General features: G+C 31.1%; 4 protein-coding genes and 1 non-coding gene across 6 annotated transcripts; 3 read left to right on the top strand and 2 right to left on the bottom strand.

The window, feature by feature from the left end:
- Positions 1 to 6,694: 6,694 nt before the first annotated feature.
- Positions 6,695 to 6,766, bottom strand: TRNAH-GUG (transfer RNA histidin (anticodon GUG)). Its single transcript has one exon. It is a non-coding gene; the product is annotated as a tRNA-His (tRNA).
- Positions 6,767 to 34,479: 27,713 nt separating this feature from the next.
- LOC148301122 (solute carrier family 52, riboflavin transporter, member 3-A-like) lies at positions 34,480 to 47,401 on the top strand. Its single transcript, XM_088273763.1, has 3 exons — positions 34,480 to 34,820; positions 39,630 to 40,853; positions 46,309 to 47,401. Exons 2-3 carry the CDS (start codon positions 39,690 to 39,692, stop codon positions 46,504 to 46,506), a joined length of 1,362 nt encoding a protein of 453 aa, XP_088129889.1. The 5' UTR covers positions 34,480 to 34,820; positions 39,630 to 39,689; the 3' UTR covers positions 46,507 to 47,401.
- Positions 47,402 to 54,531: 7,130 nt separating this feature from the next.
- Positions 54,532 to 61,046, bottom strand: LOC148301123 (kinetochore-associated protein 1-like). The gene is given in 3 exon segments (XM_088273764.1): positions 54,532 to 57,717; positions 57,720 to 60,374; positions 60,914 to 61,046. Coding segments are annotated over 2 exon segments (5,712 nt in total). The 5' UTR covers positions 60,369 to 60,374; positions 60,914 to 61,046; the 3' UTR covers positions 54,532 to 54,654.
- A 211-nt stretch (positions 61,047 to 61,257) lies between these two features.
- On the top strand, positions 61,258 to 67,377 carry LOC148301124 (uncharacterized). The gene is made up of 5 exons (XM_088273772.1): positions 61,258 to 61,394; positions 61,480 to 61,678; positions 62,963 to 63,074; positions 65,266 to 65,383; positions 67,032 to 67,377. The coding sequence occupies exons 1-5, from the start codon at positions 61,359 to 61,361 to the stop codon at positions 67,260 to 67,262; spliced, it is 696 nt and encodes a 231-aa protein (XP_088129898.1). The 5' UTR covers positions 61,258 to 61,358; the 3' UTR covers positions 67,263 to 67,377.
- A 24,978-nt stretch (positions 67,378 to 92,355) lies between these two features.
- LOC148301125 (protein limb expression 1 homolog) lies at positions 92,356 to 238,845 on the top strand. 2 transcript variants are annotated; one of them, XM_088273760.1, is made up of 5 exons: positions 92,356 to 92,652; positions 129,641 to 130,259; positions 234,362 to 234,525; positions 236,477 to 236,667; positions 238,389 to 238,845. In XM_088273760.1, the coding sequence occupies exons 2-5, from the start codon at positions 130,064 to 130,066 to the stop codon at positions 238,747 to 238,749; spliced, it is 912 nt and encodes a 303-aa protein (XP_088129886.1). In that variant the 5' UTR covers positions 92,356 to 92,652; positions 129,641 to 130,063; the 3' UTR covers positions 238,750 to 238,845. The 2 variants fall into 2 exon arrangements, with proteins under 2 accessions (XP_088129886.1, XP_088129887.1); XM_088273761.1 differs by lacking the exons at positions 92,356 to 92,652; positions 129,641 to 130,259 and adding an exon at positions 224,072 to 224,392.
- The last annotated feature ends 4,948 nt before the right edge of the window (positions 238,846 to 243,793 follow it).

Genomic DNA, 243,793 nt, shown 5'->3' on the forward strand with positions numbered 1-243,793 from the left:
TATATATATATATATATATATATATATATATATATATATATATATATATATATATATATATATATATATATATATATATATATATATATATATATATATATATATATATATAAATATATAAAAAAACGTCTTTTTGAAATCATCATTTATTCATGTAATCTGAGGCGCTACCGGATGCAGTGGAAAATGATATCATATCCCTCACTCGAACCAGCTCATCCCTGTCATTTCACCCCAATCCCCCCCTCATACAGCAGGAAGTCACACGTACAATATTACGTAGATAGTTGTGAGCTAATGTCTATATTACTCACGGTTTTCTAATGTGTCATAGTCATATACATTCTATCCTGCAAGAGGCGGGTTCAAGATCACTTACGACCATGTACGACGATTTAATTCTCAATTACTCAAAGCCTCAATTATTTCACAAATAGATTACGTTTCACACTGTTTTGTCAGATAAGGCCAATTTTGGTTTTTACCTGGTGACTCTGCATTTTAAAAACTTGGCAACTCTGCTTTTACGTCTAGTTATCAGTGCGTGACGCAACTGTGCTTACACAATTCATTTTCCAATAAATCTATATATATTTTTAAATATATATATTTATATATATATATATATATATATATATATATATATATATATATATATATATATATATATATATATATATATATATATATATATATATATATATATATATATATATATATATATATATATATATATATATATATATATATATTTATATATATATATATATATATATATATATATATATATATATATATATATATATAAACATATATATATATATATATATATATATATATATATATATATATATATATAAATATATATATATATATATATATATATATATATAAATATATATATTTATATATATATATATATATATATATTTACATATTTAAATATATTTATATATATATATATATATATATATATATATATATATATATATATATATATATATATATATATATATATATATATATATATATATATATATATATATATATATATATATATATATATATATATATATATATATATATATATATATATATATATATATATAAATATATATATATATATATATATATATATATTTACATATTTAAATATATTTATATATATATATATATATATATATATATATATATATATATATATATATATATATATATATATATATATATAAATATATATATTTATATATATATATATATATATATATATATATATATATATATATATATATATATATATATATATATATATATATATATAAATATATATATTTATATATATATATATATATATATATATATAAATATATATATGTGTGTGTGTGTGTGTGTGTGTGTTTATTTTCATCATAATAGTTTGAGGCTCACTAGTAAAAAATATAGGTATGCATGTATTGAACAAATGACATTAAATTATCACCAAGTATCATTTTATAACTACAAATTCAAAGCGTACTCACAAACAATTATTCATGACGAATTATAATTTTTCGGTAATGCATACTCTTTAGAATGTAAAGCTATCTACTCTTTCACTAAGCTTCTCAATTTTAAGAGATTTCTGAACATCTAGGCATAAATTGTCGTTTGAAATATTATACAAAAAGTACTTTGTGTACCCATATTTTGTCAAATCAATTCAAGCTAAATACCAAAAGTGACAGTGTAACTGTACGTACTACTTACGTAAACGTTTACTTTACGGGGATGATTAATGCCGCACCCTTAGCAGTTAAACCCTACCTGCCTGAGACGCCTAGAGCTCACAGCATTCTCCGAAGTGTCCTGATAATATTTTCCTTCCAACCACCCCTAAAACGTGTTCTGGAAACGCAGGATTCTCAAATCGTCCTAGATAAAACTCTCATTTGTAATAATAACCTCACGCGCCATACAAAAGCTAAATTATTGTATGATGAGTTCACTCATACGTGTTTTACACCGCTTTGTGCAGGGATTACATTTCATCCTGTACTTGAAATTCCTTAGAAGAAAATTGACTTCACACCCTAATAAACTCATATTGAATTTTATATAAAAAAAAAAAACTTCAAAAACATGATAGTACTCGATATTTAAAACTTCAAAGGAAGAAAATACCTTAGTATGTAAGTTACTTTTTTCATTGATTTTCAACGTCAAAGTAATCATACATTCTAGTATTTTGCAAACTCTTAAAATGAAATAATTTTCATGTGTGTTTCACTCATAATTAATCACAAAATTTGTAATTAAACTAACTAACTAACCATCTCACCGATTCTCAGCAGCGGTAGGCAGAGAGTATAGAACGCCACACCAACCTGTCTTCGCAAATATTCTTCGTCTCTTCCTAATTCATGCATCTCTATACCCGCCGATTATTCCAACTCCTTACCTGACCATTTTCAAGTATTTTAAATTAATTCGAATGAGTGAAATCAATTTTTGTTGTTGGAAATAGAAACAGAGAAAGAGCGAGGAAAACTTGTCATGATTAAGTATTTGAAATACTTGGGTGTGGGATTCTCAATTATCAGTGGGTATGTATGAGAAGATGCATGAATGTGGAAGAGGCAAGATTGTTTCCAAATACAGATTGGTGTGGACTTCTGTTCTCTCTCCCACCCCTGCGGGGAAATGGCATGATGGTTGGTTAGTTAGTTAGTGAGTATTTCATTTGTATTATGTGTGGCACAAACCATTAAAAGTTAATAAAGTACGTAATATATAAATAGTATAAAAGTACTTAATGTTTGAATAAGGTTAAAGCCTAACTATGTACTTGTATAACTTGCTTACTCGTACCTACGCACGCAATAGACTTACTTGAATGCAGAATAATACATTCCTATTTTCTTTCATTGCTATGCCTGAAAGGGCGGAAGGGTTGTGTTATTACATTTCGCTACAATTCGGACGTCACGCATTCAGCCTTTACGACTGCCGTCTGACAAATGTAAGAAACCCTCAACATTCTAATAGTTCAATGTAAATCCAATACACACGCCGACGATCGGCGCTGATACCCAATTACTTCCATAGAAATAAATCTCTTTTCTTTACAGTTTTCACAAGGTTACTGACTTCGAGATCTATAGACGTGTTTTACTATCTTTATCTTAAAATGCTTGAATGTCTACACGTATTAATCACTTCGTAACCCTGACTCACATATTCTTCTTATTTAATGTTTTATCGATAAAAAATCTTAAAACATTTTTTTTTATATATGCACATATGTGTTTTTTCTTCAATACACGTTTAGTCGAACAGAATTGGTAACATAAATAATTTTAAATTACGTTTTTTGGCTCAATTTTTTTTCCAGGCCATATATTTACTTTTAAAAATAAAAATAAAATATTTTAACGTTTTTTCCCATGTGCAAAAAAGACACTTAAAAGGAGTAAGCGTACACTGCGGCCTGAGTACATCTCAGGTTTTTCTCTCCCATTTTTTGCTATTCACAGCAGGCTCCTGTAACCTGCTTCCTATTTTCCTCGGGAATATATTAAGCCCGCTCTGGGGTTACAATGGCCGAAATTTGAAAGAAAAGGTAATTATTTTTCACCCTTATACTTCAAGAAGAAACAAAGAACGAACGCAAGGTGGTTTGTTTTGTGGCGGCCATTTTTTGTCCGCCTCCGTAGAGTAATGGTGAGAACGTTTAGCTACAGCTATGGAGGCTCCGGGCTCGATTCCCAGGGGAAGTGAAAATTAATATTTGTGATTTTTTTTACTTTTTTATTTACTACACATTAATATTACACAACATTAAGAGTGATGTATATGAGTAATAAAAAAATGGGTCAAAAACGAATCGCTTTGCGAATGCGATACTGGTTAATTTAGACGTCTCAATATGTATGAAGAAGAATATAAAAGTCTGGGAATTTACAAGACTTACGTCATGTCAGGCTTGTTTATGTAATCTCTTTATACACGTGTAACACTCACTATTCTATTGTTTTTTGACATCTCGACATAGATGAAGAAAAATATGGAAGTCTGGGCATTTACGGGGCTTACGACCGTCGAAGGCTAGTTTAAGTGATCACTTTACACACGTGTAACATTCACCAATTCTACCCATGATTGACAATCACACTACTCAATTTTTTTGAATTCCTATATTTATATATGATCCAATTTCGAAACGTTGTTCTTGAATCACTTTAATTTTACTAGAGACATCTATTGGCGAGATGAAAGAAGCTTTTTTATTGAGCAGAGACTCTTATATTTATATACTATATATTCAGTATTCTACCCATGATAAACAACCACACTACTCAATTTTTGAAACTCATGTATTTTTTTTGGTTATTATATCATTCACTTTAATCTGTTATAATCTAACATTTAAATTATTAAAAAACAAAAAAAATAAATCAACGTTAAACGTCTAGGCCATCTAACTGATTTCAAACTATATGTAATCAGAACTAATAAAATAAAGATGTTTAAATTGCGTGTGTAATGAAATAAAAATCAATAAGTAGTATTATACAGGGTGGCACAAAATTAATAACTTTTTCAGAAGATGTTATAATTTTTGCAAATGGCGCCGTACGTCAATAACATTAGTAAACTAGACAGATGCAGTACCTATACAAACAAATTCAGGGTGGTGCAAAATTAACCATCCAATTTTCTTTTTTGGAACTTTTACATTTTTTTTGTTAAGTGGCAAAGATGATATCCGACAAGTGAATACCGTCAGTGTTGATACACGTTTATGACCGTTTTATCAATATTTTTGTAAACTGCAGCTGTCTAGTTTATAAATTCGCCGTCGTCGTCGCCATTTGCAAAAATTATAGCATCTTCCGATAAGGTGATTAATTTTGTGCCACCCTGTAAAAGTGTTTATTTTTTTAAATAAGGAAATATATTACGTTTATAATAAATGGACAACTATGAACATCGTTGATTATGATATAACGTTTTCCACGTAACGTTTGCATGAATTCATATGTAATAATACAACGTAGAACGTATGTAATTTCGTATTACGCTGAAAACATGTTAATTCCACCGTTACAAATGTAATGATAGGAAATTTACAATCCATTAGTTTCAAATAAACATACGCCGAGTAAAATCCACCTAAAGTATTAAGGTTTAATCGACATAGGGGTGACACACCCCGTGCAAAGATACCTTACTTTATACTGTAATATGTAGGGATAAGTAGAATTTTATGATTATTTTAGTAGCAATTTCAAGGTTGAGGAAATTTCGGGTTTTATAAAAAATCTGTTTTGTAAAAGCTTTTAAAAATGTCATTTTCATTTCAAAATGAGTTTTTTGTTCATCATTGTATATTTCAGCAATTATCTGTTTTGAAAAAGTTATAAAAAATGTCATTTTCATATCAAAATGAGTTTTTTTATTCATCATTATTTATTTCAGAGGCTTTATTTTTTCACCAAAGATTTTTTTAAATATTTTAATAAAATATAAAAATTAATCTTTGTGCAACAAAAAGGAGTAAAAAATCAATCCTTTTTTATTAAAATATAGTATATTATAGGTGTCTCGACGGTGAAACATCCACCGCTTTTTTATATTGTATATTAACATATCATCCGTTGGGTGAATACAGAATAAATATTTTTAAATCTTTATAAGAAAATAAATTTATGGGGCGTATGTTTTTGGTAAAAGAAGCATAGGAAGACTGAAAAAAATGGCATTACCAAGTATATCAACTACAGGAAGGTGGTCCAGTTAGCAGTCAAAATAATCAGCCGGTATAATATACTCATCAAAAATGTTACATCTTTTAGTATACTCATCAAAAATGTATAAGGTATAAAATGTATAAAGATATAAAAAGGAATAAAAAAATGTAAAAAGGCATAATATACTCATTAAAAATGTTACATCTTTTATAACTAATTTATACAATATTTTAAATACTAAAATTCAACACTGATTTAGAGTCTACATACTTTTATATATATATATATATATATATATATATATATATATATATATATATATATATATATATATATATATATATATATATATATATATATATATATATATATATATATATATATATATATATATATATATATATATATATATATATATATATCTATATATATATATATATATATATATATATATATATATATATATATATACATATATATATATGTATATAAATATACATATATATATATATATATATATATATATATATATATATATATATATATATAATATATATATATATATATATATATATATATATATATATATATATATATATATATATATATATATATATATATATATATATATATATATATATATATATATATATATATATATATATATATATATATATATATATGTGTATATGTTTTTTTAAACAAAATAATGAAAAATTAGACTTCAAAACAATTGTTTCACTTTCACAAGGCGAAACAATGTCATGATTTTTTTTTATATTTAATGTTTCTAAAAAATAAAATAGTAGACCAAACTTAGTAGACCAAAAGCAGTGTTTCAGTTTAATTTTTGACAAACAAATTATAGAGTTCTCGAATTTAAACGCCAAATCAATAAATAAATAGTTTATAAAATTTAAATATAATAAAATAAAAAATATGCTCCGCCATGACAGTGCTAGCACTGCCGTGACCAGGAGTCGAACCTGGGTTACTACGGCCACAACGTAGGGTCCTAACCACTAGACGATCACGGCTATCGGAGCTGTTGGCTGTACCGACAAGAAACTGCTTTACGTTCAAAAGTAATTGGTTAAATTCAAGTTGATCTACTTTCACAATACCATTGGCCAGTAAAATAGCCGTTAAACAGTTCCGTTTAATGCAACAAATGTGATAGTTACGGTGCAAGCGGTAGGTACAACGAACCGTTAACCAGAGTTTGACGGTATCAGAAATAAAGGTGAGAGTATGTCTCAAACCAAGTTTTTCGTTTAACTAACGATTGCCATAGATAAATTGTTGAAAGATTGAAATATAAAACATGCCTGTGTTATGAGGTCCCAGATTCAAAACCAGGTGTCTTTCGTAATAAAGTGTTTTTTTTCGATTTTTTTACTATCCCTGATATTATTTGGATTTATCCCACTCTTACAAGATCGAATAATGTGGAGCGTAAGATAGATTTGTCTTGAACTAAGTCATATAATATGATGAATTTAATAAAAAATATAAAACATTTGTTTAAGACCACCTTAGAGTTTAATAATGATTTTTTTTTATAAATAATTACTTGTAAAATACCACTTACTGAGTTTTAATTCATTACACATGACCAGTTTCGAAAACAACTGTTAGTTTTAAAACTAATGTATGTAATGAAATAAAACTCAATAAGTGGTATTATTCAAGTGATTATTTTTTTTTACAAAATAATCAAAATATCATTCTACAAAGTAAATGCCAAATCAATCAATAATCATATTATGAAAACATCAATTCATGGTGTTTGCATTAATAAAATCAAAAGTGGTCTTATACAAGTGTTTTATACAAATTATTTTTGCATTTAGCATTGTCACATTCACATATGATTTTGAGTAGTGTGACTGTCAATCATGGGTGGAATGAATGGTGAATGTGACACGAAGTATAAATTGGTCAGTTAAACCAGTAAATGATATTTGATATGTCATTTGCTAGTTTATGTGAAAAAAATGCTAATGTTAGTTATAAACTTTAATGAATTATTTACAATATTTTGAGTGTGTCCAAATACTTGTTTACAAATCTGGATTATCTCCAATTATAGGAGTAATTTTTAATATTCTTTCATATCACTTAAACCAGCACATAATGGTCGTCAGCCCCGTAAATGCCCAAACTTTTTTCTCCATCTTTGAAGAGATGTCAAAAAATAATATTAGTTAATTATGTTTAAAATACGTTATTCTTGGCATTAGCAGAACAACATTTTGAGTTAAAAAACTTAAACACAAATATGTGTTTCTTCACTCAGGAGTTATTTATATAAACGTTTATAAAGTGATCACTCAAACCATCCTATAACAGGGCGTAAGCCTTTTAAATACCCAGACTTTAATTTTCTTCTTCAACCATGTTGAGAAGTCTAAATTAGGCAGTATTGCATTCGCAGTGCGATTCGTTTTTTTATTCCTAAAGTAATTGAAAGTATAATATATAAAAAATTACCTGTTCTAAAATACGATTGTATAGTAGCATTCTTTTATGTATTAATTTTAAATCAAACACAGATTTTTTGAGTCTACCAAGTACGTACTAAGAACTTAGTAGACTCAAAAAATCTGTGTTTGATTTAAAATTAATACATAAATTAAAATGGAGTTCTACAAATTAAACGCTAGTCAATAAATAAGTAGCATTCTTTGATATTCATGAAATCCGTAGAGAAAAGCAATTTATTTGTTCATTAAATGAAAAAAGATGATCCTCATGTATGAAATATTAAAGAAGTTTACCTCTTGAAATTGGTTTTATAATTTATAAAAAATAAAGATAAATTGAATGTAGCGGACAAACGATAATTCTATTTGCCTTTGGGATTATAATGCCGGATATCTTTTATTCATACATTGGAGAAATTTATGGAAATTTGAAATGTACGAGTATTCCTGTAACTGCACAATTTGCTTTAAACAACAGTTCAAAAACGGTTGTCGATTTATATCCCTCAATACACAAAAAAAATTGTATTTAAATATATTTAATTTAATAATCAAATAAAAAACGAAATTGATTCGGCAGTCGCTTTGTGGTAATATATTTCCATTTTAATTTAAGAGTTTACTTGGTTATTACCACTATTTCTTAATATCTATTGTGACGCGTGATTCGATGCATTCCGCATAATTTTCAAACACCGGCACCGTATGTAATTATTGCGAATTCAAATGTTCCATAATGGATTTTCCAAATTTTACCGCCTGATTATGAATACAAAAACTCGGGTAGGTACCTATTTTACAAGGAATTTTTGTTTTTCTATGGAATCCTTTTTCAAATTGAAAGAACTATATGTATTTTTATCAACAGATGGCTCGAATTTCATTTAAAATTTAGTAATTGTTTTGAGCGGTAAGCTTATCGGGAACGATATATAGCAAGTAATCAATCAAAATATAAAATGAAATATGAAAATGAACAAATATTTTTTGTCTCTGGTACCAATTTCGAAATGAAAAACTTATGATTATATCAGAAAACTCTCGTTTTATAATTTGTTCTATATTTAAAATGCTCTCGATTCCAAAGAAAAAACCCTTTACGTTAAAATTAGAAAAGAGCTAAAAGTAGGAACATATTTTTATTTAATAAACCACTAGTACCTATCTCTTGGAATTTAAATATTAGGTACTATTTTAAACAATATTTTAAAAATCTTGAATGTATAATTAAATTTTTTATTTTATTTTTATTTTCAATATTTACATCTAAGTATATAAAAATAACTCTTTAAGTTATTCTTTATTTTTACATTAAATTTAAATGATGTTTGAAATCACTCATATGTACATACCCGCCAATTATTTCGACTCTTCACCTCACCGCCTTCAAGTTTTTGACATACTTGATCATTCCAAGTTTTCCTCGGTCTCCTCTTCTTCTATTACTTACTAAATTTGCCGGATAAATTTGTTTTTCAATTCTTCCCTCACTCATTCGTTCCACATATCCAAACCATCTCAACACCTTTTTATAATTGTATCGGTAATATTTATCTAGCCCTGCATTCCTTTCTTATTTCACCGTTCGAACATCTATCACACATCGTTTTACCGCACATTCATCTGAGAGATCGCATTCCGACTGCATTCAGTCTACTTTCAGTCTACTTCCTTCAGTTCCATACGTTAGGGTTAATACCAGGACATTCGTTTGAAAATGCCATAACAAGGTGAAACAATTTTCACGAATTTTATTTTGATGCGTTTTTTAAATAATAAAATAGCAGACTCTAAAAACTGAGTCTGATTTTAAAATTCAATTTTTAAATTGAAATTGAGTCCTACAAATTAAACTCCAAATCTTTAAATTAATACCAGGACTTCATTATGTACCTACTGCCAGATTAGCTTTCGCTATTAGCCGTTTTTGGTTATGCTTTAACTGTTTAATTACTATAATTAAAATGTAACTTTGTTTTAAAATCACTATAATTTTTTTTTAAAACTTAATTCAAATGTCTACCGGTTTCGAAGCTTAATTATAATGTCTAACGGTTGTAAATCTTCATTTTGTTTTGCTCTTGAATAGTGCTCTATTGTCACAAACATTCGGTGACCCTTTTTTTCGTTACTTTCACTCTGTGTACTTTTCACACCCGTCTTTAAATAAAATTACTTATTCTTATTCCACGTAAACTGATTCTCTGAATAGCGTGTTTCTCGAAATCCAGAGCATTCAAGAGTTTCTGGAACTTGGCAATATACAATACTATGTCATATTATATATTTTACGTATATGTCATGTAGTAAGGCCCAAAAGTTTCCGGGCTAAAGGTGTCCGCTTGATGACGTATTCATATTTCAATTTGATTTTTTTTTGTAACCACGTTTTTTTTAGATGGGAGTTGCATTTATGCCTTGCTTATTTTAAAGATCAATAAGTCGATTTTCGTTTCTTCTAGCTAAAAAAATGTTTAATTTTAATCTATTCTGGAAGGATAAAGTAATGTGGGTGAATCAGGAATTTTTCAGCATTTGATCATTACTGGGAGGAAACCGCGTACACCCCCAAAAGAAGCCAGACTGTTGACTGTCGTTCACAGGCTTTCCGTTCTACTAGAAGAGGGAAATTGTAATTAAGTTAGTGTTGTACCGCTCATAGCGCACAATCATAAGTCACAATCACTATGTTAAATTAGCTAGAATAAACAAAAATCCACTAAACGATCTATAAACCTTGTACATGTACAGCAAGGTAAATAATAAATGCAATTCCCATCTAAAAAAAAAAGCACAATAAAGCGATCAATCACATCCTACGTAGTTCTAGAGTTCGATCTTAAATGGAGAAAAATTTTTTAAAGTATATTAATTATTTTATTTTGAATATTTAAAGCATTAACTTTGTGGATCATATTGATTTATTATTTTGAGAAATAAAAAGACTTTGTTTTTTGATCCACTCACATTTTTATTAACCAACTAGTTTTGGGAACAACCTGTTGTCCTCTTCAGGGTTTAATTTAAATAAACCCTAAATAAATTAAACCCTGAAGAGGGCAACAGATTGTTCCCGAAACTAGTTGGTTAATAAAAATGTTAGTGGATCAAAAAACAAAGTCTTTTTATTCCTCAAAATAATATGTCAATTATTTAATGCACAATATTTTGAAAGGGTTCAGATTTTCGTTCACGAATCAGGGTTTTAACCACTTAGGAGTTGTATTTTTTAAATATTTATATCTTAACATGTAGAATAATATGGAAGTCTTGAAATCTACAGAGCTGACGACTTATCATTGCCGAGAGTACATTTTACGATATTTTGTAGAACTATATTAAAGAAAATTGTTTATGACATGCAATGAAATACAATTTAAAAAGGAAAGAATCTTACATACATTTCATGAAGGTCCCTGCTGAATAAAAAAATAATAATAAAACAACTCCATCATAGATTTTGTAAGTTGGAAGTGTAAGCATTCCAACACTCAAACCTCCATCTTCTTTCGTATATACACGATAGACCTTTTCTCATGTTCAGACACCAAAAATTTTAACTTATTTATTTTAAATACCTTTTGGACTCTCATCAGGCCGGAAACTTTTGGGCCTCACTAGGTCTGTTCGCAGTTCGTAGGCGTGTATGCAAGTCGTGTATCTTGCTCCTGTCGGCAGTAAATATTCATGGGACGATTTCACGGGCGTACGCTGACATCTATCGAGGGGATGGGCAAACTTCTCGCGGCAAATGCGAGAAACGTCAGACGCGGCGTCATACCAGTACCGTCGTGGCGACAAGGCAATAAAAATATCGATCAATATCCTGTGCGGAATAATTCATCATGAATTACAACAATATACCGGCTTCGAAGTTATTTGCGATCCAATTCGAAGCATTGTGAATAATTTAAGTCGATTCTAAATTCTGCTAAATTTCAGGGCAAGAATTTTTCTTCTTATCCCATGCCTTTAAATTATCGCACACGAATCAATACGTTACCCAATTCAAGGTACATTTTCTTCCATGGCAATGTAACTGGATTTTTATTTATTAGTACAGTATAAATTAATGAGGCTCCGTAAACTTGGTATTTTGGTCACATAATGAAAGGTGAAAAATATGCCATCCTAAAACTGGTCGTAAAAGGGAAGATTGGAGGTCTCAGAAGACCCTCAATCTTCTTAAAACGCGACTAGTTTACATTAATTAAAAATAATAATAATAAACTCCATATGTTCTCATCTTCTTCTTCTCCGTCTTATTCCTCATTGCTGAGGGTTGTGACCCTTGAGGAAGCAATGACTCTTCTCCAGTTATCCCTTGACTGCACTGCACGTAGCGCTCCAACCACTGAGGTGCCTGCTGCTGCCTTAATTTGATCGGTCCATCGTGTGGGGATCTTCCTCTCCCTCTCTTGCCCTCCAGGCTACCGATCACAACTAGTCGTTCCAGGCTATCCTCGTTTCCACGCGCAACAATGTTCTCATAACCAGGTGTAAATACAAATAGTGAGAATAGAACCCGTTTCAATTTTTATCTGGTAATGAGAATCAACAGCACAATTGTTATTGTTTCGAGAACTGATGTTCTCATCAACAGTTAAAAATACAACAAAAACAAAAATAGTTTGTATTTTAATATTTATTAAAATGCGTTTATTTTAAATTTGTGTTTTAGGTTTTGATATATTCGGCATCATTTTCAAACACTTTAAATGATGCGGAATGCATCAAAACACGTGTCACAATGAATTTTAAAAAAAAGAGGTACTTACCACAAAAGACTTTAATTAAAAATTAATAGATAGTACCACAAAGTGACTGCCGAATCAATTAATGAAAAAATGTATTTATTTAAAACAAATCTATTTTTATACGATTCAAAGAAACACTCATTCGAAAATACGGTGTTTATTGTGTAGAATTTTGTAATTTGACTCCGTAAATTAATATTGAAAATGGAAAAAAAGATTTTATTTCAACGTTATTTGATCTTTTTTATGAAAAACTTTTCCCTTAATAAAATGTAAAAGAGCTCGTTGAACGAGTATCAAATTTAACGACTCGGATGAAATGGAATTTCTCCAAAAAAAAAAGCTTGGTCACCTTTCCAATGGAATTCTTGAGCTGTTTAGAGAACGTTAAAGGTATTTTTCTGAAAAAATATTTACTTTTCATCCCCTATTTTAAGATTAATACGACTAAGCAAATGTAATTTTCAGATGAAGAGAATTAAGGTTTTAATTCCCTCCGTCTAATTCAGGATTTAGTGGAACATATCACTCAATAAATTCGTAGGAAGATAAAAAAGTCTTGGACGATGATAGATTGAAGTTTGCGTGGGGTAGCTTACTTCGTAATGATATCAGACGGTAGTTTATTCACCATTTTGAGTGGACACTTGTATATAATTTAAATTTTGTGTACTGACATTTTGTCCGCCTCCTTAGTGTAATGGTCAGCACGCTCAGCTACCGTTCTGGAGGTCCCGGGTTCGATTCCCAAGGGAGGTAAAATAAATATAAGTGATTTTTTCACTGTAATATTTATTCAATATTACCGTGGACTGGTACCTAAAGCGGAGGGCTGATCACATTTCCTTCATGTGTAAACGATCGAAATAACACTGCGTTTATATGACACAGTGCCCTATGCATCATTGGTTTTATTTTTATTATTATACTGACATTTCTTGGGAGAACTGCATTTTATAGAATAAAAAACCACCTACGAGTTTGTAGTTTTTCCACATGAATTTTATCTGACCAGCAACTGGGTTTTATCGTAACCGACATCATCAGACTGGTGTGAGGCTAGACAAAATTTTATGTTATATACACAACAAGGCATGGGTTGAAAACCATGATTTGATATAATTTTCTCTGACAAAATGTTGTTTATTCTATTTGTCCATGAGAAAGCTCTGTTTGAAGTGGATACCGCGTTTCAAAAACAACAAATCGTCGACGTTACAGAGAACTGTTTGGAGCTTTTTCAGTGCAATAAATAGGATTTTTATGCAGTATTTGTCAATGGATAAAACATGATCCATCATTGCACCCAGAGTCAAATTGACAGTAAGTTAAGTGGACAGAAAAGTCAAAAGCCTCCAAAAGCTACTAAAAACGCAAACGCCAGCTGGTAAACTCTTCCCCTCGCAAGGGGTTTTCATCAATTACCTTAAGAGTGAAAAAACCATAAATAGCGAATGTTGTTTCAATATTGAAACGAATTTGTCCGCATCCGTGGTGTGATGGTTAGCGTGTGTAGCTACCGTGCTGGAGGTCCCGGGTTTGATTCCCAGGGAGGGTTGAAAATAAGTATAAATGATTTATACTCTAATATTTATTTAATATTGAGCGCAGGAGTAATCACCTTGCTGTCATCTGTTAATGTTCAAGATAACACTGCGTCAATACGATACAGTACCCTATGCACCGTTGGGTGTGGATAAGGGTTAGAAGAAAATTGTATGAGGAAACGAGTTTATATTATGATTTAAAACATTTTAAAATGTACAAAATATGCTACGAATTCTCAGATTAATTTAACTTTTTTTCTCTCATAATGGAACTCCGCACATTTTTGCACAAAATTTTGCACATTTTATTTCTTATTTTTCAGAAAATGTATACATTCTTGGGCATTATGTTAACGAAGCTATATCTTCCAACTAACCAAATTCAACCCGCGATACCAGTTGTGAAATCAACCACTTTTCCAACTTTTTTTGTTCAATTACCCAACGTCCAGGTGACTCTGAAATATAGATACCGCTTATGGAACACCGCATAACACCCTACTCAGGCTTCAACTTTTTAAGTTTCATAGCCTATGCCTACTCGTGAGTGAATTTACTATTTATGTTTAAAGTTACTATAATTTTATGTAATTCATGAGTGAAAATTCTAGGCGAAAACACTCGCTACTTTTCCAACTGCGTCGCAACACTCTATTTAAACAAAGCTGGCTAAATTTCTATGCCTCTTAATATACTTATTTTTTACGACATAATTAAATTTAATAAGGTATTTTTTTTGACACTAAAAGATTTTTTTCCAAAATTAATTATTTTTGTTCAAATTTCAATTACCTTAAATTTAATTAAAAGCTCTATGTGAAGGCTATTTATTAGGTGACTAATACGAGATTACGGTGTAATCCAAATTGCTTTTTCTTCTTTATTTTGCGAGACAATTATTTTTATCACTTACAATAAAACCTACATGGCATATTTATACGGGGATTCTATTTTTGTCCATTTTCTTCTACGCAGTCGATAGTCAACCTATTTAACCCTTTGAAATCTAACAACATGCGGAAAAAATATATTTATTTTCTTACTATAACCATGTAGAACAAACGAATGAAAAAAGTTTGAAGAAAATGTAGTTGGAATGAAGAGCAGAAGAAGACCGAGGAAATCATGTTATTCAAATAATTGCAGGTGGTCCGGTTAGGAGTCGGAATAATCGGCGAGTATGAGGAGATGCAAGAATGTAGAAGAGGATAAGATTGTTTGAAAATAAAGAGTGGTGTGGTATTCTTTTCTCTCTACCTATCACTACCCGCGTGGGATATTTTTTTAAATTTTTTTATCACATACATATAGATACATTATATATATATATATATATATATATATATATATATATATATATATATATATATATATATATATATATATATATATATATATATCTATATATATTTATATTTATATATATTTATATTTATATATTTTTTTTTTGTACTCTTAGGTAAAAATATTTATTTTTATCATACTTTTACATGATGTGTTTTCTTATTACACTTATAAGTAAAAAAAATAAAAAGGTATCATTTTATAATATAATCGTTCATAGGTACATATGTGTTATCTTATCATATTCGTAGGTAAAAATTAAGTATTCTTTTCTTATACCCAAAGAATATGTATTTTATTATTATGCTCAAAGATAAAAAAAATATTAAACCCATTGGTTTATGATGTTTTTTTTATCATATCCACAAAATATTTTTTTACTATCATATCCCTAGGTATTTTTTTTATTGTTTCGACATTCACTTTGAGGTAAGACATGATGAAATTGTAAACATCAGTTTATATTTAGACCTGAACATGGAAGCATAGCTTTCGAAACTAGTTGTCATAATAAAATAAACTCAGGTGGTAAAAAAACAAGTATTTTTCTTTTACAATTTCCCTAGGTAAACATGTGTATTTTATAATCATACCTATGCCCATGGGTGAAAAACATATATTTTTTATCATACCCATATCGCACACTCCTTTCAAGAACGTCATAAATAAAAAAACATGATTTTTCAGGAGAACTTTTTAAAGTTTAAAAATATAACACAATGTATTAAAAATAAATATCAAGCCACTTTTTGAACTTTTTACTATGCAACAGATCTTCTTAGGTGAATCCTGAAGGTTTATTTTCCATTTGAAAAATATTTACTAATTTTACTTATAAAAAAGATTTAAACAATACATTTTCTTCAAAATGCAAAAACAACATTTTCTGCCCTGTAGCAGGAAAATATTGAGTTAAAAATATGCTTCTTTTGCTGGAATATAGTACATTTTCTAGGCGTTCCGAAAACATGCACAACTGAAAATTTAGGATTTTTGATTTATGACGTTCTTGAAAGAAGTGAGCGATATGTGAACAACATTTTTATCAAACCTATTGGTTCTCATACAAATAATATCATCAAACAATAAGTACTAAACTGTATCAACTCCGAATAGTTTTTACTTTACTACAGTTGTTTAAAAACAATAGCATTTAGGCATATTTTGACTTATTTTATTATAATTAAACACTCGAATATACCACTGTAATGAGTTTTCTTTTTATTTACGACTAGTTTCGAAAACGACAGATGTTTTCATCTTCTGGTATAAATTAAAATAATTTGTAATTATATCATTCCACAAACTTAATGCCGAATCAATAAATAATATATTTTGGCTTGATAAACCCAACAAGAGTTCTTCGCGCTACAAAGGGTTAATGACCATATCTCTTTCTCTTTCTGCACCTGCCAATAACGTGTTGCGTTCTCCCTCCCGCAGATCCGCGAGCCGGGCTGCCCCTACCTCACGGACAAGGCGCAGCTCCGCGTGCAGATCGAGTGGGACGAGAGCTATCTGCTATTCCAGGCGACGTATCACAAATACGATGACGTGTGTCGCATACACAACTTCCAGATGAGGTGAGATGACCCGCGGTGCCATCTACAGGCTGTTTATTGTATTTTATTATTAACAATATTTGAATTCAGCCCTGAATAATTTGTATCCCTAAAAAATACAAATCATCTAACTTTTTTGTTTTTTTTTTTATTATTTTAATTTAATTGTTTAATGTTATTTTTTGACATCTCATCAAAGATGAAGAAGAATATGGAAGTCTGGGCATTTACGGGGCTGACGACCGTCATAGGCTGGTTTGAGTGATCACTTTACACACGTGTAACATTCACCAATTCTACCCATTATTGACAACCACACTACTCAAATTCTTGGAAGTTCTATATATATGAACCAATTTAGAAACCTTGTTCTTGAATCACTAGAACTTCACTAGAGACATCTATTGGTGAGATGTAAAGAAGCTTTTTACTAAGCAGAATCTCTTATATTATATTGTAAATAAATTATTTTTTAATATTTACTTTATGTAGTTACATTTTTTAATACAATTTGCTACAATTTCTATACATTTATACATATGGCAAACTTACAATTTTAGTTTTGCTGTGCCTCTCCAAAACGAGACTGAGCTCTTGTGCTTGCAGAGGGACTAACACTCAAGATTTATTGTTTTATTTGATTAATGGTATAATAATATTTTTCTTTTCTTTTAAAGATAATTTATAGATATTTAAGTTTAGTATTGTTTTTTTTACTAGCAGAGACTTTCATGAGATGTACAAAAAATTATTTCAGAATTATTTTCCATACTAGGAGACGTCTGAAAATATTGTTGTGAACTTTTATCAAACTCACATATTTTTTTTCATCCTCACAAATTTTAAAAATAAATAATCGAAAATTATGAAATGAAATTATGATCCATCGATGTAAAAAATGGGTAGTAAAATAAAACAGTCCTTAATAAGCCACCAAAATAGGAAAACAGTCATTTTAAACAAGTGATTCCCAAAGTGGTCTATATCAACCCCCAGGGGTCTATGACAACTTGCAAGGGGTCTATGTTTTAATTTGAATTTAAAATATGAATGTATAAAACCTAACATGTGTGGTTCAAAGTGAGTAACACTACATATACCGGCTGTCAAAAATACATTTGAAGTTAATGAATTTGATAGAAATCAATATCAGGTAAGGCAAGGGGTCTACGAGATAAAAGAGTTTGGGAACCTCTGTTTTAAACTATAGAATACTATAGTTTTGCACGAACGAAATATTTTAATTTTTTTTTTTATTATATTTTCTTTATGGGGACCTACCCGTAAAATACAGTTTTATTTTCACCTTGTAAAACATCCTTTACAAATATGTATGTCTCGTATATCGTGATGTAGTATCGAGTTTTCACGTCTTCGCGCCGTGGATAGCTAATCAAGTTTATCTACAGAACGCTACATGGAGCTCATTTGCGACTTTGAACACCCCAACTCGAAATTCTGGATCATTCTGAATTAGGGGTTAGAGTCAACCCTTTTCAGTATGTTCATATACCATCAATATTAGTATATTAATGATCTGTAGAATACAACATTTTGAGTGTGTCCAAATACTTGTTCACAAAATCTGGATTTTCTCCAATTACAGGAGTTATTTTCATATTATTTTTTGACGTCTCATCAAAGATGAAGAAGAATTTAAAAGTCTGGGTATTTACGGGACTGACGACCGTCATAGGCTGGTTTAAGTGATCACTTTACACTCGTAAACCAATAGATGTCTCTAGTGAAGTTCTAGTGATTCAAGAACAAGGTTTCTTAATTGGTTCATATATACAGAACTTCCAAGAATTTGAATAGTGCGGTTGTCAATAATGGGTAGAATTGGTGAATGTTACACGTGTGTAAAGCGATCACTTAAACCAGCCTATGACGGTCGTCAGCCCCGTAAATGCCCAGACTTCCATATTCTTCTTCATCTTTGATGAGATGTCAAAAAATAATCTGTAGAATATATGGGTGGACTGTATAAAAATATGAAAAATCGGATGAATTATAAAACATTTTGACACCTCAACATAGATGAAGAAGAATTTGGGAGTCTAGGTATTTACAGGACGGTTTATCTTACATGTCCGCCTCCATAGTGTACTGGTAAGTTCGCTAAGCTACATAATTTTAAACAGGTGTTTTATCACAATTTCAGGCACAAGACAGCCAATAAATTCAGGTTTTTTTCACAATTTCTGGCACGAGATACCCAGTAATTCAGGTTTATTTTTACAATTTCAGGCGTGAGATAGCCAATAATTCAGGTATCTTTTCACAATTTCCGGTGCTAGATAGCCAATAATTCTGTACTTTTTACAAAATCAAGCGCGAGATACTCAAGAATTCAGGTGTTTTTTGTACAATTTCAGTCGCGAGATAGCCAATAATTTAAGTATCTTTCACAATTTCAGGCGTGAGATTGCCACCCTTCAGGCAGAGAACTACAGCCTAGAGAGGCAGCTGTTCAGCTACCAGCGCAGCATAGCCTGCGCGCACTCCAGGGGGACGTACTCCGACGACCTGCCCACACCAGACGGTAAGGGTAATAATCCTTTATACTTTTGACAAACATGCACATTACTTTTGGGGATCCTTTATCTCAAACAAACTTACACCCTGTCGGTAGGTATCGAATGTGCACCCTGTCTGTAATATTTCTTCAGAAACCCTTCAAATTTTAATCTTCACCTCATATTCTAACCCTTATCTGCACCCGTTGGTATGTAGGGCACTCCATCATCAATAAAAAAACGCACTTTTATCATAATCGTTAACACACGAAGGAAAGGTGATAAGCCCTCCGCTTCAGGTGCTAGTCCAGGGTAATATTGAATAATTATAAGAATAAAGAATCAAGTTTATTTATTAGACCCCCTCCCCCTGAAAATCGAACCCGGGCCTCCAGTACGGTAGCCGAGCATGCTGACCTAATGGTCATTCCACTACAGAGGCGGGCAAAATTTAAATTTAATTGCAAACAACTACTTTTTCAATTCCTTACTATCATAATCATCATTATTTCAGAGCTAATAGAATGTGCAAATTCTATTATTTATTGATTTAGCATTTACTTTGTGGAAAGACATGTTTATTATACATACACTCAGTCACATGCTAATGGAAAGTCATGAATAATTGAGAAAATTTAGATATACATAAAAAAAATAATACTTGTAAAACATAATTTAAAAACACACTTTTCAAAAATTCATCAGCATTATTGTCTGTGTTCCCGTTAAACCAAGTCCCGCCCCTTGTCCCCCTCCCTTCAAGTTATTACACCACCCACCTTTACCAATACCTGAATGATTTTTCATTCGTTAGTTTTTGCGATCACCTGTCGATGAAAACATCTGTAGTTTTCGAAAATAGTTGTGTGAAATGAAATAAACTCATATAGTGGTCTAATACAAGTGTTAAATTTTTAATAATGCTAAAATTCTTCTGCTTTTATTAACATCTCAATATCGATGAAGAATAATATAGAAATCGGGGTATTAATAGGTCTTACGACCCGTCATAGGCTGGTGATCACTTTACACAAGCGTAACATTCACCATTCTAACCATTGTTGGCATAGTTGTCAACCACACTATTCAAATTTCGAAATCTGTTTACTCGTATATTCTTTGACCTTTTTTTAAATGTGAGTTCTCGATTCCATCTATGGTTGAGTTGAGTTATTTTTATTTTATTTAGTAGAGATCTTCATAAAACGCATGTAACATTTTCCTCGAATTATTGCATCGTACTAAGAGATGCCTGAAAACATGGTTTTCAATTTTTATGAAATTTAAAATTTGTTCAGTTATTTTACTAACTATATTTATGTGTGTCCAAAGATGGGTTTATCCACTTAAAAGAGTTATTTATATTAGCATCTTAACATATATTCTTTATTCTTTTTCATCTGCAACCGGATACAGCCAGTTACAAGTAAAATTTCAGAAGTATGATAATATTCATCTCTGTTAAAACGTCACCGTATGGAATTGATGCCTTGCAATAAATCTAACGATAATCTACTTGATATTTTTGACCTCAAACGACTCAGAGTTACTCGGGGTATTTTCCCTTATTAAATTAACCCTTAGTTCAGCAAGATTTCAAATAAATTCTTCCCTAAAGCCAATACAAGGCTTTGCCACGAGCAAAAGGTTATACGGGGATTTTATTGTTTCACCTTTAGTGGCGTCCGTGAATACAGAGAGTTAATTAAGTCTAGAGAGCTTTTAAAGTGCGAATAAAAAGCGATGCATAAATTTGAATTAATTCAATATTTTTTTAACCTCCAAGTGAAATCTAGATACAGCTTATGAAACATCGCTAATCATTTTCCTACTAAGGCTCCAACTTTGTAAGTTTTATAGCCTATTCCCATTTATTGTGAGTGTGTTTACTCTTTACGATCAAGTTATAATAATTTCTAATTCTTGACAGCATTTTAAGTGTATGTTTGAATCTGGTTCATCTCCGCTTAGGAGTTATTTGTGCGGACGTTATTTGTACTTGATTCAGATTTGTGAACAAGTATTTGGACACACTCAAAATGTTGTAAATAACTGGTCAGATTATAAGGTACGAGTGTATAATATAAATTATATCATGTCCGCCTCCGTAGTCAGCACGCTCAGTCAGCACGCTCAGCTACCGTTTTGGAGGTCCCGGGTTCGATTCCCAGGGGGGGTCAAATAATTATAAGTAATTTTTTCACTGTCATATTTATTCAATATTACCCTGGACTGGTACCTGAAACGGAGGGTTGATCACCTTTCCTTTCATGTGTAAACGATCAAGATAACACTGCGTTTATATGAAGCAGTGCCCTATGCACCATTGGGGTGCGGATAAGGGTTTTTGATTATTTTGTATTGATATCATATTTTCTGGCGGTAGCGTACTGTATTTGTATATTTAAGAGTATACCCGTTATAAACTAAAAACAGGTATCTTATAGTTAAATTATTTTTTAAACTTAATTCATCGTGTTTTTCCACAAAACTGATGCCAAATCCAAAAACAACTTTCATCACATCCATGATATTATATAAGTGAAAAAACTGCCAAGTGAAGCAAAAAAATGTTTTTTGACAAATTTGTAAAATTGTGCTAGATCCACACAGTTTCGCAATTTTCTATTCATTCAATATCCAAAAAAGCTTCCGAGAGATGTTTTATATATCAGAAAATGAAATTGGAGCATATTTGTGCCCTTGTAGAGCTAGCTCAACTATTTCCCAGCGCACAATAAACCCCTTAAGCGATATTGCCTCCAACACTCTCCAAGATCAAACAACGTGACTTGGAAATGTACGACAAATATGTTTACCAGACACTTCGTCAGCAACGAAAAGAGTAAGTACCTTCCAGGCATATCTAATCATCTGTGAATGTCTCACTTTCGTCTAAGAGGTTGATTTTCCCGAACTTTATTATTGAATATTGAAAGGAAACTGATTCGAGGTAGGTACTGAAGAGTAACGCCCTTGGGGTGGTATTTTACGAAAATGGCGCTATATAAATTATCCAAAATCATTGTTATTATTATTATTATTGTACCAGAAGACAATAATAACATTTATTGATATCCGCTCTGTTAAGTTCCGAAAAAACATTTCTCTGACTATATTATACAAAATGTAAGCAGAGATTCTTTTACATCCAAATTAAAGTATCTTTGCTGAATAAAAGCATTCTCAGTCCATCATAGATTGCTCTTCTGAAGTCATGTGTACAGCGTCATGATATTAATGATAAATGTAGAAGTTCTAAAAATTCGAGTTGTGTGGTTGTCAATCATAGGCAGTATAGTCAATGTTGCACGTGTGCGAAACGATCACTTAACCAGTATTTCCAGGTCATAGCCCTGTAAATATCCCGATTTTATTTATTAATTTATTATCATTTTATACATTACTATAGTTTACGGTAATGTACCCACACTGAATTTTCCCATGCCGATGGCACATTTTACAAAAATTATTAATTTACATATTTATACATGTAATGAATGAAAATTGATTTTGATGCGACATGTCAGCCAAAAAAACCCATAGAAGTAATCCAGAATCTTCTTCTTCTTATTATAGGCCTTGCGGCCTGTTTTTAAGAGGGATTAGCCTCCTGCGACGTCGATTCCCAGCTATCGACCCATCTATTTAGTGGTCTTCCCGGAAGTCGTCTACTATGGTTTTGGCCCTACAGTGCGATGTGGGGGAGTCTGGATGGTTCCATTCTCCTCACATGCGCATACTTTTGTCTCCTTCGTTGCCTTCCCCACCTAACGACATCTTCGATCTCGCATATTTCCCTGATCCTGGCATTTCTGATTCTATCTCGAAGACTCTTGCCTGTTATGCTTCTTAGAGTCTTCATTTCTGACACTCTAAGCGCGTTTTTTGTGGCAGTGGTGTCTCTTTTGTGCTCTACTTTCGATTCTATACGTCATGATGGTAATCCAGAATGATTTGTCTAAATGTCCATATAAACCTGCGCCCTGCCCGCAGGACACCCCGACGAGGAGCACTGCTGCGGCGAGGAGCGCTGCTCCCTAGGCGAGCGGAGCCTCTCCACGGAGACGGACTACGCCTGAGCCGCGGCGCCCCCGGCGGGCGCGCACCCCGCCGCACGGCCCGCGCCCCCGCCGCTGTCCCCGCGCCTGCCCGCGCCGCTGGAGCCGCTCGCGAGCCCCGAGGCGGAGGCCCGCCCGCCGCCGCGCGCCTCCATCTGGGAGTTCATCGCGGTGCTCGTCTGCGCTCTCGGGGGCCTGCTGTCGAGGGAGAGGAAGCCGCCCTGACAATCCATCAAACCTCACTTGCAAAATGACGTTGTTCCGACACCGTTCTTACACAAACTATCACAGTGGAATTATGACTATCTTCTGACACCGTTCTTACACAAACTATCACCGTGGAATTATGACTCACTTCTGACACCATTTTTACACAAACTCTTTTATCACTGTTAGTATTATGACTATCTCCCAACACCGTTTTTCACAAATGATCACAGTGGTGTATTATGACTCTTGTTTTTATAAAACTTTTGCTTCACTGTGGGTATAATAACTCTCTCCTGACACCGTTTGAACACAAACTATCTGAGCAGTATTACGACTCCCTTCTGATACCGTTCTTACACAAACTATCGCAATGGAATTATGACTCTCTTCTGACACCGTGTTTACATAAACACCCAGAGCAGTATTACGATTCTCTTCTGACAACGTTTTATCATAAACTATCACAATATTTTTATGACTCTCTTTTGACATTTTTACACAAACTCTTGTATCACTGTATTGTGACTCTCTTCTGACACCGTTTTTACACAAACTCTTGTATCACTGTGGGTATTATGACTATCATCTAACACCTTTTTTTTCACAAATGATAACAGTGGTATTATGACTCTATGCTAGTTTTTTACACAAACTATCACAATGGAATTTTTAATATGTTCTGACACTGTTTTTACAAAGGTGGTATTATGACTCTTTACTGACACCTCTTTTACACAATACCATTCTCATTATGTTTTGACACTGTTATTACATAACCTGTGTTTCATAGTGGTATTATGACTCTCTGCTGACACCGGTATCAAATAAATCAAGAACTCTTTTCTAAAACGAATTTTCATCGAGGTATCACAGTTGTATTGTGGCTATTTTTACATCGTTTTTACAGAAATGTCACTGCGAAATTAAAATATTTTTCTGATACTCAAATTGTCACAGCTGAATTATGGCATTCTTCCTACACGATTTTACTCAAACTATGAGAATGATGAACTATTACAAATAATACAAATTTAATAAAAAATATGATATTGTACTTACATTAACATACGGTAATTTTATTTATCTTTGTAATTCAACTGACCACGTTGATTTTCCCCTTTTAAAATTTAATTTAATAACAAAAATGTTAAGTGATAATTTATTAAACAAACAATACAAATTTAATAAAAAATATCCTCTTTTAAGGACTATAAAACTGAGTTTCAATAAAATATTTCTACATCTGTTGTATGTAAAAACCAGAGTAAATAATGCATTGTATTCCCCTAGATTACTTGGTGTGGTTCGTCCCTTTTTCTCTTTTAGACTTACATATTACTCGACTCTATATTTATAATTATGTACCCATGTAATCTCATTGGTCCATGACCCTATGTATTGTCATGATATCAAATATACCTAAGATATATTTTAGATATAAAACTCAAACTACTATATTTAAAGTCATTTTAAACAAATGACTTTCTAGTATTATCGAAATGACTGTTTATCCTGTAAATTTCTAAAGTAACGCTTGTATAAAGTTAAAAATACTAGCCGTGATTGTAGCAAATCTCTATTTTCTTACTGGGACCAACTAATCTTACTTTTGTTCTGCACTTTGTTTCAGACTTTAGTTTTTTTAAACTGGAATATCTAATCACTTATTAAGTTCTATAAATACAATTTTTATTACAATGTGTCTGTAACTATGCTACTTCATAATACAGGAAATCCACCTATAACGTTGAGATAGGTATCAATGGGAACGTTGTAGAGAGTTAATGTTTTTATATTTTATTTTAATTTTAAATGACTCATTTCAGTCTTTTCCCCTGGTTAAAATGTTACAATTTTAAACACTAACCACTTTTAACATTCCTTTTGAAAATGCGGTACCTATCTCAACGGGATTTTACTGTATTTCACATTTCACAGTGCTGGATTGCTTATATATTGTATACACTTCATTCATTCTAGCGAAAGTGTAATATTCGTATTTACTTCATAATAAGACATGTAGCTTCTAAGTAAAATGGCATTGAAAATGGCTAGATAAATTTTAATCAGCATGTTTTTTTTAAATATAATAAATTGTAAATAGCTTGAGATACATATATTAAACGTAACTTTATAATCATTATATAATTATTTCAGTGTAGTTAATCTTGACCACTTTTCTTTAAAATTGTAAAACTTACTAACAGTTTAATAATTTCAAGTATTTTTTTTTAAATATGATCATCTCTGAGTATTAAAATATCTAAATAAATAAATTCCTTCCAGTTAAATTTTTAAAAGCATTATGGAAAACAAATATAATTTATCTTTAATTTATATTGTAAATGATCAATCAATGAATATTATACACACATCACATTAAATATTAAACTATTAAGACTCCACAATTAATTCCTATATACTTTAGCATTAATTTAAATGTAAGATATGTTTTAATTAATGTTTACTTATCAATTTCTCTATTTTATAATAGTGAGACCTTTTTAAAACAGAATTTAATTACTATTGAGAACAATGTATAAAAGTAGTTTTTACGGTGTGGATGCGTTTCCAAAAACTGCATCTCTAAGCTTATTATACTTACATATATCACTTTAAGAATTAAAGCGTTTGACCAGGAAAAGTCGCTTTTACATAAAGCTCGTATTTAAATCTAACGGCAGCATCCACCCGAGTGATAAGGCAGCTAAAAGTGAATCGCTAAGCAACTTTTAGGTATGTAAGTCACATTCATCAAAAGGGACAGGCTGCTAATGTGATAATGTTTGTTTATTTTTTTATCCCTTTGTACTATGTACGACCAATAATTGTTTTACTTTGCTGATCACAGACTAGAGATTTTTTGTCTTTGGGAATTTCTCTATTTCAAAATTGTGCATTACATAAACGTGACTCTTACTATAAACGTCCTCACATATTATGTGAGGACGTTTATAGTAAGAGTCTGGTGGTATAGTCTCCTTGGGACTAAATAATCATGATCCATTCGGATGAACAAAACTCCAAAAATATTGAGTGAACTTCGTAGAGCGAATAACAGAATTAGGTACATAAAAAATTGAAGAGATGCCGACCATCCACAGCTTGTATGGGCGGTAAAAGAAATTAAACATATTTTTCTATTTCTGTACAAAATGACATTGCCGTCCTAAAATATCCATGATCTTGTAATTATTATTTGATGTCATATAATTAAACATAAGAAAATCAAGACGAATCTATGCGAAATTTTTATAAATTGAAATATATGTTTAATCTGTTATGTACATCAATATAAATTTATTTATTGTATTCATATAAGTATATACCATTTACTATTTAGTTGTTTACAACATTTTGAGTGTGTCCAAATACTTGTTCACAAAATCTGGATTATCTCCAATTACAGGAGTTTTTTATCATATTATTTTTTGACGTCTCATCAAAGATGAAGAAGAATATGGAAGTCTGGGCATTTACGGGGCTGACGACCATCATAGGCTGGTTTAAGTTATCACTTTACACACGTGTAACATTCACCAATTCTACCCATTATTGACAACCACACTGTACTCAAATTCTTAGAAGTTCTATAAATATGAACCAATTTAGAAGCTTCGTTCTTGAATCACTACATCTATTGGTGAGATGTAAAGAAGCTTAAACCAGCCTATGACGGTCGTCAGCCCCGTAAATGCCCAGACTTCCATTGTCTTCTTCGTCTTTGATGAGATGTCAAAAAATAATATTTAGTTGCTTGGGTAATAATATCTTTAGCCTTGTTATTTCAATATACTATTTTACAGGTTTCTTTAAATTTCCAAAAAATAATAAGTTCTTTTAACATAATATATTCGTCTTAAACAAACTGAAAGAGAAAAATTATAAATATGTATAGAAAGAAAAAAAAACTTTTTTCATTTAATAAATCAAAAATAATCAGATATTCCTGATAAAGAAAAACTAATATGTTGGTATACCTGATTGCGCTAAATCATAGCGTGCGAGAGAAAAACAGTTTTCGGTTTTAAAATAAATATGAAAAATGTGTAGAATTAAAATAAAGTTAGCTATGCATAATAGATTTACAAAATTAGCAACACTTGTACAGAAAATATGACGGTTTTTTCCAACATAATACTAGTAGCGATGCACAATTGTTTCTTTTATTTCTTTAACTTATTTCTACATTAATATTTAATTTTTCAAAGATAAATATTTATTTTTTATTATTTACAAAAATACTTCAATTTCATATTATTTCTGGGGGCCTGAAAGGCTCATTATTAGAAATTGGTATCAAATTATGGTAGAGTGGGTTCGAACCGAGAAACTCTGACTCAAGAGTCCGCGACACTTACCACGGGACCACAACCCGATATTATATTTTCTAAAATAAGTTGTAACTTCTAACAAAAATTGAAAAAAATTACAAAGTCGCACACGTTAGGTAAGTAGGTTATTAGATATATTGAAAATCGTTGTAGGAAAATTATATCGTAACATCGATTTTCAGGTGTTTTCAGAAATCTTTATCAATCATGTTTTTTCTATAATTCAAAATATAACGATCAATGTTAGAAGCTTGCTTACGTATTAGGTACATATAGTAAAAGTATTATATTAGATTGTAAATTATTGCTATTTCTTTTTCAAATAAAACAACTTTGTTTTAACCACATTTTATTGGTACACTTTATCCTCATAGTTAGGTTATAATTAATTCCATTCGTAGCTCACAAGTTGCCATCCGGAGTTGAAGTATTCGCTGCGCAATGCTCAGTAAAAAACATTATTTTGGAGTTTTTTCCCTTTTTTTAATCATATTTTTAAATCATATTTTCATATGTTGTACGAAGTGCGTGGAAGTTTTTGGTATCGTAAGGGAAGGGTAATTAACTATAACCTAACTGTAAGTATTTCAATGTTTTAGAATTTAGTACATAGACCTTGATGATGACAAGGTTCTTGTCGAAACCGGTTGGATAAAGTGTACCAATATTGCTATTTCGGTTAAAACAAATCATTTTTCAATATCTTTAAAAAATACGTCAAATAAACACATACCTACATTAGTTATCCTCAAAAAATATTGTAATTTTAATCATTTATCCATGAGAATTTAATTGGGTTTTGAAGAGATTTTACTGCCTGTTTTAAAATAAATAACAAATTATTTATTATTATGTATTAATAATACATTACACATCACTCAATAAGTCTCTAATCTGACACATACATGACAACACTGTTGACAGCTCATATAATTTCTGGATTGCACCAACCTTCAAATTACAAGTGTCAAAATTTCATGGCATTCTAACAATTAGTTAACAGATAATATTTGTTTTAGTGGCCGTAACTTTCAAAACAACAGATAAAAGTAAAATGTGTGTTGATTAAGCTTTCTTGCTGGGGAAAAATACTGTTGAAGCCAAACAGTGGCTTGACAAGCGTTATGAAGACTCTGCATCAGGGAAATGAACTATTTTTGATCGATATACTAAATTTAAATGCTGTTAAAGTATTTAGTATACCATGAAATTTGGTTTGTAAAGAATTTAACTAATATAATTTAATGTTTGTAGATGTAGATATTTTTCTATAAATAGAGGTAGATTATATGATATAGCAAACACTATTAAAAATATAAACATTTCGTTAGTATAATCCCATATTTATAAATATAAGCAGATATCATAAAATAGTGTATAAAATACATATTTAAATAAGTGATTGCATACCTTTATCGCTAATTGAGATGATATGTTATTTGAAATATATTTATTGTAATTAATAAGTGTTTAAGTTGGTAAAAATGGATAAATATAATCTAAGTCGAATTGAAGAAGTGTGGAGAATTTATTTGCTAACAATGCTTACATTTGTGATATTCTACAATATATAAAATTATATAAAATTGGTGTTGTGCAGTTTCATTCATTGATATTTTATATCATAAATTCCTCACTTAAAGCATAAAGCACTAATGTTACATACTTATCTGTAAAGTTATTGTGAAAACTCCATTCGTAGTTTACTCTTTGCATTTTATATAAATCTTCATTAGAGTAAATACTTTTTTATAGTTGGACACAATATATCACACATATCCACATCTTGATTAAACTAGATATATCGTAATATGCATTATATAGAATATGATAATCTATTGTATTTTGAATTAAAATATGGCTTATCTCTTCATTTCATATTTCATTTCAAAGGGCACTTTTGAGTTTCGACAAGTTAAATACGACTTTTCGATGCTCTCATCAGTGAGTGAAAACACAAACTGTAGTTGTCGAAACTAGTCGTGTTTACATTAATCGACTCAAAAGTGGTCTTATACAAGTGTTTTAATGTCAAAGAGCTCTGCTTAACCGACATTATCTTGGTATTTTCACTAAACTAAACATTAATACTGAACCAAAGGTCGTTGCAGACAATATTTTTAAATATGTACTAATACTATTCGGGATAGTGAAATGCAATATTTTCGTTAAAATTGTAACACAAGGGATTAACGAGATCTCATTGTATGTTCATCCATTTAACATCATGTCTTATTCTGATAGATCTCCGTCGATCTGTACGTAATGTATTTAAAATCGATATTAACGCGACCCGATTCGTCAAAAAAAAGCAACAATAAACGGAAGTATGGGAAAACTCGCATGTCATCACAGTCTCTATGCTTTCGCTCGTTAAAAAAATGCGAACGCTTGACAATTGGCATTTGTTGAATTGCTATTATTGTATTTTTGAATAAAGTTGAAAAAAAAGCGTTTTACTCAAAATGTTACACACATGCGATATTCTTCTTCTACCCCTTATACGCACTCAATTATGCATAGCGTATTGCATCGTATTGATGCAGTGTTATCTCGGTCGTTACTAACATGAAGGCAAGTTGATCACTCCTGCGTCTCGGGTACCAGTCCAGGGTAATATTAAATAAATTTTAGAGTGTAAAATCACTAATATTTATTTTTACAACCCAACCCCCTGGGAATCGAACCCGGGACCTGCAGCGCGGTAGCTAAACACGCTTACCATTACACCACGGATGCGGACATTATTATGATGTGATATTACGGTGTACTAAAAATAGAGAAAATTAACAAAATGGAATATGGTATATCAACATTGTTTTTCGTTATATAAAAAAAAACAAGTCAGAAAATGGGAATGTAAATTCATTATTCTCACCCAAAGCATGTTCATGAGAACATCAAGACCGCATATAAATAAACAAAGAAGAAAAGGCAAGCACATTCACATAGAATGAATATTTTCATCCATTTTTTCACTAAGTTTTTTAATCACACACACACACAAAATTTACTTATAATCTAACTGAAAAGTAAATACAGTACTAGTTAGTGTTCACAAAGTTAGTGATCAAGTACCTTACAATGTGAGAACGCTGCAATAAATAGATAGATGTTATGGGGTAGATTGTTAGTACTTGCTCTTGTACTACTAAATATTGTCTGCAAAGAACTTTCTTCATCCTGCAAGTCAATTATTACAAAATCTCAAAAGGCCAATGTAAATTTTCCCTAGAAACCGGTAACACTGATAGCTATCGCATTGATTATTGTAGAGACAGATATTTGAATCTATTTTTTATGAGATTTTTGAACCACCTTTTGTTGAGAGAATGTCATACACGTCTATGTGTGCCTTCGATATCTGTGTTCCGACTGACAAAATTATTCTATCGCTTATAAATATTATACTCTCCCGAATTTTATAGAAAACTTTTGCCGCAGAGAAATAATATTATGCTACCTTTCATTTTATTTTTGATAAATGTGCCATTCGACACACAAATTTTAAAGTATATTGTATTTACAATCAATTACATTGATACACGGTTTAATATACGATTTGTCAACCTTACTGTATGCTTTTTCTATGAAATTCGGTGTATCCTATGTGTAAATTGAAATAAAGTGTGTAAAAAAATGTTGTTTTATTTTACTTTAGTTATTATTTACTCACTTATTCATATTACAAAGTAAATTAATAAAATGGTTCTTGAAATACATAAACCCTTTATCATAAAAAAAAATTGAATCGTTTTAATAAAAATACAGTAAGACCCTATTAACGCTGTTTCAGTATTACGCGATAGGGTTGCGATAGGTATGCTGATCGCTTAACGTCCACCTCCTTTTTACGCCGTGCACAAATCGCTGCATTGCGAATCAACTTACTCCTTACGTAATTGACCACATCCGGTGTTGAAAGAAATAGTGTAGGGGTGCAGGTAATTAAGAAAAAAAATGTTTCTTGTATCTGTACTTTTATAAATCATGATGTTACATCCGATGGATCTGTTTTTTTCGCTAGAGTACCGAAAGCCGATATATACAGGATTATATAGGATTTTGTTAACCAAGGCGTTAAGCAGGTCTTCATGAAATATTTTCTACTCTCTTTACACCTGCGTTAAAATTCAGAGATGGTTATTACAACTACGATATCTCGAACATCAAAACTGGCGACGAATCGTCATCTGCCTCAGTGGGTACTACTATTTTGTTGGGGTAAGCGTTTTCTTCAGCGTTATCAAAAGAACGCCTGAAAAAAGCCTTCCCCCGAGTCTTATTCGGTCTACTGGATAGCTGCGGTAAAAAGAAAGAGGGAATGAGATATTTCACTGAACAAGCTCTATTGTTCTAGCTGAAATATCTGTATTTCTACAATACAATATGTACTTGCAGTTGTTTAAAATTGTAGGCATTGTCTTCTTATCAGTGTTTTACAAACTTAGATACATCTTTTTTTCACAATACAATGAAGCTCGATATTTTAAACATTATATTTATTTTATGATTAGTAATATATACTTACTGAAAGGTCAAATATAAATAATAGTAATTATGTGCTTATATAGTACATGCAGTGATACGCACATACTTAACCCTAACTACTTATCAATTTCTTAATTATTATTTATTTTACTATTCTTTAGATCAATTACATAATGGATTTTTAAAAAAGGGGATATATTGTGGAGTGCATTAATTAATTCATGAATATTATTTTAGAAATTGCGCCATATAAAGTCGAGCAATTGATATTGGAGTAATAAATACAATGCCGAGCGACACTCCACATAAGAGTGGTAAGGGTCAAGTGATGTAACTTGTTTCCGCTTCTCGTGTCAGTACCTACCTAACGATCATAAATTATAAGTTTATACCTATGAAAATGTATTCTTTATTGAGAGAAATGGATAATTCATCTAATGAGTATGGGAAGCGGCTTAGAATTTATGATATCCTTTGGAATAACATAAATGATCATAAATAGTGTTATAACACTTCTTAATAAATATTTTATTCTAATTAGTTAGCCCTGTTGTAAGTGAAAACGAAATCCATTAAACTCTAGACTTTCTTCGGACCAGATAGATACCTCGGGTGAACTTTAATACGTAGGTACTGTGTTTTACGGAACTTTTTGAATTCTACAAAAGCAAGTCAAATAAACATTTATATGGTCAAGTCTTCGAGGTCAACCAACGCATCAAATTTAATTATCATAATAAAAATTTGCATGCAAAGTATTTTGCAAGGTATCAACTATCAACATAATTTTAGTTAGGGATGTGAGTATTTGATAATAAACAAATGATTACTATCGTCGATATTAGAATAATAACTGTTGTATTCTTAGGTACTAAAATCGCAACGATATTGTGCTGAATTTACTGGAAATTTTATTCATGAAATGAAAATGATATTTTATTTGATAAAATTCCCAATTGAGATGCTTTTACAATACTGAAAAAGGAAAAATTATTTATGTGCATATTTTTTTGAGGTCGTAAAACAAAAGAGAAAAAAAAAAGTTATAATATGTGTAAATACTCCATAATTAAAGAGGTGTCTCTAAGATTATCCAGCTGAATTGATCAATAATGGTAGCCATAAAATATGCCAATCTTGATCATGAGAAATAATAAATAAACAAAACAATCTAAATATTAATTTTCTAGTGGTCAGGGTGTTTGTAATGTATTTTTCATACCAACCTTCCGTTTCCTAACTATCCTACCTACAGACAAGCTTCTTAAATAGAGCCTTTGCAGGTTATTCCTTTAAAAATAAAATAAATTTAATCGTTAACTCGATTGAGACTATAATTGAGCTATGCTTTATTTTGGAAACGACTAACGATAAACGCACGTTGCTTGTCATAGACTTCACTAATCAACAGCTGACCGAAAAGTATATAATTTATCTATGACGAATTTGACGTTTCGACTTTGACTTGACAGTCCGTTTCTCGTGGGATAGTGTCCTCGGGTTCGTGTGCCTGATATTACGTGTTTTATGTGAATATTGAATGTGTTATCCATCAATAAGTGATCGTTTGAGCAGGTCGTGTCATTTAAAATAACTTGGATACACTGCATATTGATTTTTAACTGTTTTTAACTAATTGTTTCTCGAAATCCTTCTTAAATTGTAAGGTTTCTAAGGTACCTACTTCAAATTAGCAGGCGGCTAATTTGGCACTTTCTAAATCAATTTTTAGCGGAATAAATTGAGCAAGTTCTTCAAATTGCTGCTATAATATTTAAAGGTATTTACTATTAATATACATGTTTATATTCGTATTTCTTAATTTATGTTTATTTGAATGACGTAATTATTGGTAATCAGCGTTGCCGTGCAAATAAGTTGTTTCTTTTCCTTCCAGAATAAAGCTACTGGATATTTTCTCAATACTTTAATAGATTTTACAGTAGGTAAATTTAGTGTTTTTTTTAATCTTCGCTTCCATATTATTCTCCAATTTATACTTAATAATAATTGATTATTTCTTATCCTATGTCACACAGGACACAGTAATATAGTGTATATGTAAAATACATCAAATAAAGCTTAGCTTGCGTCGAAGAGGTACTAGGCAAAAATTTATATTCGCAGTATTTTTACATAATGCAAACTATGCCATGTTCTCTCTGATCCGCGGCTTCACATATTAGCCAATGCTTTTGAAAGTATAGATTTATTTAATATATTGTCATCCACCTTGAAGTCTGTAATTTCTCAGCATTTCTTCTCCATGTTATAATGGATAAATTTAAACATCGTGTTTCACTCTCTCTCGCTGCTCGCATGATAATGTGTGAAAGAGACGTGTATTTACCAGTGGTTACTATTTGTTATTTTATTATTATTTTATGCTTAAGACTTTTTGTTTCTCTATTAGTGTATTCATTAGTGTATTTTTATATTAGATACTGTATATATGTATTATGTTAAATGGTGCACTGAAATAAGTTATAGCAAATAAAAACCTATCAGCGGAAGCTAAACTGGAAGTGCACAACGGAGTCCTGGTTCCAACTCTAATGTATGGAATTGAAACATGGAGTTGGCAAAAGAAGGATGAAAGTAGACTGAATGCAGTCGAAATGCGATCTCTCAGAAGAATGTGCGACAAAACGATGTATGATAGATGTACGAATAGTGAAATAAGGAAGGAATGCAAAGCTGAGATAAGCATTATCGATAAAATTAAGAAAGGTGTGTTGAGATGGTTTGGACATGTGGAACGAATGAGTGGGGAAAGAACTGTAAAACAAATTTATGAGGCGAATGTTAGCGGGAAAAGAAGCAGAGGAAGACCGAGAAAAACATGGCACGATCAGGTATGCCAAATACTTGAAAGTGGTCAGGTTTGGAGTCGTAACAATCGGCGGGTATGTATGAGGAGATGCATGAACGTGGAAGAGGCGAAGAATGTTTGCAAGGACAGAGTGGTGTGGCGCTCTATTCTCTCTGCCTACCCCTGCGGGGAAGCGGCGTGATGGTTAGTTAGTTAGTTAGTTTATGTTAAAGGCATTAGCCGTTCAATAAATAAATGAATAAATAGATATGTTGATATTGACTAACAAAATATGAATAGTGAATAGGGTTAATATTGTAGGAATTCAATGCACATAGGGCTCAAAATAAATGTTGAAAAACGTCTACGAAGAATTTTAGGCGCTCTCCTAGCTGCCAGCCATATTTTTACCCCCTCCGCAAAAAAAGACACTCAAATCTTACAATTAAATAAAAAAACTTTAGTCTTTATTTAACCCTCATCCACATCCAATGATTCATAGTGCACTGCATCAGATTGACACAATGTTATCTTGATAACATTGTGTCAATCTGATGTCTTCTTACATGAAGGCAAGATGATCAATCCCGCGCTTCAGATAACAGTTCAGGATTTATTTTTATTTTGGCCCCCCCTGGGAATCTAACCCAGGGTCTCCAACACGTAGCTAAATGCGCTAACCATTACACTACGCGGACAAGTTAATTAATAAATAACTTTAACCTTGGTTTCAGTGAAAAAAAAACTTTACTTTTCTTAGTAAATTTCTGTGTTTTGAAATAATTACTTATTTTAAATATTAACTCTCATTACTATATTTTTGACATGTCGCTGACTCCTTTCAAGAACGTCATAAATCAAAAAACTTGATTTTTCAGGAGAACGTTTTTAAAGTTTAAACATATAACACAATTTATTAAAAATAAATATCAAGCCATTTATTGAACTTTTTACTGTGCAACAGATCTTTTTAGGTTTTTTTCCATTTGAAAAATATTTAGTATATTTAAAAAAAAAATAAAACAATACCTTTTCTTCAAAATGCAAAAAGAACATTTTCTGCCTTGTAGCGGGTAAATATTAAATTTAAAATATGCCGCTTTTGCTGGAATATAGTACATTTTCTGGGCATTCCGAAAACAAGCACAACTGAAAATTGACGATTTTTGTTTTATGACGTTCTTGAAAGGGGTGAGCGATGTGTTAAAAGTGTGTTTGATGGCTATGCGTTCCTAACATTGTACTGAGTAGTAAGTATATGCGAGGGATGTAAGAAATTCCAAATTACTGTTACGCATTGTAAAATTAATTTTGTAATTTTTTTGGACCGTGTATTCTGAAATGATGTAAAAAGAGAGTAATTATATTCTGGAAATATACGCATTGTAAAGACAGTCTAGTGCGGTAAAAACCTCCTGCATTTGTTCTAATTTTTCTATCTCAAATAAATAAAACTTCTAAAACTTGTGTATGCATACATTAAGAGTAGTTCTTCTTCTTCAAACCTTTATCCGCACCCGATGATGCATAGGGCACTGCATCATTTAAACACAGTGTTATTTTGATCGTTAACACATGAAGAAAAGGTGATCAACCCTCCGCTTCAGGTACAAGCTCAGGGTAATAATGAATAAATATTAGAGTGAAAAAATCACTTATATTTATCTGACCCCCCCCCTGGGAATCGAACCCAGAATGGTAGTTAAATGTGCAGACCATTACACTATAGAGGCGGACCGAGTTATTAATCATAAAAAAACTAATTTTACTTATTCCATATATATTTTTTAATAAAATAATAATAATAATAAAACCCTTATCCGCACGCCAATGGTGCATAGGGCACTGCGTCATATAAACGCAATGTTATCTTGATCGTTTACACATGAAGGAAAGGTGATCAGCCCTCCGCTTCAGGTACCAGTCCAGGGTAATATTGAATAAATATTACAGTGAAAAAATCACTTATATTTATTTTGCCCCCCTTGGGAATCGAATCCGGGACCTCCAGAACGGTAGCCGAGCATGCTGACCAGTACGGAGGCGGATTGAATTTTAATTGAATTTTAATTTATGAATTTAATTGGATGAAAACAAATTCCCATAAATAAAAACATCAATTATTATTTGACTTATGTCTATCATAGAGTAGTAGTGTGATTTATGTATTAATTTTAAATCAAACACAGATTTTTTGAGTCTACTAAGTTGTATTTTATTAACAAAAACACATAAAAAATTATATTGCGACAATTGTTTCGCCTTGTTAGGGCATTATCAAACGAATGTGAAGATCAAATGGACTACGGTCCTTATGTAGCTATACAATTCTAAGTGACAGTTTTAACACGTGCAGCAATAATTTATGGGAGAAAACAGTAGCTACATCCCCCATTAGCTACTGTTGTCTTCCTTAAATTATTGCTGCATGTGTTAAAACTGTCACTTAGAATTGTATAGCTACGTAAGGACCGTAGTCCATTTGATCTTCACAATGCCCTAACAAGGCGAAACAATTGTCACAATATAATTTTTTATGTGTTTTTGTTAATAAGATACAACTTAGTAGACTCAAAAAATCTGTGTTTGATTTAAAATTAGTACATAAATAAAAATGGAGTTCTACAAATTAAACGCCAAATCAATAAATAGTAGTGTGATTACTGCATTTAGATAATTATGTTAAAGTCGTGTCATTGCTTTGTGTAACGTTATCAGCAGACAACAGGTTGGTATTATGTCAATTTTAATCTGGGGTCATTACTTTCAACAGACTTCAAATTAATTCTGTAGTATTGTGTTTCTTATTATAATTTCGGTAATTTCTAGTAATTGTTATTTAATTATCTCTGCATCTTTATATTGGAAATAAATAATAATTCTTGTATGCAATACAAACATACTTGTATTTTAATAAAATAAAAAAATTATATTTATAAATTCATTAAAATTCCTTTACATTATAATTGATATTTGATCACGGCACACAAAGCATGCCATATTAACCACTTAAAACTTTTTTTTTTCCATATAATAGAAATAAAAATAATAGGTTATTTTATTTTTTATTTAAAGAGTTTACTTAACTTAATAGTTGCTCAGTTAAAAAATAAAAAAAAACAAATTAGTAGCATTTAAAAAAAATAACGTTATTTAAAAAAATATATAATAATAATATCATAATTTTTTGTCCGCCTCCGTAGTGCAATGGTCAGCACGCTCGGCTACCATACGAGTTTCGATTCCCAGGGGGGGGTCAAATAAATATAAGTGATTTTTCACTGTTATATTTATTCAATATTACCCTGGACTGGTACCGGAAGCGGAGGGCTGATCACCTTTCCTTCATGTGTAAACGATCAAGATAACACTGCGTTTATATGATGCAGTGCCCTATGCACCATTGGGGTGCGGATAAGGGTTTGAATGAATCATAATTTTTACCATTTTGACATCTCAGCATAGATGAAGAAGAATATGGATGTTTAGGTATTTACAGGGCTTATGGCCTATCATACACTAGTTAAGTGATCACTTTACACATATGTAACATTCACCATTCTACCCATGACTCACAACCACACTACTCAAAATTTGGAAGTCATACATATATGCAGTCCGTGATTGAGTTCACGACAGCCCTCTATTATTGGATTTAGAAAGCTTTTTTTTAGCAGAGACACTTTTATTAAAAACGTGAAATAAGTAGAGCAACCCAGATTTGTGCATTTGGGCATACTCAAAATTTTATAATTTATTTTCTATTTTTCATTTCAGATGGTGGTTTATTAAGATTTAAAAAAAACGATCATTACAACCTTCAGGCACAAAAGGAAAATGAGGGAAGCGCTGAAAAAATGTCAAGAATGCTTCCAGGAAAGAAAAATTGTAGTGGACATAATAGTTGTCCTGTTTGGAATGGGAACATGGATCGGAATAAACGGAATGTTTGTCCAGCTGCCATTGCTGGTAGAAAGTGCTCCCGAGAAATGGAATTTGCCTTCGTACATGTCTGTTGCCGTGCAATTAGCTAACATCAGTCCGTTGACATACGCTCTCTTTCAAGCATTAAGGCCGAAGAAAATCAACGATACATACTGCATTTATGCAGTACTATTGATTGGCGTCATATCGGCCATCTTGCTTTCTTTTCTATACGATTACATCACGTATATTGATGGAAATCCTCGAAGCATCGTGTTCTTGATTTTGGTATTCCTCACGGCGATTGTCGGATGCACAAGCTCTGTCTTGTTTTTCCCATTCATGAGGCACTATAAAGAAATGTACCTGATCTCGTATTTGATCGGAGAAGGTTTGAGCGGGTTCCTGCCCAGCATTGTAGCCCTGATTCAGGGTATAGGGGGCAACCCCGAATGTGAAACGATCGTTTCGCCCGATGGCAACACTACTACGCAGCCTATTTACAAGGAACCTTTATTCAGTACTCACTACTACTTTGGTTTTATTTCTTTTGCCACGTGTCTAAGCTTCGTCGCTTTTATTTTACTGAACAAATTAAAAGTTTGTGTACAAGAAAAAGTCGAAACGGATGTCAGCGCTGAACAAAGCAAAACGGAACATCAGACGTATAGTTTTGCCAATATGAATTCCGCAGAGCAATCGGATGATATAAAATATTTTGTCGCTGTAAATGACGCTCCCGCGGAAATACCGAAAACGAATATATTACTGCAAAGAAATATATCATTACTAGTCCTGATGTCTTTGATTTGTGCCTTTAGCAATGGCGTATTCCCCAGCATTCAGTCATATTCTTGTTTACCATACGGGAACACTGCGTATCATCTAGCGGTAACTCTTAGCAGTATGGCGAACCCGATTGCCTGTTTCCTAGCGGTATTCTTACCGCATACATCGAATCGCTGGATCTCAATTCTGACGACTGTCTGTGCAGCTTTTGTTGCGTACATTGTCGCCACTAGCGTGATGAGTCCAATGCCGCCTTTACATGACTCCGTGGCTGGCGTTGTTGTTGTGGTAAGTATTATCAATTCATATCATTCCTTCTGCGTCATTATACTCATTGTTGTGGGTCATGACCATATACACCCTGCTATATTCATTCAGTACAAATCAATAATCAACAAATTCCCAGGGCTTTTATGTTTAACTTGCACAAGCTAATACGCGTATATGTACGCAACTACTTCCCCTAACTACTTCTATGATTCTCATTTTTTGATCTACTATCCTTCTCCATTTATTTTCTCATATAGCAGTAACATCTTTCACCCTGAACTCCTTCAGAAATATGACTAATGGGTAGCTGTTACTTTTTCTGATATTTGATTTACACATTGTTGTCGGGCGGTTTTGTTTATCAACACCAACCCTAATTATACTCAGACAGTCTGCTGCTCGACTCTCAGTATACTACAGTCACAAGTGACCGCAAACCCAATTCCGATCTGTACAATGTTTTATGGTATCTCTCGCACTCTACCAAAAGTAAGTAAATAGAACGCTTATAAGCATCTCCGCTCTCTACCAACAGTATGTAAAAGACGCTTTAACCATTTCCCTGCAAATAATTAAGTTAAGTTAAGTTAAGATGTTACTTATTAATTTTTCTCAGTTAACAATTCTTTCCAGCTTAAGTTTTTATGTCATGTACATATCGCTCACTCCTTTCAAGAATGTCAGAAATCAACAATCGTCAATTTTCAGTTGTGCATGTTTTCGGAATGCCCAGAAAATGTACTATATCCCAGCAAAAGCGGCATGTTTTTAACTTAATATTTACCCGCTACAGGGCAGAAAGTGTTGTTTTTGCATTTTGAAGAAAAGATATTGTTTAATTATTTTTTTAAATATACTTAATATTTTTCAAATAGAGAAAAAAACCTTAAGGTTTTACCTAAAAAGATCTGTTGCACAGTAAAATGTTCAATAAGTGACTTGATATTTATTTCTAATACATTTCATTATATTCTTAAACTTTAAATTAAAAATGATCTCCTGAAAAATCAAGTCTTTTGATAAATGACGTTGTTGAAAAGAGTGAGTGATATATGAGGTACCAAAAATTATCTCATTAAAAAACCGAGTTACGGCTTCTTTTAAGACGTTAGGTACGGAGTACGCACCAGGTGAGATGGTTAGTTAATTAGTTAAATTGACCTCGCAAAGAAATATGTATTTGTGTCACTGCTGTCATTTGCTAAAATCATTTATCATGATCACACATTTATGTATATATGTACTTCTAAACAGTCACACACCTACTGAATGTCCGGCAATACTTATAAAGTGTTTTGTGCTATTGTTTATTTGTTATTATGTGTAAACATGTATTTCACAACATAATGCGGATATATGTACAAGAAAATATATTTACATATTTCGCAACCTCCACCTTTTTTTTCAATGTGACTCACTAATTGAGAAACCTCCACCTTTTTTTTCAATGTGACTCACTAATTGAGAAACACTGATACTATCACTGATAGTTCACAGTTCTTTAACCCTTTCACTACCAAAATCCTATATATATCGGTTTTCTGTAGTCTGACGAGGAATACCAGATCCGTCGAATCTGATGTCATGATTCATAAAAGTACCAGATAAATATTGTACATTATGTTAGGGATTCCTTCAGGGTTGTGCCAAAAATTTCGATTCACATTTATCATGTTATTTAGATTTGAATGCTCATTTATATCTTACAATTAATAATAATAAAACCCTTATCCGCACCCCAATGGTGCATAGGGCACTGCGTCATATAAACGCAGTGTTATCTTGATTGTTTACACATGAAGGAAAGGTGATCAGCCCTCCGCTTCAGGTACCAGTCCATGGTAATATTGAATAAATATGACAGTGAAACAATCACTTATATTTATTTTACCCCCCTTGGGAATCGAACCCGGGACCTCCAGAACGGTAGCCGAGCGTGCTGACCATTACACTACGGAGGCGGACAATTAGTTTTGATATTACAAAAATTGAGGAACGAGCAAAACAAAGAACATTAAACCAATTTTTTTTTGCAAAAAGTTAGTTCTTAAGTTAGTTGTGATATTCTTGAAATAGATACATTTTACGTGTCAGGGTGATCAACAATATGCAATAAATTGATACAAATATAATACACATATTGCATAACTAAAAAAATATTACAATGATTAAAGAAAACACTTGTTTTATACCACTTGAGTTTTATTAAAGACTACATGTTTCAGAAGTTAAACTTCCATCATTCAGGTCTGTATAATAACTAAAATATAAAATTGTTCTATATATAAGGAGAGTATAATAATAGTAAAATAATAGTAGGAGAGATAATTTGTTCCACATAAAGGGCAAATTATGAATTATTTAGAAAATTTAGAAATCCAAAAAAACCTAAATTCTAATAATAATTTATTAAATAATATATTGTTTCAAAATTCTTCACCTTTGCTTTCCATTTTTCCTTTGTTTTCAAACTCCGCCCCTTGACTAACCCCCTCCCCCTAACTTTCCCCTCTCCTTATTTATAGAACAATTGTATATTTTATATTATAGTTACTATACAGACCTGAATGATGGAAGTTTAACTTCTGAAACATGTAGCCTTTAATAAGACTCAAGTGGTAAAAAACAAGTGTTTTCTTTAATCATTGTAACATGTCTAACCACAAAGTTAATATATTATTAGATTAAAACCAATATTTTTAGCTTTTCCACTTTATTTTTATTTGACCAGCGACCGGGTTTCGTCGTTACCGACATCATCAGACTGGTGGGAGGCTATACAAATTGTTATGTTATATATAAAACAAGGCAGGAGTTGATAACCATGATTTGATATAATTTTATTGAGAAATTAATCTCCTGCCTTGTTTTAAATATAACATAACAATTTGTATAGACTCCCACCAGTCTGATGATGTCGGTAACGACGAAACCCGGTCGCTGGTCAAATAAAAATAAAGTGGAAAAGCTAAAAATATTGGTTTTAATCTAATAATATATTAAAAATGCAATTCCATCACGAAGTGTCAGTGGATAATATAAATCTATTACAAAGTTAATGCGGAAACAATAAATAAAAAAAATATTGTTGATTACTCACACACCTGCTCTATTCCTTTCAATACCAGATGTCGTCAATTTAGTCAGAAAATCGTTGGATTCGCAATATTATACGCACGGTATAAAAAGCGGGTGGACATTAAGCAAGTAGCATTTACTTGTTAGTCGATTTTGTATAAGATTGCATACATTTAGTAACTAAATTCCAGGAAATATTTTAGTCACGCCAAAGGCGAAACTAAAAACAGATTTTTTTCAACAATAGCAGAGAGTGTTTATAAATTATCGAACACCTTTGAATTGTTTATGTTGAAATTACGGTATTTCTAGCGTAGTAACCCCAAAAGTTCTGGTAGCCAAAAGGTTAAAAAGTAATCCATTTTGTTATGTTTATTGTGGTCTAGTTTGAGGTGGATATTCAAATTGTTTATTTAGCTGATTAGATAAAATTAGGTCGCATACTCGTTTGTTGGTCTGAATCGAGATTTCTTATCTTTTTCTTAATTCCATTTACATGATAGATTAAACTTATTTTCACATTTAGATTTTTATTTATTGAATAGCTCTACCTGGCAACGTGTTGCTGTGGCTCAGTCTGTTGAAATTGAAAATAAAGAAAATAGAAAGCACACATTTCTTATGTTTCATTCCGCAATGCTTGTGAAGCAATAAAAGTATAAAAAAATCTACAAAACAATAATGCAATCGAAAACAAAAAAAGTCTAAATGACATCGGCTATTAAGAAGCATGCCGTCCACCATGAGTGTTTAATGTTTGGTATTGCATGTGTTGCTGTTACATTCAACAGATGGCGCTACCATTGCAGTAAAAAAAATGTTTAAATTAACATGATTTTACCTGTCACAAGTATATGAAGGTGAATATTGCGCATGTGTAAAGTGATCACTTAACCAGCCTATGAGAGGTCACAAGCCCTGGAAATACCCAGACTTCCATATTTGTCTATATCTATATTGAGATATTAAATAAATGTAACTATTATTCACTTTAACCATTTTAGTGCTGAAGAACCTGATATTACGCTTCTAGATAGTTCTATCAAAAATGTATGGCGATAAAACGGTTAAGATTAAGGAACAAACAACATGAAGCTCTCGACAAATGCATAATGTCAATATCACACTAATCCTACGCTTAGTGCTAATTCTGACACGCTCGACTATTTACATAGTTCTATCTGCGGAACATTTATTTGTTTACTCCAAATCTCTCTGTGAGGTTGTAAAGTAGAGATGTGACTGAAGAATAACTATTACTGATTCGGTTATCCAATTGGGATAGTATTTGTTACTTTTTCTTGGTTTATATTCTTTTCAGCTTACTCAGACCAGCCTTCTTTTTTTGTCCAGTATTGAGCAAAGGCCTTTCTTTTGGACTTCCACAGTTCTCTATTGGACGCGACTCTTTTCCAGTGCATGCCCGCCACTTTCCTAATGTCATCGGACTATCTTGTTTGGGGCCTACTTACGCCTAGTTCTAGGCCCCCAGTCAAGCATATTTTTCGTCCATCTTTCTTCAGACAAATATGCCACATGACCTGCCCAGTTCCACTTTAGCTCCGCTTTTCAGTTTAAGTTTTTGTAATTCACATTTTCGGTTTCTCCACTTACTTCAAGATCACTTTACACACTTGCAACATTCACCATTCTACCCATGATTGACAACCATACTACATACTCAATTTTTGAAACTCCTACATGTATCATTAATCTCATGACACTGTACATGTGACTTCACTAGAGCCATATATAGTTGGGATAGAAAAGCTTTTATTTAGCAGCGACTCTCTTATTTAGAGAGAAAATTATAAGCTTCTTCTCTTCTTGGTGTAGGCCTTGTAGCTTGTTTTTAAGAGGGATTATGTTCCTGCGATGTCGATCCCCAGCTGTCAATCTATCTCTTTGGCGGTCTGCCCGGGGGTTGGCTGTGTAGTGCAATGTGGGGGAGTCCGGATGGTTCTATTCTCCTCAACATGCGCTTATTATAAGCTTATAAAGGTGTTTTATTTTTATATGTAAATCATACTGTTATTCCACAAGTTGATGTCAAATCAATTTCTAATAACAGTATTGTATTTAAAAATTTATAAACAGATTTTGATATTAATTTCAGTTACCGTAGAACGAGCTACTTGAACTTTGATGTGTTACTTGAGCCCAATACAAAAAAGAGATTTAAATCCGTATTTGGTCTACAATAATGAACGTATTGTGTCAATAAATGTCACCTGTCAGGGAAACAATGAATCATGTCGATACATTCATTATTGTACACCAAATACAGATCTAAATAATTTTTTTGTAGTGAGCTCAAGTAACACATCAAAGTTCAAGTAGCCCCGTTCTACGGTATCTAGATCATTTTTTTAATATATATTTTTTCATATTTCAGGTGTTAGTGTGGATTATCGCCGTTGGCTTGGTGAGCTACATTAAGCTTTGCATCTCGACCATCTTCAGATCTGCTGGAGGATCTTGGATGTTCTACTGCGGAGGTGCTTCCCAGGCGGGCTCAGCCATCGGATCATTAGTTTCATTCTTTTTAGTTAATTACACAAACATTTTTGTGATGAACAATCCATGTCCTTAACACGGTCAATCACGGAAATAGAATCCAATAAACGCCGAAAGACTGAAATCATACTAAGTGATTTCATTTTCGAGGTTAGATTTATACATGTGTAGTCATTTGTTTAGCGGATTTTACCATAAAGGGAGCTGTTACTATTCTTATACCATTTTTGGAGAAATACTATGAAAAAATATTAAATTTATTATTTCGTTGAATACAGGGTAACAGCAATAAATGTAACATCTAAAACTAGTTCAGAATTTATAATAAAAATTAAACATGTAACAATTTTTATTAATATTTAGAGATTTGTTATTAACCCTAAATTACACTACATTTGTAAAATTTACGACGGATATCCAATCTGTGGAGAGCACCGAGGCAACGCATGTAAAGAATGTAATGACAATTACCATGTATCTTTATTTTTTACCGATATTTTATGTTCGTATTTTATATAAAGTTTTCAAAAAACATGTTGCACTCATTTTTCAAATGTTTAGTTAACGTTTTTGCTAAAATGTTAGTTTTTCTTCTTGTCATACTTTTTACGATAGTCCCGTATTAAGGTACATTAAAACAAGTACGTTGGTCTAGGGTTAATCTTAAAATAATGAACAATGAACTATTTTATAGTATCATAAACAATATTTAATGCTGTTTTGTGTGTACAGCGTAGAAATCGGTAGAACTAAATTTAATTTTAAACTAAGCCTTGCTTGTATTGTGATAAATTTTTGATGACAATAACATTTGATTCAAATATAAAATTCATTGTACCTTTTTATATTTTGAATTAATTGAAGTATTATACTAGCCGACTACTTTCTTGTCAGCTTTAAAAAGGTTGACTAATTAGCCTATTTGAAGCGTGGAGTAATTTGAAAAGAAAAGATTTAATTTTGAGCAGAAACACTTACTTTTTCATTGTATTCTAAATACTAATACAAATAAAACAGGTTATTTTATGGCTTTCATAATTCTTATAAAATAATTTGATATATACCTTAAATACATATCTTTAATAAATAGATAACTTCTTCGTTACACGTCGTGTCGGGTCCCCCCGATGTTGATCACTTGTGAGAGTGTTTCCCTATTTTGGGCAGTCCAAAACAGCTCCTTGACACTCTATCCACTGGTGTATATTATGGAGCTAGGAGATCCGCCTTCTTCCATCATCTCTTCGACCCTCGATCTTACCCTTGATGATTAGTTGTTGTAGCTTGTACTTTTCTCCTCCAAGCACATGTCCCAAATAGGACACTTTAATATTCGATATTAGTTCCCTATTCGCTCTAACTCTTTGGAGAACTCTTGCATAGCTGACCATGTCCATCCAGGGTATCCGAAGTATTAAAAATACTGTCGCCTCTTCAATCAAATAATTTTTTAATAATGGTTCAATTATTAAACTAACTATCTAGTTGGTTAATTAGTCAACTTAGCCGACAAATGCCTAATCATATCCCTAATACATAATTATGGATTACATTTTCAAAGACTCCATTGTCTGCTGTTAAACTACTTCTATTATTATCACAAAATATTATATGTAGTAGCAATTTTTATCTGTATCATTCTATATTCAGGATAACATGATTTGTATAAAAAGATTGTTAAACAATCTAATCAATTTATCACATTGAGTTGTCTGGGTCACATGCTTACAAAATTTAAAAAAAATCTTTATTATCTTTTCACTACTGATGTCACATGTGATCTTTTCAATTTTAGAAATATACTAGAAGTCTCATACAGAATGGGGTAGGGTTAATATCCCTAACTTTGAAGGTTTATCCCTTTAAATGCCGGGAGGTATTGATAAGGCTGTTTCCGGAAAGCGGCAACATTTTATGAAAAGTAAAACTTAACCAATTTTTTTTAAATATATTTACTTAAAGATATGAGCACTTACCAAATATGTTCCATATTGGGAAGAAGCAAGTGCAAAGATGAAAACATTTGCATGCTTATTTTGTATGGTCGGCCTGGCTAGCACAGCATTGGAGCGCGTAAATGTGTTTAATGCAGAGAACCAGTTAATAATAAAAAATAATGGTAGAAAACATTTGTATTATATTGTTACAGCCGTCGTGTTTGTTTTGTTTATACTTAATGGTTTGTAACACAAGGTTTATTCCCAATCCAAGTGCGATACAATTTTATGCATGATCTACATTGGTCTCAATCTGGGGAAGAAGTGCAGGTTGCCAACGGTTGTTTTCCAGTATACGTGCTCCAGGCAACATGGTACAATATATTTCGGTAAGGTTGAAACTGGAAGTTAATGTTATTGGGTTTTAAACAACAGTAATGTCCTTCATTGTTGGGTACTGCTGTAGCCTTCATTGTTAGGCACTGCTGTAGTCAGTTCATGAAGTTCTGCATAACGCTGCGAAGAATCTGTTGCGGAATGCGGCTTACTTTAAAACCGTTGCATTCTTTGATATTTATACACCTTACTCTTAAGGTAGTCCCATGTAGCCGCACAAAGTTAAATCTGTCATTCGCCCGGGACATTAAATATCACTATGCTGGGAGATCAAAACAGCGATTGAATTTCTAGCAATGTTGCTGAAAACACACTATTCCTTAATTCATTTGTTGAAGTTGTGGTTCAAAAAAAAAGTTGGATCATCTTTACATATCGGTCAGAATTAATGGTAACAGCAAGGTTGTTCGACTTGATGAAATATGGCCCCCCGATGGTTCTCTGACCCTCAACTTTCTTACTCAACAATACCACATTGCATGGAAGCTCTCCACCCATAAAAAGTCGATTTTCAGTCAGGAACAGCATTTCAGGGAAGAATTTAACCAGTATGCTTCGCATTTTGCACTGCAACAGTAGACTTGTTATGACCAAGCCATGTCTATAACTGATGGCAGCATTAATTAAAATTTTCCATTGCTACTGCTTCATTAGAGCAAATCTCCACCCTAACAATGCCACTTTCAAAGTTGGAATAATTCCCTGCCTCACCCTGTACAAGATATTTTGGTGTTTACTTTTGATTTGATTTAACTGTGAAAGTACCAGATAATGAATTAGATGAATCTCTTTTTAATTTAAGTTTTACTTCGTGAATACCACTATTTCTTAAAATTTATTGCAACACGTGTTTTGATGCATCATTTTCAAACACCATATACGGTGTTTAAAAATGACGCGAAATGCATCAAAACACATGTAACGATAGATTTTAAGAAATAGTGGTATTTACCAAGTAAAACTTAAATTAAAAATGGATAGATTTTTCCACAAAGTGACTGCCGAATCAATTGATTAAATTAGATGAATCTCGTTTGACATTGATTTTTTTTAAACAAAAGAAATGTTGTTGTTTAATATAAAGCTTTAAAAAATATATATAAATATAGTATCATGCATCATGCCCTTTTATTTAAATTTGCTCTCATACTGAGAATTTAACTATCACTTAAATAATACGATAGTCTGTTGAGAATCAATATATACTTAACTCAGCATAAGTTACATTAGCATTATATGTACTATAAATTTAAATACACATTTCGCAAAAATACTGAATTTAATAATTTTTTATGTTTTAAATTTTGTCAAGAGACCAACGATGACCATTATTTTATTTTTTGATCTCTGTTATATTTTTATTTGATAGTTACCAATGTATGTTCATGCATTTTAGTGTTTGAAATGTTTGGATGTTTTATATATGTATTTATAAATTTCATATTGAGTACACATACTAAGTACCGCCATAATTTATGTTCCTTAGTTATTATGAAATACACATTATATATTTCATTTTTTTTAAATCTGAGAAATTATAATGATTAGTTTTGTATGTACTATTTTTTTTATAATGAAATATGTAATTTTTTGTACTTTTTATTTTCTATTAATGTGTTGACTGTTTTTGGAACACATTTTGTGTACGAGTTGTGTCCTATAAATACAGATACCAGACTGCTTTACGTCAGTTTCCATTCCATTCTGAAAAACTTTCTGTAAAAATAATCAGTCATGGATTTATTCAAATATAACATAAGTATTTTTCAGATATCAATCCTTTTTTACTCGCACCACATCTGTCTGCAAGTAGTTTTTAATTTTGAATGAGTAAAAGGCAAAACACACAGAGCACTTAAACTTCTTACCCTGTAGGTACATTTTAGCATTAAAGAACAGTATTATTATGGATTTTAATTTTTTTGCTATTACTTACGATAAAATTTAATTTATTTTTAAATACTTCTGCTCAATTAATTAGAATTTCTTGATTTAAACTCCATGTGTAAAAGTACCCTTACATATACCCTAAGAATGTTGGAAGGACAAAAAACTTGGAAATATAGTATTGATTTAACTTTTATTTAATTTAACTTTTTTTGAAGATGAATATTTGGGTTCTTGTTATATAAGCAAATAATTTAATAACATACCGTAAAATGGGGCTACTTGAGCTTTGATGTGTTACTTGAGCCCAGTACAAAAAAAAATCGATCTGTATTTGGTCTACAATATTTCAATTCAATCAATTTATTTATTTATAGTTAACATACACATTTTTTTCATTCAAACCCTTATCCGCACCCCAATGGTGCATAGGGCACTGCATCATACAAACGCAGTGTTATCTTGATCGTTAACACATGAAGGAAAGGTGATCAGCCCTCCACTTCAGTTACCAGTCCAGGGTAATATGGAATAAATAAACATACACATTACAAACTTAAATATAAATCGTATACATTAACAAAAATAGAAAATAAGCAAGAATACTATAGCTGAAGGCGTAGAAGAATCCCGCTTCGGAAAACTCCTTCAGACACATGGAACAGATCAATATCCAATGAAATATTGTTCAACATAGCGGTAGCCATTCCTACAGGCATAACCATCGGCAGGTTGGTCCTGTGTATAGGAATGTGAAACAAATGTGAAAATAATAAATGTATGTTCATAATTCATTGTTTCCCTGACAGGTGACACTTATTGTCATGATACGTTCATTATTGTAGACCGAATACAGATTTAAAATCTCTTTTCTGTACTGGGCTTAAGTAACACGTCAAAGTTCAAGTAGACCTATTCTACGGTACCATTTTCGCAGGCCTAAGCGGCCCAGTTTGAAAAATAGGAATCAAGTCGAGTTAGAGTGGCCCCAAAAACTCTAAATCAGAGTTCGGGACACTAAGCACGGGACCACAGTCCGACACAATTATTTACATAATATTCTTGAAAAAGAAAATAAGAACAGAAAAAAATTTAAAATTAATAGAAAGGGAAATAAGCTATTGCTTAGTAAAATTTAAATCAGTCAAAGATGATCAGAATCAATACATATAATTTAAAAACTTTCTTACTTATATTATTAAAAATTGACCAAGTATATGAATGAATTATAGTTCCTAATTTAAAATAAAACATCCAGCTCTCAAAAAACTTAAAATTGTTTTTGTAGACACATTATTCATAAGGCGTGCTGATACTTGAGAGTGTATTTTGATTAGAATTATAGCAGTGTAGTTTTTGTGTTATTAGAATAATAGGTTTTTAGAGTTTATTACACTCCAGTATTTTTAGTAATGCATTTATTTAATGCTAAAAAAGTTTACAAAGTTTCAATTTCAAAATTAATACTGTTGTTTGTTTTTTAAATCAACTTAACATAGGGTTCGGATAATGTAGTACAAAGTGAATATACAAAAGTATTAACCCATATTTTGTTTTTTTTATTTATTATTAAAATATACTAGGCTTATAAGTGATCAAATTTGTCTATTCAGCAAATAAAATTGTTCTATTGGAGTAATTATTTTAAATTTGTGAATTTTTGTCACACTGGCCTCTTCTGGACACTTGCAGTAAATTACCGCATAATCACATCATTGCGTCTTTACATTGATTACAATTTTTCAAAAATGTTGCATTTTACCGTTTGATAAACATGAGAAACTGAAAAAATTCATATTTAACCCTTTGTCTACAAAAATATGAAACATTATCTTTTTCTCTTGTAAAAGTAGTTGTAGTTGAAGTACTCTGGTGAAAAATAGCAGATCTGAAGTCATGATTTATAAAAGTATCAGATGGGTTTTGTACAGTATGTATAGGATTCCTTTAGGGTTGTACAATATTTTTCAATTCATATTGTTTTTTTTTTCCATCAGTTATATATCATCGTCCGCCTCCGTAGTGTAATGGTCAGCATGCTCGGCTACCGTTCTGGAGGTCCCGGGTTCGATTCCCAGGGGGGTTTAATAAATATAAGTGATTTTTTCACTCTAATATTCATTCAATATTACACTGGACTGGTACCTGAAGTGGAGGGCTGATCACCTTTCCTTCATGTGTAAACGGTCGAGATAACACTGCCTTTATATGAAGCAGTGCCCTATGCACCATTGGGGTGCGGTAAGGGTTTTATTATTATTATATATCAATATTTAGAATTATATCATCATCTTACAATTACTTATATTACAAAAATACTTAAAGAGAAACGAGGAAAACACAGTACAGTAAACCAATTTTGTTTCCGCGAAAAGTAAGTTGTTATACCTTCAATGCTATGATATTCTTCAAATAAATATATTTGTACGTGTCAGGGTTAAAAAAAAAAGCAATAAATTGATACTAATACAATACATATGTATAAAGCATAAGTAAAAAAAAATATTGTGTATTTTTTCAAGGCACAGGAAAAACTGATTGGATTTGATTTGATTATGCGGTGTGCTGGATGAGATTTTATTATACTAACATATTTTTATCTAAATTAAGGTAGGTATTATAAAATCGTAATATGCACTTCATTGGTGACTTCATGATCATTTTTATTTTAAGTGATTTTTAAAGGTGATTGCTTAGTTATAATATAGAACTATTGAATTTGTAGAAATTAGTAATATGGTAGAATTAAGTATTACTTAATTCTTCTTTTAATATATTCCAAACTAAACCAGTTTTGGCAAATTATGTGGACGTTAATATTTTTAATTTTCTACTGATTGGAGCCATTTTCTAAAAAACTTTATTTTTTAACATAACGTGGTTTGCGAGTGGCCTACTCATTTCATTACAATTATTCTACTATAATGTATTTCACACTCATGTAATTCATACTGTAATAATTGTCACCCTTCCTTCCATTATCTGAAAAAGATACCGGTGTATACACATATTGAATTAATAATGAAACAAGGTTGATTAAAATATTAAATTTGTTTATTTTAAAAAAAGTGTTTAAAGAGCATTAAAATAATATGAAAATGCTTAAAGAAATGTAAAAATATTTTTAAAAACTATATAAAATAATTCCTTTGCAAATTGTAATTTTGACAACACATATCAACGGCCCGGCCCCTATATAAAATCTGTTATGTATTTATAAAAGCGTTAATATATTTCGATTTACGTAGGAACAATTGATATAGCCATAATTCGGTATCACATTAAGTTTCCATCCTTACTATAATACATATTATATAATAAACATGTAATGGTGGGGACTGACTGGAGCCATTTCATTGTAAAGTAATACGTTACGATGCGAGCATTCTTTAGTCAGTACAGCGAGCCAAGCGCTCCATCCACAGTCAGAGCGTTTGCCGCGAGTGATGTTACGTTACGACGAAATGCTCCGGTCAGTCCCCACCATGAAATATGTTTTTATTATGCTTACCTATATAATACAAGTTGGACAGTATAAAAAGTGTTGTTCAGTATAAACAGTTTAGTTCTATCAATCTTATTGTAAAGCAAATTGGTTGATTAACCTACTCTTTACATATCTCCAAATTTTCAATATCATCAACATGGTCAGACTTGCTGATCATTTGTGTAAAATGAAGATGTGAAACATCTTAAATCATAGAGCGTCTCTTCTCCATTGAAAAAAATTCCTCACAGAGATTTCACGGTTTTCTTACAGTAGGTAAAAACATTAAACATATGATAAAGATCTTAAGAGATTGTTGTTAAATGAGGTTTTGTTAATACCACACCATACTAATTAAAGAAATTATCTGTAATGTATAAATATAATAAACTATTTCATTTTACAATATCTTTTAATTTTACTCCCCCATATTTTCATCTTCTATATTAGTTTTTAATTATGATATCAATATTACATATTAAGTTTACGCATCAAAGAAAGAAGTTTTATTATATTTTTATACATTTGATCGGTTTCGATACTGGTGCTTCAAAATTGTCAGTGCAATATTCGATGTAAGAATTCCCTTGGACTTTAAGGATTTTATATCGTTCTGTAAGGAAGGTTGAATTTTACCAAACTTAGCGACTACTTTCTTTCTTTCAGCATCAGAAATGTGCGGTAAAACCGCCGCTGCCATCTCGAGGGCACTGACTTTAACGCAGTTGTACCATATCGGGGTTAAATCTAGTTGGGAAATTACCGGACAAATTGGTAATAATTTTAGGGTATTGTAACAATCCTCTTTTTGGTTTCCACTTAAAGGTATATCAAGTTGTTTAAACGGATTTAACAGGACATTGCTCCACGCATCTACGTAAGATTGATTATAAAACGGTTTAGAAGAATACAAAAATTCTTTCACTTCGACTAACATTCCGAATTTGAGCATCGCTTTCATAATTTGGTCCAAAATATTGTCATCGAGTTGTAAATTATACACGAAAATTATCTTGAGTACGAGCAATATCGTGGAATGGTTATGTTCCCGCGCATTCCAAATCTGGACTAAAGCGTCAATTTTATTTTCTAAGAATATCGGTGTTAAAAATTCTAATCCCATTGAACACAGACAATTCATGAAATACAACTCCCATAGTTTAGACCACAGAGCGACGGCTGTGTAATTGGTCACTTTCTCTATGACGTCGCCGTCTGCCAAGCTTATGAGGCATTGCAAAGCTCTTATCCTATTGTTATAATTCTCCAAGGAATCACTTTCACCGAGGGCAATGTGAGATAAGTACAGAGCGGCCATCATCGGATTGCTTCCTTTGAGAATATAGCAAGCCTTCGCTAATGTTTCTTTACCCAGTGTACCATCTTCTACGGATTTAGGCTTGCTATGGATGCCGGCATTGTGGTTGTGTTGAGTTTTCGTTTGGTTAAGGATTCTTTCTAAAATATTCATCCGTAATGTCGACGAATTCAAGCCATTCGCCTCGGCAATATCATCGACGGTAGCGTTTATATTGGGACATTCGGTGACTGTGAGAATAGAATCGTGATTATACAATGCTTCGATAAGTCGGTTAGGGTTGTCGCAGAGAGACAACAATTTTTCGTCGGATAAACCGGCTTTGTGAAGGATGTGAGCAGTTTGTGTCAGCAAATGCTTGGACTGCATTTTCTTTAAGACGTTATTAGGTTGTATTTTTGACCAATGTTCGGCAAACTGATAGCACATATTCGCTGCGGCTACTTGATCGGCCCCTATGGCGCTTCCTTGATAGACGTAGTAGAAACAAGCGCCGGCCCATTCTAAATTAGTTATTTGTTGAATGCATTTGTGTGCTTGTTTTAAAAGAATACCGTTTTGCAAGTTTAATGACCACTTGAAGGCTCCGGATTCATTGGGAACCTTCTTCTGAGTCATGCTCTCTCGGACGGCGCTGCTACAAATCATGTCACATCTCACCTGCAGCTCCACGTCTAAAGGCAATAGACCAGCTATTGGGAGCCAACGTTCGTACGTTGAAAGAGTCAGCTCAGATTTCAAGTTACTCCAGCAATCTCCGGATATGAGGGATTGAAATGGGAGACGATAATATCCAACAGCGGGGAAGGAGTTCTTCACGTTGTAAATATCCAGTTCTGACTGTCTGGGTTTGCTTACTCTAGTATAAGTTTGCAAAAATTTTAACAACAAAAACTCTTTTGTGAAAACTTGTTCACAACCAGCATGCTTCAAAAGGTCTATGATCAACAAGAAAACTTCGTAAGAATATTGGCTAACGGTGATGTTTGTTAAATTCTGAAAATTGATTTCGCCATTATTGAAAAGCGTAGTGAGATTCTCGATCAAGTCTTTTTTGTATTTTATTTTATCGATAATACTGATACATTTTTGAATAAAATCTGGTTTCAAAGGTTTGACTACGGAATGCTTAGTTCCATAATTATCCGTATAATCCTCCAGATCCGTATTCCAAGACTTCAGAAGAGAGAAAAGATAAAACATCAAAGCCTGATCTAGACTTATTCCGGTGACTATACAAAATTCTTCCAACGTGAGGAAGTTAAAAGTGTCAATATTTACCAATGCTTCTAGAAAAGAGTTCATATTACAAATAGTATTTTCTTGCGTGTATTCTTTGAACGATATTCCATATTTTTCCAATTTGGAAGCGATGTTATTTTCCGAGTACACTGTGAACGCTTGCTTGTATGGAATATTGACATGTTGAAACATTTCCTTGCACTGCAGAATATACTGAGCGACTTTCATCTTTCTATGTGTATCCCCGAACTCGGTCAACATATCATTCAGCCAAACTTCTACGGAGGAGTGGCAGAACATTAACATCGATATATTCAGATGATCTGGCTGCTCGAACGCTAGCATTTTACTAATGAGAACTTTCACCATGCTGTTACCGAGGTCGGTTAACCAATTCGGACTAGCTATATTGCCTTCAAAGTCCTTGATCGTATTATAAGACAAGATTCTTGGGAAATGTATGTCGTTTTGTTGAGATTGAAGTTTCAGCAAGACATTCTTCAAGCAGACAGACCCGTCATTGCAGAAGTCCGATTTGCAGAGACAATATCCGGACATATTGTTAGTTTTATTAGAAATACTTTTAGACATTAACTGGCTCCAAAGAGGGATGATTGAACTTATGATATGAGGATTATAAAACGGAGAAACTTTCCACGAACTTAATATTTCCTTAGTGTTATTATGAGAGTAATAAATTGCCATTATCCAGCTGCAAACATTTATTACGTACGATGACAATTCCATATAGTCACAATTCAGAAGAGCCTTTAAAATATGATTTAAAACATTGAATAAAATGGTGTAATTATTGCAATCGATGTGATGGATAAGCTCAATGATGATATCGACAGATTTTATATCATTATCGAGAATACAATACTTATTTCCAAATATAAGATTTGCCAAAACATACTGTTTATCTGAATTAATTTCACGTAAAAGAGTAAGGATACTATCGGCTTTAGAAAATTTTAAACAAGATCCGATGCGAACGGACAGAGTGACGATTTCTTTTATATTTTTTCTTTTTTGTCTAAACCGAGCGAGATCTTTTTACACCAACTTCTAAATAAGTGGTGACGAGTCTCTTCGATGCTATATTCGCTTAAAGAAATATTAAATTTCAGTTTGTTTTTCAGAATGTAAATGTTATACAAATTGTCAAGAATGACATTATCTCGAATGTTTATAGACTTTAAGAAATCTATGTGGTTACACTCTATTTCATCATTGATCAAATTGGAATAAAGCAAATCTTCCAATTTCAACAACAATGAATTTACGCACATTTCTTTAAAACCGTCCTTCATTTTGTGGTAAAGGTTCAAAGCCTGATTTATTTGCGAGGTTTGTAAATACTGTTCGATGCACATCATGTAGGAGTCATCTCGGAGATGGTAGTAGACGTCGGTAATGGTCTCAATATCTGCCAACATTTGCGAGTCCCCTTTTCTTATAATGAGCCTTATTAGAAATTCGTAATCTTCCGGAGACAATTCGTGGCATTTGTACTTCATTAATATACTTTTGATCTCGGCATTGACGATTTCCTGGGAGATGTTTTTGGACAATTCGTGTTCGAGACGAGCCGAGCTGTGTGCGATTTGTCTGACTTTCGGAGACCACGGGATGGGAGCGGACTTTAGGAAGAGAAGTATGCATTTAAATTTATCCGCCTCATTATTGATGTAATTCAACAAAATCTCCATTTTGTTTTCATCCACGATGGGTGACATACTTATGACCTCTTCTACGTGCTCTCGTATCAAAGTATCGCGAGTAATGCTGTGCCGCATCTCAAAATCTTGCAGATAATTTGCCAGTAATGAAACAAGGTCTTCCGCGAAGCATTTGCGCAAAATGAGTTTCGCAAGCTCCTCTCTGCTGAGCGTCGTAAAATCTTTTAAGGAGACTATTATGTTATACGAGCTCTTGAGAGTTTGAATATTCTTGAGGCAGTGAATCAAGAAGTAGAATTTTTCAGATTCGACAGACATGAAATTCACCATAGTTTTTCCGTGAAATATCAACGGAGTTAGTTTTTCTGCCAGTTGAACTCCAATTTCCGGCCAGTGTTTGGAATTTTCCAGGGATACAATTCTCTCTTTAGCCCAAATTATAATTATATCCGCACTATAAGGTTTTACACTTATAACGTTTGGTACGTAATATTCTAGCCACCTCAACAGAATATTCAGTTTGATATCGCTCGCAACCGAGTACAAAAGCGTGGATACATTTTGCTGAGTTAAATTATGAATAATATACGGGTAACATTTAATCCAAACAATACAGGCTAGATCCAATTGGTCGTTAGAAATTAATTTTAAAAGAAGGGCATACGGTGTTAGTTTTGTCATTTCATCCCATTCTATTTTGTTATCGTAATCTTCCAATTCCATAAGTTTAAACACTTCAGTTTTCCACATCAATTCGTTAAATTTCTCTCTAGAAATGGTATTATCAATATTTTTTATATATTGCTTACCAAATTCGAGCAAAACACACAATTTTGCATCCGATTCAGCACATTCTAAGCAACAATTCAATATAAAATCATTATTTTCGCAAGTGGACAGAATTTCCTTCAACTCTTGGAGATGCTCGGATGAGAAATGTTTTTTTAGATTTGCGAGAAGACATTTGGCTTTTAATTCCAGGACAGCAGCCGGCGAGAGGTTGTTTAATTTGGCAAATGTTTCAGCCCCTTCGTAATTTCTGGAAGAAATAAGTATCTCCAGCTGCGATAGAGGAGAGTTTTCTTGGATGTGATACATGTATATTTTATCATCTTTGATATCCAGATAAATTGCCGAATCTTCTACTCCGCCGATTATAAAACAGTTTTCTGTGACGGGAATGTTATATTCGACGTTATACTCGTAGAAATTGCCGATACACAGTTCGCGTTCATTGCTAGACGATTCTTTTAAAAATAAGAATTTATCTGAGTTGGTAAACGGTACAACACATTTTGCGGTGATTGTTTCAGTCAACAATATGCTCTGGTTAGTAACAGGACAGACGGCCAGAATATAATTATCATCTGTCAGTTTTACGCAAACAGTTGAGAGATTAATATGTTCAACTTTTTTCTCGGCTATTTCAATTTTTATAATGGTTTCTTCGTTTACCTCGCTGTACTTGATTCTCTTGACTGTGAAATTGATGAAATCGCCCTCATTTTCCTTTTCAGGACCTAGAGACAAGTGATGGTAGATTAAACTGTTAATAGCTACGATAAAGCCGCCATTTGCTTCTTCGTAGATCGAGACCTTTGAAAACTTGTCATCGATGATGCTATCTGCGGTTTGTGAAACTCTTTTGGATGCCAGGTCGATTTTGTAGAGAAAACCATTTTCCAGTATCAGAACTATACAGTCTGCGTTTTTCTGAATAATCAACCCGGAAATATTCGCATCAAACACCTTGTAAAGATGCACCACATCGCACTTGGTATTGGAAAACAGCAACAGTGTGTTTTCAAAGTAAATGCACACATACGGATTTCTGATGGTGGAGTGAAATTTCGGTATAGACTTGAAATTGTCTGTCTGGAGAATGTTGGAGATTTTCACGGCGAAATTACTGGTTCCTTCATTATGATGCACGATGCTTGAAAATTCTTCAGGAGAAGATGACTTATCTATAAATGTCCACGTCCCCATATTTACCTGTAATCAAACAAACATTCTTATAAAAAACCACCCAAATTTTGCACATCTCTTTTTTCCCACATATATCCATAGCAAATGTTTTATTTTATGACATTTTGGCTTCCAAGGTTTCTAAAATCAACATCAGCACCATCAATTTATTTCATGATTTTTTCTTTTTTTTACTCCACATGCAAAAACTATTAAGAGTAGAAATGAAATCGCAAATCGTTAGTTTTATCGGTAAAACACACAATTTTTTTGAAATTATATTTTGAAAGAATCTTTGAGAAGTTAGGTAATATTGACTGTCCATAACTCCAGATAACATGGCAGAATAGTTGAAGAACAAACAAAAAATACTGTACATCGAGTAATAAAAACAAAAATATAGCCAGAGTGCGCAGTTTAATCATTCATAGTAGGTAGTTTCAAATCATTAAAAAAAACATTACGCAAGGGTATTACTATGACTCTGTATTGATGGAATTTTGAAGTATCTCTTGTAACAAGTAAATCTCGACATTTTAATCTTAAAAAATATTGAATTTACTTACATTAGACCAAAGTAGTATCGCTAAAACACAACTGTCACAAGTGTGAACAAGAAAAATGCGAATAACCCACCGATTTTATAAACGTAAAAATACAACATTAAATGCAAACATGAACACACGAGCGATTTCCGCCTGACCACGATTTGACCAAAAATTGACAGAAATGCAAAAATTGTTGATTTGACGGGCGACGGGTGGCCGACCGGTAAACAAATTTCAAATTCAAACCCGTATAACTATTGCCACTATCAAAAATATTTCATTTGATTTAGGTACTTATTTATGTGCAGTTTTACAGGTTTCAATGCTGAATAAATTATTTCAATAATGGTAACACTAAAAAGTATAACTTTGACATTTGGTTCACCCGAAAATACATAACCGTGAAAAGGAGAAAGTTTGCAACAATTTTTATATTTGTAAATGGATAAAGGATATCTCTAAAATGTTATTTAAAAGCAGAGTGTTGAGTAATTTATTGGTACGTTAGTTTATGGATGAATGTACTTTTTCTACGAATCTGTCGCAGAAATGTGTTGATATTTTTCCTTTAATTTATTTTACAGAATAGCAGAAAATATTTACATTCTTCATCCATCAACCATCTTAACTTGGTGCCTATAGTGGTTGAGCAAACAGGACGAGGGGAAAGAGCGTATGACATATTTTCCCGCTTACTGAAAGAACGGATAATATGTTTGATGGGACCTATTCACGATGATCTGAGCTCTCTTGTCGTTGCGCAGCTATTATTTTTGCAATCAGGTAATATATTCATTAGAACTTTACACTGAGGTTTGTATTGATGACTGTTATATTTTGTGTAAACTGGGATGTGGTCTCCAATCGGGAGATTTTTGTATATTCCATAAGTTGTCTCAACTCAGCAAATAAAAAACTTTTCCCATTCTTTCATCTGCGAAAATTTGTTTTTAAATTCCTTACTCTCTGCACTATACTATTTAGATATCCACCTACCTAATCTTTGCTAGTGGTGTGCTATATAATTAAGAATAGGATACATCGTGGGTAACCCACGATAATGTCCTGTTATTTTTCTCATCAGTAAATCTTTTATTATTATTTTTTTATTCATTTAATATATTTACATTTTTATTTATAACATAATAACATTTGAATCATTTATGCATATGGAGAACTTTTATATTTCGATTCGCTGTGCCTCTCCATAAAAGAGTCTGTGCTCTTGTGCTTGGAAAGGGACTTACACTCGTGGTTTAATGTTATATAATAAAAGATATAATAGTTTTTTTTTATATATATTTTTTTTAAGATTTAAATGTATAGAGCTTTAATTTTTTTCTTAAGGATTTTTATATCATCTTTTTTTTTTAATTTCTTTAGGGAGTTTATTGAAATGTTTGATTGCCAAATATTTGAAGTTTTGCTGAAATTGCTTGGTGTTGCATTTTGGAGTAGAAAAATCGTTTGAGAATCTCGATGATAATTTTTTTGTTAGATTTAAATAGTTGTCACCCTTTAGTATTTGAAAAACTGCGGTTTTTTTATAAATGGATTCTATATTTGGGACTTGAAATTTTTTAAATAATAATTTTGTTGGAAATATTTTTTTTTCTCAATATGACTTTAATTATGGTTTTCTGTACTATTTTCACTGAGTTCAGTATGTTGTTGTATGAGCCTCCCCATGCAATAATGCCATACTGTAGTAGTGAGTGTACGATAGCATAGTAAACTCTTTTTAGGTTATCGATGGTTAGTATGTTTCGGATTCTAATGAATAATCATACAAAATATTTTCATTTAAAAAAATGCAGTCGGTATTATTCTTGTTGAAATTTGTAAAAAATTAAAGAAGATATAAAGAATTTAACTCTCGTGCCGAAAATGCCATCATGTTATTATTATTATTGTTATTATACCCTTTTTGTCACAATAGATCTATACTGGTCACAGTTGGAAGCCTTATTGACAGGCACTGACTCCTCAAATAAGAATAAAATTATTATAAAATTTTTCATACAATTATTTTTTACCTTAATTTAACTGTTTCTAATGTCTTTGCAGAATCTAGTAAGAAACCAATTCACATGTATATCAACTCACCGGGAGGTAGTGTTACCGCTGGTCTGGGAATATATGATACAATGCAATACATCCTTCCTCCAATAGCGACATGGTTTGTTCAATTAACATTTTTTTTACCTAATTTTTTTTAAGAACATTTTTTTGACAATAGGATCCTTTTTCAGATCAGGAATAATATTTTAAATATATTTTTAAATTTTAGTGATGTATGTATGAAAGATGTTCAGGTGGTGTATATCATTATATGTATAGGAGAGAATGCAAGACTGACATAAGCATTATCATATTAAGAAAGGTGTGTTGAGATGGTTTGGGCATGTGAATAGAATGAGTGAAGAAAATACAGTTAAAAAATTTATAAGGCGAATGTAGTTGGTAATTTCTATTTTTCTATTTTTGCTTATATTATTCTATTTTGCTCCTATTATTCTATATCTGCTTCTGCAGAGGAAGACCGGCAAAAATTTGTCATGATCAAGTATTTCAAATACTTGAAAGTGGTTAGGTCGGGAGGCGGAATAATCGGCGTGTATGTATGAGAAGATATATGAATGTGGATAAGGCAAATTGCGTGCAAATACAGATTGGCGTTGTGTTCTTTTCTCTCTGCCTACCCCTGCGGAAGTAGCGTGATGGTTAGTTAGTTAGTGATGCATATACATTTTGCCTTGTCAGGGATTTGTCAAAAACAGTTTTTCATCCATGCCCTAGCGATGCCAAATGTACATCAACATAAGTCAGATTTCAAATTTTTTAAAAATCTAATTAGATATTTATTGGATTTGTGTCATTTATTTATGTCAGTGTAAGTTCATTTAACCTTTTAACCGCGTTAACTTTGTTCCTAAGAGACGCCCGTGCGCGGTGGTATTTCGCCGTTTTTTAAATGATAACTTTTATCATGTATTTAGTTAAGAAACGATTTATTTTCCTAAACAAAAACGTTCAATGGGATTCATTGTGCCTTTTTGGTACATACACGTGTGTCACATTATTCTTGAAATATATCGTAATATAAACAAATTAGATCGTAACATAAATAAATCAAAGCACGCATCGTGTGTCATTCTTACCCAATGGCGATGCGTAGCGTCGAGAGTGAGACAGATATAGGGCTTGATTATGGCGCGGACTAATTACCAACCGCAAGAAAAATCAGGGATCTGTTCTTTTATTTATCCTTGTGATGTTACAAATTATTAGTCAGATATTTCAACAGATGTCATAAGGCCAAGGATTGACGTATTATGTTATCCAAAGTTCCACACCATGAAAAAATCCCTCTAAGTTGAACTGAGGTTCGAAACTTGGAGCAATGTAAAAACACAAACGCTTATGTCAGCCGCGTATGGGGCATGTTTTGTTAAAACACATACGGTTATGCTAGCCGCGTGGATCCGGTTAGTAAAAGCTAGCTCTTCATTTCATCTCTTAATGCTCAATCAAATAAGAAACAGGTCCTATCCCCTCTTCAACCTTCAACAACCTAAGGACACAACTCTTAACCGGATCCACGCGGCTCGCATAAGCGTATGTGTTTTAACAAGACATGCCCCATACGCGGCTGACATAAGCGTTTGTGTTTTCACTTTGCTTCAAGTTTCGAACCTCAGTTCAACTTGGAGGGATTTTTTCATGGTGTGGAACTTTGGATAAAATAATACGTCAATCCTTGGCCTTATGACATCTGTTGAAATATCTGACTAATAATTTGTAACATCACAAGGATAAATAAAACAACAGATCCCTGATTTTTCTTGCGGTCGGTAATTAGTCCGCGCCATAATCATGCCCTATATCTGTCTCACTCTCGACGCTACGCATCGCCAGTGGGTAAGAGTGACACACGATGCGTGCTTTGATTTATTTATGTTACGATCTAATTTGTTTATATTACGATATATTTCAAGAATAATGTGACACACGTGTATTATAGAGTACCAAAAAGGCACAATGAATCCCATTGAACGTTTTTGTTTAGGAAAATAAATCGTTTCATAACTAAATACATGATAAAAGTAATCATTTAAAAAACGGCGAAATACAGCCGCGCACGAGCGTCTATTAGGAACAAAGTTAACGCGTTTAAAAGGTTAAATTTAGACTTGGCTTCACATACGATGTTTGAAAATGATGCAAAATGGAAACACGTGTCACAATAGATTTTAAGAAATAGTGGTATTTACCAAATAAAACATAAATTAAAAATACATAGATTTTACCACAATGTGACTGCCGAATCAATGAATGGAATTCAAATGAACTAATTTGCCTTATTTTAGGTGTGTCGGTCAAGCTTGTAGTATGGCATCGCTTCTATTAGCCTCTGGAGCTCCCGGGATGCGCCACTCTCTACCAAATGCCAGAATTATGATACATCAGCCATCTGGCGGTGTTCAGGTAATATGATTTTTAAATTTATTTGTACACAAATTGTATGAAAAAAATCGGTAAATTTAATCTAAGTTCTTTTAGCCTCATTATATTTGTTCAACTACTTTTTGTGTCAGCTCATCAGGTTGCTATTAATTCACATAAAATGCAATCTCGACAATACACGTGTAGGCCGCAATAATGTATGTAGAACTGTGAGATGCATGGATTGTTTTTTATTTTTTTTTAATTTAAATAAACCAATTTCATATTTACAACGTTTTGAGTGTGTCCAAATACTTGTTCACAAAATCTGGATTATCTCCAATTACAGGAGTCACTTTCATATTATTTTTTAACATCTCATCAAAGATGAAGAAGAATATGGAAGTCTGGGCATTTACGGGGCTGACGACCGTCATAGGCTGGTTTAAGTGATCACTTTACACACGTGTAACATTCACCAATTCTACCCATTATTGACAACCAAATTTCTAAATTGGTTCATATATATAGAACTTCCAAGAATTTGAGTAGTGTGGTTGTCAATAATGGGTAGAATTGGTGAATGTTACACGTGTGTAAAGTGATCACTTAAACCAGCCTATGACGGTCGTCAGCCCCGTAAATGCCAAGACTTCCATATTCTTCTTCATCTTTGATGAGATGTCAACAAACAATTTTATATTTGACAACTCAACATAGATGAAAAAGTCTAGGTATTTACAAAGCTTATGACACTTTCTTTCATATGTGAGTTCTTGGCATCATCTATGGTTGAGTATCTTTAGCAGCATACTCAATTTTATTTCACTAATTTATATGTATGTATGATTCTCCCGAATTATGACACGCCTGAACCATAATTTTTAATTTTTAACATATTGTTTGCGGGAAATGCTTAAAAGCATCTTTTACATACTGTTGTTAGAGAGCGTGAGACGCTTATAAGCGTTCTTTTTGCTTACTTTTGATAGAGCGCGAGAGAGATAACAGAGCAATATCCAATGAGATATTGTTCAACATAGCGGTAGCTCTTCCTACAGTCATAACCATCGGCAGGTTGGTCCTGTGTATAGGAATGTGAAACAATCTATGCCGACGCTGTCTTAGGTAACTATCGGGAACATACAGACCAATGTTCCGGATAATTTCAGGATTATCGATCATACCGCACAACAATCTATAAAAATGCGTAATTAAATACACATTCCTTCTAGTCAGTTAACTATTGTAGCCAAGCACACCTTGGAGAAACTCGGGTAGAGCCAAGGATAATAGCCGTACTCTCTTACCTCAGAAACTTCTTCATACATATGGGAATTGGGTTTGCGATTACTTGTGATTAGTATACTGAGGGATGGGCGGCAGACTATCTGAGTAAGTAGGGTCAGGGTTGATGAAAAAACCGCCCGCAAACCTTGTGTAAACTAAGCTTATAATTTGAAAGGTTATTTTATTCGCAATATTTTGAATGTTTGAAAGCAATCACAAATCTCAATGGAGCAGTTATTTTTATATTGATATGTAAACTAAATGTTTTATAAAAATAACCCCTAAATGGAGAAACCCAGATTTCTGAACAAGGATTTGCACACACTCAAAATGCCATAAGCCTATTTTAAAAAATTGGGTCATTAACATACCTGCTTACGAGTTATCTTGTGTTTTCTAGGGTCAAGCGACTGACATCCAAATTCAAGCAGAAGAGATCTTGAAGCTTAAGAACCAGATCAACCATTTGTATGTCAAGCACACGGGACTATCTCTGGATAGAATTCAGTCTTCTATGGAACGAGACAAGTTTATGAATCCCAAGGAAGCCCTTGAATTCGGACTCATAGATAAAATATTGGAACATCCTCCGGAAATTGGAGATAAAGGGGAACCTGAAAAGAGTACATAGTAAATGTTTGTTTAGAACATAGTTTGTATTTATGGATTCTAGTATGAAATACACTCACCAATTTTGTTATAATATACCCTTTTTTAATAAATAAATTTCTCAAATATTCAAAAAATTTGGGCTTTATTTTTTCGTCATGCCACTTTCCTCAGGGGTACGCACAGAGAATAGAATGCCATACCAATCTGTCTTCTCAAACAATATTCGCCTGAAAATAATGTTAATTTATTTACTACATTTTGAGTGTGTCCAAATACTTGTTCACAAAATCTGGATTATCTCCAATTACAGGAGTTATTTTCATATCATTTTTTGACATCTAGATGTCAAAAAATAATATGAAAATAACTCCTGTAATTAATGATAATCCAGATTTTGTGAACAAGTGTTTGGAACAAGTGTAATTACAGGAGTTACTTTCATATTATTTTTTCACATCTAGATGTCAAAAAATGATATGAAAATAATAGAGATAATCCAGATTTTGTGAACAAGTATTTGGACTCACTCAAAATGTTGTAAATAAATTATCTGGTCAAATTATAAGCTTAAATAATAAAAATGAAAGTGATATTCTCTGGTGATTATAACCCAGGATTCGGACCTCACATACTAATAAAAGAATTTCTGCTCAATAAAATGCTTATTTTCACCTCAACAATTGAAGTCTGTAGTGATGTTCTAGTGATTCAAGAACAATGTTTCAAAATTGGTTCATATACAATATAGAACTTCCAAGAATTTGAGTAGTGTGGTTGTCAATAATGGGTACAATTGGTGAATGTTGCACATGTGTAAAGTGGTCACTTAAACCAGCCTATGACGGTCGTCAGCCCCGTAAATGCCCAGAGCTCCATATTCTTCTTCATCTTTGATGAGATGTCAAAAATAATATTAATTCATGGACATGTTTTTAACAATCTGCTTGAAAATAAACATGTTGATGTAATATGCATCATGGTATACTTAATGCATTTCTTGATTAAAAAATTCTACTGCCAAAATATGAACTGTACCATAAACATCCATAACAAACTAAATAACTTACCAAGACGCCGCTTCACTGCAGGGGCAGGCAGAGAGAATAGAACTCCACACCAATCTGTCTTTACAAACAATCACCACCCATCCATCTTCTCATACATACCCGCCGATTATTCCAATTTCTGACCACTTTCACGTTTTTGAAATACTTGATCATACCAAGTCTTCCTCTGTTTCTATTACCAACCACATTGGCCTCATAAATTTGTTTTGCTCTTCTTTCTTCACTCATTTGATTCACGTGCCCAATTCATCTAACACACCTTTCTTAATTTTATCGATATTGCTTATCTTGGCCTTGCGTTCTTACCTTATATCACCATTCGAACTGTATTATTGTCTGGGTATTTACAGGGCGCAAGCCCTGTAATAGAATTAAATATGTGTATCATTCACCATTCTAGGTTGTAGGTCGTAAGGCCTGTAAATACCCAGACTTCCATATTCTTCATGTATATTGAGATGTCAACACAAGGAATCATTTATGGACGGTTAGTATTATAAGGTTAGGTTAGTTTAGGTAAGTAAGTAATTATATCCAATTTGATAATGAGAATCGGGAAGGTATACAAAAAAGTGGAAGAAAGGTATATGGAAAGTTTTCACGTGTTTAGCTACCGCGCAGGAGGTCGCGGTTTCGATTCCCGGGGGGGGCAGTTGAAAAATAAATATTTGTGATTTCACACTAGAATATTTATTTAACATTACCCTGGACTGGTCTCTGCAGTGAGGCGAGTGATCACCTTGCCTTCATATAAGTAAATTTCAAGATAACACTTTGTCAATACTATGCAGTGCCCTATGCACCATTGGGTGCGGATAAGGGTTAGAAGAAGAAGATACGAAAAAGGGTCGGGAAAGAAGTTGGAATTATTTATGGATGGTAAGAATCCATTAGTATTTATGAAGGTTAGATAAACATTATATCGGATAACATAAATTTACTTTTTTTTTCAGAATACATACCTAATATCCAAACGATAAAATATTAAAATTGTCATACTAAACATTTCATTTTTATATTCTCAATATTATTAATATTTAAAGCATTTACTTGGTGGTTCGTCATTTTTACTTATTTATTTTTTTACAAAAATGTTAATAAAATTAGTATATAACCACTCACAGTGAGTGGTTATATACTAATCTTATTCGGTGAGTGGTTATATACTAATTTAATTAACATTTTTGTAAAAAAATAAATAAGTAATTTCATTTTTATTTTATTTTATTTATTTATTTATTTATGGTTCACAAAAATTTGATAAAAGAAATGGTAGTTCCTAGACTATACTGGTTAAATTTGAGAAAAACTTCATAGGCAACATCTGTACATGTGAGTTCATCTATGGTTGGATTGGAAAAGCTTTTATTTAGCAGAGACCCTTTATTTGGATGTATGCATATCCGAAAGCCAGATTACTTTTTTCATACTAGGAAACGCCTAAAAACATGATTTAAAATTGTATGCAGCTTATAATTTTACCAGTTTTTTATTCACAACACTTTGAGTGTGTCCAAATACTTGCTCACAAATCTGCGTTTTTTGACATCTCAAAATTGGTGAATTATTTTACATCTGTGTTGAAATGTCGAAAAAGTATTGTCATTAATTTTCAATTCCGAAAATCATCATCAGGTAGGATTGGTGAAACTGACGTCGCGAGTTCGATTCCCGCCAGTGCAAAGTAAATTCAAGAAATATTTATTTTCAATTGGTCTAGGTGCTTGCGATGTACATATTTTTCACATTTCCTTCTCTATCCTTACTATCCTACCTGCAGAGAAGCCTTTAAAAAGTAAAGATATGGCGTGCATAGGGCACTGCATCGTATAGAAGCAGTGTTATCTTAGTCGTTACATACACTAAGGAAATGTGATCATCCTTGCCCTTCAAGTACCAGTCCAGGATGATATTAAATAAATATTAAAATCACTAATATTTATTTTGACACTCTTGGAAATCGAACTCGGGACATCCAGAATGGTAGCCTATCGTGCTGACCATTATACTACGAAGGCGGAAAAAAAATAACAATAATAATATTACTTTTTTTTTTATATCTCATCAAAGATGAAGAAGAATATGGAAGTCTGGGCATTTACGGGGCTGACGACCGTCATAGGCTGGTTTAAGTGATCACTTTACACACGTGTAACATTAACCAATTCTACCCATTATTGACAACCACACTGCTCAAATTCTGGGAAGTTCTTTATGTATGAACCAATTTAGAAACCTTGATCTTGAATCACTAGAACTTCGCTAAAGACATCTCGGCTGTCCAAACTCCAAAGACAGTAAAGGATATTTTTTGTGGTACGTTTTTTTTGCATTTTTGAACTAAGTAGATTCTACTTAGTCCAAAAATGCAAAAAAAACGTATTACAAAAAAAATGTCCCTTATTGTATTTTAAGTTTGGACAGCCAATCTATTGGTGAGATTACATTGAAAGCTGTCCCACCGCATGCCCAGATCTGATACAGAAACATCTAGGCTTCCTGACAGATCTGCTCTTGCTAAGCATTTTATTTTTATTTTTTTAAATAAGTTGCGAAGTTTATTGAAAATGTAAAACAATATAAAATTGTATCCCGATTTTACTTTGAATTTACACTGTTGGTGAGATGTAAAGAAGCTTTTTACTAAGCAAAAACTGTTATATTTGTTTGTGAGGTCCGAATCCTGGATTGTAATCACACACATGAGAAACGCTAGAAAATATAATTTTCATTTGTATTATTTATATTTAAGCTTATAATTTGACCAGATAATTTATTTACGACATTTTGAGTGTGTTGTAAATAATAATAATTTTTTATTGTGGTCCTCCAAAGGGCATGTTTATAATTGAACGAGAACCGTTATGGGACGGAACTTATCATTACAAACAAGGCTTTCCTAGGAACTCGGTCAATCTCATTGACTCTGGACGTCCTCTGTTATCTCGCCGCTGCCCTGGGCGGTCCTGTGTGTGCCCACCACTTAGCGAAGGCCCTCTAACTCCTTTCTCAGACACGTGGACTCCAACTTGTCACCGAAAACAACTTGTCCAATCCAAATTCTAGATCAGCGGTCGCAAACTAATTAAACAAAGAGCCGAATATGTACATTACAACGCTTTTTTTTAAGTCAGATTATGTATCCACTTTTAATTTAAGTTTTACCTGGTAAATATCACTTTTTCTTTAAATCTATTGTGACACATGTTTATCGAAACATGTCGCTCACTCCTTTCAAGAACGTCATAAATCAAAAATCGTCAATTTTCAGTTGTGCATGTTTTCGGAATGCCCAGAAAATGTACTATATTCCAGCAAAAGAGGCATATTTAATATTTAATATTTCTTCAATATCAATACTAATTGTCTTGATAAAGAAGCGGTTAGCTTCGAAACCGGTAGACATTATAATTAAGTTATAATAAAATATTTATAGTGATTTTTAAACAAAGTTACATTTTAATTATAATATTTATTTTTTTCACCCTGGACTGGTACCTGAAGCGCAAGGCTGATCACCTTTCCTTCGTGTATTGAACGATCAAAAATTATACTGCTTCTATATGATGCTGTGCCCTATGCACCATCGAGCGAAGATAAGGGTTAGAAGAAGAAAAATAAAGTATTTTTAGTCCCGTGTAAAGTAAGTAACACATTAGTTTCTAATTACGATTTATGACACTTAAGTTGTTATAATTAATGTGGTCTAGATTTGTAGGTAAGTACTAATTAAGTACTGGTTTTTCGTCGAGCTGGCCACATCAGAAATGTGGAAGGCAAACTCGAGGCACGCTTTCTACAATGCATTATGTACCTTGTACATCGCGACACACAATTTCAATAGCTTTCAGCGACCGGTGCTTTCGAATAGTGGATTCCGTCAACACGTACAAGTATGACTTGTTTCTCGTCATAATATTTATTTTACCCTCCTCAATGTGGACCGTGAATGATTCTCGAGTTTCGGAAACCGGTCATATTTATGTTTTTTGTGCCTTACCGCCCTGATTTTTTTACTGGGAAATGCGGGTAGAGTGGGTACATCTAGAGAGTATTAAGCGAACCTTAGCATGTTCGTGTACCCAAGTATTGAGTATATTTGTTAAATAGTAGTATACTTTTATCACATGCACGCATGCACGCAATGCTTTCTGTAAATCTCAACAGATGTCCCTCTCCAAGCACAAGAGCTTAGTCTTTTTCTGGAGAGGCACAGCTAGTACAACAAATTTAAAATTAGACCGCTAATTGTTCTTTATTAACGACTAGTCAATAACAAATATTTTCATCGACAGATTTTGTGATGATCTGCAGTTTTCGCAAACTTCGTTTTGCCACACATTTGTCTGAGAGATCACATATCGACTACATTCAATCTACTTTCATCCTTCTTTTGCCTACATCCAAACATTAGGGTTAGAACCAGTACACTATTGTGTACTGCCCATATATTTATATATATATATATATATATATATATATATATATATATATATATATATATATATATATATATATATATATATATATATATATATATATATATATATATATATATATATATATATATATATATATATATACATATACATATATATATATATATATATATATATATATATATATATATATATATATATATATATATATATATATATATATATATAATGTATATATATGTATATAAATATACATATATATATACATATATATACATTATATATATATATATATATATATATATATATATATATATATATATATATATATATATATATATATATATATATACTATCCCTATATACTAACAATAATTGCTATTAGTATATAAGGACATTTTGTAAATATTTTTAGTCAGTGTTTGATAATGTCCTAAGAAGACGAAAAGCGTCACGTATTAAGATATACATAAATAAACGTAGAATTCAATCCAACAAAAACCCTGTTTTATTTTGGATATATTACCCAACAATTCAATATGGAATTCTACCAACTGTCTGCAGTTACAATAAATATATATTATATATCTGACCACTTGAATACTTGATCATTCGAAGTTATTCTCGGTCTTTCTCTGCTTCTATTATCAACAATGTCAGTTTATTGTTTTTATTGACTCGCATCATTTGTGACTTTTAGACATCCAAACATAATACTGCTGTTACATCTTACATATCGTAGTCATACAGGAGAAAGTGACCAAGTGCATTGTTTTACAAAAACGTGACGATTGACTATTTGATATCTTACTAGCTTAATATTGCCCTGAAAAAATCCCAAAGGATTTTATACTTGGAAGTATAATATAGTGACTGGTTATAAATAACTAACTGTATTGGTGTTTATTTTCTTGCCAAGCAATAGTGACATAAATGGCCCTCCTGAACATTTTACGTTTTGGTAGTTGGTCACATTCTCCTGTACGACGACGATATATAAACATAGGTACACTTCTTCAAAGTTATATTTAACTTGAAGCAGGTCCATTCAGTCGGGGTATAATATTATTCAGCACGGCAGATGTTTTGCGATACTTTCATGTCCGAGCCTTCGTCGAAACACATGCTTAAATAATTTGAACACAGCTGTAATATTTGCATTCGTATTACAACTGGGACGTTATCTTAATTAATATAATAAATAATCTGACCTTTGGAGCATGCTGGTATGAAATTGATTTTACGAAACGTGAGCTTTAGACGTACCGTTTGCGAATCGTATGAAATCCGTTCGTTTTTAATAGATTCGTGCAATTATAATACGTTATTACGCGCTGGTAATTATTTTAACTGTTATCCATCATTTCGTTTGTGATAAAACTATAGTTTCCTAAATAATTTGTTACAGGTACTTATTTTATACCGTAGAGCTAACTGAAGAATTGATATTATCAATATTATTAATATTTTAAGCATTTCCTTTGTGGTTAGTTTTTTTACCGTCCGCCTCCGTATTGTAATGGCCAGCACGCTCGGCTACCATTTTAGAGGTCCAGGGTTCGATTCCCAGGGGGGGTCAAATAAATAGAAGTGATTTTTTTCACTCTAATATTTATTCAATATTACACTGGACTGGTACTTGAAGCGGAGGGCTGATCACCTTTCCTTCGTGTGTTAACGATCAAGATAACACTGCGTTTATATAATGCAGTGCCCTATGCACCATCGGGGTGCAGATAAGGGGTTTGAAATGAAATGAAAATGTTTAAATATTTTTTTCACAAAAATTTTAGTAATATTAGTATATAACGACTCACCGAGATTATGTCTACCGGTTTCGAGACGTACCTTGATGAATTGATACTTTTTACTTTTTCTTCTTTATTGACATCTTAATAAAGATGAATAAGAATTTGGAAGGCAAGATATTTTAGCCGCCTCCGTAGTGTAATGGTCAGTATTACTGGAGGTCGTGGGTTTGATTCCCAGGGTGGGATCAAATAAATATAAGTGATTTTTTTATAAATATTTATTCAACATTACCCTGGACTGGTACCTGAAGCGGAGGGCTGATCACATTTCCTTCATGGACTAGAGGTCCCGGGTTCGATTCCCAGTGGGCGTCAAATAAATATAAGTGATTTTTCACTCTCATATTTATTCAATATTACCCTGGACTGGTACCTGAAGCGGAGGGCTGATCACCTTTCCTTTTTGTGTTAACGATTAAGATAACACAGGGTTTATATGATGCAGTACCCTATGCCTCATTGGGTGCGGATGAGCGTTTGAAGAAGATATGCACAAGGCTAACGACTTGTCGACCTTAGGCTGGTTTAAGTGATTAATTTATACACGTGTAAGATTCAAATGATTGAAAACCACACTACTTCAATTTCAAAACTACAAAAAGATCATATAATACAACTTCCGAAATTTGAGTCAAAGTTCACCGTTCTGCCCATTATTGAACATCGATATTGCATGTTTTTAATCTTGCATTTATGTATATGCAATGGTCTTGAATTCCTTACACATGTAGGTAGATACTCAAGGTCTTGGATTCCTTACACATGTAGGAGATATGCTAATAGTAGCGCTATCAGTGAAGTATCTATAACTTACTGACAGGCGCCGTGGCATAGTTCGGTAGACGCTCTACTGTGAAACTAGCGTCACGGGTTCGATTCCTGCCAATAGCAAAATAAATTCAAGAAACATTTATTTTTAATAGATTTATATTATCCACTGACACTTCGTGATGGAATTGCATTTTTAATTTATTATTAGATTAAAACCAATATTTTTAGCTTTTCCACTTTTTTTATTTGACCAGCGACCGGGTTTCATCACCAGTCTGATGATGTCGGTAACGACGAAACCCGGTCGCTGGTCAAATAAAAAAAAGTGGAAAAGCTTAAAATATTGGTTTTAATTTATTTTTAATTGCTCTGGGTGTTTGTTATGTATTTTTCACATTTGCATTCCTCGTCCTTACTATCCTACCCTCAGACAAGCCTCTAAATGTAAAGACTTTGCGGGTTATTCCTTTAAAAATATAACTCCAATTGAACATACAAACGTGAAATTCATTCCGAATAAGTTCACATATATTTTTAGGAGAGAAAACATGAAATAATTTTTTTTCTGGTAAACAGATAAGTCATACAGAGATCAGATTTGCATAGACAAGTCGCTGCGATATATTTATTCACATTGTGCTTGATTTTGGTAGCATAAAGTCTATTCCCCAAACATTATTTATATATTATTTAAGGTTTATAAATTAAATGGTTTATTAAAGTTTTCAAACACATGCGTCAGCCATTATTCATAAGAACATTTTATTAAACAAAATGCATTGACGAGAGACGGTAACTGGGTTACAGAATACCGTTGGCCAGTGGTCTCATAATTTATATGGCTGAAAGAAAAAATGAACCATGGGTATTGGGTATGCGGACTGATAGAAAAAGAGGCCGTCATAAAATATTAATCTGAGAACACAAGGCAGTTAGTGTCACAGAAACTTATTATATTGTACCTTGTCTTGCTTCGAGATAGGGCATGCGTGACCGGTTTTCAGTAAACCGATTCACCGGTAAATTTGGATGAATTCCATCAATGAATAACCGGTGAATATATTTACACTTACCGGTGAGAACGCAAGGTATTCAATGTGACAAAAACTAATTTTTCATCAATTGATTCAGCAGTTACTTTGTGGTAATATCAATCTATTTTAATTTTAATTTTTACTTGGTTTACCAATGGTATACCATTATTACTAAAAAAATTGTCCGCCTCCGTAGTGTAATGGTCAGCGCGCTCGGCTACCGTTCTGGAGGTCCCGGGTTCGATTCCCAGAGGGGGTAATAATAAATTAAAATGATTTTTTCAAAATAATATTAATTCAATATTATCCTGGATTGGTACCTGAAGTGGAGGGCTGATCACCTTCCCTTCGTGTTTTAACGATCAAAATAACACTGCGTTTATATGATGCAGTGCCCTATGCACCATTGGGGTGCGGATAAGGGCTCGAATGACGATTAAATTACTAAAAATCTATTGTGACACGGGTTTCGATGCATTTCGCATCCTTTTCAAACTCCGTATATGGTATTTTATTTTGCTTTGAGATAGGGTATGCGTGACCGGTTTTCAGCAAACTGATTTACCGGTAAATTAACCTGAATTCCATTAATGAAGTATGTTCCAATATTTTTTTATGTAATTACCTTTAATAAGCGAGCTACGATTGACATTTTTATTTTTACAGACATAAAAAAATACGCGTATTCGAATGAAACGTTGTTTCAAAATGTCAAAAAATCTGTGAATAACTCGAGGAGATTTGAGATTTTGAACAAACTTACGTTTTTTATTTATTTAAATAGATAAGTAAAAACAAAACTGTATTTGAATTTTTTAATAAATTTTGGTTATGTCAAAATTTGAAAGCGATTTATGGATTTTACTTTAGAATATTTAAGATTTAAACAAACGAACATTTAAATTTTTATTTATAAAGATGATTTCATACAGTTTTTTAAAAGGTGTTAAAAAAATCTACGTAATCGGAGAGGGTGTATAACTAGATGTATATATGTAAAGGAAGCTGGAAGTGTATGTCAGGACAGAAGAGTGAGGCGTTCCATCCTATCTGCCTACCCCTGCAGAGAAATACAGGGGTAGGCACTAGTAGTCGATTATATCATCGATTCAAAAATGACGAAAACTTTAATAAATCTAACAACTTTTTGTACCGATAATTATTCAGTAATTTTATTACTTGATTCGACACTCACTTTGTGGTAAAATCTATTCAGTTTTAAATTAATGTTTTACTTGGTAAATACGAAGATTTCTTAAAATCCATTGTGACACGTGTTTCGATGCATTCCGCATCATTTTAAATGGTGCTGAATACATCAAAACACATGTCACAATAGATTTGATGAAATATTGGTGGTATTTACCAAATAACCTGGAATTAAGTTAATATTTTTACCGATTTATCGGTAATGCCGGTTTGCGTTAATTTTGCAACCCTATTCCGATATATCTCATTTACCATCATTCGTTACAACTTACACGATATATAACGGAATTTATCAAAATATGCCTCGGACGTATAAAATATGTGCCGATTTTGATAAGAAATAGATTGGCTATTCTCAATGTAAAATCAAACTATACTGAAACGGGCTATCTATATTTAGTAAACAGTAATAAATTAGACATAAATTCATTTTGATTATTGGCCATAGTTATATATACATAAAATACGCATAAAATATTACATTCTCATACATACATTAAAACTACATCACATCACATAAAAAAATTACTATCGTATGAAATAATGATGATAATAATTGCGCATAATTTATATAGCGCCATTTTTGTAAAATATTACAAGGGTAATTACGAATTATAAATAAATCATGTTCCGAAGAGAATTATTTAAAAAAGAGATGTATTTAGTTCACTAAAAATACTTTACATTTTATAACATACCAATTGATAATTTTTATGGTATGTTTTTTAAAACAAAAACACATTTTTTTTTTTTTTTGCTAACAGTCCATCACGCCACTTTCCAGCAGGGGTAGGCAGAGATAAAATACAACGCCACACCACACTGCCTTTTTAATATTCCTCATTTTGGGATATGGGATTAAGGTTAACAAGACTGGAACACAAATAATAAAGTTACAAAAAAAAATTTTTTACATAACCAAAACACGGCAAAATGTAAAAACAATAAACAGGTTTAATAAATAGGCATAAGAAGCATATTTAAAATAAACAAATGAGAAAATATATATAATAATAATAAATAATAAAACCCTTATCCGCACCCCAATGGTGCATATGGCACTGCATTATATAAACACAGTGTTATTTTGATTGTCAACAAAGGAAAGGTGATCAGCCCTCCACTTCAGGTACCAGTCCAGGGTAGTATTGAATAATAGAGTGAAAAAATCACTTATATATTTATTTGACCCCCCCTGGGAATCGAACCCGAGACCTCCAGAACGGTAGCCAAGCGTGCTGACCATTACACTACGGAGGCGGACAAAAACTATATACAAAAACTTAAGGTAAAAAGGAAAAAATAAGGTAAAAACAAAATAAGAAAAATATGTCAAATCATTTGTATTTTTTGAGATCATTCATTTTGGATCCCCGAATGAAGTAATAATTACTATATTTATATAATTTTTCAATGGTCTATATACTTTTAGCACAAGCTTTTGGTGTGCCGTGGAATACTAGGAAGAATTTTAGTGTGTCGTAGATGAGAAAAGGTTGCAGAGCTCTGCTTTGGATCATCAGTGATATTTATTGTAACCCGGGACCTTTAACACAGTAGTCAAATGCGCTAACTATTACACAAAAAAGGTATAATGTATATAATCGTTGTTATTGAGATTAATGACCCGTTTAACACTTTGGATAAAACGTTTTGTGAGAACCGTTTTTAAAATACCATCTGTACTGAGAATACTCATTTGTACATGTATTCCTCTAAGTGGGTACAGTAGAGCCTCGATATAACGGATCAATTGGGTGGAGAGGGTGTCCGTTAAAGCCGAAAGTCCGTTATATAAAAATAGGTTTAAAATAAATCTAACGGCTTTATTTTTGAAAATATGAAGACTGTATTTAGATATAAATAAACCATACAAAACACAAATATAATAAGATTTAAGTTTGTAGCCAAACGGCCCCATGTAAAATAAACAAATTTATTATTATTGTAATCCACACCCAATGGTGCATAGGGCACTGCATCGTATAGAAGCAGTATAATTTTTGATCGTTCAATACACGAAGGAAAGGTGATCAGCCTTCCGCTTCAGGTACCAGTTCAGGGTCATATTAAATAAATATAAGACTGAAAAATCACTAATATTTATTTGGACCCTCTTGGGAATCGAACCCGGGACCTCCAGCACGGTAGCCTAACGCACTTACCACTACACTATGGAGGTGAAGGTTATTTACAGGACTTTTATTTTTTTTTGCATTTACCGGATGTTTTGCCCGTTATATACGAAGTTCGTAAAATAAAGGTACGTTATATTAAGGTTTTACTGTATATGTAAGTTAGACACAGGAAGACTGCGGTTTGTGATGAGGTTAGATTTTTGGTTATATCTTCTTATTTTATTGCTCCAAGCTCCTAGAAATCGAAGTATTCCAGGCAAATCAACTTTATTATGTTTAAAATTAAATAATATGGTTGAATGGTGTTCAGGAGTGGACTGTATTTGTTTCTTCTTAAGGAGGTACTCGCAAATATCCAATTAAGTAAGCGATGAGCCGCGCGAGAGGACAGATATATCTCCACGAACAATTAAAAAAAAAAAATATGGACGAGTATTTGATTTTTTTAGATTTTAAATTGAAATAATATTTTTTTTTTTTTACTCCTTTATTTCGATGAAATACTTATTTTCTCAATGCAAAAACGATATTTCAAGCCAAAAATTTAATTACGTTAAATTTTACGTTGTTAAAAGAAAATTAAGTTGTGGACTATTGATTCATCAACCCCTTATTCGTACCCAATGGTGCATAGGGCACTGCATCATATAAACGAAGTGTTTTCTTGATCGTTAACACATGAAGGAAAAGTGATAAGCTCTCCGCTTCAGGTCCAGGGTTATATTGAATAAATATTAGAATGAAAAAGTCACTAATATTTATTTGAACCCCCCTGGGAATCGAACCCGGGACCTCCAGTACTGTGGTCTAGCGTGCTGATCATTACACAACGCTGGCGGAAGTGTCACAATAGATTTAAGAAAAAGTAGTATTTACCAAGTAAAGCTTAAATTTAAAATAAAAAAGGGGGGTGCCTTGGGAATCGATCCCGAGACCTCCAGAAGGCTGATCAGTACACTACGGAGACGGGCAATTAAATTAAATAATTCGACAAAAACTTTGAAAATGATCATCACTCATATTGTATCATCCCAACACACGCGATATGCAGTTGATTAGACCTAAAATGCATTCAGCTTTACCATATCTTACAAGACGCATTAAGTCATATTGTGCGGCTTATCCGGCCTCGAATAATATTATTAAGATTACACTGTCCGAAATATAATTCCCCAACTCCTTTCCCGACACCCGACTGATTGTTTCGTCCAGAGAGCTGACTAGAGCGCCCGAGTTTGACATAACGATAATTTATCAGTACGAAGTTTGGAGGCTGCTCCGTTACATCCGTGAAAATATTATAACGAGGTGCATCGTAACTTATGTGAGCTTTTTTTCTGAATTTATACCTCGAGGCAGACCCGGATTCATTTATTATTTTCCTTATATATATATATATATATATATATATATATATATATATATATATATATATATATATATATATATATATATATATATATATATATATAAATATATATATATATATATATATATATAAATATATATATATATATATATATATATATATATATATATATATATATATATATATATAAATATATACATATATATTATATAACGATTATTAGCGGACAAAATATTATTGAAATATATTATTTTTTTTTATTAGTAATTAAACCATTAATATACATTATTTATCATAACATTATTATTATTATTAATTATTCGCCTCTTCCACATTCATGATTATCTAGACCTCTGACCTGGCCGCTTTGAGGTAATTGACATACCTGATCGTGCCAAGTTTTACATAGAAATTTCCATACATACACACGTATTACTTATTTAAAATAAGTATGATGATAAAATAATTTCTTCTAATTTTTTATCAGGAGTGTCATTGGCTACGTTAAAAAAGTGTTAATACCATAAGACTCTTAATTTTTCGTCGGCATTGTGGCCTTTGCCTTGTGGGATTTGGTGCCTTAATCCGGCCGTGTACTGAGGAACGTAAGCGCGAGGACGTTGTCATCACACGTGTTCAAAGCTGCAAGTGATCTACACGAATTTGGTAGAATGGCCACGTGAAAATATATGTAATGCATTTTGCGGGCGACTTACTTGAGTGATTGTCCATACAAACTGTTACCAACTAACTAACTGACTAACCATCACGCCGCTTCTCCGCAGGGGTAGGCAGAGAGAATAGAACGCCACACTACTCTGTCCTTGCAAACATTCTTCGCCTCTTTCACGTTCATGCATCTCCTCATACATAACCGCCGATTGTTTCGACTCCTAAACTGACCACTTTCAAGTATTTGGATAAATTGATCAAGCCAAGTTTTTCGCGGTCCTCCTCTGCTCCTTTTTCCAATTACATTCGCCTCATAAATTTGTTTTACCGTTCTTTCCTCACTCACTCGTTCTACATGTCCAAACCATCTCAACACACCTTTCTTAATTTTATCGATTATGCTTGTCTCAGCTTTGAATTCCTTCCTTATTTCACTATTCGTACATTTATCATACATCGTTTTGTCGCACATTATACTGAGAGATCGCATTTCGACTGCACTCAGTCTACTTTCATCCGTCCTTTGCTAACTCCGTGTTTCACTTCCATACATTAGGGTAGCAACCAAGACTCCGTTGAGTACTGCCAGTTTAGCTTTCGCTAATACAATCAACGACCTCCTGAAAAATCAAGTTTTTTTGATATATGACGTTGTTGAAAGGAAAAATAAACTATATATTTTCTTCCTTTTCCATTTAATCAGACGAAGTCACAGCAATGCGTGGCTTAGTCTGGTGAGATCACGATGCATTTGGAAGAATAACGTCGTGTGGTCGATAAAGCAGAATTTATTTTTGTGTCATTAATAATTACTTTTTATTAATATTACGCCTGTTTTTAAGAAAAAAATATATGCAATAAACTCAATCAAATTAATAAAAATTCGCATTTTAAGTAAGAAAAATTAGTAATACATTTTTAAGATTGGATCTGCCGCCGGACTATGCACGTTTAATCTTTATACGGTATTGATTTTTAGTGGTAGATGTCTATCGGAATATAAAGCCAAAAAACCAACTGGGAATATAAAGCCAAAAAGCCAACTGGGTGACATTCCGGGATATGTAAAATTCTGCGAATGATCATTTGCGAAAAGATACCATTTATTTATTATTTATTTGACAGTATATTCCACAAACCAGGAGAGGAAAAAATCAGCTTGACAATATGAATTCACAGGAAATAAATAAAAAATATCGAGTCAGAAGCTTTGACCCCTAAGCAATGACACATATCGCTCACTCCTTTCAACAACGTCATATGTATAAAAAAAACTTTTCATATGTATAAAATCATATGTATAAAAAAATCATCATATGTATATGTACAAAAATGTATAAAAATCGTCATATGTATAAAAAAAAAATTTCAGAGATCGTTTTTAAAGTTTAAGAATATAATAAAATGTATTAAAAATAAATATCAAGCCACTTGTTGAACTTTTTACTGTGCAACAGATCTTTTAAAGTAAAACCTAAAGGTTTTGTCTCCATTTGAAAAATATTTGGTATATTTAAAAAAATAATTAAACAATACCTTTTCTTCAAAATGCAAAAACTACACTTTCTACCCTGTAGCGGGTAAATATTAAGTTGAAAATATGTTGTTTTTGCTGGGATATAGTACATTTTCTGGATATTCCGAAAACATGCACAACTGAAAATTAACGATTTTTGATATATGACGTTGTTGAAAGGAGTAAGCGATATGACAATAATATTGAGCTAATTAACCATCACGCCGCTTCTCCGCAGGGTTAGGTAGAGAGAACAGAACGCCATACCAAACTATATTTACAAACAATCTTCGCTTCTGTCACATTAACGGATCTCCTCATACATACCCGTCGATTATTCGAGTGTTCCAAATATTTGATCGTACAGTAAAATATTATTTTTTCAAAAATTCATTCGGCAGTCATATTATGAAAATCCATACATTTTTTAAAACAACTCTATTCCTTTAAGTGACTTTAATTATGACACGTATTTTTAAACAAATATTATACTTAAAATATGTCACCCGCTAAGCAATGATAATAATTACCAATGAAAATATTTAAATCATAAAAACATAGATACCATAATGCAATAAAAAAACAATTAAAATTTGTCATACAGTTGTATTTGCAATAACGTCCAACAGATGGCAATTTAAAGAAACATGTTTTTACCAGTCACAGGTACAAACATTCGTCACTGGTGATAAAACGTGGTTATATAAAATCACGCGTGCATTCAAATGTAAGATCGTGAAAAAATTTCAATTATATCGGTAAAATACGAAATACGTTTCAAAATTAAAGATTTTGAACAAATGAACATTTACACTATTTATTTATATATATATATATATATATATATATATATATATATATATATATATATATATATATATATATATATATATATATATATATATATATATATATATATATATATATATATATATATATATATATATATATATATATATATATATATATATATATATATATATATATATATATATATATATATATATATATATATATATATATATATATATATATATATATATATATATACATATATATACATATATATTTATATATATATTTAAATATATATATTTATATATAAATATATATATATATATATATATATATATATATATATATATATATATATATATATATATATATATATATATATATATATATATAGGTTTAAAATTCAGTAAGGTTAGAATTGTAATCAAGATAAGAAATTTACATATATATAAATATATATATATATATATATATATATATATATATATATATATATATATATATATTTATATATATATATATATATATATATATATATATATATATATATATATATATATATATATATATTTATATATATATATATATATATATATATATATATATATATATATATATATATATATATATATATATATATATATATATATATATATATATACATATATATATATATATATATATATATATATATATATATATATATATAAATATATATATATATATATATATATATATATATATATATATATATATATATATATATATATATATATATATATATATATATATATATATATATATATTTTTATATATATGTATATATATTTTATATATATATATATATATATATATATATATTTATATATATGTAAATTTCTTATCTTGATTACAATTCTAACCTTACTGAATTTTAAACCTAGATGAGACGAAAACTGCAAACTTAACGAACGTTTCCATCATCTTGGTGGGATATTGTTTTACCTTAATCCCCGTGGGAATACGTTTTAAGGTTACCCGTTCAATGGCCAGACTGTAAAAGAAATAATAAAATGACTTTACGACCTTTTTATTGCGATTGTATTATGTTACTGATTGTGTTTCATATTTTGTTGAAATTCATTCTATGAGAACCGATCCGAGGTATTTATGTCTCCGGTGATGTCTCTATTATGCGTGCTTAGTTAAGTTTAATAATAATCCAATACATAAATCAAGATTACAACACTTTGAGTGTGTCCAAATACTTGTTCACAAATCTGGATTATCTCCAACTACAGTTATTTTCATACTATTTTTTAACATCTCATCATACGGGGGTATCTCTTTTATGTGTGCCTTACGTAGGTTTTGCAAAATTAAGGTTATATTATGCAATATTAATACATAATTCAATCTTTTATAAAACAAATCTACTATTATGATGTTCACTCTTTTATGTAACTATACCTACCTAACGAAGGTTTTGTAATAATCCGATATTTCATTTTAATTTTTTTAATTCAGTTCAGTTTAGTGCAGAAAAAATACAAAAAAAAACTTTTAAAATTGTAAATATGTTAATATCTCTCTTAATGTATATGACTTTAAATGCTTTTATTTTGTGATAAGAATGCACTTGTTGAGTCATCGTTAAAGCATTTGAGTTAGTAATAATTATTTCCTCTGTTATTTTCAAGAGTCATTAAAAACTAAAAATTTAAATAACTTAAAACCTCTCATAAAATGAAAACAATGTTATCAATTAATATGAATAAATTATAACTTATGATATTCAAATAAAAATACAAATATAGATGCTAAAACAATCCTAACATAAAAGCGGTAAAGTACAACTGCTTCCATTATCCGTCAAGCCGTTAAAAATATAAAATAGCTTTTCATAAATATATAATAGAAGTAAGTTGGTCCGAAATACATTTTATCATTCGGCCATGTCACATATATTATTGCATGTTCTTTCATAATAATTTATAAATAATACTGCAAAATGTGCCTTCGACATAAAAAAATCTCAGTTCATATTATTGTAATTTGTAATTATGTGTATAATGAAGAATATTAACAAATAAATCAATTAACAGCGGAATCAATACAGTATTGATTTGTGTATTGTATTATTTTGTGTGTTGTTTCGTATGTGTACTCTTGTACAAATCAGTTGTGAATATTCACATATTTTCATATGATTTTCATGAAATGATTATAATCAAACATTGAACAAACAACCAGGTATTTATTTATTGATTTGGCGTTAAATTTGTAGAACTCCGTTTTAATTTATGTATTCATTTTTAAATCAAACACAGATTTTTGAATCTATTAAGTTGTATTTTATTAACAAAAACACATAAAAATTAATATTGTGACAATTGTTTCGCCTAGTTATGGCATTTTCAAACTTTGAAACAAGTTATTTTATTTTTGGTTCGGCATTAACTTTGTGGTAAGACATGTTACAATGATTAAAGAAAACACTTGTTTTTTACCACTTGAGTAACATACAATAAATGTAATAATATTGTATTAACATACAATATTATTACAATGTTATTATACAGACCTGAATGATGTGAAGTTTAACTTCTGAAACATGTGGTCTATAATAAAACTCAAGTGGTAAAAAACAAGTGTTTTCTTTAATCATTGAAACAAGTTAACTAAAAAATCTGAGTCTGATTTTAAAAATTAATCCATAATATAAAACCAGGTTTTGCATATTTTAGGGTTTCATAAATATTTACTGCTTAAAAAGGATTCCGTCACCAGAAAACTTGAGAGCTGCTGTCCTACAGTAAGGGAAGTGGTCACGTTTGAAATATTTTCTTGATTGGTCACTTTAAAAATATAACCTGATATGATTTCATATGTACTAATCGTTTCAGAACTTTACTTGCTTAAAATAAACAAACTGTATGTTACTACTACTTCTACTACTACTTCTACTACTACTACTACCATCACGCCGTTTCCCCACAGAGGTAGGCAGAGAGGATGAAACGCCACATTCTTCTGTCCTGACATACTCTCCTTGCCTTCTTTACATCTATACATCTAGTCAACATGCCTTTCTGATTGATCCGATCGTGTCAAGTCTTTTTCGGTTGTCCTCATTCTGTTTTCCCTCTCACATTCGCCACATATTTTCTTAGTCATTCTCTCGTTATCCATTCGCTTTACATGTCCATACCACCGTAAAGAACTCTTCCTAATCTATTCAATTATTCCTCGTTCAGCCTTACATTCTTTTCTTATATCTTCTTTGTTAATTCTGTCATACAATGATTTTCCACACATTTGTCAGAGAGAGCGCATTTCAACAGCGTGTATGTTTATATATAATATTAATAAACATCAACGAAATTTGATAACGTATTCAATCAGATAATTTTTACAAATACTTTTTCATTTAATTGTTTTTTATATAATAAAATAAAGATAAACTAATACATAAATAATAAAATATTAAAATGGTATTTCACTATACTTAACCAAAATTAAAAAAAATCGATTATTATTTTATTCACGCTTTTACAAACATTAATAAAAAAATTAAAAGTTTTATGCCTGTCTTTCATAATAAGTAGGTATTCCAAAAATCTATTTAAAAAAAATATATAGTTGATTTTCATTGTCATATTTATTTAATATCATTCTGGACTGGTACAGGAAGCGCAGGACTAAACACCTTGTCTTCGTGCAATTATTGATCAAGATAAGACTGCGTCAATACTATACAGTGCCTTATGCACCATCGACTACTTACGAGGGTTGGAAGGATTAGAAGTAAAATGGATAAACAAATAAAAATGATTTTGTATTTTGTTTATTAATCTTTCTGTATAAAATAAACAAACTAGAGATGCAAGTCGAAGTTTGAACCTTAAAGAGATGTATAAAATTATGTTAGATGGCAGGAAGTGTTACAGAAACAACTTTTTTTTACTTACACAGGTGTTGTTATGATTTTTTTCTCTTCACGTGATCAAATACGAACGATATTCATCATAATACTGAATCAAAATTTCTACATACATAAATTTGTAAAAATATTTACTAATCAAAGTATGCGTATATTTTAAAGTTCTATTTTGAAACTTGAAGTGATATTTTTAATGAAAATTTAAGTCACAATAAAGATTTTCACCAAAATCAATATATGCTAATAAAAATATGTATTACTTGATATTTAAAAAAAAAAATATGTATAATTCTGAAATGTGTTTAAAAGCAGTCTTAATGCGACATAAAATATTGCATACACATTCTTATATCATAAAATAATAATATATAAAAAAATATATATATAATGAAGTAAACATTATTTTTATGCTCTTTACGATTATATTTATTTTGATTTTAACCCTTTCCGTTCCTATGTCGAATGTCATTCGACATTTTTTTCTTCATCAGTTTAGTGTTAAAATATAGGCAAACATATTTTTTTCTCACTCGTATTTAGTGTAAAATGTAAAAATAAGAGATAAGATTGTATTCATTCAAAATAAAAATAAATTTTTAACACAAGTGTAGTTTAATTTAAAAAAAACTTGGATGTATTGTTTAACCCCGTAATGCTGAAAATTTATCGTGGACCTGGAATATTTCTTTTTATGGATCGGAAAGGGTTAAGGCAGTATATTCATCATTTCGCATCAACGAGAAAGTTTGTTCAAAGTGTGTACTGCGCCTCACACTGGTTCAAAACAGACTTCAATATGGAACTGTTTCAAGGCAATAAAAATGATATTTTATGCGGTATGAGACAATGGATGAATCATGGATACATCACTATACTCCAGTATCACATCGACATTTATCTGAGTAGACGCTAACAGATGAAAGCCGCCTAAAGCAACTGAAAACTTAAATGTCTGTTGGCAAGATATCTATCTCGCCTTCGTACTTTAGGATGCACACGATATTTTGCTCACCAATTTTCTTAAAAAAATAATTAACAGAGAATATTATTTGGCGTTATTGTTACAATTGACAACAAATAAGGGAGTTTTATGACATTTAGCCATTTTAACATAGCTGAAGAAGAATATGGGAGAAGAGTATGCGTATTTACAGGCAGGTTAACTGATCACTTTACGCACGTGTAGCATTCACCATTCTGGTGAATCACCACCCATGATTTTTTGTAACTTAAATAAATATCATAAATTTCAAGACATTAATTTTTGAGTTCACAGGAGCCATCTATGGTTGGTTTAAGAATTTAGCAGGGACTTTTTTTTATCTTGATGTATGCATGATCCAATACAGATTCGTTTACATACTGGAAGACACCTGAAAACATGACTTCCAATTGTAATGCGCCTTTTAATTCGAGCATATTATTTTATTCACATTTTGAGTGTGTCCAAATAATTATTTACAAATATAAATTTTTCCGCTTTTCCAGTTATTTTTACGTTTTATACATCTATTATAGATTTATTATACCAGATATTTATAGAATAACCATTTTAATTATTCGACATTATCAAATTGATTGTATATATATATATATATATATATATATATATATATATATATATATATATATATATATATATATATATATATATATATATATATATATATATATATATATATATATATATATATATATATATATATATATATATATATATATATATATATATATATATATATATATATATATATATATATATATATATATATATATATATATATATATATATATATATATATATATATATATATATATATATATATATTTAAAAACGTAATTATTTACTCATTTTGAGTACCTTAAAATCTGAGAAAACTTACACACTTCATCCGCCCAGCTTTCTTTACAATCGGATATTATTTCGTAATCTTGAGAAATATTTATATAAGAATGCTGACGGACAAACATCAAATGTTGGAACAGTTGGAGCGGTCTTATTTCTTATTAACACAAGCGACGTCCCTTGTTGTTATTTTGGAATGCAATCGACCGTCAGAACTTCTGGGCGGTTTTTCTATTTATACAGTTGATCTTATTTTCATCCCGTTTGCATCCCTCAGAACAAGTGCAATGAACTCAAAAATAAACAGATTAAACATGTCGTTCACTCCTTTCAACAACGTCATAAATCAACAATCGTCAATTTTTAGCTGTGAATGATTTCGGAATGTCCATAAAATGTACTATATCCCACCAAAAGCGGCATATTTATAACTTTATATTTACCCGCTACAGGGTAGAAAGAGTTGTTTTTGAATTTTGAAGAAAAGGTATTGTTTTTTTTTTTTTTAATATACTAAATAGAAAAAAAACCTTCTGGTTTTACCTAAAAAAAATCTGTTACATAGTAAAAAGTTCAATAAGTGGCTTGATACTTATTTTTAATACATTGTATTATATTTTTAAACTTTAAAAACGTTCTCCTGAAAAATCAAGTTTTTTGATATATGACGTTGTTGAAAGGAGTGAGCGATGTGTGTTATTGTCTAACATTGTTGCATTAGCACAATACTAAATTATGCAATAACACTTTTTAAAAAAATAAGGCCGAGATCTCGAGCGTTCAAATCAGAACACATTTGGCTATGCTGAGGGTTAGACGTCTCTCATACCCACTCCTGACATGACCGCTTTGAAATATAAATATAGTCCGCCGTTGTTCACCATGAGCTGTATTGTACAAATTGCTTTAACGTTTAACAGATGACGCTGCCATTGCAGTAAAAGCAAATTTACCTTTCACATGTACCAACATCTTTCGGGTGACAAAATGTGGTACCTATATCAAACTCGCATATCCGAATTCAACGTTATGACAAAATTTCAAAGCAATCGGTGTACAAATTTAAGAGATTAAAAAAAATTAACAAAGGAATACATTTTTTATAAGTAAATATTGTCTATTTTTATACATAAATGATTTTGGATATTAATTTTTCAGTAAATAGTAAAACAACCAATGAAACCGTATTACTACAAAGCGACGACACGTGTTTTACAAAAGAGTATGGCAGAGACATCAACGCATGGTACTTACGAAAACCCTAGTTACGAATAATAAACATACTTACATAGTTTAAATTGTTTTACTGTTAATAATTTATTTTGGAAAATAAAATTTCTGACAAGATACAATTTCCATTTTCAATTATTTGAATAGTAAATAAATATTTTTAAGTTCTTTAAGGATACGGGGGTGAACACAAATTTAATGTTCATAATATTTTGAGGGTTTCCTAAAATTTGTTCTCAAATTCTGGAGTTTTTATAGTTAACTCAACAAAGATGAAGAAGAATATGGAAGCATTTTAAAAAGTTGACTTGATCAAGTCACACCACTCTGTCTTTGCAAACATTCTTCGCCTCTTCCACATTCATGGATTTCCTCATACATACATACAAGCAGATTATTTCCCCTCCTAACTTGACCGTTTTTGACATATCTGATTATGCCAAGTTTTCCTCGGACTTCCTCCGCTCTTCTTTTCAACTACTTTAGCCTCAATTTTTTTTTTACCCTTCTTTCATTACTCGTTTGTTCCACATATCCAAACCGCCACAACACACCCTTCTTAATGTTATCTATAATATATATATATACGAGTATATATACATGTATATATATATATATATTTATATATTTATATATATATATATATATATATATATATATATATATATATATATATATATATATATATATATATATATATATATAAGTATATATATATATATATATATATATATATATATATATATATATATATATATATATATATATATATATATATATATATATATATATATATATATATATATATATATATATATATATATATATATATATATATATATATATATATATATATATATATATATATATATATATATATATATATATATATATATATATATATATATATATATATATATATATATATATATATATATATATATATATATATATATATATATATATATATATATATATATATATATATATATATATATATATATATATATATATATATATATATATATATATATATATATATATATATATATATATATATATATATATATATATATATATATATATATATATATATATATATATATATATATATATATATATATATATATATATATATATATATATATATATATATATATATATATATATATATATATATATATATATATATATATATATATATATATATATATATATATTCGATTTTCCTCTTAGCATCGGGCAGCAACCGCCAGAGGGCGGGTGGCTGTGCGGGCAGCCCGCAACGTCAGTGCGCCGCAGGCTCGCCGTGCGGACGGACGTTATCACCGTGTGTCGCGCGCATCACCCTGCAGTACTATCTCCGATTCCCGACTCCCGACACAATAAGAGGAGCACAGCCCGCTCGACGGTTCGCGCTAGATCGCATGTGACAGTCGAGGAGGCCGAGTTTCGTCCGACGAGTTGTTTGTTTATTTTCACAATTTGTGCATTACGGTGGTAAAAGCTTGTATAATATAGAGGAAAGTTTTTAATCCAGTGCATCGATCGCTTCGTTCAAAGCTCTGTGAGGAGTTTACTGACTTAGAGGTGAGTTAAAAAATATATTTACTTCATATCTCGTGTCATATTCAACATAAAAATTATAACATTAAATCAAATTTAAGTTAAGAAAAAAAATTGTTCCACTGCAATTAAATTCTATGTATGTAACATTTAGTTTAACAATAATCATTAAAGAAAGAATTATAGAAAAATATCCAAAATTCAAAGAAAAATATTAATTCATTCATTCCAAACAATATCTCGAGTTATATCAAACAAAATAAGAGCATTAATTAAAATTTGTATCAAGAATTTTTTTTTTACCATAGTACAATGAAATTTTAGGTACCTATGTAACACTAAATTAAACAAATTGATAAAGAAATAATAAATGAATAACGTTCAATATTCATACAATAATATTAATTCATTCATTTTACACAGTATTACGTATCATATTCAACGAAATTAAAACATTTAATCAAATTGATTTCAAGAAAAAAAAACATTTATCATAGTACGATTAAATTTTGTTTAACAAATCGATAAGAAAAAATTATTGAAAAATATTCAATATTTTGATAAAAATATTCATTTATTCGTTTTATAAATTAATTAAATAATTAAATTCTTGGGATCACGAATCTCAGTTATCTGTTCAATCGTTTAACTAATCTTAATAAATATTTTAATGAGCCTTGTTTTTTTAAATCAACAGTTAAAATTTCTAGATTACCTACTCGGATATTTTATCATTTCCTATTTTTTGCCACCATACTCGTATATAAAAAAAAACTCTATGAAATAACTGTTTTGATATTCAAACAAAAATTATGTATTAAAATTGCAAATATTGAATCAACGACGAATTGTAGTACAAAGTTTGCAATGCTCTTGTACTTGTTTTGTAATATATTATACTTAAACATTTTTTAAACTATTTTTCACTTATAATCATTTTTAATGAGTAATACTTATTTATCGATAGTGAGTACTGTGAAAAGTATAGGACTACTTATAACGTTTCATTCATTACTTTCGAGATTGTTTTTTGTACTCGTAATTATTATTAATTTTTTAGATAGCATTTTAATTTAAACTATATTTTTATGCACATACATTAAATATCAATTGAATGATTAGTTTTTAGGTTACTTTAATGATAATATAATTAGTTACATTTAAACTGTAATTTTTTAAACTATATATTTATTCTAATAACTAGTTATTTTAATGAAATATATTTTTTCTGGCATAATATATAACTTTATCTTAATTAAATCAGTTGTTATTATTACTATAAAAATTATAAGAAAAAAATAGAATATTAAATACCACTAAAATGGATTTTTACTCCAGGGACCATATTTTTCAAAAATAAATATAAATAAGAATACAAATAATTCTCCTAAACAAAATAAAAGTTTGATATTGGAGTAAAATATAGACACGAAAAATGAACAATGAGAAAACTTCAGAAATAATAATTGATTTAAACAAAAAAATATGTATCCTTATTTTGATACTGTGCAACGAAAAGCTATTGAATAAAATAATGTACTCAATATCATTAATATTTAAAGCATTTACTTTGTGGTTAGTCCTTTTTGCTTTTATATTTTTTACAAAAATGTTAGTAATATTAGTATATATAACCACTCACAAAGATTTTTATGTCTACCGGTTTCGAGACATACCCATCTCTTCGTCAGGACAATCACTACCACAGCATACAAACAATACTACCCTTACTACCATAGCACTATTTATACACTTAAAACTACACAAAATATTTAACAAGTGCACCTGAGTCGACCAAAATCGAAAAATCGAGTATTCATATACTAATGTTTAACATTTTTGTAAAAAAATATAAAAGTAAAATAATATAGTTTTTGATAGTGTTATATGACCTATGAAATAATACGTCAAACTTAAAATAAAACTATTTAGTTGTTATTTTATTATATTAAATACTTAAAACATTTCACTAACGGAACATAAAGCTTTAAAAGCACTGCCTATTGCATTAGTTTAAAGCATTACTATTGACAAAGGTTCTCTTCAACCTTTCGTGGCCATTCAACTGTTAATTATGTAAATAAGATTCCATAGTATTTTTTACTCCAAAACTTGGAACTAAAAACGTTGAAGGTTACCAATTGATAACATTCCCGTATTCGAATTATATGAATACATCGATTTTTTTTAAATATAAATTGTTAAAAGGAAATAAGTAATAATTATGCCATATTCTTTTAAATATTCTTTTCATCTCACCAATAGATGTATCTGGTGAAGTTCTAGTGATTCAAAAACAAAGTTCCAAAATTGGTTCATATATTATATAGAACTTCCAAGAATTTTAGTTGTGTGGTTGTCGATGATGGGTAGAATTTGTGAATGTTACAGTGTGTAAAGTGATCATTTAAACCAGTCTATGACGGTCGTCAGCCCCGTAAATGCCCAGACTTCCATATTCTTCTTCATCTTTGATGAGATGTCATAAAATAATAAATATGCATATGGAGTCATGTGAGTGTGAATCATGGATAGCATATAGAATATTACTAAGTGTATAAAGTGGTCATTTAAACCTGCCAATGACAGGTCGTAAGCCCGTAAAAAACCATACTTCCGATTTCATACCTCACTTGTATGTTAAGGCCTAATTTACGATAAATTGCAACTTAATTTTCTTTAAACCCAATTCAGATTTGACGTAATAGAATTTTTGATTTAAATAACATTTATTTATTAAAAAATAAGTTTTTCTTCAAAATAAATATGTGGCTTTCAAAAAAAAAGAATTATTGAATGGTAGAGGGCTGAAAAATTTATAAAAATATTTTTGTGAAAATATATTATGTATATTATAAAATAATCTAATTCCAACATGTATTTAAAAAACATATTGTACGTTGAGTCACGTCTGAGGCCCCGCGCGACTTATCACTTAATGAATTGGATGTTTGTGAGTTTCCCCTTCACATGTTAATAAATTAAAAAATGAATATATACACAAAACACACGAGCATTATACAGCATCAATCTAGTTTACGGTTCGCGCTTTGATATCATATATAAGATAAGAAATAAAATTTAAAATATAACAAAATAGAATAACATCTCCAACAAACTCCTTTATTTTTCAATTAAAAAAAAATAAGAGAAAAAAAACAACTGCGCATTAATCAGCGTTATCTGGTGTCTTAAATTGCGGGGGATAGATTGAAAATCTGTCATCTCCATTTTCAAATTGAGTTATTGATAAGAGACCCGAGTGAATAATTTAATCACTGTTTAGATCCTACGCAAAATTTTATATTGAGACTATAATTTATGTAAATATGTACGAGTTTTACATTACAATATAATTATGTTTTAGAATCACATAATTAAATATCAAAATGTATGATCTAATATAATATGATTAGGGCTATATTTTTATTTTCCATTGGTTAAAATATATTTGCATATCCATACACTAATATTATTTATTAACTTTATAATAATATGTTGAGATTGTAAATGAATATTAATCGATATTAATACTTCATTTAAACGAGCGCTGTGGCGTAGTTAGGCAGACGCTCGACTGCGAAACTGACGTCGTGAGTTCGATTCTTGTGAACAGCAAAAAAAGTTTAAGAAAGATATTTTTTTAAAATTGATTCGGTAAGCATTTTGTGGTAATATCTACGTAATATATGGTATTTACCATAGGGATTTATAAAACAGTTAAATTTTCAATTGGTCTGCTTGTTTTTAAACATTAGCCTTCCATATTAGGAGGCGAATGTTAATGGGAAAAGAAGCAGAGGAAGACCGAGAAAAACATAGCACGATCAGGTATGCCAAATACTTGAAAGTGGTCAGGTTCGGAGTCGTAACAATCGGCGGGTATGTATGAGGAGATGCATGAACGCGGAAGAGGCGAAGAATGTTTGCAAGGACAGAGTGGTGTGGCGCTCTATTCTCTCTGCCTACTACTGCGGGGAAGCAGCGTGATGGTTAGTTAGTTAGTTAGTTAGTTAACCTTCCATATTCCTGCTATCCTACTTGCAGACAAGCTTTAAAAGTAAAGGATTTTCATTTGTGAAACATTTGTGAAACATTTGAGAAACATTTGTGAAACATTTGTGAAACATTTGTGAAATGTGAAACATCTATCGTTTCTCTTTATATGAAAGAAGGCGGAAGTCTGAGCATCCCAGGGCTTACGACCTGGCATTTGGCTGGCTAAAGCGATCACTTTACACACTTGTGTAACGTTCACTATTCTACCCATTATTGAACATCCATATTGCATTAATTATTAAAAACCTGTATATATGAAATAGTCCAAGAACCTTTCACATGTCGGTACGATTTTTGATACGTTTAGAAATGTGTCTGAATTTAGCGTCATCAGTTGACAGATTGGTGAATTATTTATTTTTCTTATTCTATTTGAACACAGGTGAGATTCATTCCGAATTTGTTCACATACATATATATTATTTAGGAGATAATATTACCAGCAAAATTATAATTTTCTCTCACATAATTTCTATATTATACTTGAATTCCGAATCTTGATAATTATCTCAAAATATGTGTTTTCAAATCTGACTTTTAAACGATAAAGTTTGCCTCCGGTATTTAAATCAAGAAAATTAAATTTAAATATTCATAGTTCCGCGAACCGAATCATCTTTTTGTGATATACATTTCTAATTTGATCACTTTTACTTCTTCTTATACCTCCGAATCGTCTAAATACCATAAAATTTTACTTTTGGCAACATTAACGCCGGCGTTCTGAAAATTAATGTAAATAAAATTTAATTTCGAACTGCGAATATTTACAAGATAATGCCCTCAAATAATAATTTCATCGGCCATTAAAGACACAGTTAAGCTTTAAAAAGAGATCTTAAAAGATATGAAAAGTAAATTAATTTAGTTTGTAATTACCGTGATTTGGTTTATTGATTCAACTTTACATTTTAAGATCAATTATGATGGGAAAACTTTTTTTAATTTCGAAAATAAAACTTTATTATTAACTAATTAATGCTGATTTAATCAGCATTAAAATCATTATGTTTAAACGTAGTGTCTACCAAATAACGTGTACAAATATAAAAATATTAAATAAATAAAACGCGAGATGCAAAAAAACATGCATTAGATCGTCTCAAGAACTGCAGAATTTTTTATTATTTATTTAACAAGGGTTTTTTAGCGATCAGATTTTTTTAAAGTGCTTAAAAGATCTTTTAAAACTATGTCAATTTGTTCCTCATGAAATATATTTTAAATAATACCGTAATAAACTATATATATATTTATATATATATATATATATATATATATATATATATATATATATATATATATATATATATATATATATAACTAGGTACCTACCTATACATTTTATTAAGTACTTACAGTATCTACTCAATGAATTAGGGCCACGCAGAATTTCGCGCAATTTCTCAATTCAAACAGGAATAACTCAGAGAAAACCTTGAATAAAACAACATTGAATTTTATTTACACATGAACACTTTATTACGCTTAAATTACGCATATTTTTTCATATAAATATAGTTAGTATTTAGTATTTCCACCTTTGGCAGAAATAACTGCCTCAATTGTTTTTGGCATACTTAAAATGCACTGTTTTATCATGTTCTTTATTTCTTCGTCTTCTGACCAAATTTTTTGAATATTTTTTTTTAGACAGTCTACTGTCGGATTTGGAAATGAGTATACCTTATTTTTTAACATGATCCATACGTTTTCTATAGGATTAAGGTCCGGAGAATTTCCAGGCCAGGGGAGCAAAGGCAGATTTTTGTTAGACAAAAATTTTATTATTGATTTAGCCCGGTGGCAAGGTGCCCCATCCTGCATGAAGGTGTATGGACCTTCTGTTGGGTCGAGTGTGGTAGAAGGGCAATAAAATTCGTTCGAGGACCTGCTTATAGGAATTTTGGTTCATTGTTCCTTCCACGAAAAACAACGGCCCAGGTAAATTGTTAATAATACATGACCATATCATTGTTGCAGGGGGGTGTTTGATAACTTTTATCACACAGGCCTCATTGTAACGTTCCATTGGTGTTCTCCTGATGAATCGACGGCTCTCTGTCACGGCTTCTAACCGGCACTCATCACTAAAGATGACCTGAAAAATAATGAAAATTTAAGTTTAATTCAAACATATAAGTTTATTTACTAAAATGATATGTTGAAAATTCAGTTTAAATAAATACCTTTTTCCAATCATCTACCGAGTAATTTCGATGTAGCCTGGCCCATTTTAATCGATCCGCTTTCATTCGTGGTGTCAATTTTGGTACTTTTACAGGGCGCCTGCATTTCAGATTTACTTCGTAAAAACGTCGCCTCAGTGTTGATACCGATATATTTATACCCTCTTCTTCCAATTTTATTTTTAATGTTTTTGCTGATGCACTACGGTTTTCTAAGGTACTTTGAACGATTTTTCGATCAGTCCTCGGTGTTGTTTTTCTAATCCTACGACAGTTCTTTCGCCGATTGCTGGTGGCGGGTGACTGATTTTTTATTGATTTTGAAATTCTGTCCACTGTTTGACGAGAAACGTTTTCTTTTTTTGAAATTTCTCTATTAGATAGTATTCCTAATTTCAGTAGCACTATAACACTAGACTTTTTTTCCTCAGAAATATCTTTACTTTTTCCCATTTCGTCCTTTTCAAAAAAAACACTTGTGTTTACAAAAAAAAATTATATTTTATGAACTAAAATTAAAAATTAAGTTTTTTTCACAAGACACGATAACTATATAACCTCTTTGAACAAAACAACAACCAAAACTCAAGAAACTTCACTAATAAATGAGATAGGACTATTTTTTGAACTTTCAACTATCTGTCTACCTGTGCTAATTAGGGACCTTTCTCAGAAAAAGGGTTTGAAATTTTGTAAAGGGTTAAATAATCCAGGTATATTTTACATATTATTGAAAGTAATATACATGATATTAGATATCAATAGAAAACTTAAAGTATTTATGTAAAATAAATATAATAATCCAAAGATTTCAGAGTATTCAAAAAAATAATGGGTGGCCCTAATTCATTGAGTAGATACTGTACAAATAGTACCTACATAAAACAGTTCTACCACCAGATGTCGCATGCGTCGCACAGAATTAAACAAAAGAGATCCGATAGAAAAAATATAATATTATTAACCGTCAGAATCAGATAGATATAAAAATTATTGTAAAGATTAATTGAGAATAAACTTTTCTTGTCGTTTCTTTAATTACAAAGCAATACATTGTTTATTTTATTATTATACACCCACTTTACATATTATTTACACCCAATTTACAAATAAAATATTACCACGTTATATATATATATATATATATATATATATATATATATATATATATATATATATATATATATATATATATATATATATATATATATATATATATATATATATATATATATATATATATATATATATATATATATATATATATATATATATATATATATATATATATAAATATATATATATATATTTATATATATATATATATATATATATATATATATATATATATATATATATATATATATATATATATATATATATATATATATATATATATATATATATATATATATATATATATATATATATATTTGTGTGTGTGTAAATAATCGTATTTTTATTATCATCATACACATAATAACGAATTACAGATGATGGTGATTTGCCCTCACTGAGTTTTCTCATTACTTTAACTTTTTTCTCTCTTTCAAAGATTTTTAAAAAATGCAGACCATAACAATTTCACTTTAGTCTACTAGTCTAGTCTTTAGTATTGACCTGAGGATGGAATGACAATGAATCGGTGGTCATGAAGTAGTGTTATTTTAAGTGGTATTACACAAAGTGAATGATAAAAGGGACCCAGTATTACTTAAGAAAATAAATAAATTATAACAAAACATGTATTACAATGTTTAATTGCGGTGTGTGCTTAATATATACACATTTTCCCACGATGTCAGTACCAGTTCTTAATTCATTATTCGCGTTCTTCCATCAAAATTTCTCCATATTATTACAATTTCCACATTCATGCCATGTGAAATTTAAAAATTACGATTCATCCAACAATACTAATTGCATATTTTTATATGATGTTAGATGAAAAAGTGCCCTTTGTCATAGACGTTTCACATACACATACTTGATTGCTATTAAAATTCAGAGCACTTTGCTTATATTTATTTTAAATTCATTGTTAAAAAACAGTATTTTAAATGTATTATAAATTAAGTGACTTTTTATCATTATACCACCTTCTTTTTTAATAATTCCTATTTTTTTTATATGATAAAAATCATGTACCACCTAGCACTGAACTAAAATAGCTTTTAATTGATATATCAACAAATATGAAGAAGAATATTTTTTGTTGGTATTTACAGGGCTTTAGACCTGTCATATACTGGTTAAGAGGTCATTTTATACAGCGTGACATTCACCATTCTACCCATGATTGATAACCAAACTTCAATAATTTTTCGAACGCAAATATCAAATAATTCACACGTCGTTCTATGTGTGATTTCTTAGCAGCATCTATGGTTCCAAATGGAGATAGGTACCTAGATTTCTCTTAAAACTCCAAAACTATTTGGAATATATATGTACATATGCGTGTATATTAATCGTATAACTGACAGGTTCTTCCATATCCGAGTTCTCGGCAGAGTCTATGGTTGAGTTGAGAAAGCTTTTTATTTAAGGTTGTGGTCCCGTGGTTAGTGTCGCGGACTCTTGAGTCAGAGTTTCTCGGTTCGAACCCACATTACCACAATTTGATACCTTTTCTAATGCTGAGCTGCCTAGGCTCACAGAAATAGTAATAAATTGAAATATTTGTGTTAACAATAAAAACACAAATATTTCTCTGTATATAAAAAAATATTAAAAAAAATAACTTCACACACTAGGAGACGTCTGACAACATAATTTTCAACATAAAAAGAAGGCCAGTTATTTTATTCACAACATTTTGAGTGTGTCCAAATCCTTGTTATGAGATTCTAAGATTTTCTACTTAGGAGTCGACGCGAAGCAGTGCCCTATTCACCATTTGTTAGGGATAACCGTTAGAAGAAGTAAATTATCTGTCCACTTACTTTAAACGGATAAATAAGATTCATGTTTTTATCAGTACCAATAGTCTATCTTAAATTAGTTGGAATATATTACTTCTTAGCAATAAGCCCGCCTAAGTAAATAGTTTATTCCGTACAAAAAATTCAGTGAATTAATTTATTAATTATATTTAATAGAAGGTAAACGAATAAGTATTACACCTATGACGGAAGTTGATATTTGTACTAAGTACTGGGTACGTCGAGCCTGTGAATGTACGAAATGGAGGCTAACTATCGGAAACAGTTGGAATAGTTCGTCGAATATAGCTGTATCAAATAAATTGGCGAAGATAAAACTAACAGTGCTCAGCTGAAATCTGCGTAAAGGCCAACCCGTATGTACAGTGCCTAGCAACTATCAAAACTTGGACCAATTTTATAGCTACACAATTCACACTAATAATGAACGTGTCGCTCAATATCATATACAAATATATACAACGTCATATATCAAAGAACTTGATTTTTCAGGAGATTGTTTTTAAAGTTTAAAAATAAAATAAAATTAACTTATTGAACTTTTTACTGTGCAACAGATCTTTTTAGGTAAAACCTAATTTTTTTTTCCAATTGAAAAATATTTAGTAAATTTAAAAAAAAATTAATCATTACCTATTCTTCAAAATGCAAAAACAACACTTTCTGCCCTGTAGCGGGTAAATATTAAGTTTTAAATATGCCACTTTTGCTGAGATATAGTACATTTTCTAGATACAATATACATGCCAGTGAAAATTCAACTGGCAGTATATAACGGACTCCTGGTACTAATGTATGTATCCAACACTTATATATGGAAATGAAGATGGCAAAAGGAGGATTAAAGTAGACAGAATGTAGTCGAAATACGATCTGTCAGACGAATGAGCAGCAAAAGAATGTTTGATAGATGTTCGAATGATAAAATTAGGAAATAATGCAAGGCTCAGATTTGCATTAACGATAAAATTAAGAAAGGTGTGTTGAAATGGTTTGGACACGTGGGATTGAGAAAAGAACAGCCATACAAAATGAGCCGAATGTAGTTTGAAATAGAAGCAGAGGAAGACCAAAGAAATGACATGAACCGAGGAATTGACTGACTTGGCATAATCAAATGTGTATTTCAAATACTTGAATGTGGTCAGGTCAGGAGTTGTAATAATCGGTGTGTAAGACGAAGATTGTTTGCAAAGGCACAGTGGTGTGGCGTTCTATTCTCTCTGCCCGCCTCTACGGAGAAGCAGCTTGATGGTTAGTTAGTTAGTCAACATTCACAGAAATGCAAGACTATGAAGCGTTCATTAGCGTCACCCAAGCCGGTAATGAAGACAAATGTATGGTCAATATTATCATTTTCGCGGCATTTAAATACTCAGAAGACTATAAATTTGAGGCTTCAAGCACGCTGGTTTATGATTTCCGGTAAGTCGTGGCGAAAATAAATGAATTTTTGAATAATAAATATCAAAAATACGAGTGTGAGCTTTATTCATGACCTATCTCGCATCATCTTGATAAACACCACGGGAGCAAATGATAAATCCGAAATGGGCCTTCTTATCTGATGTGTCCCCATAAGTAATACACACGGTTTATTTCGGGTGGTACCATATTCCTCAATGCTAAGATCATATCACGAACTTGACACATGCGAGTTGGTACTGTTAGCAAAATCCTTACGGGAAAACTGGAAATTATCATTTTTAATATCATTCAATATTTTTAATTTTTTAATGAGACAATTTTAGTTCATCATTCGCTCGACGTTAGAAGAAACAAAAATCAACTAAATGATCCATAAACCTTGTACATTATAAGCAAGGTAAATGATACAACATTTTGAGTGTGTCCAAATACTTGTTCACAAAATCTGGATTATCTCCAATTACAGGAGTTATATTTATTATTTTTTGACATCTCATCAAAGATGAAGAAAAATATTGAAGTCTGGCCATTCACGAGCTGACGACCGTCATATGCTGGTTTAAGTGATCATTTTACACACGTGTACATTCACCAATTCTACCCATTATTGACAACACCACCTTCTTACAGACATAAGAAAATTGAAGACTTCAAAATGCTACAAAATAAATTAAATGAATTTTATATATCACTCACTCTTTTTCAATCTCACTTAATCTTTCAATAACGTCATTTATCAAAAAACTTGATTTTTAAGGAGATCGTTTTTAAGGTTTGAAAATATAATACGATGTATTTAAAATAAATATCAAGCCACTTATTGAACTTTCTACTGTGCAACAGATCTTTTTAGGTAAAACCTGAAACCTTTTCTCCATTCGAAAAATATTAAGTATATTTTAAAAAATAATTCAACAATACATTTTCTTCAAAATTCAAAAAACAACACTTTCTGCCCTGTAGCGGGTAAATATTAAGTTAAAAATATGCCGCTTTTGCTGGGATATAATATTGTAGTACATTTTCTGGGCATTCCAAAAACATGCATAACTGAAAATTCTTGAAAGGGGTGAACGATATGTTAATTTAAGAAAGAAAAAATAATAATTATAATTTCAATAAAAATAAACTGTTTTACCAACAAACATAACTAACAAGTGTAAGTCCCTCTCTAAGCATAAGGGCTCAGTCTCTTTATTGGAGAGAACTGCGTTTTTAAATTTAAGATTGTAAGTAGAAATGTTTAGAAAATAAAATATTTTTTTTTTAAATGTAACCGTATTAAATAAAAAATATTAAATTAAAAAAAACTAGTAGAAGATTTTTTTTAAATACCTCCTAAGTGGACAAACCAAGATTTGTGTACAAAGATTCGGACATACTCAAACGAGTGTCCGTTTAATTTACTTTCAATTAACAGCGACATGTCTGCTCCTCGCAGGATGAATCAGCGATGACGTATGTCTCTATGTTCTCCCATGAGGTGGTTGACCTTTGACATTTGCAAACGAACAGTGCTGAACAGGGTGATGGATCGCTTTAGTGGACAATTAGATTTATCATTGCGAAATATGATCGAGCAAAACAAATGGCAGGAATGCGGCTATATACCACGGAACACATGTTGGGAACGTTGCGATGTACATGACGTCGAGCTTTTCTATACATCGCAATGTTTATTCAATTAATTATAAAATAATGCATGGTGCATTGTAGTAAGAAGGGTGGAGTTATCATTTTTCAATATCTGCATTTATGAGTAGTCTGGTCAGGAGTCGTAATAATCGGCATGCAATTAATTTTAGAATAATGCGTAGTGAATTGTAGTTACCTGAGTGGAATTATCATTATTCAATTTCTGCATTCATGAATGATCAGGTTAGGAGTCGTAAAAATCGTTATACAATTCATTTTAGAATAATGCGTAGTGCATTGTAGTTACCTGGGTGGAATTATCATTATTCAATTTCTGCATTCATGAGTGGTTAGGTCAGAAGTCATAATAATCCTCATACAATTCATTTTAAAATAATGCGTATTGAATTGTTGTTACCTGGGTGGAATTATCATTATTCAATTTCTGCATTCATGAGTGGCCAGGTCAGTAGTAGCAATAATCGGTATTAAATTAATTTTAGAATAATGCGTAGTGCATTGTAGTAACCTGGGTAGAATAATCATTATTCAATTTCTGCATTCATGAGTGTCCAGGTCAGTAATAGCAATAATCGGTATTAAATTCATTTTAGAATAATGCGTGGTGCATTACCTGGGTGGAATTATCATTATTCAATTTCTGCATTCTTGAATGATCAGGTCAGTAGTAGCAATAATCGGTATTAAATTCATTTTAGAATAATGCGTGGTGCATTACCTGGGTGGAATTATCATTATTCAATTTCTGCATTCTTGAATGATCAGGTCAGTAGTAGCAATAATCGGTATTAAATTCATTTTAGAATAATGCGTGGTGCATTACCTGGGTGGAATTATCATTATTCAATTTCTGCTTTCTTGAATGATCAGGTCAGGAGTCGTAATAATCGGTATTCAATTCATATTATGTAGTATTCTATTCGCATTATTATGCGTAGTGCATTGTAGTTACCTGGGTGGAATTTTCATTATTCAATTTCTGCATTCTTGAATGATCAGGTCAGTAGTAGCAATAATCGGTATTAAATTAATTTTAGAATAATGCGTAGTGCATTGTAGTTACCTGGGTGGAATTATCATTATTCAATTTCTGCATTCTTGAATGATCAGGTCAGTAGTAGCAATAATCGGTATTAAATTAATTTTAGAATAATGCGTAGTGCATTGTAGTTACCTGGGTGGAATTATCATTATTCAATTTCTGCATTCTTGAATGATCAGGTCAGTAGTAGCAATAATCGGTATTAAATTAATTTTAGAATAATGCGTAGTGCATTGTAGTTACCTGGGTGGAATTATCATTATTCAATTTCTGCATTCTTGAATGATCAGGTCAGTAGTAGCAATAATCGGTATTAAATTAATTTTAGAATAATGCGTAGTGCATTGTAGTTACCTGGGTGGAATTATCATTATTCAATTTCTGCATTCTTGAATGATCAGGTCAGTAGTAGCAATAATCGGTATTAAATTAATTTTAGAATAATGCGTAGTGCATTGTAGTTACCTGGGTGGAATTATCATTATTCAATTTCTGCATTCTTGAATGATCAGGTCAGTAGTAGCAATAATCGGTATTAAATTAATTTTAGAATAATGCGTAGTGCATTGTAGTTACCTGGGTGGAATTATCATTATTCAATTTCTGCATTCTTGAATGATCAGGTCAGTAGTAGCAATAATCGGTATTAAATTAATTTTAGAATAATGCGTAGTGCATTGTAGTTACCTGGGTGGAATTATCATTATTCAATTTCTGCATTCTTGAATGATCAGGTCAGGAGTCGTAATAATCGGTATTCAATTCATATTATGTAGTATTCTATTCGCATTATTATGCGTAGTGCATTGTAGTTACCTGGGTGGATTATCATTATTTAATTTCTGAATTTGCAAGTGATCAAGTCTCTCCTAAATTAAAGCTCTCTAAATCCAATCATAGACGCCTGTTGTGAACTCAACCATGGAACGTTATAAGATTGATCATACATGTATGACTTCCAAAATTTGAGTAGTTTGGCTGTGTTAATCATGGGTATAAAGGTAAATGTTACACATGTATAAAGTGATAATATAACCAGCCTATAACAAGTTTTAAACCCTGTAAATCCCCAGACCTCTATATTTTTCTTTATTTATTTTGAGATTTCAAATAGCAACATTTCTAATATGTTAATTTTAAAATGAATTAAGTTATAAGTTATGAAAGCTGTGACAAAATTGCATACCTGTCTGAAGAATACCGTAAGGAGAAGTGAGTTTTTGATTAAATAAATATTTTAATTATACAGATGAAACAAAGTATGAGACATTTCCTTTACAAAATTATTTTTTATACAAAATAAACACCTCAATCTACAGATTTAATATTTTCCATATCGGTTATTTTCAATTAGGTCTTTGAACTTGGGAAACTTTTTATGTGCATATTTAAATCCGATTATAATGTAATAATTTGGTGTGTCATGCGTTACATCATGTTATATTTATTAGCTAACCAAAGTCCTACCTTTATTTTATAATAAACATTATACATATAGGGTGTTTTTTTAGAGGTATACAAATTCTAATTTTCCCAAATAAATTGATGGTGGTACCCGCCGTGTGGCATGTTGCGCCATCTTATTGAAACCACAGCTCTGTTACATTAATGTCATTCAACTGAGGTATTAAGAAGTCCGTAATCATGGTGCTGTAGCGCTATCCTTTGACCGTAATATTCTGGCCGGCATCGTCTTAAAAAATATATAGGTCAATGATTCCACCTGCCTTATGGGCATACCAAACAGTGACTTTTAATGGATGTAAGGGCGTCTCAATAAAAGCTTCTAAGTTTTCTCCACTCCAAATTCGGCAATTCTGCTTATTGATTTAGCCATTTAACCAAAAATGTGCCTCATCGGTGAACAAAATTTTGCGTTGAAAATACAGATCAAGTTGAATATTGTTTTCGGGCCATTCGCCGAACCTACGACGCGCGTAATGGTCATCCAGTCTATTCATGGTGAAATTGCAAAACGTACTGACTGCAAGTCGACTGTCAACTGTCTCATTGATAGTCTGTAGAAACAATGTTGCCACATTAAAATTCAAACCAATAAAAAAACACCCTATGCATACATAGTTTGTTCTATGATCTTAATCGTAAATCAACGCGTCTCCAATTTTTGATGTTATTCAAATGTAATTACTGAAAACATAAATAATTGTAACATATATTTAATGTTTATGTTCCGCTTAGTACGAGGCTATAAAAAATAATTGCAATGTGAAATCGGGTAGCCTCACTCCGGTAAGCCCTGATAAAATAAAAATATCTTGTGATTCATCCATTTAACATTTCTCGTTCAACGGTATGTAAAGTTATTGCTTAATAATAATAATAATAAAACCCTTATCCGCACCCCAATGGTGCATAGGGTACTGCGTCATATAAACGCAGTGTTATCTTGATCGTTTACACATGAAGGAAAGGTGATCAACCCTCCGCTTCAGGTACCAGTCCAGGGTAATATTGAATAAATATTACAGTGAAAAAATCACTCATATTTATTTTGACCCCCCTTGGGAACCGAACCCGGGTCCTCCAAAACGGTAGCTGAGCGTGCTGACCATTACACTACGGAGGCGGACAAATTATTGTTATTAAGTTATTGCTTACTTTAAAAATGTGATTGATTATATCGCACTGTACGGTCAACTTCATAGTAGACGACTCCCGGGCAGACCACCAAAGAGATGGGTCGATAGCTGGGAATCGACATCGCAGGAGGCTAATTCCGTTTGAAAACAGGCCACAAGGTCTACACCATGAAGAAAAAGAAGAAGACATATTCATGCGACGCAAACTATTTATCTGTACTTTCTGTACTAAATTTAATTTTGATTTCTTACAAGTTTTATCAATTTTATATATAATAGTATAATGGCAAAAACGTTAACTCTAAAATCCCTCTTTGAATATTCCCTGTTATTTAAAGCTTTTAGCCTGCTGAAATACCCTCCGTCTGCCTCCGCAGTGTGATGGTCAGCACGCTCGGCTACCGTTCTGGAGGTCCCGAGTTCGATTTCCAGGGGGTTCAAATAAATATAAGTGATTTTTCACTCTAATATTTATTGAATATCATCCTGGACTGCTACCTGAAGCGGAGGGCTGATCACCTTTCCTTCGTGTGTTAACGATGAAGATAACACTGTGTTTATATAATGCAGTGCCCTATGCACCATTGGGGTGCGGATGGGGGTTTGAAAAATACCCTTATATGACATTTTAAACTACTTGGTGTATTTTGCCAGTTTATAGAACGTTAAAAACTTTATAATACTGCATCATTAGTCAAAATGGCATATTTTTGAGTTAAAGTTTTTCGCCAGTACATCCACGATATGAAAGTTAAGCATGGAGTTGGTAAAAGGGGTATGGAAGTGGAATTTATGCAGCCGAATTGCGATCTCTCAAAAAAACGTACCCCAAAATGATGTTCCGATATTGATATAAGGAAAGAATACAAAGCTAAGATAAGCATTGCCTATAAAATTAAGAATGCTGAGATGGTTTAGGCATGTGAATCAAATGAGTGAAAATATTATAGTTAAACAAATCTATGAAGCAAATGTGGTTGGTAATAGGAGCAGAGAAAGTCCAAAGAATACTTGGCATGATCAAGTATTTGAATACTTGAAAAAGGTCGAGGTCAGGAGTCGGGATAATCAGCAGAGATGTATGAGGAAATGCGTGAATGTTCAAGAAGCGAAGAAGAGGTGAACGTTACACGCGTGTAAAAAATTATCACTAAAGCCAGCCATCTCAGTTATCCCTGGGGTGCTTAGACTTCCATCTTCCTTCATTTAAAAAAGATAGTGGCTTGTCTTATATTCAGACACCTATAATATACAATATATAAATCGATATAATACTTAAATTTATATATATTATAGGTGTCTCAACATAAGCCAAGGCACTATCCTACGAGTTACGTTGTTACTAAATATTCGTAAAAAATACGATAAAGAAAAAAAACATGAATTTATATGATAATCAATATTTTATCACTTTAGAAGTATGTAATAGTAACATTCTTTGGGTTTATGAATAGTAGGTACGGGAACGACGCGAATATTTTTTTTTCCAGGAATCGTCATTTTGCCGTCGTAATTTTTACGACAGTGTGGTATCCTAGGGTTAAAATAAACTCCACTGAACTTGCAGGCGTCATGAGGTTAACAGTTCATCTTATCTTCTTGCGGTAATGGCTCACCTACACGATTCTGTTTTTTTATTTTTTATTTATCTAACCTTTAATTTGACAATTAAATTATTCTGTGCTCCGTTTCACAAAATTAATTTGCATGGTAGGTTTTTTATATATATTTTGACGGGTTGATAAATGTATAATTAAATGTGTAGGAGGGATACCATAATATGACATTGTCTTTAAACAAGATGGACATGTGTGTAAAAGATATCCTACAATAAGCAATTTTACAGATTTCGAATATTAGTAACAAGTCATACATTTTAAAATATAATTATTTATTTCTACTTCTCTGATATAAAATATAATTAATTATAAAATATAATTTTCGATATGCAACTTTATTTTCTGTTAACTCTGGTAACAGTTAACATAAATATTTTTTTGCTTTAAATTCCGCTTAATAAATTAAATGGTATTTTGGGTATAATTTTTTTTCATACCCCCAAATTCTGGCAAGCGCATTCTAGGTTTGTCCCTTCTAGAAACCATTCACTCACTTAAAGCTACCTAGTAATAATTATTTGTGTAAACCAATGTCAAAGTACTAGCGTGTATTACCAGCCATCTTCCACCACCTAAATTACACCAATAGTACAAAACATGGCTAAAACCAGTAAAAAAATAAACCCATACTTCAACAATAACTTGCCGGGAAAAAACTCGATCGTAAAATTGCGTTTGAATCTTTATCGAGGCAATATTAAAGCCTAAGGCTCAAGTTAGCGTGATATTAAAGTGTCGGAGAGGAACAATATTGTCAAACCGGTCGTAAAAACGACCTGCGAAAAACGACCTTATAAAACTATAAAGCCATAGGGAGTTCTGCGAAAGTGTTTTGTCAACAAAAAGAGATTTTCAGTTTATTACTACATTTTACCTACCATATACATTTGTTCCAACCTCCAAGTTGTGAATCATCATTCTTCAGTTATGTCATCAATGTGATAAAAAATGTAAAAAAGTGATTTGGTGGATATTAAACTACAATATGAAGGAGATTCTGTATCAATCTAAACTTAATACCTCTCAACATCCACATACGGTGTCAGATATTGATGCAGAATGCATCGAAACACTAGTCAAAGAGTATTTTAAGAAATAATAGTAAAACCAATTAAAAATTGAATTCGAAATGAACCCTTCTAAGTTTCGTGACTTTGTCAAATTAACAATATGAATATACTTTATTTATTGTTTCGGCATTGACTTTGTGGTAAGACATGTTACAATGATTAAAGAAAACACTTGTTTTATAACGCTTGAGTTTTATTAAAGACTACATGTTTCGGAAGTTAAACTTCCATCATTCATATAAATCATTCATGAATATATGTACTTAACTACAAATTGCAAGAACTGCAGTACAAACTAAAGGTGAAATTATTCCACATATTACATATTTGAAGAAAAAAACGATAATGTGTATTTTTCGCTTAAGGGTAACTGAGGAAACACATTTTATATATACATCTGAATAATTCTTGAAAATAATTAATTGAAAACGTTTTCAAAACATATTTTTAATATGACTATTATTTCCTTTTATTCTTACCCTTATACGCACCTAATGTAGTATAGGGCACTGCATAGTATCGAAGCAGTGTTATTTTGATTGTTAATTATATGATGTCAATGTAATTATCCTTAATAATCCTTCACAGTTAATTATTTTTATACTTTTTGTATCTTTAATCGAATTCAAGTTTTACCTTTGAGTGACAAACACACATTATTCGGTTTCAACACTGGCTTAAAAATAATTATATTTTTTTATCTACGTTTATTTATAATAAACCTATTTCTCTAACTCTCTTTAAAAAATCAGTGCACGCCACTGCGTGCACCTATCGCTTAATTATTATATTTTTAAACATTTATTTATCTATGGTCTAAATGTGCCTAGACTCCTCATAGAGAAAAGCCCTAATGTCCGGGTGCGGCAATTTAAATAATTTTAACATTTACGAACGCGCCCTGAGGATTTTACCAAAGTGCTTACGAAATAGGAGCCGAGAAAGGTTTAGACAAATTCGGTTTTAATTAAATAAAACATGTTTACCTAATGGACGTACGCTGTCCGGTAATTAATTCACGGAACCCTGACGTTATGATAATGATTATTTTTATTTACATTATAAAACTCGTGTCGAATATCTCTATACCGTAATGCAGGTGTCTCGTTCACTTTTGACAGTGGGCACCGCATAATTAATATTAATTGATTTACCCAAACTAATTAGTCGACGTCCCATTATGAAAAAAACTTGCTGCTTTGAAACTATCTGCGAAAAGACTCACAGTAGATGTAGTCACCCGTGGGCGCGGTTATCTATTACTTTTAATACGCGGGGGTTTCAAAAAGTTTATAGAAATTTTGCGAGTATTTTCGCCTAGAATTTTCATTCATTAAACAGTAATTTTAACGAAAAAAACCGAGACTCCTGGACGCTTGCGTATATGAACTAAGTGTAGTGATTTTTTTTAACACCTCAACATAGATGAAGACGAATATGGAAGTCTGGTTATTTAGCGGGCCTACGGCTGTCATAGGCTCGGTGATCACTTTACACACGCGTCAATCATAGGTAGAATTGGTGTATGTCAATCATGGGGAGAATCGGTGAGTATTTCACGTGTTTAAAGTGATTACTTAACCAAGTCCTGTAATTCCATGACTTACATATTCTTCTTCATCTATATACATAATAATTCCTAATTGGAGATAATCCTGATTTGAAAAAAAGTCTGGACACACTCAAAATGTTGTCAGTGTCGTGATGATTAAGTTAATAGATTATATATGATTATTTTTAATTATTGTTTTACTTGTAAATATGACGATTTCTTAAAATCTATTGTGACACGTGTTCTGATGCATTACGCATTATTTTCAAACACCATATATAAGTCTAAGTCTAAAACAAAGTGTCACGTGTCATAATAGATTTTATGTAATAGTGATATTTACCAAATAAAACAAATTAAAATAGACAGATTTTACCATAAAGTGACAAATAAATTAATGAAAAGATAGATTATACCTAGTACATAAGTAAGCTCATATCCTATGTAAACATAGGGGTAAAATCGTAGGAATAAAATCATATACCTGAGTAACCTCATTGCTAACTTAGAATCATTGAATTGTATAAACTAGTATTTTCACATATAAATTATAGTAACTTTAATTATATGAAGTACCGTAAAGTGGGTATACATTGCACCAAAATACTGCATTTTTTCAAAAAATTGTCTATTCAGATCAGGTTTTTTACTTTTTCTGAGGTTTCAACTATTGCAATGTAATAACACATATACCTGTAACATGTCTGATACATTTTTAAATTTTTATCTATTTTGCCTGTATTTTTTTTTATATTTATATTTTGGTGCAAAGTATCCCGGGGTAAAGTACAACTTTGCACCATGATATTTTCTCTACACTTTTCGTACTAGAATCCAAATTGATGCAAAGTAAAGGCTATCCTACAATTTTGTTGCACCTTATGAAGGGTTTTGGCTCACAGTTCACTAAATGCAGATTATAATATTGTATAATTATGGAAAAATAAGACACTTCATAGATTTTTTTTTTTAAATATTGAAAAATCTAACAAAAAAATTTTTTTTTTCAATACTGAAGGTTTAAAATTATATAAAATAAAAGGTGGATATTAAAACATATCGTACTACATAGGTAATAGGAATTAAAATTAAATTAGGTCTAAATATGGTCAAGTTCCGGGACGGTAAAGAAACCTCTTTTGGATTGCATTTTCGGTTCTTTTATGGAACCCGCTACATCCTTCCAAGAATATTGAAGAAAGTCATCCTGCATCGGCCACTTCCACGATTTGAGACTCTCCTGCATGGATTTAACAGCTCTGTCTTTCTTTATTTCCAAAATCTGTCCCGGAAATTTTTCTCCTTCATAACGAAATACGACATATTCTCCCACCTTCTTTTTAACTGGTCCTAATGAAACGGAAGAACAAATTCGATAACTGGTTTCAGTTATCGTTTTTGTTCTTCTCCCTCTTCCTCAAAGCTTCCGTGTGAACTATAATCAGTTAATGCTAGATATGCTGGAAGTTTCGATGCGGAAGGTGGGATCATTGATGTAATTGGTTCAGGTAGCATTTGTGTCTCGTCAACGTTCATTTCGACATTTGGATCGTGAGCAATGCTCTTACCTGGTTCTATCGGTATCGTTTTTCTGCGTTTTAAGACTCAATTCTTCGTTGAATCTGTTTTCTTCCAAAAACTGTTGAAAACTCTGGCGCACGTCATCGTCATACGCTTTTAATGGCAACCGATTAAGCAACTGACTAGTTTTCGCAACAGTCAAGGTTTTATGTCTTTGCAAAAATGATCTTATCAATTCAGAGCCTGGTACGTTGTTCTTTAATATTCGTACTCTTCTGCCAAATCTATCCAAATAGGCTATTAAAATGTAGCGAATGTTAAAAACACTCACTGGGAAACCGTACTCACTCATGTCTACTATGCAGTTTACGAAGGATTGCTCTTCGCCCTTGTCACATATCGGAGGTTTTCCCACAGGTTTTGTGTGCTGACCTTTCAGCTTATAGTTAATCGTCCTTCTGGGGATTTTGAAAATTTCTTCAGCCTTTCTTTGACTGATTGTACCATTTCGAATGGCCTCCAAACACTGCTCCACTCTCTTCGGTGTAAAATCGCAGTATCGTCTGGCATAAGGCCGCTGTTTGTGTGTTCTTGACATTTTTGAAAAAAATATACCATCAGGAATTAAGTAAGTACACAAAACCTATAGATATTTAGCAAACATGTCAAGTTGTATTAGCTGTTTTAAGACTTTTCATCAAATTAATTAACTATGGCCTTTTGTGAATACTTTGCAATTGGTGCAATGTTACCCCAAATGTGGTCAATACAAGTCAGTTCTTAAAAAAATATTATTTTTACAAAAACTTGACAATGTAACTAAAAAATACAGCATTTGAGAAAAGCAGGGCCTATCTACCTACGATTTAGAGACCACTCGCTTGTTGTAACTAGTTTCAGTATACTGATTCCACTAGATTTTTTCGGACACAATTTTCAGACAGAAAAGTTTCTTTACGTTCGGACAGGAAAAACGCATTGAAGCAATAGCGACCGACTGTTACTTCTGTAAACTAAAAAGTAGATTGAAGTGCCATCTATCAGAAACAATAGAAAGTAGAATGAAAAATGACATGTATCAGAGATGACCAGCTCTACAATTTCTTTACAGAAGGTGGTGCAAAGTATCACCCATGGTGCAAAGTATACCCACTTTACGGTAATAGTAAATTTAAACATTTAGAGTAATTCCACTCTCGAGTAGGCAAAGGCTATAAGACTTATAAATATAAAGCCTAAGTAGGGCCATGATAAGAGGTGTTGCATAAACCGTAGATAGATTTTAGAGTCACTTGGATGTCAGGTAATTAAAAATGAAAGTTTTTTAGAAGATATATCTTTTTAGGATTGCCAATGATGTTGAAAAATCATTGCGAAACTCATTGAAAATTAAAAACTTCTCACTATATTGTTGTTTTTAGATGCGACATTTTGAGTATGAAATTGATGATTGATGCTTTAAAAAATTCAGAATTATAAATACACACAGATTGCCTACATAAAAAAATAATTGTTGTGTGTATATTAAATACTATATATCTTCCGAATGAGTAATATACCCATGTTTTGACAGTATTCATGAGCAATATATTAAGTATGTTAAAAAATTTACCAAGATTTATAGATAACTCGACAAAATTAAGGAAGTTTTTTTTTATATAGGAATAAAAAAATCTATGTATTCTATATAAAACAAACGGTAAATAAAGTGTTTAAAGTAACTAGTAAAAAGGTTATATTATGTAATTCAGAGTTAAAAATCGCCTTACACTAAATAACATACACCATTTGCATATTCAAGTATTTAAAATCAATATTTGCTAATAAATTTAAATAAGACTTACCATTTGCCGCCATCGCAATAATATTTATTCAATCTTTCTTTTGTTTATGATTTGACGTTTTATTTACAATGTTTGAAATGAGAACACAGACGTTTTTATCTATTGCTTTTAAAACAAAAGCATTGAAATAATCTGTGGTAATAGAATTCTTAATTTAAAATACTTCGGCCCAATACCGCATTTTATTCTAGTATCGCGGTTGCCATATAAATAAATATATATTTGCCAATTGTGAGAAATGCATAAAGCAGTACGTACCTACCCGACATCGTGGAACATTTTCACAATATCCTTTGAGGTTAATTGTCAAACAAGGTTGTATTATATCTCCTTTCCTCTTACGGACTTGAATGCAACACAATAAGAGACGGCGTCATCTTGATTATTATTGATGTGTCCTAAATTTGAATCTACCTCAATACAAAAGCGTCTATTTCGTATTAATTGTGATGAATAAGTACAGTCGTGATCTAAAGAATCGGCATTATTTTAACAAACTCGTTAGGTACCTGGTATTTTTTATTGTGTGAGAGAAATATACATAATATAATACTTTTGATGGATTGACATACGCTTTAATTAAAAAGGTTTAAACTGAAATTTAATAAATACCTCTAAGTAGGTGCGCAGTGATAAGATCCCAATTATTGTCACATTAAGTACCTACTGTGGTTTAGTCGAAATTGAATATTTATCAAACCAATCATCTCAAATTTTACATATTTTTTGCCACATAAATTTAATCACATTCAATTTTAATTTTTTTACAAAAAATTAATACTGGAATAAAACTTATTTATGGTACTTACTGACACCCTAGATATTTTGAAGTAATATTACGATGCACATACTAGAATTCAAACATTTAATTCGGCTAGATACATCGTTAAATTTTCCTTTTGCGAACTTATGTTGCATGTAAAAATGTATCATGTAGTTATCTAAAAATCTAAAATCATATTTGAATTAAATAGAATATAATGACAATAACTTCAATCGGGTTGTTGTTCCGAGATTAGCGTCGTGGACTCGAGACCACTCAGACACAACTTGATTCCAATTTTTAATAACAATGAATAACTATTGATATATTTGTGTTTATAATAAGAACGTAAATACTTCTCTTTTTCAAAAACAGAAACCAAAAAAATAACAACAAAAAATACCAAATATTTTCTAGTACCTACAAAACTAGTTGCGAGATTTTGCGATGCATTTTAAATATAAAGTTTCAGAATGTACTCATTTCATTCTAATGTATTGAATGTATTCTACTTGCGGTGTTTTTCTTAATAATATCCATCTATAAATCCTTCGTTGATTACAATATTATATTTTTGCAATAGATTACAGCTACCTTAAAACAAAACGTGATAGGTTAAGTGCTATTACAAGATCCATGACTGAAATGACATATTCAAGATAATTTATCAACCATTAGATATATAGAGATACAGAATTACTAATGTATACTAAAAGCATCAAGGTCCCAAAAGCGAAAACAATTATTATGTATAAATAGTTAACGGGTTAATGTTTTTATCTGAATATGGAAAATCCCAGGTTTTTATTAGTTTGTCCTAGATATAAAAATTATCGCGATTGAAACCCATTTAAAAATTCGCATAATTTAAAATTTCTGCTTAAAATTTAATTTCAGTTAAATTTATGATTGGCTAAGGGGACTTACGCTGAACATAAATTAATTATATTAAGTTAAAGTAAATTTTTATGCAAAATGTTTTTGTTTTTTTTTCATGGGGTATTTTTCAGTGATTTATATTTTCTAATATTTTGATTTTTGGCTTTGAAAATGTTTGATTTACAATTGTGAAAGTTTTAAAAAGAATCGCTTGTTTTTGCACTTGTGTATTTATATATTATAATAAACACTTACTGTTTTTTTCTTTAATAAATTATTGCTTGAAGAATTACATTAAAAATTACATCTTCGTTGACTTGCGCTTCTTCATCCCTTGTCTGCGCCCAATGGTACATATGACAAAGCATCGTGTTATCTTGATTGTTAATTGCACGAAAGCAAGGTGATCATATTATGGTAAATAGTTTTATCAACTTAAAATTTCGTTCTTAGGATAAAAATCCATTTTGTAAATAATTAAAAACAAACCAAAGTTTAGGTATTTACGAAAAATATTACTTCTGATCTTGTCGCGGTTCTATGCTACAATGGCGCGCTCTAGTTTGACATACATAGTATCACTTTATTATTGGATACATATAAACGGATCGTTCTGACACTTTGAGATGGATTGTCTTTTCATATACTTAACGTAATTGTGTTGTAAATATAGGAACTTTAAAAAACCATTGCCATATACTTCTTCTTAAGGCCTTACTCCCAAACAGAGAATTCAATCACCGACCGACAACCTGAGAAGTCACACGTCTCTTCAGGCTCGATTTTTTTAACAATGTATGTTGGATAATTTTTAGTTTTTTAGAATACTTACATAAAAAATAATAATAATCCCTTATCCGCACCCAATGGTGCGTAGGGCACTGCGTCATATAAACGCAGTGTTATCTTGATCGTTTTTTTGAACATGAAGGTAAGGTGGTCAGCCCTCCGCTTCAGGTACCAGTCCAAGGTAATATTGAATAAATATTACAGTGAAAAAATCACTTATATTTATTTTACCCCCCTTGGGAATCGAACCCGGGACCTCCAGAACGGTAGCCGAGCATGCTGACCATTGCACTACGGAGGCGGACATAATAATTACGCACTTACAAAATATAGAGAAAATATATTTTTATAATTTTATTAAATCCTCACCTTACAATAACTCATTTTTTCAAAACCATATAACTATTACAACGAAAAACTGATTTTTTTCAATGCGAAAACGGTGTTTTGAGGAAGAAATTAATTAAAAATGTAAAATGATACCTGAATTTAGAGAACATTAAGTTGCGACTTAACGAATACTGGGCCTTAAATAAATAATGTCGGTTATTTGATAATCCCGAGACTTAATCGACTAAATCTACTTAAAATATTTTTTTAAAAATAATTAAGATATTATAGTAAAAACAAATTAAAAATGAATAAAACTATCGATATTCTCGCTAACTTTCTGGCCCCTGAAATTGTTATGTTTATTTCCACTATAAAAAAAGTGTACGCTGAACGAACCAGTGTCGGATAACAAAGAATTTTTATAATTAAAAAATCCATTTAAATTATGTCCAATTTATCCAATAAATCTTGCTGAAATGTGTTTTCAAATATCTGCAACCGCCTCGGCCAATGAAACTCGTTTCAAACAATAAAGACGCCTAAAAAACAGAGTTGCATTATAATAGTATGCCCGTGTTCCTACGTATTTTTTATTTATTCAAATTTGTATCACAAGTTTGCAAATATGATCACTGGTCAAAGATAATTTATTCAACTATTGAACTGTAATGTAGGCGTAAGCTTTGGTGCCTCGTACTCAATTTTATTATATAATTTTTATGTTATTGGTGTCTCAACTCGGGATTAAACATGTATAGTTTTATGTATTCATTTGTAAATCAAACATAGATTTTTTTGAGTCTACTAAGTTGCATTTTATACATTAGTTTGAAAATACCATAACTAGTTTTTGTTAATAAAATACAACTTAGTAGACTCAAAAAATCTGTGTTTGATTTAAAAATTAATACAACATTTTGAGCGTGTCCAAATACTTGTTCACAAAATCTGGATTATCTCCAATTACAGGAGTTGTTTTCATATTATTTTTTAACATCTCATCAAAGATGAAGAAGAATATGGAAGTCTGTGCATTTACGGAGCTGGCGACCGTCATAGGCTGGTTAAAGTGATCACTTTACACTCGTGTAACATTCACCAATACTACCCATTATTGACAACCACACTACTCAAAAGTAAACACTTGTGTAAAGTGATCACTTAAACCAGCCTATGACGGTCTTCAGCCCCGTAAATGCCCAGACTTCCATATTCTTCTTCATCTTTGATGAGATGTTAAAAAATAATATAAAAATTAATGCATAAATGAAAATGAAGTTGTACAAATTAAACGCCGAATCAATAAATCTACTTTTTTTGTTCGGAAGTAGATGGAAGTCTTAGCACACAGCATCACAGCGCTTGCGACCTGGCATTTTGCTGGCTTAAGTGATTGCTTTGTATACTTATGTAACGTTCACCATTCTGCCCATTATTGAACATCCATATTGCATTAATTTTTCAAAAGTTGTATCATCCAACAGTTTTTAGACATTGTTTATAATATCTCTTATAACATTTTCACAATCGAACATAGGTGAGATTAAATCCGAATTATTTTATAAGTATTTTCAGAGGATATACGAAACAAGATGAAAAATGTCTGGGTTGATATTTTTTATGTTTTCAAATATTTCTTGACATAATAATATTTTTTTCTATTTCTACCCTTTTTGTCTCTTAAAAAATATCACTTACGCTACGACTAATTACCTGCTAAAATCGGATTTCAATTGATATTGCCTTCCTCTACCTAACTTTTGATGTCTAATCTACCGAGCTTCCACGAAAGCGTGAACTCTTTATTTTGTCTCTAAAGGACACTCTAGCTGACCATCTAAGCATTCGCATTTCAGCAGTTTCTAGTTGCCAAGTGTAAGTGATATACATCGTCCAGCATTCGGAGCCATATAAGAGAGCGGGTCTGACATTTGTTTGGGAGATTTTTCCCTTTAACTTGGCTGGTTACCATTAGACAGATCTTTACCTATAAAGCTGTACAGAAAAAAATGTATGGTGTGGGTAGAGCCTTTCTTTAGATTTAATTCGGACTTATATAATGGATATTGCTTGATTTATGAAACATTATGAAAGTTTTATTAATTTGAATTATATTCATACATAAACAATAGAAATATAACGAATTTGTATCAGGTTGTGCAATATTAGTAATATCAAGGAGTATGAATGATATTTATTGAAGTGAAATAGCACACAGTTAGGTTGCAATGTTTTCTCAAAAGGGCGGGATAGATTAAATCTAGAATCTAACCAAAGTGGTTTGTGAACTTGTTGACCTCAGTAGTGCAGAAAAGATAGCAATCTCAAATTGCATAACATAACTATCAGGGATATACAACAACTAACTAGATGTATTGAAATGATCTAGTTCAATACATATCTAGTTCCTTATAACTAGATATTTATTGATCTAGTTCTATAAAGATCTAGTTCGATTATGTACGGTGTAATGGGAGGGGGAGACGGAGGAGGATTCGATATACTCGTATATCTATATATTACGAAAAATATTTCCAAAATATTGCTAATCCAATATCGTTATCTGCTTATTGAAGAATATCATATAAATTTACAATTTTTAATTTATAAAAATAATAAAACAAAAACATTGAACACATTATTTCCTAATATAGAGATTAGAAACAGAGTTTGCTTATTATTAATTTACATAATGTTTATAAAATGCTTCAAAAACTCTTTAACTCAACAAATCGATTAAGTTTATTTTTTACTCACTAAACATAAAAATCAATTAAGTTTATTCTCCAAGTTAAACTCATAAACTAAACGAACCGATTAAGTTGATTTTGAAAACTCACGATGTTTTCAAATCAATTAAGTTCATTTTCATTAAGTGTACAAATCAATTAAGTTTATTCTCCAAGTTAAACTCATAAAGAATACGAGCCGATTAAGTCAATCTCACAAAGTTTGAATCACAAAGCGTTCAAATCAATTAAGTTCATTCTCCACCTTTAATTCGCGAGTGTTCAATTCGTTTAAGTTCATTTTCCACGAGCCGCTGTTGATTCGTAGTACGAAAAAACCTGTGTGCCTCCACGTGTAATATCTGCTTTGCTGTGGGAACAGCTACGGGCGTGCACTATTATTTTTTTTATTAACATATATAGTATTTTTTATAGCCCATTTTGTACGAAATTATTCAACTGGAATGGGTGTATGCGCATAAATAATGCTGCGGCCATACTTCCAGTAGTCTGACACAGCCAGCGCAAGATATAATTATTTTGATCTTTTCTGGTATGCATATGCAGAGTTATAATCACTGGTAATATAAGTGCAAAGGGGTTATATGTCCAGGATATGCTAATTTATTGGGAAAACTCCACATTTATCTATAAATAGAACTGACTAGTTCTCTACTGCTCAGGAATGTACTCAACAGAATCATTTTTATTCATCAATTTTTTAAACAATTTATGTTGACAAACTATGATTTTTACAATTCATATATTACATTAGAAAAATAAACACATAAAGCTTTTTTCTCTATATCTTATTACTAGCTATGTGTGGGCGTTTTCTTCACTAAAATAAGTTAATTAGATTGATTTGAAAAGCGTGCTTAAGTTTTCCGATGTAAACTCTGCCTTAGAGCACGCAAACTGCCGGCAGGACTCAATTTTATTTTTAAATGTACGAAAAATAACTTAATTATTTTCCTTCATATCAAAGTTTCACAGACAAACATTGAGTGAACAACATTTTCAGTGTGTTCAAATACTTATTCACAAATCTGGGTCTCTACTCTCGATATCACAACACAGATGAAAAATAATATGGAAGTCTGGGTACTGGGGGATCTGTGCTATTAATTAAAGCTTTCTCAAACTAGCCATACATGGTTCCAGTGAGCTCACACATTTAGCGTCATGAGATTATTATATATGTAGGATTTTACAAAAATTCAACAAAGATGGAAAAGAATATGGAAGTCTGGATACTGAGGGTATCTTCTAAATAAAAGCTTCATCAAACCAACCATAGGTGGTTCCAGTTAACCAGCGTCATGAGATTCATGATATATGTAGGATTTTACAAAAAAAAGTAGCGTTGTTGTCAAACGATGAAATAAAATAAAAAATATGCATTTAACTCTAAAAAAAATCTAATTGTTTAATCTTTTCGTGATTGGTTGGAATCGAATCCTAGTATCCAGTTTCGTGGCTGATCGTTTAGTCAACTACTCCACGGCGCTTGTCCATTCTTCAATATCTCTTCTATCGTCATAAATATCCTACTCTTCATTTACTGCCTCAAATATCGCCAAAGTACTCAATTTGCAGAATTCTAGCGTGGGAAGTTCTGTGGTAGTAGCTTGTTCTCTAGAGACGGCCACACTTGACACTTGAAGTTTTGCAAATGAAGCACTTGAAGAGTGAGTACTTCAAAAGTCTTCGTGAAATGTCGAGGTAGGTCGTAAAGCCCAGTTTACATTATTCGATTTACTAGTAGTGTTAGAATAAGTCTATACCGTCACAAAGCATAATATAAACACACAAAATAGTACTATTTATAACCCTCCTCTGTGATATAGTGGGTAACGCATTTTGGCACCATGCTAAAGGTCCCAGGAGCATCAAAATAAAATAAGTGATTTTTTTATTGTAATATTTATTTCATATCAATCTGAACTGGCACATAGGTGCTGGACGATACAATAAAGTGCCCTTTGCACCATTGGGTGTGACATAAGTTTAGAAGAAGAAGGGAAGGATTTGTTATATCTCTTTTGTTTTTACCCAGTTTTTTAAAGTATGTTTACAACACAATGACTTTACGTCATGTTTGTTTATGAAAGGGAATTCCGTTAGAAATTGTAAGAGCAATTGATTTATATATGTACATGCAATAATAAAGTGACAACAGACGAGAGAACTGCGACAAGATCAGTAGTAATATTTTACGTGAATACCTAAACTTATACATTTTTTTAAATAATCAAACAATGGATTTCTACCCTTGAAACGATGCATAGGGTTGATAAAGCTAAATACTGTCAAATATAATAATAATAAACGCAAACCCATTTACAATATAGGTTTTCGTCTTCCTCTTAGTTTATTTCACTCCATCTTCATTAATTTACATTAGAAAAATAAAGACATAAAGCTTTTCCCCATATATGATTACTCGCAATTTATGTGCGTTTTCTTCACTAAAATTAGTTAAGTAGGTTGATTTGAAAAGCGCGCTTAAGTGCTCCGATGTAAAGTCTGCCTTAAAGCACGCGGAACTTGTAACACTGAATTAATAACTGATGAGTTATTGTCTACCAGTACGTAAGAGTTCAATGACTGATCAGCGACAGATATTTATTACGAAACTGTTAATTTATTAAGTATTATAAATCCCCAATAATAACTGTAATCTTTAGCGCATATATTAAACAATATATATTGGTTGCTTGGAAGAATATACAAAATAACAATAACTTCGTACGAAAGATTATCGAAAGAAAATGTTACGATATTAAAAAATACTGTTAACTTACAACATTTTGGGTGAGTCTAAATTCTTGTTCACAAATCTGGATTATCTTCAATTATAGATTTTTTTTACATCGCAATATAAATGGAGAAGAATATGGAAGTCTATTGAAATTTTAGTGAAATCAAGCACTAATAACTCCTATAATTTGAGATAATCCAGATTTGTGAACAACTATTTGGACACACTCAAAATGTCGTAAATTCAAGCACTATGTTTCGAATTTGAACAATATATAGAAGATCCAAGAATTTGAGTAGTGTAGTTGTCAATCATGGGTAGAATTGGTCAATGTTACTCGTGTGTAAAGTGATCACTTAAACCCGCCCATGACGGTCGTAAGCCCCATAAATGCCCAGACTTTTATATTTTTCTTCATGTATGTTGAAATGTTAAAAAAAAACTAAAAATTTAGCAAAATAAGCGTGACACCGTCCATAAATGGAACATACTTATTTAATTTATTGTTTCGGTATTTACTTTGTGGTAAGATATTATGAAATTATTATAGAAAACACTTGTTTTTTTACCACTTGAGTTTATTTTATGGCGACTGGTTTCGGAAGCTAAGCTTCCATCTTCAGGTCTAAATGTAAACTTTATTAGATCTGAAGATGGAAGCTTAGCTTCCGAAATTAGTCGTCATAAAATAAACTCATGTGGTAAAAAAAAAACAAGTGTTTTCTTTAATAAGAACATATATATGATAGTAAAATATGAATGAAAGCTTGGGGTTGAAATCAGGACTCATTTGTAAATAATAATCGTCCATTTTACACATAAAACATGTATCATTCAAACATAAAAAGCTTCACCCCTGTTGTATAATATATTTACACGATTATCGTGTGATTTCATTTATACATATGTTTTTATCAATGCCAGTGCGATCCCTGTGAGTTATGTGGCAATTTACATCGTCATTAACATTAATTCTAACGATAAAGTGAACGTTTCCTTGTATCTGCTGTGATGTATAAATTCTGTTCGAGTGTGGGATATCTCAGTAGGAATGTAGATATTATCATTCACTGGCGCAATATTAATGTCAACAGAATCCGCTGTCTTTCGACTAATGACTAGTAAAAAGGACATAATTATTAATATCGCAGTAACAACATTTTGAGTGTGTCCAAACACTTGATCAAGTATTTGGACACACTCAAAATGTTGTAAATAAATTAACTGGTCAAATTATAAGCTAAAACAATAAAAATGAAAATGATATTATCTGGCGTTTCTCATGTATTATATGGGATTATAATCCAGGATTCGGACCTCACATACTAATAAAAGAGTTTCTGCTCAGTAAAAAGCTTTTACATCTCACCAATAGATGTCTCTAATGAGGTTCTAGTGATTCAACAACAACGTTTCAAAATTGGATCATATATGTAGAACTTCCAAGATTTTCAGTAGTGTGGGTGTCAATCGTGGGTAGAATTGATTTAAGATTTTTATTTGATTTAATGCTAAAGCATAGCCCTTTTTATTTAAATGCATGCAAGATCCTTTCAGAATTATTTTACATACTAGGAGACAACTTAAAAATTTAATTTGAATTTCAATACCGCTTTTAATTTGACCGGCTATTTTATTCACAACATTTTATACGCATTTAAATTTTTGTTCACAAATCTGGATTTCTCTGCTTATAAGTTAATTTTTACATTTGTAAAACTATGTTTACATTTTTACAGAATATAAAAAAGTCCGTAGAGAAATCCATATTTATGAACAAGAATTTAGCTACACTCCAAATGAGATTTTTTTTTCTTTTTTGTAGAGGACTTGTGACTCCCGCGGGGGTACATTTACACGCGGTGTGACATTTCTACCGCGGAGTAGAAATGTCACAATAAGCTTTTTAAAATAAATTCTAAAAATAATCTATTGAATAATATATTGTTTCAAAATTCTTCACCTTTGTTTTCAAACTCCGCCCCTCGACTCACCCCCTCCCCCTAACTTACCCCTCTCCTTATTTATAGAACAGTTTTTATTTTATTTTATATTTTAGTTATTATTCAGACCTGACGATGGAAGTTTAGCTTCCAAAACAAGCAGTCATTAATAAACTCAAGTGGTATAAAAAAATGTTTCCTTAATCATTGAAACATGTCTTACCACAAAGTAAATGCCGAAACAAAAAATAAAATTAAAATAAATTAATAAAACACCTGTTTTAGACCACTTTTATTTTGTGCACACGACTAGTTTCGAAAACTACAGATGTGGTTGAAACTAGTCGTGTTTACTTTAATAAACTCAAAATGTGTCATATACAAGTATTTTTTTTTAAATATTTAAATCACGTTATTCCGTAAAATTAATACCAAACCAATTAATAATATTCTGTATCCATGAAATATTTCCCAGGCACTTCAACAGATCTTATTATGCTAATTGAATTGAATGAATAATATCAATCAAAAATGACATAAGTAACTCATTAACACCTGGCAGTCTTCAATTAAATTTATTTCGAATTTATAAATCTTTCCGGAAGGCTTGTTACTAACTATTATTTTTATGAATGCGATAAGATTAAAACCTGTATTTAGCCTTGTCTGATGGTTTCTTCGTGGTCAAAACCACCATCAACTCCTATGGCATCCACATAATAGTAAATTATAATGTACATATGACGGTAAAAGAAGCTAATTCACTGTTGAAGCTTGAATGTGATTTGTGATAATATCACTTATTTAAACGTGTGAAATTTTCAAATAGAATTAGCTTTCATACAGGTTTCTTCCCACATAACGATATTTGTTTTTCTTTATCCATTTATTTATTTTTAATTGTTGAATCTAAGCACGCTTTGTTGTGCCTCAGATCTTCTCATCTGTTTAAATGGAAATAAAAAAAGATAGTGCACTCATTTAAAATATTTAATGTTTAGTTCCACAACGCTTGTGTGTACACAATATTTTAGCAGCTGTTAAAAAGCTGTCTGCTGAGATCAATGTTTGGTATTGTCTATATTGCTCCTACGTCAAACAGATAGTGCTGCCATTGTAGTAAAAAAATGGTAAAAAAACATGTCACGACTATATAAAAACGTTGTGTCATAATTTCGTAGAAATTAATGAATACTTTGGAGGTTTAAGACTTTGAAGGAACGAACATACAGTTTCAATAGATTCAAATTAACATATGTCCGAATTTGAAAGGTTATCAGCCCTGCGCTTCATGTACCAGGTAAAATTAAATAAATAAAACAGTGAAAAATCACTCAAATGACCCCTTTGAGAATAGAACGCGGGACCTCCAGCGTGGTAGCCAGACGCGATGACTATGGAGGAGGACGTATAATATATGTTGAATGTTTTTTTTGCAGTTTGTGGCACGACTATAAAACTTTATAAAATAAGAACTAAAACAAAAACTTTGTTTTTAACCACTTTTGTTTTTGGTTCTTTTCTCCAACCAGTTCTTGTTAGAACCCTGTTATCTTCAGAGATGGACATATACGAGTCCATCCCTTAAGAGGACAAGGTTCTTAACGAAATCGGTTGGAGAAAAGTACCAAAAATTAAAGTGGTTAAAAACAAAAGTGAAGTTATATAAAATTTTCATCAAGTTTGAACAGTTAATGAATAAAATTTAAAACAATTTTGCATGCAATAAGTTTACGACTTCTAAGTAATAGATTTATATTATCCACTGACACTTCGTGATGGAATTGCATTTTAATATATTATTAGATTAAAACCAATATTTTTAGCTTTTCCAGTTTATTTTTATTTGACCAGCGACCGGGTTTCGTCGTTACCGACATCATCACACTGGTGGGTCCACCAGTCTGATGATGTCGGTAACGACGAAACCCGGTCGCTGGTCAAATAAAAATAAACTGGAAAAGCTAAAAATATTGGTTTTAATCTAATAATATACTTCTAAGTAAAATAACTTATTGGTTTCCACATACACACAGACATGCATATTGGGTGTGCATGTGTGTATGTGTTAATTTGAATATATAAAGCTTGCTCGTAACCGCAGAGTCCCATGATCTTCAATTATTTCCGTCTATACATAGTCAAGTTTGATGCGTGGTTAATTTTGCACGCGATAATATAATATGATATTCCTATGCAACGTGATTCTCTGCTTAGTACTAAAACATATTAATTACAAAAATTATATATGTTTTATATTTAAAAATAAAAGAATTGTTTCGCCTACTTTCAAAATAAATACTTCATCGGAATGCCAATTGTGGGTTTTATTGTTTAAAATATTTAAATGCCCAGTTCCCAGCATTGAACAAAGTGAATGGTGCACTGAAATCAGTTATAGCAAATAAAAACCTATCAGCGGAAGCTAAACTGGCAGTGCACAACGGAGTCCTGGTTCCAACTCTAATGTATGGAAGTGAAACATGGAGTTGGCAAAAGAAGGATGAAAGTAGACTGAATGCAGTCGAAATGCGATCTCTCAGAAGAATGTGCGACAAAACGATGTATGATAGATGTGCGAATAGCGAAATAAGGAAGGAATGCAAAACTGAGATAAGCATTATCGATAAAATTAAGAAAGGTGTGTTGAGATGGTTTGGACATGTAGAACGAATGAGTGAGAAAAGAACGGTAAAACAAATTTATGAGGCGAATGTTAGTGGGAAAAGAAGCAGAGGAAGACCGAAAAAAACATGGCACGATCAGGTATGCCAAATACTTGAAAGTGGTCAGGTTAGGAGTCGTAACAATCGGCGGGTATGTATGAGGAGATGCATGAACGTGGAAGAGGCGAAGAATGTTTGCAAGGACAGAGTGGTGTGGCGCTCTATTCTCTCTGCCTACCCCTGCGGGGAAGCGGCGTGATGGTTAGTTAGTTAGTTAGTTAAAATATTTAAATACTTGAAAATCCTGCTAAAAATACTTAAAAACAGCGTTGTATTTCAAATTCCTCTATATTCATAAAACTTGCCTTCTAACCCATATCGGCCAAAACCTGTTCAAGTAACAGAAATAAAAAAATATTCAAAATCAGCAAAAATAAAAGTCGTTAAAAGCTCAATGTTTGAGTTTTATTTAATAAAGCTTTGGAAATATGCCACAAAGCTTAAATATAACTCAACCGAAAAGTATTATATTTCCACAAACTCTTTACCATCAATATCAATATCATTGATTGCCCACATTTTGACATTTAAAATAATACTAACAAACTGTTTTTTTTTCAGATTGACGCGTATTTCACCAAAGACATCGATAATTTTTAAAACAATTCGTACAATACTTGTGATACTTTAAATTTTCAAATATTAATCAAGAGCTTTAATTCATACATAGACCTCTAAAAGTTCAAATATATTAAATTACGAACTCGTAAGAATAGTGCAAAAGATACATTTTAAGTGCTAGTGACAAAATTCAACAGATACATATTTTTTTCTGTAGATTGTGTTCATTGGAATAGTTTTAGAATTTTCTTGATTAAATATCATACAGAAGACGTGTTTCATATACTGTCTTACAAAACTCGTGTTTATTTGAGGTTTATAACGTGACATAGTGGTATTACTTTTTTTCGTCTCCCACTGGGTGTTTTGTGATGTGCAATGCTGGCCAAGACATGAGTGAGGGCTAAGCGCAGGCGTCTGACGATGCAAGGAGTTGTGATGAGTAAGCCCAAGATCGCGGCGCTGGGCGGCGGAGTGGGCGGCAGCGGCGCACCGGCGGCGACGCCCGGCGAGACGAGCGCCGCTGCGGCGCCGGACGCCAGGGCCAAACAGGTTCTCAAGGAGGCTGTGGACGCGGTTGTCAACAGCTTTGCAAAGCACACGCAAGGATACGGCAGAGGTGAGTGAAAGTCACTTGTTTGTTTGATTGTTTACATCCAGTAGAGGAAAAGCTGAAGCTTTCTGGTCGACTCTGTCGTGTATCATATTTCAGCTTCGATAAAATAAGGGAGTGGTACTTTTCAGTGTTTATTTATTTATTATGTGTTGTCAACGATTCCACCCGTTATTTTTCAGAGTTTATTTGTATAGTTACTTAGTAATAGTTAATATAGTAATTTATGTTATGTTAAAGAATGGTGGCAGTCGTCAAAAAAATACACTTCACAAAAAAGTACTGAATTGAATCCGGAAATAATTATCAAAGATTAACACGAAATCATTGCCACTTACTATGCTATTTTCAGTTTTAATTACTTAAACTATTGTAGTTTACGAGAACAAATAAGAGTTATAATTAAGGTTCAATGTATCATAAAACGCATATCATTTTTTTTTCAATTATAAACCTATTAAAATGGCTATACCTCAAGAAAGATGTTTAGAAAATACCCCTAGAAAGATGAAGTAGAAATAGTTATTATTATAGTTAGTTATTATACAGACCTGAATGATGGAAGTTTAACTTCTGAAACATGTAGTCTATAATAAAACTCAAGTGGTAAAAAACAAGTGTTTTCTTTAATCATTGTAAGTAGAAATATATTTTACCATATTATTGTTAGTGAGGCTTTTTCGCAGCGAACAACGGATAAGAAACGCCTGAAATACTAAAAGTATATGAAGATCAAAGGCGAAATAAAGGAATGGGTAAATGATCAAGAATTTATTTTGTAAAAAATATATTAAAAAATTTAATATTATGTTTATTTTGATGAATTAGTTATAAAAAATATGTAAAAATAACTCCACCAATAAAACACATAAGGTGGCTTGGTGGGTCTCCGCAGAAAAAATATGTATTTATTAAGAACGTATGTATTTATGTATATATTGTTACAAAAAATACATATATTGTTTAAAAAAATAATGTAATTTTATAAATTAAGGATATCCTTGTATGTGGAATAACCTTCATTGGAGAGTAACCTGAAAAAGAAAAAGAATACTAACCAAAACAACATATCATTTGCTCTCTTTTAAACCACGTCATACTTTGTCTCAAGGACGATACGTTTTATAGGTTCATTGCCCATAATAGTTTTGAATATTTGCGGTTATCAGAAAAAATATCTGGTAATAATTAATGAAAATTATTTCCTGTGTAAGAAACTATTGCGCATAAAGTCATAGAACATTACAAATCAGTATCTTTTAATAATAAGGTCAGAAATCGATTAAAAATGAGTTTGAAGAAAAAAAAACAAATTAAACTGAGTGAGTGTACTCAGTGAACCTGTTAAAATTTTAGCAGTTCAACGAAAAGTCCATATAAAAAAGTAGAATAATTGATTCACTTTGTCCTTTATCTTAACTTTGTTTATTGATTCAGCATAATTTTGTCAAATAACATGATGATTTAAATATTAACATACAACACTTGTAGAAGACCACATTTGAGATAATTAATGTAAACACGACTAGTTTCGAGAACTACAGATATTTTCATAATCAGTTTGTTTAAAAATTTTATTGAATAAAATACTACTTCCGACTTTTATCCATACGGCATAAGGCACTACATCAAATCGCTGCAATGTTAATTTCACACTTTATTATATAAACAAAGGTGATCAGTCCTACGCTGCAGGTACCAGCCCAGGTATCAAACGAATGTTGGTGTGAAAAATAATTTTAATTATTTTTAACCCCCTGGAAATCGATCCCGGAACCTCCTGAATGGTAGAGTGTGCTAACCACTACACTATGGAGATGCACATAAATGCAATAAAATTAACGAGGAAAAGATATCATATGTAGTATTTTAAACATAATTTTAATCTTGGTAAATATTTTTTAGAAGGTTTATAATAGATTCATAATAGTTAAGTTATAATTAAAAAAGGGGTATTTAAAAAAAAAATTAATGATTTTTATTAATATGTAAGACTTCTTTCGAAAACTAACAGATGTTTTCATCTTCTAATAAAAAAAATTTAAAAGTTTTAATTTTTACCAGAAGATGAAAACATCTGTAAGTTTTCGAAGCTAGTCGTGTATATTGTATAAATAAAACTCATTAAAGTGGTAAAATCAAGAGTTTAATTGATAAAAATTATCCACATTACATTCCACAAAGTTAATGCCGACTTAATAAAAATATAAAGAATGGGTAATTATTTCTTAGTAAATAGCTTACATGTATGCTGTGGAATTAACTTACTATTTTGCCCATCAAAGTGTGAAATTTTCATGAATAAAAAAACGACTATATTTTGGGTGGTGCGCGGATAAATATGTATTAAAATTTCGTAATTTGTCTTAATAAAAGCTTCTTTTTAATCACGCTTCGTGAATTCAGTATATTATGACTACTGTGTGAACTGCTTAATATTCATCCTATGCCCGGAATCACTTCCCATGACGAAGTAATGTGTCTTAGTGCGTTCCGTAATATTATATACCTACATACTTGCATGTATGAGCTTTAAGCCGATACTATTGGCTCATACTCGTACGTTTATCTTGAGAACTTGTGCGTCTTGGAATGCTTCAAATTCTTTTGTATGAAAGTTTTGTAGTGTGGCAAAATTCGAAATACTTGTTTTCTCAATACAGAAAATTCAATGAAAAATATAAATGTCCATGAACTACTCCATTTCTAAACGGAAGTTTACTTTTTTTATTTAAATAGTATGGTTTTCAATCCTTGGTAGAATGATAAATGTTACACGTGCATAAATGGATCAGTTAATTATTCTTAATATTTTAAATATTACAACCATTTACATTGTGGTTAGTCATTTTAACTTTTGTGTTTTTTAAGAAGAATGTTAGTAATATTAGCTATTCATTATATATAACTATTAACCGAGATTTTTTTCTTCCGTTTTCAAGAGTACTAATATAACATACATTTTTGTAAAGAATATAAAAGTGATCAGTGTAACCTAAATAATTAACTAACCATCACGCCGCTTCCCCGCAGGGGTAGGCGAAGAGAATGAAACGTTACACTACTCTGTCTTTTGCTAACAACTTTCGCCTCTTTTATATTCATGCATGTCATCACAGGCCTATTATTATTCCGACTCCCAATCTGACCATTTTTAAGTATTTGAAAGACTTATTCAGGCCAAGTTTTCTTTGGCCTTCCTTTGCTCCTGTTTCCAACAATACGCCTCCTAAATTTATTCAACTCTTTATTCCTCACCCATTTGTTCCACGTGTCCAAACCATCTCAAAACACCTTTCTCAATTGTATCGATAACGCTTATCTCAGCCTTGCATTCTTTCGTTCTTTCGCCATTCGAACATCTATGTTTCATACAACGTTTGACGCACATTCGTTTGAGAGAACGCATTTCAACTGCATTTAATCTTCTTAATATTTACACACATACATATATATATATATACATATATATATATATATATATATATATATATATATATATATATATATATATATATATATATATATATATATATATATATATATATATATATATATATATATATATATATATATATATATATATATATATATATATATATATATATGTAATAAAATAACTAGGTACCTACCTATACATTTTATTAAGTACTTACAAAAAGTACCTACATAAAACAGTTCTACCACCAGATGCCGCATGCGTCGCACAGAATAAAACAAAAGACTTCCGATAATATTATTAACTGTCAGAATCAAATAGATAGATAGATAGATAGATATAAAAATAATATAAAGATAAAATAAGAATAAACTTTAATTATAACTTTAATTACAAAGCAACACATTGTTTATTTTATTATTATACACCCACTTTACATATTATTTACACTTAATTTTCAAAAGGAAAATATTACCACGTTATAAAACGACAATTTTGTTAATATGGAAATGGATTATGAAACATTAGATGTATTAAAACAATTACTACAATATGTTCGGAGTGAGAGAGAAAAATTAGAAGATGATCAAAGAAAACGATTAGAAGATAATCAAAGAAGACGTGGAAATCTTAGAACTAGTGATAAAATTAAAGATAAAAGTCCATGTAAGATTTGTGAAAATTTAAATAAGGGAACTCGATATCACCCTGAAGCAAAGTGCTGGTTTAAAACAAAGGAGGATGATAAGATTAAGAATAAAAATGAAGACACACAAATAACAAAGAAACAGTGCTTGAAAAATGAAAATAAAAATAAAGTAGAAAAAACTTCTACGAAAGATAAAATAAAATATACTCCAGGAAAGAAGAATTTAGAAGTAGATTGTCTAAGCAGGAATCCAGTATTAAAATCGAATGAAAATGCAGATGAACAATTAAAAGTTGTAAATTTGGTTAAATTAGAAGATATTTTAAAAGATCAGAATAAAAATGAAGACATACAAATAACACAGAAACAGCGCTTGAAAAATGAAAATAAAAATAAAGTAGAAAAAACTTCTACGAAAGATGAAATAAAATATACTCCAGGAAAGAAAAATTTAGAAGTAGATTGTCTAAGCCGGAACCCAGTTTTAGAATCGAATAAATATGCAGATGAACAATTAAAAGTTGTACATTTGGTTATATTAGAAGATACTTTAAGAGATCTGAATAAAAATGAAGGAATTCAAAAGAAAAAAACAAATGGATTGAGAAAAACTGTGTCTACTTTAAAAGGGTCAAGAAGAAAAAAAAATACAAAAAAAAAAGAAAGAAAAAAAAAGAACGGAAAAAAAAAGAAAAAAAAAAGAAAGAAAGAAAAAAAAAAACAAGAAAGAAAAAAAGAAAGAAAAAAAAAGAAGGAAAAAAGATAGGAGGAAAAAAAAAAAAAAAAACTTTATCATATCACTAAACTTATACCAGTCCCTTCACTACAAGAAGATGATCCGGAGGACGAGTGAAAATTTTACTATGAATTTTCATCCCCAAGGGGGGAGATGTAATAAAATAACTAGGTACCTACCTATACATTTTATTAAGTACTTACAAAAAGTACCTACATAAAACAGTTCTACCACCAGATGCCGCATGCGTCGCACAGAATAAAACAAAAGACTTCCGATAATATTATTAACTGTCAGAATCAAATAGATAGATAGATAGATAGATATAAAAATAATATAAAGATAAAATAAGAATAAACTTTAATTATAACTTTAATTACAAAGCAACACATTGTTTATTTTATTATTATACACCCACTTTACATATTATTTACACTTAATTTTCAAAAGGAAAATATTACCACGTTATATATATATATTTATTTATATATATATATATATATATATATATTATATATATATATATATATATATATATATATATATATATATATATATATATATATATATATATATATATATATATATATATATATATATATATATAAATTACTTAATAATAATATATTTCATGGAAAATATGTTAATTTAGAAGGTCCTCTGCAAAAATAAAATGGATCATTCAAACTTGAACTTGAACTTGAACATTTTAACGTCATAAATCGGCGTTTCCCGTTATTTCTCAGAAATCGAATTATTATAGAAGACACAATGAATTAAATAACAATAAATAAAATACATCCGAGAATTCAACTCGGATTTGAAATAATTTACGTTGGCGATTCGTTTTTTTCAAAGATGTAAACCTTGTCAATAAATTCAAATTATCTCGAAAAATTCAAATTTAAAATGCTTATCATCACATCAAAAGACGTTTCACACAATTTGCTAACCATTTATCCTATTAATTGGCATTTCAGAATATTTATTGCACTGAAATTCTAATTCTGTCTCCTTGGAACACGCTTTTTTCGCTCTTTCCGAATCAATGAATAATACGAGATGACTTTTTTATTGACTGATTGAAATTAAATGCCAAATATGGATATTTACGTCGGATATTATAATTTACAAGTGGTATCTACGCGTTATATAAATATTTCAACATGTTACTGATTAAAAATGAATTACAAGTATCATTGAGTAAAGAAAACACTTGTTTTTTACCACTTGAGTTTTATTATAGACTACATGTTTCAGAAGTTAAACATCCATCATTCAGGTCTGTATAATAACTAAAATATGAAATATAAAATTGTTCTATAAATAAGGAGAGGGGAAAGTAAGGGGAAGAGTTAGTCAGGGGGCGGAGTTTGAAAACAAAGGAAAAATGGAAAGCAAAGGTGAAGAATTTTGAAACAATATATTATTAAATAAATTATTATTAGAATTTAGGTTTTTTTGGATTTCTAAATTTTCAAGATAATTCATAATTTGGGCTTTATATGGAACAAGGTGTAATAATTTTAATTTACGAGAGTGAGTTTACGAATTTAAATGATTAGTATCTATTATGTGATTTGCAAATTCCGAAAAATAATTACTAATAATTCGGTACCTCGGTCTTCCTCTGCTTCTATTACCAATTACATTCGCCTCATTCGCCTCATTGACCTGTTTAACTATCCTTTCTTCACTCATTCGATTCACGTGCACAAACCATCTCAACACACCTTTCTTAATGTTATCGATAATGCTAAGTGCCGTTACCATCTAAACTGCCTTTCTTCTACCTCAGTGTCGCAAACTTAAGAGGCACACCAAAGAAAAAATAAAGCTAATTTAATATTGATTTATTATTTAAATCCTGAGCCTGCTTAACTGAACACAGGCAATCAAAATTGTAAGTGTTATCCTATTATTTTTGACATCTCATCAAAGATGAAGAAGAATATGGAAGTCTGGGCATTTACGGGGCTGACGACCGTCAAAGGCTGGTAAGTGATCACTTTACACACGTGTAACATTCACCGATTCTACCCATTATTGACAACCACACTACACAAATTCTTGGAAATTCTATACATATGAACCAAATTCTTAATATTATTCTTCATCTTTGATGAGATGACAAAAAATAATACAAAAATAACTCCTATAATTGGAGATAATCCAGATTTTGGGAAGAAGTATTTGGATACACTCAAAATATTGTCAGATAGATTGTTGACATGATTAAGATTATTATTCTTCTTCTACCCCTTATTCACACCCAATGGTGCATAAGGCACAGAAGCGTATAGAATAGTGTTATTTTGATTGCTAAACACAAATTTCAGAAGTTGTATTTATTGTTGTTGACGTGTTTATATTTCCTTGAAAATATTTGCAAGAGTAAGACTGTCTTTCTCAGAGTTGACTGTAAGTTTCTCTCATAAATCATCGACGTAGGTGTTTTTTTGTAATAATCTATGAAATATATTGCAGGAAGGTTTCAGCTAACACTTCCTGTTTAAAGCAATACATGCAATAAAATGAGCAAAAAATAAAATGCAGTATAATTACACCAAACCCACGTTTATTTAAAATTACACGTCTAGATACGAATACATACATCCTTATGACATCAATTACGGAAATCACCATACTGAGTTGTATAAACTGCCATCACACATGCTGAGCGTATGGTACACAGGTTTTCTGTGCTCAAGGGTGAGATCTCAACATTAAAAATTCACTACGCGACCGGCTGCGCGAGAGGCCACAATGGCTGCGTGCATTTTTTAAGAAGGTACATACATTATTATTTTTTTTTAAATAAATAAAAAAAAATCAAAAAATTAACTTCTTACCTTTCAACTCTTTTTTTGTTACCATGTATTTATTTCGAAGCAAGACTAATTTTTTTCTTTTTATTTTACCATGGCTCTGCTTACATGAAAAATATATCAAAGCACATATTTTTGATATGTTCGATTTCACAATGCTTGTGGGTATACAATATTTTAGCAGCTGTCAAGTAGCACGCTGTCCACCTTGAGTAATATTTAATATGGCACATGTTTCTATTACATTCAACAGATGGCGCTGCCGTTGCGATATAAAAAGAATGCAACATTTCATAGCAATCGGTGAATAAATTAAAGAGATGTAAGATTTTAAACAAATAAGCATTAACAATTTTATTTACATATATATAAAATACATTTATACCATTAAGAAACTTTTGCATGTGCATATAAAAAATATATACGCAATTAACGTCACAATGAAATAAATACCCATTATAAAATCGTTTCCTTTAATCTTCATCCATCTTTGCATTCCATTCATACATTATAATTTTTAGCACTCAGTAAAATTACAGTTTTTAAACTTTCTACTTCATAAAATTGTGTGGAATTTAACCTACTTTTGTTATCGGCTCGTCTTTTCGAATTCGCCCTAAGTTCGTATTTTAACTGAAAATTATTGGCCCCAGGATTACATATCGTAGTCATACAGGAAAAAGTGACCAAGTATATTCTTTACAAAACGTGATCATTGACTATTTGATATCTTACTAGCTTGATATTGCCCTGAAAAAAAATCCCAAAGCGATTTTAAATTAAGAAGTACAATTTATCGATTTGCTAAAGGTGACTAACTGCATTGATGTTTATTTTCTTGCCATACAAAAGTGACTAAAATGGCCCTCCTGAACATTTTACGTTGTGTTAGTTGGTCACTTTCTCCTGTACGACTACGATATTTTCTTTAAACAAACACAATATTTAAAGTACTTATTATTTGAGTATAATCTTAATTTTACAATTTTTATATTAGAAGCATTGTTTACTTTGTGGTATAGTAATAAAACCCTTTCCTTATCATTCATCGTTCACTTTGTGTAATTGGTGTTTATTAATGTGGTATTATACAAAGTGAACGATGAATGATAAGCTGAATCTTAAAATTATCGTCGTCTCAACTTGAGACAAAGTACCTATCTTTTTATAAGAAAGAAGATGTCAGTCTCTTTAATTGGTAAATACCACTATTTCTTAAAATCTATTGTCACACATGTTATGATGTATTCATCGTCAACATCATTTTCAAACACCGAATACATCAAAACACGTCTTATATTTGATTTTAAGATTAATTGGTATGTACCACGTAAAAATTAAAATTAAAATGCATAGGTATTACCATTATGTGACTGGCAAATCAATTACAACATTTTAAGTGTGTCTAAATACTTGTTTATAAATATGGATTATCTCCAATTATTTCATGAGTTTTTTTCATTTATAATTTTTTTTTTTGACAAAAATTCAAAAAACATTATAAAAATATCGGGCGTTATATAAAGTGCGCCTCCTAGCGTTACCGAATGCTGAATGAGATCTGTGATTGCGAATGGATATGGCCTTAAAAAATAAATTCAAAATACTCATTATCTTAAAAGCGAATATTATTTTTTTAATGGTCCATTAGCATCTTTAACGTCTTTATCTCATCGAAATAGCTTCATTTTTTATATCTTATGTAACCCTTCCACGTCAAAGACCACCAGCGTCGAACGATTTAGGGTAAGAAAACGTACAGTGTAATAATTATACATGGATAAGGGTTATGAATAAGGGTTGGTTTGTTTATGCACCCAAAGCTCGTAGCAACACGCTTTTTACAATAATAAGTTTCTTATGGATGTTAATAAACTTCAAAATGTTGTTGATAAATTATCTGGTCAAAAAATAAGCTAAAAATAATCAAATAAAAAGGATATTTCTGGCGTTTCTTATGTATGTGATTATAATCCACCATTCGGACTTCACATACAAATATAAGTTACTGCTCAATAAAAAAAGCTTCTTTGTCTCACCTATAGATGTCACTAGTGAAAATTCTACAGATTCTTGTACAAGGTTTTAAAATAGGATCATATATATAGAACTTCCATGCATTTGAGTAGTGTGGTTGTCAATAATGGGCAGAAAAGGTGAATGCTACACGTGTGTAAAGTGATCACGTAAGCCCCGTAAATGCCCAGACTTCCATATTCTTCTTCATCTTTCATGAGATGTCAAAAAATAATAAGGTACTATAGACGGTTGATTGAACCCTGTCAATTTATATAAAATTATTTGTTTTATATACTTTATAAAATCCATTTCTGGTAATAAATATCAGTCAACGAAATGTACAGAATTCCCGATGATGTTAGTTTTACCTGAAGTATCTTGGAGAATTAGTGATAAAGATAACGATGACGGTTGAACTATGCAGAAGTTCAATAGTGAGTTGATTGTTCGTACTCCCACACGCCTCTTCAATTTACTCCGAGATCCATTCGTTGCATATGCTAATGTAAACATTTCGTTATTCAAAGAAATTCTAAAAGGGGCTCGTTCATACTATAATGATATAATCAATGTCAAATTATATCGCAAAACTAGGTAATAAAATGCCATTTCACGTGTTCTTACATTAAGAAATATTTGTTCATTCGTACTCTTTAAGACATTTCGCTCACTCCTTTCAACAACGCCATATATCAAAAATCGTCACATTACATACACTCATCTATAGATTTACTATTTTTCCATAATAATAAAATTAAAAATTTATTCAATAAGTCGAAAATGTAACGTTTTGAATCAAAATTTATAATTTAAAAAGTGATTGAATAGCATTTTATTTTTATGTATTTTTTTTAAATAATAAAATTGGCAAGACATATCGCTCACTCCTTTCAACAACGTCATATATCAAGAATCGTTAATTTTTAGTTGTGCATGTTTTTGGAATGCCCTGAATATTTTCAAAACCGGAATATTTTTAAACTTAATATTTACCCGCTACAGGGTAGAAAGTGTTGTTTTTGCATTTAGAAGAAAAGTTATGGTTTATTTTATTTTTTTATTTTTCAAATGGAAAAAAAACCTTCAGGTTTTAACTAAAAAGATCTGTCAAGCAGTAAAAACTTCAATAACCGGCTTGGTATTTATTTTTAATGCATTTTATTATATTTTTAAACTTTAAAAACGATGTCCTGTAAAATCAAGTTTTTTGATATAGGACATTGTTGAAAGGAGTGAACGATTTGTAGACGGAAATTCATTGTAATATTCCTACTTTAATATAAAAGAAATCATGATTAAATTATCTTTCTACTTACCACTTTATTAATTGATAATATTTATTGATTCGGCATTAATTTTGGGGATGATATGTTGATTATTTAAAAACACTTGTTCGTACGTGTATAATACTTCTTATTACCAATTATTTTGAGTTTTATTTCATTACACACGACTAGTTTCGAAAACTACAGATGTTTTCATCTACAGGTGCATAGTAAAGCAACTAACTATACATGTGTTTTATTTTAATAATTATTAATTGATTATTGGTTTTGTTTTTTTTTTAATGTGGTCAAAACTCACTGTAAAATTTCTTAAAAACATATTTCATAAAAATAGAAGTTCTTACAATTTTATGTTTAATGTTTGTTTCGGCAGTCACTTTGCGGTGATATCGATCCATTTTTAATTTTTATTTTATTTGGTAAATACTACCATTTCTTCAAATATCTGACTATGACTATGAATGTAAGATATTTGATGACAATGACAATTGATAATGACTAATACCTTTCCCCTATTGTCTATGTTTCCACTGATAAAAAAATAATAAATAAATAAAAATAAGATACAGCTCCTACCTTCTCTTTATCCTTCAGAATCTTATAGGCACAAATCTAAAATTTAGACGTAGCTTCACATACGATGTTTGAAAATGATGTGGAATACATCGCAACACGTATCACAATAGATATTAAGATATTATTTTTTTTTTTTGACATCTCATCAAAGATGAAGAAGAATATGGAAGTCTGAGCATTTACGGGGCTAACGACCGTCATAGGCTGGTTTAAGTGATCACCTTACACACGTGTAACATTCACCAATTCTACCCATTATTGACAAGCACAAACTCTTTTATTAGTATGTGACGTCCGAATCCTGAACTATAATCACACACATGAGAAACGTCAGATAATATAATTTTCATTTTTATTATTTAAGCTTATAATTTGACCAGATAATTTATTTACAACATTTTTAGTGTGTCCAAATACGCGTTCAAAAAATCATGATTTTGTGAACAAGTATTCGGGCACACTCAAAATGTTGTGTTTATAAAGATTTATTGATATTGACCAATACAATTTTAACAAAAAATAATATTATGCGATCACTTAAGCCAGCCAAATACCAGATCGTACAGACTTCGATCTTTTTTCTTATAAAAATTATGTCTCAATCGAGAAATCTATAAAATTATATATACCATATATGTAAGAAATGTGGGTATGTGTGTGACATATTGGTGACAACAACATAGCCGCAATCGTGGGCATTCTTTACATTGTTGGCCGATCAATGTCATTTTCTCCATTTTTTTAATGTCGCGCCCACTGTTTCGATATCAATGAACCCTTCGCAAAAGTCCCTTATCGATTCTGGATTTAGTAACGTTTTACTGACATTTGATACGGCAATGTTTTAAAATCTGCCATTATTGCCGGCCGTAAGAACTAAACATTTAAACGTATGGGACGAACCTTTTATTGGTTATAAAGATAACTTTTGGCCCGTCAATACTTAATTTTAATTAACATTTTATTGCCCGAACAGGAGGGTGATGGTTTTGTTTATACGGTATACGAAGAAAAACGTGGTAGGAATGCATATAAAAGATTGCATGTGAGTTTTGAACTTTGTAAACATTAAAAGCTACATCCCTTAAAGATCTCAAACAAATAAAACTAAATAACGAGTATCAAAATTCACTATTTTTTTTTTGTTCCTCATATCGCTCACTCTTTTCAAGAACGTCATAAATAAATAAAAAACTTGATTTTTCAGGAGATCGTTCTCAAAGTTTAAAAATATAACACAATGTATTCAAAATAAATAAAAAGCCACTTATTGAACTTTTTACTGTGCAATAGATCTCTTTAGCTAAAATCTGAAGGTTTTTTCTCTATTTGAAAAATATTTAGTATATTTAAAAAAATAATTGAACAACACCTTTTTCTTCAAAATGCAAAAACAACATTTCTGCCCTGTAGCGGGTAAATATTAAGTTAAAGATATGCCTCTTTTGCTGTGATAATGTACATTTTCTGGGCATTCCGAAAACATGTCCAACTGAAAATTGTCGATTTTTGATATATGACGTTCTTGAAAGGAGTGAGCGATATACTCTATTAATATAGTTTGGTATGGGTAAAGAAAAAAATTCATTCAGACCTGTGACAAATGCATTAGGATTTTGTACTTAAATTTTAATATACAATAGTTATCTCAGTCACTTTGTGGTAAAATCTATTCATTTTTAATTAACGTTTTACTAAGTAAATACCACTATTTCTTAAAATCTACTATGACACGCATTTCCATGCACATGATGTGTGTTTCGATAAAATTGAATGATCGTCTATACAAAATATTATGGACACGTGTATTACGTACCATGTTTTAATGTACACAGATATTTTTATTCGAGATTGTGATTACTTTCCTGAGGAATGAAAATGCCAACAATGAAACGCAATATTTCAAGCAGTGCTATCATATTATTCCATACATTGTATTGCAGCTAACCTTTGTCTTTGGAGATGACCATCAGTTCCCAGTTTCCCCGCATATTAATGCAAGGCCCGCATTATGAGTATGAAAGAGGACACAAAGATATAAAAGTCACATACTTCGCGGTCGCGTGCGCTTGTCAAGGCGACAAAGTGTCGTAAAAATGTCGGTCACATTAAAATTAATGTCACTCTTAAGGGGGGTGCCATTAAATATGTCACACTCGGTTAAAGGGGTACTCGCAAACACACAGTTTAGAAACCGTCCGGCTCAAAAAAACATTACGGTTATATTCGTATTTTAGACTGAATTTCATTCAGTGTCTTTCTTTTAAAAATTATTTGTAGAATATATTTACTTACCATATATTGGAATTTGATTTCAAAAGAATAAAAATAGAAACTAGTTAAACTTCTTACCTTTCAATAACACTTAATATTTCAAATCTTTATAATTTCGAAGAAAAACTGTCTTTTTTTCAAAACAAAAACGGTGTTTTAAGAATATAAAAAAATCAATTACGTTAAATGTTACCTGGGTTTAAAAAAATGTTGCGATTTATCGTATATTGGGCTTTTACAATATTATAGGTGTCTCAACTCGAGATGAAACATGTATCGTTTTTCATCATGGAAGTCTGAGCAACCCAGGGCTTACGACCTGACGTTTGGCCGGCTTACGTGATACACACTTGTGTAGCATTCAGAATTGTGCTTATAATGAAATATTCAAAAACTTATTTTAGAGTACATTTTCAATTTAAAATAAACGGACTTGGCCACGTTTGAAAGTAATCTAGTGATATTTTTGACTCTAATTATTAATATTTATTATTTTTATCTTGACAGGCGCCGTAGATAAGATGAGAAGACGCATGGCTGCGAATTAGGCGTCGCAAGTTTAAATTAGAAAAAAATGGGGTAGTCTATTTTAATGCGTGTATGTGGAACGCTCGCCACTGGTGAAATCGTATACAAAATATTACAATGTGGGAGTTTCTTTGAATTAAAGGTTTGTACATAATACCATACAAGGCATCAGGTTCGCGCCGCCCAGGACGACCACTGCTGACAATTCGTCGGCAGTTCTCGTCAGAACTTCGGGACGCGGATCTGACTTGGGAGGATGCAAGGGAGCTGGCAGCCGACAGAAAAGCCTGGAGACAGTTTGTGGACTCCATATGCTCCACCTAGGGAGCGGATATGGTTTATTATTATTATTTACATAATACCATGGGATCCGGTTGCTCTCGTTCGTATATTTTGGTCATTTTATTGTCCTTTGTCTTGAGAATGCATTTTACAGCGCATATAATGTTGCCTTCACACCATAAAGAGCATCCTACGTTTGAGAAATCGGTGGGCAATTGTGTGCCTTTGAAACATTGTAAAAATTTGTACCTTCTGCAGGCTTAACCCTTTGACTACCAAAATCCGTTATATATTGGCTTCGGATAGTCCATCGAGAAATGCCGGATCCGTTGGATCTGATGACGCAATTAATAATAGTATCAGATACATTTAGTATAAAATGTGTACAAAAGGTTTCTTCACGGTCGTGCAAATTTAAAACAACGATTCATATTATATTGTTTGAGAAATAAAAAGACTTTGTTTTTTGATCCACTCAAATTTTTATTAACCAACTAGTTTCGGCAACAACCTGTTACCCTCTTCAGGGTTTAATTTATGACTAAAACCCTGAAGAGGGCAACAGGTTGTTGCCGAAACTAGTTGGTTAGTAAAAATGTGAGTGGATCAAAAAACAAAGTCTTTTTATTTTTCAAAATAATATATCAATATGATCCACAAAGTTAATGCTTTCAATATTCAAAACACGATTCACATTATGTTTTTTTTTCTTCAATCGTTTATTCTTCGATAAAAATACAATAAACTAATTCCGTTCCCGCGAAAAGAAAGTTCTGTAAAACTGTTACATTCTTCAAATGTGTACATTTTTACATATCTGCATTAATCAATAAGGTACTAAAGACTGATTCAAATATAATACATATATTGCATAACTAAAAAAAATCCTTAATTACTCACACACCTACTTTGTCAGGTTGAACCGGATATTCTCATGAAAGTCGGTACTTCGTTTAGTTCGAAGTTTGTATTATGCGCACAACGTTAAAAGCAGGTGGACACTAAATGAGCAGCATTTACTTCTTAGTCGATTTTGTATATAGTTGCATACATTTAGTAACTCCGTATCATAACTCAAGCTGTGAAATTTCTGTCTCTCCTGACGAATAGAAAATAGATTAATTTCAACAATGGATACATAAATACAGAGTGTTAATAAATTATTCTTCTTCTTCTCAAACCATTATCTGCACCGGGTGGTGCATTGAGCACTGTATCATATAAACGCAGTGTTATCTTGATCATTAACACATGAAGGTAAGATCATCAACCCTCGACATCAGGTACCAGTCCAGGGTAATATTGAATAAATATTAGAGTGAAAAATCACTTATATTTGTTTGACCCCCCCTCCCTCTTGGAATCGAATCCGGGACCTCCAGTACGGTAGCCGAGCGTGCTGACCATTATACTAGTTTATAAATTTCCCAAAGCATTTTACTTTTTAATAATTTATGTTTAAAGACATAGTAACCCCAAAAGTCCTGGTAGCCAAAGGGTTAAGTGATTTGATAGGATTTAAAAATACACCTCATAAAATTCCGTACAAAATGAGACAGTAAAGTCTTTATCAAGAATCGGAATTCGGCAATTCCGAAAGGATATTTGCAATTTCATACCTAGAATTTAGTCTGTCAGTGCATTCTTGAAGGCATATTTTACAGGAAAACAACGAAAGAATCGCCGACATATCCTTTTTTAGATGGAAGCTGTATTTATTATTCACCTTACTAACTATGTACAAGGTTTATAGATCATTGAGTGGATTTTTGTTTCTTCTAGCTAAGAAATATGTGTTGCTTCATTTTGATATGTGTTGGGGGATTAGGAGGGCTTATTTTATGTGGGACTATCAGAAACATCTCAACATTTGGAGGAAACCACGAATTTATTTTGCACACGGAATCGAACCCGCGACATCTACCCATCTACGCCTAGGCGCTTTCTGCAAGATAAGAGTTAGTGGTATTGTTAATCTATGACATATTATATGTTTCTAAAGACATTTGTCATGAAGACTTTTGTCTTCAAAAAAAAAAGATAATAAAATATTTGGGAATTGAACTCCCTAAAAAAATTAACATACCAAAATTCTAAAGAAAATAATTAATTTACAACATTTTGAGTGTGTCAAAGTGTGTTCTTTTCATCTAACCAATAGATGTCTCTAGTGAAGTTCTAATGATTCAAGAACAACGCTTCGAAATTGGTTCATACATATATATAGAACTTCCATGAATTTGAATAGTGTGGTTGTCAATAATGGGTAGAATTGGTGAACATTACACGTATGTAAAGTGATCACTTAAACCAACCTATTATGGTCGTTAGCCCCGTAAATGCCCTGACTTCTATATTCTTCTTCATCTTTGATGAGATGCCATTACATGTAAATCTTAAAAAATATATATTAAAAAAAATATATACTCTAATATTTCACCATTAATCAAATAAAACAATAAACCTTGAGTGTAAGTCCCTCTCCAGACACAAGAGTTCAGTCTCTTTTTTGGAGAAGCACAGCGAACCTTAATTTTTAAGTTTGCTTTATGTATAAATGTAAAGAAATTATGTTAAATTAAAAAATGTAACCATATTAAATAAACAAATTTTAAAAAAACTGACAAAATTATCAAGTTCTTTGAGCAAAACGATCGATAAAAAAATAATGCAGTTAGGTGGGTGCTGGATTTGCGCAGTTGAAATATACGCGCGTGTATACGAAAACAGGTTTATAACCTGTGACAGTTGCCTCATAAAAATATCGGATAAAAGATTTAGTGTATGATTTAATTAATATCTAAATTTGATAAAAATAGGCTCTTCAAGAAACAGTATCACGGTATCTCTAAATTAGTTTAATGAAAAAAAAACACCTGTGAGGAAGTTGGTTTTTGCTAAGACGCTTCATTTGACAAAGACAAAAAAGTTATCTGCTGGAATAAGTGATGAAATATTTGTAAATATATATATATATATATATATATATATATATATATATATATATATATATATATATATATATATATATATATATATATATATATATATATATATATATATATATATATATATATATATATATATATATATATATATATATATATATATATATATATATATATATATATATATATATATATATATATATATATATATATATATATATATATATATATATATATATAATAAATAACTTACCGCACCCCAATGGTGCATAGGGCACTGCTTCATATAAACGCAGTGTTATCTCGATCGATTACACATGAAGGAAAAGTGATCAGCCCTCCACTTCAGGTACCAGTCCAGTGTAATATTGAATAAATATTAGGGTGAAAAAATCACTTATATTTATTAAAGCCTGGAAATCGAACCCGGGACCTCCGGGAACGGTAGCCGAGCATGCTGACCATTACACTACGGAGGCGGACAAAATATATATTTACAATATATAAATTATCCTTGCAATAATGCAATGTATTGCTTATACCCAAATGAACCAGCTGCCTGACGTATATAAAATAGAACCCAAATAGTATAAAAATGAATGAATTGAAAAAATTATTTATGGAAAGATATTTGTGTTAGTGATTAGTTATATTTTCTCATTTTTTCCTTTAAACATGCTTCTTATCTTATGTTTTTTTATATGCCTATTAACTGTACATTTTATTGCTTTATATTTTACATTTGTTTGTGTTTGTGTCCTGTGTTTTTTTGTTGTTTTTTCAGCCTTGTTCACCATTATCCCATATCCTAAAATGAGTAATGGAAATTACTCATCGAGAATTTAAAATATACATGTGACTTATATATTTTATAAATTAAAATAAATAAATTCTTATGACCACGATTATTTACTTAAAATACTTGATCATGCAAAGTTTTTCTCGGTCTTCCTATCCCTAAGGGACTGTGATATTTTTCTCTTATAAAGAGGTCGCTCTCTTATTTCTACACTTTTATTTACTAGATATGTTTAATAGCGAGACCTATACATAATTATTATTTAATTTAATATAATATATCCCTTTTTTGGATATTTCGTTATCATAATCTCTTTTATAGATATTTCGCAGGTTCTACTATATATGAAAGAGACAAAAGTATTTATTATGTAATTTTTCAATACTGCATTTCGCCTTTGATATTTTTGTCAGGGTAATGTAGGTAAAAGATTTGGTAGTTGGTGATGTTTAAATTTAATGAATCACATTTAAAACCCTTACTATTACTTACATGTAAGAATTATTATAATACACTACTTAAATGCAGTAATTCAATCATTTTCTCAGAAAATTTTTATTAAATCATAGTTTTCAACCTCTGCCTTGTTGTATATAAAATACAGATTTTTTTTATATTCTCCCACCAGTCTGATGATGTTGATAACGAAACCTGGTCACTGGTCAAATAAAATGAATGTGAAAAAAAAACTAGTTATTTTATTATATAAAATGCAGCTCTACCGAGAAATGTCAGTACAAAACTTAAATCATTTTTTGTTTATTATTTTATCAAGATTTTTTTATTGATATCTAAATACATATAAAGAAGAAAACGGATGTCTGAGATTATACAGGATTTTTTATTTATATTATATCTATGCTTCAATCAACACCTTTTAGCACATGTCACTTCTTTGGCACCATATATGGTTGATGATGTGTTTGAAAATGACGCGGAATGCATCGAAACACGTGTCACAAAGAAATAGTGGTATTTACCAAGTAAAACGTATAACAAAAATACCATGTGTAGATATTACAACAAAGTGAGTGCCGAATCAATTAATGAAACCATTTATTTATTTTTTTGCGTAAAATTAATATTCTATTATTTACGAGTATGCAGGCTATGACGTAGCCAGTCTTTAGATAATGTGCGTTACATCACCAAATTGCGAATGTGAACAAGATATGGGGGATGCAAACCATACGTTCTTTCAGTGTCCGTTCACAACAAAGAAGGAGAACTTTCTAAAGTAACTTAACATAGGCAGGAATCCAACTCTCCACACAAGTGTCCACCCTTCTTTCTGAACCTAATTCCAAAATTGCGGTCATAATTTCCAAAATGATAGAGCGAAACGCATTTGAACATTGAAAAATTTATCTATTGTGATTATTAATTTTTTGTTTGTTATTAAATTCATTTTTAAAAAGAGCCCATGATATGTACAATTCAATGCCTAATCGAATTGAAATCCACAATAATTATTTTAAATCGTTTAAGAGAAATATTGTTGATGTCTTTTTGACTCTTTGATTACGAAATGTCAGTGATAATATTATATAATTATAGTTATGTACATGACAGTTTTTTTAGATGGATTTTTTTTAAACATTTGTTATATTTAGATGACTTTTTTAAACATTTATTATGTTTTTATTATGTCCTCTCAATGGGTGACTGCCACATAAAATATAAAAATAAAATAAATAAGGGTTTCGTTGGCTGCAGACTCCTTTGCGCGGAACATCACTTTTGATTATTTCCATCAAACTTACCAGAAATACGACTCTTGATAATTTAGTCGACAATTTGTTCATCGACATCCCCCCGCCCCGAAGTGCATATTCCACCCTCCCCCCGCGCCCGACGTGGCATGTCTGCGGTCAATATTTCATGCAGAAACTGGTTATAAAAACATGTAATCATGACAAGAGATTTTTAATAAAATGTCGGATTTAGGCGACGAACAAAATCTGAGATGGGAGCCGAACGCCTTGCACACGCTGAGCACGTTCGAGCGCGCTGAAAATTTCTCAAATTTGCATGTAAATGTATTTACAGTTACCTTATGTATAATCGATATAAACTTTACAGGACTCTTAGACATGAATCTCCTCTATTTTGTCGAAATTTGCGAAGGCTTTTATCGACGCCAAGGAACACCTTAGGACATTTTTAATAATACGTCTACGTGTTTGGGTGGCAACAGGTATATATTAAACTTACGTTATGAGTTTGTTGAGTAATTTCATAATGCTTTTTTTAAAATCGACCCACTCGCATGTTTTGTTCGAAAGTATGAAAAGAAATCAAAACCTTACGTATTTTTTTGCGATAATACTAAATTTCGCAGAAGCCAACAGATTTTGATAATAAACTGCTTACATTTATATAATACTGATTCACTTTTGGCAGTTTCTAAACGCTCATATAGTTAAAATAAAATGCTAGTCAACAAAATTGAATCATATTTGATATTATTTTAAAATGAAATAAATTTCAAAATGAAAGATAACTTATTATATTTATTAAAGTAATTAATAAGGAATGATTGAAGAAAACATTTGTTTTTACCACTTGAGTTTTATTATAGACTACATGTTTCAGAAGTTAAACTTCCATCATTCAGGTCTGTATAATAACATTATACATTATATTATTTTAGTTATTATACAGACCTGAATGATGGAAGTTTAACTTCTGAAACATGTAGTCTATAATAAAACTCAAGTGGTAAAAAACAAGTGTTTTCTTTAATTATTGTAACATGTCTTACCACAAAGTTAATGCCGAAACAATAAATAAATTAATAAGGATGTGTTATTCGATATTTCTAAGAAATTTATTAAAATTATCATAAAAGTCTCTAAACCTTTCAGGAAAAATTTACATTAAACTCCCGCTATAACGTTAAGATACGTACTTTGTTATTGGAGGGGATGTTATGAGAGGTTAACGAATTTATATGGAAATATAAATCTATACAATAACCACTAATATTAGTAAAATGATATGTTTCAAATCAAAATAATGAAGAAAAGAATCTAATGACACATATCTTTTTCTGTTATCAACAAAAAAATAGGTTCGTATGTTGTACTTTAAATTGGTATCAAAACACATAGAGGCATATTTTGAAGGTATGTTGAACCCATTTAGATAACCAGTCAGCTTTTGTGAATAGGCTGGAGATCCCTAACGCTATATGGACCGTAGTAATAAATTTGTTGTTCACGCATCACATTGATCATTGACGAATCACTCCCATTATGGGTACACGTACATAAAATGGTCACCCATTCACGTTTCAACGTTTCATATTGAAATCCAGTTTAATAAATATAAATACACGGTGTCAATGAACGTCATTGAAACCGTTAAACTCAATCAACAGGGTGGATCAAATCTAGATTTTTTTTAAACACGGAAAAGTTGAAGTATGAGTTTTGAATATTGAAAGCATTAACTTTGTGGATCATATTGATATATTATTTCGAGAAATAAAAATACTTTGTGTTCTGATCCACTCACATTTTCATTAACCAACTAGTTTCGGCAACAACCTGTTGCCCTCTTCAGGGTTAGCGTTAGGGTCAATAAATGAAACCCTGAAGAGGGCAACAGGTTGTTGCCGAAACTAGTTGGTAAATAAAAATGTGAGTGGATCAGAACACAAAGTATTTTTATTTCTCGAAATAATATATGAAATATGAGTATTTATTATTTTTGTACAGAAAATTATAATAAATAAAACCCTTATCCACACCTCAATGGTGCATAGGGCACTGCTTCATATAAACGCAGTCTTATCTTGATTGTTTACACACGAAGGAAAGGTGATCAGCCCTCCGCTTCAGGTACCAGTTCAGGGTAATATTGAATAAATATTACAGTGAAAAAATCACTTAAATTTATTTCGACGGGAATTGAACCCGGGACCTCCAGAACGGTAGCCGAGCGTGCTGACCATTACACTACGAAGGCGGACAGAAAAGTAAAGAGGAGAAAAATAATTTCAAATATTATGTGTGTATGCAAAACATAAAATATATTTTTTTCAACCCTCAATTAAATTTGAGTTTCATTAAATAATTCAAAGGTCACTATGTGGTAATATTCAAAGGTCACTGTGTGGTATAATTGGTTTTTTATAATATAACTTTTTCATCAACAAAAAATCTTTTATATTTTAGCATGGTTTTTTTATATCTTTAAAATGTCCCGTTTTGATGACGCACCGTGTATCCACATACATAGCTTTACATGTATATAATATATGTATATAAAGCGCGGCTTTATTTTCGATAGCTGACTCGGTTCACAAAACTAGATGGACTCATACGGGATAGATCAATCTTAGTACGTTCCAGTACTTATCTCTCATTCGCCTTATTGCTGATTAATTTATGTGACAATCTCGTGTAAGTTTTTGTGCGCAAATTGTGACCTCGTGTGTCGCGCTAACCACCCACATACATACTCGTACATAGTTTGTTTTTTCAGTCATTATCTATTGAAACACCACGTGTTAATGGATCTTTGTCAGACGGGAGAAATAATTAATTTAACATACTCAACCTATAAGGGATTGTATTAGACTTGTTATATGTTTAAAACAGCCGATATAATTAATAATATATTTTCATTCATCATTTTCTTTTGGAAAATTCTCCTTCGAAAAATTTTACTTTCGTATGTTGGCAATGAATGACGTCACAGAAATAATGGAGTTATTTCAATGTTGGTGTCATTGCTAAATTGTTGGCAGCTTTATTTTTTGACGTCTATGGTCTTATTTGTGAATAAGTTTTTTGACCCACTCAAAATGCTGTAAACATAACTTGTAAATTGGCGTAAATATTTTTTAAACAAAATGTACCTATCTATAATTTTATAATAATAATAATAAACCCCCTATCCGCAACCCAATGGTGCATAGGGCACTGTGTCATATAAACGCAGTGTTATCTTGGTCGTTAACATATGAAGGAAAGGTGATCAGCCGTCCGCTTCAGGTACCAGTCCAGGTTAATATTGAATAAATATTACAGTGAAAAAATCACTTTTATTTATTTGACCCCCTGGGAATTGAACCCGGGACCTCCAGAACGGTAGCCGGTAATAAAAAAATATTTTATAACATACTTGAAAGATGTTAGAAAATTAAAATATATATTACTTTTTACTTTGGAAAATAAAACAGCTTTGTTTTTAACCACTTTTTTATTGGTACATTTTTTCTCCAATCGGTTTCGACAAGAAACTTGTCATCATGAAGGTTGAATATGTACATGATTAACCCTGACGATGAAATAAAAACAACGTTGTTTTATTTTATAAACTTTATAAAATGTGCCACAAAGTTTATGCGAAAAACTTTCAAGAAATTATTAATTTGACTTTATCTGAAGACATTTTTCCAGCTTTAATTTTAGAAATAAACACATTCTTGATTATTCAAACATACAATTTAAATAATTAATATTAACTTGAAGTTTCCTTTGTGTAGTTAACGGTGTGGGTTAAGTAGCATAAAGGTATATTTTTGTCTACCAGTTAACCTCAAATGATTTAACGCTAATTGAAAACAGGATTTTGCACATTAAACGTTATTGCTTACCCCTTTCATTACTTCTAATATCCTGGTACCAAAACTTACACGGAGTGCAAGCATACCTAGCAAGTATCTATGATAGTCGAGAATAAACAAAAAAATGGGAAAAAAAACGCAGAAAGTTGTTTAAGAAAACAAAATTTAACAATCAGTTATGTGAAAACATAATTTAACATTGTTATCGTACATTTTTATATTTAAAAAAAACATACATAAGTAAATTTTATTTATTTACAACATTTTGAGTGTGTCCAAATACTTGTTCACAAAATCTGGATTATCTCCAATTACATGAGTTATTTTCATATTATTTTTTGACATCTCATCATAGATGAAGAAGAAAATGGAAGTCTGGGCATTTACGGGGCTGACGACCGTCATAGGCTGGTTTATGTGATCACTTTACACACGTGTAACATTCACCAATTCTACCCATTATTGCCAACCACACTACTCAAATTCTTGGAAGTTCTATATATATGAACCAATTTAGAAACCTTGTTCTTGAATCAGTAAAACTTCACTAGAGACATATAAGAGTTTCTGCTTAATAAAAAGCTTCTTTACATCTCACCAATAGATGTCTCTAGTGAAGTTCTAGTGATTCAAGAACAAGGTTTCTAAATTGATTCATATATATAGAACTTCCAAGAATTTGAGTAGTGTGGTTGTCAATAATGGGTAGAATTGATGAATGTTACACGTGTGTAAAGTGATCACTTAAACCAGCCTATGACGGTCGTCAGCCCCGTAAATGCCCAGACTTCCATATTCTTCTTCATCTTTGATGAGATGTCATTTTTTTAAATATATTTATTGGAAAACCAACAGAATATTTAACAAAAATAACATAATATAATAAAATAAAAAAAATAATATTCCAATAAGAGGTTTTCACTTTAGTAATCTAAAAATAAAAATAAACTGTGATGTACATAAAAGTATAACTACATAATAATCTTACATGATATGTTTTTATCAAATAATAGAAATTTTCTTTACCAACTAGTCAAATAGACATATACAATATTTCTCTTAAACGTATTAAAAGAAACATAAAATAACGTATTTAAAGAAAATAATCAACATGTCATTCCACATAGTTAATGCCGAATCAATTAATAATATAAAAGAAACATTATTGAATTATACAACCCGTTTCTTTTAAAATATTTTTCTTCCAAATATTTAATTTTTTATCGACTAGAAATAAAAGATAAAGAATAGGAATTACTTTGTAGAATCAATTTGATATAATTATAGACATTAACTCTACCCAAACTTAATTGATGAGCACAAAGAAAAGAAAAAGGTCCATAAAAATAATTGAGAAAAAAAACTTGGTATTTTATTTATAGTTTGACTTTCAACTCTTTCTATAACATTTCTTCACTTAAACCTCACAAGAAATACACAAGACGCCTTTTTTGTTGCTTTATTCTAACTAACTAACTAACTAACCATCACGCCGCTTCCCCGCAGGGGTAGGCAGAGAGAATCGAACGCCAAACCACTCGGTCTTTGCAAACATTATTTGCCTCTTCTACATTCATGCATCTCCTCATACATACCCGACGATTATTACGACTCCTGACCCGGCCGCTTTCAAGTATTTGACATACCTGATTGTGCCAAGTTTTCCTCGGTCGTCCTCTGCTTCTTTTTCCAACTACATTCGCCTCATAAATTTGTTTAACCGTTCTTTCTTCACTCATACGCTCCACATGTCCAAACCATCTCAACACACCTTTCTTAATTTTATCGATAATGCTTATCTCAGCCTTACATTCTTTCCTTATTTCATCATTCGAACATCTATCAAACATCGTTTTGCCACACATTCGTCTGAGCGATCGCATTTCTGAGCGATCGCATTCTAATTTTCATAATAAAATAAATAAATAGTTAATGAATGTATATCAGTGTTTTACAGTTTGAAATAAAGTGATCACTTGAGCCAGCCAAATGCCGTAATGCCGCATGTCGTAAGTCCTGGGATGCTCAGACTTTCATGTTATTTAAAAAAAGTGAAATAAAATAAAAGTGGAAAAAACTGTAAAGTTCTTATTTTTAAATACAAACAAAGATCTTCGTTGTAATCAAGGGTCGCTTTTCAAATCCGTTATTATCTTCAAACTTTTTTTTCATTTGTAATGACCCAAATAATTCGACGTAAGATGGCGTAGGATTACTTTCAGTTCCCATGAGATTCGCACACACGCGGTACAAGCTCTAATATAACATCTCCACACTACAGTAAGTTGTTAGTAGATCCAACAACGATCTGCAGCTGAATGGACGTCGATACCGTTATTCACCTTCTGCCTACTAAACCTCATAAAAAAGGATTGTCTAGACACAACCGCAATTTTTTATCCGCTCGCAGCCGAACCACCACACCGTGCTTTCCCCCAAACTCCGCGGACTGGAGAATCATTACGTACAGAAGTACGTAATGAATGTACAAGATTCGAGGTTTCGAAAGTTCGCGGACGGTTCTGTTATTGAGATCATAGTATCTGTAGCAATTTGCCTCTCGTTCCCGCCATAATTCTCGGACCTTCGTTTAATTGAAGCCCTCGGGGCAGTCCTCGCTGAGCCCTACAACATGTTAAGCACAAAAAATGCTTCTCACCTTAGCGGATGCGAATATCTGCCCGCGATATCGGGCGCTCAATACACTAGACACGGCGAGCGACTCCTCAAAGGTCACGGGTCGAATGTTTCGCGCTTTTTTACGAAGTCGTTCTGTTTTGGCTTCCTTCCGTGTCGGGGCTTGCGATTCTTAATTTATCATCGCCCAGCATGAGGTATTCAAATATTGAATCAAGCTCGAGAGAGCTTTATAAAAATGTACGGTTCTAGTGTGTTGGCGAGGGTACGCCATGGGTTTGATTGGGGTTTTTTTGCGCGCGTTCCTGAATTATTTGGTGATTTATTCGGTTCGGTACGGGAGCTGGGAGCTTTTGTTACGCAGCTGAGATGTTTATGTAACATTGTACCGTGGATTTATTGGCTAGCGGGTTGAGGCTGCGTGGGCGAGGACTCCTTCATAAAGCATGCTGGCAGACAGGGCCGCCCCTGAGAGATATTGCGTTCGATCATCAATGCTTACCGCCTCCATTATCCCCTTCTTAATTATAAACAGGCTTGCCTTAGAAACTCTTGTTGGTATTTTAGGGCCTCGAAGAGCTATTCTCGCGCAGCGGTGAAAGTAATTCCGAAACGAGCTTTCTGGTCTTACTCGTAAATTAACGACTGATCCTTGTTGAACCTTTGATTTGCTTCCTTAAAATTATATAATATTACAACCCTTTGCCTAATTAACCCGTAGGGCAAAAAAGGGTATTTGGGTGAAGAAAAAGCTCAAACTTCATGAGGGTGTTGAATGTATTCTCGCAAGGTAGCTTTGTATGTATGGACTGTAGTGGACTCTGTTGCCCACTATCAGTTTAATTTCATACGTTTCGAACATATGTTTATATATTTTAAATAAATATCTGTCCTTTTTCCAAAAAAATTCATAATTAAAACTTATCAGTAAAATGCTTAATTGAGTTTAATATAAATATATATTTTAAGTGTCTCAACCCAGACATCATTCTCATCTCGTTTTTAAGCAAAAGAAGACCGAGCATTCCAGAAAACTAGGAAAAAAGACCAGGCAGTATTAAGTGATGATCACTTTAAACACTTTTTATTCTTCTTCTTCTTTTTCTTCTTCTTCTTGGTGTAGGCCTTGTGGCCTTTATTCAAGAGGGATTAGCCTCCTGCGATGTCGATTCCCAGCTATCGATCCATCTCTTTGTTGGTCTGCCCGGGAGTTGTCAACTATGGGGTTGGCCGTACAGTGTGATGTGGGTGAGTCTGGATGGTTCCATTCTCCTCACACGTGCATACCATTGTCTCCTTCGTTGCCTTCCCCACCTAACGATATCTTTAATCTTGCACACTTCCCTGATTCTAGAGTTTCTTATTCTTTCTCCATGACTCTTGCCTGATATGATATGATACTCTTTAAACACACAATATTAAATAATACAAAAAAATATATATATTAAACGATGTGCATAACATGATAGTATTTTTCTTCTTCAGTTAAAAATGTTAACCATCTTTTGTTCTCTTTAATGGAAAACAAACGATCCACTTCATAACCGCTCAAAAAATCTCATTTAAATTGCACATTATATATGTACTTGTATAAATGTACGTAAAAATGCATTTGAATCCCATGGTACAGTCGTGGACTCGAATCAGAGATCCACATTTACAAAGAAAGCCGCCTGGATTTATCCAATAAAAGTTTATTCGTTTAAATGCAGATTCTTTAGTTGAAATTTACATTTTCGATTTGTTTTAACCGCAAGAAGGTAAGGATAATAAAGAATCCTCCTACCGCAAGCTGAGTCTAGCTCTGTACAATGTGGTTAGATCGCTGTTCACAAAGCTCCGTTCATGGCTGTGTAGAAGTTGTTGGTAAAAAGTCATCAGCAATACTTTGACCTCCCGGTAGTACAGTGTGCTGCGCACGTGTTTCACGCACAACCAATATACCATACCTCCTAACTAAATATTAAAACAATATACACTTTTATTTTACTTAAGAATTTTTAAAGGGCGTATTTTTGTTGTTATATAATACAAATTAGCAACACAAAATGTATGTCTACTAAATGTTAAAAGAAAGAAAGTTCATGCGAAATCAATAAATAATATATCGTCCAGCTAATGTTTTGTAAATTACATATTTATTTATTATTTTTCGAAGAAGCTGGTGTTTTTTATGTTTTTTTATCTTAAGTCAAGATATAAGGTTTTTTTTTAATACTTTTATTTCAATTTCGCGTTTAACTGAGTTTAAAAAAATGAAGTCATTTTTTTAAAGAAATTGATCATTTCAATTAATTTAAAATTATTAATACATTATTTTTATCTGTTGTACAATTGAAGAATGAAAAGAAATGAATTATCTGTATCCGTAATGTTTTTTTTTCAATTCAAAATCTAAACCTGAAAATATGGTATACCCAACGACTGTTTTAAAATGTCTTATCTTATTATGTATACTTAGTTAAGGTAACGAAAAATATTTTCTTTAAAAAAAATCATAAAAATCATTGAATCTATAGTTACGATATATAACATGTACATAGTAATAAAATATTTGTTACTGGGTTTAAACGGTTTTATTAAAGAACAGTTTAATGTTATATAGAAAGAAAATAAATTGACAAATAAAACAAATTCAATCTTCTGAGTTATTTAATATGTTTGATAATACGTACTATAGCCTGTTTTAAAATGTCCGATGTTATTATGTATACTTAGTTAAGGTAACGAAAATGATTTTCTTTTAAAAAAATCATAAAAATCATTGAATCTATCGTAACGATATATAACGTGCACAAAAACAGTAAGAAAATTTTTATTATTGGGTTTAAACAGTTTTATTAAATAACAGTTTAATGTGAATTTTAAAATAAAATAAATTGACGAATAAAACAAATTCAATCTTGTTAGTAATTGAATATGTTTGATATTTATTTGTACCGTTTTAAAATATGAACAAATGAATTAAATTGAGAATTCCAAGGGGTAAGTTACGTCTATTTTAAAACCCTTATCCGCACCCCAATGGTGCATAGGGCACTGTGTCTTATAAACGCAGTGTTATCATGATCGTTTTACTTATAAAGGAAAGGTGATCAGCCCTCCGCTTCAGGTACCAGTCCATGGTAATATCGAATAAATATTACAGTGAAAAAATCACTTATATTTATTTTTACCCCCCTTGGGAATCGAACCCGGGACCCCCAGAACGGTAGCCGAGCGTGCTGACCATTACACTACGGAGGCGGACAAAGTCTATTTTAAGACAATATAAAACCATTTACATGGTGTAATATCCTCACCCGGTAAATGACGGTTGTTATGAATCATACAAATTTGAGCTAAGTAAAAGTATTCAGTAATCACTATGGTTAGATCACAAATTGGTGGTGTGGGCTGAACTATGGATGGAAATGGCCTTGTACATAGAATGGACAAACATCATGCAAGTGTAATACAACTATTTTCAATACATTAGTCTTTACTAGCAGCTATTAGAATTAGACAAAACAGTCCAAACAAACGCTCAATACTTTAAATGAGAAACCCGTTAACTTTAAGTAATGAGACAATATTTTGAGCATGTCCAAATACTTGTTCGCAAATCTGGATTATCTCCAATTATATAATAGATTTATATTATCCACTGACACTTCGTGATGGAATTGCATTTTAATATATTATTAGATTAAAACCAATATTTTTAGCTTTTCCACTTTATTTTTATTTGACCAGCGATCGGGTTTCGTATAAAAATAAAGTGGAAAAGCTAAAAATATTGGTTTTAATCTAATAATATACTTTAATTATATGATTATAATCCAGGATTCGGATCTCACATACTAATAAAAGAGTTTCTGCTCAATAAAAAGCTTCTTTTCAACACACCAATAGATGTCTCTAGTGTTCAAGAACAATGTTTCAAAATTTGTTTCTTAAATATATGTATAGAAATTCCAAGAATTTGAGTGGTGTGGTTGTCAATAGTGAGAAGGATTGGTGAATGTTACCCGTGTGTAAAGTAATCACTTAAACCAGCCTATGACGGTCGTCAGTCCCGTAAATGCCCAGACTTCCATATTCTTCTTCATCTTTGATGAGATTTCAAAAAATTAAATGAAAAATAATTCCTAAACTTATTTTAATTTCATGTAACGGTTAGTTATGTTTACTAGTTTTTGAACAGGCTGGACCATCGATAAATTAATTTTATGATTTTTTAGTTGAAACGATTTTTAAAAAAAAAATATATTAGGCTTTAAATAGTGCCTTTGTTTTACTCGAAAGCAGAGCAATTATTTTAGCCACCCATCAGAACTAGAACATATGATTTCCTCAACTTTTGAATTTAGTTTCTTTTTAGCTTGAAACACTACAGAAACTAAACTTTCCAGCTATCGAGATAATCGATCAATCGATATAACCAAAAATTAACATACATTATACCAGTGTTTTCCAAAGTGGGATTTACGTACCTCAAAGGGTACGGAGAAAATTCGAGTAATAAATTAAGCTAAAAATTAATATAACCGTTTTATTTTTAGCGTACATAGTACTTTTAAATAAAATACAGATGGATAATCCTTTTTTTATATCGTAGTATGTGTTCATTTTAGTTTAGGGCCAGTAATCAATAGTCCTTAACTTAATTTTCTTTAAACCCAGGTAACATTTAATGTAATTAATTTTTTTTAAACTTCATTTTCGTTTTGAAAAAATAAGTTTTTTCGAAATAAATATATTTATTTCGAAGAAAAACTCATTTATTCAACACAAACAGTGTTTTAATAATATAAAATAAATAAAAAAGTCTTGAACGAGTTAAAACAATTATATATTTATTTTTAATATATATTCTTAAAAAATCATTTTCCAAATATATTCTTTAGAAAATTGTGTGCGGAGACACGTCGAGCTTCTTGCACAGCCGGTCGCGTTTTTAATCTGTACGCATAAAATTTCACCCTTAAATAATGATTGCAACTATTCTATGTCTAAAATACTCAAATATGTCGCCATGCAGTCACTTTCGTGCCCAGCTTTGATCGGGGTAAGCAAAAGGAAAAACAACACTCGTATGTATAAATATGAAATTAGAGGCCACAATTAATGAATATTTTCGTCATAAGGTCACACGGTCAAAAAAGTTTGGGGACCGCTGCATTATACCTTCAACATTTGGAACGTTCGTTAAATTAACTTCACTTGAGCTCAATCGACATCGATGCACCAAAAAAAGGAAATAACTTCGTCAGCGGGTATTACATAGTATGTATAGCAATCTTCCCCGAACAACTATCATAAAATTTGCATAGCAGATTATCGTCATTACAACCTCGAGCGTTATTAAATCTTTTATCGACAGCCAGAAGAGTTGAAATCGGTATTGCAAACCGTTTGAAACGTATCGACAGCCGATAGACACTTGTCTCGGAAAGATGCAGCACTATTTTGAAGCCAATTTTACCTAAATAACTGTCTCTGAATGGGGCCGTAAATACTATATATTGTATTTTTTTTAATTGCCTTGATTCCAAGATACGGTATTTTGTTTTTTTTTTATATTACTGCAACATATTTTATTAACAAGTGAAATCAATAAAACATACGTCATATTTGATCGTGTTCTTTTAAAACTAGTGAGCGAAATATTTACATGGAAAAATATACATTTATATATAATATATATAAAACCCTTATCCGCACCCCAATGGTGCATAGGGCACTGCGTCATATAAACGCAGTGTTATCTTGATCGTTTACACATGAAGGAAAGGTGATCAGCCCTCCGCTTCAGGTACCAGTCCAGGGTAATATTGAATAAATATGACCGTGAAAAAATCACTAATATATATTTACCCCCCTTGGGAATTGAACCCGGGACCTCCAGAACGGTAGCCGAGCGTGCTGACCATCACACTACGGAGGCGGACTATATATTGCGAAAAAATATTTAATATAATCAATCGTCTAAATTCCTGGCGAATATAAAATAATAAATAATAATGATTTTCCCATATTGATGTCAAATTGATAGATCAAATACACTTGTTTTATATATTGAAAATCAATAGATATTACCGCACAGCGACTGCTGAACCTACTACTACTACTACTACTATCACGCCGTTTCCCCGCAGGGGTAGGCAGAGAGGATGGAACGCCACACTCTTCTGTCCTGACATACACTCCTCGCCTCCTTCACATCCATACATCTAGTCATACATGCCCTCCGATTACGCAGACTTTTGACACCGCCAGATTTTAGGTTCTGATTGATCTGATCGTGCCAAGTCTTTTTCGGTCGTCCACGTTCTGTTTTCCCTCTCACATTTGCCACATATATTTTCTTAGTCATTCTCTCGCTATCCATTCGCTCCACATGTCCATACCACCGCAAAGAGCTCTTCCTAATCTTTTCAATTATTCCTCGTTCAGCCTTACATTCTTTTCTTATTTCGTCGTTTTTAATTCTGTCATACAATGATTTTCCACACATTCGTCTGAGGGAGCGCATTTCAACAGCGTTCACTCTGCTTTCATCCTTCCTTTGCCAGTTCCACGTTTCGCTTCCATACATTAGTGTCGGTACTAGCACGCCGTTGTGAACCGCTAGCTTGGCTTCCATGGACATATTCTTCCATGGACTGCTGAACCAATTGATAAAAATATAAAATACACAATTCAAAGGTTTAAAATGTGAATTTTTAATTTCATTAATTGATTCGGCATTCACTTTGTGACACTTAAATCTATCCATTTATAATTTAAATTTTACTTAGTAAATATCACTATTTCTTAAAACCTATTACGACACGTTTTTCGATGCATTCCGTGTGTTGAAAAATTTCATCCATTCATGCTACATATTTTGAAAAATGATACGGAATGCATCGAAACTCATCTCACAATAGATTTTATAATAAATTGTATTTTCTAAGGAAAACTTGAATTAAAAATATGTAAAGTTTTACTCAAATTCATATTTATAATATTTTTAAATTTTTGGCCAATATTAAATACTAAATTATTATAATTTTACAGTATAGATGTCAAAATGATAGATCGAAAACACGCGATTCATACATTTTTTCTTACTTAATAGTAATAGTAAATTACATACTATTTTACGACTTTGTAGGTACGACTGAATTCTTTATAATATTGTATTTACTTAGAATATTGTACAGTATTTAACTATCTGGAGTTATTTTAATAAAATACAGTTTCGCAAAGAAAAATCTGTAAAAATATTCAAATATGTATGGAAAAGATATTTCATTATTTTGGTCGCGTTTCAAAATGCTTCATCTCGTATTTTTCCAGAAAGATATTATTTCGAGTGTACAGATTTATAGAACATAGCCCGTGGCAACCTAATCATTCATTTTTTAACCTGACATTAATTGACTCTTATTAGAGGTTACTGACAATAAAAATAAGTTAGGATCACTCGACTGAATTTCGCTCTTGGGACCTAGTAAGTCAAGTTATTTTCAATATTTATGTGATACGTTTTCGTACTTAAGACATCATCAACGCTGAGATTCAAATTACACACACACACAAAGGGGAGATGTGTAAGAAAAGATAAGCAAAACGTGAGTGTATATATAAATAGAAGAAATCTGAGATCACTAGATCATACACTGATGCAATATTTACACAAGGCGTCGCGGTCACTGAGCATTTAATGATATGTACCTTCCCACTTAAAATTTCAAATATTCTAACCTATCACATTTCCTATCACAAAATTATATTTATATATATTTTAATATATATATACATATATATATATATATATATATATATATATATATATATATATATATATATATATATATATATATATATATATATATATATATATATATATATATATATATATATATATATATATATATATACATATATATATATATATATATATATATATATATATATATATATATATATATATATATATATATATAAACATTCATTCACCGATTGCTTGATCTTTATTTAAGAATTCACCCATCAATTACTAATCAAAGATTTTTTTTTAAATATCAGTGTACGACAAGTTTATCTCAAAACTGAAATGAGCAGCATCCGACTCCTTAGCAAGTGTAAATTATTTATTTATTTATTTACATTTTATTTTCAAGGCCATAATTATACTAGGTTATATATAAATTATATTTATAGATAAATTCATTATGTCAGCATATCAGTAAAAAAAATAAATTCAGATTTATACATATACTCCACAAATGTGTCCAAAAAATGTGTAATTCAATAAATATATAAATTTTATTAAATAATATAAAATTTCCTTTACTATCACAGTTTGCCATATTTTTCCAGACGGTAGGCACTGGACGCGTTCCTACATGGGAAGCGCGCCACTGCATATAGGCATGTGTGGCGGAAGAGTGTCTGACATGAATGTATTATAGATATGCGTATCCCTGCTCTATTGAGCGCTATACAATTATGTTATTAGATATCATTTTAATTGTTAAACCGGAAATGTTTTGCACCCTTTCAAATTCTAAAGAGAAGGCAATTTGAGCAATTAGCCATACATTATAATCGTCATAATTGGTTCACTCTGATCACCCATATAAAATTTATAACAGAAATCAATATATATTCACTTACATATGGTACAGGCCTATTCTATTCACAAAACTTGAGTTTAAATATTATAATAATCGTTTAGTGATATTTGTTCTTTCGAACACATGAAAACATTTTTGATATAAAAATAAAACAGTTGCACGAGACCACTTTTTTTAGTTTATTCATGTAAACACGACCAATTTCGAGAAATATATATGTATTTATCAGCCGGTGAAAACAAAATAAAAACATTGTCTAATGATAAGAACACCTACAATTCTCGTAACATGTGTTTACATTTATAAACTCTAAAATGTGGTCTTATACAAGGGTTATATTTTTATGTGTAAATCATCAATTTATCCCATAATATTTTATTTTGATGAAAAATAAATTAATACTACCAAATTTACGAAACTGGCCACTTTTAAATTTAACTAATGAGTGCGTAATATATCAATTAGGAAAGTACCAAATATTATATGATAACATGTATACAGTTTGTACTTTACAAATACTTAACACGACTAGTTATAGTCATATTATTTTGAGAAATAAAAATAATTTTTATTTCTCAAAATAATATATCACTATGATCCACAAAGTTAATGCTTTCAATATTCAGAATACTAGTTTCGTTTATTGACAGGTGAAAATCAAACTTCACTTGCTGGTGAGAACATCTGTGGTTCTCTGAACTAGTCGTGTTTACATTAATAAACTCTTAAAACTGCTCATCATGTTATGCCACAAACTTAATGCCAAATCAATTAGCGTAACTAGCCACATCTAAAATTGATTAATGACATTCTGGAAGGAACGCACCTAATGTAATGCGATAATATTTACGCGGTGATTTTAATTGATACCCGTTGCAGGAATTTGAGGAAGAAACTACTGCACCCAGTGCAAACGACGAGGTGAATAATTTCCAGAATACTTTCAACAAAAGTCGTTATATTCTGGATAATAATTAATGGTCGGTCGGGTACCTAAACCTCTCAGAGCTATCATTCCGCCAGATTCCCTGACTTATAGCGCGGAGCTCGCGAGACAGGTTTTACCTGGCACTTTGGTTTATGTGTATTTTATTTATAGCGATTTTTTTAAGTTGTCTACCTACTAGAACTAAATAACGGACTTCTTCCGCTAAGATTTCATAGGAACAGTTTTTCAACTCCCACTTATTTGTGCGCAAACAAAGTTACCCAATATTATACATAGGTGTCTCAACTTGAGATGAAGCATCTATTTTTTTTTCTCATATTTGAGAAAAAAAGATAGATTTTTATTTTTTATATATATATATATATATATATATATATATATATATATATATATATATATATATATATATATATATATATATATATATATATATATATGTATATATATGTATATATATATATATATATATATATATATATATATATATATATATATATATATATATATATATATATATATATATATATATATATATATATATATATATATATATATATATATATATATATATATATATGCATTCAGAAATCATGTTGGTAAGTAAATTATATTCTTGTAAAAAGCAAGAGATCATGTGGGCATATGAAAACCAGACCTTGAGCGCTTCTGAACTTCGCGCCGAGACTCTTGACCCCCGTGTGAAAAATGTAAATGGACATTTTAGGAATGATTTATGTAAAAATTGAATAGGACCATTTTTTTATTCATTAATTACTACCGGCTTCGGAAAAAAATAAGTAATGCAGAGGTAATTAAAATACTTGAAAAAAACCTAATATAAAATTTTTAATATTCTTCAATAGCTTGGTTTCCAAATCATATATCTGATTTGGCCTATAATTAATTTTTTGTACATTAAATTTTACCATTTCATTATAAGGAGTATATAAAGCTTTTGTGTACATTTTGTATACAATTAATTTATAAAAAGTGCTCAAATTAATTCTATGGCATTTTTTATAAGGAGTGTGAAAGCTTGTTTATTTTAGTAACGGTTTTAAGAAGTAAGACAACTTTTAGTTTATAATGTAAACAATACTTTTTTCAAGAAACTCGTCGTGTTTACATTAATAAAGTAAAAAAGTAGTATTGTACGTGTGTTTCATTTTACTATTTAAATATACTGTTTTGTTGTGAATGTTGAATCGTGAATTGATATGATGCAGTGAATGTTTCAATTGCATTCTTCTGATAGAGCCTACTTACGAGTGAGTTGGATCTCCTTTCATTTAGAGGGTAATTTGTGTACGCGCATTAATGGTACTCCGGAAGCTGAGATCGTGATCGCTACTCGAGATAAATGGGACTCTCGTCTCCCAAACGACTCAAAATCTTCAACCAAATGGGCTCCGAACCCTATTCTCGAGTATTCGAATGCGTTCACGTGTCGCATTATTTTGTAAAGAAACCTTCAATCGTTTCATTCTATTTTATATTTTAATTTCAATAAAAAATCAGTTAATTTTCTAAAAATAAATCTAAAAATTTATACATTTATAAAACATTATTTTTGAGTTTTTTATTTTTAACACGACTTTTTTCGAAAAAGTTTTTATAATCAAAATACAAACACGAAAATTCATTTAGCATTTTCATCTGTTAATGAGAATATCTGTAATTCTCAAAATTTACTGGGTTTATATAAAAATAAACGGATTAAATTTTATAAACCTGTCCAAATTGCAAGCAAATAACGAAAAAATAGATGTTTAAATGTGTTATATCTTACTAAATTGTCAAATCAAAGATTTGATATTTAAACACAGTCAATACGTGTATACGAAACAGTTTAATATCACTCAAAAGACGAAATATTATCACTGAACATATGGAAAATATTTTGATAGTGACCTAGTGTTACTTCTCCATTTATATAGGCTTTTCGCATATTGTACATCAACATAAAAATTACATAAAATAAATTTCATTAAAAAATTGGAGGATCATAAATGGTTTGTTATAAATATTCTTAAACCAAATAAAAAAATATAAATCAAATAAAAAAAATACACAGTGTGCATATTTAATAAAAAATGTAATTATTAATTGATTTATATTATCCACTGACTCTTCGTGATGGAATTGCATTTTAATATATTATTAGATTAAAACCAATATTTTTAGCTTTTCCACTTTATTTTTATTTTACCAGTGACCGGGTTTCTTCGTTACCGACATCATCAGACAGACCAGTCTGATGATGTCGGTAACGACGAAACCCGGTCGCTGGTCAAATAAAAAAAGTGGAAAAGCTAAAAATATTGCATTTAATCTAATAATATATAATTATTAATTACTTATTCATGATACAATCCTCATTTACATACTTAAATGGAATTCATTCACACAATACAAAACAGGTAATTATTTCCTTGATATTTCTTTGCAAGCGACATTTGCATCGGAGACCCGAAATCGGATACGGATAGACAATCCATGAAGACGCCCCGTCGGGTTATCAGTCATCTGTGTCTAACTTCATAGTGCTGTGACGTCGCGGGTATCGAGTATCGATTGCGGTATCGGTAATATTTGTCATTTCACACCCGTTCCATCGAGCCGATGTCTCAGTGTGACAGTCCAAAGGTGTTGATGCATGCTTTCAATTTAACGAGCTCAAAACGCGTGTCGAGAATCAACCCTTTCGTGGTCAAATATTTTAATGTTATTAATTTTAACTAACTTAATAACCATGACGCCGCTTTCCTCAGGGTGTAGGCAAAAAGGATAGATCGCCACACCACTCTGTCTTTGTTAAGAATCATCGCATCTTCCACATTCATCTCCTCATACATATCCGACGATTATTCCGACGCCTGATCTGACCACGTCCAAGTATTTGAAAACACTTGATCATAGCAAGTTTTCCTCGATCTTCTTCTGCTACTTTTTACAACTATATATTCGCTTCATAAATTTGTTTTTCTCTTAGTTCTTCACTCATTTGTTCTACATATCTAAACCATCCCTACACTTCTTCTTCTTCTTCTTCATCTACATATCTATAGATCGTGGGAATCTGTCTGTGCCGCCGCCTGTTACTCTTAGGATATCGACTGCCAGCTATCTCTCCACCTTTTTGGGGGTCTGCCTGAGGTTCTTTGTCCTTCGGGGTTTTCTTAAACCATCCCGATACACCTTTCTTAATTTTATCGGTGATGTTTATCTCAGCTATGCATTCTTTCCTTATTTCTCCATTGAAATTATTGATTTGGTGCCCTGTCACACTTATAATTTGAATTTGAATTTAATTTGAACTTTCATGTCTTGTATAAGAACTAACTTTTATTATATTTCTTCTTTTTCAAACCCTCATCTGCACCCAGTGATGCATAGGGCACTGCATCATATAAACGCAGTATTATCTTGATCATGACCATATGAAGGAAAGGTGATCAGCCCTCCGCTTCAGTTACCAGTCCAGGGTAATATTGAATAAAATTAGAGTGAAAAAATCACTTATATTTATTTAACCCCCCCTGAGAATCGATCCCAGGACCTCCAGTACGGTAGCCGAGCATGCTGACCAGCACACTACGGAGGCGGACAAATATTTTTATATTTATGGTTTTAAATTATTTATTTCTCCAGAAACAATTACCGGTAACTGAGAATTATGTCGAAAAACAAACGTTTTTTTAATAGATTTATATTATCCACTGACACTTCGTGATGGAATTTCATTTTTAATTTATTATTAGATTAAAACCAATATTTTTAGCTTTTCCACTTTTTTATTTGACCAGCGACCGGGTTTCGTCGTTACCGACATCATCAGACTGGTACCGACTTCGTCGTTACCGACCGTTTCGTCGTTACCGTTACCGTTACCGTTAGATTTCGTCGTTACCGACATCATCATACGTTTTTTTTAAATACTTGACCTAAAACGATTTATTCCGACACTCAAAGTGAAAAATAAGCAAATGTATCAAGAAATATCGATGAATCTTTATTGAGTATCGTTTTTTTTAAACATCCTTATTTTTTCATCAGCAGGGCGTGGCAAAACGCCTACCTTTGACCCAGGCACGAGCCCTAATCTGCTTCCAAAATCAATATTGACCGCGGATGCAGTATCGATAATAAATATCAGCAAGATACATCCCTAGCGTGAGAGGGCGTGGCTCACCTTTGACTCTGGCACGTGGTCTAATACACCTCCAATATGCTCAGAGATGTTGAGAATACTTTTGCATACAACCAATAAAAGACTTGGAACGATCAGATCAATCAGAACCTAAAATCTGGTGGTGTCAAAAGTCTGCGTAATCGGAGGGTATGTATGATTAGATGTATGGATGTGAAGGAGGCGAGGAGTGTGTGTCAGGATAGAAGAGTGTGGCGTTCCATCCTTTCTGACTACCCCTGCGGGGAGACAGCGTGATGGTAGTAGTACTAGTAGGAGTAGTAAAAGTACAACCAATGTTAAATATTTGAAGATGAAAGACCATACATTTTTCTAACATCTCAACAAAGATGAAGACGAATATGGAAGTCTAGGTATTTCAGGGCTTATGACGTATCATCGGCTAGTCAAGTTATCACTTTGCACTCGTGCTACATTCACCATTCTACCCATGATTGACAACCACACTACTCAATTTTTTTAATCTCCTAGTTATAGGATTGGCCTCATGGCAGAGTACATATGAGTTCACAACAGCCATCTACATATGTTGGAATGGGAAAGCTTATTATTTAGCAGAGACCCTTTTAAATGTATGCATGCAAGATCCAAACACCAGATTGTTTTTACATACCGGGATACGGCAGAAAATATGATTTAGTTTTTTTTTGCAGCTTATACTTGGCCAGTTATTTTTATTAACATTTTAAGTGAGTCCAAATACTTGTTCACAAATCTTGGTTTCCTCCACTTGGGAGTTATTTGTACATTTTTAGTTTATTTTTGTTTTTGATGCTGATTTTTTATATTTTTTGTTTTTTTTTATGTTATTGATGTTGAGATGTCAAAATACAAAAATAACTAAGTTTGAGTAGATTTAAAATTTTGCTTAGATTGTTCATTGAAGAGACAGCTCAATTCAAGCTTCTTTTTCTTGTAGTACATGCTTGCTAACTTTTTACTTTTTACTTTTTCATCTTTTTTATGTTTTAAAGTGTTTAATTTTATTTAAAAAAATTATAACAATGTTTGTATTCTGATAGTCAAGTATTTTTTGTATTTTACATTAACACTATTATTCTAGTTCTACTTATAATACCTTTACCCTTACACCCTTTACTATGACCTAAATTATATTGTATACCCACACACAGGCCATGCCTTTGTGGGATCTTTTTTTGTATTTACATTTATCTTTTATTCATTTTTTTTTTGTATTTGAATTTATGTCATGTAATGCAAAAGAATTTAAAATAAGGAAAAAAAAATCCAAAGTGGACAAAACCCAGATTTTTTTTAACAAGTATTTGGACACACTCAAAACGTTGTGATAAGACCATACCTCAAAAGAACTGACTTTCAAATCAAATAATCTATATTCTTTTTGATTTGATATTGTATAGAACGAAATAATAATACGTTTGAGGATATTTTGGTGCAGAACCGTGAATCTCTTCTTTTGGTCGAGAATCGATATTGAATATACGTATCTGCGTGAGATATGCCTAGCTCGATAGGGCGTATCTGACCTCCGACCCCAGCACGCGGCTTTAATGGGAGGTTTTCACTAACCGAAGAATACAGAACGCCCAAAAGCAACATATAAAAAAAATCAATTTGGCTGTGGTCTTAAAACTGGTAGGTACTTGTGTATCACGAAAACGTTTATCTGGCGCAATGAGGTTAAAACCTTGACCTTGTAACACTGTGTGGGTGTACCTTTTCAATAGAATTTAAAAAATGCACTGTAAATATATCCCTCACTTCTTTTAAGAACGTCATAAATCGAAAATCATCAATTTTGAGTTGTACATGTTTTTGGAATGCCCAGAAAATGTACTATATCCCAGCAAAAGAGGCATATTTTTAACTTAATATTTACCCGCTACAGGGCAGAAAATGTTGTTTTTGTATTTTGAAGAAAACGTATTGTTTTATTATTTTTTTTAAATACACAAAATATTTTTCGAATGGCGAAAAAAAGTTCAGGTTTTACCTAAAAAGATCTGTTGCATAGTTAAAAGTTCAATAAGTTGCTTGATATTTATTTTTAATACATTTGATTATATTTTTAAACTTTAAAAACGTTCTCCTGAAAAATCAAGTTTCCTGATTTATCACGTTCTTGAAAGGAATGAGCGATACGCATTGTAACTTGTAACTATCCTTAGGTTCCGTGTATGTCTGCTGTGCTGGTCGGGGTTGTGGAGGCGTCTGTGTACCGGCCGGCATCGGGTTAGAATCGGATGTAGCTGACTAATTGAACTCACTAACTACTTATCCCTTTCACTGCCTACACTGGGTACTACTAGAAACTTAGTGGTGGTTTAACACATTTGTATTTGTTTAGATTGGCAGCGACAGGGCTATTGGAAGCTATTAAATATAAATTCACAGTAAAATTGGAATACAATTTTGTTACACATTTTCTTTATTTTTTGCAACATAGTGAAAAGAGAGATCTGTCAGGAAGCCTAGGTGCTTTTGTATCAGATCCAGGAATGCGGTTGGCAGAGCTTTGAATGTTATATTTTTTTTAATCATTCATAATATTTTTAATGTGTCCAAATGTTTGCTCACAAAACTATTGCTGAATTTACTCCATTTTTAAGCTCCGTAAATGTCCAAACATCCACACTTCCGTCTCAAAAGACTTTTTGTCTATGTTGAGATATCTTTGAAAATCTTGATAAAAATATAATCTTTGATTATAAAAATAACAAAAAAATACAAAATTTTACTATTCTATTTTCTTTCTTTTACATTTTACCAGATCCAGCCACGGTTAAATACACAATCGAGTACAACTAGCATTATAATACATATAACCAATCGAAATATTAAAATTAAACGCTGTGCGTTACGGGTCGTAGCGCGGAGTTGCAATCGTAAGGAAAATGTAATCAAAAATTTATTAAAACGCATTCGCGGTCAGTATGCATCCACTTACTTGAAACAATGTATCCCGAGACGGAAATGGTTTGATTATGCGGTGATTTACAAATATACAAACATAGCCAGGCGCCGTAGCGTGGTTCGGTAGACGCCCGACTGCGAAACTGGCGTCGCGGGTTCGATCCCGCTAATTGCAAAATTAATGCAAGAAAGATATATTTTCAATTGGCGGCATGGGTGGTTGTGTGTTTTTTCCACGTTTACCTTCCCTGTCCTTACTATCATACCTGCAGACAATACTCTAATAGAGGCTTTGCGGGTTATTACTTTATTTAAAAAAATTAAAATAATGAAATTTAGCTACATCGTCGTATGCTACGCATTCTATGGATCAATATCGTCAGCGACGAGAATGTGATCCAAAGAGCTAGAGTAGGAAAATAGTTGCTGACTTATATCAAAGTCCTGAAGGTATATACCAGCACAGTAGACAAACACAAAACAGAAAAAAAATCACGGCATTTGCAGAAAATTTTCAGCTTTCGCAATTCCCACTCAACCATTATTAAAAGTGATAGTTTGTTAATGAATTTTTAGTCAGGACTTTGTGCTAGGTTGTTAGATAGGGATGTTTTTGTCAACTCAATCGCAACTTGTGAAAGGGATCCATTATAGAATGACGATGAATGATGGTTGAGTGAAATGCGATGTAATAATTCAATTCAAAACCCTTATCCGCAACCCAATGGTGCATAGGGCACTGCATCATATAAACATAGTTTTATCATGATCGTTAACACATGAAGGAAAGGTGATCAGCTCTACGCTTCAGGTACCAATCTAAGGTAATATTAGAGTAGAAAAATCACTTTAATTTATTTAACCCCCCCTCTTGGGAATCGAACCCGGAACCTCTAGAACAGTAGCCGAGCGTGCTGACCTGCGGAAGCGGACGTGATGTAATAATAATTTCATTAATTCAAACCCTTATCCGCAACCAATGGTGCATAGGGCACTGCATCATACAAACGCAGTGTTATCTTGATCGTTAACGCATGAAGGAAAGGTGATCAGCCCTTCACTTCAAGTACCAGTCCATGGTAATATGGAATAAATATTAGAGTAAAAAAAATCACTTATATTTATTTGACCCCCCTGGGAATCGAACCCGGGACCTCCAGAACGGTAGCCGAGCGTGCTGACCATTTCACTGCGGAGGCGGACAAATAATAAGCAAGGTAAATAATAAACAACAACAACACAACACAGCACCTTACGTAAAAATACACCCTTATGATGCAGTACCCATGATCAAACATAATCATTGAGAAATCAAGTGTACAATGTCCGTTCCTCCAGTTCTACCCCGTAGATCTGACGAGTCATGGCTCTAAGTGTATAGTACTCTAATGACAAGCCTCTATCAGAGTGGTATAATCGTAAATAATTAATTCAACAACAACACAATACAGCATCGTACGCAAAACACACCCTTATGATGCAGTACCCATGATCAAACATAATCATTGAGAAATCAAGTGTACAGCGTCCGTTCCTCCAGTTCTACCCGGTAGATCTGACGAGTCATGGCTCTAAGTGTATAGTACTCTAATGACAAGCCTCTATCAGAGTGGTATAATCGTAAATAATTAATTCAACAACAACACAATACAGCATCGTACGCAAAACACACCCTTATGATGCAGTACCCATGATCAAACATAATCATTGAGAAATCAAGTGTACAGCGTCCGTTCCTCCAGTTCTACCCGGTAGATCTGACGAGTCATGGCTCTAAGTGTATAGTACTCTAATGACAAGCCTCTATCAGAGTGGTATAATCGTAAATAATTAATTCAACAACAACACAATACAGCATCGTACGCAAAACACACCCTTATGATGCAGTACCCATGATCAAACATAATCATTGAGAAATCAAGTGTACAATGTCCGTTCCTCCAGTTCTACCCCGTAGATCTGACGAGTCATGGCTCTAAGTGTATAGTACTCTAATGACAAGCCTCTATCAGAGTGGTATAATCGTAAATAATTAATTCAACAACAACACAATACAGCATCGTACGCAAAACACACCCTTATGATGCAGTACCCATGATCAAACATAATCATTGAGAAATCAAGTGTACAATGTCCGTTCCTCCAGTTCTACCCCGTAGATCTGACGAGTCATGGCTCTAAGTGTATAGTACTCTAATGACAAGCCTCTATCAGAGTGGTATAATCGTAAATAATTAATTCAACAACAACACAATACAGCATCGTACGCAAAACACACCCTTATGATGCAGTACCCATGATCAAACATAATCATTGAGAAATCAAGTGTACAGCGTCCGTTCCTCCAGTTCTACCCGGTAGATCTGACGAGTCATGGCTCTAAGTGTATAGTACTCTAATGACAAGCCTCTATCAGAGTGGTATAATCGTAAATAATTAATTCAACAACAACACAATACAGCATCGTACGCAAAACACACCCTTATGATGCAGTACCCATGATCAAACATAATCATTGAGAAATCAAGTGTACAGCGTCCGTTTTTTCAGTCCTACCCGGTAGAGCTGTTGAATCGTGCTCGCTGGCTCTAAGTGTGTAGTAGTAATAACAGCGTTGGGTCACGCGCTCCACCTGCCAAATTGAGCCGATAATTTTTTTTGCGGCCGATTGGGCATTTTGTAGGAATTATGCGAACAGAGGTGAAAAGGTCAGCCCACGGTGAAGAGCGCCGTAATGAATGGCTATATTACGGTATAAATTATGGGGTTTCCTCACGAACGGTAGAGCTCAACCTTCACAATTGGGCGGTTATTGAATATAAGTGATTTATTTCATTCAACAATAAGTATATCTTTATTGAAGTGAAACTTTTTAGGCGGCGATTCGGTTTTTAGTGATGAAATAGAGACTAGCATAAAATAGTCGACTTCTTAGGTAACTAAAGAACAGATAACCTATGAAACCATATTTTTTAAAGAAATTTCTTCAAGGGATTCGATAACCGATAATTTAACGAGAACTGCGAGTGAAATTTTTAGGACCCGTCACGTTTATTAAGCACATTTCGTTACATGAGGATGAAGAAAGATATAACTTGGAGAGAAGGAGAAAGAGAGCTATATATTCCGACGCCATGTCAGTGGAATAAAAGAGAGCGACGTTAATACAACGATACAAAGCGATTGAATACGATAGTGTCGCGCATGCGCGCGATGTAGATATGCACGTTAGACGCCATATATGAACAGTGAGGTAGCACGCGTTGCGTAAGTTACATTTTACATTATTATAACAAATTTAAAAATCAATAATAAAAATCTCGTTATCTCAAAAATATCGCATTACAAACATTTATCTCATATTTTATGTATCACAAACCATCAATTTCAGTATCATCAATTGAGGGACCAATAAATGGCAGTGTAAATATTGAATAAACAGAAAATTTTTAACGCAAATTTTGCAGTGTTACATTAGATCTCTCTTATTTTTTGAATTTCTTAAGAAGTTTCACTTCTATCAAGCGTACGGCGCTGCACGCGTATTTTTTGTTAAACTCAAATGTTCGTTTACTCAAAATATTGAATCTTCAAAAGTAATTCATGAATCGCATTGAAATTTTCACACAATGTTGCAATCGATTACCAGCGTGCCTGATTTACCTGTGCCGTATATTTTAAATATGTATGTATGTAAATTTGAATAAATATTTAAATATGGATATGTAAAATATATTTTTTAATGTCTTGCTAGTAAAAAAAATGTGAATTGTCGACACTGCATTTATCTGCATTACTAATCAGCTCACAAATATGTTAATTTATAATTATAACACCTGCACGACATTTCAACATAATTTAACTCTTGACTATTTCAACATAGTGATATCATATTACGGGTGTCCCGAAATAAGTCTTGTTGACATATTTTTCGTTTAAAATATTACAACATAAAAAAAAACTTTTTTACATAAAATTACTACATATCGCTCACTCCTTTCAAGAACGTCATAAATCAAAAATCGTCAATTTTCAGTTGTGCATGTTTTTGGAATGCCCAGATAATGTACTATATCCCAGCAAAAGAGGCATATTTTTAACTTAATATTTACCCGCTACAGGGCAGAAAGTGTTGTTTTTGCATTTTGAAGAAAAGGTATTATTAAATTTATTTTTTTTAATAAAATAAATATTTTTCAAATAGAGAAAAAACCTTCAGGTTTTACCTAAAAAGATCTGTTGCACAGTAAAAAGTTCAATAAGTGGGTTTATATTTATTTTTAATACATTGTATTATATTTTTTAACTTTAAAAACGTTCTCCTGAAAAATCAAGTTTTTTGATTTATGACGTTCTTGAAAGGAGTGAGCGATATGTTATTAAATACTTTTACTAAAAATATTTATTTATTACTCTCACGGAAGAAGCCGTTTGCTTCGGAACCGTTCGATATTGTAATCAAGTTGTAATATACTGATTTTATAACGATGGTATTTTACAAAGTTATAAAATGGAAATCATACTGTCAAACATCAATAATATTTTTATCAATGTGCATTTCACTGGTTTGTGTTAAAAAACATATTTACATTTTATTCTTATTTTATTAATTTTATTTGGCTATCAAGGAATTGATTTCATAGTCGAAATCAAATAATAATTCAAAAAAATAATAAAATATTGATAAAATTATTTTTATTTACTTAAGTTTTACTTGGTTAATACCGCTTTTTCTTAATATCTACTGTGACATGTGTTTCGGTGCTTTCCGCATAATTTTAAGCACCGTATGTTGTTTGAAAATGGATAGATTTTACCACTAAGTGACTGCCGAAACAATTAACAAAATTATTATTAATGAATTTAATAATTTATCGACAGTACAAATTTACGTGGTTTTAATTTTAATAGAATTTTAATTCGAAACATCTTTTTTTAACGATACAAAAATCAAAAAACGCGTTAGTCTTTTATAAATAGAAGTTTTCATTAATAAACGGTATTTCAATTTATGACATTAATAAGGCAACTCTAATACGCATTTCCCTATATTATCGATTTAAATAAATGCATATTATATTTGCGATTTTCTTTTGTAAATGAAATTCCGCATAAGTAAACGGTTTTACAATTTACGACATAAATAAGGAAACTCTAATATGCATTTATCTATATTAACGACTGTCGAATATTATATTTGCATTCTTTTTTATATTAGTGAAATCCTTCATAAATAAATGGTAATGAAATGGTGAATGCTGGGAACAAAGTTAATGGTGTACTGAAATCAGTTATAGCAAATAAAAACCTATCAGCGGAAGCTAAACTGGCAGTGCACAACGGAGTCCTGGTTCCAACTCTTATGTATGGAAGTGAAACATGGAGTTGGCAAAAGAAGGATGAAAGCAGACTGAATGCAGTCGAAATGCGATCTCTCAGAAGAATGTGCGACAAATCGATGTATGATAGATGTACGAATAGTGAAATAAGGAAGGAATGCAAAGCTGAGATAAGCATTATGGATAAAATTAAGAAAGGTGTGTTGAGATGGTTTGGACATGTAGAACGAATGAGTGAGGAAAGAACGATAAAACAAATTTATGAGGCGAATGTTAGCGGGAAAAGAAGCAGAGGAAGACCGAGAAAAACATGGCACGATCAGGTATGCCAAATACTTGAAAGTGGTCAGGTTAAGAGTCGTAACAATCGGCGGGTATGTATGTGGAGAAGCATGAACGTGGAAGAGGCGAAGAATGTTTGCAAGGACAGAGTGGTGTGGCGCTCTATTCTCTCTGCCTACCCCTGCGGGGAAGCGGCGTGATGGTTAGTTAGTTAGTTAGTTAAATGGTAATGGTACATTTGTCCCCATTAACATTGGATAAGTAAGTTATTTAACCATGATGCACGATTTACACACAACGAAGGCTTAAAAGTCCCAAGAATTAACATTAAATATAAGAGTCCAACACCGCAATATATCGGCCAAACATTTTTCAATTTCTTGCCGACGGAGGTTAGTAGTCCAAATAAAATATGGAACAAAGGCAAAATAAAGGAATAGGAAAATTATCAAGAGTTGATTCTACGGAAATTATAAAATAGTTTATAATCTTAAATTTTTCTCTTTTTTGTGTGTATAAGTCTAAGGTTAAAATAAAAACAATACAAAATGTAAAAAGAACTCCACCGACAAGACATACAAGGTGGCTTGGTAGGTCTCTGTAAAAATGTTTTGAACATGTTTATAATTGTTCTTTAAATAAATTTGTACAATTTATATAAATAAAGAGTGTGTCCTAATACTCGTTTACAAAATCTGGATTATCTGCAATTACAGGAGTTTATTTTTTGACATCTCATCAAAGATCACTTAAACCAGCCTGTGATGGTCGTCAGCCCCGTAAATGCCCAGACTTCCATATTTTTCTTCATGTTTGATGAAATGTCAAAAAAAAAACTCTAATTTAATGAGAAAACCATGAATTACACGAAAACATCCTGTGAATGCATTTTTTCTGAATGGGAATAAAAACGTCTGACCATTTCCCGTCGCCATATATTATCAAATCAATTCTGTCAAATTATTGAATAAATTACGACCGAATCGTTAAACTATTCTTATATTTCTATCTGTGGCGTTTCATGACGTTATGCAAAACAGAAGATTAAATATCCTTTTTGATTATATTATATAAAAAAAATCTATCGACATTGATTGCATAAGAGGTTCCGAAACACACCAATTTTACTAACAAACTTTTACAATTTAACTTACTATACTTTGTTGATAAATATAATCGTTTTATAAAGTATTTACTACATTCAAAAGTCCACATCTGTAGCGCATTTAGCTACCATGACGCAGGTCCCGGGTTCGATCTCCTGGGGGTTCAATTTAAAATAAGTGTATTTCTCAAAACTAGCCGTATTCTCGTTAAAAAGTGGTATAAATGCTTTATTTTTATATTAAAATAATTTCCTAAATATTTGCAATTATTGATACTTGTTTTTAAAAAAATTAAACATTTATAATTTTAAATATTTAGGAAAATACATACTTATATGTATAAATAAAAAAAGTATATTTCCGAGAAGGTAATGCAAATCATTTTTAAAAGATAATACTAATGTATTTTTCTCTGCCTATCCCCGTGGGCAAGCGGCATGATGGTTAGTTAATTAGTTACTAATATGGACAATGTACTACGCAGATAGTTCATGACAGTTGTTTTTTTGTATTAATCGGCCTTAGAATGATTGAAATCAAACATATAATGAATTATGAACATTCGTCCCTGAAAATAATGATAAACAACATCTCAACAATAGATGTCTCTAGTGAAGTTCTAGTGATTCAAGAACAAGGTTTCTAAATTGGTTCATATATATGAAACTTCTTAGAATTTGTGTGGTTGTCAATAATGGGTAGAATTGGTAAATGTTACACGTGTGTTACAGCCTATGACGGTTGTCAGCCCCGTAAATGCCCAGACTTTCATATTCTTCTTCATCTTTGATGAGATGTCAAAAAGTAACATGAATAATAAACTATTTAAATTTTTAAATTATTGCGATTAACAAAAAAAAATTTTCTAGGACTTACTTTTTCAATGGGTAGGTACTTAAAACCCTTTCACACTTCATTCGCCCCAAAATAAAAATAAAAATATGAATAAGTGCAAAAATGATTAATTCCCATTTCCACATTTTATAAATTCGACTGGGCGACAACTTCTAAACACACGGGTAGATAATATCCGTGCCGATATTCAGAACACTGACCTTTCAAGGCAACGAGAAAATCACTAATTAGTTTATTTGAATATGCAGATGAATGCACTGATAATAAATAACGTACAGGAGTCAATCAACTCGAGATGAATGATGATTTAAACAGAGTGTCCTCAAAAATATTCGACATTTAAAAAAACTTATGAACGTATACTTATTTTTTTAAATAATAAATTAAAAAATATAACAAATGTGTTGTATAAATTATGAAATGCGCTCCCTCAGACGAATATTAAAAAGGAATGCATTGTTCAAACTAGAGATAAATAAAAATAATCGTCAATTTGACAATCTATCAATTTGTAAAAACATAACGTAAAATTATTATTTTAATAAAACAATAAAATGTTTGTACTCGTAAAAGGCCACTATTATGATTGAAATCACGATTAATTTCGAGAGCAACAAAATGTGTCATCAATAATTTGTATTTTCGTGTGATCATAATGAAAAATGCTTCTTTTCATCTCACCGATAGGTAGATGTTTCTAGTGAAATTCTAGTGATTCGAGTACAATGTTTTGAAATTGGATCATATATATATATATATATATATATATATATATATATATATATATATATATATATATATATATATATATATATATATATATATATATATATATATATATATATATATATATATATATATATATATATATATATATATATATATATATATATATATATATATATATATATATATATATATATATATATATATATATATATATATATATATATATATTTATATATATAAATATGTATATACCTGTATAACTTTGAGAATACCAAGAATTTGAGTAATGTCATTATCAATCATGGGTAGAATTGGTGAATGTTACAGTGTGTAAAGTGATCATTTTAACCATCCTATGACGGTAGTAAGCCCCGTACATGCCCAGACTTACATATTCTTTTTCGTCTATGTTGAGATGTCAATAATAATATGATTATAATGACGCTGAATTCATCGAAACACGTATGTGTCACAATGGATTTCAAGAAATAGTAGTACAAAAAAGGAATTTTTTTTATATCTAGCCTTTAGCAATAGTATTCTTGCTTATTTTAGATTTTAATGTATTATAATGTATACGCTTTAAATAGTGCGTTTGTAATGTGTATGTTAATTATAAATAAAAAAATTGAGTTGAAATTGATGCTCATACACCTCAAGGCTTTGAAATTTTTAATAAATAAATAATAAAATAAAACAATACATACATAAAATAATATGTGACGAACTACGAGTATATATAAACCAACAAAAGAGTTTTATTAATAATAATCAATAATTTGATTGAAATCGTTTCGTCTCCAATTTATTTTTAAATATTCAAAAAGCTCATGAGGAGATTTTTTCCGAGCGCTTTTCTGGGAACGTTTTTACTAAAGTTCGCCTTAAATATGTAAATGTGTGGGTAGTTTGTTAAACACATACCGAAATGGCAGTTGTATCGCTGGTTTGTTTATAATAGCACTAAAATTGCAATGGGTGTTACGATAAATGTGAGCTTTTTAGCCATATATAACTTCTATTATCCGTGCCAAATCATTAAACGCGAATCTGCGGGTGATTCTGTGAAACAAAAAAGATATAATTTAATCAAATTGTTGAGACCAATCGGCCAGATTGAACCGTCAGAAAACCAATAAACCGTATCGTCTGAGGGATACTTAAATGTGTCTTAAAATAGATATGTTTCTTGGTAACAAAAAAAATATTTACAACATTTTAAGAGTTTCCAAATCTTAGTTCAAAAAACTAGATTATCTCTAATTAGGAGGTACTTTAACAATAATTTCTTGACAAAAAATTACTGGTTAATGGAGATAATGCAGATTGTGTATTTGGACACATTAAAACTGTTGTGGATAAAAATTACTAGTCAAATTATGAGCTACATAAAAAATGAAAATCATGTTTTCAGGCGTTTTGTATTATGTAAAAATAATCCGGGGTTCGGATCATGCATACAAATAAAAAGGTCTCGTCTAAATAAAAACTCTCCTCAATCCAACATAAATTTATTTTTTAAATATTAAAATCAAACACTGATGTTAAAATAACTCCTTAGTCGATTGGACTTTCTGCTGTTTTTAATATGCTGTGCTTTTTACTGGACAGTAAAGAAAATCTGTGGGAGCTAGTATCAAAAATGTAAAATGTGTGCTAGGAAAATGATTTATTGTGAATGGTGACCAATCCAAGGCCATGGTTTTTGAAAAAGGCGAATGTACAATAGACCTGAATGGGTAAATTATGGAACAGTTAAATCTTCTTCTTCTTCATCATCTTGTTGTAGGCCTTGTGGCCTGTTTTTAAGAGGGATTAGCCTCCTGCGATGTCGATTCCCAGCTATCAACCCATCTCTTTGGTGGTATGCCTGGGAGTCGTCTACTATGGAGTGCCGTACAGTGCGATGTGGGCTGTACAGTGCGATGTTGGCCGTACAGTGCGATGATTAAATGATTTCGTATAATTAAGAATAATGCTCTCTGGGGATGGAAAGATTGGTAATTGTGTGGAAAGGAGAAAACACCGTATACGGTGTTTAAAAGGGATTCGGAATGCATCGAAAAACGCGTCATAAAAGATTTTAATAAATAGTGGTATTTACCAAGTAAAACTTAAATAAAAAATAATTGGTCTTCGATATTGCATCATGTTTCCAATTTTTGATCACAAAACAGTGGCGTCTGCCCCCCCCCCTCTCTCCCGGCCCCTCTCCCCCCGCCCGCTCCCCGCCATCAACCGGTAGAATATCCGCCCATTTTTATTGAAGGAATCGTTTTTTTACGATGCTCTGGATTCGTTTATTATCGGTCTGCGATCGCTCACTTGTTTTTATTACCGAAAAGAATTTCTCATTTATATATGACGGAGTGCCTCGGAACTCCTCTGCACGGCACCGTCACACACAACACACGACTTTGCGCGTGAACGTGCACGGAACGAGTGAGGATTTTTTGATGATTTTTTTGTATATTACCTAACGTCCAATGGCGTATCGTTGTTGCAACACCGTTTAACATGTTATTTATTTATTTATTTTTCAAAACATATTACATACATAAGTCATATATATAATATTCCCGATGAGTAATTTCTACTGATGTTCCTTCTTTGGGTCAAATTTAATAAAATAAAAATTTGACATCTCATCAAAGATGAAGAAGAATATGGAATTCTGGGCATTTACGGGGCTGACTTCATCACTTTACACACGTGTAACATTCTCCAATTCTACCCATTATTGATAACCACACTACTCAAATTCTTAGAAGTTTTATTTATTTGAAACAATTCAGAAACCTTGTTCTTGAATCACCAGAACGTTTTACTAAGCAGAAACTCTTATATTAGTATGTGAGGTCCAAATTCTGGATTATAATCACACACATGAGAAACGCAAGAAAATACCATTTTTATTTTTATTTTTATTTCAGCTGATAATTTGACCAGATAATTTATTTACAACATTTTGTGAACAAGTATTTGGACACACTTAAAATGTTGTAAATATATTTTATAAGTTTTATAGCGTATTTCTACTTGTGAGTGGGTTTATTCTTTATGTTATTTGTTCGGGAATTGTACAGCTCTGCATTTAAAAAAGTATATAATGAATAATAGTTACATTAACAATAATAAACATGACATTAACAAAAATAGTTACATTAATAAAAATAAAGCCAATTAAACAATTCCACATTTATGTTATTATAACTATTAAAACATTAAGAGATAAAAAATAATAGAGACAAAATAAGATAGCATAAAATTATTTATGCTATCTTATTTTGTTTTTTCATTGTATATGAGTAGGTATACCATGAATATACCATATGAACCTTGGAGGCTTGCGGTCTTTTAACCTCAAAAGCTTGAATTAAGTTTACAGATAGATAAATAAATAATCAAATGAATAAGATGGTTAAGTTAGTTAGAAATAGAAGCAGGAGAAAAAAAAATGGGCATGATCAACTTGAAATGCCTGGGACAGGTAAGTAGTTGGAATAATCGGGGGGTATATATGAGGAGATGCACGAATGTGGGAGAGATGGAAAATATTTGCAAATATGATGTGGCGTTTCATCCTCTATTCTTACCCCAGCGGTGAAGGGCCTATTAGTTATTTGTATTTTTTCTAATGAGGTGCGGTGAAATTAATTTTATGTATGTACTGTTAAAACCGTATTGTTTCTATGTAAGTTGGATCAGATTGGCAATATCATTCCAAGAAATTTATTTTCCTCCATCTATTAATCATCGACAAAGTTGTTCTAAGAAAATGAGCCAATTTTAAACCGAACCCCTATAGTTATTATTGGCACATACTTACTTATTTTCAGATACTAATCCAATAAAAAAATACAAGAGATATTCTTTCTGAAATGTTTTTTGCTGATACTTTGTGGCACAATTAAAAAAAAAAACTTTATGAAATAAAACTAAAAATTTGAATAGAGCATGCTTATTTCAAGCAAATGTATACAGTCTTGAGCGAATGCTCGTTTTGAACATGCTTATAAGCATGCTCAATTAGTAGCATACTCGTATGTATCTATAGAGCTTAAAGGTTAAAGGATTCTCGCTGGGTTTGGCGCTTACCTGAGCATTGAAAGTTCTTAGAGCATCCACGATATAATTATTATTTGCAAATCGTTTATCCTACATATATTAATTTAAAATGAATAAAAACATCCATTTATATTGATTCAATTGACGACCTCTGCTGACAATTCGTCGGCAGTTTCCGTCTAAACTTCGGGACGCGGACCTAACTTGGAAGGATGCAAGGGAACTGTCGGCCGATAGAAAAGCCTGGAGACAGTTTGTGGACCCAATATGCTCCACATAGGAGTGGATATGGTTTAATTATTTTTTTTTAATTTTTGAAAAATGGAATATATTAAGATTTATTTACATGGATTCAGGAACAGGATTCAGAAACACTTAAGTTTCTATAATTCCGCCAATCTCCGTCTCACTCGTTGTATTACTTTTTAAATATGTCATCTCACTCTCTCATTCATATGTCTCCTTTACAATAAACAATAACTGAGCAATTTCACAATAAACGTAACAATAACTGAGCAACGACACAAAAAAATAATTAGCATTTTAACACCCTATTATCGATTTATGATAATACTGATATGTTGTTTTTTGCACATGTGTCTGATTTATACACCGCTTCCAGATATGCGAGTGTTATATCCATCTCGCTCGTGCGGTAGTGCGAATCCTTGGACCAGGTTTACACAAAAGATTTACGGCCTGGCATTTCATTCCCGCGATTTTATTTATTTTTTAATTTATTTTACGGAGTCTAGATGCCTCCAATACCCGGCTCCCTTACTGCCTCTCTCGAATGATCACCGATCGGCCCCCAAATGAAATATTCCGCTGCCATCAACTACATATGCAATCGTCGAAATTGCATATGTAATAATGTCAATATAGCGTCTCAAAATATATTTTTATCCCTCTCGTACATATTTTTTTTTTAAAGTTTTTAAAAGTTTTAAATCTATGTAGGTAATTAGATAGGCATATATTTTAGGGAGCATAATATGGGATTGTAAAAAAATTATTTTAATTTTAGTAAATGATAATAAATTACACAGTAATTTTTTTTTAAACTCTATACTTATATGACAAAATAAAGCAAAGAATAAGAAAAACTTTACAATTTACTGAATAATTAATAATAAAATTTAAATAAATCAATCGGATATTCACTAGATTGTATTCTCAATATTATTCATGTTTAAATCATTTACATTGTGGTAAGTCATTGTTACTTTTTTTTTCAAAAATGTTAATAATATTAGTATATAACCACTCACCGTGATTAGATTGACCACCACTCACAATATTGTGTTTTGCAGATACTTTGTGGCACATTTTATAAAACTTTATGAAATTAAACTGGAACATTGTTTTTAACCACTTTTACACTTTTAGTACTTTTTTTCCTACTGGTTTCCACAAGAAACTTAAACTGTGAAAGATTCATAATCATAAATATTTTACAGTTTTAGATTTAGTTCATGCTTATCTTTGAAGATGACAAGGTTCTTGTCAAAACCAGTTTGAGAAAAGTACCTACCAAAAATATATGTGGTTAAAAATAATTTACAATAATTTTGAGTGTGTCCAAATACTTGTTCACAAAATCTGGATTATCTCCAATTACAAGAGTTATTTTCATATTATTTACATTTTACATCTCACCAATAGATGTCTCTAGTGAAGTTCTAGTGATTCAAGAACAAGGTTTCTAAATTGGTTCATATATACAGAACTTCCAAGAATTGGAGTAGTGTGGTTGTCAATAATGGGTAGAATTGGTGAATGTTACACGTGTAAAGTGATCACTTAAACCAGCCTATGACGGTTGTCAGCTCCGTAAATGCCTAGACTTCCATATTCTTCTTCATCTTTGATGAGATGTCAAAAAATAGTGTTAAAAATAATGTTCCAGTTTTATTTTGTAAAATTTAGAAATCATGAAAAACACTTTGGGTACAATGGTTTTTTGTTACGTCACGGCGTGTGCATCATTTGCATAGAATAAGATTAAATATGATAAACTTAATGCTAACCAAGAAAAGAGATTTATTAATGATAAAAAAATAAAAAATATTAATTTCATTAATATCGTTTTATTCAAAACATGTATGTTTAAATACTTGTTCACGAAACCAAAACAAATTTAAAGATTTCAATTTCCTTCTTCATATATGTTAATTTTTCCAAAAAATGTTAAAAAAAACTCCTCGTAAAAATGTAAATAAAAAGTAGAGAAACCCAAATTTATGAACAAATATTTGGACATACTCAAAAAATTACAATTCATCTTCGTAGTAAATAAGTAACTTTAAACAAATTTATCATTTGAAAGAAAGACTGGATATTTAGATTTTAATTTTATTTAATACTGAGACATTACTATTTATCATTAGAATCCTAACTGTCCATCAATCCTCCCTTAGTTTTTCCTTCCACCTACTCTAACTTCCTTTTTCCTTTGCCCTCCTTATTATCATCTTTTGTAACTTATGTTTTTTATATGTTAATTTGTAACTTATGTGTTTGTTAATGTTCAAGTACTATCTACCCTCTGATTGCAAACAGCTATATATGGTATCAAACGTTTTGATCAATATCACTAGTCTGTTTTTGGTTGGTTGGAATATATATATATTTTTGCAATACCAATGTACTTATTTATTTTCTGTTTATGAAGTTTAAGTAAATAAATAATTTAATACCAATCAAGTCAAAATATAATGAAAAACTACCCACAGCCTATAAAAATCGTGATAAAGGCGACGCGTTCGATGCAAACAGGTACGGGTCTTTTACAAATTACTTTTCTGTACGACATGAAAATCCCCATGTTACTGGAGGCTTTGTTTCGGTGTAGACACTTAACCCTGTTTATTCAGTTAAGGTATTGAAGGTTCTTTGAGTGCACTATAATTTAAGCAAAGTTCCTTCAGATGTCAAACGATGGTTTATTTTTTAAGCTTATTTTCCTTTTTAATTTAAGTTTTACTTGGTAAATACCACTTTTTGTGTTTCAATGCATTCCGCATCATTTTCAAACACTATATGTGAAGCTAAGTCTAAGTATCACAGTTATATCCTTGGGACGTTGAAGAATGAAGAGGAAATAGGAGCAGTTTCTTATTTTTTTTTTATCAGTGGGAACATAGACAATAGGGAATAATAATTTAGTCATTGTCATATTGTTAATTATGGATTCATTATGGGTTCATTAATATTTTTATTTTTATGAATTTCTGTTGTTTTCTCCTTCAAAATTTTATCCGCACCCCAATGATGCATAGGGCACTGCATCATTTAAACGCAGATTTATCCTGATCGTTAACACATGAAGGAAAGGCTATCAGCCCTCGGTTTCAGGTACCAGTCCAGGGTATTTGAGTAAAAATTAAATATTACAGTGAAAAAATCATTTATATTTATTTGATCCCCCCCTGGAAATTGAACTTGGAACCTCCAGAACAGCAGTCGAGCGTGCTGACCATTACATTATGGAGGCGAAATATTGTTTTAGGGGTAGGATAACAATAGTGAGAAATTTCTCGGATTAAAGATTAACTTGACTAGTAACTGAAACCGAAATTCACATAATTCTATTAAAACCTGAACATGCACGCATTCCCCTCACATATTTTGCATATACTGATGGTCAGTTCCTCGCTCGTCAGTAAACGCTGGCTTTGGCATTAACTACTTGACAGGTAGCGTAATGCGCACTCTGCTTTTACGATTAAACATATCTATAAATAACTACAGCCTCGTTAAAAGTATAAAGAAAACAACGTTTTTAATCCCTTTAATGTGCCATATAAAAATACCGTTCAAGACTGAAATAAATTGTCCATTATTTATTTGTTAAAAGAAATTATACGACACGCATGTACATTGGGTTTATTGCTATGAAACAATACCTTCCGAACAGCCAAAATCTCAACTAATGTGAGTGGGCAATATTTGCACTGTTATAACCTTTTTTGGGATTTTTTTTTAATAAAAATTAAACACTTGAATAATCCACTTAATTATTTCTATTTACGACTAGTTTCGAAAACGACAATTGTTTTCATCTTCTGGTACAAACAATTGTCGTTTTCGAAACTAGTCGTAAATAAAAATAAAACTCAATTAAGTGGATTATTCAAGTGTTTAATTTTTATTAAAATAATCATGTCATTCCACAAAGTTAATGCCGAATCAATAAATAATATACTTTTTTGGGACAAAAACTTTATACAAATTGAATAAAATATTCTCAGGAACTCGAATTCGAATTCGAATTATTTAATGACTTTTTTTCATTGTTATAATTCAAAAAAACATTAACTTAATTTCATTCAGAGCCATTCTCTAATGGTGCACTCGAAAATATACAATTCAGTACGCAACCGGCTGCGTAAGAAGCCACATGCGTATTTCGTGTATAATTTTTTTAAAGAATATATACTGGCATAATTTTTTTAAAAATATTAATTCGAGCAATTTTTGTAATTTAACTAATTTCCTAGGCATTTATACTTCCCTATCTTAAAATTAATTACATTTTTTTATGTATTAATTTTAAATCAAACACAGATTTTTTGAGTCTACTAAGTTGTATTTTATTAACAAAAAACACATAAAAAATTATATTGTGACAATTGTTTCGCCTTGTTAGATAATAATGCCCTAACAAGGTGAAACAATTGTCACAATATAATTTTTTATGTGTTTTTTGTTAATAAAATACAACTTAGTAGACTCAAAAAATCTGTGTATGATTTAAAATTAATACATAAATTAAAATAGAGTTCTACAAATTAAACGCCAAATCAATAAATAAATTAATTACACTGTTCTCTCCAAAAAAGAGACTGAGATCTTGTGCTTGGATAGGGACTTACACTTATTTTGTATTGTTTTCATTTGTGGGTGATATTATATAATTTATTTTTTATGTACTTATATTGAAAAAATATTTTTTAACTTTTTATCTTTCAATAACTCTTTTCTTTTCAAAATCGGATATTTATTTCAAACAAAATTTAGTTTTTTTTAATACAAATATGGTATTTTAAGATTAATACAAATATGGTATTTTTAATACAAATATGATATAACTTGGATTTAAAGAAAATCAAGTTGCAGGCTATCGATTACCTGGCCTCAAAAAAAATCTAAAAAGTACAGTTTATTTATTGAATCTAAGTTACGCTTATTATCAATAGAAATCTATGTACCTAAAGAACTTGGATAATTTTCCATACATGGTGACGAATGTATATATTTACTTAAAGATGGACAAGCCCTGTTTTTCCTTGTGCTCTTCAAGGATAATGAATAAAACATGAAGAGCCTTCCGTCTTATCCTTGAAGTAAGATGTGGTATTGAGAAGAATGGCAGGCAAAGGAATTACAGTGCATAACGCAGAGCTTCTGCCACTTTCACAGGTAGCTTAATAAAGCTCACCATAAAGAGCAGTAGTGTACCATAAACGTATCGTTTATGGAATGAATAATTATATTTCAATATTTCAGATATTGGAAAAAATGGTGAAGTCAGATATTGGAAAAAATTTTGAACTTGACCAAGTAAAATTTGTAAAATTTAAAATACGCTTTAAATACGCTTTGTATTTTTCATTTCATTAAGTGTTTTTTCAACTCTCATCAAGAAATTATGTATTATTCAATATGTGAAAGAGTCTGTGTGGCGTTCTATTTTCAGGAAAGCGTTGCTATGCTTAGCTAGTTAGTTTTATTTATAATTCATAATTTTATGGCGTCAAGAAAGCTCTAATTATGTGTACTTAATTGAAAAAAAATAATTATAACGTATGAAATAACGTATAATTAAATATGTGAAAGAGTCTGGTGGCGTTCTATTCTCTCTACCTACGACGACGTGATGCTTAGTTGGTTAGTTTTATTTATAATTCATAATTTGTATCGCGTCAGGAAAGCTCTAATTACGCGTAATAAAAATAAAATATTTTGTTTACGTTTGAAACGTTCAAAATCAATTAAGATTGCGCCTCCGCCGAATGTATTGTTATCAAAATTAAATCTGTAGCACAGAGCACAGCTCGGAGCGCGAGGGCGATACAATTAAAACAAACGATGGACGAAAATTATCGTGTTTATTTTGAACGAATTAATAAGGTTTCGCTGCGCTGCGGCTAGAGAGCTTGGCCTATATTCCGGGCCTTATTCCGACCGCTTCGACTGCTTTTGCGAGTCCTCGCGGGCCCGCCTCCCGCGGGGCGGGGGTGCGGGGCGCGGGGCTCCGGAGGGGGGGCTCCGGGAGGGGGGCTCCGGGAGGGGGGGCTCCGAGGCGCAGAGACCTGCTGGAGCGGCCGAGCTGTTTGTTTTGCGCGATCCCGCGCCGCACACGGCGGCTCCCGACGACCTAACCTAACCTCGCTAGACAAAACAATTCATTAACATCTCGCGTATTGTCCGGGACTGTTTGGACGACCCTCCGCCCCCCCGCTCCCCCCGCCGCGCGCCCCGCCGCCGTCTCGCCCGTCGCGCCGAGCGCCCCTCGCCGCAGTGCACCGAACCGCCGAACCGCCGAAATCGCAACATTGCATACGACACGTAAGGATACTAAACTAATCATTGCACATTTTCTCGCTTAAAATGGCCGATTTGCTACGATACATGTAATCCGACCGTCTCCGCTGTCCGCTCGACCAGGTACTTGAATCCTTTGTACGAAAATTTGCATACTGTTAATTTTAATACATTTTGAGGGTGTCTGAATACTTGTTTACAAGTCTGCATTATCTCCAATAAGGAGTTATTTTTTTTGTTTTTTTATTATTTTTGAGATTTTAATATAGATGAATAAGAATATGGAAGTCTGGGCATTTGTTAAAACAAATTTGCTATAAATTTACAATAATGTGCCCTCACTTTGTTTTCCCATACCTTTGTATTTTTGCATACCTACTGTAGCTTTTATTACAAAATACAACGCTTTGAGTGTGTCCAAATACTTGTTTACAAGTCTTCATTATCTCCAATTAGGAGTTTTTTTGTTAACTATTATTTTTGGAGATTTTAATATAGATGAATCAAAATATGGAAGTCTGGGCATTTGATAAAACAAATTTGTTAGAAATTTAAAATAATGTGCCCTCACTTTGTTTTTCTATACCTTTGTACGAAAATTTGCATACCCACTGTAGATTTTATTACAAATTAGGTTTTAAGTGTGTCCAATACAAATCTGGATTATCTCCAATTAGGAGTTATTTTTTGCATTATGTTTATCTCAACATAGATGGAGGAGAATATGGATGTTTGGGCATTTATTTTTACACATTTATAATAATATATCTCATTTTGTTTTCCCATACCATTGTTCGAAAATTTGCATACTGTTAATTTTATAACAAATAACAACATTTTGATTGATTCTAAATACTTTTTTATTTAAATATTTTAAAGTACATATTTTATATGGTTATAAAAGTTTTTTTTATTTAAATTCATTTTCTATTTATGGAATACTATTTGTCACAATGGCTTTGAAAAACCATGATTTTGTTTGCGTTATAGGTTCATATTTTACATTAATTTATTTAAAATACATAATAACAAAGTTTTTTTATTATTTAAATAATTTTCTAGACATTTCTACATTTACAATCTTTAAATTATTAACGCAGTTCTCTCCAATAATAAGACTATACTCTACAACATTTTGAGTGTGTCCAAATACTTGTTCACAAAATCTCGATTTACATCTCACCGATAGATGTCTCTAGTGAAGTTCTAGTGATTCAAAAACAAGGTTTCTAAATTGGTTCATATATATAGAACTTCCAAGAATTTGAGTAGTGTAGTTGTCAATAATGGGTAGAATTGGTAAATGTTACACGTGTGTAAAGTGATCACTTAAACCAGCTTATGACGGTCGTCAGCCCCGTAAATACCTAGACTTCCATATTATTCTTCATCTTTGATGAGATGTCAAAAAATAATAGACTTTACTCTTGTGCATGGAGAGGGACTTACACTTATTATTTATTGTTTATGTTTGTACTTGTTTACAGATCTGGATAATCTCCATTTATGAGTTATTTTTTGTATTATTTTTTGACATCTCAATATAGATGAAGAAGATTTGGGTAGTCTGGGCATTTATTATTACAAATTTTCAAAAATGTGCACTTATTTCGTTTTCCCATCCACATTTCACAATATGTACTTATTTTGGAAATTAAATGGAAAGTAAATTGTTTATGACATGCTATAAAATACGGCCGAATGAAGCGCGTAAATACTCAAAGAAAAAAAATATGTATCGTAATTGCTTTAGGGAGTTCTTAAATTCATTAGTATTATGTTCGTATTAACGTTTTTTGCATTTTAATAAAAGCATTGTTTACTTTGTGATTTGGTAATATAACACTCTCCTTATCATTCATCGAAGACTTTGTGTAATACTTACCCCTTAAATTTCTTATTTACGGTTTTTTTACATCGCTACATAGATGAAGAAGAATATGAAAGTCTGGGCATTTACAAGGCTTACGACCATCATTGGCTGGTTTAAGTGATTATTTTACACACAAACTAAATGTCCAGACTTCCATATGCTTCTTTGTCAATGTAAAGGTCTCAAAAAAATACATGTCCATTTTTCTGTAAAATCTGTGATCAGCGAGAATTCAACAGCTGACTTTTTGCTCTTCTTCCATTGACTTTGTGTCGTGGATCCTTGGCATTTTTTTTCTGAAGGTAGTTTAGTTTACTTCACAATACGTCCATTTTTCAGAAAAATCTGACACAATTTACATGATTCTCGGATATATTATAAATGCAGCGAAAATTCAACAGCTGACTTTTTGCTATTCTTCCATTGACTTTGTGTCGTGGATCCTTTTTTCAATTTTTTTCTCCGAAGGTAGTTTAGTTTACTTAATAATACGTCCGTTTTTCGGAAAAATCTGACACAATTTACATGATTCTCGTATATATTTAAATGCAACGAGAATTTAACAGCTGATTTTTTGCTTTTATTTTATTGACTTCATGGATCCTTGGCATTTTTTCTCTCTCGGTAGTTTAGTTTACTTAATAATACGTCCATTTTTCGGAAAAATCTGACACAATTTACATGATTCTCGTATATAAATGCAGCGAGAATTCAACAGCTGACTTTTTGTTATTCGTCCATTGGCTCTGAGTGTCGTGGATCGCTTTGGATTCGGTAAATTGTCGATTTGAAACAAGTAAAAAAAAAACACTGCCAACAGTTTGCATACCCGTTTCCTTGCCGGCCGCGCTCGCTCTCCGCTCAATACATCACCTTTGCTTGCGTTTTTTTATTTATTTATTCTCTTTGATTTCTGCGCGGGTGTGGCGCTGATAAATCTTATAATAATACCTCTAAATTATTTATCTCCACCTATTCCGACTTCCGCTGGACTCACCGGTTACAATCACAAATTCAATTAACACTCGATAATTACGTTAATTAATATCATGACTTTTAAAGACTAGCGAGTTGGTTTTAATGACATCGTAGGCCAATATCTCGACGTAGGTTTTTTTTAAATCGTTTCATTTCAAATTCCCCCGTGTCGAAATATCGAAAACAAATGTAAATAAAGAAAAATAAAGCATGAGCATATCGCTCACTCCTTTCAAGAACGTCATAAATCAAAAATCGTCAATTTTGAGTTGTGCATGTTTTCGTAATGTCCAGAAAATGTACTATATCCCAGCAAAAGCGGCATATTTTTAACTTAATATTTACCCGCTACAGGGCAGAAAGTGTTATATTTGCATTTTGAAGAAAAGGTATTGTTTAATTAATTTTTAAAAATATTAAATATTTTTCAAATGGAGAAAAAATATTCAGTTTTTACCTAAAAAGATCTATTGTACAATAAAAAGTTAAGTAAGTGGCTTGATATTTATTTTTAATACATTGTATTTTATGTTTGAACTTTAAAAACGTTCTCCTGAAAAATCAAGTTTTTTGATTTATGACGTTCTTGAAAGGAGTGAGCGATATGTGAAGTAATAAATATTGAATGCATTAACTTTGTGGATCATATTGATATCTTATTTTGAAAAATTAAAAGACTTTGATTTTTGATCCACTCACATTTTTATTAACAACCAACTAGTTTCGGCAACAACCTGTTGCCTTTTTTGGGGTTTAATTTATGACTAATGAAAGAAACCCTGAAGAGGGCAACTGGTTGTTGCCGAAACTAGTTGATTGTTAATAAAAATGCGAGTGTATAAAAAAACAAAGTCTTTTTATTTCTCAAAATAAAATATTAAGAAGAAGGATTTAATACATAATACCAGGAAACTACAATAATATTTTTCTCAAGATAAAAGTGGCCTGAAACGTGATTACGATTAGCTATTACTGAGATCAAGCAGCGATTGCGAGTCTGCCAGCTGAGCGGAGTCTACCGGTTCGTTAATGGTTTTAGGATACTAGACTGAATCAGATGGCCGATTTTATGACGCTGAAATATCTAGTATTCTTGAACAGCCAGATCTGAAATCAATTAGGATAAAAACAAATTGCCAACTAGTTAAAAGCGTGTTGTTGTGGTTTTTTGTTGACAAATACATACCATTGTGAAATTCAGAAAGAAATTTCAGAATTCAGTTCAATCTATAAATAAATATCTTGAAATAAATTTATCCTTTTTCGGATTTTTTATCGACGCCTGCAATTTTAGATTTCTTAGGTAGATAAGAACACGTTGACTCCATGTACTTGTATTTCAAACAATTCCAACAGAACTTTAAATAAACTTTAAAAAATTAAACAACTTTATTTTAACCACTTATTTATTATAAGTACACTTTAACCTACCGGTTTCGACAAAAACCTTGTCATCATCAGGGTTTATTTTAATAAATAAGTGGTTAAAATTAAATTGTTTAGTTTTATAAAGTTTATTAAATGCGCCACAAAGTATCTGCGAAAACATTCAAGAAAAGAACTTTAAATATTTGGGAACCAAATACACCAACACCTTCCTATAGACATAAAAAATTTAAGACAAATAAATCAAATGACATTTTATGTTTAATTGTTAATCAAATTAAAAAAGCGCCTTAATAAATAACAATAATAAATTAAATCACCCAAACGTAAACAATAAATGATAAGAGTTAGTCCCCCTCTAAGCACAAGAGCTTAGTCTCTTTATTGGAGAGAACAGAGTTATTAATTTTAAGATTGTAAAGTACAAATGTCTCTAAAATTATTTAAATGATTAAAAAACCCTTGTTACAATGTGTATTTAACAAATGAAATTAAAATAACAAAATATATCTAATATGAGTATGAATCTAAAACGCAAACAAAATTATGGTTTATCAAAAACTTTGTGTCGAATAGTATTCAACAATTTCCAATATATTTTAATTTTAAATTGACTAAAACACTCTTCTTGTCATCCATTGTTTACTTTGTGTAATACCACTTTTATAAAAGTGGTGGTATCCATTGTTTACTTTGTGTAATACCACCACTTTTATAAAAGTGGTATTACACAAAGTAAACAATGGATGATAAGGAGGATGTTTTATTGCCATACCACAAAGTTATCAATGCATTTAATATACAAAATATATTAACTAACTAACTAACTAACTAACTAACTAACCATCACGCCGCTTCCCCGTAGGGGTAGGCAAAGAAAATAGAACGCCACACCACTCTGTCTTTGCAAACATTCTTCGCCTCTTCCACTTTCATGCATCTCCTCATACATACTCGCCGATTGTTACGACTTCCAACCTGACCACTTTCAAGTATTTGGCATACCTGATCGTGCCATGTTTTTCTCGGTTTTCCTCTGCTCTTTTTTCTCATAAATTTGTTTTACCGTTCTTTCCTCATTCATTCGTTCTATATGTCCAAACCATCTCAACACACCTTTCTTAATTTTATTGATGATATAAAATATATTAAAATATATGAAAATATATTAAAATATATTAAATTGACTAACTAAAAAAAACACCTAAATAATGTTACCATTACTGTTTCGTTTGCACAAGAGGTGAAAAGGTGCGTATGTGTGCAGCCGTGCGATAGTGTCGGTGCGGCAGTGCGTGTGTGTGTGCGATTGCCGGCGACCCTTTGTGCCTAGCCGATTGTTTGCAACTTAGAGTAACTCTAAGGTTTGCAAAAAGCCTTGACTCGTCTGCAGTCGGTCTGCCTCTCTCCTCCCTCCCTCCCGCCGCCCCCACCCTCTGCCTTGCCACCAACACCCGCAGAGCCTCCATCAATACTGGCTGCGACCTGACACCCGATGTTTGGCCACTCGAAACACCCGAGCCAAACCTGAAGTTACGTTTAATTTCTCTTAGTTCTTTCCGAAATTATATTAAAATCTTTAAGAAAAAAGTACATTACAACAACACTCTCCTTATCCATTCATCGTTCAATTTGTGTAATACCACTTAAACAACACTGTTTTTTTCTTGTCCTATTTATCTTTTTCAAATTTTTGTTTTTGCACAAATGTCAGACCGTAAAAATTTCATTTAAAATTAAAGCTTTACTTTGTAAATACCACTATTTCTTAAAATCTACTGTGATACGTATGACGATGCACATAATCTTCAAACATAAGGTGTTTGAAAATTATGCGGAATGCATCGAAACACGTGAAACAGTAGATTTTAATAAAAAGTTATATTTACTTAGTAAAACCTTAAAAGCTCTCTCCTAAAGTAAAGTAACAGATTTTCAGATAGAGTACTTTACGTAGGTCTCGCGATATATCCCTCCATGATTCTCATTTTATCTCAATCTTTTAGATAAAATAAATATAATATTTTCACGTCTTAGCCAAAGAACGACATATTTACTAACGAATTTTGCCTTTTTGGCTTTGATGTATTTTGGCAACATTACCATTTAAACAAACCAGTCAATTTCGACTTAGTGCTCTTATGCAGTACGCCCGAGAAATAAATTCTTCCCTGTCTGCGGACATACAAATGATATACAATGCTTAAACCAGCTTTTTCGCCTTGTATTAAGTACACGAAAAATGTGTTTTTACAGCACCACTCATGAAAGGGCTTGTTATTTTAAATTTATTTTTATGTTTATGCCGGAAACCAAGGTAGAAATTATTAACCAAGTCATATTGCAAAAAGGTTAAGTTTTATTTTTATTTTGAAACTTAAAATTTTAAAATAAACCCTCAATAATAAAAATAACGTTTTATCAAATCGATGATTTGATAAAACGTTTCATAGTTTACATATCCATTAAGTTTGAAAATCCCAATCAATTAATAATTTATTAAATGCTTTCATTTAAATATTTTTCTTCTTCTTTTTACCCTCATCTGCATTCAATGGTGCATAGGGCACTGAATTATCTAATTACTTCCAATGGTTGATGCTTTACACCAAGATAAATCATAATAAAGTATATTTTTGACATCTCAACATCTGATAGACAAAAAAAAGCATTTACAGTGCTTTCGACTTGTCTTAGGCTGGTTAAATGATCACTTTATACACGTGTAACATCCACAAATTTACCGATGATTGACAACAACACTACTCAAAAATCCAATCATAGATGGCTGTTGTGAACTCAATCACGGAACGTCATGAGATGGATCAAATATCTCTGACTTGAGATCATATATCTTGAAAATCATAGTATGGGAGTATTAAAATTTTGAGTAGTGTGGATGGCAATTATGGGTAGAATGGTGAATGTAACACGTGTGTAAAGTGATCACTTAACCAGCATATGACCGGTCGTAAGCCCTGTAAATGCTCAGACTTCCATATTCTTCTTCATCAATGTTGAGATGTCAAAAATGTAAAATAACTCGTAAGTAGAGAAACCCAGATTTGTGAACAAGTACATATTTGGACACACTCAAAATGTCAAGCATAATAAAGAAAATTATTACAATGATTAAGGAAAACACTTCGTTTTTTACCACTTGAGTTTTATTATAGACTACATGTTTCAGAAGTTAAACTTCCATCATTCAGGTCTGTATAATAAAACGAAGTGTTTTCTTTAATCATTGTAACATGTCTTACCACAAAGTTGATGCCGAAACAATAAATAAAATAAGAAAATTATTAGCATGAAATCGATATCACACACGGCTCAACATTAAAATTCAAACCTTTGAGAAATAGCACTAATAATCTTGGGGTTTTTGTTGTTATTCGACGATTACGCGATGGGTATATTTAATAATAAAACCAGTCTCTTCTGAAGAGATGTTGGACTCGAAACGCATATTATGATCCATTCACGATAAACATACAATTTAATACCATTACGAGAAATACATTATTAATTTTTTCAAAACATATCACATTATAATAATAAAACCCTTATCCGCACCCCAATGGTGCATAGGGCACTGCGTCATATAAACGCAGTGTTATCTTGATCGTTTACACATGAAGGAAAGGTGATCGACACTCCGCTTCAGGTGCCAGTCCAGGGTAATACTGAATAAATATTACAGTGAAAAAATCACTCATATTTATTTTACCCCCCCTGGGAATCGAACCCGGTACCTCCAGAACGGTAGCCGAGCGTGCTGACCATTACACTACTGAGGCGGACATATCACATACACAAGTCATATATATATATATATATATATATATATATATATATATATATATATATATATATATATATATATATATATATATAAATATTCCCGATGAGTAATTTCTATTTCTCACTTTGGACAGGGGATTAAATGTTAACAAGACTGGAACACAAATAATAAAGTAACAATTTTTTTTTTAATAACCAAAACTAATAGGTACATGGCAAAATATAAAAACAATAAACAGGTATAACAAATAGGCATAAGAAGCATATTTAAAAGAAATCAATTAGAAAAACATAAGGTAAGAAGCATATTTAAAATGGACAATTGAGAAAATATAAAAAAAATGAGAAAATATAACAAATGAGAAAATATAATAAAAACATTAGGTTAAAACAAAACAAGAAAATATGACTAATTACTACATATTATACATATCTTTCCATGATGTATTTTTCAAATCATTTATTTTGAATCCCCGAAATTAATTTGACATTGACTTGTAGGAATATGATTATGATTTGAATATAAAAACAATTGAACATTCGTTATGAACAACTTTATCGAGAAAATGTAAACTAACTAATTTCGGGAAGTACTGATGTTCTCATCATTGGGTAAAAATACAAAATACTGATATTTGAAAAACTAAACTGCTGAATTTTCATCTGTTGATGAGCATATCGCTCACTCCTTTTAAGAACGCCATAAATTAAAAAACTTGATTTTTCAGGAGAACGTTTTTAAAGTTTAAAAATATAATACAATGTATTATAAATAAATATCAAGGCACTTATTGAACTTTTTACTGTGCAACAGATCTTTTTAGGTTTAACCTGAAGGTTTTTTCTCCATTTGAAAAATATGTAGTTTTTTTTTTTTTTTAATTAAACAAACCTTTTCATCAAAATGCAAAAACAACACTTTCTGCCCTGTAGCGGCAGCGTGTTTAATAGAAAAATATTAAAATAATAATATATATTCCACAAAGTTTTAAACTTTTGAGTTAACTCGTGAGTTTACTCATGAATTGTCTTAAACAATTGTTTTATTTTTAATGTATAAAATGATTACTTAAACCAGTCTACGACGGGTCTATGCCCTTATTAATACCCAGACTTCCATATTCTTTTTCATCTATATTGAAATGTAAAAAAAATATAATTCATTTATTATATTACGTAATTGCATACGTTTTTATGAAAATCATTAAGTTTAGCAATTATGACCATACCTCATTGAGTATTCTCAAAACACCCATACAAGATTTTTTAATAATTTGAAAAAATTATGGTGATTAAGTTTGTGAAATTGACAATGGTTTTATTTGAAACGATTTCAAGATAATGAGTGGTCCTCGAAAAATATTTTGATTTCGCGATATACTCATATGTGCGAACACTTAAAAATATATATGTATATTATTTTTAATTTGATTATAGTGCATTTATGTTTTTCGTTTATCGGCTGGGCTCGAATGCTAGTTTAGCATAAATGAAGTATACATAGATCCTTCTGGATCGCCCGCTCGCACATACTAAGTTGGCACCATATTACAGGTATAATCGAGTCGAGGTTTGGCACCAGAGGTACGATCATGGCACTGTTCTCTCAAGTACATAAGGACAAAACAAAAGGCAGACGAGCTTGAGATATCAACGCTCGGGTTGAAGGAAACCTCAACTCGTAATAAAACCCAACATTACGTTCATTAAGATTTCAAGATACGCTGACAGTTAGTTTAAAGCATTAGATTGATTGTTTATGGAAGATTTTTCTCTGTCGCTTTGTCTTTTTGGTTAAAGAAATGAAGAGTAAAAAAACAACACTTGAGTTTAAAATTATAATATGTTACACGAAACGATAAGGCAGTCATACTAAAATTATGATTTTTCTTTCCAAGGTTTAATTGTAACGATATATCACTTTTATCGTTTTAGATATGTATATATATATATATATATATATATATATATATATATATATATATATATATATATATATATATATATATATATATATATATATATATATATATATATATATATATATATATATATATATATATATATATATATATATATATATATATATATATATATATGTACGTATACTTGAACGCAGATTTATATACGTATAATAAAAAAAAATATTAACTGATTTGGCAGTCACTTAGTGGTAAAATAAATCCATTTTTATTTAAGTTTTACTAAGTAAATACCACTATTTTGTAAATCTTAGTATTTTCAAAGTAAAAGATAATTTTTAAAAATATATATTTGCATTATTTATTCTGCCCACAATCTTTCCAGTAGCAATGTATAAAAAGGTTTTTTTTTTCGTCGTTCGAGGATATGAGAGATATTTTAAGGATTCTAGAGACTCTCGCTATTTTTCTGCGTTATCGTGGCATTATTTGATTACGTTTTGAATTACGTTACAGTTTTCAATATCTAAGGTTAAATACATATTGTACATACGGTATAAAAATCTAAAAAAATGTATGTAAGTATTCAAAGGCAAAGTTTAAGAAAAAAGCAGTATTGGAAAAATACGTTTATCTAGGCTTAAAAACCTGACATAGAAGTATCACTATAGCTCCAAATCACGCTTTGGAAACAAAGCAAAATTGTCACAATAATTTTTAATCTTCAGGTAAAATATAAATAAAAAACTGCATATTATTTTTAATATTTTCCCAGGATCCCACGAGCCAGAAGGAGCTAGCTGTGTTTTCATGTATGCTTCTCACTTAATAATACAGTACAACACAAATTGGTTTAAGTACCTATTTAAGATGTATCCTATACCAATTCACTGAACAGAAAGAACCTTTAGCGGCGTTATTTTAAGCTCGAAAAAGCTTCTTGTTGCACTGGAGATGGCGCCAACGTGTCTTAACCCGTTCATGTCCTGTCCTTTATTTAATTACAAAATTATTTAGAAAAATTATTTGATTGTTACTTAAGGTAGCTCACAAAATAATCCTTTACCATTTTAAATTTTTCTTTGTCCGCCTCCGTAGCGTAATAGTCAGCACGCTCGGCTACCGTTCTGGAGGTCCCGGGTTCGATTCCCAAGGGGGGTAAAATAAATATAAGTGATTTTTTCACTGTAATATTTGGACTGGTACCTGAAGCGGAGGGCTGATCACCTTTCCTTCATGTGTAAACGATCAAGATAACACTGCGTTAATATGACACAGTGCCCTATGCACCATTGGGATGCGGATAAGGGTTTTATCTTTATCTATGTTATTAATACTAAAATAACCCCCTAATTCCTGTTTTTTTTATGTTAAACTGTTTATTTGGTCCTTCAACGTATCGAATTTAAAATAAATACATATATAAATTTACTTAAACCAATATCTTTTACTTATAGATAATTGATTGAACGTTATTTATCAAAAAGTTTTGTGACAATTGTATTTACAACATTTTTGGGTGTGCTAAAATCTTTGTTTACAAATCTGAGTTTTAGGCGCCTCCCAGTATGTAAAATAATCCGGTTAAGATCTGGCATACATCTTAATAAAAGGGTCTCTGCTAAATAAAAGCTTTCTCAAACTAACCATTGATGGCTCCAGTGAACTCACACATAAAGCGCCATGAGATATATGATACGATATTTGTAGGAGTTCAAAAAAATTATGTAGTGTGATTGTCAATCATGGGTAGAATGGTGACTGTTACACGTGCGTAAAGTGATTACTTACCCAGCTTAAGACAGGCCATAGACCCTGTAAATACTCATACTTCCAAATCCTTTATCTTCTATGTTAAGAAACCACAATTTTATTTGTCGTTAATTTGTTTAATATCCAAGTGTAAAATTCACTTTTATACACATGGCTACACACACATATTCCACACTGCTCAAATTTCAGAAGTTATTTTTATGATTGAATTGAACATATTTATTAACTATGTTTTTTTTGCAAAACTTAGGCAAATTTTGGTATGTTTTTTTTCATAAGCATTAGAGATCTTGTTGAAATGAATTGAAGATTCTCCCCAAATATTTTTACATACCAAAAGACGCCTGAAAACACTTTTTTTGTTGTTGTATATTTATTCTTAAATTTAAAACATATTGCGCATGCTACTTCTTTGGCACTATATTATATATTAGTATATGCAAATTGTTAGTTTGATTATCTTACATATTACCACTATGTATGAGTTTAATTCTTTCTAGTATGTTCGTTCTGTTAGTCGTCAAAAATAGTACAATATCCTGTTAAGTTCAAGTCATTTAATTAAAATTTTAGCTGCCATTATAATCCGTCATCAATTTATGAATAATTTAAGACGGTTGTTATCGTAAATATTAGCAGCTGTATAATTTGCATACATTTTTTGTTGTTTTATTATCTCCACGACCGTCACTCTGATAAACATTCTCATCAACGGAAAATATGTATAACTACTTCAGTTGCCGTCAATGCAGCATCTGTCTCTCATCTCGTCTCTTCGTTCCCTCAGAATGATAAGGTTCCAACCAACAAAATTTTAAGAAAGTTTTTTTTTATAGCAAGCATTTTGTGAATAAACTGCAGGTTAAACATGCACTAGATAATAATATTGTACTAATATTATTAACATTTTTATTAAAAAAATTAATAAGTAAAAATGACTCACCACTGCTTTGAATATTAATAATATTGAGAACCTTTCAATTCAGAGGCGTCCGATTTTGTTTGAAATATGATATAAAAACAGCGCAAATACCAGTTTCGTTTGTGAACATAAAACCCACTACGGCTGAACTAGTATAATATTTTCGACACTTCCAATTATTCTAATGTACCAATAAATTAGCTCTTGGCATTCTCCATCAAACTTGCAGCAATAAACTGCACTATAATGGTCCAACTTGTGACAGTATCTCCCGTAATTTATTGGTTTCAGAATCCCGCGTACGATATATTTATCTCGGAGCAATAAAAACTCCCAAATTGTCCGCGCGAGAAAGAAGCCACTAGCCTCGTTTATTCGGTTCAAGCTTAACCACGAACCGGCCGTAAAACTACGCTATTTCTACGGCGTGATCTTCAGATTACCGTATCTACAAATACAACCTCTCGTTCAATTATTTCATAGCGGACAAATGGAAAACGGGAAATGATCTTCTATTCAAATGTGCAACTGTTCAAGGCAGTAATATTAAAAACATTAATGGTGTCGGTGTGCATTAGGTGTAATAAAAATAAATAACGATCGAGTATTCACGTTTGTTTGCGTTATTTCGTTTTATTTATTCGACAGTAGTGTGTTTCTTGAATTTTCACTACCTCACACGGTAGTTTAATTTAATTTTTAAAAATCAATAATATATTCCACAACGTACGATTTATTTTATGACGACTTTAATGAACTGAGTCGAAAAATGGATTGTCGTTCCGTGGTTCGTGTCGCAGAATTCGAATCAGAGTTTCAGGGTTCGAGCCCACTTTACGACGTCTTAATTTTTATTTTTTAATAATACTCTCAGCCACTCAGGCATATCAAAGTATTGTTAAGTTAATTTTTGTTCATATTACGTTCAGACAATTAACGATCATGCTTTCACGCTGTGCCGTTACGACGTAGTGCCTTGTGCACCATTGGGTACAGATAAGAGACAGAAGACAAAAAATAATGTTTTGTTTACAACAGTGAAAAAATAGGGTATCTAATACAAATAAGTAAAATTAAATTAAAATTATAAACAAAGTGTTAATCGCTGTATATTCTCACTAAGTATAAATATCTGTTTTGGGGTTAAAAATATTTAGTTATTTTTATAAAATTGTGTATATTATTAGCTTTAACAATGTTTACATCTGAATAATATATTTTTTAATTCAAGCCAAAAACACTAGTCAGATGATTGATTAAAAATTGTTCATGTTAAAATCATTGCAATGATTAAGGAAACACTTGTTTTAATACCACTTGAGTTTATTAATGACTACTAGTTTCGGTAGCTAAACTTCCATCGTCAGATCTGAATAATAACTATTGTTCAGTTATTATTCAGACCTGACGATGGAATTTCAGCTTCCGAAACTAGTAGTCATTAATAAACTCAAGTAGTATAAAAACAAGTGTTTCCGTAATCATTGTAACATGTCTTACCACAAAGTAAATGCCGAAAAAAAATTAAAATCATTGTGTTGAAAATCAACTTTACTTCTTGCGAAAATTTTCTGAAATAATATCTCTATACAAAATGGATTTATTTATCGGGTACGTCGTGATTTTGAACCTGTCATATTTTAAAATTTAGCTCTGTCAAATTTCGAAGCGATTACGTTACAAGCAACGGCGACTTCCAACGTAAAATACGTCGATGCTGTCTAAAAAATATTTAATATTCATTTCATTAAAAGTTGTAAAAAGCTATTATTTCAGTCCGCGGGTAAGTGGGGCTGGCCGGTAGAGGCAGTAAGAATTCGGAGCGAGATCGTAAATCTGTATTTCGGTTATGAGCCTTCAGCCGTTTCTATCATTAAGGCCGTCATAATTTATCGAGTCTCTCCTCCCGTTCTGCCCGGGACCGGTGGGGCGACCGGCGCGCGGCGCGACGTCAAGAGGTCGCGATGCAAAATCTCAGGTGACTGCGAGCGACCGGATTCAATAAGCCTTGCCGTACCTAAAGCTCCAACAATCAATTAGAGAGCTTTTGCGTATTTAATGCGAATATTTCAATTGTTACGTTATTTTATTAAAATTAAACACTTGAATATACCACTTTAATGAGTTTTATTTATATACGACTAGTTTCGATAACGACCGATGTTTTCATCTTCCGGTACAAATTAAAATATTTATGTCATTCCACAAAGTTAATGCTAAATTAGGAAATAATATGATCGTTACGTTCATTCACAATATTTCGAGTATTTCCAAATTTAAAATATATTTTAAATATAGTTATTTTAAATACTGGGAGGCGCTTAAAAATAACATTTCATTATAATTTAACTAATTTTTTGTGTTCACAAATTTTTGAATGTGTAAAGTTTATGTAATACGAGTATTTATTTATTTAGAAATTCTATAGCTTATTCACAAAAAATAGTTAAATTTACAATAATCAAAGCCTATTAAATAACTCAACTTTAAATCAATAGTTATTTATATTCAAAGCATTTACTTTGTGGTCAAACATTTTAATTGATATTAGTAATGTTAGTAAATAACCACTCACCGACTACTTCTGTCTACCGGTTTCGAGACGTACCCGTCTCTTCGTCAGGACATACACTACAATTTAACAATCATGCGAACAACACTACACCACACCCACTTAGTACTATTCACACACACTATCACTACACATGCAAAACATGCAGAGCGAGTTGTTAGTCCCACCATGCGTTTGGGAAACTAAATAATAAAGTAAAAAATGTATATTTATATTACGTATATTTATATATATATATATATATATATATATATATATATATATATATATATATATATATATATATATATATATATATATATATATATATATATATATATATATATATATATATATATATATATATATATATATATATATATATATATATATATATATATATATATATATATATATATATATATATATATATATATATATAATATATATATATATATATATATATATATATATATATATATATATATATATATATATATATATATATATATTTATATATATATATTATTTATATATATATATATATATATATATATATATATATATATATATATATATATAACTGACTAACCATCACGCCGCTTCTACGCAAGGGTAGGGAGAGAGAATAGAACGCAACACCAATCTGGCTTATTTACCACTTGCTACTCAATTATTCCGACTTTTGACCTGACTTGATGTGTAGAATTGTTTTAAATGTCGTTTACATATCGTATATTTACATTAAATAAACATAAAAAGGGTTTTAAACTTAAATTATCATTTTCGAATATCGCATATTTTTCTAAAATTATTTTTCCTATTTATCAGCGTTTCAACGCTGACTCTTTCTTTGATTTTAATGAAAATTATATATTTGTCCTTTACACTTTCATACGTATTAACATAAAACGATTACCTTATCAACATAGTACATGAAAGAATGAGAGGCGAAATTGCATTTAGAAATTGTTGATCTCTCCCTTGCACGACGCTTGCAGTGTCGTGACTCTTCCGGCAGACTTAAAGCTGCCAACGAGTTAAGTTGCCATTTCTCGTTATTTATGGCGAAGGTAGCATTCCCTATTAGCGCCATATTTTGGACAAATATCAATATTTCCAATCATCCAAAAGCTACATGATGAAAATCCAGTATATCGAATGCTCAATCCCCCAAATCAATCTCCAAATTCGTTAATAATGTTGTTCTATTTTAATACATTTTGAGTATGCCCAAGTACTTGTTCTTAAATCTAGACATACTTAAAATGCTGTTAATAAATTAACTGGTAAATTATAGGCTAAAATAATTTGCAAATTATGTTTTCAAGCGTTTCTCAAGTATATGAATATTATCTAGGATTCGGATGTCACATACAAATGGAAAGAGTCTACGCTTAATAAAAGGCTTCCTCATCCCACCATAGATAGCTATTGTGAACACGCGCATACTGTGTTACATACTGAGTTTGATCAATTTATGTAGAAGTTTCAAAAAATTAAGTAATGTGTTGTCAATCATGGGTAGAATTGGTGAATGTTTCTCGTGTGTAAAGTGATCACCTAACAAAGCCCATAACGGTTGTCCACCCTGTAAATGCCCAGACTTCTATATTCTTCTTCATCTATGTCGAGATGTCAAAAATATTGTTAATAACAAGATAATTTAAAAATACACTTTTTGTGTCGAGTTGTGGTCCTGTGGTTAGTGTCACGGACTCTTGAGTCAGAGTTTCTCAGTTCGAACCCACTCTACCACAATTTGATACATATTTCTAATAATGAGACGCTTAGGCTCACAGAAATAGTATGAAATTTAAGTATTTTTGAAAATAATAAAAACACAAATATTTCTCTTATTAAATTATTTAAAAAAACTTTTTATGAAATAAATATAAGAGTGTAAAATCTCTTATTAATAAATTATTAATTTTGGTTGAGGTATTTTTTTATAATACGTTTGTGACGATAAATGGTAACGTTACCTTTCGGTGGATAGGTAGGTACGAATAAGATCGTGGTTTGGGACCCAGAAAGCGATACGCTAACCTACTTACACCGGGTAGCGATACCAGGCGACCAGAAGCCCGTGGGAGGTGCTCGATCGCCAAACTCGCCTCGGACGGTTTTAATCATCCGACCGCGCGTATTTGCAGTGTTGCTAACTCGAATTCAAGATATGCTCCCCGTGTATCGCGCATGCCTTGATAACAGTGCTAATGGTGCAACTTGTTCACTTTTGTAAATGCATTTACTACAATATACTACAAAATACTTCGCACAAGGCGTTTTTAAACTGTGCGAAAAATCCGAAACACCTACATTTTTAATCACATTTTCGTCAACATATCGCTCACTCCTTTCAACAACGTCAAATATCAAAAATCGACAATTTTCAGTTGTGCATGTTGTCGGAATGCCTAGAAAATGTGCTTTATCCCAGCAAAAGCGGCATATTTTTAACTTAATATTTACCCGCTACAGTGCAGAATGTGTTGTTTATGCATTTTGAAGAAAATGTATTATTTAATTTTTTTTTAAATATTTTAAATATTTTTCAAATTGAGAAAAAACATTCAGGTTTTACCTTAAAAGATCTGTTGCACAGTGGAAAGTTCAATAAATGGCTTGATATTTATTTTTAATACATTTTTTTTAATATTTTTAAACTTTAAAATTAATATTATTGATTTAACAATCTTCATGTGAAACCCGTTCACTGCTTAAAGAAAATATATGTGGAAATAATTATGTAGTTGTTATTTTATCATTTGAAATGGAGTTTCACCAAGAAATTTCAGATCAAAACATAAACTTATACTTCTTCTAACCCTTATCCGCACCCAATAATGTGCATAGGGCACTGCATCGTATAAAAGCACTGTTATCTTGATCGTTAAATACACGATGGATAGGTGATCAGCCTTCCGCTTGAGGTACCAGTTCAGGGTCCTATTAAATAAATATTGGACTGAAAATTCACTAATATTTATTTTTACCCTCTTGGGAATCAAACCCGGCACCTCCAGCATGGTAGTTTAGCGTGCTAGCCTCTACACTATGGATAGAGTCAAATTCAAATTAATATATTGCCATATTATTTTTTTAAATGTGGCGCTTCGTTTACTTTCGTAATCTCTGGAGATAACTATTATAAGGCATCGGTATTATGTTGGACGTCAGCGTGTTTAGAAGGCTAAGCTGTTGCCAATTAGTCAGGTCAGAAGATGTCGCAGGCTCCAGACAGGATATATACCATACATACCGCATACAATTCCCATGCGCGGTGAATTGTACCCAGGATACATGGCGAGGCGCGGCGGTGAGCTTTGCCATAGAGGACGCCAAGGAAAGCACAACGGATGAAATAATATATTACTTTAATTGCTCCTCGTGATAGAAGGATACGGTTCTGGACATGTTAGAATTTTTTGAATTAACTGATTCATTTAAAAATAAAAGAATTTTAGATGTATTATTCTATCTGTTAGACCACCTCCGTAGTGTAATGGTCAGCACGCTCGGCTACAGTTCTGGAGGTCCCGGGTTCAATTCCCAAGGGGGGTGAAGTAAATAAAAGTGATTTTTTCACTGTAATATTTATTCAATATTACCATGGACTGGTACCAGAATTGTAGGGCTGGTCACCTTTTCTTCATGTATAAAGGATCAAGATAACACTGCGTTTATATGACACAGTGCCCTATGCACCATTGGGGTGCGGATAAGGGTTAATTATTTATTATCTATTAGACATTAATATATTCATTTATTGTTTCGGTATTTACTTTGTGGTAAGACATGATGAAATTATTAAAGGAAACACTTGTTTTATTAATTCGGCGTTTAATTTGTAAAACTCCATTTTAATTTATCTATTAATTTTTAAATGAAACACAGATTTTTGCCATAACTAGGCGAAACAATTGTCTCAATATTCATTTTTATGTGTTTTTAAATAAAATACAACTTTTTCATTTCAAAATTTTATTAATATTTTGATGAATAATACTACTGACATAACATCTGGCTTAATTTATTAAGTTATTTGTATCCTTAATATTTTAATAAGTATTATATGGTAAACTCTATTCATCAATATATTATTTTAATGGGTATACATTCATTTCAAGCGAAAGTAAAAATCAGCACTTCCTGTTTGTAGCCGGATTTTAACGGACAATGATCGGTAACCGCTTGTATTGTGAATTGGTACACATAACTTATAGTGCTTCTAGTCAATAGAGACTCATTATATGTACATATAATAATGAAATGTATTTAATCTAAAAAAAGTAACACTTTCAAATCAGTACATTTGAATTATATACAAGTAACAGTGATGTAAAAAATATGCATTTTACATTTTTAAACCCTTTTCCGCACCCCAATGGTGCATAGGGCACTGCATTAAATAAACACGGTGTTATCTTGATCGTCAACACACGAAGGAAAGGTGATCAGCCTTCCGCTTCAGGTACCAGTCCAGGGTAATATTGAATAAATATTAGAGTGAAAAAATCAATTTTATTTATTTGACCCTCCCTGGGAATCGAACCCGGGACCTCCAGAACGGTAGCCGAGCGTGCTGACCATTACACTACGGAGGCGGACATTTTATATTTATTGCTCATAAAATACTTTTTCTAAAAAAAAATTCATATTTTAAAAAGTTTGTTAATTAATTCTTTCTCATTCATGGATTGAAAAAATATATTTGTTATAAAATTTAAATAAATATTTTTGTACTTTGCTAGTAAATTGCGTTTCTCACGATCAGACATATTGGTAAGGGGCAACATTGCATTTTTTTTAATGAATGTTCTAATAAATTCAAGTGAATGATATTATTTTGAAACATTTTTTTAAAAACAAAACAAACAAAGAAAACACTTATTAACTGACGTTTGTTTTCTCGAACATTCAATTCCATTTAACATAAGGCCTAAAATATATTAAATCCTAATTTTCATCGACATAATAACATTAATAAATCGCCACATATTTTTTTAACCTAGGTAATATTTACAATAATTTAATTAATTTACAATAAAAAATAGATTTTTCTTGGAAATTAATATATGGATTTGAAAATAAAAAATAATTGAAAGGAAAAGAGTTTTAAAAAATTGTAAATTTTAACATATTCGAAAAAAAATCTGATTCAAATATGTATTCTAAAAAAAATTATGCGTTGAGACACGTCTGGCTGAATTTGTACGTTTGAGGTCTCAGCCTTAATGTAATATCCAGGAATCATTTTATCTCTCGTTTCAAGTAAATTTTGTCTGCCTTCCTAGTGTAATGGTCAGCACGCTCGGCTACCGTCCTGGAGGTCCCGGGTTGGATTCCCAGGGGGGGTCACATAAATATAATTGATTTTTTCACTCTAATATTTATTCAATATTACCCTGGACTGGTACCTGAAACGGAGTGCTTATCACCTTTCCTTCGTGTGTTAACGATCAAGATAACACTGTGTTTATATAATGCAGTGCCCTATGCACCATTGAGGTGCGGATGAGGGTTCGATTTCAAGTATATTTATTTATTTACATCTAACCCTCTTCCGAAATTTCTTCAGTCTTTTTTTTCTTGTAATTTTCACCCAAATCAAAACGGATCCTTTATTTTTATACAGTTATAAAACCGCTGATGACTAGCAAGTTCACAAAGCGACGCAGAGTGATGCTAGCCTAGTCTAATGTCCGTAAAGGTTTAATGATAAAATAAATAAATTTAAAAAACCATTTCCGCTCCATGCTAAGGGTCCTTGCACGCTTGATTGGCTTTGTAAACGCAAGGAAATTAGAAAAAAAACGAGAGAATAGTAGCAAACAAAACATCTGTATATTGGTTAAAACATATCGCTCACTCCTTTCAAGAACGTCATAAATCGAAAAACTTGATTATTCAAGAGAATGTTTTTAAAGTTTAAAAATAAAATACAATGTATTAAAAATAAATTACTAGCTACTTATTGAACTTTTTACTGTGCAACAGATCTTTTTAGGTAAAACCTGAAGGTTTTTTCTCCATTTGAAAAATATTTAGCATATTTAAAAAAATAATTAAACAATACCATTTCTTCAAAATGCAAAAACAATACTTTCTGCCCTGTAGCGGGTAAATATTAAGTTAAAAATATGCCGCTTTTGCTGGGATATAGTTCATTTTCTGGGCATTCCGAAAAAATGCACAACTGAAAATTTACGATTTTTGATTTACGACGTTCTTGAAAGGAGTGAGCGATATACCTGCAATATTGAATATGTATTCGAGTGTAAAAAAATACCATCTCTCAATACTTTAATATACAGGTTAATCACTTCAAATTGGACGTTTTAAAATCAAATTGGACGTTCAATAAATCAAATTTGACGTTCAAAAAATTAAATTGGACATTTTACACAACAAATTGGATGTTACATTGTATTTAATAAAAAGTTTTTGAAAACGTAAATTTTATTTGTTTATTTTCCAATTATATTTATAATGCGTCGAATTTGGTTTGTGAAACTGAGATTTATATATAAAACTGAAAACTATATAAAATGAAAAATTATTTATTTCACAATTATTATAATTTTTATATGTAGATGTAATTATTAGTTTATCAATAACGCATCATGCAAGCGTTTACATCTACATATAAAAATTCTTAAAAATAATATTACCAACAATTGTATTAAAATCTCTAAAATATGGCCATGTCAATAAATTCTTCCTTTCCCAGAAAACAAATATAAGGGTACATACCTACATCCCCCATTAGCTACTGTTGTCTCCCATAAATTATTGCTGCACATGTTAAAACTGTCACTTAGAATTGTATAGCTACATAAGGACCGTAGTCCATTTGATCTTCACATTCGTTTGATAATGCCCTAACAAGGCGAAACAATTGTCACAATATAATTTTTTATGTGTTTTTGTTAATAAAATACAACTTAGTAGACTCAAAAAATCTGTGTTTGATTTAAAATTAATACATAAATTAAAATGGAGTTCTACAAATTAAACGCCAAGTCAATAAATACATGATATTCAATTTCTATTCAACGTATTTCGTTCACAATATTTTGAGTGTGTGCAAATTCAAAAGTCGTCTTATACACGCGTATAATTATTATTTCATTCCCGTTCTCGTAAATAAATATGGTAACGACATTTTAGAATACTGTTCTTAGAAAGCATTTCAATATATTCTTTATATCTTGTTGGTATCATATTAATTAAGTACCAGTAGCTCGAGATATAATGCGCAATTTAAAACCACGATTTCTCGGGATAAAAGAGGATATTGCGACTTTACTCGGTATACATATATAAGGTTACAACGACACATTCGCTATCAATGACATTTTGAAAAAAAAAAGATATTTTCTAGCATTTCTCATGTATGTGATTATAATCTAGGATTCGGGACTCACATACAAACGAAAGAGTTTCTGCTCTATAAAAATATTGTTTCATCTCACCATAGATGTCTCCAGTAAAATTCTAATGAATTCAAGCACTGTCTTTCGAATTTGAACAATAAACATAAATAGAAGTTCGAAGAATTTGAATATTGTGGTTGTCGATCATGGGTAGAATTGGTGAATGTTACACATGTGTAAAGTGATCACTTAAACCATCCATGACAGTCGTTCGTCATCGATGTTGAGATGTTAGTAAAATAATACTGTTAACCTTTATTGCTCCTGTGTCAAGTGTGGATCGACATTGTGTATATTAATGCCGAGTTTGAATGTACAATTTCTAAAATAAATCAATTAATATAATGTTCCAATACAAAACTAATATGAGATTCCTAAATAATTACGGAGTACTTAGGTTATGTTCAATATTATTTCATATTTTTAAGAAGTTAAGTATCGCTCACTCCTTCAAGAACGTCATAAATCAAAAATCGTCAATTTTCAGTTGTGCATGTTTTCGGAATGCCCAGAAAATGTACTATATCCCAGCAAAAGAGACATATTTTTAACTTAATATTTACCCGCTACAGGGCAGAAAGTTTAGTTTTGCATTTTGAAGAAAAGGTATTGTTTAATTATTTTTTGAAATAAACTAAATATTTTTCAAATGGAGAAAAAACCTTCAGGTTTTACCTAAAAAGATCTGTTGCACAGTAAAAAGTTCAATAAGTGGCTTGATATTAATTTTTAATACATTGTATTATATTTTTAAACTTTAAAAAGGTTCTCCTGAAAAATCAAGTTTTTGATTTATGACGTTCTTGAAAGGAGTGAGCGATATATGATCCAATTTCGAAACATTGTACTTGAATCACTAGAATATTCACTAAATTCATCTATTAGTGAGGTGAAGCAGGTTTTTTAATGATCATAAACTCTTTTATAATTGGAAATAATTCAAATTTGTAAACAGGTATTTGGACACACTCAAAATGTTGTAAGTTTAAGTTCATTAAAAATACTAATTACTTAAATTTATTTCTATCTGTAAATTAAAATAAATTAACTAAATTTAATAGATTTATATTATCCACTGACACTTCGTGATGGAATTGCATTTTTAATATATTATTAGATTAAAACCAATATTTTTAGCTTTTCCACTTTATTTTTATTTGACCAGCGATCGGGTTTCGTCGTTACCGACATGATGATGACCAGACCAGTCTGATGATGTCGGTAACGACGAAACCCGGTCGCTGGTCAAATAAAAATAAAGTGGAAAAGCTAAAAATATTGGTTTTAATCTAATAATATATTAACTAAATTTGTTTTATGTATTAATTTTAAATCAAACACAGATTTTTTGAGTCTACTAAGTTGTATTTTATTAACAAAAAACACATAAAAAATTATATTGTGACAATTGTTTCGCCTTGTTAGGGCATTATCAAACGAATGTGAAGATCAAAATCAAATTCGTTTGATAATGCCCTAACAAGGCGAAACAATTGTCACAATATAATTTTTTATGTGTTTTTTGTTAATAAAATACAACTTAGTAGACTCAAAAAATCTGTGTTTGATTTAAAATTAATACATAAATTAAAATGGAGTTCTACAAATTAAACGCCAAGTCAATAAATAACTAAATTTGTATTTTTTTTATTTAAATGGTATTTATTATGATATGACGTTTTGTAAATAATATAATTAAAAAAAAACTTATTAGAGACAATCCAGATTTGTGAACAAGTGTTTAGACATACTCAAAATATTATTAAAAAATACTGTTCTTACTCAGTATTTTCTTGTTGGTATCATTTTAATTAAGTATACCAGTAGCTCGAGATATAATGCGCAATTTAAAACCACGATTTCTCGGGATATAAGAGGATATTGCGACTCTACTCGGTATACATATAAAAGGTATCAACGTCACTTTCGCAATGACTGTCGGGGGATAATAGCGTGAGTAGACTATGTTAAGATACCAGTTTATATACTAAACCTTTTATTTTATCATTAATGCATTTTACCAGCTCGTGTTCCCTTCGGGCAACTTCGGCACGATATCGCGAAACCGAGAATCATAATGCTATGGACCATAGATTCCCAAAGTGGTCGCAATATACCCTCATAGGTCGGTTTCGACTTGCGAAGGATCTACTTATGTCAGAGAAAAGAAACAGGGCCATGGGTTGAAATGTATTGACAAACGCGTGGTCAGGTCAGGACTCGATATAACCGACGGGTATGTATGAGGAAATGCATGAATGTGAAAGAGGCTAAGGTTGTTTGCAAATACAGATTTGTGTGGCATTCTATTCCATTACGAGGAAGCGTTGTGATTGTTAGTTAGTTTTTATATATTCAAACCCTTAACTGTACGCGGTGGTGCATAGGGTACTGCGTCATATAAACGCAGTATTATCTTTGTCGTTGATATTTGAAGGAACGGCGATCCACCCCCACTTCAGGTATCAGTCCAGGGTAATATTGAATAAATAATAAAGTGAAAAAATCGCTTATATTTATTTTACCCCTACCTGGGAATCGAACCCCGAACCTCCGAAACTGTAGCCGAGCGTGCACTACCGAGGTGGTGTGTGTGTGTGTGTGTGTGCGAGTGTGTGTGCGAGTGTGTGGGTGTAAAAAAATACAAATAAAAGTTTTTTTATTTAAATGTAAAAAAAATAAACAGTCTTGTTTGATTCATCAAAATAATCAACACTGTGTCAGCTACATAAGTGTAAGAATATTAAATAATCATAAACAGAGGGTCTTCAAAAAGACAAAAATAAGAAAAATACAAAAAGTGATCTACGGGGCCCAAAAGTTTGGGAAGCTTTGGGCTAGACTAAGCAAATATCAGTTAAAATGTGTATATGCATTCATGTACAAAATATCAGGCATACATATACGTTTTTCTATCAGACGCAGGGGCGTGCCTAGGGTTTACCAGTAAGGCAAGCCCATTATTTTTCACATTCGTGAATACATGATGTATCTATAATTTTTTCACCTCATATCATTCCCGTATAGTAAGCACCCAGAAAGTATTATAAATATAAACAATGTATTGTAATCATTGAAAAAATATGCAAACATGTAACTTTTGTTAGGTATAGCCATCACCTTGAAATAAAGAAAATGTTCACTGTAATAAAATATCTTCCTCGGATATCAACTATTACCAATAAGTACCATCTCCATATAATGACATGCATAGTGTTTAATAATCATATAAGCGCGCGATAATTTAAAAACAGTCACACATTAATTTTGTATTTTTAATCATTTGGTCTAGATTTAGTCATTTTTATTTGGAGTTTTTAGGCAAGCCGGGCTTTTGGGCTTCTAGGCAGGTACCGCCACTGATCAGACGTATCATATAACATCATTTCCACTTTCTATATTGCAAAAAAAAAACGTTGATTGATTGTCAGAAATAATTGTTAGCTGACTCGTAAGCAAGCCATTCATTATTTTATTGGTATTGTATACGAAGTAAGTTTAGAAAATAAAACATAAAAAAACTAAAAAGATATCAGACTTCGTGATTTATTAAAATGATTTTCTAAAGTTGTATTTAAAAAAAAACTCACCAGAAACATATATATTAATGAAATGATTTCAATATATACACACTCGTGTAAAAATAACAATAAAAAATAGAAAATATCATTTTCACTTTTATTCTAGCGTTTCCCATGTACGTGATTATAATCTAGGATTCGGATCTCACATACAAAAAAAAAGAATTACTGGTGAATAAAAAGCTTGTTTCATCTCACCATAGATGTCTCTAGTGAAATTCTAGTAAATTAAAGCACTCTGTTTCGAATTTAAAAGTTCCAATTTAATTTTTTTCTACTGGGGTTGTTAATAATCGGTTTAATTGGTGAATATTACACGTATATAAAGTGATCACTTAAACCAGCTGTATGCCGGTCGTAAGCCCCGTGAATGCCCAGACTTCCATATTCTTCTTCATCTATGTTCGGTGTCAAAAAATAATATAAATAATTACTCATTTCGTAAACGATACCTTTATGGTGCACTTTTACTTTATGTTGAGCTTTATACAGCTACTTAAAATCATTTTATTTTTATTTTGTAAAAATGTTGTTTTTTGTATTAATGTTATTAAATGTTGTTTTTTGTATAAATGTTATCAAATGTTTGTCCGCCTACGTAGAGTTATGGTCATCACGCTCGGCAACCGTACTGGAGGTCCCGGGTTCGATTCCCAAGGGGGGGTCAAATAAATATAAGTGATTTTTACACTCTAATATTTATTCAGTATTACCCTGGACTGGTACCTGAAGCGGAGGGCTGATCACCTTTCCTTCATGTGTTAACACTGCGTTTATATGATGCAGTGCCCTATGCGCCATCGGGTGCGGATAAGGGTAAGAAGTTATTAAAAAACAAAATTGGAGATTAATTTTTCTCCAATCTGTTGCTGTCTACTGCAGCTGTCTTGTTCACAAATGACGAATATGATTGACGTACGACGCCATTTGCAAAAATTATAATATTTTCCGATTCATTTTGCGCCACCTCACTAACGATGCGAGTATTTTTGTAAAAAAAAATATAAACCAAAGTAATCTGGGATCTATTTATTTCACTTTTAAACTGAATCGAACTCCGATACTTGAGAAGGTTTAGTTAGACGTCAATAATACGAACCGGTTCCTAAGTAGGTAGGCAGTACGCAAAATAATGAAATTGTAAGTGTAACTGACGCGGTAAGCATCCCGCCAGCGGACCATTGTTAATCTCGCGAGCCAAGAATATGTTTGTATTACATTGTACCTATACGTCTGGCGCGTTCCGCCCTGGGAATATATCGCGAAGTGCATTCGTTCTATCAATTTGTTCAGAACGTAACAAACGCACGGCCCGTGACGTCACGGAGACAGCAGGCCATCGGGGACATGTGTCGGACGAATCTATGTTCATAAAATAAAATACAGCTATGGAGCTTTCGTCCGAGGCGGCAGTTCTCAAACTTTTTTGCGACGGAACCCTTTTGAAACACAAAAATATTTTGAAATGTATAATTATTATTACATTTTTATTATATTATTCATTGAATAAAATAATACTTAATAGTTTTTTTATGGTGCAAAAATAATTTTTCACAGCGATGCGTTTTTTCATGTATTTTTATGCCATTTGAACGTTAAGGACTAGCGTATTTTAACTTAAAGTTTGAAATGAAGATAAATAAAATATAACTTTGTAGTTTTTTCCACATTAATTTTATTTGACCAGCGACCGGGTTTCGTCGTAACCGACATTTACGTGTCACTGTAGATTTTAAGGAATAGTGGTATTTACTAAGTAAAACATTAATTGATTTTACCAGCCCAGTCTGATAATGTCGGTTACGGTGAAACCCGGTCGCTGATCAAATAAAATTCATGTATAAAATAAGTACATGTGTTAACTGTTACTTTATTCCATAAAATGCAATTTCACCAAGAAATATCAGTACGAAACTTTATTTATTGATTTTTTTATGGATAGAATTTTGTTTATTGATTTAGCATTAACTTTGTGGCTATTATTTATGTTGGCTATTATTACAGTTTTACTATTGCTATTATTTTTATTATTATTGAAATAACAATAATAAAAATGTTTTAATAATTCATCTTTCATTCCAGAAAGTTAATACTCAATCAATAAATAATATTATAAAAATGTAAAAATAACCTCTTAGTAGAGAAACCCAGATTTGTGAACAAGGATGGGTATATTTTTCTTCGTCTATGTTGAGAAGTCAGAATGTTAAAAATAAGCCCTTAGTGTAGAAACCAAAGTTTATGGACAAGGATTTGAACACACTCAAAATGTTGTAAATATAATAACTGGTCAAATAATTTTAAGTAAGGAACAATTGTATTAATTAATTTGTAGTGGAATCAATACAGCGTTTGTTGTGTATTGTAGAATTGTAAACAATTTCTGGTTTTGTCATCTTTATGTTGAGATGAAGAAGAATTTGGAAGCCGGGATATTTACAGAGATTATAATCTGTCATAGGCTGGTTTAAGTGATTAATGGTGAATGTCCTACGTGTTTGAAGTGTTCACTTAAACCAGCATATGAGAGGACATAAATACCCAGACTTCCATATTCTTCTTTTTCTATATCGAGATGTCCACAGATGTCCGAGAGACACCACGGAGGCGGACATAAAATATCAAAAATAATATAAATATTTAGTATGCTGCTTGTGTCGTAGGAGCCCTTGTAGAGGCCTTGCTAAGCACATTTTGAGAACCGCCGGTCTTAAGATTCTCGACAAATAATCCCGCATACCGCGGAACAGTAGACATTGCTCGCGACTTGGCACGGACGCTGCATACAAATCAGCCTCTCTTGCATTCTACGCCAAGAGAGCTTACGATCCGCACACAAGAAGAATGGCGCGGTAATACTAGTTCCCCGCAGAAGTCAGACATCTAACAGAAACTCACCTATATCTCTTGTTGACGTTTTTCTATCAACATCGCTAACACGAGTAGTCTATTCACAAATGTCGCCGATTTGTATTATCGAGTCAATGTATCGGTTATGTTATAAAACGATCAGTTAGAATACAGTAAAACCTCGATATAACAGACCATATCGCTTACTTCTTTCAACGTCATAAATCAAAAAACTTTTTTTTTTAGGAGATTGCTTTTAAAGTTAAAAAATATTATAAAATGTATTAAAAATAAATATCAAGCCACTTATTAAACTTTTTACTTTGCAACAGATCTTTTAAGGTAAAACCTGAATGTTTTTCTACATTTGAAAAATATTTAGTATATTTTAAAAAAATTAATAAAACAATACATTTTCTTTAAAATGCAAAAATAACACTTTCTGCCCTGTAGCGGGTAAATATTAAGTTAAAAATATGCCCGTTTTGCTGGGATATAGTACATTTTCTGGGCATTCCGAGAATACGCACAGCTGAAAATTGACGATTTTTGATACATGACGTTGTTGAAAGGAGTGAGCGATATGTTATTTAACGAATATAGCGGACAAATTAAAAAAAAAATCAAAACGTCCCACTAATATTATTATAATTCTTCTTACCCTTTTCCGCAGCCTATGGTGAATAGGCTACTATATCGTATTAACGCAGTGTTATCTTGATCGTCACGTAAATGAACGCAAGGTGATCATTCTTCCGCTTCAGGGATCAGTCTAGGGCAATATTAAATATATATTATAGTGTAAAATCGTTTATATAAATTAAAATTGTTTATTTAAATCTAAATCGTTTCGATGTTGTAAAAAATCAATTTTTTTTTACACCTATTTTTCTATAACGGAATTTCGGCTTGTACGGACACCCCTCCCCACAATAAGTCCGTTTTATCGAGGTTTTACTGTATTAATGCTTTTGTTATTAAATCTGTCATTAATCGTTATTACATAAAAGCTTAGTTTACCATTGGTTAAGTTACCCGGGAGATTTATTTGATACTTAACGCTATTTCTTAAGTTGTCCATTTAAGTATACGTAAGCATTATAACGGAACCTTTATTGCAATATAATGTAAACGAAATTAAACGAAACCTTTAGTCTTTCACTAAATATGTATAAGTTAAGCATTGCAAATGTTCGTTTTGTCAAAATCTAAATTGTATTAAAATAATTTACCGATGTCTTTGAAATAAAACATTAAGTTACTTTAAAGGAAGATTTTGTTTAAAAAGATTTTTTCTGTTTTTATTTTTGAAAATGGCAGTGCCATCTGTTGAACTTAATACCAACACGCAAAACGTATTGTTCATGGTAGATAGAGAGCTTTTTGGCAAGCGATCAATTAGCATTTTCAATGATTTCGATTGCAATATTGTTTCATACATTTTTGTTAATATTTTTTTAGCAAAGTAAACATATTAGAAATATGTGCTATCTGTTTTATTAATTTTCCACTGAACAAAATTTTACAGTCACACGTGGCCGGGTATAGCTAGTACACAATTAAGTTTTTAAATAAATATATTTATAATTTTATAATTTTCAAACTAGCTTTGTTATAAATTCACAGCACCAATCAAACGTATTAATTTAACAATGTAATTCAAAAATAAATAATAAAAAACACGTAATACTTCACAATTCATCATAAAAATTGTTCGATATTAATAAATTAAAATAAAATTTGACAGCATTACAGTAAAAATAAAAATATAAATGAATTTTAATTTAAATTAAAATGTGATTTTCCCTTCTATCAATTGAAAACTAACTTTGTTATAAAATTGTTATAATATATATCTTATTATAAATTAATTATAACATCGAACGGTTTCGAAACTAGCAACTTCTTTCTCAAACCTAATTCATTCGTATTAATTAGTAACGATTCGTCTTGAGGAAGAAATTGTTAACTTCGAAAACGATCGAGGTTTTAATTATGTTTTGATAAGATATACAGCGACCTTAAAATTAAGTTAAAGTGAGTCATAAAATAAAACAATATAAGTATCTTGATATCTTAGTTTAAATATTTTGAATATTTTTAGTGATCCGTATTTAATAATGGATCTTGTGAAAAGTGAACGCAATGGAACTGAATAATCGCACAATCAACTTTTATCTTAAATACAAAGTGACAGTGATATGATTTATAACTTAGATAAAATCAATGTCGGAAATGATTGAACAACCAAAGATATATGAGTAATGGTTATTAATTGAAGTACATATGTAACACGTAAAATAAATAAATGAATTCAATCTTTAAATAATTCGTGTATAAAAATGATCAACGTGGAAGTTTAAGTGAATCTTATTGCAAATTGAAAATACTTTGATAGCGGTTAGCTTTCCGTAACCTAATCGATACTACAATGGACATCTATTAAGGTCAAAGTGGGTGAAATTGAAGCTTAAACTGCCTTTAATGAAGCTTCGAGTTCCCTTGATGAAGCTTCAAGTGGCTTTGATGAAAATTTGATAGATAAATAAAATTTGAGGTGCTACTAACAAAGCTTCGAGTGCCTTTAATGAAAACTTGTATCCCGTTTATAAAGTGCTGTTGAAGAAGTTTCAAGTGCCTTTTATTAAGCTTTCAGTGCTATTGATGAAGCTTAAAGTGCTTTAAATTAATACTAAAGTGTACTGTACTTAAGGTACTTGAATGAATACAAACTCGAAGTTTGAATCATCCTGATTCGTCTCCCGTACACGACAGTTCACCCCTAACTCTTCAGGGATGATGGTTTACCCAGATCCTCGGTGGGAGTGCGCCCCGACCCTCACCGCTGCCCCTCACCTTGCACTATATGACGACATTGGATATAGAGGTAAATAAATCAATAATAATAATAAAACGAATGTCAATTTTGTATCACTACTGATATAAAAATGCCTTAAAGAAAGCCACTTTCTTTTTTAATAGAGTTAAAGATGGTTAGGTGTTATGTTTGGTCAGTACTTCTATGTGGATTTCAATTGTAGGCCCACTAGATCAGCACTATGAACCGATTAAAGGCATTTGAAATGTAAGTTCATCATAGAATGCTAAGCATTCTATGGACCGATATGGTCAGCAACGTAAGTGTACTCTAAAGAACAAGAGTAGGAAGACAGTTGCTGACTGATATCAAAGTCCGGAAGGTGTCCTATCTAGGCCATGTGTTTAGAGTACAGAAGGACCTAATCACAAAAGGCAAAATAGAAGGTAGACGGAGTGTGGGCAGAAAACAGATCTCCTGACTCCAAAATATACGAGATTGGACAGGGATCAGGACGGTCCAGGCGTTGTTCAGAGTTGCCTAAGACAAAGACAATACTCTCAACTGATTTTCAGTTTAAAGGGTATAATGACATTCACGAATTGACAGAGTATGATTTGAATGTTTAACATTAACGAAATAAAACACTTTACGCTTCAACTTCAAAGATGTTTAGACTTTCCTACTCAAACTACATACGAATATAATAAATTTATGAAGAATATTGAATGCATTCATCGCAGTTTGAGGATCAATCTGTGAAGTGAATTCGTGAAACTGAACGTTATTGGAAAAAACAGCCCAATTTATCCAGATTCATGGATCGTATTAGTTTAAAATTTTACAAATAGATTTATCACTTAATTTGTAAAACTCCATTTTAATTAATATATATGTATTAAATATTGAATTTAAATGCAGATTTTTATAGTCTACTAAATTGTATTTTTTTTTATTAATATGTATCTTCAATAATAAAACACAATTTAGTACAATCAAAATCAGTGTTGTATTTAAATATTTAATTCAATAAATTTTATTTAAATCATCACGGTATTCTACAAAGTTTATATAAAAAATATATGTAACTTATTTGATAAGTGACTAGGTTTCAAGGGGTTAATCATTGAGCTCTATATAAATTTTATAAGCTGCGTTCATTGCTTCAATCCAATTTCTCCCCGTCATTCTACCGGCCGACGGTCTTGATGATGTCATAGTTACCGGAGTGAAAAAAAAACGGTGAAAAAAAAACGACGCAGTGAAAAAAGCTCACCGACCTAGAAATGTTTTTTCACACGCGCACTGCCCGAAATTACAGCACTGGCCGGTATATATGCTCTTCGGGGTACTTACCAAAAGGAGTAAGAACATGTATTTAATTAAATTATGGTTGTTATTACTATTCTAATGCTTGAATCGAATGAAATGGTTCGTGGTTGATTCGCGTTGTACGCGGTGGCCCAAAGCTCGCACGCACTAAGCTTAATAAATTAAAAAATGTGAATTATATATATATATATATATATATATATATATATATATATATATATATATATATATATATATATATATATATATATATATATATATATATATAAATATAATATATATATATATATATATATATATATATATATATATATATATATATATATATATATATATATATATATATATATATATATATATATATATATATATATATATATATATATATATATATATATATATATATATATATATATATGTATATAAATATATATATATATAAATATATATATATATATATATATATATATATATATATATATATATATATATATATATATATATATATATATATATATATATATATATATATATATATATATATATATATATATATATTTATATATATATATATATATATATATATATATATATATATATATATATATATATATATATATATATATATTTATATATATAATATACGGTTATAGAGATAACCCTCTTGCATAAAAAGATAGCGATCGTATGATGCAGTGCTCTGTGCACCATCGGGTGCGGATAAGGGTTTTGAATGAATTGAATTGAATAATAGACTGAATTGACTTAAAAGCGGTTAGTTAGGCGTTGAAATAATTGGCGGCTATGTATGAGGATATATATGATTGTTGAAGAGGTGAATATTGTTTGCAAACACAGATTATTGTTGATGTTTTTTCCGCCTCCTCTTGCAGCGAAGTGGCGTAATGGTTGACATTTATAGATGTTTCTATTTTTTTTCTTAATTTTTATGAATTATTTTTTTCATTCCCAATACATTTAAATTTAACTTTAATTAGGCTTCGAGTTGCATGCCACCGTATACCTATACCTGAAGTTATTGTCTAAATACGTGTACAGTACTTTTATAGAATTAAATATCCTCGTATTAAGTCTTTTGTTATGGTCAAAATCTCAATTCCGCGTTTCGTTTCGCTTAAGCCTTTCCGAACGTACAGATAAAGGATTATAAAATCGGTATCCATTTTATTATTGTTTAAAATATACCTTATTAAATGACGAGTTAACTCGTATATAGTATGTGTCTACACAATGAAAAGGTTAATAAACCAAGATAGATCACTAACTCAAAATTAGTTTAAAATTTACAACATTTTGAGTGTGTCCAAATACTTGTTTACAAAATCTGGATTATCTCCAATTACAGGAGTTATTTTCATATTATTTTTTGACATCTCATCGAAGATCATGTGTGTGATTATAATCGGACCTCACATACTAATATAAGAGTTTCTGCTTAGTAAAAAGCTTCTTTACATCTCACCAATAGATGTCTTTAGTGAAGTTCTAGTGATTCAAGAACAAGTTTTCTAAATTGGTTCATATATATATAGAACTTCCAATAATTTGATTGGTGTGGTTGTCAATAATGGGTAGAATCGGTGAATGTTACATGTGTGTAAAGTGATCACTTTAACCAGCCTATGACGGTCGTCAGCCCCGTAAATGCCCAGACTTCCATATTCTTCTTCTCTGGGCCTTACTTTTGGTTACATTAAGTAGCATTAATAGTGTTGTGGTCCCGTGGTTAGTGTCGCGGACTCTTAAGTCAGAGTTTCTCGGTTCGAACTCACTCTACCACAATTTGATACCTATTTCTAATAATGATCCGTTTAATAATATATGATCACCAGTCTGATGATGTCGGTTACGATGAAACCTGGTCAGTGGTCAAATAACATAAAAGTGGAAAATACTAAACATTTGTTTCACTATATTGACATGAATTTGAAATTCTTTGATTAATTCATAATTGAAAGCGGCTGAGGCAGGAGTCGAAATAATTGGCGGGCATGTGTGAGAAGAGGCATGAATGTGGAAGAGGCGAAGAATATTTGCAAAGACATGGTGGTGTGGCGTTCTATCGTCTCTGCCTACCCTTAGTTAGTTAGTTAATTACTTAACTTATTCATTCATACTGGACTACTCATAGGAAAAATGTCAATGTTTGATTTTGACGTGTGTGATGTACATTATAAATTATATAATACAGTCATCTTTGTGGAGATGAAGTCTTGTAGACTGATATTCTATGTAACATACATAATATGATGTCTTTTATTGACAACATAAAACACTTTTGTAAAAAAAAATCCAAGGAAATTGGTAATATGATGCAGTTGTTAATAAAAACGTACAACTGATGCATCATGCGATATGTACATTGCCTGTCTCATTTTTCAAATCAAACGGATATGCAATTAATGACCTCATATATTATATAATATTTTGATTTTGTCGTGTGTGATGTACATTATAAATTATATAATACAGTCATCTTTGTGGAGATGAAGTCTTGTCGACTGATATTCTATATAACATACATAATATGATGTATTTTATTGACAACATAAAACACTTTTGTAAAAAAAATCCAAGGAAATTAGCAGTATGATGCAGTTGTTAATAAAAACGTACAACTGATGCATCATACGATATGTACATTGCCTGTCTTATATTTCAAATCAAACGGATATGCAATTAATGACCTCATATATTATATAATATTTTGATTTTGTCGTGTGTGATGTACATTATAAATTATATAATACAGTCATCTTTGTTTAGATGAAGTCTTGTCGACTGATATTCTATGTAACATACATAATATGATGTCTTTTATTGACAACATAAAACACTTTTGTAAAAAAAATCTAAGGAAATTGGTAGTATGATGCAGTTGTTAATAAAAACGTACAACTGATGCATAATACGATATGTACATTGCCTGTCTCATATTTCAAATCAAACGGATATGCAATTAATGACCTCATATATTATATAATATTTTGATTTTGTCGTGTGTGATGTACATTATAAATTATATAATACAGTCATCTTTGTGGAGATGAAGTCTTGTCGACTGATATTCTATGTAACATACATAATATGATGTCTTTTATTGACAACATAAAACACTTTTGTAAAAAAAATCCAAGGAAATTGGTAGTATGATGCCGTTGTTAATAAAAACGTACAACTGATGCATCATACGATATGTACATTGCCTGTCTCTTATTTCAAATCAAACGGATATGCAATTTATGACCTCAATTTCTAAAACGAATTTCTCTTCACTTAATTGCAGCAAGACTTGAGTAGGTACTTAAGAAGTACTGAGATGTATGAGTGGAGTACTCTGTAATACACGTTTATTGATAATATATTATGTGACATGAGAGAAAAGTGGCAATCAATTGGAAAGCTGCCACATTGTAGATTGCTCTTATATTAAATGCGATAACTTCTAATCGATTCAATATTTAAAGAGAATATCTAAATGCAATTAAATTGTCAATAAGTTATACGTTCGCCTCCGTAGTGTAATGGTCAGCACGCTCGGCTACCGTTCTGGAGGTCCCAGGTTCGATTCCCAGGGGGGTCAAATAAATAAAAGTGATTTTTTCACTTATTTTTTTGACTTATGTGATTATATGATTTATTCAATATTACCCTGGACTGGTACCTGAAGCGGAGGGCTGATCACCTTTCCTTCATGTGTAAACGATCAAGATAACACTGCGTTTGTATTACGCAGTGCCCTATGCACCATTGGGGTGCGGATAAAGGGTTTTATATTATATATATAATTTTCAATTGGTTATATATTTTGATAAAGCGAAATACCATATACTTTTAATGTAAATGTAATTTTCTATGGCACAATTAATATGGGAGTCGATCACTGCGATATATCATTCCGAACAGTTTTAATTTGTTGCCGACGGATGTTAGAGATCAAAATAAAATATGGAACAAAGGCAAAATAAAGGAATGGGTGAATGATCAACAGATAATTTTATGAAAATTGTAAAATGTTTATATTCTTAATTTTTCTCTCTTTTTTGTATGTATATAAGGTTAAAATGGTTAAAAACAATAAAAAAATGTATTCAAAAGAACTCCACCGACAAGACACACAAGGTGTCTTGGTGGATATCTGCATTTTTTTTGTAAATGTGTTTAAAACTTCATTTATATAAATGTATACAATTTATGTTGATAAAAAATTTAAAAATTTAAAAAAATAATAAATTTATATAATATAGTTACAAAACATTACTTTTGATTTTATTTTCTAGATATTTCTACTTTTAACATACCTATCTTAAACTAGTTCCACTATGCCTTTTCTAAAAAGAGACTAGGCTCTTTTGCTTATTTAGTATTTATCATCAAGTTATAATAATAATACAAAATTATTTGTATTATTTGTGTTTTGAAAAAATGTGAAAAAGGCATTTGATTTATTTTTAGAATCTCCATATCTTCTTTTTTTAATAAATATTTGAACTTCTGTTGGAATTATTCGGTGTTGAAGAAATAGTGGTATTTACTAAGAAAAAGTGGTTTATGTAAATGAAAAATGGACCACAAAGTGACTGTCGAATCAATTAATGATAATTATTATTTGATTTATTCGAATATTTTAATATGATGAATATAATCCACATGATTCAATATCTATTGTGGCAAAAAAATGCGAGGATTCCGAGTCCTGACCGAGGCAGCCAGCATCCATGACTTTACAGTGTTTAAACGCATCCAGTCTGGTTGGAGGAAGCTTAAAGCTCAGCGAGTCATGTTAGTAACAACCTTGAGGTCGTCCGCGGTCGTGCAGTTTGTAACCGCTTACAATTAGCGTCTCAGCCTGCGGTGTCGCGCCGTGGTTTGTTTATCAACAGGACCTTGCTCCTCTATATATAAATCCAGGGGATATAAATCCAGGACGCCTGGAAACTAATTCACAGCACAGATAGGATAATATGGGCATAATGTTTTTGGAGTGTTAATCCTTGTTCGCAAATCTGAGTTATCCACTCAGGAGTTATTATTACATTTAGACAACTCAACATAAATGAACGAGAATAGCTGGCATATGACGCGACGTATGAATCATATCATATAAGAAAATGAGAAAAGAAATAACTCATCGGGAATATTTTATATATTTATATATATATATATATATATATATATATATATATATATATATATATATATATATATATATATATATATATATATATATATATATATATATATATATATATATATATATATATATATATATATATTTATATATATATATATATATATATATATATAAATATATACATACATATATGTATATATATATATATATATATATATATATATATATATATATATATATATATATATATATTTATATTAATATATATATATATATATATATATATTTATATATATATATATATATATATATATATATATATATATATATATATATATAAATATATATATATATATATATATATATATATATATATATATATATATATATATATATATATATATATATAATATATATATATATAAATATATATATATATATATATATATATATATATATATATATATATATATATATATATATATATATATATATATATATATATATACATGTATATATATATTTATGAATTTCTCGATCTTTCACGAAAATCTAACATTATTTTATTTATTTCGCTAACATCAAAGTATGCTGTTTTTACTACATAGATAAAATTAATTTTTGAAAAATGATGGTTCTAGCTAAGGCTAATGTGACAATATGAATTGTCTGCTAATGTAAAATGCGAATAAAAAATGTGTTCTCGTTTACAGTAAAAATCAATTAAAATTCTTCATTTTCAGCATATTTTAATGGAAGAGCTTTTCTTGATATTTTTTTTGATAATCACCCATTTGCGTAAAATAAAACATTAAAATACTATCCTTTCTTATTTCTGTTAAATTAATTATCAGATTTCAATACGTAAAGGGTTATTCGTTTCAAAAACTCCTCAAATTCTAGGAATAAACTTGTGACAGGTGTGTAGCTGTGCAGAAAGGACTTAAGAGTAATGCATTATTCTTTTTTTATTGACAGTTTATTATTATTCTCACAAAACAATTTATTCAAAACTGTTTATTTATTTATGTATAATCGATAGATTTGTTGACATTTTTTTTCTTATACTAGACTTATACCTTATCTTCTTCAGGGATATATATATATATATATATATATATATATATATATATATATATATATATATATATATATATATATATATATGTATATATATATATATATATATATATATATATATATACATATAAATATATACATACATATATATTTATATATATATAAACACACACACACACACACACATATATATATATATATATATATATATATATATATATATATATATATATATATATATATGTGTGTGTGTGTGTATGTGTGTATAGCGTATATGTATATTATTTCTTGGTACAATTTCCGTTTACTAAGTAACCTTATCTCATAAAATATTATCGCCGTTTTACGCCATCTTTGTAATAATTACACAACATTTTATCTTTCAACTGCGTTCTCTTTCAGCTTCGTTTGAGTCGTAAAAACCATAAACTAAGGTGTGAATCTCGTAGATAAAATTGTTGGTGAATGTTTATGATGAACTCGCATCATTATTTATTATTATTTTATACAAGCTGTACCCAACCACTTGTTACTGTGGCTCAGTCTAGTTAAATTGAAAAGAAAGAAAATATAACACACAATTGAATAAAATAAATCTTAAATCAACAAATACAATACAAAACTTAAATCTAAATTAAATAAATGTGGAAAAAACTACTAAGTTGCTATCTTATTGTAATATCTCTCACTTCTTTCAAGAACGTCATAAATAAAAAAACTTGTTGTTTCAGGAGAACGTTTTAAAAGTTTAAAAATATTTAGTTTATTTAAAAAATAATTAAACAATAATTTTTCTTTAAAATGCAAAAACAACATTTTCTGCCCTGTGGCGGGTAAATATTAGGTTTAAATAATGCCTCTTTTGATGGGATATAGTACATTTTCTGGGCATTCCGAAAACATGCATAACTGAAAATTGACGATTTTTTATTTATGACGTTCTTGAAAGGAGTGAGCGATATGTTTAACAGTTTTTGTGTGTGAATAAGAGGGAAAACGGATAACAACGAATATAAAAATAAAACGGCTCATAATAATAAAATAAATAATTCATTGTGTTGCACTTGATTGTGGAAAATGATACCCACTAATCAATTCCATCTTCCGTCATAAAGCTTTATCAACATTCCTTATCGAGAGTGTCGATAATCGTGCAATTTTATCGTTAGTTTTTTTCTTCATGATCGCTGTCTCATTCCCTTCCCACGGAATCTATGCGCTGATGTTATGGAAGTGCTCGACTTATACATATTCTTATGGTGTGATATCTTCAGTGGACATTGTATAATACATAAGCAGGGTTTTTTATTTGGAGATGTCTTGCATGGTGTTGTCATTGACATTAGAAACATGTATCCACTTAAGCTTGAAAGAGTTTACTATTACTATTTAAAATATGTTTTATTTTAAACAACACACATGCTCGTATATATATATATATATATATATATATATATATATATATATATATATATATATATATATATATATATATATATATATATACATATTAAATTGGGAAAATTGAAAGCTTCCAAACATAAAATTACAGTTAATTCTAAAGCGCCTTTAGATGATTTTTCAGGAAAACAGCGCTTTATAAACTGGTCATATTTATTTTTATAATTATTATTTATGTTGCAAATACATAAATATTTTTAAATTATTTATGATAAAACTATATGGCGATTTTGAAAAGTTGTTTCTATAATGGTTAAAAAAATTGAATTAAAAAAAATATATATTCTCAATATATTTTTTATTGACTCTCCTGGTAAAAATTCTAAATTATTTTGGATTTGAAACATTTGAGTGTGTCCAATTCATTGTTCACAAATCTAGATTTCCCACTCAGGAGCTTTATAAGGGTATCTGCTGAAAAATATAATAAAATCACTTTAAAACTCTACTTCAATACTACCGGCTTCGCAATAACCATTCCTTCGTCAGGCCAACTATAGACTATATATAAGTCACCAACAATAAGTAATTGACTGTAGTGTACTGTTGGTCTGATGCAGAAATGGTTATTCTGAAACCGGTAATCTTGAAATAGATTTTTGAGTGGTATTATACAAAGTGAACGATAAATGATATACTTTGTATGTTAATTTTTTGGTATGGTAATATAACACTCTTTATCATTCATCGTTCACTTTATGTAATACCAAAAGTGGTATTACGCAAAGTGAACGATTAATGATAAAGATAGGGAGATTCTTATATTACCACACCACAAAGTTAATAATGCTTTTATCATACAAAATAGACATTTATAAAATTCTAAACCTTCTTCAAGCCCTTATTCACACACAATGGTGCATAGAGCACTGCATCATATAAACTCATTGTTTTCTTGATCGCAAAAACACGATCGCGAAAGGATAGGTGATCAGCCCTCGCATTTTCTAGGGAATTTTCACTTTTAAGTAAGAAATAATAAATTATTAACAAATTATATTTTTTTGTAGTAAACGTCGTCGAAGCGCTTCAGGAATTTTGGCAAATGAAGCAAGCGAGAGGAGCAGAACTCAGAAACGGAGCGGTAGTCATATACGAATCCGTTCCCGCGACAGCCCAACCCTATATCTGTTACGTCACTCTTCCTGGAGGGTCCTGTTTTGGGAGTTTTCAGGTGAGCTATCATCAACTTATTATCAAAACCCAATATTTAATACTTATATATTTAAACATATTTTTAAATGTATAACATGATACTACAAACAACAACAAGAAGGAAAAGTCCCTCTCCAAGTACACGACCTCAGCTTCTTTTTTGGAGAGGCTCAGCTGACTAAAATTATAAGAATGTATTAAGTGGAAATGTATAGAATTGTTTTAATTAGTATAATAATTGTATTAGAATTCAATTGAAAAAAAGAATAAATAAAAAAAAACACATTTCAAAAAACTCAAAAACACATTAGGTACGCGCCAGGCGTGTACATCCAACATTTCCCCCAGTGCGGAATACGCACTAGGCGCGTATGGCTAATAAGAATGAGTCAAATGTCTTAATTGTGTTAATATACCCAAACAGTCTTGACACAATATTTGAATATAACATTTTGAGTGTGTTCAAATACTTGGTCACAAATATTGGTTTTCTCCAATAAGGAGTTAAATCTGGATCATCTCCAATTTTAGCTAGTTTTTAAATTATTTTTTGACATCTCAACACACGTGAAGAAGAAGAGTATGAAAATCTGGGAATTTACAGGGCTTACGACCGTCATAGGCTTGGTCAAGTAATCACTTTACACAGTGTAACATTCACCAATTCTACCCATGATTGACAACCACACTACTACATAATATGAATTAATAATAGTAGATCGAATAGTTTATTTTATATTTTCTTTAATTTCAGTTTTTTTTTAATTTCTCCTCGTTTTTCTATCTCCTCTCATATCTTGTGTCGGGTTGTGGCCCGTGGTTAGTGTCACGGACTCTTGAGTCAGAGTTTCTCGGTTCGAACCTCTACCACAATTTGATACCTATTTCTAATAATATGAGCCACTTTGACTCACAGAAATAGAATGATATTGAAGTATTTTTGTAAATAAAAAAAAAACACAAATATTTCTCTTTTTTTAAAAAAACATTTATTTATTACTATTACAATATATTTTGTTTGTTAGAGCCAAAATCACCCGTAAACGAATGGAGACTTAAAATAATAAAAAATTGAAGAGAAAAAAAATAATAAAATAAAAAATTCAAAACTAAACTGGGACAAAATACGCCTTGCGTAGTTCCTCGAAGTGTGTAGTCATGGTAATGTCACGTTTTGTGTTGAACATAACTTTTATTAGGCATTAAAACTAAGCTTGAGGCTATGGAAAAGCAATCTAAGTGGAATAAACGTCATTTTAGTGCCTAACTGCCTTCAAGCCGTTGTTCAATGCAATTCAGATTCTAACGCTGGCGGTGTGTGGCCCTTAAGTATTTATAACCCTTCAGGAAATCGCTAACAAAGGAATAAATATAAATTGGATAGTAAACATTACTATTTTAATCGAATAATAGAATTCCATTTCATGAAATATTCCCACACGAATGAAATGAAATACAACTCCGTTGCGAAAATTGGTTCATGAAAAATAAAGTTCTATCGTCTATACTTGACCTTACGAGGAAATAGTTATTTTGAACCAGGAGTCGTGAAGTAGATTTTTCAGTGGTATTACATAAAGTGAGCGATGAAATAAGAAAAGTGTTATATTACCAAATCACAATGTGGAAAAAAGCATGAAAAATACAAAAAATGGGAATTGCACAATTTTTTTTAAATATAACTTTAAATAGAAATTTTTAAATATGACTTTAATAAAAAAAATTTAAATATAAATTTATAGAAAGCGTAACCAGTGCAGTTGAATGTGTGAACTTAGAAATTAAAAAAAATAGTCCCACTTTTAAAAATTAGTAAATGAGTTTTTCTTATCATCGTACATTTTACGACAGTCCAGTATTAAAGTACATTGAGGTCCTGTAGTCTAGGGTCAACAAAGTAATATTAATAATTTTTATTCGTGTAATATTCATACATTCATTTTATCTGGATGTTTTAATGTTGATGATAGAATTGCCCCACGAAAGCGGAAGCTCGCAGAAGTGCGGCCAAGATAGCCCTGATGAACAGCGTATTCAACGAGCACCCCAGTCGGAGGATCAGCGATGACTTCATCGAGAAGGCTGTGGCGGAGGCGAGAGCGAGCTTCAAGGGAGGACCCGAGGAAGCAGATAGCCCGAACACTGGAATCGGAGCTTTTAGGTAACAAAAAAATGCACCCTTAATTAAAACAGCAGTAATTTGTAATTTATGTCTTTTATTATAAATGGTCAAATTATGAATGGACAAACACTGTCTACCCTCTGATTACAAACATATATTGAAAGCTGCCCCACCGCATGCCCAGATCTGATTCAGAAGCATCTAGGCTTCCTGACAGATCTGCTTTTGCTAAGCAATTTTTTTTTTTAAACTATGTTGCGAAATTTATTGAAAATTTGAAACAATATAAAATTATATGCCCACACTAGATTATTCTTCCTGTTCCCAACTAAAATTTATTTCACGTAAAATTTGCATGTGATTAACATTTTTTGAGTAGTTTTATACTAACATACATTACATAATACAAAGTTTAAGTGGAAAGATTTGCAGTCTGAGCTTACGGTCAAGTATGTTGTATAGCAATGTTCCGCAAACTTTTTCTGTTCAAGGTACACCTGCCAAATCAAGAATTTTTAGAGGTACACCAAATAAAAAAACAAAATTTATTTTTAATTAATTTATCATTAAAATTAATAAAATCTGAAAAAACATCTATAACATATGATGTTTAATGCGAATTATGAGCCTCCTTAACCGAGCATAGGTGATAAAAATTTGGAGAAATTGTTGAGGAAGGTGCTCTAACATCTTCGTTGTTCGTCCTCGGGCTCTCTTTATTTAATTTTTTATTTAATAGTAGTCTGAATCAAAAATCCTAATTTGCATCGCCTCGCGCTAATAGTTTTTAGGTATTTCTTAGACCTACTTTTAAGAAAAAACTAGACGTTTATCCGCGGCACACCAACTAATCACCACGGTACACCAGCGCGCCGCGGCACACACTTTGCGAAACACTGTTATATAACACCGGGCGTGAGAATGTGGATTGGAGAATGTCCCAGTAGAACAATGCTCATTTTGCACGCGGCGTGAATCGGTAATGTTCTCCCAATAGCCGACAAAAACCCTGCGAATAATCGAAAGTCTGTCGAACATTAAAATTTCATGTACCGCATTCGAACGTCCTGTAAAACGCTCACGGATATTAGCACATGACATTGAATTTTGATTAAACATGTTGAGAATGATGAAATGATAGTAGGTTGAATGCAGTAAAAATGCGATCTCTCATACGAATGAGCGGCAAAACGATACATATGATTAAATCGATTATATCGTTCGAATGGTGATATGTATAAGGAAAGAATGCTTGGCTTATTAACATTAGGTATCGATTACATTTTTTTTAAGTGTCTTCAGATGGTGCATGAAAATCGAATGAGTGATGTACTAAATGTAAGAAAAATTTTGTTAGAAATAAAATGTGGAGCAAAATCGTGAAAAACGTAGGATGATCGAGAATTTAAAACATTTAAAAGTGGCCAGATATTGGAATAATCAGCGAGTATATTTGTAATGTGATCACTTAAACCAGCCAATAATAAGACACTTTTAAACACTCCCTTATCAATAATATTATTCCTTTATCAATATTCTTTGAGAATTCGTTGGTTTATTAACCAAAAGTTATTGTACAGTGTGTAAAGTGATCACTTTAACCAGTCAATACCATGTTGTAAGCCCTGTCCAGATTTTTTTTTATTCCATTATCGATTTTTTTTATAGAAGTAAAAATGTTAATTTTTTTTTTTTTTTAACTTTTTTTTTTAATAAAATTCTTCAGACTTGTTATTGACCAAAATGTGTATTATTTGCAGGTTCATGCTGGAGGCCAACAAGGGTCGCACGATGCTGGAGTTCCAGGAGCTGATGACGGTGTTCCAGCTGCTGCACTGGAACGGCTCCCTGAAGGCCATGCGCGAGCGACAGTGCTCGCGGCAGGAGGTGGTCGCGCACTACTCCAACCGCGCGCTGGACGACGATATGCGCGCGCAGATGGCGCTCGACTGGACGGCTCGCGAGCGCGAGGCGGCCGGCGCGCTGGCCCGCGAGCTGGCGCGCGCCGAGCGCGAGCTGCGCACGGCGCGCCTCGCCGGCCGCGAGCTGCGCTTCCCGAAAGAAAAGAAGGACATCTTGATGCTCGCGCACGCGCAGTTGAGCGCCGCTGGAAACAGCTAGACGTCCACTATGCACCGAGCACAAACCCGCAGCTTCTACAACTCGCGCGCGCGGCGATCCCCTCGATCAACCGGAATCTTAGGAGAATAGTGAAAATTAATCGATGCGCCGATGTTTTATTACTATGGACATCGTTAAAATAATAAATAGACTGACATATTTTAACTACATCAGGAAAGTGTCTTTTCACGTGATATACATTAGTTAAGTAGGTATCAAAAAATATCAATTTTATGAATCGCACTTTCATTTTAATTCATAGTGTTTTTCATGAGGAATTTTCTACTTTAAGCCGCATGGTTAGGAAAGATTTGTCATAGTAATTCATATAATATATATATATATATATATATATATATATATATATATATATATATATATATATATATATATATATATATATATATATATATATATATATTTATATATATATATATATATATATTTATATATATATATATATATTATATATATATATATATATATATATATATATATATATATATATATATATATATATATATATATATATATATATATATATATATATATATATATATATATATATATATATATATATATATATATATATATATATATATATATATATATATATATATATATAAATCAAATTGGACGTTTAACAAATCAAATAAGATGTTATATTGTATATATGTATGTTCAGATGCACAGGTATACAGAAGTTTAAAAAAAAATTCAGTACTAAATACTTTGAACCATGAGTACTACTTTGAATGTCTTTTTTTTTATTCTTTCTTTAACTTTTTTTATAAAATACGATATAACGTCAAATTTGGTTTTCAAAATGTCAAATTAGTTTTTTAAATAATGAAAAACCGTATAAGTTGGCCTATTTATGATACTTGGCAAAAAATATATCCAAAAAGTTTATTTTTTTTATTATTCGTTTTCAAAACACTTTTTGACCATCAATATCGAGTCAATGTAAGATTAAGTAAAATATTATTAAGTATGTAAATATAATTTTTAATTGAAAAAAAAAACAATAAAGTGATAATAATGCGTACGTTTTATCGAGTCTAGTTATTTAGTGTGAAATAGTTAGATCAATTTTAATATTAGCTAAGTTTTAGCATAAATTTTTATTAAAGAAACAACTTTTCTTCATATCTGTTTTTTAAACTTTCTCATAGTTATAATAATTACAAATAATACCTATACTGATGTAGCATGTTTTTACCCATAAATAAGTCGATAAGAAGTAAAATCAACATACGGCATAGTTTCCCTATTATGAGTTTATTGTACTTACATAGAGATGCTTACACCAACCCTTAGACCTTAATTTCAGCATCATTCTACTGAAATTATGTGATAGTACATATGTTGACACAAATATATGATCGACTAATGTCATCATAACCCAGAAATACGCTATCAGTAACCGTCGTTAATCAGATATGTATGTTTTTTTTTTCTTGAATGTTTTTCGCAGAAACTTTGTGGAATTTGTTTGAAAATTAAGGTTGGAAATTACTTTTCATACTGAAATATGAAAAACAAAATATATTCTAGTGTAAATAACATATTTTTGTTGCAATAGTTTTGCAATGCTATACATTTTAATAATAAATTTATACCCATAAATAACTCTTAACCAGTTCAAAGCTTTCTAAAGTCTTATTTTAAATCTCGGAGTATATTATGAACACTGTCGATATGATTATGCACCATATGATACATATCGTGTCGATAATTTTAACGTAACTTGTATTTCTATTTTTTTTGTATTTTTTAACCTGCTTGTGACAGAATATTAAAATTACCATAAAACAATGGAGTATCTGTGTGTTCCTTTCAAATTAAATATTGAATAATAAATCTTACAACCAATACTTATTGATAATGATATAATACTCCAATATGTCAATAATGGGTAGAATTGGTGAATGTTACACGTGTGTAAAGTGATCACTTAAACCAGCCTATGACGGTCGTAAGCCCAGTAAATGCCCAGACTTCCATATTCTTCTTCATCTTTGATGAGATGTCAAAAAATAATATAATACTCCGTTCGTAAAAAAAAACAATCGAACGCGTAGTATAATAAAATTTTGAAATGAGTTAAATACGTTCAAATAACTTTAAATGAATTGCTGAAATATCAATCTTATCCTATCAAAGCATCTCTAATACTTAATTATGAATGAGTAAAAAGGTAGCCAGGTCAAAAAGCGTCCAACATAGAAAGCATGAAAACAGTTAAAATATTTAGTCTATGTGTACTTCTCTTCATACATAATATAACACTTAAGAAAGAATATCATTGTTTCCCAATTTCAGCGTCTAATTATTTATTGAAATAAGTTGAATTATGATTTGCGCTTTCAGTGGCGATTTTCCGTGACATCTGGTGGGCTAAAAACGCATTATTGAAAAGTTGTAATTTGATCCTTTTAAATCCTGAAAATCTGAAAAAAATACCAGACTATTACAATAAAATATAATATTGCAGCTATACATCAGTATAATGATTGAAATAGTTGTATGTAATTGCGTAATAAAATGTTGAACTTTTTATACAATTTAATAAAATGATTTGCTTCTTTTATTCCTTTATTATATACATTCTATAATTTTTTTAACACTTTTACATCTTAACAAATTCTTTAATTATTTTAATGAATTTAACACTCTCAATGGTTAGCATTTTTTTTATAAATTGTAGCAAAATATTTTTACTATGTTATAAAAAATCCTTTACTCTTAAGCTGTTTATTTTTTTATTTTCTACAGCTTATACAATAGTTTTTTTTTACGTAAATTGTGCAACGAAATCTTTAGAAAGCGTATTTATATTTCATTCCCATTTTGTTTTAATATATTTTAAGACTTAAATACATCAACCCTTTGCCTGCGGAATTTTAAATCAAAACATTTAACCCCAAGTCGATCCTTCTAGCTGTAAGAATATTTCATAGTTGTAATCCTAGATAATTAACATAGTGTTATAAAATTACGTTAAGTTCATATAATATTTGTTTTATTATCATGATCTCACCTACTTGTCACAAAATTATGCTTTTATATATTATAATTTAAATTTAATTCTCCATTACAAGTACGTTTGGAATTAAAGTTACAAAATTATTTGATATTTTTGTTAAGAGAATTTGTTGATGTTAATTTTTTGTTTGCAGAACTTTTTCAGTTTTTGTTCATTTTATCTTTCAGATTATTTTCAATGACTAAAAAATACAACTTTATTAAAGAAACAACGATATATATGCAATGTTAATCATATATATATATATATATATATATATATATATATATATATATATATATATATATATATATATATATATATATATATATATATATATATATATATATATATATATATATATATATATATATATATATATATATATATATATATATATATGCGTGTACGTTTTTTTCTTATCGATGTAAAATCGTATATATTAAAACGACTGTTATTTTTATATTTGCATTCATTTTCCCATATTTTTGTTGAAATAAATTATATGAATTATATTATCTTTAAAGCGATGTAAACTTCTAATATTTAATTATGTATATTTTTCATTTATTTTGTCGTTTGCTTTTTGTTTAATGTTATGTTTTTCGTGAAAAATAATAAATGAAGTCAAGTATAAATAATAAAACATTATTCTAAATTTTGTGTTTCATTTATTTCCCCAACAATTTCATTAAAAACTAATCATAATTCATTACTTGAATTCTCACCTCCAAAAAGTTCTGACCTGGCAGGGTTAGATTTTTTTTACTACACTATCTAAACTGAATGATGCTGTTTTTTGTTATCATTTTAAAAAATTAAAATGCAATTCTAATCAAATAATATTCTATAATTCAAATAATATTTTATAATTTCTAAAATTTTGTATCGCATTGAAGATTTATATCTTTCCAAAACGGAACTTCATCGATAATGACCTGAATCATTTGTAAGCAGAACACACCATCTAATCAAATATCGCTCACTCCTTTCAAGAACGTCAAAAATCAAAAAAGTTGATTTTTCAGGAGAACGTTTTTAAAGTTAATAAATAAAATACAATTTATTAAAAATAAATATCAAGCCACTTATTAAACTTTTTACTGTGCAACAGATCTTTTTAGGTTAAACCTGAAGGTTTCTTCTCCATTCTCTTGTACGACTACGATATGTGAAAGAGGCGAAGATAGTTTGCGAAGATATTTATGTGGCGTTCTATTCTCCCTGCCTACCTTTGAGAATGTTTGTATCCTCTTGATCTCTGAAAAAGAAATAAATTCAAAAGAAATAAAAAACCAAATAATATTTGTTGAGAAACTATATCGTTGTAGCTTTATTTAATTATATTAATGCTACGATATAGTTTATTCGACATCTATTTTACTCGTCCAGCGACTTGGTTTCATCGTTACCGACATCATCAAACTGGTATTCATATATGTATGGTATTAAAAGACATCACACCAGTCGCTTGTCGAATAAAATAAAAGTTGAAAAAAATATGAACATAGTTGTTGTTTTATTATATAAAATAAAGTTCAACCAAGAAATGCCAGTACAAAACATAGATCCATACAAAGATTATGACATATCGCTGAATTTTTTCAACAACTTCAAATATCAAAAAAAAATATTTTTCAGGAGATCGTTTTGAAAGTATAAGAATATAATAAAATGTTTTAAAAATAAGTTTTAAGCCACTTATTGAACGTTTTACTGTGAAACAGATCTTTTTAGGTCAAACCTGAAGGTTTTTTCTCCATTTGAAAAATACTTAGTATATATTTTTTTTAAATCAAACAATACCTATTCTTCAAAATGCAACAATAAACACTTTTTCCCCTTTAGCGGGTAAATATTAAGTTAAAAATATGCCGCTTTTGCTGAGATATAATACATTTTCTGGCCATTCCGAAAACATGCACAACTGAAAATTGACGATTTTTGACATATGACGTTGTTGAAAAGAGTGAGCGAGGAGTGATATGTGATAATATATTATCAACTATATATTTT

The sequence above is a fragment of the Brachycentrus maculatus genome, unplaced genomic scaffold (assembly GCF_059751285.1).
Source record: "Brachycentrus maculatus isolate JH-2025_06_01 unplaced genomic scaffold, ASM5975128v1 h1tg000602l, whole genome shotgun sequence".
In the NCBI taxonomy this organism is placed as follows: domain Eukaryota; kingdom Metazoa; phylum Arthropoda; class Insecta; order Trichoptera; family Brachycentridae; genus Brachycentrus; species Brachycentrus maculatus.

Bases quoted from the DNA above. Each gene is read 5' to 3' on its own strand.
- LOC148301122 (XM_088273763.1), top strand. From the start codon at position 39,690: ATGAGGGAAGCGCTGAAAAAATGTCAAGAATGCTTCCAGGAAAGAAAA. The intron at 40,854-46,308 runs GTAAGTATTATC...TTCATATTTCAG, and splicing joins TGGCTGGCGTTGTTGTTGTG to GTGTTAGTGTGGATTATCGC.
- LOC148301124 (XM_088273772.1), top strand. From the start codon at position 61,359: ATGTTATTTAAAAGCAGAGTGTTGAGTAATTTATTG. The intron at 61,395-61,479 runs GTACGTTAGTTT...TTTATTTTACAG, and splicing joins GAGTGTTGAGTAATTTATTG to AATAGCAGAAAATATTTACA. The intron at 61,679-62,962 runs GTAATATATTCA...ATGTCTTTGCAG, and splicing joins GCTATTATTTTTGCAATCAG to AATCTAGTAAGAAACCAATT.
- LOC148301125 (XM_088273760.1), top strand. From the start codon at position 130,064: ATGCAAGGAGTTGTGATGAGTAAGCCCAAGATCGCGGCGCTGGGCGGC. The intron at 130,260-234,361 runs GTGAGTGAAAGT...ATTTTTTTGTAG, and splicing joins CACGCAAGGATACGGCAGAG to TAAACGTCGTCGAAGCGCTT. The intron at 234,526-236,476 runs GTGAGCTATCAT...TGTTGATGATAG, and splicing joins CCTGTTTTGGGAGTTTTCAG to AATTGCCCCACGAAAGCGGA.